Raw genomic sequence first — 251,979 nt, 5'->3', positions numbered from 1 at the left:
TGGGACACCTAGTTATTACACCTACAGGAGTTTTAATGACAACCTATTCTAAATCCACAGGCATTAATATGGAGTTGGTTTCCCTTTTGCGGCTCCAACAGTAGGTTTGGGGCTCTGCAGTTATTGAATAAGCTTGGAGAGCCTTACGCACCTCAGCTCTGGGCGACCCTGCTCTGTAATTTTATGTGGTGGCTTGGTGGCTGTAGTTCCTAAATTCTTCTTTTCAGTAATATTACTCACAGCTGATAGTGGAATAAATTTCACCATCTATCTTGTTGAAACTGTGGCCTCCTATTACAGTACCATGCTGGAGCTCTTCTTTCACTAATGTGTGTAAAGGCAGCCTTCAGGGCTAGGTGCTTGATTTTATAGCTCTGTGGCTATGAAGTGGATGAATGAAACACCAGAATTCAGTAATTACGAGGTGTGTCCCAGAACTTTTGACCATATAGTGTAATTTGAAGAGTAACAATAGGATAATACATGTTTTATTATAAAAAAAATATTATAAAAAGTGATTGTGAGTGTGAATTTTTAGGAATTTAAGAACAACGGAAGAACTCCTACCATTAGGTGCACAGGGTCCATTCAGAACAGACAGATCATCTATAGCAATGTCCTTAACTTGACTATGTCCAACCACTGCTTCAAATACGACCTGTTAATGAAAATATACAGATCAGTTTGCAGTTCTGGACATAAAGGAGACAGTTCAACTGTCCTTCTATGGGGACACTGTTGGAAATAAAGGTGCTTCAAATGGTTTCTGATGAGTGTAAAGGACCTTTTATTGGTTTAAAGAACCTTCAGCTGATGTAAAAGTTTACTTACACAGGTTTCACAAAGAGTCAGACATTCACCAGTGCTTTGATATTTGGCATCTGTTACATTTATGAGGACAGAGGGATTCTGCATTGTAAGAGCAGAGCCATGAACAATTCTACAGTTTGGGAACACAAGAATCTGTCATGGACTTTATGTTAAGACTTTTTGTTAAAACATTTGTAGTACCTTTATTTTTAAGAGTGTATAATCATCCAGGTGCACCCTCATAAAAATCAGCTGCTTTTTATGATGGGACTGTATTTCTACATAACTCCATTAATGCAGTGCTCTGTTTACTTCAGTCAGTGAGTTCAGCAGGTACAGACTTGTATTTATGGGCCCATTAGCTTCAACTTCTGACTGATAAGCTGGGCAAGTTACCATTAAACAACAGGATATTACAGCCTGATATTACAGACAAGTGCTTCCGAGATAGCGGATTCTTTGCACAGCAACTTTTCTTTATGAATTTGATCATGCTACAGTAGGTAAGACCGATCTTGCCCAAGGATCTTACTGGAACTGTTTGGTGTTCTTGTGAGGGCACGGATTCAAACATTCACATTGTGCCATCGTCATTTTTTGAGAATGCAATTTTGCGAATGTGAACTGCATTGCAACAGTGCTAGTGAAATTATGGTTAGCCTTATCTTGTGACTGCTAAAACTGTGATAAGGAACATGCAGTTAATGAGAAGAACATCCTGTCTTAATGCTGAGAAAAATGGAACTTGGTATGAGTGTAAAATCACTGCAGCTTTAGGATTCTACTTATGGGATGCTATACAGAGTGCAAAGAGGGAGAAATTCTAAACTCAAAACTGTTATTAGATTTTTACACAGTACTTCACACACATTTACATACTGTAGTATTTGTGTTTGTAATTATGAACCCTTTTAGGTTTTTTTCTTTATTTTGACCTAAAACTTTATTCTAAAAGTAAATATGGAGAATCAAATCAAAGCAAATGAGAAAATTAGACTTGGTCAATTAATTATTGAGGAAAATAATCCAATATTATAAATATGTGAGTGGCAAAAGTATATGAAACTTTGCTTTCAGCATTTAGCCCATTCCTCCATTCTTAGGTGGAACAACTTGTGTGCTAAGGGTCACTGTCTTGCTGCATGATCCAAGGTTCTTTTAAGTTTCAGCTCCATGTCCAGATATTTTCCTCTAGCAGTTGATGGTATAACTCAGAATTCAATCAATGATGGAAAGCTGTTCTGGTCCAGATGCAGTAAAATATGCCTAAAACATGATCCTATCACCCTTGTGTTTTATCAGATGGGATAAGGTTTTAATGCTGAAACATAGTGTTTTCCTTTCTCCAAACATAATGTTTCTCATTTACAAAAAGATCTACCTTGTCTACGTGATCTTCAGCAAACTTCACATGGAAAGCAATGTTTTATTTTTTTGTTGGAAGAGCAGCGCCACTGCAGGTATCTACATGGGAAAGTCTAAGGTTGGGAGAGTGGCTAAAAACAGCTAAAACGCTAGTCTGACCAAAGAAGGGCTGACCAGAGAAGGGCCGACCAGATAAAATCTCTTTAGCTAGCTTAGAACACACCGTGTCAAGAAGACACAGAGAGGTCAGCAACACTATCTGGAAAACTCAGATGTTTTTGTTACAGTGCCAAGCTAGGCTATACTGTGGTAATCTGCTCCCATAGGCAGCCATAAAAACCTTCATAAAATGAATATTACCATTCAGAGGAAAACTAATAGGGTGGTAAAACTACTTTTGAGCATTTTTCTACCCCAGCCAACTATGTATACATTAAATAACTTAAAATACTGAATAACTGCATTGCATGACACTGTTGAGAACTAACAGAGTAAATACTAAACTTTGTTAGTGAAAGCAGTACCTGGTAAGGGCTGTGAGGACTGACTGCAGTGGCTCTGCTGTGTCTCCACCGCTTTCCTTGCTCGATGCTGCGGCTCCATAGAGGAACGCGAGTGCTGCTGTTGTGGGACTGCTGGAGATACACACTGAGAATGCCATCGTCTCTGCCAGCCATGTAATACCAGAACATCCAGCACACCCCGCTCTCTGCAGTCGGCTCATTGACCTGTGTTACCATGCTGCCTCGGCTACCAGAGGGGTGCTTCCACAACTGTGCACTCAGGTAGTAGCCTTCCAGCACAGACCAGAAACAGTGCATATTACATGCACTGCCTTTATATACGCCATTATTTTGACATTTGGAAGCATTGTTTTCAATGTGATATTATAACTGAGGGTCTTACCTTGATCAGTGCCCTGAGTGTGGTCTGTGCGTGGGCTAGCAGTGCCCGCAGTCTGCTCTCCAGTGGTTCTGATCCAGGGGAAGTGGGGTGAAGGGTCAGGCTGCAGGCCACATAGACCGCTCTGAAACGTGCACTCTCTTTCAGATGGACACAAACCATTCACACTGCTCCACATCTGAACGTCATCTATAGCAATGCTGCCATCCGTGCCTCCTAAGATACCTTCAAAGATAAACTACAGACCCACACACACACACACACACACACACACACACATGTATACACAATATACACACAATATATATATATATTTATAGACCACTTGGATCATACATTAAGGTCAGTAGTAGTTATACAATAGTACAGAACTTTATTTATGGATTAACAACATCATTTTACTGCATATTTATGTATTAAATTTTCATTTTAATCCAGTATTATTATTATTATTATTATTATTATTATTATTGCCATTATTATTATAGTGCCACAGCTGAGACAGCAAGGCCAGTTGTGCTCTCTCTGATTCCGGCTGCTGATGCTGTTATTTAGTACAATACTAGAACCATCTGGCTTCTTTTTAAAATAAAACAAGTAAACAATAACCATTTATGCTCAAATCTGTGGGGGAATAAATTAAATGTCTAAAGAAAAAAATAGGAGTGCCGGAAGCTCCACCCACAGTGCTACATTGTTCAAAAACAGGCTGCACAAGACTGTGCAATGTCTTATATAGTCTTCTCTATTAAATGAAATACTACAGGAAAAGATCATGCACCTCATACTTGGGGTTACATATAGGGCCCAGCCCATCACCCCACCTTGTAATCACTCTCTACATTACAACCTCTCCACTGAGATAATCAGCAAGGCATTTCCCTCCATCAGTGCTTCGCTGGGTTAAGCCTACCTCAACCACCAACTACTTTACACAGCTATAATGTGATACTGGCTTGACGAAGATCCGGGAGCACAGTATAAAACTGTGTTTATAGACCACTGTCTCAACTGCCAGACCTCCAGAAAAAATGAATATTGAATGAAAATCAATACTATAACAAAATACTGTAGTATGGTACCTGTACTGGACTGTCATTGGCACCAAAGCTGAGCTCCGCAAAGCGCCATTTGTTGCCCTGACTTCCAGTCCTCATCCACACCACTGTCTCTGCCCCATCACTGTTCTTGGAGATGAATCTGAGAGAGCCTGCATAGATCCCCACAGAAAGTAAACAAACTACATGACATACTACAGACATATAGTAGTGAACACCTCAGGCCAGCAACTGAGGGGGGTGGGGGGGCTGGTTTAAGTATTTCTAGAGCTGCTAATGAAAACAATCTCCTGGTATTTTCAGCACAACAGTCTCTAGAGTATATTTACAATGTTCTAAGAAAGAAATACTTGTTGATAAGAGGGTCAACATAGAATGGTCCAAATGCACAGGACATTAAACTTTGAAGTGAATGGGCTTTAACAGCCAAAGTCCACGTCTGGTTCCACTTCGGTCAGCCAAGATAAGAAAGCTGAGGCTGCAGTGGACACAGACTCAACAAAAACCAGACAGCTGAAGGCTGGAAAAACATAGCCTGGTCTGAGGTTTTCTTTACTTACCAATGCTGCCGCCGTAAATATGATACCAGAAGCTGATGCATTTGTCTTGTTGGGGATAACTGACCAGCCTGGCTGTCTGTAAGGGGTTGGAGTTTCTTTTTGCAGCAATATACATGTAATAACCTGAGGAACACAAACACACACATGGGTTTCCTGAAGGGAGGATGCACAAAGGCACAGCTAAGGTATTTACACAAAATGCTACTATTATTTCTATTACTAGTACTGTTTTCCACCATGTTGCAGCAATGAGCTGAATGAGATAAACTGAAATGACTCTAAAGTTGGTAGTATTATTAGAATTATTATATCAATGTTTACTAATCAAATATTTTTATTAAGTAAATTTGAAACTAATATGTAAGGTACACAATATAGTGGCAGGTAAAATTTGCTCTTCTTGTATTACATATTGTAGAACTAAGCTTGCAAAAAGGAGTGACTGCATTTGGGCATACCAAAGGCCACAGTGGTGGGAAAGATGTAGCTGAATTTGCAGGTGTATTGAAGCACACGGTCATACGGGTCTACCAGCAGTGGCAGAAATCCCATTCTACAGGAAAGTCTCATCAGAATTGTGGCCAAAAGATGAAACTTATGGACAGGGGCCGCCAGCAGTTTCGCGGTTTGTAAATGAAAATCGCTTTGCTTTCACAATATGCAATACAATGAAAATAAATCGAAACAACCTAACACGTCTTCCAGCAGCATCTCCAAACCCTAAATCCATACAAGCTTTTGGACTATGAATGATATTCCCACCCAAAAAACTATTTAATTTAAGGAAATAATAACCTAGAGGAGATCCTAGAGAGATTTTTTGGATAATAAATAAAGACCCAGGTTCCGTCTTCACACTCCCCTACACACAACAGGATTACAAACAAATAAAGGTCTGCAGCCATGGTTAGCGAACACGACCACAATGGAATAACCATTCCAGCACAAAACTCCATATATTAGTGCTGAGGCATATGTGATACTCCAAGAACAGGAACACAAAGCACAGATTCCAAATCCTGTCTCCCAACCCCCTTATCCCTGGGAATGAATCACCTGATTATAGCGGAGATCATGTCTAAAGTATATTCCCTTCAGAAACAGAAACTGATTTTTCTTGGCTGGATATATCAGGCTGTTGTGGAATCCACAACAATTAGAAAGCAGACAATTCAGCCAGGATGGCCTTGACTTTGACCCAAAACCGTCAAAACCCACCGGCATGCTTCAAACCAACAGTATGTCCATATATCCAAAATGGGCGGCAGAAAAAATGGGATAAACAAAACAATAAAACAGTCATTAAATCCACAGAGTCATCAGAAAAAAGTCCGAAAAAGCAACCAACTTCAAAATTAGACGACATATAAAAGGTGTGGATTACGACACAAGACTCACTCATATTTTACTAGTTTGAGCCGATGAAGCCATCGAAAACCTTTAACCATCAACAGATACTCTGGAGTTTTTGAAAACACTGGCATAAGACAAAACCTCTACCTGGCAAAGACGCTAAATAAAAATTTAACATATTAACAGGAAAAACACTAATAAACCTAACAACATATAAAAATACTAATAAAATTCTTAAAATGATTGATTTTTTTTATTTACCCTGCAAGTTCATGCAATGTAGGATCGATTTGAAGCATTTAAGCAGTGAGAGCTAGCTATGCTAAAGTACAGCCTCCACATAGTGAGGTTAGTTTTTTTATGCAGTAATTAAAACCACCCACGTGAAAAGTGAGAGGACCATATACATTCGATTCAATTACAGTTCATTTTTATGCACATAAAACGTTCTATAGATGTAAAGTAATATATATATATATATATATATATATATATATATATATATATATATAAAAATATATATATATATATATATATATATTTTTTTTGTTTGTTTGTTTCTTTGTTTGATTTTTTTGCTCACCTACTTTGTAGCCAAAAATAAAATTGCCATATTTGATACTCCACTAAGAATAGTTTGCTTGTTGGGGCTGTGCCGTCAGCGTTTGATGATTCGTAAGGAGACTGAAGAAAACTTCTGATTCTGATCAGAAGGCAGCTTCTGATTGTGGTAAGAAGCCAGTCCCACCTCTCCAATACAGTAAGTGGAGCCAGGAATGAGCATTAAAAAAAGGAGGTGACGCGGTGGTAGAGGACACCTCTACATGTGAGCAAGGTAGAGGTGGTATTTATAGGGCGTTAGATGGGGAGGAAGGGCTGTTTAAACTGACATCTATCACTTTTTGCTAATTTGTTTTACAAACAGAAAGCGCTGGAGGCAAGGTTGTGTGTGTAGGCTGTTAATAATTCATATCATTATGAAAAAAATATTTGTTGTGCCCAACTCTTCCCTAGTTGTGTGTGTAAAATTGGTAGTCTGGGCCTCTGGCAGTTCATTGGATAATATAATTGTGTAAGTGTGCTCAAAGCAGATTTACCAGAGCCAGTTGTGTGGTCATAGCCTGGTCCCTGATTGTGATAAAAGCCATTGGCCCTCTCCCAGGTGAGGCTGGCAGAGTGGTCTGGGTACCAACCACACAGGTCCCTCTCAAAGTCACAGCTGAGGAGCTCAGAGCCTGCAGGAACATCCCCTTCCGCACAGCCTGTTAACTGGATGTCATCCAGCATCACGTCCTGTTCTCCAATAAATGTGGGATCTACAGAAAACACCATCTGTGTGAAAACAAGCTCAACATTATTTCAGGCACACAAGATATTTCCTTAGAATAACACTCAACAAAACATTTAAAGAATATCTTCAATACCTTGAGCGCCTTAGGGCGATTCCCGACTCTCACGGAGGCATATACCCAACCATCAGTCTGCCCTTTCTTTATGTCCCACAGGACCACTGATGACCCTTCATTGACCAGGCTCAGGGAAAAGTGAGATGATATTCCAATGGCGTCATGGAGATGATACCAAAAGCTGCAGCAGGAGAGGGATTTTCACATACTTCCCATTAACGGTGCATTCACAAAAATTATGGATGATTTTCCAGTCTGCTGTGTAAGTCAACAAGCGTCAAAAGGGAAGCCTAAAATGGAAACTGCATTTACCTCGGCATAGCAGAATAATATGAATTTGGTACATGGACGTGACATACCATGAAGCAGGGCGAAGCAAAAGCCAGGAAAGCGAGCAGGTATTTGAGCTAGGCTAAAAGCTAAGACAAGCCATCCATTTTTACCAACGCAGGACAGGATATCAGCAAAATCCAATAGGACTTGGGAATAATAACAAAAGTAATTACACTGATCTAGTTACAGTGCTAAATTTGAACTGGAATGCCCCCCACTTCAACAGTAATAAAAACAATAGTATTAGACAGTTAGACAGCACTCTTGTCTATTTGTGACTCAGTACTGCCCAACTTCTATCTGTGGACAGGTGCTAACCTGGGACAATGCTAACATGGAAAATAAAAGGTGGGTTAGATAAATTATAAATACACCAGTAAAAGAGGTCAAAACAGTTAGGGAAGTGTCTTATAATGGTACACCATTAAAGGTGCACGTATTTGTCACTGTACAGCGAAATGTGTCCTCCGCATTTAAGCCATCTGCCCCATTACTACCATTATCTAAATGTTTAACTGAAACACGGTCAACTCAGCTCCGACATCCAAAGTAAATGGAACGCAGCATGTAAGCTGTTGCGGTGCTGTAAACTAGCAAATCAGAGCAGAGCTCATCAAATTATTTACAAGCTTACCATAAAAGGATTTTTTTTTTATTCTAAGGCGAAATAAAATTAAATTGGGCTATAAATTGGCATGTAAGACCATATATAAAATAATATATATGTATTTATTTATTTTTTTTTATAATAATTGTCAGCTTTCAGATAATACATGAACAATAAGCTACTAAAGTGATTATGTCGCTACAAATTGCTGTTGTTTTATTACAATTTATTTGAAATACATTGGCGTAGCAATGTGAGATGACTAAAAACTGGCCCAAGATATTATTAGCAAATAAATTTTTGATGAATTACATGAAAACCTTGATTCCTCAACTTTTCCTGGAAGCATAATTGATCAAGATGCTCACAAGACCAATCACTGAGAGATTTTAGGCTTCAAGTCATTCCTCCAGGCTTACAGACGCAGGCAAAATAAACCCACTGAATTACTTTTTGAACTGTGCTGTCCTTTACCTTATCTGACACCCAAGAGCCGTGGATTGAGCAAAGGTGTGTTCCAAAATGGCCTTCGAGAATATATTCGGGTCTTTACCGTCTACATGCATGACCTGGCCTGCAAAAGAAAAGGAGGGTTTGGCTTCAGCACACATGCAGTTTTCATTTAAAGAAGAGGATGAATGTATATAAACAGTACAATCTGTACCCCACGGTGTTCCAGTGGTATGATCCACACCCGGAATGCTGCTGATGTTGGCCTTCTCCAGCCTCCACCGAAACTCACCCTTACTGGTATCATTCCACTGACATGTGTCCCTCTCAAAGTCACAAGAACCTGCAGATTGCATGCAGAAGTTAATAACAACAACAACAACGATAATTACATTTACAGCATTTGGCTGACACTTTTATACTATACTATTTCTAGAGGACTTCATTAGAACCCATTGTGTGCACTGCCACATACTGCTGACACACTCATCAAATGAGAGAAAATGTAGCTTAAAGCCTCAGAGCCTCAGTTCAACCCAGAAACTGTAGCAAAATGGTGCACAACATCTTGAGCTTAAATGTGCCCCTGGTGGTCCTGCCTGACCAGAAAATTGAACCGCGGAGTGTGACAAAGTTACTACTCATTAAGGTGGGCTTTTGAGGTTTCTGGCAGTAGTAAAGGGAGTGACTTTAATGCCTTTCTGCCTTAAGTCCTTAACAGTGTCATTTTGATGACTAAAAAAGAGAAGCCCTAAGACTGATCCCTGTGGCACACCTTGATAAACCGGAACAGTGTTAGATACGAATTTGCCAATGGAAATAACTGCGTTCAGTTAGCTAAGATTTGAGCTAGGCAGCGACACAGATGCCTAAGGAATATTTAAGATGGACTAATGCAAAATTATGATATATCTGTGTCAACTGCAGAGAAGGTCATGAACTATTCTTAGGAGAGCAGCTTTTGTACTGTTAGGAGAAATCCAACTGAACAATCAAACAGATTTTTGGTGTGCATGTGTGCTTGCAGATGAGCAGCCACCAGCTTTAGTAGTATCACTAGAAGGAAAAGGAGATTTTGAGAAATGGGCCTGTAGTTACCAAGGTCACAGGTATCAAATAACAAAATAACAGAAAGACTGTGGGCTGAGTCCGGACCTAAATTAATTTCACTGCGAACGAATCTACTTTTGTTTCCTGCGGTCCAATTGCGGAGAGAAGAAATAACATGTCCAAATGTTTGTGGACACTCCTTCCACAGAATGTGTTCAGCTCCACACACAGCTTGTCACTTCCATGTAGATAAGGATCACCACTAGAATAGGACTCTCTGAAGCAGATAAACATCAACCTACTAGCCTAATGCCAGGCGTTGGCTAGGCGGGGTGTAACCCCGCCCCCCCCCCCCCCCCCCCCAACATTAAGCTGTGGAGCAGTGGAACTCTCCACTCTGTAATGATGATGGTGCTCCATCCAATACTTTTGGGATGGGCTGGGGATGAGGTGTGGTGGTAATCATTAAACATCCTGACCTCACTAACACTCTTGCTGCTGAATGCAATTAAATCCTCATAGCAATGCTCTAAAACCTAGTAGAAAACTTTGCTCCCTGGACAGTAGAGACAGTTACTCCAACAAAAGCAGGACAAACTCTCTTTTTGTTGCCCTTGATTTAAGAATGAGCAGGTGTCCCAAAACTTTTGTCCTAATAGTGTACTTTTACATGTTTAGAGGACAACACTTTGGTCATCAGGTTTGTTCTGTACTTTGAAGAATGTGTGGAATGTATATTGCTCATTTGACCCTCAACCCACTGGAAATTTGGATTGTGGACCTGCAAGATCTTTAAAAAGGTTCCTCACACTCACACATCTCTGACACACCATTAATCTACTAAAGTTGAACAGAAAAAAAAGACTATTGCTGACATTTTTTCAATATTAACGATTATTCGCTTTACAATTGCTCTCCAAATATCAGCATCAGCCACTGAAAAATCCATATCGGTCATCCACTAATTGGTAGTGTTTTTGTAGGATCAGGAACCTGAAGAACAGGACACAATAAGGCCTGAAACTAGCGGTCATGGTTGCTATTGCACAGGTCGCATTTCAGAGGTTACAGACAGGACGATTACACCTACCAAAGTCTGCATCTTTTAATCCATCTGTGTGACTGACTCTCTTTGAAGACACATGGCCCTGAAACGCAGACTGGAACTGGCCATCAGTGCAGGAAGCAATTACTAGGCCAACATAGGAGAAAGCACATTGTGGAGAACACATTTATTATTATTATTACAAACAAATAAATATTAAATAGTAATAAAAGACAAGCTCATATATATATATATATATATATATAAGCAATGGAAGTCTACACACATACCCAAGTTCACAAACCTGGACAGTAGCTCAATTTGTGTTACTTAACACAACCTCTGACCTCAAAGTTACATCAAGCTATGTTAAGACCCGCATTAGCACCTGAAATGTACACAAAAGCAGACAAGCACATCTGGCCTTACCAAGCAGCAGGACAAGCAGTCTTGCCATCCTGTAGCGAACAGAATCAGCTAAAGCACACTCTACTAAGTGATTTTATGGACCAGAAGGATCAGAGTCCACAGTGCACACATTCACCTTTAATATTATCACCTATTCTTCTTGTGCAGATCAATCAGCATACACACACACACAGACACACACACCTGCATGCTCCTTTATCCTTGGCCTCACTCTGTTCACCATGATAATAACTGCATCATCACCATTAGCACCTTGTCCCTTGTCAGCCGGTTAGGGCGCCCTGGCATCAGCAGAGCAAGTTCCATTTCCAAGAATTGATAAGCTAACATTGTCAGACTCCGCCCCCATGTCTGCTCTGCCTTTCATTTTCATCTCCCGTTTTGCTCTGTCAGTCTTTCCCAGTTTGCCAGTCATTGTTTTGTCTTTTTGACTTATAGCACATGGATGGCTCGGTTTGTGCTGAACGGCGTCTCCTCCCTTATCTCCGCCTTTGTCCCACCTATCTATTAGTGTTCACATGTGTTCTCCGTTGTAGCCCTGCCCTCTTGTTAACCCCTTTTTAGATAGGTCTCATTAGTCGCAGTGTATTTCCAGTGCTGTGTTTGTGGCAGTCCTATTTGGACAGGATTTGTGTCACATGGGGAGATGGAATAATATCTTTTTACTACATTTTACTCTTTATATGCTTTATTGACTGAGATAGGGGTGGAGGCTTCTTATCACCTCCAAAAAAACCCCAAAAAAGCCATGATATTACTGTCGCAGGAGCACAAAGCCTGTAGAAATGACAGACGTGGGGCATTTGGACGGGACTAAAATCACTGAGAAACTCACCTCCCCATGTAAAGCTGATCCTGTCTGAACAGGCCTTTTGTCTTACATGTTTAGGGTGTGGGTACACGAGAGCCGACTTGGGTCAAACAAGATCAAGAAAGATGAACCGTTTTTGATTGCTTTGCAATCCTGTTGCATTTGTAATATTATAACCAGCTCATACAAAGGAGAAAAACTAAAATTAGAGGGACTAAATCAGACAGACTAAACACAGCCCAGTTTTCAGCGACTCTTTTTGGGCTAAACAAAGGCCATGATGGCGCCTGGTGCTGGGTGGGAGATCATAAGGCATTGGCTCTGCATTTAATTGACCAAAAGACCTTCAGAACTTACAAAATGTGTAAGCAGTGAAACAGCCAAGCCGAACGTAAGCGGAGATAAGCCAACATAAAGCATTACCTAAACAAGGCAAACAATGGCTTGAGGTAAAGGACAATTACTTTCAGAACGGTTTGATGGAAAACACTCAGAATCTTTGACTGCCGTGGTGATCGGAACCAGATCCAAGAGTGTAATACCTCTCAAAGCTCCCTCACAGAAAGTTATCACACAAAACGGTTATGAAAACACTGCCCGGTGCCCGAGGCATTGTTTTGCGGCAGTAAGTTTTTGACTCAAGACATTCACATAGAACAGTATATTGAAGCTGCATATGTACATGATGTAGAGGGTTGGGAGACGTGGAGGGCTGGTCAATAAAATGGCTAGATAAGATAAGATAAGATAAGATAATCCTTTATTAGTCCCAAAGTGGGGAAATTCTGAGTGTCACAGCAGAAAGGAATAGCAAGACACTCAGATGCAAAACCGTAGATAAATTACCAATATATACACAATATAAATAATAGAAGTAAAAAAAACAAAACAATAACAACATTATTTACAGATTATTCACAGGTAATTGCAAATTGACTCTTAATTGCACATGTGTGTGTGTTTGTGTGTGTGTGTGTGTGGGGGGGGGGGGGCTTATTGCACATAGTATTTTTACATTGAGGGATCTCTGTTCCCTGAACATGTGTGTGTAGTTAAGTGTGTGTGTATGTGGTCCGCTGGGAGCAGTGCTGGTTGTGGAGTCTGACGGCAGCAGGAAGGAAGGACCTGCGATGCCGCTCCTTCACACACTTGGGGTGAAGCAGTCAGTCACTAAAGGAGTTGCCCAGTGCTGCCAGAGTCTCATACATGGGGTGGGAGCTGTTCTCCAGCATGGATGCCAGCTTGGCTGTCATCCTCCTGTCTCCCACCACCTGAACTGGGTCTAAGAAGCTTCCCAGGACAAATCTGGTCCTCTTTATGAGTTTAATCATTCAGTGTAGTAGAGATTGCAACCCCTGGTTCCTATCATCACCACTGTAAACTCCAAGTCAGTATATTTCACTACAATGTCCTACTCCACCTTAAGCCACACTTTGAATGGCTTTGTTTAAATCTCAACCACTGAATTATGCAGGACGTCTAAGAAGTATGTGGGATTAATATAATACTATATAAATAAATACTAAAGGGGCAAAGAAAACGACCAACTATTCCAATCTTGTTGTAATGGCCACCTATAAAGGACATCCAACGTATAACAATACTGGGCTGAGAATTGGTCCTTGCAGAACACCCGTATGCCTTTAAGAGCTTTCCAGGAATAAGGTAATAAAAAGTAACCTTTAAAGAGGCAAAAATGTATGCCATTTTCATTTTACAGCACTTTATCTTGTGCAGGAACTGAAGGATTGCTGCGAACTTTACTCTAAAAGCACTGTCCAACCAGGGACCTGCTAATGGTCTTATACAAGAACACCTCAAAGTTGTATCTAAACATTAGTAAATATTTGGACTGGCAAAATAGAACCAGGCTATAAAACAGCTGTTATGCTGTTGAAAATGGATCCAATATGGATTCAAAATGACACCTAGCCTCAGACATTGGAGTGGGGGGAGTTCTTCCAAGGAATACAAACAATCATTTCCCACACATTGCGCAATCAGTGCTGTGCAGAGTAGGCTGCACCCAGTGCTAAAATGCATGTCTGTGTAGCGTTCCTTCTGGAGTATCTCTGTAAGGCACATCACAAAAGCTTACACTCATTTTTCAACCCAAAAGACACTTTAGCTCTCAATATATAGGACAAGAAGAAACGTGATCCTGGTTTAGGAACAGCACCGAGCAGCACAAACAGGCTCTCTACAGATGGGTGTGATCAGCTGAGTGCATCATCTGGACTGAGCTCCCTGACCTGCAGACCATGTACAACAAGCGTTGCTAGAACAAGGTCAGGAAAACAGTGAAGGACCTCAGCCATCCCAACACACTGAACTCTTCTCTTGGTTTTGTTTAGTGACGCACTTTCCCTCCCTGAAGGCAAAAAGAGGAGGTGGAACACATGAACTTAGCACTGGTCATAAATATTTACATTACTATTAAGCTAACCAGAACTGCCTGCTCATTGCACAACACTGCACTTCATACCAATGCCAAAACAACTTCTTACCCTTTCCTCATTTTACTCCTACACTGCACATTCATTAATTTTTATCAAATATATTTGTATTATAATATATATCTCTGTCAATTTTATCCCTATATTTCTATCTCTCTCTCTCTATTTTTTATTTAAATTATGTAGTTTTTTTATGTGATGACAGCCATCACAATATTTAATTGCTAGTATGTCTATTGGACCACATATGAACCATACTTAATGAGGCCATCATCAGTCCCCGGAGGAGCCCTAAATGTATTAGACTTGTTAAGACATACCTTTAAAAACTTGAAAACCGACACTGAACTTTGTGGTGGGGAGGCAGGAAAGGTTATTTTCTGATGTCTCTGCCATGAAGGACATTGTGCAGGTTTTGCTGCACAGTAGCAGTAACAGTGCAGCACCACTCCACCATCCAGACAGATGTAAATACACAATGTTCACTTAAACAGTTTATTTATTTACAAAAATCAATGAAGCATTTTGTCATTTAACTCTTTTTGATCTTAAATTTAAAACCTAATTTAATAATGTTGAAGCCTGATCCCACATGTGGAGAATAATCAACTGCAGCCAAGCAGATCACTGTGAACACTTAAATCTCAGGCTTAGATCATAACGCAGAATACAGAAAAAATATACAGGCTTTGGTAAGGGCAGTTCGGTTCACAAATTACAAAGCAGGGGCTTCTTCATTCCTCTCTATTTGACTGACCAATCCCCTGGTGTCTTCATCCTCCTGAACAAGACCTTCTCTGATGTCCTGCATCGAGTTCTCATATGTGGAAGCCTGCTTTCTGGAGCTTCTGTAGTAGCCGTACACCAATCCAGTCAAAACGCACAGCGCTGCGATCAGCACGGCCACTGAGACACCACTGAATGGCCTGAGAGCTTTACCTGCAGAACCTTCAGAGCATGCAGTCAAGTTAAATACGACACATTTAAGACAATCATGCTCTTAAACCGCTCCCGAAATGTGATACTAGAATAGTGCTGCACATCTAGTCACAGAACGAGTGTAGAACAGCTGTGGTTGGCAGAAGTGGGGTGATGCACTAAGCAGTGCTTAGCTTGGAGCTAACTTAGCAATTAGCAGTCTGGCTAATTCAGCTACTACTTCACTAACCATAAAAAAGTATTATTTATATTATTTACCTGGCTAACCATACAAAAGTATTATTTATATTACTTACCTGGCTAACCATACAAAAGTATTATTTATATTATTTATCTCGCTACTCTTACTAACCATAAAAAGTGTTAATTATATTATTTACCTGACTAACCATAAAAAAAGCTATTAATTATATGATTTATTTGGCTACTTTTACTAACCATAAAAAATGTTAATCATATTATTTACCTGACTAACCATAAAAAAGTATTATTTATATTACTTACCTGGCTACTTTTACTAACCATAACAAGGATGAATTATATTATTTACCTGGTTAACCATAAAAAGTATTATTTTTATTACTTACCTGGCTAACCATAAAAAAGTATTAATTATATTATTTACCTGGCTAACCATAAAAGTATTATTTATACTATTTACCTGGCTACTTTTACTAACCATAAAAAGTACTATTTATATTACATGGCTTATTTACATGCATTATTTACATGGCTAGCGCAGTCGGGCTAACACAGCTACCAGACAAAGGTCTTTTTTTTTGTTATCTGGCTAAAAAAAACATTACCCTAAAATTATTACTGTATTGTCCACATTATTACCTGTAGGTGTCGGCTTTGTGGTCGACCTTACAACTGCAATAAGTGAAATAAGAGAAGAATTGTTAGAGCCACAGATGTGAAAACACAGACAACGCACAGTCACAGAGACAGAGAATTTAAGCTGTAAAACAATTATGTTAGCAAAAACTAAAACTAACAGCATCTCAAAACTGTCCATCATGGCATGTATAGGTCAGTTATTATAGAGTACACAAAAACACTCCAAAATGCTTTTAACTGGAATATGAATAAAAATATAACCATAACATACTTGACTGTGGTTAACTGTCATAGTTCATTACCACATTGTTTAGATTTTAATACTTTTGTTGGCTTATGTTTAGTCTCTCATTAATTTTTACTTTTCTAGATAAAAGAACATTAATATTTATTAGTGGACTGTAGTAGTATATACACAAATGTCCATATGGAGAATATCTGAAAGAGTAGATCAAGGCTATTCCAAAAGCTCTCCCTAAGCAAGGTGTGAAAACATCCAGAAGCAAGTACTCTCGTCTCAGCCGAGAGCTAAGGTCAGACCCAGATTCTGTCATCTTCAGACCTAGACCTACAACCAATAAAGTGTTTATTTTAACCGGTGTAACATTTCTTGCCTTGCAGTACCAGTTTAGCAGACCAACAAACTTTCAGACCAATCACATGTGTTGTCACTATCACATGTGGCGCTACTTAGCCAATCAGATCTGTGCATTATGATGAACGCACAGGGAAAAGAAACAAGAAACATCAATTGGAGAAGAAAGATACTACAACTGCTTACAAGTTATTAAGCTCTTTATTTTAAGATGCACATTTGTTTTTAAGCATTCTGTTTACTATTTAAATTTTAATTTAAAATTTATTTCAAAACATTGAGTGTTATTTATATTTTGTTCAGTGTTCACACTGACAGTAACTGCTGAAATATACTGAACTGTAATTGTAATCTGGATCGCCCTTTTATTGTTTCCTACATAAAATGTTGATATGGCTATAACCAGGCTACTTCAATATACAGGATATAGCACTGAATCATAATGCAATACTATGATGTTCCACTATGAGCTTGGCTTGAGAATGTTTTTTTTCTAGCTGGATCTTACTGAGTTTTTATGAAATACTCCGGATATAGAGGAGTTTTTCTTTTGGTTAACATGAGAGACATTATTTTTTATTTTTTCAAAAAAAAATTTTTGGGTTGAGTCCTAAAAAGTGCACTTATATGAGGCAAGAGAGGCTGGCAGTTCTCGGGTTCTTGGGATTAGTCCTTGCTCATGGAAAGACTGTGAGATAGCACCGACTCCTGGGAAAACTGATTGCTGCTCCAGATGCTCTCCATTTGGACATTATTGTGCTTGATGGACAGATTTCAGTTTTTCACAGCACCGTGAGGTTTGCTTCTTTACCAATATGTTCAAATTCAGAAAACAAACAGTAACTGTGAACTGAAGCAGACGTCTGTTCTCAGTAGAGGTTAACTTTAATTTTTCATCAACCGGGATTGCCTAACCTGTTGAATACAACTGCATACACCATATGTACTTTATACAAGTATCTGTATCAAACTACAAGCACACAAAATATTGACTTTAAGGTTACCTTTGGCTGTTTTGCAGATATATGAGTGAAGGTTGACGCTGCAGTCATGCTTTTCCCACTGTGAGGTCCTAGCTGAAATAACTGCACAGTTTTTCTTGCGTACCCGGCCATAACTGTATACAGGTACATACTCTGTAGAGTCCTTTTCAGACTCAGCCCAGTTAATGTAATCCACCACACTGTTGTCTATCCACAGCCAGTGTTCTGTGCAGGACGGCATACAATTAATATACTCCAATATTCAATGAATACAATGTCAAACAACTCAAATAATGAATCATACTTTATCACATTAGTTTAAGAAGCTAATTAAATCATATTTATTTTATTTGCTCAAATAAGACCATCAAGAAAGTCCAGGGTCACATCAGGTCTTTGTTATTTGAGCGCACAGTACCCAAGCATAAGAACCTCATTTCAACTGTGAAGCATGGAGGTGGAAATGTCATGGTCTGGGGCTGCTTCACTGTAACAGAGCAAGCTCTCTATCATAGAATCCACTGTGAATTCTTTAACTGTATCAGAGGGGGCTGGAGGGAAATGTGAGACTATCTGTCAGAAAACTGAAGCAGATGCAGAAGTGGACCATGCGACATGACAGTGATCCAAACCGGTCCAGTAAATACACCAAGGAACGGCTCATAAGAAAGAGATGGAGGGTTCTAAATTGGTCAAAGTCAAAGCCTGGATCTTAATTCTACTGGGATGCTGTGGGGGGTGGGGGGGGGTGTTATAGTGCATGCTAAAAACCCCTTAAACATCACACAGCTGAAAGAAATTTGTATGGAGGACTGGAAAAAACTTTCTCCCAGTCAATGGCAGAGGCCAGTAGATGGTTATAGGCAATATCTAACTGAGGGAGACAATACCAGCTATTAGGGCATGGGAGGTCCTTTTTCCTCACAGGATAAATTGCATTAATCGTGTGAAGGCAGGACTTCCTGAGTGAACATAGTTTCCACTTTTATACAACATCCAGTGGCAGCCACAGTGGCTGCTTTTCAAGCCAATAACTGTATACATCCTATACACCATATACAGTCAGTGGTTCTAGCTCCTCCATGACTGTAGCTGCTCGTTCCTCGTTCCTACAGTTGGTTGATTCTTGATTCACTGGAGGCTCTCAAGGAGACCTCCAGTTCCACTTTGCTATTTCTTTTGTAAGTTTTCTGCTCTGTGATTTATTCATAGGTTTCCCACTAGCTGTATTTACCATGACCAGTTGAGTGTGCTAAAGATTTTGCTTTAAAAGAAATGTAAAAGCTATAATCGAATGATTAACTACAGCGGTTAAACGATTAGACGGTGGTTAGTCTTCAACCTACACCACTACAGATGGTTCAGAATGCTAATATAGGGAAATGCATTAATATCATGACAAGATGTGTGCTAACTGTGTGAGCAGTTCATGTGTTTTACCTCTTTGGCTCTTGTAAAGACCTATCCAGAAATAACTGGACAAATCCTTGCGTAACCGGATGTTGTTCTCTATAAACTCAGCCTCCTTCATATCCACAATGCTAGCGAGTTCACCACCTGGTGGAATAATAATAAACCAAAAAAAAAGCATTTCCACCACTATTGTTTAAGGAGAACATAGTTGGTTAGCATAGCACTTTTGTTTTCAATGATAAGACAGGTATTGCAGTGCATTCACAGAGTAAGAAAAGAACTCACCTCTTATTTTACAGATATGAGATGCTGTGTACCAGGATTCTGCACTGTTTGTGAACGCATAGCAGTGCTCCCTAAACGGCAGCCATATCATTCGCGGTTTAGCACTGCTTGGCTCAGGGCATACACCTGGGTACTGAGTTGGTGAAGGTGGGGCAATATCTGTGAATAGATAGAGTTACACTGTTACAATAAAGCAGTCCTACCTTACTCTTACCGCACGTTTTGAAAGACAAACTAGACAAATTTTCCGTGGACAAACTAGAAACATGAATTTCCTGAAGCAAAAGCAGTCATTTCCCAAGTGTTACTAACTGGTTGCTATGGTACTTTTAGCAGTTGCTAGGACTGTTGCAAAGCTTTTGCTTTTATGGTATCACCGGTTGTTTTAAAGGTTTTGCTAGGTGGTTATGGCGACATCCCAAATGGCTGTTAGGGTTTTGCTAGGGTGTTTCTGTGGCATATTGGTAACTGGTCACTTTCTGATTGTTGCTATGTGGCAGATACAGCGTTAGTAGGTGGATACTATTTTAGATAGTTCTTAAGGTGTTGCTAGGTTGTATGGTATCTCAAGTGCTTGCAAGGACACTGCTAACTTGTTGCTATGCTACAGTATATGTTACTGTACCTATGTGGTTGCTAGGGTGTTGGTATGGTATCACATTTTTTTTGCTATGTGGCTGCTATAGTGTTTAAATTCCACATGGTTGCAAGGATGCTTGGCAGTGTAGTAGCACGATGATATAAGCGGGTGCACAACTTTTGCTCAAAAAGTTCTGCCATTTATTCCTACGGGAGAAAAATGAGCAATAAAATAGTCCTGCTAAACATGGAAGTCAGACATGCAATCAAGGAGCTTTAAACAAATCTGCCATTCCTGTTTGGACTGAACACTATGGAGGTGGTTTGAGTCAAATCTGCCATTCTGTCATGCCTGCCCCTGTTGTCATGTCTGCCTTTGTCGGGTTTAGCCATGTGCTCCCAAGCATATGGCTCTGTTTGTGTCGTCTGTCCTAGCCACGTCTGTCCATTAGTGTTTCCACCAGTGTCTCCTTTGTAGCCACGCCCCCTTGTTAGTCCCAGGTGTTCCTCGTGAATGGCTTGTTAGTGTCTGTATAAATACCCCTTTGTTTCAGTTGTCCCTTGTCTGGTCATGTTCATTTGTTGATTTTGCCGGTTTATGGGATTTTGGTGTTTATTTTGGCTAAACGTTGTGCTTGTTTGGTTTCTGTTTTCTTGTGTTTTGTTTTCTTGGATTAAAACGTCCGCCTCTGTCTCGTGACAAACCGTGACACATTCCTTTTTGGACTGAACACTGTGGAGTTGGTTTGAGTCAATCTCTAGGAAACAGGGTAGTGAGATGCTCAATATCTATCAGAAATGATTATACTGTACAGTAAATATATAATAAATGATCTGTAGCAACTGAGTAATGTATAGGTCTCTCAATTATAGGTTGTTTGTTTTTCTTAAATTGAAATTTCAGTGTGAAAATTAGCAGCTACACGTTCATTACACGTATGTAGGCTACAGACTATGCTACACAATGACTTAACTAAAGCTGCCAGAAGCACCTTTGAGGAGCCATTTAGCTCACCTATGGATATGAGTTGTACGTCGTACAGCTGAGGTTTGAATGACCTGAGGTCTCTGAGCCAATGTCTCCTCGAGCGCCTCTGTACTTGAGAAAAGCCGCAAAGAACTGCCCCCCCCCTCCTCACAGGATTTGGTATAACATTTACCCACATGCCAATTCACACGGGATTAATATAAACTGCGGTTTCCCATAACAAAATTAGTCAATTTATCGGTTTTTCAGTTTAAAATTGTTTTTAGGAGAAATGATATTGTTATTTCAATTATAATAATTAGAAAAACAATTGACACTATTTCTTTTTACACAAAAATAAGATTGTATCAATTGAAAATCAGATATTTCTTGTTGGGAGAAAGCAACATTATCTTCTGATATAATGAGAAATCAAATGTCTAAAATGAATTTAAATTAGCTCATTTTAGTTAAAACAGCACTTCGCTCACCTGTTGACTTCTTACACAGACTGTAGTAGGTTTGGTTGCACTGGGCAGATTTCCACATTCCGTCTACATCCACATAAACACAGGGATGGTCCCTCTTTGGTTCATTAGGGGCCCACTGCTCCATTCTTAAATGCCAGTTGTCAGCCCACAGGTAGTATCCATGTGTCTGTTCATAAACATATTCATATTTTTCTTACATTTATGAATTTTGGTTGAGTGACTTGCATCTGAGTCATGTTACACTGGTTGGAGATTGTAGTGTTAAGGGTCTTGCCAAAGGACTTGTGTGTTTGCCTAGCCTGGGAAATGAACCCTAGTCTGTTATAGGAAAGGCAGTGGTGTTTCCACTAAGCTCCACCAACCGCTCACAACACTTATTTCTACTTCCTGGCATATTTATCATGATATTAAGAGCAAACAACACTGCAGTGACATTTTACTCTTTGTTGTCAACTTCAACCCAGCATCTTTACTGGTCAGAATAAAGGCTCAGTTATGGTACCAAGAGCAGTACCAGACCTTCTGTCTAATTCCTGAAGATTTTATACTTTAAAGTAGGTTACTGCACATTAGGATATGCCCCTCCCTACAAATTGAGGCCCACCCTAAGAGACACACTGATCATCTTTAGGACCACAAGTGAATACGACCATAATGCTAATCTTGCACCTTCATACTGTTCAGGCCAATCCACAAGGGTTGTCCAAGACTGTAGGTCTGTAGGTCAATGTAGGACTTGGCAAAGTTGTCCCGAATGCTGGCCAGGTTTGCCCCCACAGTCTCACAGTGACTCTGTGCTTCTTTCCAGGTCATGTTTGTTTGGACAAGCATGTAAGAAGAATTTCCAAGCTTGATGAAGGTTTTGGGCACCTCTGTGGGACTTGGGATGATGGAGTGATCTGAATATGAAACAAAAATACATATGAAAATGAATTTTGGAGGTAACAGCCTACTGTGCAATTGCAAAACGACTAAGAAATGTTCTTAAAATAATTTTGCACACTTACCAATAGCACGATTGCAAACATAACCACTGGTGTGATTGCAGTCTTTTGCCAACCACTTTCCCACTTTCCCATTGTGGATTCCTCCCATTGCTATACAAAGGTTATTCTTCAAATCATAAAAATGTAGCACAATTCAGAATGATCTGAACAGTCAAAGGCAGAAGGGTCATCACTCTGACTGGATTTTGGTTATTGCACTAGGATCATGCAATCAAGAAAGAGGCAGAAGATGTATTGCATCTCATGCATGCTATATTTCAAAGTAAAAACAGTATAATAGATAATGCTGCACAAAATAAACTACTGTTATTTTCACAAAAATAAATCCCATTTGGATGCAGATGCAGTCATGTGAAAAAGAAAAGTACATACATTGAATTCTATGGTTTTACGTATCAGGACATAAACAACAATCTGATCTTTAGCAGGCCTTCATTTTAGCTAAATACAACATCAGATAAACAACACAACCCACAGCAGATGCTTCTGCATCATATTTATTAAACAAAAACTAAGAGGGTAAGTCGCAGCCAGGTGCTGCCGATCCAATGCCCTTGACAAATTGATCATTCATGTGTGTTTACACATTGCAGTGATCTTAGAGAAACAGTTGCTGCTGCCCATCAATCTGGGAACGGTTATAAAACCATTTCCAAAGAATCTGAAGTTCATCATTCTACAGTGAGAAAAATCATTTACAAGTGGAAAACATTCAAGACAGTTGCCGGGGTGGGACGTCCCAGCAAATTCACCCCAAGGTCTGACCATGCAAAGCACAGAGAAGCTGCAAAAACCCAATAGCTACATCTCCGACTCTACAGGCCTCAGTTAGCAAGTAAGATGTTCAGGTTCATAACAACCTTCAAATAAAAAGACTGAACGTTGAGTATGGCTGGTTTGGAGCATCTGTTGCATCTGAACAAACCACAAAACTTCGTGGAAATGTTCGACCATACTGCAAAGCTTCACATTTGGTAAAAAAAACAGATTTTCAGCACAAACACCTCATACCAACCATTCAACACGGTGATGCTGGTGGGCCCTTAACACCTTAAGAGCTGTGCATAAACAAATGCCCACAAACTTCAATGACCTGAAGCAACTTTGTAAAGAAGAGTGGGCCCAAATTCTCTCTGAATTTCTCTCAGAACAATGTGAGAGACTGTCATACAGAAAACCATTACTTAAAGTTATTTTAGGTGTCAATACAAGCTATTGATTAATCAGGTGCACTTAGTCCCCCCCCCCCCCCCACACATGGCTTTTCCATTTATTTGTGTTAAATAAATAATGGGGCGGTTGTTGTTGTATTTACCTACTTTTAAGACCTGCTAAGGACCAGACATTTTATATTATGTTCTGATACATAAAAGCATAGAATTCCGATTCAGTTTGTTTTTTCACGACTGTCAATTTGAATTTAAGATCCAACCCCCCACTCCATGCCAATGTGCAACAATAGCATTCAGTGAGATGCTAGCAGCTGCACACTGACTGCAGCTGTGCACTGTAGGTACGATAATTTTCATCTGTGAAAATTCCCTATTACTAAAATATTAAGCTTTTAGTGTTGATAAGGGTTTGTCCCCTGTCTGAGTTCCTGGATGTGGGCATATTTCAAACACTGAATGACCATGCATAAACAAACGGTTCAGCTCAGTGACATTTGTAAGGCTTCAAGCATGAATTGCATCCTGCAGGTCCTGCCAGAATAGTTGACTAGAGTTTAGGTCCGGACTTTGACTAGGCCATTCCAAAATAGGCCATTTCAATTTCTTATTTTTGACTCATTGTAAGGTAGAATTATATGATTTGGATCACTGTCTTTACCCATGACCAAACGGCAAAAATCATTCAGCCGTCATCATTGTCTCAACATTTGTCTACATTTTCTGTTTCTGTTTACATATTTCAGTTTGAGAAAAGAAGGAAAAATCTTGAGGCATGCATGAATTTCAACCTTAGACCTCAATGGCCACTGATGCAGAGGAACATATCTATGTCAATGCGATAGCGGTTAAGCAATCTGATGACAATCAGAATATTTTGATTTTAATATATCAAAATATAATATATAATAATATAATAGAATAGAATAGAATAGAATAGAATATAAATAAACCTTTTCGGTTTAGGGTAAGATTTAGGGTTATGTTTTATGGTAAAGTTTTAGGATTGATACAAGGGTAAGGTTTGGATTAGGATTAGGTGTAGTATTACATTCGATAGACAGTTTGGAAACAAATGACCAGAATCATGGTAAATGGAGTCTAAATGTCCTAAAAGAAAGTATGGAGAGCATATTATTACCTGCATAAAATTTGTACACAGTGAGAAAAAAGTAGCATATTGATAATACAACCATTATGGTGTAGCTGGCCCAGGCTGAGAACAAGTTAGGACTTCCATCAACCCATTTAAGAATTCTGCCAGGCAAAGTACTGAAGCCGAGCCATAAATCTGGTGTCCCATCAGTTATCTTCAGGGTCAAAAAGGCTAACAAGCCAAGAGGAGAGAGAAAGAATATGACCAGTAAAAGATGAGTACATAACAAGTCATATATTTTGGAACAGCATAAGGCATGATTATGTTCTAAAGATTTCTGCACAAGGAGCGGTGAACGTACCACCCCAGTTACAGAATTTGTGGCATAAATAACTGTTGTCAGATGAATGCAAAGTAGTCCGAATTTCGTTTGGAGCGTGTTTACCGTTCGCTCCATGCTGGCTCGCCATTTGATTGGCACTCTAATGGCTTACTAAGTAATCGCCTGCACCTCACAAGCCCACCACAAATAACTAACATGTATAATATATGGACCTGTCGGTGACTTCAAATCTGGCAGTGTGTAAAGTGTTGTAACTGCTGTCCCTCCAGTTACAGGTATATGGAGTTGAAATACTGACTACTGCCATTGACGGCAGTAATGAGCCATCACAGGCTAGGTTAGAACACTCAGCCATTGGGGGCATGCAAACAAAGGTATGGTGTGTGGTTTGCTTCTTATACATTCTTGGGAACTTTTTGGGAAAACGGTTGTAAAACTGTGAAACTCCATGCTGGCAGTTGATGATGCACATTTGTACACTGTTCCTGTTTGCAATGAAAAGTATTTAAGTGGATTTAAGTAAACATACTGTTTTAAGGCCCAGGGTTGGAGGGTGATTACAGACTAAATGAACGTTACAGATGCAACCTGAGCTGTGCTTTCCTTTTGCGTGGCCTTTACCCAAATACTAACACCTGTTAGGAACACCTAGACATACTTTGTGGCTCAATGTAGAAGCAAGAAAGTCTTGCTTTTTTGTCGCTAAATTTCCTAGCCATTTTGGGTACCTCCAAGTTCCCCTCCCTTTACATTTCTCAATGTATCCCCATGTTTTAAGCCAGCTGAAAAAAACCTGGTCAGCTCAAGCTCTTGAACAACATATGGTGCATTTCTGTTGAATAGTCCAGAAGGTCTGCAAGCACAGTCAAGCTGACCAAGCTCGACTAACACGTCTAAGCTCTCCCAGACTGGAGGAGCAGCATGACCATCTTGATAAAGATAAATAACCAGTGTGACCAAACTTGACCATAGGGGTTGACCAGCATGACCAGCAACACCATGCTGAGACAAAGCTTGACCCAACTAGCCGACCAGTTTGACCATCCTGACAATCATTATGGTAAAGTCAATCTATCACAATCAAATGAAACATTCACAATGCTGGTCAGAAGGTGGTTAATCAGCTGGCCTGCCACCACAGGGTATGTTTTCACCTGGATGACCAGCTTTTCAAAACAAATGGAAAAACAATACATCAGGGTTATGATCATGAAATTGGGTCTGACCTTGCTGAAGCCGGCTAGTAACAGAAGCTAGGGTTCCTCCAAGACTTCTACAGTATAGTCTGGCATCGTCCCATGTTTTCATGTCCAGTCCTATCCTGAAACACTGCAAGTAAACAAGCGCATTCACTGTAACATGCTTAAGTGCAGGTACATTTCCAACTAAATGTATGAGCAAGCTACATTCCATTGATGAGTCTATTTGAATGTTGACAGATCAGTGGAATGAAGCTTGTTCACCTCACATGGACTTTTTTCACTGCTGCCGTCTGGCAAAAGGTAGAGCAGCATCCGTGCACAGTTCTGCAATAACTTTATCCCACAAGCAGTCAGACTTTTAAACTCACAGAGACTGAACTAAACCCCCACTACCCCCACAACATAACATGGTAATCTGTCTTCATCTTATTAATATATTACATACTTTACTATCTCAGTACCTGCTGTGTTTCATGTTTCATGTGCTTTATAAGCTGTCTGCATATAATGTCACAGCATGTTAAATATCTATGCACCTTATAATCACTACCTCTACTCAGTAATGAGTTGTGTTTATTGTATTGTCTTTTTAGTTTAATGTTGTCATCTTCAGTGGGGCAAAAAAGTATTTAGTCAGCCACTGATTGTGCAAGTTCTCCTACTTATTAAGATGAGAGAGGTCTGTAATTTTAATCATAGGTACACTTCAACGACAAAATGAGAAAAAAAATCCAGGAAATTAAATTGTAGGAGGTATACACGGAAGGGGCGTATCCCTAAAGTGAGACAACGAAACAAATGCTTGGAAGAGAACCTTTGTTGGCAACGACGGAGGTCAAACGTTTCCTGTCTTCACCAGGTTTGCACACACTGTAGCTGGTATTTTGGCCAATTCCTCCATGCAGATCTACTCTGGACTGGGCAACACGGACTTTCAACTCCCTCCACAAATTTTCTAAGGGGTTGAGGTCTGGAAACTGGCTAGGCCACTCCAGGACCTTGAAATGCTTTTTACAGAGCCACTCCTTTGTTGCCTGAGCAGTGTGTTTGGGATCATTGTCATGCTGGAAGACCCAGCCACGTTCCATCTTCAATGCTCTTACTGATGGAAGGAGGTTTTTGCTTAAAATCTCACGATACATCATTCTTCCCTTCCCTTTCCATCTGGCCACATGATATTCTCCCAATCCTCTTCTGGATCATTCATATGCTCTCTGGCAAACTTCAGACGGGCCTGGACATTTACTGGCTTAAGCAGGGGGACACGCCTGGCATTGCAGGATTTGAGTGTGTTACTGATGGTAGCCTTTGTTACTTTGGTCCCAGCTCTCTGCAGGTCATTCATCAGGTCCCTCCGTGTAGTTCTGGGATTTATGTTCACCGTTCTTATGATAATTTTGACCCCACGGGATGAGATCTTGCATGGGTCCCTCAGATTGAGGGAGATTATCAATGGTCTTGTATGTCTTACATTTCCTTACAATTGCTCCCACAGTTGATTTATTCACACCAACCTGCTTGCCTATTGTAGATTCACTCTTCCCAGCCTGGTGCAGGTCTACAGTTTTCTTCCTGGTGTCCTTCGACAGCTCTTTGGTCTTGGCCATGGTTAAATTTGGTCTGACTGATTGAGGCCGTGGACAGGTGTCTTTTATACAGATAACGAGGTCAAACAGGTGCCATTAATACAGGTAACAATTGGAGGACAGAAGAGCTTCTTATAGACGTTGTTACAGGTCTGTGAGAGCCAGAAATCTGACTTGTTTGTGGGTGTACTTATTAAATACTTATTTCCCACCATAATTTACAAATAAATTCTTTAAAAATCCTACAATGTGATTTCCTGGATTTCTTTTCATAGTTTTTTTTTTATAGTTTCATAGTTGACGCGTACCTATGATGAAAATTCATTCAGTTCAATCAGTGGCTAACTAAATACTTTTTTGCCCCACTGTAGGTCTGTCCTGTGCTGCATTTTGTTCTCGTTTTGTTCCATGTTGCACCTTTTTGTTTTGGAAAAAACACAATTTCATTCCGCTGTTTACTTGTACAGAGCTGAAATGACAATACAGTGGTTTGACTTGACTAGTGAAACAAACTTCTCAAAGGCTTTAGGGGGTCATTTGCTTCCTTTCATTCATTCTTTTCTAATTCCTCCTGATCATGGTCACGCCAGCTGGATTCCATGGGAATAACCCCAGGACAGGGCTGCAAGTCAATTGCAGGGTTTGCTCATACCCATTCACTCACATTCACACCCATGGGCAATTTAGCATAGCCAATTCACCTACTAATTCACTTTTGGGAGGTGGGAGGAAACCCACACAGACTTGGGGAGAACACATCAAACTCAAAGACTGTTCTGCCCTTCTTTACCTTCACATGCCGCTATTACAAACCTTCTTTATAGAAATAAAAGTGGTTCTTCTACGGCCCAAGGTGGGTCTCTATGGTTTTGGATTTTGTAACCACTGCAAATGAAGGAAATAGCTGATGTAATCGACTGACCATGTAGTTTCTCACCTACCAAGGATCACAAAGTAAAGGAACAGAAAATGGATTCAAGGTTCAGACTTGAAGACCTCAGTTCTGTGGCACTGCTCACAACGTGTAGCTTTTGTAGCCCCTTTTAAGAGTGCAGATGTTACTAAGAATGTAGCAAATATGCTTAATGTAGAACTTCATTCACCTTTTCCTGAAACTTCACCCAGTCAGGAGGACAGCCTCCTTTGGGAGCCTCTGTGGGGGCAGCAGTTGCATGGGCCGGGACAGATCCACTTCGCTTACAGATAAATCCACTCTCTACATTACCACAGTTCACGCTCTCCCAAAGCCCTAGAGAAGAGAGCAATCGGTTAGTTCCTCCTCTTTACACACAATTTTCTCCACTACTTTACACTGTAATATATTAGACTGCCCTGGTTGCAGGCTACAGGGTAACAGGGTGTGTTAGATTTGAGCTGGAGATGAAACCTGCAGAAATGTAGCTCTGCAGGAGGAAGGCTGGAGACCAGTGCTCTACACCCTACATGTGTACTGTTTGTTATGGCTGTAGACGTGATGTCTTACAAGGACTTTCTTACCATGGTACCAAGTCATCCGTACACAGTTCTCCTCGCCGTAGAGAAAGGTCGGCTGGTTTTGTGTCCACGCCTGGAATACCACTGGTGATCCATCCATCCATCTGGCCATAGAATTCTTGCATAAGTATTTTCTCAGTCATAATGTGCACATTGTGCTTTTGAATGTGGATACTTACGAAAGCGAACTGTCCAGATCAATGTACATACCAATGAAGAAATTTTCCTGTTTTTCCATAAACTGCAATGCACACAAAACTTGGTGAAGTTGATAGTAAATCACTAGTTACAATATAAGCTATAATACGTTACCCAAATGTGAACATTATGGGCCAAATGGCTGTACGAGCACAGGTTCAGAACAACCATGTCTACTACATGCATCGAGTGACGCAACTGATGAGCCAAAACTGTATGACCACTCACTGACGATGCAAATAAGGTTCCTACATTACAATGACGCACATCAAGGTCTGGGATATGACAACAGAGACCACCTTTGACCAGCTAGGTTGGAAAGTCTTTGAAAAAGCAAGGTTTGTGGGGTGCTCCCAATCACCATCAGCAGTGGAGAGTCCCTATTGGAGTCTGTGAGAAGGGCTACTGTGCTCATAAGCTCTGTCCAGCTTTCAGGTCGGCTGGTTCAACGGGTCATGTTTGCCATTTCCCCTGGGGAAGTGATCGCACCAGGACGCTTTGCGGGAAAATAACAAGGTGACATCAAGGAGTGTAATGCACTGGGGAAGATACTACTGGGAGACCATGGGTCTGGCCGTACATCTAAAATACCAAAAGCCCTGTCCCAAATTGCACGCCTACTGTACTACAGTTCTCATGGGACAAGAACCGGATTTGTCTGTAACAGTCAAACCAACATGACACAGTGGAGGATATTCTGATGTGGGTAAAAGCAACATTATGTAGCATTTTATGGTACATTAACGTGCAATAGGGAGACAGAGGGCAGCTCTGTCATTGGCACTCTATTTGACTAATTTACCTGATGCCACAGAAACACCCTCTCTTCCTCATCAGTAATGGACACAAGATCACCACGCCGGCGCCTACAGAAGCTCCGTCCAACAACCATAGGGTCATAAGAACCTCTGTTGATGTAATACTGATTGTCCTTGAATATGATCCAGCCGTCATCGGTCTTATTATATGCTGTGAAAACAGAGAAAGTCATTTCTTTTACACTTGCTACTGAAAAACTATAATTTATACTGAAAGCCATTTAAATCTCTGGATTTCTGAAAACATACTTTTACTTATGATGTTTACTTCCTTTGGAGTCACACCTATAAGGAAAGAGAAACCAGAAGAGAATGAATAAGCTGTCTGCATTCAGTCAGTCCATTAGTTAACTTGTTACATGAGGCAGTCTGTCCCACTGACAAAATAGAGTCAGGTCAAACGTAAAATGCTAAAGTACCTGTTTTTGAATGAACTTTGAATTAAAACTCCCCCTAACTATTTTTTTTGTTCTGCATCTCAATTTGGTTAACAATCAGGTTCTCCTGATGTCTTTTAGTTTTTTTGAGCCAAATCAAAAACCATCCAACTGTAATTGCTTCAATATTCTATAGGATTTTTAAGCTGCGTTCCTCCCCCTGCGTCAGGAGGGTGAACAAAACAATGCAATTGCAGAAAAAAAGGATAACTTCAAACACACATGGCAGCTAATAAAGCATGTGATCAGTTGGTGCACCTGTAGTACCGGGGCTAAAACCATGCCGCAGATAAAATCCTTGCAATGGTAGGTTCGACTTTGCACAAATCTCACATAGTTCATTTTGCTGAAAGTATACAGATTACTCAGGTTACCAACACATAACAATAGTACAGGCTAACACTTGTTTACGCCACCTTTTTTAATTTCACAAAACCAGTCGTGTCTTTCGGCACACTGCAAATCACACCATTCTGTCTTTCTGGTCCACATTGAACTGACTGCGGCACATTTTTCCACATTGTGTAAATTGTTTGGTTCCCCTTCTTTCCAGTTTTCATAGGACGACTGAAAAAGAAGAAACCAAAGCTGCATTTAGTCACTGCTCACATAAGACCACTCCATCCCCTTCCTGTAAAACATCAAAAATTTAAACCAGACTCACAGAGGAACCGTCACTCCACGTGTAACCAACTGAGGGGTCCTGGATGCTGTAGCCAATCCATGCCCGAGACTGTAAACTGCAAACATGAGGAAACATTTATTTAACCTCCATCTTCATTACCTCAAATCCTGAAATCGTAAATAAAGGTTTACACATACAGTGGTATAAAAAGGTTTGGGCACCCCTGATCATTTTGATGAGTTTCCTTTATGAATCATTGGCTGTTTGGGTCAGCAATTTCAGTTAAATATATCATATAGCAGACAAACACAGTGAAAAGGATGTTAAGGTGGCCAATTGCAAGTTTTTCTCCTCTTTGCATCTTCTCTGAAGAGTGGCAACATGGGAGCATCTAGGGGAAGGATACAAAAAGCTCTCTCAGAGATTTCAGCTGTCAGTTTCCACTGTGAGGAGCATAGTGAGGAAATGGAAGACCAGGCACAGTCACAGTCATAGTGAACCCACAGACCAGCTCCAAAGATCTACAACATCATCTTGCAGCAGATGGTGTCACTGTGCATCACTCAGCTATTCAGCGCACTTTGCACAGGAAGAGGCTGTATGGGAGAGTAATGCAGAAGAAGCCTTTTCTATGCACACGCCACTAACAGAGCGGTTTGAGGTATGTATGCTAAAGCACTTTTGGACAAGCAAGCTTCAATTTGGAATAAAGTGCTGTGGACTGATGAAACTGCACTGAGTTATCTGGACATGCATTGGTTATGTGGTGGAAAAAGAACACAGCATTCCAAGACAAAAACCTGCTACCCACAGTAACATTTGGTGGCGGTTCCATCATGCTGTGGGGCTGTGTGGCCAGTGCAGGTACTGGGAATCTTGTTAAAGTTGAGGGTCGCATGGATTCCAGTCAATATCAGCAGATTTTTGAGAACAATGTTAAAGAATCAGTGAGAGTGTTGAAGTTGCGCCGGGGCTGGATACTTCAACAAGACAACGACCCTAAACACTGCTCAAAATCTACTAAGACATTCATGCAGAGCAACAAGTACAACGTTCTGGAATGGCCATCTCAGTCCCCAGACCTGAATATTATTGAAAATCTGTGGTGTGATTTAAAGCTTGCTGTTCATGCTCAGAAACCATCAAACCTGACTGAACTGGAGATGTTTTGTAAAGAAGAATGGTCCAAAAATACCATCAACTAGAATCCAGACTCTCACTGGAAGCTATAGGAAATGTTTAGAGACTGTTATTTCTGCAAAAGGAGGATCTACTAAATAATGTATTTTTTCTGATGTGGTGCCCAAGTGTATGCACCTGCCTTATTTTGTTTAAATAATTATTGCACACTTTCTGTAATTCCTATCATCAAAATGATCAGGGATGCCCAAACTTTTCATACCACTGTAAAGTGCAAAACTATAGGTCCAAACGAGAGTTTCGGCATAATAGTCAGCAGTTCAGTGGGGTACCTTTAACCCCTACCAAAGTGATCTAGTGTATTTAAGTCACTCCCAACTCAAAGAAATGTTCTTACAATAATGGCTGAACAGAGTAATTAGATATGGTTTATATCCAGTCAAGTACATTGTTACTAGAGACACTTAGTATAACACTGAGACCGGAAGAGCAAGGGGAGCGGAGAACCCCTTTATAGCAGGGGATCGCACATTTTTGCAGTCAGACAGCCCTTCCTGTGTGAAACTAAAATCCACAACCCCCCCACCACCCCCCCTCCCCAGAGATCTATTAGTGATTGTGCAATGCACCGGGCTGAATTAAAACCTAGAAATTTCCTCACATGTATTCAAGTCAAGAAGCGGTTTATTTAGAAGAGTGTTATTGTAATGAAATAAATATAGCATTGGTAATCTTACCGTAAGTTCCCATTAAAAATAGCATCATGGATGCTGAGCAAATCACCCCCAAGTTCCCGACAGAAGTCCAGGGCCTCAGACCACGTCTTTTTTTTACTGTTTCCTTGCTCGAACAACTGCCACAAGTGACAAGTGTGAGATCACATTAAAACAATCAAACGATAAAGACCCTTTCAGACGTACCCACATCATTTTCCACAAATATCTGACTGTAATTCAAGATTCAAAGTTCTGCCAATTAAGCAGATTACACACACAAAATACTAGACCTCAACAAATATACCTTAAAACAAAGATCTCTGTCTGGTACTGGTTCCCAGCCCTTTCTGCAGGTGAAATCAGGAGTGGTTGGTGGGGCTGGGGTTGTGATCACCCCCTCAGCTTTCTGCTTGCAGATGTATTTCTCTGCATTAGTGCAGCTTAGCACATCCCACAACCCGGCAAGCACTCCGGTGGTCATGGCAACGCAACCTTGCTTGCTCCCTGTATTTGTAAGACAGCAGTGGCAAAACACGCATCCATGAATTTCTGAGTTCACTTCTCTGCTGTAGCTAAAATACATTTGATGGACAGAAAGAAAACCCAGCCTGATATCTTTAGGCTTCACCTGGCATTCCAACGTTGAAGTGAGTAAATGAAACCTTCTTGGCGTTGGTCCACTGAAAGATGTGCCGGATCTTCTCGTTAGACAGTCCGATCCAGAAGTGCTTCTCTGCTCGAGCCCCAATTAGACTGACCAGGAATGCATTTTCATACCTGAGAGAAACAGGAACAGAACATTGTGACATTGTCCATTATCATGCTGATGTCCAAGTGCGCATTTGTGAACACACACACACACACACACACTAGTGAACTAGGGGCAGTGAGCACACACACACACAGCTTTTTTTTGCACAGGCTCACCCATCACATGTAGGTTGTGCTTTTTGTGCACCTCACATGGTAAAGGTGCATTAGAATACTCCACAAACTGTACGTATCTGTTGAATACTAAAGGTTGAGTACACAGAACATGGAGTCTTGACTCCTATTATATTTACGCCCCCCAAAGACTGTGAGACGTAGCGGCCACCGAAATTAATGCTGTTGTTGATATCGAGGAGTAGATTGTCACCAGATAGCAACCTATCTTCCTATAGCTAAGTGAACCAGGGACAACATGACAAAGCAAAAGCCAGGAAAAGGGGTTTGCATTAGGGATTTGCATTAGACTAGAAGTTGCCGCTAGCTTTTACCATCTATTCTCTCCAACATCCGCTACCTGGAGAGAAAGAAAACATCTAAACACAAGTAAGACTCGAGAACGCCAAACAGAAAAAAGGTCAAAAATAGCAGACTGGTTCTCCTCTTTCCAATGTCCGATCCCTGAAAAGCAAACTGGACTACCTCAGCAGACTATCAAACTGGAGGGGGGGGTGACACTATCCAGTAAGACCTGGTAAGAACAACAACATTGTATTTGTTACAGTGCTACAACTTAACTATAATATGGGTTATCTGCTACCTTTGCCACAGAACAAGCCCCTCATTAAAGCAAAACCATTATTTTATTCTGAGGTAAAATAACAGGGTTGTAAATAGGCTGACCAGCACTTACTATTTACTATTTACCATCAAAGAACAACTTACAATATATTAAATGCATTAATAATACTCAGTATTAACTCTAAACTCACCATAGTGAAACATCTGTACAAGCTTACAGAGGTGTATACGATGGCACATGAGATTTAATGGCAACCAGGGATGTCATGAGCCAATCCAGTTAATTGGGATCAGGGCAGATCCAGGCATATTTGAATAGATTGGTATCAATTATGTTTTGTGGATTGTTGTAGGAGCTGGATCATTTGTGCAGGGCAGGGGTCACCATATGAGACCATAAAAATGACTATTTCATTCTAATGAACCTAATTAATTCATTCTGACCTGTTTGAAACGTCCACCAAATAAGATCCAGTTTTCTCACACATCATCTTGGCTTCTTCAAAGGTTTTCGTCTCTGATCCGGCTTGATAGCAGTAGTAGCCATACCTGACCCAACCCTTAAACAGGCAAGAGATTTTGAGAAGAAGTGCATTCAGAAGACATACATTAGAAAATCTCCCCCCCAGGGGCATAAAACTCACCGTTTCACCAGCAAATGCATTTTGGACATACACTTACAGCTTTGCAGCCTGGGCTTGTAATCTCAGAGTGGCTAGAGAGTGCCTTTTTCTTACAGATGTATCCGTAGTTGTTGTCACAGGTCTGATCAGCCCACTTGCCCTCCTTGTAAAGAAGATTTACAGATTACTAATGTAGAATGAACCTGTTGTTTTTGCTTACTGCTGTGTATTCTCCAAAGTCTTAAAGCAAGTCAGTCAGTCAGTCTGTGTGTTTATAGCTGTACACCGTAAATGAGCCTGTTGCTGGCTCAGTGATAATGTAGTTACCTCTCCTCTCATTATCACACAGTCTTCTTTAAGGGCAGCGTTGTGGCTCGGCTCGTTCACGTCCCACAAGGCAAACGGGACACTGGAGTGGTCACTCCACTCAAACAGCATTGTAGTCGTGAGGTAAGAAAAACCAATCCACAGTTCATCTGTCTGTGCTGTGTAGATTGGAGGCAACAACCATCAATACAGTTATATGAAATATTTGTCAGTACTGGTTTCCTGCTTGCTTGCTTTGAGACAACAAGCACACAGAGCTGACAAAGGACAAAACAAACACTATGGCTACATATGAAAACTAATGGTACACACAAGCAGACACACTAATAGCTGGGTGGGACTAGGGGATGCTTTAAGCTGAAGCTGGGACAGGTTTAGCAATGGGAACAGAGGACAGAACCAGGACAGGGGCCTGTAACAGGTGCAAGAACCAAGACAGAGACAAAAACAAAGACAGACAGAGATTGTGGCTGGATAAGATATAAAAAACTACACAAGCAGTAAATCTGTGGCCTCAATAACAAGGAGCTCATTAGGAATCTTAGGAGCAGCTGCTTTCTGAGCAGAAGCATCAGAAGCAGCTGCAGGAAGGCTGCAACAACGTCCTTGACTTCCTGCAGGAGGCACCTCAGTGGTGTTGCCAGTCATCAGTTGCAGGCAGAGACATTAGAGTGGTTGTGGTTTAAGCCACAGGCATAGAGACTAGTGCACCTTTATCCATGGGCAGCTGTGGGTAAGATACCCAGAGTAGCTATGTCTTCAGCTGCAAGCAGGCAAATGGGAGAGTTTGAACCTTCTGAAGCAGACAGGGAAACAGGACTGCAAAAATGGCCTCTTTGACTGGTGTGTTTTTGAGTGGAAATGGTGGTGGTGATGATAACTGAACCCTCCATGAGGCAAGCGGGAAGACGGCCAACGCCAGGGCCAGCAGTTAAGGAAACAATGGTGGTGGGCTTTAACTGTCTTCAGCCTGGATTGAAAAGGTTAGATGCTGAATCCTCAATCTTGGCTGTTGGAGATCCTTGTTCTTGGACTGCAAAAAGGGTCTAATGTAGTAGATATTATCTCCAGCAGTCTAGACTCATTTTCTGAAAGCTAGCTAAAAAACAAACTAACAAAGGCATCAGCAAGGAGAACAGCTAGTTGAGAACCACAAAAAAATGACAAACAGTAACTAGTAAACAGTAACAGCTTACAGTCTTCTAGGTATAGTGGTTAGTACGTGCACTGGAACTCACAGTATCCCAGTTGTGAGATGGTGAAGCTTTGCTCCTCAACATTAAGGACGCTTAGCAGATCTCCACCTTCATGCCGACAGGCGTCTCTTGCCTCCATCCATGTTCTTTTTGTGCGACTGAGTAAATAGCAGTGTCCTGAGTAAGGGATCCATGGGCTGTGGCAGGAACCTGTGGGCACAACTGGACAACAGTGGACGTAAAACATCATTAAAATGACAGTCAGTCAAAACATCCAGATTGTAAGATGGCACAAGGAGCCAACAAAGGAGTCTTTTACGGTGACACACTGATTACCTGGTGGAACAGTGGGAGTGGGGAGGCCTTTCTGGCAGATATATCCAAGTTTCTCAGAACAAACAGCAGTGGACCATTCAGAGCCATAAAGCGGACTTAGCACTCCACAGCTGTAGCCTGGTAGAGAAGACGGTTGCCCTTTTCCCAGAAAAACACACACATACAAGCAAAGACATTACTTAACTCAATGAGGTGGCTAAGTGGATTGGTTTGGAAATTTCCCTATAAAAACTCACCACTCAGCCATTTCAGATAGCGTAAAGGTTGTCCATTGACCCACCGCCATCCACTCGAAGCATCTAAACTGTTCAGCCCTGTCCACAAGACTGGATCAGTCATACGTGTCAACCCTAGGTATTAAAATAAAAAATAATTAATTTAGCTTTTTACACACTTTTAAAGGTAGCCTGATATCTGTGCTGCTAACCTAAACATAGCTAAATGTATCCTTATTAAATATCCTTATTAAACTGCAAAATAAATCACATAGCTTTATGAACTTAACTTTCAGGCTAGAGTCTCTCCACAAGGGGGCACTATTAGTACACCAATAGCTTTTGGTGCTTGCCATAAATGACAGTGTATCCTTGTTTTGAGTAGAATTTAAGCATTTTAATGTAACTTATTTCTTGGAAAGTATGAGACTTTAAAGTAATATGAAAGGAATTTCTGTTAGTAAATCAGTCAATAAGTTCTGCCTCTCCATAATGATCTGCCCAGAGTGCTTTTCTTTAGCATTAGCATCAGCACTGGCATAGCTGGAGTTCTGGGGTGTTACTGTGTGGCAACTTCAGCGGTGAAGTAGCGTAAGTCGCACTAGTAAGTTAGCACAGATGGTTCTACGTTTACGTGGCTTCTGTACATTCCAATCTCATCAATCGGCAACATTTTACAACCAAAAAACGTTCAAATACAAAGCTTAGTTAACTCACAGGCGAAGTAAATAAGCAAATTTTAAATCAACCATTTAATAGATGTTCACATCATAACTCTGACGACTGCTCTGAATCAGGAGAGAGAAGCCGGTTAGCATTAGCTTAGCTAACTTAGCAGGATAACAATCTGCTCACTTATTAACATTTAGACAGCAATGCTGAGTATCAGAGAGCCCTGTGCAGCTGCTATTATATATACAAACTTGTTTATAAGAACGAAGTGAAATGAGACCGGTTCTGCCATGTTTGGGCCCAAGTTAGCTAGCACCACAAACATCACTAAACACCACAACACAGGCCGTGTTCCTGCAAACCCAGGGTCAACTCGCACACATTAGAGGACAAAGCCTCGTACCCAAGAGAAGAAAAGGCCAACAATAGGCCAATATTCATACAAGTAAAATGCCGTGCTGAAAAGTGCTCGGTAAACAAAAAGAAAAGCGTACGGAGAAAGTAAAACTCGCTCGTTTACAGAGGAGTGGACTTCTAAATATATGTTCTTTCTGTCTGAGATAAGCACGAAGCCAATGGCTTAATTCAAAAATGAATTAAGAACCGCACAAATCAACCAGCTTAAAGCACCATAAGCCAAGTTGGGGATAAGATGTGGTGGTGATTATCCAGCATCCTGACCTCACCAACTCTCTTGTCGCTGATTTCAATCATATCCTCAAATCAAAAGCTCCAAATGATTAATGTAAAGGTGTCCCAATACTTTTTTTCATATTGAGTAGTTCTCATTTTATTTTGTACTTGGGGTGAATAGAATTTACATTGCTTGTTTGTTCTCTATGGACCCTTAACTATGTGAAAATATGGTATGTGGACCCCTTAGATGCATATTTGATTCCCTTTGCCCTAGTGGTTACAGAATGCTGCCCACAGGCCTCCGTTGGCTGGATATTTTTGGTTGGTGGACTGTTCTCAGTTTAAAAAATCCAGCAGCACTGCTGTGTCTTATGCATTCCAGCGCAGCATGCATTACTAACACACCACCACCACCATGTCAGTGTTACTGCAGTGCTGAGAATGACCCACCACCCAAATAATATCTGATCATTGAAGAACAGGGTAGGAGGAGGCTAACAAAATATGCAGACCATTGATAGACTACATACTGTAATTACAGAACTACAGAGAGCTCCTATATGGTGAGAGGAGCTGAATGGACAGCGAGTGTACAAACAAAGAGGTGGTTTTAATGTTATGGCTGATCAGTGTATATGTAAATATATGAAATTTGTAACAAGATATCTAAAAGTTTGATACATTAATTTAATCACAATGTTAGATAAACATACTTCTAGCAGTACTCACTGCTTCAACTTACTTTTCTGGAAAGACACCTCTACTGCAGCTACTCTATTAATTTTACTAAAGTTAAAAAAAGGTTTTTATGAATATTGGTCTACATTAAAACCTGTAATTGCATCTTTTCACTGGTTACACAAAACCTTAGACTTTTAAGTTTATTTTCATTTCGAATCTTTCAACCAAACAACGCAATGGTTTATGGGTATTCCATGTCCGTTTAGTGTGCATTGTTTGTACACTGTTCATTGCGGTGCACTGTGGGATCTTTACAGCACACTAAATGTTGCAGTATCAGATAGGTATCACTGAGCTTTGTGCCTGATGCAGTGTGAGGACATAAAGGAACTATACCTGATATGAAGGTCTGCTCATGGGGCTCAGTGATGCTCAGCAGGTCTCCTCCCTGCTGCTGACAGCTCTTCCTTGCCTGATACCAGGTCAACATCGCATTTTCATTCACCTGGTAATAAACTTCCGTCAGAGGGTTCTTCCTCCAGAGCTGTTGAACTGAGCATGCAGAGGTTAAATTAATGCTCTGTGAACAATAATGACCACCTCTCTTATCTTAACTGCTCTCATCCAACAAATCTGACCAAATTCCCTCAAAACTCTATACTCAGCACTTCCCACTGCGGCAGGAAAGCTAAAGGTCAAACATCTATTAAAGAACAGGAAATGCATCAGTAAGGAAGGCGTTCAATTACTAAATAAAACCACGTACCTATTTGCTGAGTCGGGCAGTAACCCCAGAGCTGATTCGGTTCATATTCAGGTTCAACTGAACACCACGCAAGGTTGGATGAGCGGCCTTCTGCTGTGCAGTCTGTGTACCATGTGTTATTGTAACGGAATGGAAAATGGCAGGGGAGTCCAGCGGCATTTCCTTTAAGCGTGTAGATTTCTGTACAGGAAGACAGAATGAAAATTAAGTAGTGAATTTGACTGGATTCGATTCAATTCATTTCTTTCATTTTAGAGCTGTAGGCTGGGTAGTAAAGGAACCAGGATACTGAATAAACCAGTAACTGCGATCCGTTACTGTTACAAACAGTGAAGTAATGTTAATTAGATTACAGGTCCATTTAAAAAGAGTAATTACCAGCAAGATTACATTACATTACAGCTGGATCACTGCTCTTACAGTGTTTGTTTCTACCAGATTGAGCAAGTGAGAGTAAAAACTTTTTGCTTTCTTTTTAAATTACACACACAAAGCTAGTTTTAGTGTAACTGCATCTTCTGACGGCAAATCGTAAACTTGCTTTCCCTGACGTGCTGTAAAAAGAGAATTTAATTGTAGAAATTCATTTTAAAAACATTATTTTTAAAAGTGAAAAGGAACAGAATTTCACTATCGAGTGTAAATGAGGACTTTCAGCAGTAAATATTCGCTCAGTTTTAAGAGACTCCACTCGAACTTAAAGATACATTGGAAGGTAAAAAAAATCACCATTGAATCCATGTAGAGTTAGGAGCTAGGACTGCTGTTTAATTAGCTGCTGTCTTTTGTGTCACTCACAACACGGCAGACAAAGACCATGTTAAATCCAGAGTGACCCTAACTGTCCTGCTTCTGCGTATGAAAGCAGCTTGTTAACACCTACGCCGATGACATAGCAACCTGTGCAGATGGGTTTGTAATATCCACACATGCAATATCCACAACAGTGCAGACAGTGATCTCAGATCTGGAGACTGCAGTCTGAACATAGCCAATGATGTGAACTTGGGATTGTTGGGTAACTGGTGAATAACGTTATTCTTTTGTCTTTATTTGAATATACAGCTTTAAAAAGTCATCCAAAGGTAACTGAAACTAATCAGACTTACATTACTTTTGCATAGTACTCTACAATTACATTAATAATAATAATCAGAAACCTGTAACGGAGTATGTTTTTAAATGAACCCTCCCATCTCCTGAGTTTTAAGGCAAATAGTAGCACCATTCAATCACATTCAAACACAGCAGAGATACCTTCATATGGTTGAGAGCATACACTGTCCAACGTTCCATGAATTGTCCACTTGCCCTTCTCTCCTGGGTTTCTGGACAGTTTTGCTGCATTAGAATTGTCCTGAACGGACAAGTAAAGAGACTCGTTCTTCAGGCCGAACAGCGAGTTGCTCTGGCACTCCCACTTCTGAAGGTCACTGTTGGCATCACAGATGTACCACTGCAGTTTACTGCCCTCACTCTTGCTCCCAGTGCCGAGGCATTTCTTCTCAGCAACGTTGAAGATGCGGTTCTCTGAGGTCCAGCGGAACTGTTGTCTCGGGTTCTGAGGGTCACACACGTCCAGCTCTTGCAGGTTGTCTCCCAGGCATCTGTTCTTCTGAGGACTGAAGATCAACAAGGTCCCATCTATGCAAAGACATGAGCATGCATTACAGCATTACACAACATTCTAACAGTTAAACATTAAATCAGTTCAATTATTACCAGTTATAGCTAAGAATGAGACTGAGAGTATCAGTAATATCAAAGCAAGACAAGCAGACATCTAGTTCACATGTTTCTTAAAGCAAGAACACAGACATTTGTAATTTAGACCAAAACCTAATTTAATCCAAAGTCAAGATTAAAGCAGCATACCTGGCTGAGCAACGCTGAGTGAAATATGTAAAAGCAGCATAAGAGCTACTTCTTTCATCATCTTGATGGCCCATAAAATGGACAATCAAATAATTCCTGTTGCTCAACCTCTGAATAACACTTGCTGCACAAGCCACAATATCCTGTCACGCGCTTCAGGTTTAGAGCTGATGTAACACATTTTTTGAGAAATGTCTTTTAAGAAGTGTGCAATAGAGATTGAGATTATCGTTAATAACTGTCACAAATATTTGCTCTATATGCCTGCTGATTACGCAGGTGATTCTCTCTGAAATACATAGAAATATCACCATACTACAAAGTCTTCATAAGTCTTCTGAAATTTCTACATAACCCTGAACTAAAAAAGCAATAGATAAAGACAACCAGATTACGCTGATAACACAAAATTGTATTGTTTCTTTCACTTCAACCATTCTTTTATAGACCGTCTGCTTTAGGGTCATTGTCTTGCTGCAAGACCCACCTCCAGTAGAGCTTTAATTACAGGGCAGATGCCATGACATTCTTAATGGCAGCAAGACAATCACAAGTTAGTTTGAGTTTGATGTTCTTATAATGGAATACAGTGTTCATTTTGATTTTCTTTGCATTAACCAGAACATTCATTAGTCTTCTGGCTTATCCAGGTGGTCTTCAGGAAACTGTTAAAAATGCAGCAATTTTCTCTTCACACATACACACTATTATTCTCTGTATGTACTGCGTTGTGTTGTCTGTTCGCACTTGTTTGTTTGTGTTGCACTTGTGTTTTGTATGCACTGTCTATGTTGCACCATGGTCCTGGAGGACCATAGAGATGGGTCTGGTCGCGTGTAGCTAAAAATAACATTACAGTGGTGCACCAACATTGGTAGTGAAGGAAAGTGTTCTATTAGCCATCGCTTGCTGTTCTCCATTAGAACACTGTTACGCCAACAAATAGAACTGAGTTAGGTTTGATGAGGACTGATGCCAAACTGGACCCTTTTCAACAGTTTACATGTAGCCAGTCCAGATGTGTCAGCATGATCAGTAGACCCCTGTGAGCACTGCATCTATTTTTATTTGCAAACTGAGATGGATCTTTACTGAGAAGATATTTGTTGCTTTTGCGAGATGCTGAGCTACAATCCACTAACAAGGCTTCATTACAACCTTAATCACCAGTAGATAAAAATATATTATATTCCTTAGGACATATAAAAGTTTGTGTAAAATATGACTTGTATTTGATGTTATGTAGCATTTCACCTTAAAATTAACAGCTTCAAAATCTTATTGATGCTTCACTGACATGAAATTCTCGCTGTTGTTGGTACTTTGAGCTCAGCACACCAGAAACTATGTAACTATGGTGAAGTGAGAAGGACAGCAATCACAAGAACTGCATAACGCTGCGTAACCCGAGTCACATTTACATATTCATGTAAAATCTTGTAATACTGCCCAACCACATCCTGCCCAGCCACATGCTACTTTCACTGACGGTTATGTATCTCACAGCTTGTCAGAAAATGCATGTGTAAAGCATCTCCTTTAGGGGTAGCTCATAGCACATTACACTTTCTGACCATAGGGGGAGCCCAAGAGCAAAAAAAAGGTAATTCTAGCACGACTGAAGTAAACTCAACAAAATAATGGGTACAGAGATTAGGAAAAGGGGATCCCCCCTCAGATAATGCCTTCTTTGTCAATTAAATCAGCTTTACAGCAGATTGGATTCTAGGCAGAATGGTATGATGTGCAAATTTAGGTTATTAGTTACACCACTCTCTACACCACTCTGTTCATGTTCTGCACCACTCTTTTCCCGAACACCGCACTAAGGACAGATTCTGGGCTTGTTTGGGAGAGGGACTTACTCAGAAAATACCCTTAGCTAGTTTGTAGGGGCTAGAACCCAACAGATACCTCTAATCTTAGATACTTACTACTGAATAGAAAAGTCAGTATGGAGACACACAATATTTGGCACTACGCTGTGCCCAAGTACAGCGTAGAAGGAGTGGGTCTTCAGTCTGCATTTGAAGACAGTAAGAGACTCTGTTTGGACCTCCAGGGGAAGTTCGGTGCCAGAACAGAAAAAAGCCTGGATGCTTGTCTTCCGTGGATCTTAAGGGATGGTGGGTCAAGCTGAGTAATTTTTAAAGCTTGAAGGGCTCTTGGTACAGATCTTGGTACAGACCATGGCCATCATGTATGGAAGGGCTGGTCCATTCTTGGCTTTGTAGGCCAGGGTCAGGATTTTGAATCAGATGCGGGCAGCGTCTACAAGGAAGCCAGTGAAGAGAACGCAGCAGAAGAGTTACATGGTTGAACACAACCTGTGAAGATGGTTTGCTTTCACTGTTTGCTTTTATAAGAAGAATTTTATTCAAACCATGGATCAATCACATAATAATAATAATAAGGCCCCAGATCCAAATGGCCTGACAACACAGGTGATAAAGAGCGGTGCTCCATAACTAGCATCTGAGATAGTAAAATGTTTCAGAGGCTGCTTCATGTTTTGGAAAATGTATATAAATATTCTGGTCTCAAAAACATCTAGAGCCTCAGATTTAGACCAGTTGCTGTCTAAATGGTCTAAATGTAAGAAAAGCTTGTCGTAGGACAACTGAAAGAGGTTCAGAGGATGCAAACTATAAAAATACCACACTGCGGATGAATTTCTTCTTACAGAATAACGCTATGCAGCACTTTTCAATCATATTGCACAATCTGTACTGTGCTGACTGGACTCCAGACTTTGCAGTGTTTCCTCTGGAGCGCTGGTGATATTTGCTGCAACCCTGCAAGGCACAGAACAGAAAGGGAGGCTGTGTTATGCAAGTGCCATGGAAAAGGAAATGAAAGCATTTTGAGAACAAGCCAGGTTTGACCCAATAGTTTAACAAAGTAAACATCTGTAGATCATTTTTACGGGGCTAAAGTGCCCAAAATATCTGTTCTTGTGAATGTATACAGTAGCAACAGGCATATATGACTTAAGTATGACTCAAATGTTCTCCATAAGATTCCAACAGTCCCAGATCCACCAAAGGTAGCACCTTCCTCTCTCTCAAGGTTCATTGTTTTCTTACACTGTGTACATTAGACATGGTTCTGGTTTCACAGTGCAGTTTAGAGAATGCACCCTAGCCCTGGGCAATATGATACTTTATCGTATTGTGATGAATTTTGATATTGTGCAACACAATATGCTTTTCTAAACATATTGAGGATGTTGTTAGTGCTTAATAAACACTAATCAGCTGCTAGTTTCAATACAAACAGTGTAATAATCACTACACTTCACACTGACTGGTTTGTACAAGGGTGTGCGCCTGATGTTGATGTGTTGTCAATTTCCCACCTCGTTTGGGCAGACCAAATTTCGGTCCTTTGGTCTGGACCGTGGTCTGAGGCATCTTTCACACAAGCTGTTTTGGTTCGGCCCAAACTGAAAAGTCTGACGACCACGACCAAACAAGGCTGGTGTGCACTAGGCACCAAGAGCCCTTCGAGCTTCAAGTACGGCTCGGCTCGACCCGCCATCCCTCAAAATCCGCGGAAGACAAGCGCCCAGGCTTTTTTCTGTCCTGGCACCAAAGTGGTGGAACGAGCTGCCCCTGGGTGTCCGAATGGCCGAGTCTCTCACTGTCTTCAAACGCAGACTGAAGACCCTCCTCTTCAGAGAATACTTGGACGAATAGTTCTATGGTCACCTTATTGTCTTGTGTTTAGCAATGTCTAAGATTAGAGGTATCTTTGAACTATCAGTCTATTCTAACTAGGAAAGGGTTTTCTTGGGTAAATAGCAAAGTACTTTGTAAGTCGCTCTGGATAAGAGCGTCTGCTAAATGCCGTAAATGTAAATGTAAATGTAAATGTAGGGTTGGGTATACAGTCACACTGTCTCAAAGTATTACCACAGTATACAGTATTTACATGGCTTCTGTGTCAACTCAACCTGCCTTATGCTAAAAACAAACAAACAAAAAAAAAGTATGTGAACAAGCATAATTTTATAGTTGTCATTCAATAAGTGTTAAACCGTCAGTCTGACAACAACTGTTACTGTTAAACTGCTCTGAATCAGGAGAGAAAAGCTAGCTAGTTAGCTAGCATTAGCTTTGTTAGTTAGCTAGCTACCACAGAACAAATTCAAGTCTGGCAGACTGAAAGATCCCTTATAAACGTTTAGACGAAAATGACTCCGACCAAGCAACTCCTGTTGAAAGGACAGAGAGCTAAAATTAAAAAAATAATAATTTCTTCATGGTTTTGGATCTGTAGCCCTCTCAGCTAGCCTTTGCTGAGTTAGCTCAGCTAGCTACAGCTGCACCCAGGATCAGGCAGCCCAGTGCAGCTGCTGTTGATTAGCTAACTGCTAAGATGAAGACACAATGTGCTGAGAATAAAAACTTGTGTCTGAGAGCAAAGTGGAGCAACTGGTGTTAGGAGTCAGGAAAATTAAGGTACAAAAAGTATAGAAAATTGAAACTTGTGCTAGCTAAGCTAAGCTAACTTAGCGCTAGCTAAGTTAGCCTGTACGCTAATCACCACAGCACAGCACAGCACAGGCCGAGCTCCAGCTGACTGAGGCATCAATCACACCTGTTTAGAGGATGAAGCCTCATACCGGAGAGCACAAAGTCCAGAAAAATGGTCATAGGAGTGTTTTCCACTGGTTTTAGGCACACTTGGTATCGAGGCTGGCTTGGTGGTCATTTTTTTCCCACCTGTTTTCTGAACGTGACATTAATATTCAGCCACCCTGTGGCTCTCTTAAAAACAAATGGGGAAATGAGCTTATTTGGCCGTGTACTAGAAAGACCCAGGACAGAAAATCTGACCCATCAGACATTTTTATATTCCCTCAACATTCTGAAATACTGCGGTATACGATATGGCCGTTATACCGCCCAGCCCTTGTATGCATCCTTAGAGAGGCTGTAGGCAGTGGCGGTTTTAGGGGGAGGCCGAGGGGGCACAGTGCCCCTCAATTAGGCGTGACTCTCCTCAACTTCTGCTAACACAGCGACAAAGCAGCGAGTACGTAAAATGCTTTGCCATGTTCATATAATCCTGCTTTGTTAGCTATAATTAGAATAGCTTTTTTGAGAATGTGTTACATATTAAGTCATTTATATACGAGGTGTTTAACGTTCAGCTAGCTAGAGTGATACTTTATTGATCCCAAAGGAAATTAAGGCTAAGCTAAAGCAGGAATCCCTTCACAGAGGCCCTGAAAAAGGAAATGTGATATTTCGCACTTCTTCCAAAAATAGAAAGTCAGATAGAGCCAGGTGACGAGAGTGAATATAAAAACTCAGTATAAACTGGCCCCTCTGACATAACCACTGGCCCTAGACTGCACCCCCCTAAGTTGACATGGTCTAGAACCGCCACTACATGTGGTTCAAATACAGACCACATACTGGATCTATACAGTACCCGTCAAAAGGTTGGATATTAAATTCAGTGTTTTTTCATTATTATAAATATTTCTGCATTGCAGATTAATACTAAAGTCATCCAAACTAGAAACTAGAAAAACATTTCAAATGATTTAATAAACAAAATGTTAAACAAGCCAGAATATGTTTCTTTCAGTTTTACTTTTTTATTCTTATTTTTTTACCTTTATTTTAAACATTTAATGTTGTTCCTTTTTTATATATTTTTACTCTTATTTTTTTTAAACTTTTTTTTAAACATTTAATGTAGTTTGTTAAATTTTTGATCTTCATTCTTTAAATGGATCATTCATTGCAGTTCCTTTTTTCCCTTTTTTTACTCTAATTTCTTTAACTTTATTTTAAACATTTAATAATTGCATTTATAATGCAATGTTACTTTTTTAAGCTTCTTTGTTTAACTCTATCTTTTAATGAAGTTCCTTTTTTACTCTTTTTTTACTTTTCTTTCTTTCACATTTAAGTTTAACTTTCACCGTTCCTTTTTTATGTTTATACCCGTTCTTTAACTTTATTTTAAACGTTTAATGCAGTTTAATGCAATGTTACTTTTTAAAGCTACTTTGTTTAACTTTATCTTTTAATGAAGTTCCTTTTTTTTTCTTTCTTTCTTTAACTTTCACATTTAATGCCATTCTTTTTTTACGCCCGTTCTTTAACTTTATTTTAAACATTCACTGCAACGTGTTTGGCAGCTTTACCAATCACATACATAGAAATGTGCACTGAGCAGAACTAGCACTGCTTTGACAGGAACGGCTGGTGAAGCAAGGCGTTTTGGCAAGTTCGCCAACCCACATGCTCCTGTTTGTTTGTTTTCCTGCTTCTCCTGAGTTCCTCATTTGTATGCACCCTCTTGTCTCCCTCTAGTTTAGTTTCCCTGCCACAAGCTTCTGGTTTTATCCCCGTGCTCCTCGCTGCTGCGCCCTCTTGTTACGCCTCTGGCCCATGGGCTGTACCGCAAAGCAGGACTTCAGGGTTAGCAAGATGACTTCCAGTTAAACTCTGGCTTGTTTGTACCAACTTTTTGCTCCGTGGCAGGTAAAGTTGAAGTTAACCCAGTTACACAGTGGGTGTATCAAATCTGCAAAGGGTGTCACCCTGCAGGGGGCAGTGGTGGCTCAGCGTCGGGCTATTGATAACAGGGTTGTGGCTTTGATTCCCGGGCTTAGCAAGTTGCTGCTGTTGGGCCCTTGAGCAAGGCCCTTTACCCTCTCTGCTCCCACTGCTTTGTGTGTGTGTGCCCATACTTCACTAGTGTGTGTCTGTGTTCACTACCACAGATGGGTTAAATGCAGAGGACACATTTCGCTGTACATAGTACAGTGACAAATACGTACACCTTTACCTTGTTTCTATTGTCTGCATAATAAATAATAAAAAATGTAGGGAGAAAACCGCAGTGTAACCACATTTACTGTAAACCTCAAATATGTGGTTGGTATGTGTGTGTCAGTGCATGCATCACATTATTAATTATTAATAGTACAATAATACATATTAAATAAATATAATGAATACATTAAGACATACATATTTTTGACTAAACAAATAAATAAAAAACACAAACATTAAAAATGTTCACATTTTTATTTATATAAATATTTTTGTCAGGGAGCTTGTCTTTTCTGACTGCTTTTTCTGTGTATTAAGCATGAGAAATTATGTTAATTATATGTTTACTTTACACATCAGAATCCTAATCCTAAAGGCCTCTCAGAACAGACAGAGATAGGTTCCTCATGCTCATGGTCACATGATCATTATCACCAGCAGCAGCAGCAGCAGCAGGATCATCCAGGACATTCAATCATTTGGAAGTCCGTTTTCTGTACACACTTGGCTGCAGTCACTGTATTGCACACCTATGAGTCACTGTAACTAGTGAGTCATAAGTTACCTCATGTGTAATGCTGCCTGGCTCCAGCAGTCCCATGGTGTGGCCCTCAACGGAAATCATTACGCACATGACACTATTAGCGTTAACGCCTACATCGCCTACCTCCACATGTACTAGCCTTCTACCAAAGGCTTGCAGATGCGGGAACCACCTAGGCCAGACGGAGCATCCCCAGCTATGCCATCCAAGACCATTTCTTCTGCTACAGAGCATTTAGGGGGGTGGAAGGTGCATTTACTATTCAATGGTGTTTTTAAAATGTACATTTTTTTTATCATTATAACATGGTGCTCTTGGGGGGCCCCTGGTGCTGTTGGGGCCCTAAGCAGCTGCGTAATTTGAGTATGCCTTGGGCCAGCTCTGATGCCGGTCCCCAGCCTCGCACAACCCTGCACACCAGCTGACGTTTACCCAGCTAATGTTACCTTGCTAATAGCATTTAGCATTTACCTAGCATAACATTTTGAATTATGACATTTTGATAATTTAGCCAATACTGAGAGCTGGTCCGAACATATGATCCATATTTTATGAGTCTCTGCAGCTCAGCGCAAAGCCACAAGACCCTGCAGTTCCTTATTTAACCGCTAGATGGTGGCGCATTTCATCTTGAGAGACAATCCAGGCACATTACAGAAGCCCTGCACATTACAGTCTACCTGTCCACCATGAGGACAGGTGGACTGTAATTTTGCAATAGGAACAGCAGCGTAGTGCATAATGAATTCTGGGATATTTGGCTGTGACAAGTCCACACAAGTCACGTCCTGCTGCATCCTCGATATCACAGGCGGAACAGCACAACATCCAAGCATGTGGACTTTACTTGGCTAGATGAGTTTTTGAATGGAGCAGTACTTGGGCTGCAACTGATGACATTTCACAAGAACGCAGACTGGGAATTGTGGAGAGGAGTGTCGCTACGAGCATGATGTGATACATGCTTTAAACACTAGTAAAGTTATTAATATGCTCTGAAATTAAAGCCAGTGTGCATGGTATGCATCCATTGCTATGTGTTATAGTTTGTGTATGATCTGTATGTCTATAATTCCCTCTGGTTAACACATTATTAATGGGCAAACATCAGAAAAAGTGAGAACACTGTTAATTAAATTCAGCTTAAAATGCCAAAAGTGCCACAAAAGCAACCAAAATGGAAAAGGGAAACCGGCTCTGGCATTGGTCTGTCTGGAAAGGTTAGTGTGGCATCCAGCTCTGCCCTTGATCAGTATAGAGGGTATGCGTTGACATCACGTTCCCGCTGAAACACAAACCCTTTAGTCGGATCGCCAGCGATCATCTTCTCAAGTTAAGGCAGCAATGTGCAATGTCCGACTAACTGAGGCTCATATCACACCCGTTTAGAGGATAAAGCCTCATATCTGAGAGCAAATGGTCGAGTGAGTGGTCTTGGGACTGTTTTCAGGCTTACCTAGTAGGGGTAGGTAATCACGCTATCACGCTTTTGTGATACTGGCATTTACACTGAACTCTGGGTGACGTCACATGCATTGACAATCAGTCAAATGAGCTGAAAGCATTGGCCCCAATAATTCCTCCAGATTATTGGAAAGGTGTGAAGATGTTTGGAACTTAAGGAAAGAGTAAAAAATGTTACTTTCAATGGAAGCCCATGTGCCAAGAGTCATTTGGAGCATTTCTACTGGTCCATTCTTCTGGAAAGGTTGATACAATGTAATGAACAGCTGCCAGATTCGCATTAGGCCAGAGATGTTGAGAAACAGCACAATTGGAGACAGCAACAATATCCTGCATATTACCAGGGGTGTCAAGTAACGAAGTACAAATACTTTGTTACCTTACTTACCTTACACATTTTTCACACAATTATCTGTCTTTTCTATTTTTTTTTTTTTTTTTTACATTTAAAAAATAGCCACGTTACTCCTATTTAATTTCTGTTTGTTTTCATTCTGGCATTTGCACCTGCATGTGTCACGTCACACTCCAGCAAGCACACAGCAGATGTATGTACCCTAGTATGAAGATGTTCATGGCAGAGACTCAAGAGAACTCGAGTGAAATGTCCCAAATAAGCTAAGACTTTTTACACCATAACAATACTTATAGGCAACTGCTCATCATACTTTCCGCTCCATGAAACACATGTTAATGCTCATTAGTGCATAGAGATGCTCTTTAATATATCTGATGTTACTAAAATGCATTTATTTTCAATGAGCAGATATGCAGCTGAAACAGGCAGCCTAGTGCATCACGATAATTTTCAACATGAACATTTTAATATAACATTATAGTCATTATGGCTTTCAGAAAAAAATTTTTTTAGGAAGGTGGGGTAGTGCACTATAGGCCCCTGTGGTGTGGCCTAAGCTTTTGGGCTTTGTTTTCCTTCCATTACTTTTACTTTTATACTGTAAGTAGTTTTGAAACCAGTACTTTTACACTTTTACTTAAGTAAAAAGCTTTAGTTGATACTTTAAACCCTAGCATCTACACTTCTACCTGAGTAATGAAGGTCGATACTTTTGACTATATTGCAGTGCCATTAATGAAAGCTAAATCTGTTCTGGGAAACTAGCCAGCAGTTCACTCCCATATATACACATGCGCACACACACACAAACACAGGCAGACAGAGAAAGAGAGAGAGAGAGAAATGTGACCTATACAGACAGCAGAAGTATGGACCAGCATAATGCTTCTTGAGCTACGGAGGACTGTCCCAAACTATGCTGGGAAAAGTGTGTTATGCCAGTACCCAGTCATGTGACAGGAAGTTGTGGTTCGTGTTACGAGGACCCTCCTCTTCAGCTCAGCTCACCAAGCCCAAAGTGAGATTCAGAGGTTGAGCAATGGGCAGAATATGACTCAGGACAGGCCATGTTAAGGACCGTCAAGATGCTGAAAGTAGCTGCTGCTGTCGTGCTTTTACTTCATGTTTCTCTCTGCTTTGCACAGTCAGGTATGCTGCTTCTGTCTCTTTCAGATTAGAACTGATGTTGTCTTAGCTGAAGAGGAGACACACATGTGTCTGTGTTGTTGCTTTATAGACCAGTGGTTTATTGGAGGGGCTTTATTTGAAACTGGGGTTTATTGGAGGGACCTAATGAGGGACGACCAACAATGAGAACTAAACCCAAAGGTCAGTTTTGTCTGCTGTGTTCTATAGTAATGCATCCTCATTCCCTTGCATAGGTTGGACATTCTTGATCTACAGCACTCATAGGGACAGATGCCTGGGAGACAACCTGCAAGAGCTGGACGTGTGTGACCCTCAGAACCCGAGACAGCAGTTCCGCTGGACCTCAGAGAATCGCATCTTCAACGTTGCTGAGAAGAAATGCCTCGGCACTGGGAGCAAGAGTGAGGGCAGTAAACTGCAGTGGTATATCTGTGATGCCAACAGTGACCTTCAGAAGTGGGAGTGCCAGAGCAACTCGCTGTTCGGCCTGAAGAACGAGTCTCTTTACTTGTCCTTTGAGGGAGACTCTTATCTGCTGACACTGTCCAGAAACCCAGGAGAGAAGGGCAAGTGGACAATTCATGGGACAAAGATCAGCCTTTGCTCTCAACCATATGAAGGTATCTGTGCTGGTGTCTTAATGGAGCCTTGAAATGAACAGCAAAGTCACTGTTTCTAATAAAAACTGCATGGTTAATTATAGTTAGTAAGCGAGCTAACAATCTTGGACACTTACTTACTTTAACTTACTACATTATTAAATTACAAATCCTACAGGTTCACTAAAATGCCATAATTCTATTGAATTTGGGAATAAACCCAAATTCTCCACTTTTAAGGGAAACTGCATTAAAACACTTACCCTAAAATATCTAAGATGTAAACTTCCTGTCTAATTCCACAGAAATCTACGCACTTAAGGGAAATGCCTTTGGACGCCCCTGTCATTTTCCATTCCATTACAATAATAAATGGTACGCAGACTGCACAGCTGAAGGCCGCTCATCCAACCTTCCATGGTGTGCAATAGAAAGGGAATACGAACCAAATCAGCTCTGGGGTTACTGCCCGACTCAGCAAATCGGTATGTGCTGTCATTTTGCTGTATGATTACAAAACAAAATAGTTCATATCTCTGCTGCCTAATGAAAAACATGCCTCTCAGTTTTTATTTTTTTCCATGGTTTGAACCCTGTAGCTGCTTCTGAACACTCTCTATACACATTCTGGATGAATGGACTAATAGAAATCCTTTTGCATTCAAAGTTAAGCATATTTTTGCCTTCTCCAGTAAAGTCATCATTTTTCATTGGACAGTGGCGATATGCTATATACTGTAGCGCTTGATACTGTTTGGTCTAATTATAACATATGTACCAAAACCAATGAGCGGATTTTCGTTTTGAAGTCTCGTTAATGGGCTGTTTATGTTGGTGTGCATTTTAGACTGACATTTAAATGTCAAAATGTTATCAATCTGATTGGCTGCCCTGTATCATTACTCCTTCGCGAAACACTGCTGAAATGACGCTCACATGAGTGGGCGGGGCTAAGCTGATGGATATGGAAGGACATCAAAACCGGCCTAGTTTTCATATATGGACTGTATGAACCGTTCATTTCTTGGACCCTTTAAAAGCCTTGGTGATGCATTTCCTGTTTTGTTTTCATCTTTTTACATTTGTTTAAAAGAGGTTAGATTGGCAGACAAACTTACCCTAACAATAGAATTTCAACATTTAGGCCATGAAGAGCAGCATATCTGCTATATCAGATTTTTCTGCTGCAAAGGTAACGTGCAGAGAAATGCATTTTGAGACATTTTGATTGGATCTGACCATTAAAAATCTTGATTTTTGCAGTTTTTGGACTAGGTTTAGTGGGGGAATTTTATATGTATAGACTATTTTCATGTCATTTGTCTTAGTTTTACCACATGTTGTTATGTCTGTGAAATAGGAGCAGACATATCGTGACTTTGTTATCTTGAAACAATGGGGGTCTATCAACTTCACCCCAGCCTCACCAGGGGCTAAAAAAACAGCATTATCAGCATATGGACATCAAAGGCGATGAAAACCAGTGCGCTTCGGCAAATGGACATCAGGACCAGCTCATTCAAAGTTTGAATGTCACGTAATGCCCGGTCAGCGTGTATTTGTGGGGTATAAAAAGTGTCACTGACACTGTACTGGAAGGTTTCGGTCAGACGCAGTTCTGAAGCCGGCATTAAGTTTACTGCAGGTGTATTTATCCACATTCCTAAGGCTGACTGATCCAGCTGACTATTTAAGCGCAAAGAAGCAAAAGCGACTACCACAGCTTAGTCCCTGTATAGTAAACCAGACCTTCGAATACAGTAATATACAGATTTTCTGTACATTCTTTCAACCTTTCCTGAAGAATGGGCCAATAGAAATGCTCCAATTCTGGTAGTTGTCCCTTACAATGAGTTAGAATTTCATGATTAATAGATCAACAGAGTAAAATAAAATCTGAGAAGTGCGTCTCCATTGCTGCTACTCTGGGCCTGGCACACTGCTACTGCGCTATGTAACTTTGGTGAAGAGGACAGAAAAAATGCTTGCGACAACTGTGAACTTATACGTATAATCATAAGTCATATCCATGTGTGTAAAATCCTGTAATATCACTCTACAACCTCAGTCCACATGCTTCTTTTACATTGAGTGACAGTGATGTATCTCTTAGCTTGTCCGGAAATGCATGTGTAAAGAACGCAGTTAGAAAGATAGCAGTGGCTCAAAGCGTGAGTTACAATACCTGACCGTAGGAGGAGACCAGATGCAATAAATACCTATTCTTGCATGACAAAGGCTTTTTCCTTATCCTGTAAAGTTACTATTTTGGTGAAACCAGGTTTTTGTGTGACAGAGGTTTCTGCTCCAAAAGTTTTGCTTCAAAAACGTCTGTTCACAGAATGCTAATTCATTCTTTTCATGGTCAGCCCAACAGCTCTGGAGGAAGAACCCTCTGACAGACGTTTATTACCAGGTGAATGAAGAGTCTGCATTGACCTGGTATCAGGCCAGGAAGAGCTGTCAGCAGCAGGGGGGAGACCTGCTGAGCATCACTGAGCTTCATGAGCAGACCTTCATATCAGGTACTGTCCCCTCCCCCCTAGTTCCTCAGTGAAATATGCCAGAGGTTCAGATGTTGGAGACACGGAAAGGTCAGCAATGTGCCATTGAATAGGGATGCTCAACTGACTTAGGGGAGTAATGTAATGCCACTATATGTACAGTTGTCTGCAAAAGTTTGACCCCATTGCAAACTGGAGTTACAGGAACAGCTCTATCAATGCTGTGTGAAGCTGTGTGAAGTTGTGGAACTGGTCTTTCGTAAAGTAGCCACTGCAAACACATATATTGTTTGCATTAAATGAAAAGTTAGCGCACCCGGATATTGATGACAGGGTTGTGGGTTCGATACTTGGGCTCGGCAAGCTGCCACTGATGGGCACTTGAGCAAGGCCCTTGAGACCCACTCTGTTTTGAGTCCAACTCAAATGGTGATTATAGCTGTCCTGCCATTGATTACAGTTAGTTACAGTAAGGTTACATTCGGTAAGGTTAGTTGGTTAAACACTGGACTGAGGCATAGCTGTGGTGTTTAAGGAGGTGGGGCCGTGCTAACTGGTCTTTCACAGATGACAAAACTGAAAGTACTTTGTGTTCGGTACCATTTTGGAGATATTATGTGGTCAAGGCTGTTTTGTAGACAACTCAGACTATTCTCTTATCATTCACCTCCTTTAATAGGTGAAATGGTATGATTGTGATTTGTCTTTGAAGGTAGATAATGCTAACATTATGTCTATACATTGTTTTGGATTGGCTACTCTAGTAACCACTCTGACAGGGTTCTTCACTTTAGGACTGCAATGATGCACTTGTGGGGCAGTGGTGGCTCAGCAATTAGAGCTCTGGGCTATTGACAGGGTTGTGGTTTCAATACCCGGGTTCGGCTTGCTGTCACTGTTGGGCCCTTTACAAGGCCCTTCCAGCAAAGGCTGCCCACCGCTCGGGGCATGTGTCCACACTGTCTACTGTGTGCGTTTCACTGGTGTGTATGTGTGTGTTCACACATGGTGGGGGATGCACAGGTTGAAGGCAGCCATGATAGCATTGCAACTGTTTGTGGTCCAGTCATGATGATTTGGTGGATTTAATAGTTTTGTTAGTAGATGACAGGTCCCTGACATGCTTGTTGGGTTTGTTGTGGGGTGGTATCCTTTCACTTTGCTTCAACTTTCTCTATTGTTAGTTTTATTGCTTTCTATTGCTTTCCAAAGCCTCTAGATATTATGTAAGTTTGTTGCCTTCTCCGCTCACTGTCACAAGACCTACAAAATGGCGCTTTAAACAGATGTGATTGGTTTAAGGGACCACTTGCTAACACATAGCTAACAGTACAGGTTAGTGTTGACATAGCCAGATTGACAGAGCCAAAGAAATGACATCGATAATGCTCATGAAAAAAGGTTTCGTCCTGTGTCTGTGGTAGGGAAGGGTAAGGGAAGGCTTTCTACTAGATTCTGAAGCATTGCATTGAAGATCTGATTGCATTCAGCAACAACAGTGTTGGTGAGGTCACGATATAGAATGATCAGCACCCCAGCTCATCCCCAATATGTCCCAAAAGTATTGGGTGGAGCTTCATCATTGCAGAGAACGCAGTTCCACAGTTCCACTGCTTCACAGCTGAGTTATGTGGGGCTTTATACCCCTCTAGGCCATGCGTGACACTGGGCTATTGTGGCTTTTGTGTTGCGATTGTGTGTGGGGATTTGGATAGAAATATATAAGAATATGAATTGCTTAGTGTGCTATGAAACTACCATGCCATAATGGAAGTCATGAAAACCTAGAACTTGCAGAATGATACTTTAATATACATACTTTTACAACTATAACATTGTTTCTGTATTTAGATGTGTGTTTGGGATTCATTTCCTGTTTATTCTGAGCAATGCTTTTGTACATAGTTCCCAATTGATATATGATAAAAAAAAGAAAATATAATTATAATTAACATTAGATCTATTTTAATTTACTAAAGTATTAATTAACATATCATGATCAAATGGCAAAATCATCAAATTTACCTTCTGACAAACACCTAGGGTTGACTCAGAAGACAGGTCCAGTCTTGTGGACAGGGCTGAACAGTTTAGATACTTCAAGTGGATGGCGGTGGGTCAATGGACAACCTTTACGTTATCTGAAATGGCTCGGTGGTGAGTTTTTAATGAACATTTTAATACATCAAATATAAAATGTCCAAAATGTCCACATCATTTTATACTATTTCTATCCATTTTGTTTTAATGTGTTTGATCTGTGGTCTCTTTAATTAACTCGTTTTTCCTTGGAAAAGGACAACCGTCTTCTCTACCAGGCCACAGCTGTGGAGTGCTGAGTCAGCTTTATGGCTCTGAATGGTCCACTGCTGTTTGTTCTGAGAGACACGGATATATCTGCCAAAAAGGCCTCCCCACTCCCACTGTTCCACCAGGTAATCAGTGTGTCTTCTTCATAAAACCCTCTTGACATCATGTATGTTTTACCAGGGATTTCAATGGTGTTTTATGTCCACTGTTGTCCAGTTGTGCACACAGGTTCCTGCTACAGCCCGTGGATCCCTTACTCAGGACACTGCTACTTACTCAATCGCACAAAGACAACTTGGCTGGAGGCAAGACATGCCTGTTGGCATGAAGGTGGAGATCTGCTGAGCGTTCTCAGTGTAGAAGAGCAAAGCTTCACCATCTCACAGCTTGGATACAGTGAGTTCCAGTGCACTTGCTACTTCATAAAAATTGATGATGGATTCAAATTAAACACTGCTGTAAGTAGCAGGCTTGCTCTGCATGCCTGGACTTTCTGAAGACTTGAATATCCACCTGAAATTGCATCTGGAATGTAATATTCAAAAGTAGCTCACATCTTTTGTAATGGTTGTCTCTTCCAACTTTCCCAGCAAAGACAGATGAGCTGTGGATCGGTTTTAATGACCTCAAGACTTCAATGCTATTTGAGTGGAGTGATGACTCTCATGTCCCGTTTGCCTTGTGGGATAAGAATGAGCCGAGCCACAATGCTGACCCAAAGGAGCACTGTGTTTCAATGAGAGGAGAGGTAACGTAACAGTTCTCATTATTATAGCTTTTGCCTCCCACATGACAAGCCCCACAAGGCATTAGTCTTACCTACCTACAACAGCTAATCCTTAAACAGCAACACAAATAACCCACTGCGGTTCCGTTCTCGGCCCACTGTTCTTTCATAATTTACATGCTCCACCTTAGTCGCAACATTTTCCTACATGGTTGTCATTCACATGTAAACAATACCATGGTCTGAACTAGCCTAATTAACTGCCCACAACGATGTCTGTAATTTTGGGAGACTCCTTCCATCCTCAAACACTATAATGGCCTTATTATGGTTTCCCAGCACTATGAACCTAAACCATTCTGCTTCTTCTTCTTCTTCTTTTACTTCTTCCTCTTTTTCTTTTTATTCTTCTCAATACTAAAACCTAAATTCTGTTTAGGCTACTCTACAGATACTGTCTAAAGTTAAGTCTAGGGTCCATGTTGTCAGCACGTTGTTGTGTTTCTATTCTAGGAGGGAAAGTGGGCTGATCAAATCTGTCAGAATAAGTATGGATTCATCTGCAAGAAGAAAAAACACACAAATCCATCCACTAGCGACACTGTTGTTACAAGTCCAGGCTGCAAACCTGTACGTATTCTTCTAAATGTATTTGTTAGTCCTACTACGGTTTGCTGATGGATATTTTTTCTATTGGAATGTTGTTTTATAGGCATGTATGTTCCATTAATAGCTACCTCATTTTTGTTTCTGGCTATTTTAGGGTTGGATCAGGTTTGACTCCCACTGCTATCTAGCAGGATCAGAGACTAAAACCTTTGAAGAGGCCAAGCAGACGTGTGAAGAAACTGGTTCTTATTTGGCTGACATTACAAACAGGTCAGAAGTCTGTGTTTCATTGGAATGGCAGTGTGAAACAGACAATAAATGGATGGAAATGCATTTGTTTTAACATATTTGAGAAGTAATGTTAAAGTGAGTGATGGTCTCCTGCAGAAACCATGATGCTGCTAGAGTTAATGCACATAACTTGGTTTGACAGACAGCCAGACCAGTGCTCTGTCAACACTTCCTGTTAGTCCAGACTCAGTCCTGTGATACCACTGGCCTTTTTCATCAGTTCATGTTTAGGGACGTTTGCCTGGACATACTAATACAGACTGTTGAGTTCTGTTTTCAGTCTGCGCCTACACCCTTATCTTGTATACGCCGACACCTTTATCTTGTATATGCCTACACCCTTATCTGCTCATTCGTTGTTTCTTTTGAAATCAAGGGTTTTAAAAAGACTTTATTTTGCTTTTGTTGGATTAACTGTCTCTGCTGTACAGGTCTGCTAGATTTTTGGAGCATTGGTGTGACAAAAGTATTGGAGCACCATCATTCCAGAGGGGAGGGTTAACCCCAGCTGTTGAAAGAAAATATCGAATCACTTTCTTTCTCAGGAGGATTGGGTGTTGAATTTCTTTTCTTAATAAATTGTTCCTTCAGGGTCTCGGAATGGAGGAATTGATTAACTGCAACACAACTGGGTAGTTAGCTAAATCGTTCTTCATGTATCTCTGATTCTGTTTATTTTTCTGTTCATTTCAGGGTTGAAAATGCCTTTCTGGTCAGTCTAATTGGGGCAGGACCAGATAAGCACTACTGGATTGGACTGTCTAACGAAGAGGACCTGCATGTTTTTGAATGGACAACCACTAACAAGGTTTTGTTCACACACTTTAATGCTGGAATGCCAGGTAAGTCATAGTGATACAATGTGTTGTTCTTATGAAATTATGTTTTTATAAAGCAGAGAAATGAACCTAGAAATGTGTTCCCTCACTGCTGTCTTACAAATCCAGGGGGGAAGCAAGGTTGCGTTGCCATTACCACGGGAATACTTGCTGGCTTATGGGATGTACTAAGCTGCACTAATGCAGAGAAATACATCTGCAAGCAGAGAGCTGAGGGGGCGACCACAACTCCTGCCCCACCAATCACTCCTGCTCCCAGCTGTAGTGAAGGCTGGAATCCAGTGCCAGACAGAGATTTCTGTTTTAAGGTATTTCTGATGAATTAATGAGCTGTGAATCCTGAATTGCTGTCAAGGGTGTGCAGTATCAGTATCAGTCGTTGTGGAGAAAGAACAGAACTTGGAGAACAGCTGAAATTGAAGTGTTAAAGTATTGTGACTAAACAACTGCAAGCGAACAATATGGTGAATGAATGGAAATTGGTCATTTGTCTTACTTGTTGCTGGTTCTCTTTGCTGAAGTTGTTTAATGCAGAACGAGGAGCAAAGAAGACGTGGTTTGAGGCTCTGGACTACTGCAGAGAACTTGGGGGTGATCTGCTCAGCATCCATGGCCCTTCTTATTTTGAAGAGCACCACTTGTAAGATTACAATGAATGAATCTAAATACAATCATGTACTCTATTATTATTATTATTATTATTATTATTATTATTATTATTATTATTTTTATTATAAAAACTCATCATTGATTAGTAACATAAAAAAGTGAACAAGATGGAAGCAGCTGTTTGAATGTGACGACATAGTGCAGCATAGTGCAGGAAAGTTTGGCCAATTGGAGAACGTAAAATTTACAGACTTCCCTACAAAAAACAGTTAAAGTGAACATAATAAATTAGCTGCAATCCAAATAACAGTTCAGTTATGTTACACTATAAGGCCAAATGTTTGTGGACACCCCTTCTAATGAATGCATTCAGCTACTTTAAGTTGCAGTCATTGCTGAGACACATGTGCAAAGGCACAGACGTACACACACACACACACACACACACACACACACACACACACACACACACACACACACACAGCTTGTTTAGTCCCTGTAGAGAAGTATTGCCAGTAGAATGTGATCAAAATGTACAAGAAAGCTTTCCCTGGACATTAGAGACAGTTACTCCAACAGAAGCAGGATACACTCTTTTGTTTTATTCCCTTGAGGAATACATAAATAAAATAGTCAGTTACCATAAAAAAATTCCCTATTTCAAAGGACGCTGTTCAGTTCTCTTGGTGTGTCCGACAGGCAATAACTCTCAATAATGTGTGTGAATCATCAATACAGTTCTTTAGAACCTTTCAGAATATTTGGTTAACTTGGGAACTTTTTACAAACTTTGTACAAGACCATATAAATATATATATATATATATATATATATATATATATATATATATATATATATATATATATATATATATATATATATATGTACACACATCTACTAGGGCTGGATCAGAATAACAGTAATAATGCATATTGCTGTATTTAAAATGTTGACAGTATCTCAAAACGAGGACAATATTTTTAGAAATATGACATGTATCATATTTCTGTTCTGTGTCTGTTTAGTCCGCTGCCTAAAAGGCTCATTTCCCCATGTGCATTTCTGAAAGTTAGAGTGGTGGTGCTGTGGGAGCTCACTGATTAGTGATGTTACACTCAAAAAAAAAAAGGGGGGGGGGATAAAAAGCATGGGAAAAGAGAATGCAAGCAAACCTGGATTAACCAGTTGACTAAATGTACCTGAAACCAGTCAAAAACAAGTCTAAGAACATTCACTCGACTGTTCTCTGAGATATGAGGATTTATCCTCCAAACATGCAAAGCTAGCTAGCTAAGCAAGGGTTAGCTTGGAGAGTGGGTTACAGATCCAAAACCACAATAAATAAAATTAGTTGCAACTGTAGAAGCAAAAACTGAGATGAAATCAGTGTGAAATCCCAGACGCATTTTAAAAGGTGCACGTATTTGTCACTGTACACTGTACAGCGAAATGTGTCCTCCGCATTTAACCTATCTGGTAGTGAACACACACTCACATGCACACATGTGTTAGGGGCAGTGAGTACACACACACACCCAGAGCGGTGGGCAGCCAACTCCAGCGCCCGGGGAGCAGAGAGGGTAAAGGGCCTTGTTCAAGGGCCCAACAGTGGCAGCTTGCCGAGCCCGGGAATCGAACCCACAACCCTGTTATCGATATCCCGGCGCTCTAACCGCTGAGCCACCACTGCCCCTTCAGCCACCACTGCCCCTTCAGCCACCACTGCCCCTTCTGAGATCCCAAAAAGAGCATTTTTGGGAAAACAAAACATTTTCAGGAAAGAGAGGACGTATGGTAACTCTAGGTAAATCAGGCAGAAGATGCACTAATGCACATGGGCGAAAACAGAGGAATAGACCAAAATGGCTCCCGACTGCTTCACTGGGCTGTACTGAAGGTTTATTAGGAAAATCAGATTACATGTTAGGCAGTAATCCACCTAGGAGTTTAAAGCATTCACAATTTTTTATTTTTTTTTACAGTATACCAATCGCTTGGATTGGCTACAGCATCCAGGACCCCTCGGTTGGTTACACATGGAGCGACGGTTCCTCTGTGAGTCTGGTTTGAAGAGTAATCAGCTCTTCTGAAATGATTGTTAGTGGGCTTATGTGAGCAGTGTGGTGACATAATTCAACGTTGGTTTCTTCTCTCTCAGTCCTCCTATGAAATCTGGGATGATGGGGAACCCAACAATTTAAACAACATGGAAAAATGTGCTGCAACTACTGATAGTCATTGGATCAGCAATGATTTTGGACGATGGAGTGACTTGCAGTGTGAAGACAGACAAGACTGGTTTTGTGAGATTCAAAAAGGTACAATATGTAAAACTGTTTATTTGGTGAGCTTGAGTGAACATTTCTGAAGCACCACTGCAGGGCAACGTTTAGGGCTTGTACATCAGCCTGTGTCATCAGTCAAAAATTGCCATTATTTATGCTATGGACACACGTTGAAAACATTATGAACAGTATTTAGTATCAGCCAGCACTACAATAAGCGTTATCTCCATCTCTAAGAATCCTAAAACAGGGTCACAAACATTGCAAAAACATAGAAAATACAGGCTGCAATTATGTCTGTGATTTGATTTCCTTGGTCTGGCTGAAGCAGAAAATCAGTTGTTGTTGCATTTTAGTTTCGGTGCATTTAGCATTCAGACTCTCATGCCTTAGATCTGGATAGTATTCGGACTTACAATGCACTCGTCACTACAATGCGTCCTCAATGTGTCCAGATGAGATCCAATTTTATGTTGGAATGGCTTTTGAAGAATGGTCAGGGTTCCACAACGGGGTGGACCGGCTCCATCAGAAAATTACTAGAACGTAGTCTGTAGCACTGCCAGCTTTGGTTGATCATCAGAGAGCTACCACACCATGTGGGAGACTGGGGTTTGATTCCTGGTCTGGGTGACTATGCTGTGCTACACCAATAAAAGTCCTTGGGCAAGACTCCGAACACTACATTGGCCCACCTCTGTAATATAAGTAACCTTGTAGGTCGCTCTGGATAAGAGCATCAGCTAAATGCCATAAATGTAAATGTAAATCTAGAACAGAATAGAGTAGAAGCTGTATTGTCGTTATACATTGACAACAGAATTGCATGCGGTCCTATCAATGCAAACATCTGTAAACATCAGTAAAGTGCAAGGAGTTGAAAGTGCTAATGAACATAAATAAATAAATAAATAAATAAATAGTGTAACACCCCCCCCCCAAAAAAAAAAAAAAAAAAAAAAAATATATATATATATATATATATATATATATATATATATATACAAATATATAGATCCATTTATATAAAGTCATATACAAATGTTTGGATGTTTCATGATTTGTGTGTCAATGTAAAAGCACACATCCTCTACAGGAGATCACTATTAATATGATATTATTTCTGCATGTTTTGGAGCACAGTTTCTTTGTCTTTGTTGAAATGAACCTATTGGGGAGAAAATGTGCAAAATGTGCCATTAACTTGGATTCTTCATTCATCTCAAAATGTTATGCAATAGAGGGTATGCACATAATTTTAGAGGTGACGGAAATCACTGAGGCCACGCCCACTGAGTTGCAGCATTAGCATTCAGTGTGATTGCCGCTGAAGCACAAAAACGAGAAGGAACTGTTGTGCAATTGACTGTACTGTAGATTCAGAAGGGCAATTCAGAGCTCTTATTCCACAGACTGCTGAAAGCTAAAGAAAATAATCTAATGAATTGCTGCTATTTGCAGAAACAGCTGGAATCCAGCTGTATGGGAGCTCACTGAATGGTGAACTCACGCTCTGAAAATAGGTGGGCAAAAAAAACCAAGCCCACTGGATTTGCTAATTTAGTGACATGCAAAGTTATAGGGAAAGCAAGCAAACCTGGATGAGCCAGTCTACTAAATGAGCCAGAAAACAGTGGAAAACACTCCTCACACTATTCACTCGACTTTATGCTCTCAGATTTGAGGCTCAGAGGTTTTCTGGGTCGATGTCATGATGTAGATCTGGAGAACAGAACTGTGGTATGTTGGGTTAATAGGTTTGATTTGTAATGGGGTTCCGTATATATCAGTGCATATACGTTTGGTGTTTTGCACATGTGCGAGTTGGAGAACTTGAGCTCGACAGAAAAAGCTTATCTAAGTGATTTATGAGTGTCCATCTCCAACAGAGTTCTCTTAACCAGGCTGTGCACTGGTCTGACTGAGCTCATGCAGCAAAGCAGGTATGCTGAGAGGAATTACCGGGGTTACGGGGTTCGAACTGCACTAACAGAGCGATCGCACCAGGGTTCATTTTAATTGCATCAGACCCACCATGTCTCAACACAGCCTTCATGCCAGTCTTTTACTGACTTTCTGGAAACAATTTACTGAAGAGTTGAGAATGAACTACAGCTTATGAGGCTAAATACGCATACAAAAGTCTTTCATGACAACTGACAAACCTACACAAACATTTCTCTCAGCAAGCATCAGCTGTCACTACACTTTTTGAGATGAAATGCCATCATAATTGAAAAAACAGCCTTTGTGACAGCCGACACTTACTGGAAGTCTTTACAAAAGTTTACCCTTACACTTTACACTTAAGGTGCTTTCCCAAATACCTTCATTAGTTCAGGCCTCTTCAGTTTGGTCCAAATTACAGGCCAGATCCAGAGGCCATTAAACAATAGAGGAAGAAGATGAACCTTGAAAGTCCACCAATCACTCCAGGACTAGATGAGGCTAAAGATTGAGACCTCTCAAACACTACCAGATCATTCACACCTTACTTTCACACCATCCTTTGGGCCTTTCACACCTACTGTTCCTGACCTGAATATTTGCTTTCAGTTTTTTCAGAGAATTTGTCGGTGCGATAAAAATCAGGCTAAAATCCTGTGATGTAATCATTCTACAATAACAAAACATTGTGGACTGGTTTAATGGATGTCAGGCGAGATCTCTGTCCGTGGGACAAAGTCCCCAAATGTAATGTGTAAGTAAATGGACTAAATACAGACAATCCCTCTTCTGACTTCTCTTTTTAGGTGTGACTCCAAAAGAAGTAACCATCAAAAGCAGAAGTAAGTTTCTTCGTTTCTATTTAAGAAATTTCACTGCTTAATACTTTGTTTTCATATCTTTCTTTGAACTTTTGGACAAGTTGTACTTTCCTATATTATTGAAATTAAACACTTAACTTAAGATAGATAGAGGTAGACATTATTCTTAAAAATATCTAAAGCCAAAAATTTATTAATTTTTTAAAGGTGCCAAAGAAGACATGCATTTGAAATTATTCTATATATATATGATATATTTATAGTAAATGTGTAACTTTGGTTGGGGTGAAAAAATGCCCTTGTACAGCCCTGTTATTTTCTCTCAGAATAAAAACCTCTGATGGATTGTGGATGAATTGCCAGCCTAGTGTGTTGGGGCCTCCAGAGGAATCAGGGCTCGCTTTGATCCGCCTAGTGTTTGCTCTTAGCTTCCTCGGCAGCTCCAGAGGCACCTGTGCACCACATAGCTGCACCCCGGCTCATTTCGGTTGGCCTAGGCTGAGTTTTTCAGCTGCTCCAGAGGCTTCCATGCACAAAACAATTGCGTAAAGGCATGCTTCGTTCGGTGTAGCCTAGCTTTTGCCTCGCTTCCGCATTCTCCAGAAGTAGTCTTGTAAGGCGTTTGCTAGTCAGATGGATGTCTGTTACTTTGGGATGATACAGAACAGTTATGAGGTTTTGGAATTGGCTCATTTTACAGCATTTTACAGTATTATCAAACTCTCAGTATATTAAACTATGCAAAGGTTTAAAATACAGTTTCCAGGTAAATCATGTGCTACATTGTCCACCTTCGGCTTGCACTTTTACTCAAAATCTTGCTACTTACTCTCTTTAAAAGATATTTTAGACCTTCTAATTATTCATAACAGATTTTTCTCTTGCCCACCAAATTCAGATCCATGTAAAATTAAACTATCAACAATTTGGCTTGGTGAGAGAGGCAGAACCACTTTTTGTTTTGCTAGCACACATCCCACGTTCCTTTTTGCTTTTTCTACCCGTGACTTCATGCTTTTCTGTACTTTCACAGCGTACAATACAACTGACGACGGCTGGATCATTTTCAAGGGCAATCAGTATTACATCTATAATGAGAATTCTGTCCCCATGGTGAAAGCACGGAGCTTCTGTAAGCACAGGCATGGTGAGCTTGTGATCATTAACGATGAAGAGGAAAGGCTGTTCCTGTGGCATCAGGTAAGGCCATTGATAAAAGGAGCCCTTTGGTCTTTAATAACATTTTAATAACATTTAAGGCACATAATCATAGACGTTTGCTACACAGTGTTCATACATACGTGCTAACACGTAGGTTAGGGTGGATCGATTAGTTGCCGTAGTCGATGCCGTCGACACTGAAAATGTGTCACAACAAACAATCGGTGCTGCAGCAGTCCTGCTAGTTGAGAAATAGGGTTTTTAAAAGTTTCCAAAGGGTTTCCTGCTTTCGTGCAGCTTTGATAAATAAGGTCCAGAAAGAAAATGAGGCTGCGAGATTTCACATGCTGTACCCATAATGCAATTCACACACCTGGCTGAAAGCGACTGAAAGCAGATGCACAGCAAGCAGATCTTAGCATTTGTTCGTATCTGTGTGAACATAGAAGCCCATCTACTTCAGTACAAGAAAGCCTTTAATTCTGTTGTTATTATTTATAGCATGTTTCTAATAATTCTGATTATTTAACCACAATTTACACATTTGGCATGTTTTTCACCTCACATTTTAACCTTCAAATTCACATGCACTGCCACCACACATGACTTTGATTATACAGACATGCCAAATCGTAACCCCTTAAACCACCTATGGTCCGCCAGTGGGCTGAAAGTGTTTATTACAGACTTCTATTAGCAAAGAATAGCCCCACCAGTTTGTACAGAAGTCCCTGTAGTTAGTGTATAATAAGCCTTAACTGATAAATAGCAAAACAGTAGGTAAAATGAGTGTTTAGGATCAGATGTGACTCATTTACATTTACATTTAAGGCATTTAGCAGACGCTCTTATCCAGAGCAACTCACAAAAGTGCTTTGCTATTTACCCAAGAAAAACCTTAGTTAGTTAGAATAGACTAATAGCTCAAAGATACCTCTAAGTTTAGACACTACTAAACACAAGTCAATAAGGTGACCCTAGTGCTGTGCTATTCGTCCAAGTACTCTCAGAAGAGGAGGGTCTTCAGTCTGTGTTTGAAGACAGCGAGCGACTCTGCCGTTCAGACACCCAGGGAAAGCTCGTTCCACCACTTTGGTGCCAGGACAAAAAAAAGCCTGGACGCTCGTCTTTCGTGGATTTTGAGGGATGGCAGGTCGAGCCGAGCCGTACTTGAAGCTGGAAGGACTCTAGGTGCGGATCGGCTTTTGACCATTGCCATCAAGTATGGAGGGGCTGGTCCGTTCTGGGCTTTGTAGGCCAGCGTGAGGGTTTTGAATCTGATGCGGGAAGCAGCTACAGGAAGCCAGTGAAGAGAGAATGCAGCAGTGGAGTGACATGGCTGAACTTAGGAACATTGAAGACGACCCGTGCTGCTGCATTCTGGATAAGTTGCAGGGGCCTGATGGTGTGCAGAGGACTCAGCTTACTTGTACTCAGCGTTGATGAATAAGGGGCACTGTAGGGATGTTATGAGCTTAAATTAATGGTACGTACTGCTTACTTTGTGTTACAGATTAAAGAAAAACAGCGTTATTTTTACATTGGAATGTATATTGATCTGGACAAGTCGCTTTCGTAAGTTGAGAGAATGCACAACTCTACTGAACCTGCCTTCACAAGCACATTTGAAACATTTTCTTAAAAAAAAAACATGACATTGTACACATTTCCTTTGGCCAGGTGGATGGATGGATCATCAGTGGTATTCCAGGCATGGGAACAAAACGAACCGACCTTTTTGTACAACGAGGAGCAGTGTGTAGCGATGACTTGGCCTCAAGGTAAGGACGTTATCACAGTGGAAGCAATAACATATCCATCCAGAATTGAACCTTCACAATTTATCACAGTGATAGCCATAAGTAATGGTGCGCATGGAAAGCTGAATATGCAGAATATGGTTTTGTGAGATGTATCGAGGCTGGATTAGTCTGGGAGGAGGTCTGGGAATGTAATTTGCTATTGGTTTGATTGCTCAAATTGTACAGAATAACATATCATCTCAGTATTTTCTCCAAATTACCTCATAGCCCAGACCTTAAGACCGGAACTAGGCGACATGACTTCAAACAAACAACACAGACTAACTTCCAAAGTGTAAAGCATTAGCAAAGCAAGCTCAATCAATTATTGAGACATGCAGGAGAGGTTCATTATGAGATTGTTTCAATCAGGCCATCATCAGAAGTGTTGCAGATATCAGTAGTCCTTTGTTGAATGTTTGATATAAATGATGGACAATTTAAGCTCCATTTTAGGTGTTATTCCTCTTTCCTGGTTGACAAACAAGACCAGGCAATCCTAATTTGTCAGATGCCTAATTGGCAGCAAAGCATTTGTCACTTATGTGGGTCAAAAATGTACATTCTTTATATCCCTGAGAGGAATTTAGACACATGAGTAACATCCTGTGTTTTGAAAAATGTCGTAAAATATGCCACTGTTTCAAGCAGCATTTCATGTGACCCTGCTGAATAACATACACAAGGCCTGACAGTGCCATTCCAATCTGGTCTATTATTTTTCACTTATAATGTTAATTTTAGGATCTGTGTAGAATAGGGCAGAGCAAATACACCTAATGGCTCTCTGTTAAGGTGCCAAAGCCAGTGTTTTAAGCAGTAGTTAGAGCAGTATGTTGAGAGCCATTTGAGTAGGAGTCCAAGGGCGAGAAAACCTGGGGCAGAATTCACAAAATTATTATTAGATGTCCTTTTTAAAGCTTACTACTTAGTTTTAACTCATTGTTATTTGTTTCAAAAAGGCCAATTCTTCAATATTCTTCAGTAATTCTAAGAATAGTTGATATTCTTAAAAAAGAAATAGTTGAATTACTAGATTTAATGTCTAATTGCTCTAATGTACACATGTGGAGATTGTTCTTAAAGTACTGTTAGTTTCTAAATAGGAGAAATATCAGCTTTCCGATGCCATCATTGTCAGATTCTTCAAGGCAGATTTTTTCCTCCATCTCTTTGTTGACGATCACAACGACTTTGTCGCTATATTTAGTGACTTTTCATACCCCCTTTAAAAAAGCGACTAGCGACAAATCTAGGGACTTTTTCTGGTGTTATTGGAGCCTTTTGAAGATTCTGAGGCGAATAGCACTGTCCTCAGCAGCGGATGAACCACCCTGCAAATGAACTGCGCATGTCCAAAGCCTCTGCTGACCCCGCCCCCTATTTACAGAGCGGGATGTAAATAGAAATGCATCTTCAGAGAGACACGAAAATAAACCACTGAATTTAACTAACTTACACAGTCTCACCTCAACACTAAAAAACAAAAAAACAAAAAATAAAGAAAACAAAAAAATTAAGTAACTCTCCCAAACTGTCTCTCTTAACTTCACTTTGCTGGCCCCAAGCCAGAGGAGGAGGGTTAAACATAGAGTAGCAGGTTCACCCCACATGACAGATTTTTGATCATATTTGATATATTTAACAACACAGGACAAAATTGATTTATGTAATTTACAAAATAAAATATGTATGTAATATGGGTCTAGACAAAGCATTAAAGTTATGAAGTTATTTTGTGAATTGACGGCCTATTTCAAAGACGAAAAAATAAATAAATCAGCAGAAGAAGTTCATATATTCAGAGTTTATTTGTAGTTCTAACATATTTAAGGTGTTATTCCTTTCTTTCTTTTCTCCCATAACATTATTCCTTTATTCTACAGCCCCAAGTACAAGCAAATGAATGATTATGCAGATGAAGTCATTTAGCTTTTAGCGACTTTTAGGACACCCAGTATCTACTTTCCTGACTAAAGAGTTGGCAGCACGGCTTCTAGTTCTTGATTAGTGAATTGTCCTTGAGTGAGCTGATTAAGCACTGATTAAACTCCCAGCAAAAAACACAATATGAGTTTAAAGTCTAAAAAATGTAAACGTGTTGAGGACATTTAAAACAGCTTGGCAGACATCGGAAGTAATATCTGCAGAAGAAACTACAGACATGGAGATTCATATTGTGTTAAAATGATGTATTTGCACAGGAATCACACACGTGGCATTACTCATCCAGCTTTAATGGAGCTTTAATGGATGTTGGTACATTTGACATGCAGAGAGTGTAAACCAGACTATTGTATAAAAGTGCATGTACTGATGTCTGAAGGTTCTGTAACTGTAACTACTAATAGACTGCTGTATTCTCCAGGGCTTTGGGTAAATGTGAACTGTGGTCTGGAATTAAAGATTATTTGTGAGCGAAGTGGATCTGTCCCGGCCCATGCCACTGCTGCCCCCACTGAGCCCCCCATTGGTGGCTGTGCTCCTGACTGGATGAAGTTTCAGAAACAGGTGAAAGTGGTTTTACATGAAGCATATTTACTACGTTCTCAGTATCATCTGTTATACAGCAGTTATTATCGACCAATCTGATTGCTATCTGTGATAACAGCATGGCTTTTAACTCTGCCGGCGGAGGCCTCAGCTAAACCAAAAGCCGAACAGGAAAGTCGCCATGCAATAATTTCCAGTAACACCAGATCAGGCTCAATAAGGCACAAAAACCTGATTTTTCATTCACATTAAGGAGGGCTTTCCCCACTAGCACGTCCACCTTCCTCTGCTCTCCTCGTAACCAGCAAGCTGATTGGCTCTTTTTGTCGAAGGGTGTAAACAGACACCATGTTGAGCGTTAAATCCAGTTTATATTCATATTTCAACCAGTATCCAGTCTCCTTATTTATAACGTCTGTGGCTAAACCTGATACGTCGACAGTTCCCTGGCTCTATCCGTGACACAAAAAGTGAGCCTTGTAGTATTAGCCTGGTTATCCTGGTCTGCATACAGGGCTTAAAGAATCTTAAAGAACCTCCACTTAGTCTGTCCGGGTGTTTTGGAATTGTTACTGCTGCATGGCAATAGTGGAACTGCATTTTGGTGGAAGGAACTGACAGTATTAAAGCATATTATGTTTGTGTCCTTTTATGTATAGAAGCAGTAGAGCACTGACATCTTAAATGTCTGTTATCCATGGCTGTGGCCTTTGCAAAGGGTCACAACAATGTAATGGAGCTTTTCACAGTTTTATTCCTTGTCTTTATCAGATACATAAGCATGGAACAATGAATGTGCTTGTCTACTTGCAGTGTTTCAAGATAGGACTGGATCTGAAAACGTGGGATGAAGCCAGATCCTACTGTAGGCGTCTTGGAGGAGATTTAACGTCCATTACTAATACCTTTCAGCAAGGTCAGACCCAGTTCTGGGACCTTAACATTAGAAAGTGGATATAATATACAGTCATGTGACAAATTATGTATTTTAACCTATTTAAACATTCTCACAGTGGAAACATCCACACTGGTAGCTTTTTTTAAAATTTGCACAACCATTTTTATGTTCAGAGGAAACACGACTGTCAAAACATAAAAGACTACAGGGGACTCCTATCAGAGCCAATTCATAGCCGACAATCGACTCACAAGGAGAATCCACTCTTCAAATTCAACATTACTGTAAAAAAACAAACTACAAAACTGTAAAATGTATTTTTATTATAATCTATACCTAAACCTAATCTGAGACTAACCTTAACCTACCCCTTAATCTACACCTAAACCTAATCTTAACCACACTGAAATGATGAATCAGTATCATTTCTACGGGAAATCCAGTCCTTCCATTTATTGGTAATCTCCACAAAGTTCATAAACAGCAGGATTTTCTTCAACCCGATCTCCCAGAGCTGTTTTAGCAGTTCTTCTTCATACACTTATGTATTTGTGTGTATTTTTCCCAACAGAGCTATTAGTGGATGGGCAAAACGACAACAACAACAACAACAACCAAATAGGTCATATTTGTGGATTATTATGGTTGTTTCTATGTAAGATCATTTTGGGACATTTGAATTAATATAACTAAACTGAAGAAATATCTTTTATAATAATCAAAAAATGCATTAAATAGAAACGCAAATTTCCTTTGAGAAAAAAAACAAATTGAATACCCCCACATTTATTGCTACTTCTATCTGTCTAAAATTAGAAGCAGGTGCTCCACATCAGCTGCAGATGATTAGAACATGATCAGTTGGTGGAGCCTGTCTTATTTAAACCTCAGACATTTAGTTCGATGAGTGGGTGGCATCACTGTTGCAAGATCCAAAGAGCTCTTCAGAAAGTAGGTTGTCTAGGAAGGTTATCTAGATGAGTCTGGGAAGAGATTTAAAAAGATCTCAGAACAATCAGCTGTTTCGCTGCCCAAAAAATAATCTACAAGTGAAACAACTGTCAAAATGGCCAGCCAGGTCAGGCCTTCCTAGCACGTTCAGCCCAACAGCTGACCAGACGATACATAAAGAGGTGCCCAGCTATCCTAAAATGTCATCCTGGGATGATCAGGTAGCTCTTGCCACAGCTGAAATCAAAGTACAGCATCTACCCCCATAAAAAAGACCACACAGGTAGACAGGTAAGCAGTCTAAAAAATAAGGGTGCTACCAAAGGTGATGCCATATAAGAACCACTTTTGGTTCCAAAAAGAACCATTTTGGTAATAGATAGCTTTTACATCAAGAGAAACGTTTTTGAGTCTTTCAAAGGTCCTTCCCACTCATGCATCTCTATGATAAACATGGTTATGGAACCAAAAGTGGTTCCTCTATGGCATCGCTCATAGAACCATTTGTAGCACCTTTACTTTTAAGTATTTTATAAAGTTACCTTTGAGTTTACAGGCAGTGGTGGTTGCTGTGGAGTAGCTTAGTAGTTGTTAGGCATTACCATGTAGTTGCTAGGCAGTTACTAGGTGGTTGCTTTGGTGTCACAGCTGGATGCTAGTAGGTTGTCAAGTGGTTGCTAGGATACCCATTCGGTTAGTTGGGTGTAACTAGTGTAGTTGTGTCATCAGCACTTAAAAAGGGTCCACAATAAAAATCATAAAAAATCTGTTGCTATGCAGAAATCCTAGGTTCGATCAAAAAGCTGTGTACAGGCTGGAGTCAATAGTACAGTCAGACTGAAATACTGAACTGATCTGGAGTTGGAACAGTGTTGAAATCTCAAAAATTGTGCTGTGCGGCAATAATCAGGCAGAAACATATTAATAACTAATAATAAATAATACAAGTAGAATAATAGAAAACATAGAAATAATTTCTCTGTGTTTATTAGCTTTCTGTTTTCCAATACAAGATTGTTGTATCAGCGTAAATCTCAAGGTTGCAACCATAAATGTTGTGCACGATAGTTTTCTAACAGCCTGAGCATTTATAGATAGAGTAGGTTAAATAAAGGCCGGAATGTTGAATTAAGGCCAAAAAATGTGGGTGTGGATGTGGACTAGTAGACTGTTCAGTGAGTGGATCATTTATTAATTATTCGATCATGTTCCCTTTCCTGCTGGTGGTAGCATTTCTGACGCTAATGATGGATGATGAAAGCCCAGATTTATGGATTGGCTTCAATAATTTGGCAGATGCAGGCTTTAGATGGACAGATGGAAGTCCTGTCCTTTACACAGCCTGGAGCAAAGTCTCTAAGGTAGTATGACGAAATACACTAGTCGTTTACTGGACTGTATAGTAATTTTAAAGAGAAAAGCAATAATTGTATGCATTTTATTATAATCGTTGCAACTATAAACATGATTCTAAATTAGGATACTCTGTTTTTATGTTATAGGATGGGTCTTGTGTTGCTTTGGGAAGCGTCCCAAACCTTGAGCTGGGAGAGTGGGTGAGAAAAAACTGCAGTAAACCCAGTGGTTATGTTTGCAGTCATGCTTTAGGTAAGTCTAAGAAATGACTTGGGAACATGTTTTGGTCATTTTCCTTTTTTATCCAAACATCTTTAAGATTTTCTCTTTCCATATTCAGATCATCTTATCGTCCCGAGTTCTGAAGAGGTGCCCAAAACGTTCAAGCATGGAAAATCGTCTTACATGCTCATCCAAAGAAACCTGACCTGGAAAGAAAGCCAGAGTCACTGTAAGGCTGTGGGGGCCAACCTGGCCAGCGTTCGGGACACCCTCACTCAGTCCTACATTGCTGTGCAAGCACACACACTCAAACGACCCCTGTGGATCGGCCTAAACAGTATGGAGGTATAAAGCAATATAACCGATGTGTGAAACATACAGTAGTGGACATACACTTCTGTCTGTTAAGCTGTTAAATGTTTGTTTCTGAACAGACAGATGGATACTTCCTGTGGATTGATAACTGGCAGTTAAATATGGAGAGGTGGGCTGTAAATGAACCCAAGAAGAACCACCCCTGTGTTTATGTGGATGTAGATGGAACATGGAAAACTGCTCAGTGCAATGAAACCTACTACAGTGTGTGTAAGGAGTCAACAGGTGAGCTGGTACATGAACGGATTTCAAAAGCAGTGCTAGCTCTGTTCAGTGTCTCTACGTCTGTAGTTCATGAGGGATGTAGTGGCAAGTTCCTTAACCCCTTAAAAACCTTATGGACCGCCGGTGGGTATAAAGTGTTAGGTGTACCAAAGAAAAGCCCCACCAGTTCCTACAGAAGTCCCTGTAGTAATAAACCTTTCTGTGGTAATTGGTTAAACATATGTCGGTAAAACTCACTCACTGTGCAATTTGGGCACCCTGGCCGAATTACATATTTGTTGATATCTGAAAAGTCTGCTTCATTTAACTATGCCCCTTCACCCCCCTATGATAGCAAAGGCTTACAGAAAGCTTTAGCTGGTCCAGAAGTGGCGGTGCACCATTCTACTGTGCAGCATTGCTTCCTCAAACAGGATCTGCACCAGAGAGTCATTAGGAGTGAACTTTATATGCAAGCTTTAAGAATGTTTTTACCATATGCATAATATAATGTGTTAACCCACCTGTTATGTTTATCTTAATTAGTTTTGTGTTCCAGAATGACCACTTCGTTATAGCTGATTATGCATTTAAAATAGGTATTTTACCACCTACTGTTGTTTTTTTTGTAAATATGTTTTTCAAAAATAAGATATGGAATAAACAAACACATTGACTTATCACAATGAAAGTGAGAGAAGTAAAAAAATGTATAATAATAATAATAATAATAATAATAATTCACCTACTCTTGTGAAGGACGTACAAAAGCTTGTAAAATGTAACCACATTACGAATCTAATGTCTAAACCACCGTAACAACTAGAAAAGTGTCTTACCTGAAGGATTTGCAGAATAACTTTGAATAAAGAATAAAGTTGCTGTGGTTTCTCAAGTGGTTGCCGTGAGACCTCATGTGGTTAGTTGGGTGTTAGTAGTGTGTTACAGAGAGATGGAAACACAACAGGGGGGTTAAATTGCTATTGTGGGGTTAATTTTCTCATTTACAACCCAGAAAGCATCCTCCCTTTGTTCAACTGATGTTTCTTGCGAACCCTAACTGTTTACGTTTGCATTTACAGCATTTAGCCGTCGCTCTGGTCCGGATCATGTAAATTGATTGCTGATGAGTTGTTTTTGACAGTATTTAACATTGTGTACCAGTATAACAATGTGATCTCCACAGATGTTGCCCCAACTCCACCTGTTCAGTTCCCAGGCGTGTGCCCTGAGCAAACTGAAGATTTTCCAAAGATGATATGGCTGTCTTATAGGGGGCACTGTTATGCGTTTGTATATGGGAGCGAATCGTGGTACACAGCAGCTCGAATGTGTATGACAAAAGGTGAGTGGTGAAAAGGGTTGGACCAAGACACCAGTCACATGCTATAATATGGGTGGGGCACCCTGAGGGATGTCTGGACCCACAGTGTAAGGCCTAATGATGTTTGGAAATTTAAAATAACACATTTTTATGTAATAGAATTGTGCTTGTTGTTAAACTCTGCAAGATTTCTGCATTTCTAAAATTCTGAAGGTCTGATGTAACCACTGATGTAACCACCACACAATCTGAAATTTACAGAGGAATCAGCAAATCACATTGAGATTTTTAGAGGGTGGGACCAGTTTTGTTTAAAAGTAATGTCACTCTAGTCCTTTTGGAAGTCCTTGTTATGTCACCGGTTGTAAATGCTATCGACTACCAACTCTTAATGTTTGTTACAAAGTTTGGAACTGTCTTAAAGTTTTCTCCAAATTAAGCTCTATGTGCAGCGGGGCAGTGCTATTCATCTAGAAAGGATTGCAAAGATTCTTTAAGCCCATAGAGAACATAACAATTGAAAAGTGCTCCACAGGTTCCTCAAAGTTGCGTCATTGCTAATAGTTTTTTGCATGCTATGTGGAAAAGAAGAAAAGAACAGTTGGCTGTCATGGCGTCAAAGCAAGCAGATTTATTAAGACAAGGGGTCAAACAAAAGGGGGCAAGTGAGGCAAAAAAAGCAAAAATTAACAAAACCTGAACGTGGCAAACAAGAGGGCGAACAAAAAACTGGGGGACCAGCTACTGAACAAAAGCGGCTAGGCCGGCCAAACCTGGAACCGCAGTGCTCTATGGTGAGCGTGGGTCGCCTAGCTGAGATGTGGATTGCCAGTAATAATTATCAGCGAGGCTTGCTCTCTCACAGCCAGGACCTGCTGATTGGCAGGGTGACCTGCTCCTGAACCTTGAGCAGAAACTGGCCTCAACACACTTCTACAGTACAAGGAACCTCTCGTGAAACCCCGAGGTCCCAAGCAATACAATTCTCGGCACCGAATGGCGGTGTCGATGCTCCTTTAATACCCCCCAATCCCAGGTGAAACACATGAACATGAAACAAGACACTGAATCGACACAATGAACCAAATATCAACACAAACGAGGAGGAAGTGCTTATTTGGGCCTGTGGGTGGCGGCCCGGAATCGACCCGGGGGAGGGTGCGACACAGAGGGGCTGACATTGGCATGGAAGGATATACTTGTTAAACTGTTGTTTCATTAGTGTAGTTGCCTCAATAAAGACGTGTTGGATGCAGCCACAGTAAAACTGTGTTAAACTGTGGTTTAATATTGATATCAAGACCACATGATTTAACAAGCCAGGTTCCATAGCCAGTCTATAGCATTTTTTCCTACTAGTTATTGTTTGGATCATGCAGAACCCATGGACACACAGGCCTCTACTTGCAGCTTTCAGCTATCATTCGTCACCTTTTTTCCCCAAAAATTTTGGACAGACTGCAAATATGTCAGTATGAACTCAATCAGATCAGGACTAAAATATAGCATTGTATCATTTTCCTGCTTGGTCAGGACCAAGAGAACCGCACTACAAGTATAAACACACACTAACAGTAGTAGAGTAGCTGCTTTTGTTAATTGCATTTTTTCATTGAACCAGGAGCTAATCTTGTGAGCATTGTGGATCCAATGGAGTCTGCATTTATAGCAAACTACCTCAAGGTCTTTGGGAATGATTACGGCATGTTCTGGATAGGCCTGTTTAAGAACCATGCAGGTAACGCTACGCTACTCTGTACCTCAGTACACTGCACCGGCATTCATTGGCACACTCATTAACTCATTAAGTGCTACAAGACTGTACATGCTATTAAGCAGCATCATTAATTATAAACCTTGTGCTCGACCCGTACAGGACTCTGGCTGTGGCAAGACGACAGTGTAGCGGATTACTTTAACTGGGACGACACAGCGGAGGAGTTTACGGATGATCATTATGAAGGATACGATTTTGGCTCCTCAGACAGAAGTGACTGTGCAGTTATTGTAACTGCTACTGCACAGTGGGACAAGCGGCGCTGTAAATACACCAACATACCGTTCATCTGCAAAAAAGCCAAAGGTATGCTTCACCTCAGTTCTGGGTAATTCCTGCGATTGCCTCAGATCCCTACTCCTGGCTCAGTGTCTGTTACAGCAAAGCAGTTTGCGTCCGTTTTCAGCTTTTTGGCAATGTGCTCTTGTTTGGACTCCACCGGGCCCATCTGAGCATCTGAGCTCCGCCCCTTACCTGACCCAGATCAGGAGGCACATCGGACTGGAGCTGAAGCTCATTAAACTCTGAATAAAGACTCATCTCATGCTTGGCCCTGTGGAGTTAGTGAAGTCTCGTTTGCGCCATTGTGCATGTTTGTGCCTTGCTGCTACATAACATCACCATGTTTTTCTGTTCTTCACTCTGATTTTGAGGTCTTATTTCCAGCCTTGTTTTTTTTTCCTGTCTCAAGCTTGTGTAGCCAATTAACTGTGTGGATTGTTTAGCTCCAGTTTTGCCTTGTTGCTGCGTATTGCTAATATGTATCTACATGTTTTGTGGATATGAATTGCACTACTGACCACGGCTCTTGGACTACCCATACTAACCAGTCAAAGACACGCAAAATACAAAACAATAAAATGCTATGTAATGCAACTCAATTGTCTTAAAATTCCACCTCCACCTCTACCTTTACACAAAGTGTTCACAAAGTCGTTTCACAACAATCCACCACCACCCCGTCACATATCACTTATCAGAGGGAAGTTTGGCCTTCTACTACAAATTATCGTGTGCTGATGGCTGATGGCTGATGGCCTCCCACATTATCATTATGGTAATAATGCTCCCAACACTGGGAGGGTAAGGACTGACACAGCTGATGCATCATCACTGGGCAACCAGCGCGCTTGGAGGAAAACGCCGGGAACCCAGCTCTGATGCATTGGCTGGAAGATGCGCGTGCCGGCAAGGATAACGCTGAAGTAATGTGGGGAGAGAGAGAGAGAAATTTACACATTCAGAAAGAGAGCAAGGGCAATTGTGCACTCTCAGGCTCCAGCTGCTGATGGCAGGTAGCATGACGCAGGATTCAGCGGTCCTCAGGTATTAGTGGCAGGGCCAAGATGGAGCCTAGGTAATTTATCACTTAAATTAAAAGAGTTACCTGGACAAACTTAAAGTCTTAAAGTTTTCTCCAATTGCAAAGATTCTTTAAGCCCATAGAGAACATAATCAAAAAGTGCTCCACAGGTTCCTCAAAGTTGTTTCATTGCTATGTAGAAAAGAATAAAAGAACGGTTGACATGGAAGTATTTACGAAAACAGCAGTAGCTCTCAAACTTGTTAAACTGTTGTTTGGGCCTGTGAACACCACGAAAAACACACCACAGCTCTTCACTTCATTTCTCAGCGCTGTGGAAGTGGACTTAACACTGGAACACTTTAGTTCTGCTTCTCCTGTAAACTTTGCTTTGTGTTCGCACTTAGCGACTCAAAGCGACTTAGCAATGGGCCTTGCTCAGAAGCATCTTAGCAGTGAATACTGAGGGGGAGAAATCTTCTATGAGATGTTCTAGCCCCCTGCTCCAACCTGTAGGCACCCTACCCCATACAAATCAACAGTTTGAGCTTAGCACATTAAAAAGCCCATGGACCACTAGTGGGCTGAAAGTGCTATTGCAAACGTCTATTACCAAAGAATAGCCCCACCAGTTTGTACAGAAGTCCCTGTAGTTACTGAGTAATACACCTTAGTGTGTAATAAGCATGGTTGAGTTAAGGGGTTAATTGCAACTCCATTCTGAAAGACGTCGGTTTTTGCTTTGGGCCTTATGCACAATGCTTTATGTGTATGCTTTAGTGTACAGCGCTTTAAAGTTATGCCTGGAAGGATCTGATCTGATCTACTGGGCTAGTCACCAGATTTGAATAAAGACCTTCTTTGTCCAGTCTTTTACCTAAGTACAGGTAGAAGTAGAATAGGTAATACAAACATGCATATCATCACTCTCGCACAAAAAGCCTTCGCAGCTAACATTCCCATGTTGGGTTCGTACATGTGTTTTTACTGGGCCCCATCTGAGCTTCCCAAATGGGCGCTATCGTTATCGCCCACCTTAATCTCACCTTAATCCCATCTAGGCCCCTGTATATAGTGTACAACCCATGTCTAAACCGTCCTGGTCCTATCACTGAACCTAGTGGGCATCCATAAGTGGGGCCAAACTGTAGCCTGAGGACAAAACCTTCTGGTTCTCAGTTGGGCTACCCATACAGGCCCCACATGGACAACAGCTGGGTTGTAATCTCTATATTTGACAAAATGACTTGAAATAATAAAATCTTTTTAGAATGACTTTCATTGAATATTAAGAGTGTTTTCCTTTTCTTGTAAAGCAGACCCTTTTTTTTAAATTGATCCCATTTTCAGTTTTAGTTTTACCTTTCTTATAAATACTTCTACTAACATTTCAGTTAATGAAGCATTTACGTCCATTTAAGAAATTACATATTGAACTACCCTACTACATGGTACTGATAGTGGTCTGACTGACATAATTGCACTGCAGAAATGATATCTTGGCAAGTGGAGTCTTGTTAAAACTAGTTAAAATGTTTATTATATCTATAAGTATAAGTAATTTTATCTGCGGAAAGTGTCTTATTCTCTGACAATAGAATTAGACATGCTTCTTCCAAGCATTTCTTTAGAACTCTAAATTATTTGCAGTAATTCTTACTTTAGTAATAAGCAAATATCTCTGTTCAGTACATACAACTAGTAAGTAAAGGTAAGTAAAAAACAGAAGTAATACAAGAAACAAAAAATTAGAAAAGTAGAAGTAGAAAGAAGTAAGTCTAAAAGTAAGTTTAATATTTAGTTTAATTGTATATTATATATATAATAATTCTAATATATATATATATATATATATATATATATATATATATATATATAGAATTTTATTTATATTTTATATATATTTATATATATTTATTTTAATATATATATATACTATATTAATATTTTACAAATCTAAAAATATGTTTTTTTTTGCAATGTAAACTCAAACACTTAAGGCCTATATTATTAACACAGTTTACTTGTCTGTGCTTTCTCACCTGTAGCTCAAGTATGAAACTAATCAGTTCTTCTCTATTTGACTTAACATTTCAGTTATACAGCCGACCACAGAGCCGACACCTACAGGTAATAATCTGGCTAATAAATTCATATGAAGCAGCTTTTCTCTTTTTTTTCCCGATCATTTAGCTTAGTTAGGGTAATTCTTAGCATGAACTAACAGGTATTACACAACAGTCACTGTAATTCAATAAAATAGAATATGATCAACTTTACTGTACTAAATTAAACATGTTTTGCTTGCTGTGGTAGAATTATAGAGTACTGCTAGCTAACATTATTATGTAAGGAGGATAAAACCATGTACAATTCAGTCTAGCATGGAAATTGTGGATCTTGTGCATTGTGTTTATCATGAGTTAATATTAGCAAACAGTTCTGTTTACCCTAACTGGGCAACTCAACCGAGCAGTCACACAAGCTTTTTGGTTAACATAGATAATCATTTTATTGTTATGTTTCTGAAATTCAACAAAAAACAAGAATTTTGTTTGCATTTCTGTTTCTTATATCAGCTTTTCCATGTTGCTTTTCAGCTTTCCAACAATAATATTGTTTTATGACATTGTCACCCAGTGGATATTATCAGCATTACACACTTACTATTTAACAAATGTACATGCTTATGTAACTGTCATGTTACAGTACAGTGTTTCCTAATTCTGCCCCTGAAGGCCTACTGACCAGCAACACATCTCACTCATCAACTTCATTACTAAGCTGTGCAGTGGGTCCTCAGGTGCAGAACCCGGCGGAACACTGTGGCAGTGCTTTGTGTTCAACTTTCATCAATGCTTCGTTGTTGGACGTTGCAGCTGCTGAAGCTAGGACCCTCAGGCCGTTCAGTGGCGTCTCAGTGGCCGTGCTGATTGCAGGGCTGTGTGTCTTGGCTGGATTGGCTTACGGCTGCTACAGAACCTCCAAAACACAGGCTTCCACATCTGAGAGCCAAACACAGGACACCAGTGAGGCTTTTCTTCCACAGAATAAAGATACCAAAGTGTTAGTAAGTGAAATGGAGATTAATGAAGAAGCCCCTACTTTGTGAACCTGTATTTGTATTGGAATAACTGATCTGCCTACATGGCTTGTTGGATGTTTCGTGTCTACACCCAGTTAACATGTCCATGTGGAGGCTGTATAGGTAGCCCAACTGGGAACCTGAAAGTTTTGTCCTCGGGTTCCACTTTGGCACACATATAGATGCCCACCAGAGTCAGTAATGGGACCAGGAGGGGTTAAACATGACCCCTGTCTGGGTTGTACACCGCACATGGGCACTAGATTGGGCCATATGTGAGATTTAGGTGGGCTGTAACAATGGGGTCCATTTGGGAAACCCAACTGGGTCCCAGTAAAAATGCAAACACAAACCCATAATACAATCCACTCAGAGCCCATGCTCACCTGGAACCCACCTACACTGTTAAAAATATAAGATCCTTGAGGAGCGTTTGGATGTTCCTCGGTTTGAAACTGTGGAGAAATCTCTTAAACACCTTTGAGGAACCTTCAAGGATTTTTTCTTCTAAAAACCTTTTTTGAAGGTTCCTAAAAGCACCTCCACAGTTTCAAATTAAAGGACCTCCAAATGTCCCTCAAGGATCTTATACTTTTAACAGTGGATCCCATGTTCCACCCCAGTGAGCCTTTAGCATTAGCATCCTGGCTGGGCAGTGATCTGTGTGTCTTCCAAAGGATTATTTTTGTACAAATGTTTATGGTTTTAAGTTCTTGTGGGAAAGACTGCTTTGATTATGCTGAATAAAATCCCCTTTAAATCTGTTTAACTGAGCACTGTGTGTTTGCATTCATTGTTTATGGCTGTCAGGGAACACCCTTTAAATATTAAACTGAGCAAATTCCTATTCAAAGTACTCATCAGAAGAGAAATGGAGAAATGTGCAGCAGGGCAGATGAGTGGTGATGACTTTATTTAACAGGTGGATACAGGATCAAGCCTCACTCTACACACAGTTTTATGTGCACCAATATATATTTATTATATTGTTATTTAATAACATTATTATTATTACATTATTATTATTAATATTATTATGTTAATAAATTTATAATACTGCATATTAACTAAGTATATGCTGTACACAGCATACTGTGCCAGGATATGCTCTATACGGGATACTATATTAGTATATGGGACTATAAAATGTTAATTTTAAACTGATTGTTCCTGAATTATTAAGATCAAACACCTTTATGAAAGTTCTGCAAGAAAATAAAACAGCTTTAATAAATTCTTAGTATGGACATCAATCTTAAAATAATTAGCCGCATGTTTAGTGACAGATTAGTATTGTAATTACAATTATTGGAATTTTAGATATATTTTATTGTAATTTAACAAAGAAGGAGAATATTTACAGGATTGTTTATTTGAGTAAAGATATAATAAAGGTATTTCTATTTTCTGTACAATTCAGATTGTTTTACAGTGTAGGATTTTTTTCTAATTAAAAACACTCATTTAACAGATCTTAGATAATAATAAAATAATAGTAAAAACACAAACTATAGTCTCTTTATGAATTGAAGTTGTCATTTCTACTGAAGACTCATATAAATTACAATTACATACTGAAATATATTTAATGTATAAAGTGAAACCTTATATACTCCTGCAGTATACAGTATACACTGGTGCAGTATGCAGTATTTATTCCTTTAGTATAGAGTATACAAGCTGCAAGATGAAGGCATTGAAGCTATGGACTGGCCCGTCCGTTCCACAGACCTGAATCCGATTGAGCACATCTGGGACATCATGTTTCACTCCATCCACCAACGTCACGTTGCACCACAGACTGTCCAGGAGTTGGCGGATGCTTTATTCCAGGTCTGGGAGGAGATCCTCATCAGGAGCATGCCCAGGCGTTGTAGAGAGGTCATACAGCCACGTGGAGGCCACACACAATACTGAGCCTCATTTTGACTTGTTTTAAGGACATTACATCAAAGTTGGATCAGCCTGTAGTGTGTTTTTCCACTTTAATTTTGTGTGACTCCAAATTCAGGCCTCCATTGGTTAATAAATTTGATTTCCATTGATGATTTTTTGTGTGATTGTGTTGTCAGCACATTCAACTTTGTACAGAACAAAGTATTCAATGAGAATATTTCATTCATTTAGATCTAGGATGTGTTGTTTGAGTTTTCCCTTTACGTTTTTGAGCAGTGTATATACTCCTGCAGTACACAGCCTACACAGGTGCAGTCTATAGTATATACTCCTGCAGTACACAGTCTACACTAGTGCAGTCTATAGTATATACTCCCGCAGTACACAGTCTACACAGGTGCCGTCTGTAGTATATACTCCTGCAGTAGAGTCTACACTGGTGCAGTCTATAGTATATACCCCTGCAGTACACAGTCTACACTGGTGCAGTCTATAGTATATACTCCTGCAGTATACAGTATACACTGGTGCAGTCTATAGTATATACTCTTGCAGTATAGAATCTGGTGCAGTCTATAGTATATACCCCTGCAGTACACAGTCTACACTGGTGCAGTCTATAGTATATACTCCCGCAGTACACAGTCTACACAGGTGCCGTCTGTAGTATATACTCCTGCAGTACAGTCTACACTGGTGCAGTCTATAGTATATACCCCTGCAGTACACAGTCTACACTGGTGCAGTCTATAGTATATACTCCTGCAGTATACAGTATACACTGGTGCAGTCTATAGTATATACTCTTGCAGTATAGAGTCTGGTGCAGTCTATAGTATATACCCCTGCAGTACACAGTCTACACTGGTGCAGTCTATAGTATATACTCCTGCAGTACACAGTCTACACAGGTGCAGTCTGTAGTATATACTCCTGCAGTACAGTCTACACTGGTGCAGTCTATAGTATATACCCCTGCAGTACACAGTCTACACTGGTGCAGTCTATAGTATATACTCCTGCAGTATACAGTATACACTGGTGCAGTCTATAGTATATACTCTTGCAGTATAGAGTCTGGTGCAGTCTATAGTATATACCCCTGCAGTACACAGTCTACACTGGTGCAGTCTATAGTATATACTCCTGCAGAACAGTCTACACTGGTGCAGTCTATAGTATATACTCCTGCAGTACACAGTCTACACTGGTGCAGTCTATAGTATATACCCCTGCAGTATACAGTATACAGTATACACTGGTGCAGTCTATAGTATATACTCCTGCAGTATACTGTCTGCATGGGCAAAGTCTACAGTATGTACACTCCTGCAGTGTACAGTATACACAGGTGCAGTCAATAGTATATGGTCCTGCAGTATACCGAATACACTGGTGCAGATTGTAGTATATACTCTTGCAGTATAGAGTCTGGTGCAGTCTATAGTATATACTCCTGCAGCATACAGTATACAAAGGTGCAGTCTATAGTGTATATACTCATGCAGTACACAGTCTACACTGGTGCAGTCTGTAGTATACACACCTGCAGTACACAGAAATGCTCCAAAATGACCTGGAGTAAAATCTTTTAGCATTGACTTCTGTTGAATTTTACAGAGGTTTGAGCTGTCTCCTGTAAATGAGTGGTTCTGGAGAATTGTTGGTACTTTAAGTCTCACATTGAGCTCCCTATTTAGTCCATGAAACTCAGCTGGAGCTCATTAGCCATGAAACATAAGGGTCAAAGGCTGGTGCTGGAATGCAGGAGAAGAAAAACAATGTGGAGTCCACACATCTGCAGGACGCTCTGGAAATGGCTGGAATGGCTTGCTGTTTAGAAAAACCTGGGCCTGTGTGCTAAATAAATTGACATTTCTTTTTTTTTGGTAGGCCTGTTGCCTATTACAGTTTTTAAGGTCTGACCACTTTCACTGTTTAGCGAAATGATTCAGCAAGCTTTCCCAGAGGGGTGGGAGAAGAATCTTACAGAGTGAGAATTCACACCGTGGTTCTGGAAACCGTTACAGAAATGAGCCTGGTCCCCTCCTCCTTACTGGTTTGTATTTCCTTAGAGCTCATCTGTCTCTTAGATGTAGACTTTGGTATGTTTTTCCTGCTGCTGTTTCCCCTCACAGATGCACTATATGTCCAAATGTTTGTGGACACCTCTTCTAATGAGTCACACCCATTGCTGTCGCACCCATCGCTGACACAGATGTGCTTGTAGAGAAGCATTGGCAATAGAATCAGACTCTCTGGAGCAGATACAAACCTATAAAACCTATAAACCTATGGTGCCATGTCTAACGCCAGGTGTGGGCTAGAGGGGTATAAAGCTCCCCCAGCATTGAGCTGTGGAGCAGTGGAACTGTGTTCTCTGGAATGATGGATGGTGCTTCATCCAGTACTTTTAGGAGGAGTAGGGGATAAGGTAGGGTGGTGCTCATCTAACATCATGGCCTCACTAATGCACTTGTCAGTGAATGCAATCAAATCCTCACAGCAGTGCTTGTTATTTTTTAAATACCCTTGATTTCGGAAGAAACTATGAATGAGCAGGTGTCCAAATACTTTTTTCATCTAATGTATATTGCACAGCACAAATTGAGCTATGAAACAAATGATGCATTGAGAATGTCCCCACTGTGGGACGAATAAAGGATTATCTCATCTCTCATAATGATTTGATTGAACATTTAATAAATTCTACTGTTTTTCAGTTGTAGGAGAAGCCACAGCTGGTTCCAGATGGACTTGTAAGTAGTCAGAATGGGGAGGCAAATTGAAAACACACTGGCTAATGTAAAGGTAATGGAGTTGTTCCTTCTTTGCCAGGGCTTGTGTAATGTATACTCCCCCTCTGGACTGTCCTGGCAGGAATTGCGTAATACTCTGATTGTGCAATGTGAGCTGGGGGTGACTAACAGGGGTGGATAAATGGGGGGAGAGAATTTAGTCAAGGCAAAAACTCCAACTATTATAGTTACACAGTACACAGTTTATAACTTTAGTCACTAAAGTGATGATATGACGATCTACTGTACTAATAAAGTTCCAGTGTAGCACTAGGTTCTGTTAAACACACTTTACAGAGGGAGCTTTAAACACATTTATTAATTTTTATTTTAGTTTTTTCTCCCAATTTGGTACTGCCAGTTAAACTGGAGGAAAGTGCTGTGTCCCCAGTTCCACCGCACCAGCTAACAGACTCCTGTTGCTTTAAGAGTGATGAGGAGAGAGGGGGCCATCTACCCACCAGGACAGATCACGGCCAATTTTGCTTTCTCGGACTCTGGCTGCTGATGGTAAAGTGGCCAGGCTATATTGGCGAGCTTTCTTTGTCATTACAAGTGAATTTATTATAAAACCCTGTGTGTGTAGAGGGGGGGGGGCGGTGAAGGAAAAATAAAAAAGACAGAACAGAGGGAGAAGAAAGAGGGGAGCAGAAAGAAGGAAAGAAAGAAAAAGAGGAAGAGAGAAGGAGAAAAAACACAGAAAAGGAGGGCAGGATAGAGGCAGGGCAGGATAGAGGCAAAGAGAAAAAGTAAGGGAATGAGAGGAGAAAGACTTGAAGAGAGCAGGTGGAAAGAAAAAATGGATATAAGGAAAGAGTGAAGAAACATGAGGGGTGAAAAGAAAAATGATGGAAGACAAGGAAAAGTGAGAGTGTATGTATCTACCAGTTGCCTTGGAAAGTCATGTGACAGGATGTCATGGTGTGTGTTTTGGGGCGTGGACACTCCTCTTAGGAGCTGGAGCTGAAGTTGATCCCGCGCTGAGCTGTAGTTTACACTGCAGCAGCTCTGGAGGACAATGAAGACTATGGAGATGAAAAAGACTGCTGTGGTTCTGCTGTTTTTTCTGATGCTTCACTGCTTTGCTCAGCCGGGTAGGCCACCTCTTCTGTTTACTTCTAAAGAGCTCACTGAGCTCCAGCTCGGTTCTGTAATAGATGATTGGGCAAAACTTTCCACAGACAGGCTCCAAAATCCTGTAGAAAGCCATCCCAGGAGAGTGGATGTTGTTGCAGCTGCAAATGCGGCACAACTCTGTATTAGTATGCAGTGATTTAGAATGGGATGTCATAAAAAGCTCCTATAAGCGTAATGTTTAGGTGTCCCAATACTTTTGTCCATAGAGCGTAGTGAGGTTTGCCATGGTGTTTTGGTGTGAACTGTCTGACCGTGCTGTGGATTTCTGAAATAATGCAGGAACAGCAACATCTGGAGAAGATTGTCTCTAGTTATCAAAAATGTCAGATTTGCCCGCTGGGTTCCATCATAACACATGCTCTATTCTCTGTGTAGATGGAGCTTCCTTCTTGATCTATAATGCTCATAAGAACAGATGCCTGGGAGACAACCTGCAAGAGCTGGACGTGTGTGACCCTCAGAACTTGAGACAGCAGTTCCGCTGGACCTCAGAGAACCGCATCTTCAACGTTGCTCAGAAGAAATGCCTCGGCACTGGGAGCAAGAGTGAGGGCAGTAAACTGCAGTGGTACATCTGTGATGCCAACAGTGACCTTCAGAAGTGGGAGTGCCAGAGCAACTCGCTGTTTGGCCTGAAGAACGAGTCTCTTTACTTGTCCGTTGAGGGAGACTCTTATCTGCTGACACTGTCCAGAGACCCAGGAAAGAAGGGCAAGTGGACAATTCATGGAACGATGGCCAGCATTTGCTCTCAACCATATGAAGGTATCTGTTAATGGAGCTTGAATGTGGTGACGGTGCTTGTGACACCAACTGTACAGTTTTGTTATGTTCTGCAGAACAGTTCTAATGTGTAGATTCTCTAAGATATTAAACTTTCTGAAAAATCCAGCTCAAGACCAGGTTTTACTGGTGGATAGTTTGAGCTGGTCTTTGACGGTGAAGGTGGTTGAGAAACTGGCTATGCAGGCAAAAACATACCTTGCTCTGGTAAGCCAACCAGCTTAGCTCTTGGCCAGAATTGCGTGTTTTTATTTGAGTTGGACCAAGCTGGTTGACCGGTTTGGTCAAGCTGGTCATACTTGTTGACAAGTTGGCCATGGTGGTCTTTAAACCTCAAGCAAAAACATACCTATGCTGGTCAAGCAGCTTAAGCTGGCATGAGTGGTGTTTTTTTCAGGATTTTACTGTCATATTTTATTGCTTGCAAATAATATTGGAACTTTGCGGTTCTGAGTAACCGTTATCTGATTATGTGGCACTGATGGTGGAACTACCCAGCATTCCCTGCGGTTTTGTAGTTTTTGTTCACTATTTTTTTTTTTTTAAACATTTGATTCTTACCCCAGAGCTACAGCACACTTGAACATAGGTAGACCTCCATTGTCAATAACAGTAGTGTGAAAAGCTACCAGATACCACAGCACACCATTACAGGTCTTGCTTAAACTTAATATTAGGCAGGTCGTGTTAATTTTATGGCAGGTTGGTGTGTATATAACTGTTACAGATGAGTTTGACTACATAATTCCAGTTTAAACCATTAATTTGTTATAACTTCTAAGATTTATTTCCCCATTTTTCTGATGTCGCAGAACTGTACGCACTTAAAGGAAATGCCCTTGGACGCCCCTGCCATTTTCCATTTCTTTACAATAACAAATGGTACACCAACTGCACAGCTGAAGGCCGCTCATCCAATCTTCCATGGTGTTCAGTTGAACCTGAATATGAACCGAATCAGCTCTGGGGTTACTGCCCGACTCAGCAAATGGGTATGTGCTGTGTGAATATTTTCAACACCCTAAAACATAGGAAAAACGCTAATGCTTCTATTATCAGTAAATCTGCTGACTTTCTCAGATTTTCTTGTTGCAGACAATGAGCTCTGGAGGAAGAACCCTCTGACAGCTGTCTATTATCAGGTGAATGAAGGGACTCCACTGACCTGGTATCAGGCCAGGAAGAGCTGTCAGCAGCAGGGGGGAGACCTGCTGAGCATCACTGAGCCCCACGAGCAGACCTTTATATCAGGTAGGTCATCTTCCAGCTCCTGAGATAAACCTCATCAGATGTTTAAATCAATGTTTGAATCACATTTCTTCATCAAATGAAGCTTATCATTAAAGTGAGGTACAAATAGTTTCTATCCCTTTTGGATTAATAAGCCCTGTCATATATAGTGTAAATATTTGGAACAAAACTCCCACAGACATGCCACAGACAAAATAATGTAGGAGAGTGGAAGCTGTTACAGCTGCAAAGGGAGCACCAACTCCATATTAATATGGGGTGATTTGGGTGTCAATAAAGCTCCTATAGGTGTAATGTTTGAGTGTCCCTGTACTTTTGTCCATATAGTGTAGTGAGGTTTGCCATGGTGTTTTGGTGTGAACCGTCTGACCGTGCTGCTGAATTCTAAAATAAATAGTTAAACCTATTGAAGTAATGTTGTGATTTCACACCAATTTACCACTACAGTTAACCCTTTCACAAGTAAGGTCCCACCTGTGGGATCCAAAGGTCAGCTTTGGAAGTAACTTAACAATAAGCTTCAATTCTTTAATTCATCAAATCTTTCTACCAGTTACTCTTCCCACAACATACAGCGCATCCCTGAAATGCAAGGAATTTTCCATTCCACTGTAAATGGTGCAGAGGTTACGGTAAAGTAACAGGGTGAATCATTACAGGTAGTCAGAACTTACTTGCGAAAGGGTTAACAAACACTACTGAAACAAATTTAGTCCGAATTTGCTTTGACTTTCGAAACAATTAAATCATACTACATGCTGACTTCTGCATGACAGAATATTAAATAATAATTACTGAAATAATTTACTAATTCACCAGCTAATAATTTATATACGTAAAATAAATCTAAATATACATAACATAGCAGAGCAGTGTTGCTTCTATTAAAAAAAATTGCAAATCATAGCTGTATTATACTAAATGTTATAAGAAGAACTTTACATTGCGGTAGATGTCAGTGATATTTTGTATGGATAAAAATGAGCTTTTTTGAGGGAAGACATGTCATCCATAAGCTGCACCATGGAATAAAACCTCACAGAAATTCCCACCAGGAGAAATGTTGACCAAATTCAAGCTTCGCATTGGTTTATTAAAATGCATCCGTTCATAATGCTCATAACTCCTGATGTCTTTATTTATTCATCATGCCTTTGTGAAGTGAGGAAACGCCCTTGGTTTCCTTGGAAATAATGAGTTTAATAGTAAGGCTTAGGGAATAGAATTACTGTATGAATCTTCTAGTAAATGCACCATCTTTTGATCTTAAGTATGGACTAAATAGTCTGAATTTACCTTGGGTCTGTCTGGTCACACCATGCTATTCCATGGAAAAAGTCAAGCAAATACAAAGTTTTTTAGTAATGAATTTAAGCCACTGATGTAAGCACAGCTTACCTAAATTGTGGGGCTGTGTTATTTACAGAAACGCAAAGATCAGATCGGTACTGGCCGATAGTCAGCATTAAGAGGCTCGGATCAGTGTGTGTGTGTGTGTGGGGGGGGGTTTCGGGACATCCCTAGTTGCAGAAATCCATCAAATCCTTGATGTGACTAAAAATTTGACAGTCAGTTTTTTAAGTAGAATGTTTAAAATTGCAATGTATTTGTTTGTTTCTTTTACTAGGACTGACTGACAACACAGGTCCAGTCTTGTGGACAGGGCTGAACAGTTTAGATGCTTCAAGTGGATGGCGATGGGTCAATGGACAACCATTACGCTATCTCAAATGGCTCAGTGGTGAGTTTTCTGTAAAAAGTTTTCAAGAAAGTTTGTCAGTTCAAACATTCATATTCGTCTTAGTTTTAATCATCTTAGTCTTTGTCTTGGTGGTCTTTGTTTTCATGGTCTTAGTCGTCTTAACCATCTCATCGAACTGCTAAGAGAGCTGAATTTCAAACCAGGCTAAATACGACACTAATGATCATGAACCATGCCACAAATGTCATGACAGATAGATTAAACAAAAAAAAGACTATCATTTCCAAATTAGCAGGTGACACTGTCGAATCAGAGGCTGCAATGTTTAATATCATGACAGTTTGTGTAACAGTGTCACATGTTAAAGTCGTCAAACATTATAATAATGTGAATATTTACACAATTTAAATCTTTTTTTTAATAGAATTCCCACAACAGTGTCATTTGTCAGCATGTCATTGTATAATCTGTTTCTATTGATGTTCATTTATTATAATATTCTTATGTTTTTTCTACTGTGTCCAGTTATTTAGTGTTAAACAGAAAACAAGACCCATAAAGTCGTTCATTCTCATTGAACTCACAAAACTGTGTATAGGACTATCGTATTGTTTTCATGCTGTTTACAACTGAAGGTTATTCCCATGGAGAAAAATTTATTTTAGGATATCTGTGCAGCTATGAGGTGTCATTGAGGTGCATGCTTAGAAATATGGATAACAGAGGAATTCTATAAATCCTATGGGGCTTACGCAGACAAATAGAGTACTGTCTTGGCAAAATGTTCTGTATACATTGAACATTTTTGAACACTCTTCTCCAACATGTCCTAGAATGGCAAGGCCAGCCTTGCTCTAAGAATGTAATAACTACTTAATGTAAAATCACATGTTCCAGTCAGTGTTTGATCATTAACAACATTTTCTTTGATTGAATTTACTAATTAATGTGATCAGTTCATTCATTTTATGTATGTGTGTGTATCTCTGGGAAAAGGACAACCGTCTGGTCTACCAGGCTACAGCTGTGGAGTGCTGAGTCAGCTTCACGACTCTGAATGGTCCACTGCTGTTTGTTCTGAGAGACATGGATATATCTGCCAGAGAGGCCTCCCCACTCCCACTGTTCCACCAGGTAATCAGTGTGTCTTCTTCATAGAACATCCTGTGTCAGATTCATAAAGCTCATTCAGAAATGCTTAACCCAAAATGCAAGGCATGGTATGCAAGTCTTGTTCCTGAAGTTATGATTCTTAGGATTCTTGGTGAATCGGCCTGTCTTTAGCTCTGCAATATCTTTGGATGTGTAGCCCATCAAAAGCAACATAATCATATATCGTGCTCCATCTGTTTGAGTGTCCAATGGCTCAAAGCTCTCAAGTCTGTATCGCTTCAGTTGCTGACAAACGGCATGTTTGCTTTGATTATTTTTGATTCTTTTAATTCATGACCGTGCTGCTGAATAATCTTTCTCATTCATTTCAGTTCATTTCTGTTTGTAAGTCCGATTTTCAAAGCCATTATAATATTGAGTAATGAAGCCCTGATGCTCTTTGCAAACAGTGCAGCATCTTTCATAGAGCTGGTTAATCATAGCACAATTAGAATTGGTGGGTGTACATGCGCCAATGATTTATCTGTGTGACCAAACATGTTAAAACCAAAAACTAAATGTGTGTTTTTATGTCCACTGCTGCCTAGTGGTACACACAGGTTTTTGCCGCAGTCCGTGGATCCCTTATTCTGGTCACTGCTACTTCCTCAGTCGCTCAAAGAGAACATGGCTGGAGGCAAGAGATGCCTGTCGACGTGAAGGTGGAGATCTGCTGAGCGTTCTCAGTGTTGAAGAGCAAAGCTTCACCATCTCACAGCTTGGATACAGTGAGTTCCAGACACTCTGAAATTAAAGTATGTGCTTCATATAGTCCAAATGAGGTAAATGACTTGAGGGTGCCAGTCTGGGTGGTTTTAGGACACTAATTATTGTGTGATAAGAGAAATAGAAGAGAAGTAGTGATTGTGTAGGGGATTCTTATTTTGTGGTATCGCTGTGCTTGTTGAAGACGGCAGAGCGTGTGAGGTATTGCAAAGCAGGCAAAGAACTGAGCATATATTTAATGCCTTGAACCCTTTTTCTGGTAGTTTCAGTAACTACCAATAGCTCATTAGCTACCAATTATTTAGTATCTTTAGTATTTAGTATGCCTATTACTGATTAAACTACAATTACTCAGTAACTACCAATTTGCTCAGTCATTTTCTGTAACTACCAATTATTTAGTATCTGGCCATTACTGATTAACTCCCATTTACTCAGTAACTACTTATTTAGCAACTTCTAGTTATTGCCTACCAGTTGTTTTGTAACTACCAGTTATTCAGCAACAATGTTTAATCATGTGTTTTAAAAATGATCTACAAAGGTTTTTCCACAATGTAAAGAAACAGACAAAGCATTTAAGCATAATGACTATTGCCTTATTGTTATTACTATTCAGTAATTGTTATGAGATAAATGGGTCATGTGTTGTTTGAGGGTGTTTTATTGAAGTGTGGGCCCTCACAGTGTTATGGTAGGAGGTCTGACACCACATCCCCTCTCACTACAAAACACAGACTTTTTTTTTTTGGGGGGGTATAGAAGATTTTCCAGCAGAATATTTATTTAAATCACAAATGCAAGCTGAACGGTAGCACCACATAGCCCTGTGTCGTCTAACTTGATCTCAAGGAAAGTGATGCATGACCAGCAGAGCTTTGCTTAGCTTGATTTCTTCTAAGGCTTGCAGATGGTAGAAGAATCAGATGAAAGGTTTTCTTGGCTGTTAAAAATCTGTGATCGTTTGAATGGCACGGCCTATTTGAGTATTATTGCTGACCATGTGCATCCTTTCATGGCCACAATTTACCTGTCTTGTAATGGTTACTTTCTGCATGAGTGGTGCACTATGTCTACCCATTGGTCTGCCCAGTCACCAGATCTAAATCCAACTGAACACTGTTTGGATGTGGGAGAACGGGAGACTCTCAGCCTAAAATTGTTCCTGAAGAATTTGCAAGTAGTGGGCCCTCACAGTGTTATGGTGGGAAGTCTGACACCACACCACCTCTCACTACAAAACACAGACGCTTTTTTTTTATTTTTTTTTAACTTTGTGGAAAACAGAACCTTGGAGAATAGATTTTTGGTCCTATCCAACATTAATAAAGTGTCCCTAATAAATTGCTTGGTAAGTGCATATTTTTCACAGTGATAATTAGACATCCTTCCGTTTAGCTCAGCTATCATTGATTTATGCCCTTTCGTTCATGATTGAACTGGTTTAAGATTTAAAAGCCAGACCTGACTGACCTGTGAGCAGATCATAGAGAGCTTTAATTTTTGTCCAATCTAAACAGCAAAGACAGATGAGCTGTGGGTCAGTTTGAATGACATCAAGACTACAATGCTGTTTCAGTGGAGCGACCACTCTAGCGTGCCGTTTGTCTTTTGGGACGTGGACGAGCCGAGCAACAACGTTGCCATTAAAGAAGACTGTGTGATGATGAGAGGAGAGGTACGTCTTTCGTCCCCAGCAACGTCATAAACGTCAAGCCAGTAGCATACTGTAATTCCAGGCATTCAATAAGGTTCAGTCAATTTTAGTGATCCAATAACACATCTCTTTTCTTTGCTAGGAGGGAAAGTGGGCTGATCAAATCTGTCAGAACAAGTATGGATACATCTGCAAGAGAAAAGCCAGCTCTGAACCATTCACTCACATCACAAGCCCTGGCTGCAAGCCTGTAAGTGAAGAAATTACATGACAGAATGGGGGGGCAACTATGTGGTGGAGCTGGAGACCCAACACTTTCCTCTGAGCGTATCGGCTGCCCGAAGGGAAATTTCTAATAAAACCAGTAGGTTTCAGTTAATATTTTATATCAGCAATCTGCACATCTATGATACTAATGAAAATACTATAGCAATTTTACATTTAAGAATCAGGTCCAGACATCAGGTCCATCCGGAGTTGCCCTTTCACAAACATAGTGTACTGCCAGATATTTTCCGGTTCTCGCTACAGAAAATGTTCCACGTGTTTAGGTAAGGGCCAGCGTTTGGGTAGCGTGTGCAGGAGGCACGACAGGATGCAAAAAGTATGCTACAGATATAGCATAGGCTATTGAGTTTTTTTTTTTGCATGAGAAGCATCTACAGAAATTTACCTGCTCTATTCACACATGGTCTCACTTGGACATTATCCAGACTTTGCACTAGGGGGCTGGCAAGATAATGTCCATGTAATGTCCAGTACAACTAATTCGGACATTTACATCCATCCATACAGCTCCTCCGGGTAACATCGGGAAATGTTCTGGGTTACTGTACATGTATGAAAGAGGCTTAAGTTTCCAGCACCAACTATTGATAATTAAAGTGGCAAGAGTTTGATGGTTACACCTTATGCCATAGGTGAGTAGAGGGGCTTGTTGCAGTAGTTGCTAAAATGTCTGGTAAATCCATGCAAAACCATTCTAGTAAATCTGGGCATCCTTGGCCAAATGATACGTTTGTCATTTTTGTTAAATTGAGAAGTAGCAAACGCAACTTCTGTAGCTGCGAAAATGTAGAAAACTATTTTCAGCAGATTGTAATGGACAGGTCCTTTTTTTAGTGAACAAAAGTGTAATTCAAAAATATTTACGTGGCCTGTGCAAAGGTTTAGACGCTTTACAGAGTGTTTAGATATATTACAGACTATTTTTGGAATCCATTTGTTCCCTTTAGCCATATAATCTTGCCGATACCACCTAAAACAAACCTAAAGCATGATAGCTCCACCCCCATGCTTCACAGTTGGCAAGGTATTCTATTTTGTCTATATGGTCACAGGAAAGTTTTCCTTCTTTGGATTTTTATTTCATGAAAATTAATATTTCTAAAGCTTAGAAATTTGATTCAGCTGACTATTTTCTAATTACAGTCAGTGACCCAACTTCAGTCTGAGCCTTTACACCTTTGAGTGTTTAAACTCTGGCACGGGCAACAGGCAACTGTGATTTGTTGATCTACTTTAGAATGGTGGCATTACATCAACCAAATGATGCAATTGTGAGATAAAAACACTATATAATATATATGATATAAAAATGTAAATTCACAGGTTACCTTGCTCTGAGAATATGAGGAAATGGCAATAAACACATTCTGCTTAATACTGTTTAACTGCATAAGTGTGTACAATAATGTGTAAGAACAATATTTCTCATGTTTTATTTTTTCCTTCTCTTTACTTTTCTTGGCTGTTTAAGGGTTGGGTCAGGTATGGCTACTACTGTTATCTAGCCGGATCAGAGACTAAGACCTTTGAGGAGGCCAAGCAGATGTGTGAGCAAACTGGATCTAATTTGGCCGACATCACAAACAGGTCAGTACTATTTTTAATGGACAATAGGGTGCAATATATATATATATATATATATATATATATATATATATATATATATATATATATATATATATATATATATATATATATGCAATATATAGAGTGCAAATATATGTTTGTTTGTTGATTCAGTCAAAGTCAAAAACCTACCTAGTTCCATAAGGCATGTGTAAAGACAGGGTCTTCCAAACCAGGGACAGGAAGAGGTACCGCATATTGCTTGACATAGTATGAATCCTTGCACATTCAACAACTACTGATTTAAGAAGTAGTCTCTGGTGGGACATTCCTTATGCACTGACCCTCTTTCCTTTCCTGATCAGGGTTGAAAATGCATTCCTGGTCAGTCTAATTGGGGCTCGACCAGAGAAGCACTTCTGGATTGGACTGTCCAACCAAGAGGATCTAAGCACTTTTGAGTGGACCAACACCAAGGAGGTTTTGTTTACGCACTTCAATAATGGGATGCCAGGTAAAAACAAAATGGAAAATAAGTTTTTTTTGCAAAATACATAAATACTCAGTACTTTATATCACACACCACTGCCTTTTAATTTTAAACTGCACATATTAAACTACAGGAGGTCAACAAGGTTGTGTGGCTATGACCACGGGAGTACTTGCTGGGTTATGGGATGTGTTGAGCTGCACTAATGCAGAGAAATACATCTGCAAGCAGAAAGCTGAAGGGGTGGCCACAACTTCAGCCCCCGCGACTACGCCTGCTCTCAGCTGCAGTGAGGGCTGGAAGCCACTCACAAACAGAGATTTCTGCTTCAAGGTATGAGTACTCAATTATGATAATGTGAGAAATGGAAAGGGGGTGTGGTAGAGTGGTGATGTCTTTACATTGAGGGACATTTTAATGTGAGTGCAAACATTTTTAGTGTATTTAATCTTATGATGTTTGACTGACCTCCCTGGATACCTATTACTTCACAATTCTGCTGTGAAATCACTTCGTGGCATTACCTGTGTTGGCTGCCTTTTATAAGGAGAATAAGATCTGCCAAAGTGGGAGATCAAGCATACAAATTAAAATAAATAAATATTTAATTACTTTATGCATTTATGTATTTCAGCAGGTGTTTATTTGTCAGTCTGTTACTAGATTCTAGATACTGGTATTAATTCATTTCTGCAGTCTTGTATTTCTTCATTGATTTATTTAGATTATAAAGCTTTGATTAGAAATTTGCATGCACTCATCGCAAACATTAACTTCATGGCAGCTTTGGGCTTTCAGTGATGTGTTTGATGTGCAATATGCAATACAGTAGAGCAGAGGCGTCAAACAGATGGGCCGATTAAAGTTCTAATCCGGTGACTATTTCATTGAGCTCAGCTATCCCTAAACCGCACTGACGCTGGCCTGTAGGTTCCCCTAAACCTGAAGGTTAAGGTTTTTTTGGAAAATGAATTCCGCACATTATACAAAAAAGGTAGATAGAGATAAATAGATAGAAAAAAGTCTTACAACGTTGTACACAGTGATAGTGATTGATGATTCAGAGACCTAAAGAGTTTAATGACTCTAAAAACACATAAAGTTACACAAAATGGTTAATCAATGCCTAAAATATCAGTTTAGGATATGCTGTATATGCTGTTTTACCATCAAACTCAAAAGAAAACTGCCTCCAAGTGACACTACCACTATGGCCTGAGAGTCAGGAGTTCCCAAGCCATCAGTGGCCAAAGTCAGAGAGAGCACAATTTGGCACTGCTCTCTCCCGGTGGATAGATGGCGCTCTCTCCCCTCATCACTCTTAAGCGATGTTGGCCGGCACCGGCACCGTTTATTGCGGTGCAGCTAGGGACCCTGCATAAAAACTTGGAAGACACACAGAGGAGTGTTCTGGATAGTAAAATGGATATGTTTGTGTTGTAGACATTGTGTCTTGTTCCTCTACTGTAAAGACTGTGTGTAAGAAGCACCTAGAAGTCATAAGACCATTTGAACAGCCATTATTACGAACCCCCATCAGGCTTTGAAGGACACCCCCAGGGGTCTTAATTTGGTGACTGTAATGATCTGCAACTTTGGCTGTTTGATTACTTGACCATGATCTGCAACTCATCACAGTATGTTTTTTATTCATTTTGTTGAAGCTGTATGAGGTGGAACGCGACCAACAAAAGACGTGGTTCGAGGCTCTGGAATTCTGCTGGGATCTTGGGGGTGATCTTCTTAGTCTTCACAGTGCGAATGACATTCAAAAGGAGTACCGTACATAGTAAGACTGCAAAGCCCCCATTTCTCATTTTCTTTAATGTTTTGCAACATAACTATTGAAACTTTCACCTAATGTTCTTGAAGGTTCTCTACCAAAGGTTCTTCACATTCACACACCTCTATTGCAAACATGGTTCTCTATGGAAGCAAACGTGGTTCTATGGCATCACCTTAAGAACCATTTGTAACCCCTTTATTTGTGTACATGAATAGAAACCTAGCGACTGCCACAGACACCCATGGCAAAACGTCTTGCAAAGCAGAACTGGTGCTAGTGTCTGGCATGTAGAAGCTCCTTGTTCAGTTGCCTGCCTGTTCATACCCAGAACCCACTGTTATTTATAGATGATGTCAGATAAGATAAGATAAGATAAGATTTGCAATTAATGAATGATCAAATAACCAAGAGGGGGTTGCCAGGGATTTTGGGCCCGGTAAAAAGCTAGTACATTGGGCCCAACAATTCTGCCAAAATATAAATAAAATATTTAGGTCCCCAGTCACAGGCCCTCAGAATCATCCTAACAAACATTGCCAGCCATCAACCAAACAAGGGGACTGTACTTGAACATGCAGTGGGGAAAGTATTGTGAAACTGTGAACATGATGTTAACAGAATTAAAAAAAAAAAGAATATATATATATATATATATATATATATATATATATATATATATATATATAGCAATAAAAAATAATGTAAACAGAATTTTTGCAAAGGATTTGCAAAAAAATGTATAAAAGAAGATTAAAGAAAAAAACACTGATATGCTTGTGTGTCGAATGCAATCTCTTAGTAAATATAATACTGTGTTTGCAGTTATCCATTAGATGCATGGATTGGCTACACCACCCAGGATCCTTCTGCTGGTTACACATGGAGTGATGGTTCCTCTGTGAGTCTGGTTTGAATTGTAATCAGCTCTATCAAAATGATTCTTTATGGCTATGAAAGGGAGTGAGTTTATTTGAGAAGTGACTAAATGGTTTCTGGCGTTGGTTTCTTCTTTTTCAGTCGTCCTATGAAAGCTGGGATGAAGGGGAACCAGACAATGCGTACAACATGGAAAAGTGTGTTACACTAACTTTTTACACTTGGCTGAAAAGAGAACGATGGAATGACGTGCACTGTGAGGACCGAAAACATTGGTATTGTGAGATCCGAAAAGGTAAAACGAAGAGAATGGGCGAGGGTGTGACATTTGACACACTCAGATGTCACTCAAATTATTGTCCCTTTCACTTTTCAAACCTGTTTCCACCTGGCATTAACATACATTTTGTGTCTGCATAGTATCTGAATCTACTTTGACCGCATTCTGTTTGCGCTGGTTATTTTACCTCCCTGTGCAGAAAATACACAAACGCGCACATCATTCCTGTTTTACCTGCTGTAAACAGCGGTTTCTCATCAAAACTGTCTTGCTCTGGGACACTGAACAGTTTACCTTTTTAACAGCACTATCAGAAAATGTGGCAGACAATTTAAACAGTGAGCTTTGTAATACTGCTCTTATCTACTTGTAAGCATGAGCGTGAGAGCATGCACATGTCAAGATGTTAGTATCCACAGTAATTATTACTTGTATTATCTTCTTTTTTTTTTTTTTTGCCCGATTTAATCTGATCTCAGAAAACTAATTCTGACCACCACCAAATGTGGTCTGCGTGAATCAGTCGTAATCCGATCACAAGACGTCTTTGGTCTTTGCTTCTGGCTTTTCAAGTTAAAAAGTAATCTGATCACCAAAAACGGATGTTAACAGCAGGTGTATGCAGACCCTGTATCCATTTCAGTGTTCATTGGTCATTCATGGCCCCGTTTATTTATTTATTTATTTATTTATTTCTCACTCTATCTTTCTTTAGTTAAAACCTGGTATATTTCTGGATTGAAAGTATTTCAATATATATAGATGTATAACAGATGTATATCATCTGCACACAAAAAGCAGCTCAGTTCAACATGTTGAGCTGTTTTAGTATGTGCTGCATGAGCATCCTCTGGTGGCCAATTTAAACCAAAAAGACAAGGTCTTCAAAAAGAGGGTTAATGGCTGTGCTCCTCCTCGGACAGAATTGCCAACTCCGCTGTGAAGAAATGAATCAGTCTCTACAGCTCTTCATCATCTGGTGCTGGCCAGTGTGGGCAGCAATTTCAAATGATGTGTTCACTGTTTGTGTGAGAAAGCAGATGCTAGCCTTAATCCACCCAGTGTTAAAGGCATCATGTGATTGGGGGAGACGTAGCGAGTGGGAAGGAACTGAGATAAACTGGTTTAAAAATAGCAAAAATGTACAGAAATTCATACTTGAGGTGACCAAAGTAATTACTGTAATGTATTCTGTGTCCTGAGTCTCTGATTTGGCTTCTGTCTCCCTCTAGGCGTGACACCAAAGGAAGTAAACATTACAAGTAAAAGTAAGTCAGCAAACCCAGTGCCGGTCTTGGCGCTCTCAGGGCCTAAGGCAAACCTTGACTCTCCATAATTCCACTTCTGATATTCTACATCTGCTATTATCAATCATGATCACCCAGTAGTTATAATTACATACTTAAAGAAAGTCACTGATGACAAGTAGTAGGTTTTATCATTTAGCCCTTAATTGACATAACTGTATGCACACACACACACAGCTGGTCAAGTCTCTGTAGATAAGTACTGCCAATAGAATTGGACTCTCTGGAGCAGAACCTCTTGGGACTAGGAGGGTATAAAGCCACCCCCCACACATTGCCCCATTGAGCTGTGGGGCAGTGAAACCGAGTTCTTTGGAATGACGATGCTCCTTCCAATACTTAAAGATGAGCTAGGGTGGTGATCATCGAACATCCGGACCTCTCTGAATGCAATCAAATCCTCACAGCAGTGCTCCAAAGTCTAATAGTAGAAATAATCCCATGGAAAGTAGAGACAGTTACTCCAACAAAAGCAGAATAAACTCTTATTTTAATAGAAGGCTGTGTATCCAGTGGGTGAAACACACATACCTTCACACATTACTATTCGCTCACTTTAGACCATAATGATGTAGACTATAGATCATAATAATGATTAATGTGAGCAATGCAACATGTAGCTAGCTACTTGTATCTTCCTGGCTCATCCCACTGGCTGCACATTCTTCAGCATTTTCCTCAGTGGGTGGAGTTGCTATGCAGCTTGCATAGTTTGCATTTAGGAAGAACCCAGCACTGACCTAACCCATGAATAATGCACTGCTGGACTGTTAACTAGGAGCATTTTGTTTGCATTGAATAATGTTTTTGTTTTTGCTTTAACAGCATATAATAAAACAGATGATGGCTGGATAATATTCAGAGACCATCAGTATTTTCATTATGGTAGTGATGTCTCCATGGCAGAAGCACGGAGCTTCTGTAAGCACAGACATGGAGATCTTGTGACCATCAATGATGAAGAGGAGAGAGTGTTTTTATGGCATCTGGTAAGCCTTGGGATTATGCTTTCTAGTTATAATATATGGTTTGTTATAGGCTTGCAGCGGTATACAGGTTTTTGGTGTACCATAATAAGTAAATTGATGGATATCAAAATCTCTTTACTTGGATGGTCCATTATAGAATATGTATTAAATACAACTAAACTCTAAGCTGAATGTAAATGACTGTCTGTTGAATGTAACACCTACACCTAATCCTAACCTGAAACTTATCCTTAATTCAACCCTAAATCCTTTAATAGGCAGTCATTTACATTTAGCTTAGCGTTCATATGAATCCAAGTGATTTACCATTGTTTACCAGTCAATTGATTTATGCAGAAAATAATCAGCAGGTTAATATATAAAATATGTAAAATAATCATTAACTAGATACAAAATAGTTCAAAAGAGCTCCACGTCATGTGTGGCTGCCTTATATTTATTTATTTATTTTATCACAAGGGATATTTTACATACACTTCTGATATTTTATCTATAATAAAAAATTTGTTCAATCAGACAACCTGTTTTCATTCCTTTAAGAGCCATTGAATCTAATAATAATAATAGTAATAATAGTCATCATCATCATAAGTAGTAAGATTGTTAAATACTGTGTACTGTGTTAAAATGTCATACCTTTGCAACCCCAGTCAGTTATTGACCATATAACACTACTGCCTCCAGTAACGTTTAGCATGTCTGTATATTTGTACCGTCTATAATGTATGTTCGGTGTCTACCCAGCTGGGTACTGTACAATTGTGCTGGCAGTTTTGCCTCATCATTGACCATCATCCAACTGTTCCATCCTGGTTCCACTTGACCTGGCTCTCCACTGCCCTCCTGGCCTTCTCACCTCATTGCATGACTCCACTTCTGACTGTCATCATTCTCACTCATTTACTACATTTACCATTTTCTCTTGATTCAGTTTTGCTTTACCTGAGGAGGATGGGTTCCCTCTTTTGAGTCTTGGTTCCTCTTAGGGTTTCTTCCTCTCAACCCGAGGGAGTTTTTTCTTGCCACTGTTGCCAATAGCTTGCTCAAAAGAGACTCAGACCCGGATCTCTGACAAGCTGCTTTGTGACAACATTTGTTGTAAAAAAGCACTATAGATACACAATTGAACTGAATTGAATTGAATAGTAAATTTCAGTGCATTTTGTGATGAGTCCTTGCCCACTTTGCATTGTTTTGAGTGCTGCTTTTTCACCTGTTTGTTGGGTTGTCTGTGTGTTACAGATAAAAAGAAGATACAGTGCTTTTTACATTGGATTGACTGTTGATCTAGACAAGTCGCTTTCGTAAGTTTAAAGAACATATACCTGTTCCTATGCCCACTTTTAAAATCACATTAAGCGGCATAAAACAAAGAAAAATTCAGTTTTGAATAACTCTTCTTCGGCCAGGTGGATGGATGGATCACCAGTGGTATTCCAGGCATGGCTTCAAAACCAGCCAGCCTTTGTGAATGGCGACGAACACTGTGTGAAAATGACTTCTAAACAGGGTACGTAAGTCCTAACTTTGTAGATGCAATTCCAACAGAATCTAACGCTACAAGTTTGCAGTCATCCAGAATATTACACACAGTTTCTCATTCCATAGCAGGTTCAGATGGTTAGTTCTATAACCCGGACAAAAAAATGAGTCACCTTGCATATTTAAGGTGGTAGTAACTTCAGACCCCTGCGGATGCCATTGCCCAGGCTATAAATACCTGCAAGGTGTGCAATGGTATTAATAGACTGAGAAGAGGTGGTACAGTGCTGTACCACCTAGGTATTAAAATAGGTAGCAAAGGAGATGTTAATGACTGGTGAACAGGAATGACTGGCATGCCAAAGGCCATAGTGTGAAGGAAGTAGCTGAATTTGCAGGTGTATGGAAGAGTATGGTCATACGGTTCTACCAGCAGTGGCAAAAATCCCCACACAGCATTGTATGTCCATTGTGGCCGACAGGAGGCGCACGCCAGGCCAAAAGAAGAGACAGGAAGTCAATAAAGTTAATTTGAACAACGCAGAAGGGGACACTTCCAATCAGCAGAGGGCTGGGCAGAGTGGCTAGAGGATGGGTGCAGGGTGAAGGGTGACGGCTGCAACATGGGCAGCCGGTGTCAGTCAAGGTCTGCTGTGATGTGGAGCCAAAAAAAAGATAAACAAAGAGAAAAAGTAACCGAGTTCGACACCCAGGGGAAGCTTGTTTCACCACTTTGGTGCCAGGACAGAAAAAAGCCTGGGCGCTTGTCTTCCGCGGATTTTGAGGGATGGCGGGTCGAGGCGACCATTGCCATCAAGTACGGACGGGCTGGTCTGTTCTTGGCTTTGTAGGCCAGCGTCAGGGGTTTGAATCTGATGCTGGGAGCAGCTACAGGAAGCCAGTGATGAGAACGCAGCCAGTGGAGTCACATGGCTAAATTTAGGAACATTGAAGACGACCCGCGCTGCTGCATTCTGGATGAGTTGCAGGGGCCTGATGGTGCGCAGAGGGAGACCAGCCAGAAGAGAGTCGCAGTAATCAAATCTGGAAGTGACGAGAGACTGAATGAGCACCTGGGCGGCCTCTCTAGAAAGGAAGGGTCAAATGCTCTGGATGTTGTACAGGAGAAATCTGCATGACCGAGTTAGGTTTGCAACATGACTTGAGAATGATAACTGATCATCCATGACTATACCAAGACTTCGAGCTTCTGCAGAAGGAGTGACCAGTGAGTTCTCAAAGGTGATGGCAAGATCGTTTTTAAGTCCAGCAGTTCCCGGGATGTACAGCAGCTCCGTCTTGCTGGGGTTGAGTTTGAGGTGGTGAGCCGCCATCCAAGAAGAGACGTCAGCGAGGCATGCTGAGAGTTGAGTGTTATCGGCGTAACAGTGGTAAGAGAATCCATGAGAGGATATCACTTTACCAAGAGAGCTAGTGTAGAGTGAGAAAAGAAGAGGACCAAGAACTGAGCCTTGTGGAATGCCAGTGGAGAGACTACAAGGAGCGGAAGTGTCGCCCTGCCATGTTACCTGGTATGAGTGTCCCTGCAGGTACGATGCAAACCATCACCATGCAGAGCCGGTAATTCCAAGGCCGGCAAGGATAGACAGGAGGATCTTGTGGTCCACTGTGTCAAAAGCTGTGGAGAGGTCAAGAAGGATCAGAACCGAGGACTGGTTAGAGTCCTGTAGATTGTTCAGAGTGAGAAAGGGAGACAGTTGGTTGTAGACGGAACGTTTGAGATCACCACCCTACCTCATCATCCCCAACTGCCCAACTACTTCCAAAATGTATTAGATGGTGCACCATCCATTTCTTCAGATAACACAGTTCCACTGCTCCACAGCTTAGTGCTGGGGGGCTGTAAACCCCTTTAAACCTTACCAGTCATTACGCCAATAGGTTCATGTTTAACTGCTCCAAAGACCAGAGTGTGAAAGAAGGAGCTGAATTTGCAGGTGCATGGAAGAGTACAGTCATACAGATCTACCAGCAGTGGCAAAAATTCCCATCTACAGGAAACATGAAAAGTAAAATGGCCACTTTATGGGCATTTTGACACAATGTAAAATATGTAAAGTTATGTTAAAGTGACAAAAACAGAGACACAACATTTGTGGTCCACAGGTGGTGCGCGCCGGGCGCAAAGGAGAGACAGGGAGTCAAAAAAGTAATCCTGAACAACTCTGACAGGGACTTGACAAACGTTTGGACACACAGCAAATGATTCTTCACCAAATTGTAACTACTAGTTGTTTGTGTTTAGAGGGTCTTAAATGGCTGGAAAAGTGATTGATGATATATAAAATGCACAAGCATTAGATCAGGCTGGCTCTGTTTCGTCCTAGTGAGTATATCTGTTGCTGATGTGATGAAATTAATATCTCTAGATGACAAACTGCCCAATTAACTGAATTAATGATTCTCAAAAAAAAAAAAAAAAAACACAAAAAAAACAAACATAATTTTGGAAAATTAGAAAAGTAGAGTGTTTAAATTCTCACTTTGGTTTAGGCTCCTTTTTAGTGTGTGGTGTTTTTTTTTATTATTATTATTTTATTTGAATTTTAAGACTGGAGTAAAACTGTAAAGCTGGTTTAATGTGGAAAGAGCAATCCAACGGATGTGTCCATAAACATGCACCGGTCAGAAACCAGTAATGCAGCACATGGGGAAAACACGAAAATTTGTAAATTTGGAGAATTTGCAGTTGAGGGTCCAAAAACTCTGAAAAAAAACAAGAAGCAAAACAGGGCAAGTCTAAACACAATAAACGCATTCCAATAAATAAAACTCTGTACGCACTTGAAACAGTAGCAGTACTTCGCAGCCAGAGGGTGGACTGCCATGATGTGAGGATCTGATGAATCATGGGAACTTGAGTTTGCAGGCTCTGAGAACAGAGTACGATGAAAAAATAGATATTAGGTATTAATTTCTCAGATTATCCATTGTTCTGAAATATTGAATTAATTATACAATGTAGGTGGGATGACTAAAGTATGTTTATGTATTTCATTTGTTAGCAGTTTATTAATAAATGCTTTAAATGTAGCAGTCCATTTTATTTGTTTATGATTTTTCTCTTGATTTACTGCCACACCAATGCTATTTATGTCAAAAATGCAAACAATATATAAATATATATAACAATTATAAACAATTTTAAAGTAGTTCCAGTTATGAACAAAAACAGGTTGTGACAGTTCTGTAGTTGTGAGTAACCGACTGCTGCTTTCTCTAGGACTTTGGGCAAATTTGAACTGTGGTGATGGCGAGAATTTTATCTGTAAACGAAGAGGATCTATATCGGCCAATGCCACTGCTGCCCCGACTAAGCCTCCTGTTGGAGGCTGTGCTCCAGACTGGGTGAAATTTCAGAAAAAGGTGAATCCCATCACTTTCTTTCCTCTTTCTTTTAGCAAAATAATATTATTCTGCCTCTGTGATTGCAAGACATGCCGGGTCGGAGTGAAGAAACGCACCACTTTGCTCACTGTTTCTTTTATCCTCACTTTCTGAATGGCTATAGAGGTTGTCCTTAGGCTTTTGCACATACTCATATGGGTAATGACTCAAACGCTTGTGTATTCTTACAGTGTTACAAGATAGGACTGGACCTGAAAACGTGGGCTGAGGCCAGATCATACTGCAAAAGTCTCGGAGGAAATCTAGCTTCCATTACTGACAGACTTCAGCAAGGTCAGACCCAGTTCAGTGCTTGTAAAGCCAAAATGGATTTACTGTGGTGTCAGTTAGTGACAAATGAATGAAGCAGAGCATAAAGGGTAGGACTTGGGACCCTGCTACCTTTGTCGCCAGTATAGAGCAGAGCAGAGATGTGGGGGGTCTAGTAAAGGGACTGGTTCTGTTAAAAAACCATGACAACTCAACCAACCAGGTGAATGTGCGGTTATTTATTTGGCAACATGGTTATTTATGTTGAAGTAAAACCTGTAGGATTTTCTTTATAGAACTTTATACAAAATTAATATTGTATGTAGCACCAAAAAAGATTCCACCATTGCTTTTTAGATCGATGAACATCTAATGTTAACTAGTTTGGTTTGGGCATGGGCGATATGATAATGTCATCAGATATCTGCTTGATGTATCGTAATCAGTGTTTTCAGAAACAGAAGTAATGAAATACAGATGACATGTTAATTTAAACAGCTTGCTAAATTATAGAAAATATTAAGTGTGTGTAATATTCCCTTTAGTCCCTCAAACTACCGGTAGACTGCAGATGGTGGTGTCTGTATGATTGGTCACAGCAGGCCTAGGCCCACCCACTTTTTAAATGAACTCCCCTAAATAACTGCCCAAGAATCGTGAAGAAACATTTGCTGAATTTTTACAGAAAGTGTATTGGATTGAAATCATATACAGCACTTTATATATGTTTTAACACTCATTCCATCCCCAATTGCCATGACCTTCATGTCGTGTGTGTGTGTGTGTGTGTGTGTGTGTGTGTGTGTGTGTATTAGTTACTGCCCCAACACTGGCACGTTTGTAGACCCCCACTCACAGGAGTAAAATGAAGAGACCCACCCAAGAATATGAGTCTAGAATCTGAAATAGCACCCCTTGCACTGCTGCTGATACCCACGTCTTTTACCTTTCAAGTGAACTGGCTTCTTCATCTGCCATATTTTATGCTTGTTTGGTGTGACCACAGCTTAAGCCTTCTGGGACATATTAAGAGGAAACCTTGTTTCTTCTCATTACATGAATGTCTTCTTGATGTGTTTTCATGTAATGTTTATTTTAACTAATAGCTTTGTTTTACTTTGAGCTATATGGGCAGTATTAGCGAAGTATGTGAGGTATTGATGAGCAACCTTTTTTGGGGAAGCATAACTTGTGAGCACGGATGTGGACTTTACCTGTCTGATTCTTTAGTTGTTTCATTTAAATGTCAAATGTCCTTATTTGCTTTCTCTAGTCTTCTTAACCTCAAGGATGGATGACGAAAACAACCCAGATTTATGGCACGGCTTGAATAATTTGGTAGATCTAAGGCTTAGATGGACCGATGGAAGTAGTTTTTTTTACACAGACTGGGCCAGAGCAGCAGACAAAGATGTCAGGGTAAGATGCTTTAAAAAACACACTAAAAACAGATGAAGAATTAACAAAAATAAAATGATATATGGTCTCACTGTTACTCAATCACTTGTGGTAAAACTATTTTAAGTGGTTTTTGGTAAATGATGAATAAACTCTTAACAGCGTATCAGTACCACATCAACATATCAGTGAAGCACCTGAATACATTCAGGTAAGATGTGTTTATTGACATGTAGATTTATTATTGACGTTACACCAAGTTAACTTAATGTTTCTTCCATTAAGCAAAATCTAACACTAGTCCTAACCCCAGCCTTAACCCAAAACCTAATCCTTACCCTCATCCTGGTCCCTAAATCCCAGCCTAATCCAGTTTAGATTCAGTTCAATACTGTTGTTAGCAACAGGTCTATAGCAGCATGTTGAGGTTGTTGAGATGGTCTGTGTTAGAGCTGTTGGATGATTAGTGAATTCCTCAAGCGAACATCTACAGGTCTGAACCTGGGCACTGCAGATAAGGTGAAAAACAGTTGCTGAGATGGTGTTGAGATGTTACTGAGAGTCTGAGTGTTTATTTCATTTAAAAATGAAAAACTTCACAAAAGAAGAAACTACTTATTTAGGAAATTATTACCGAAACACAAAAAAGGCACAAATGTGAAATACCAAAAATGGAAAAGCGATGTATACAGTTGCAATTATTAGCATTAGCATTATTAGCATTAGTGATACCATTGCAAAATTAGTATTATTAGCATAGTGTACGAACTTTCAGCTGCTTACAATAAACCAATCAAACAAGATTGAATATGTATTCAATGTATTGTATATGTACAGTGGGGAAAAAAAGTATTTAGTCAGTCACCAATTGTGCAAGTTCTCCCACTTAAAAAGATGAGAGAGGCCTATAATTGACATCATAGGTAGATCTCAACTATGAGAGACAAAATGAGAAAAACAATTCTGAAAATCACATTGTCTGATTTTTAAAGAATTTATTTGCAAATAATGGTGGAAAATAAGTATTTGGTTAATAACAAACAAGCACAATTCCTGTCTGTCACAGACCTGTAACTTCTTCTTTAAGAGGCTTCTCTGTCCTCCACTCATTACCTGTATTAATGGCACCTGTTTGAACTCGTTAACAGTAAAAAAGACACCTGCCCACAACCTTAAACAGTCACACTCCAAACTCCACTATGGTGAAGACCAAAGAGCTGTCGAAGGACACCAGAAACAAAATTGTAGACCTGCACCAGGCTGGGAAGACTGAATCTGCAATAGGCAAGCAGCTTGGTGTGAAGAAATCTACTGTGGGAGCAATAATCAGAAAATGTGAGACCTACAAGACCACTGCTAATCTCCCTCGATCAGGGGCTCCACGCAAGATCTCTGCCCGTGGGGTCAAAATGATCACAAGAACGGTGAGCAAAAATCCCAGAACCACACGGGGGACCTAGTGAATGACCTGCAGAAAGCTGGGACCAACGTTACAAAGGCTACCGTCAGTAACACACTACACCGCCTGGGACTCAGATCTTGCAGAGCCAGACGTGTTCCCCTGCTTAAGCCAGTACATATCCAGACGCGTCTGAAGTTTGCTAGAGAGCATTTGGATGTTCCGGAAGAGTATTGGGAGAATGTCTTATGGTCAGATGAAACCAAAGTAGAACTGTTTGGAGGAGAGTGAATGCTGAGTTTCATCCAAAGAACACAATACCAACTGTGAAGCATGGGGGTGGCAACATCATGCCTTGGGGCTGTTTCTCTGCAAAGGGGCTAGGACGACTGGTCCGTGTACATGAAAGAATGAATGGGGCCATGTATTGTGAGATTTTGAGTGCAAACCTCCTTCCATCAGCAAGGGCATTGAAGATGAAACGTGGCTGGGTCTTCCAGCATGACAATGATCCCAAGCACACTGCCAGGGCAACAAAGGAGTGGCTTCATAAGAAGCATTTCAAGGTCCTGGAGTGGCCTAGCCAGTCTCCAGATCTCAACCCCATAGAAAACCTTTGGAGGGAGTTGAAAGTCTGTGTTGCCCGCCGACAGCCCCAAAACATCACTGCTCCAGAGGAGATCTGCATGGAGGAATGGGCCAACATACCAGCAACGGTGTGTGCCAACCTTGTGAAGACTTACAGAAAACATTTGACCTCTGTCATTGCCAACAAAGAATATATAATGAAGTATTGAGATGAACTTTTGTTATTGACCAAATACTTATTTTCCACCATTATTTGCAAATAAATTCTTTAAAAATCAGGCAATGTGATTTTCTGAATTTTTTTCTCATTGTCTCTCATAGTTGAAGTCTACCTATGATGTCAATTACAGGCCTCTCTCATCTTTTTAAGTGGGAGAACTTGCACAATTGGTGACTGACTAAATACTTTTTCCCCACTGTATGTCTGTTGTACTGCCACTTATCACATATGGTTTTAATTCTCTTGTTTTTAAAGTGGGATCACGTCTGGGGGAGATCATATCTGATACATTCTAAGGTAACCTTCTTTTAATAAAGCAGGAACGTTCTTGCTTTATTAGACTGGTGAGATTTTCCATCCATACATATATATTTTTTTTCTTTAGCCTCATGTATGTGGAGTAATGGGAGGCGTGCAAAGAGAGGAACTAGGGAAGTGGGTCTCAAAAGATTGCAATGATACCAGTGGTTATATTTGCAGTCGTGCTGTGGGTAAGTTGGTAAGACAAAATGATTTTGAGAACAAGTCTAGATGGTAGATTTCTCAATGTCTTTCCACTTTTTTTTGTTTTTCAGATCCGTTAATGCCTCCTGCAAGTCCTACAGAGGTGCCCGAAACCTACATCAAGCTTGGAAATTCTTTTTACAAGCTTGTCCAAACAAACATGACCTGGAAAGAAGCACAGAGTCACTGTGAGGCTGAGGGGGCAAACCTGGCCAGCATTCGGGAAGCCTTCACCCAGTCCTACATTGAATTGCAGACCTATAAACTCGGACAACCCCTGTGGATCGGCCTTAACAGTGTGGAGGTAGGGCGGATGTGTGAATGTGGAGAAGAGTGAAAAAACACACTTTTTTAACCAGAACAAACAGTGCACTGTGGAGCCACATGCATGTGCCATTCATCATCGTATAATACAATAAAGCAATGTTCAGTTTGCTATTTTTTTTTGGGGGGGGGGGGGTGAATTTGCCAACAGTGGATGTGCCAGTGGTCCATCCACAAAATGGTTCAGTAGTGCTTTTTTTGTTTTGCCAGTTCTAAAAACAAAACTGCAGTTTTTTTGGGGGGGTGTTTTGTCTGTTTTGTTGTTTTTTGATATTTAAGTTGTACCTCATTTCTACTAGAAATGGCCTCCTATGAACCTCTTAGTACAAGAGTGAGCATCACATTAAACACTCAAGCACCCTCTCAGGAGGGCCAATCCAGGCATTCCTAGTGAATTGGGTTTCGGCTTCTAAAGCCTGATCCAGTTCCGATGCTTGGTTTTGTTGTAGCAGAGCGCCCACTTGCTTACTCTAGGCACTATTAACAGACATGATTCTCAGCTGCTGCTGGCTGCCGCATGAGATGGAAACTCAGAAAAAGACTTCAGCCTTTTAACAGCAGGTGAAAACACATGTCAGAAAAGAAGCTTTAAGCCACTCTTCCAAGATCAGATCAGTTTTGACTGTCAGTCACCATTTGGGTATCGGATCAGATTGCGAGGCAAGAAAACATGCTCGAGATGTGCCTAATTTTGCGTCTTGCTTCCTTTTTCTGTTTCTTGCCTTTTCCCTTTTTTCTGTGCTTGTCTCTCTGGTTGTCTTTCCTAATTTTTCATAATTTCTTTTTTCAACTCATTTTTTGCTGGATAGCTTTATGTTTCTCATATAAAAGAAAAATGTTTTATTTTTACTTGTTCTTTTTATATTTTGATTTTGTGTTTGAGCAGACAAATGAATACTTCCAGTGGATTGATAAGTGGCATTTGAATATGGAGAGGTGGGGTTCTAATGAACCAAAGAGGGACCATCCCTGCGTTTATATGGATGTAGGTGGGATGTGGAAAACTGCCCAGTGCAACCAAACCTTTTACAGCCTGTGTAAGAAGTCAACAGGTGAGTCGAAAGATATTGCATTGAGTGTGTAAAAAAAACAAAACAAACATAACATTTAATTAATTAAATTATATTTAATTAAATTAATTTGGTTTGATTTAGGTTAAATCAATTTCCTCAGGTTTATCTAGCACTAGCAATCCTAAGATTCTAATGATTAGGCCAAATACTTGCACTGGAAGGACACTGGCCACTGTTTGCTTTTTTCCCTGTTCCTCTCAGGGAACTTGGGGCTATGGCAACTCTAAGGACCTTCTCCACAGTATCCCCAAATAACTCTGGTACTCTCAAACGAGAGTGAATGTTCTAGCTTTTAAGTAAAATAGTATGAGGTGGGGGGTTTGCTCCTCCAGCATCCTGACCTCACTGATGCACTTGTTGCTGAATGCAATTGGCCAAAATGTAGTACCAAGTCTTCCCTGTAGACAGTTATTATTATTATTATTATTATTATTATTATTATTATTATTATTATTATATTATAATTTCCTAAGAAACAAATAAAGTGTGCCAATACTTTTGTCCATAAAGTGTAGCACATGCTCACTCAGTTGCTTCAGTTAGTGCTTATGTGTAACAGTGCATCCATGTGCAGGCTCGTTGCTGTGAGACGACTGTTTTAGCAGCTGCTTCTTCTTTTACAGAAATTGCTCCAACTCCACCAGATCAGTACTTAGGTGTGTGCCCCGAGCCAACTGAAGACGAACCAAAGATGACATGGCTGCCTTATAAAGGGAATTGCTATGCATTTGTAAAGAAATCAGTATCGTGGAACAAAGCCTCTCAGATGTGCATGGCAAGAAGTAAGTGCCATCATTACTTAAGCTTTTCATTTTAAACAAGTTGTGGTCTGGAAGAACAAGAAACCTGCTCAAAGGGCGAAGCGGAAAGAGCTTCACAAAAGCAACCCAAGAGCTTCTGAAGGCATAATTTCATAAAGATTAATGCAAAAGATTAGCTTCCAAGTACCATCCTTACATAATCCATTTATAATTTTGTTCATTTGTCTAATTACGTTTGAGTAAAAATGGTGAAAATGGTGAACCTGTGTAAAGAAAATTACTATAATTCTGTTATAGTTAATGCAATATTGTTAAACCATGTGCATTAAAGCTGACATTGTACATTTCAGTCACGTCTTGATTGCTTTTTACCGAATCTATTGATGTACTGTGGTGTACAGAGGCAAACTGGCAAAAATGAATATGCTTAACCTGCCTGTATAGACATGTATGTGATAATTGTTAGAATTATACGATAATGACATGCATTGAATATGCCTTCATAAATATGAGTAATTTGGCCATACCTCTCATTACAAGAAAAACTGCTGCTTGTGGTTGCAGTGGTTACAGATGTGTTCTTTTCTTTGCCGCAGGAGCTAATCTTGTTAGCATTTTGGATCCCATGGAGGCCAAGTTTCTACAAACCTACATCAGGTTGTTTGCTAATGATTACAGCAGTTACTGGATAGGCATTTTCAAGAACCGTGCAGGTAAGGTTACAATGACAAATACAATTGAATCCATTACAACAACTTCACTGCATTGTACCATCACCAACATGACTGCCCCATCAATTCCGTACACATTTCATGAATCTATTAGTAAAAGTTTAGCATTTTAAATAGCTTTATATGCTACAATACAACAGGGATACACACACCTTGTAAAAACAGCTAGCTGCTATTCATCCTGATTAGTCCAAATTGTACAGTTGTTCCTGAAATGCTCTTGTCCTCATGGTGTTTTTTTTTTTTGCATTGTGGTTGTGTGTGTGAACTGAACAGGACACTGGCTATGGGTGGACCAAAGTGTGGTGGAGTACTCTAAGATCAGGCAACACATAGCGGATCATGAATTTTTGCATTTGAGAATTTATGAGGACAGTCTCAAGTGTGCAGTTTTTACAGCCAGTTCTCTGGATTGGAGTAAGCAAAGTTGTGAAGAAAGTGAGCCATTCATCTGCAAAACACCAAAAGGTACTTTTTAAGCCAGTTGTAGTTATACAGCTCGATTTGTCATTAAACATTTATACAGTGTAAAGGGCAGCTGGGATTGTCAGTGAATTTGCTTTGAGTAGTATGCTGGGGGAAGAAATATATTCTAGACTCGGCCCAGGTGTCTGACACACTGTACGTTGTGTAACTAATATGGCATGTGAAAATAAAATGATGACCGTTGTTTCTTCGCATATTGCTGCACACCTTCTGCAACAGTCTAGTCAGTCTGCACTTTAGCAGCATGTTTCCCATTCACTATAACGAGCTGATGACCTTAATAAACCTTGTCTGTTCAAGTCTTAAGCATTAACATAATTCTCTTGTTTTCACTGCAGTTTATTTTCCGCCAACGAAAATGGCAAGCACAGGTAATGACTGTTATATTTCTTTATATTGCTAGTTGTTTTGTAATAGAACTGTCTATGGACAGACATTGGTTAAACATGTCCAAATATTTTTGCTGATGTTGTTACTTTAGCTGTGTGAGACGTCCGCAGTCGCAGCCCATTCAAAAGTCTGCATCTAGGCATGTACAGTCCAAATGCCCAGATGTGTTCTTGTTTCTCCTGTGTTATTGAGGATGTATCAAGAGGTGACTTGTGTAGACTTGGCACAGCCAAATATCCCAGAATGCATTTTGCAGCAGTGGAGGAGAAACTTGCAGCTGTAGGTTAAATCATTTTGAAATACTTTTGCTGTCTCACAGAATAAAGTTGAGAGTTTAGTTGTTGAGACTGATGGAGAGAAGATGGAGCCTGCATGACCGTTTTCTCACACGTTCCGCGAGATGTGAGGTCCATCTGTCAGGACAGTACTCAGTACAGTGCCGTTCCAATTGCAGACTGATCATTACACCGACCTTCCGTCCCCGTTCGTACACTGGCACACCGTACAGTAGCTTCATCTAGACTGAGTCAGAATTACACTGCAAGCTTGGAGCTAACTGTGTTATAATGATTCCTATACAACACTCCTCCAAGACAAGGAGCATTTTATACCAATGTAGCGGTCATGGATTGATATGATAATATGTAGAAAGCTGTTAATCAGTTTGATTGAATAGTCTGTGGTAAACAGTATTACTGTAGTTTCTAATATCTAACGCTCATTAACACTGCATTCTCTGTTTTCTTCCTTTTCTACTGCAGGTGAAGATGAACCACACGGGCCATTCAGTGGTGTGTCAGTCATTGTGGTGATTGTGGTGCTGTGTGTGCTGGCTGGACTGGCTTACATCTACCACAGATGTTCCAAACGTTAGGCAGCAGCATCTGTGTTTGACAACCCATTGTTTCACAGAGGAGAAGCAGTCCTCTCTGGAGATGAGGAAACACCAAAAGACAGTTGGAGGTTGAAGACTAGGTCGGATTCATAGCTTACCTATATGTGCACATAGTGTGATGACATAATTGGCATTTTTTTAGTTGTTTGTTCCTTTTTGTTCCTCAAAAGCCTGCTTATCTTTGTACCATTTGAGGTCAAGTGTCAGTATAAACTGGAAAATCTGAGAGGGGGGTTGTAAACTTTTGACTGGTGGTTGTGCAAAAAGAGATTGGGAGACCTACGACTTTCCAGCTCCATTGTCTAAAAAGCCCAGAGAGAGTCTTCACCTTCTCATCCTCACCATGTTCTACAAAGGGACTGTTGAGAGCATAGTGAGCAGCTCCATCATTGTCTAGTTTGGAAATTGCAGCATCCGCATGACCGCAAGACCTTACAGCTGACCTCATGGGGCTCTTTTGTCTCTCCTTCTGCAAAGCTAGCAGCATTGTGGACAATCCCAACCACCCCTTACACAAACTGTTTTTCCTGCTGCCATCGGTCAGGCTCAGGAGCATCTGGGCCATCACTTCCAGACTCTGCAACATCAGATTTCTCAACACTCAGGATCTGAACTGACCCCCTACATACTTGCACATAACTCAGCTGACCCACAGCTCCCCATCCCCCTATATGCAAAATTTATCTGGTGGTGAGAAGATTCATTTGTTAAAATTCAGAACTAAGTGCCAGTCTAAGTCCTAAGCCAAACTGGACTTGGGGTGCCCCTTCTCACCTAAACACATCCTCTACTACAGCGATGATTTGCTTTCACACACAATTCTTAATCATTCTTCAGCTGGTAGTCACCATGTTCATCCCGTAGTTCTGTTAAAGTCATTCTTAATGTTTACACCTGACATTAACATGCATTTGTGGTGATCAGATCACATTCGTATTTCACTTGTTTGCATGAAAAGCCAGGTGTAAACACCCCCAATGATCTCTCAGACCACATTCAGAGGTGGTCAGAGTCTGAGCTTGTCCACATGTAATAGAAGCGTAACCGTAACACGCTTTCTGTGATCGGGTATCGTCAGACCAGCAGAAATGCTGGAAATAAAAATGTTAATTATCACTGTGCAGCTTCTGTTTGTCTGTCTGTCTCATTTGAGCTTTATGTTCATGTACCGGCAGAGTGTGTTCCTTTGTGGCTCAAATAGTCTGTCACATTTTCTGATAAAGATGTTATGAGAATGCAAGAACCATCTATTGTTGTACTGTCTTGTACAATCCCCAATGGCCCTCTAAACTGGTCACACAGGAGTAGGACACTTTTTATGAGAAAGTAAAATAGATTTAATGTACATGTTGGTGTACCTTTTTTTTTTAAATCAGATCTTGTTGATGCCTTATTATCCAGAGCAACTTACAAATCTGCTTACTCTTTCAGAATCTTCAAAGATGGTGCAGATGCACCCTGAAATCAAGGTATGTTCAAGCTACGACACTGCCAGAAATGAGCCACACAATACCTAACAATTTACAAGCAACGCAGAATTCCTGGAACCTGACTAGAAATTAGGCAACTATGCAAAAACTTAGACACAGTATGTTCAGTTAAGTAGTGTTAAATGTTTGAATAGATGATGTTATTGCTATTTTTGTGCCCTACAAAGAGGTGGGCCTTTTAACTGATATTTGAAGACTGCAAGTGATGCTGTTGTTTTAATACTCTGGAGGAGTTCTTTCCACCCCCCCTCCTACCAGGACAGAGAAAAGAAAAGATGTCTTCCTAGTCAAGTCTAGGTCAGGTAGCTAACTTTGCTTAGCATTCCTTACCATGGCCAACCAGTGACCAACCAGCCTGTCAACTCTCCTTGACTTTACTTTCAACTTAGTCAGCCATTCAGAAGTAGTCTCTCAGCTAAGGATAATTCCCCTCCCTCCATGTAGTACTTCAGTCATAAAAGTCTACAAAGGGCTGTGTACTAAGGATTAAACACAAATAGCTTTAAATAAGCCCCACAACTTAAATGTAGAAGATTCTTGAGGAACTTGTGGAGATTCTTCAGTTTGAAATTATAGAGGAACCTTCAAGATAAGGTGTTAGGAAGAAAAAGGTAATGAAGTTCCAAGAAGGTTCCTAAAAGCACCTTAAGAGGGTTCTTCAAGGATCTTTTACTTTTACCAGTGAAATACTGTAAATAGTGGACAATGTGGCTTGGATAGGAAATACTTTTAGTAACTACACAATGCACTACATGGAGACCATGGACCCAAACACTGCTATTCACTCTTCAAGTGAAGCAAGATGAAGCAAGAGATCATAATGATGACTTAGAATCTAGATACTTCCATCATTTCTCCATTTCGTTTTTCAGTCCCCAATTGAATGGGGCTTAAGAGCTGTCTTGTCTCATCTGACACTGCTGCACCCCTTCAGACAATGGAAAACCACATTTTTAGACATGTTTTAGAGATGTCTTTTAACTATAGAACAACTTATACAGATCTGCTGAGATAATCTGTTTTACTTCTTAGGAGAATATGTTTAATCAAAACTAGGCTCTACATTCATATACTGAGCATTTCTACACAGCTCAGGTATTCTGATTTTAGAACTGGTACTTGTAATGTGGTAGCTCAACCAGTGCCTAATTCAACCCCCTTGGACCCTTAGGGTGGGGAACCAATGTAAAATGAGCAAGCTATCAACTTAGGAAGGGAGTGGAACAGAAACTACACAAACTGAAGTAACGGTAAAGACCATGCCAATAATGTACTGGGCTAAAAAGGAGAGTGACTCATGGAAAGAAAGGAAAGACATATTTAAGGTAAAAATAAAAACTAAACAAAAGTTACTCAGTGAGATTTGAACCTCCAACATCTGAACTACAAGGCCAGCATAACTGGAAATGGTACATGGAAACTTAAGACAAAGGGAAAACCAAGGTGGTAACAGAAGCAAGAACGAACCTCCCAAACAAAGGGAAAGAGACAGAAAATAAAGAAGGCATGGAAGGCAAAGGAGCTGGGAACTCAATAGTGCTTGGTTAGAGCTTCTATTTGTCAGTTATATTTATATCCATATTTTTGTTTAAAGGACAAGCCCAGGAAGTGCCAGAGGAGCCATTAGAGAAATCTCTAAAGGGTTAGGTCCGGTGCAGTCAAGAAAAACTCAAGAGGCTTTCCTAAACTACCATCATAAACTCATGTGGCACTCTGAAAAAGAGAAACCCACGACTGAGCACACAGGTGACCGTTCGCTTCCCTGAAGTTGGAGAAGACCACGTGCTGCCCCTAATTAAGGTGTGGTGGTTCTTTGTCGCTCGCTTTTGGCTGGGAGGTAGCCTATCAAGTGGCCCAGCTCCAGTTTGGGCCCTTATAAGTACTGTCCAAGTTGGATAGTATTTAAAACCCACTTTGTTAAATATCTAAATATGTTTCTGCAACTATATATATATATATATATATATATATAATTCTTAGTAATGTTTGTTAATAAAGGAGTGTAGGAGTGTACTTCATAAACTAACTCGCAAATCAATGACAAATCTGACCTTGTGAATGCAATCACAATGCTCTTAAAATGTGTTGTGCCTGCAGTTCAGCACCCAAAAGGCAGAGATAACTAATAAGCAGGGAAGGAGGGATCTGTTATGCCATATGAAAGCAAATCTGAAATTATATATTAAAATAACAATTATTACCATGTCTATTATTAATACTACTACTACTACTACTACTACTAATAATAATAATAATAATCGTCAACTGGACTGTCCATTACACACACACACACACACACACACACACACACATATATATAACTGTGTGCTTTACACAATACTACTACTACTACTACTACTACTACTACTAATAATAATAATAATAATAATATCAAACTAAAATAAAGGTCACTAATTAGGAGAGAAGGAGGACTCTGTTATTCTATAAGCAGCAATCATATTAAATATTAAATTCTATTTCAAAGAAGAATTATTGTTCATTTCTATTATTAATAATTATGGCTAATAAAAATAATAAAGTTAAATAATATTACATGCATATATAGATTTATACATAATAATAATAATAACAATAATAATAATAATAATAATAATAATAATAATAATACGTCAAACTATAATAAAAAAAATAGGATCTATATTAAATTGTGTGGAAGAATTGTAGGAGGCTCAGTATGATCCACTGTGCTAAATAAAGTCCTACAGCAAATTTTGTATAAATCAACTCGCCTAATCCTGGATTTATGGATTTGTGATCATGGTATGTATGGTATTAGTGTTTTTCAGTGGCTTAGAAATGCTTTTCTTTAAACATTGTAATCAGAACATTAGCTAACTAGTTGAGCTCACAAAGCCCTTCTGGAAACACTGGCAGAACTGACTCACTCTTTTCTCACATGCTCAAAACTCGCCAAAGATCAGTCAAGCTCTCAAACATGGTTAACAAATGCAAACTTTATTTGCACAATAAAATTTTCTTCTCCTTGTTGTTAACTGTCACTAATTTCTCACACACGTAACACAAATGGATTTCACAATCTCAGTCTTCTGCAATATCTATAAAATCTGGCAAGGGATTCTGTTACTCAAGCTCCGGCCAAAGAGGAAATGAAAGCACCCATTAATTTTCAAACCTAACCTTCCGGATTAGCAGCAGGAACAGACAGAGCAGTTTCTTAAATGCTTTCCAATGTTTTCATTTAGTGTGAAATATGCAGTACATACTGCAAAAACTGATGGGAAAACCTTAAATCTTAATAACAAAATAATCAAACCAGCCCTATTTTTTTACATACTGTGTTTAAACATATGGACATTTGTTGATTATAATATTGAGAGACTGAAAATAGGGTGACCATATATCCTTGTTTTTTTACAGTTTGAAAAATGCTGTCTAAAAAGACCAGATTTTTTTTTTTTAATTTATGTATATTTCATGTATTTATGTATATATTTTTAATATATATTTTATGAAACTGTAATGTACCATTTTTTGCTGTAAGATGATTTGGCCATATAGGGTAAGCCTATTTATTAGTCTTGGTAAATGTCCAAATAGCTGATATTTCTGAAACTATCTGTTAGTTTCTGACATTGACTGGAAAGAAGTTGTCCCCACTCCTTCGTGCAGAATTATTTTAGTTATGTGATATTTTGGGAGGTTTTTTACATCCAAATCACCCCATAGCATCTCAAAAGGATTAAGATCCGGGCTTCGGACTCTCCATGTCTTATTTCTTGAGCCAGCCTTACTGGAAGTTTTGAGTTATTGTCATGGTGTATGGTCCACCTCCTTAGTTTTTTGACAGAGAGTCTGACCTCAAGCACCATTTGATAAAACAAAGAAATCATACTGGACGCTATGATTGAGAGCTTGCCAGACAAGCAAAGTAGCCCCAAACCATGACATGACATACAGTTGCTATGAGGTTCTTGTGCTCAAATGCTGTGTTTGGTTTCTGTAATTGTGCCCAAATAATTCTGTACAAATCATTCAGTATACCTTATATGGGTATATAAGTAATGTTTAGTCCCTTTAATAAACATTACTGCTCTGCTCCACTTAACAATCCCCACAGCACTAGCTTTACATTAATAGCTGCGTCAAGTACCAGAAATTTTAATGGTTCAGCAAAGGCTGAGTCTGGATGTTATTTTTGTGTACCCTTCTCAAAATCTATGCCTACAATCCTGTTTGTGAGGTCTGCAGATAATTCCTTTGACCCCATGGCTTGGAGTTTGCTCTGACATGCGCTGTCAACTGTGGGACCTTGCCCTGATGTTGGCAATCCCCGGTCATGTCCTGTCAACTGAATTTGCCCACAGGTGGACTCCAGTTAAGTTGTAGAAACATCTCAAGCAGTATCATTAACAAAATGGACCTCAGCTCACTTTTGGGTGTCATATCAAAGGGTATGTATATAATGATATTTTACAATACATTAGCACAAAGCTGCTTTCACGTTGTCATTATGGGCTATTTTGTGTAGAAAATTGTGGCAAGAAAATGAACTCAATTTATTGTAGAATAAGTCTAACGTAATAAAACATGGAGAAGGTGAAAGGGGTGTGCAGACTTTCCTGCCATGACTGTAATTACATGAATGAGCAGCTGTACAGCTCTTCCTAATAAAGTGTAGTTCAGCTGTTAGAAATTGGTAAGTGATGCGAGTTGTGAGTTGTTGTATTGCTTGCAATATTACTGTTATTTATTTTTTTTCTGATTAAATAGTATCATATGTCCTGCAGTAAGAATACTGTATTGTACTGTATAGTATTCTAAAAGAAATACTATACAAATAATTTAAGTAATGTAATTCCGTCAAAATCTGACAATTCTTTTGATCTGTGAATGTTGAAAGCCATGACAGCACTTTATTATTAAAGTCAAGTTTGTTTAGATTCTATAATTTTACTATTTTATATATAGTGTATTTATAAATTCACTGAACAGTGTGGTTTAATGTTTGGTTAGTTCTTGATTTTTGTGTACTTTTGGAGACAGACAGGCCGAAAACCCCATACACACCCCATACTGGCATAAATAATAATAATAAAAACTATGTATACACAGTGACACGACCCTGGGGCAAAGGGCATGATCACCGTGACCAGAGACAACACAAACACAGGCCTCAAGTGACCCATATACCTTTATTTAAACCACCCTCCACCACACCCAAATGGAAACTTTGGTATTTCCAAAAAACATAACGGCCCTAGTAAGGGCTCTAACAGTGGCTTAAAATGTTCTCTAGTCTTTGGCAGCACAGCCGTCGCATGCTCTCCATGTTCCCTCCCTCATGTGAGATTAAGCAGGCCTTTTTTAAACCATTCACCTGGGCTCGTTAGACTGAGCGGCCACAGGTGACTGGCATCGAGGCGGCGTAGGGTGGCGCCACAATACAAACAACCAATGTTAACCCTCTTAAGTTCAGAAGCTTCTGTGTTTTAAAACTAATATAGCTTTCATTTGTTTGTCATAGACCCTGAACTACAATTCTCCACTAATTTACTGTGTAATGTGCAACAGTTCGAGTGCTGAAGTGGGACAGTGATTTCCACTTAAATAGCTATAAGATCTTCTTTATATCTATAAAATTGCAGTCTCATAAGTTTTCACTTCTTTATTGGAAGAAGAAACCGCAGTAGAGCGTTGTCAAGTGACAGATGAAAAAGAAGAACTGAAATGAGGGGGAAGGTGATCGCCTGTGGGGGAGAATAAAAAATTGTCTCGAATAGACAGAATCATCCACCACGAAAGACCCAGCAAAGGATAAGAGAGGCAGATTCCACACAGCATACAACCTAGAGCAAAGGTGAGAGGCCTAGGGTACAACCGCCTTCTGCACAACCACTGTCCACCTGGCCTGGCTAGATCTAGCATCACTCTATTACCCCGGTTTGATGCACAGGCTTACTGAGTTCAGTGAAATGTAAGGCCTCCACACAAACTTGAATTCAATGTGGAATTCAAACTTCAGTTAGATCAAACAAACCATTTAGTAAAACTACTCTTTACCTTTAGGCTTGCCACCCAACCAAAAGACAGTAATGCCAGCTACAAATTCTCTTAATACTTATACATACTGTACAAAATCGTGTGTGTTTTTACATAAATGTGTTTATTATAGAGTGTGCACTGTTGCATTTAAATGCTTCTGGTCTTCGCCAGAGTAGTTTCCTCCTCCTCCGTTTTTACATTTTACATTTACATTTACGCTGACCTTAGCTGACCTTTTTATCTAGAGCGACTTACAAGGTTACTTGTATCACAGAGGTGGGCCAAGGCAGCGTTAGGAGTCTTTCCCAAGGACTCCTATTGGTGTAGCTCAGCATAGTCACCCAGATCGGGAATCAAATCCCAATCCCACATGGCGTAGTAGCCAAGGCAGGTACTGCTGTTATCTGTTGCACCACACCAACACACCACGAAGTCCGGAGTGCCATTATCATAAGTAATAGGCGCTTATAGGATGTCTCTCAGCCGATCACACGGTGAGGTTGAAACAGCAAAGTGTGAACAGCGAATTCAGTGAGTGAAGGGGTCAGTCACTCTAAAAGGCACAATTACCTCTATCTAACTATAAATAATCAATAGTACCTGTGGGTATTTTAAGCTACAGATGTCACGGCAAGCTGAAATAAAGACAAGCATCCAGGCTTTTTTTTGTTCCTGTCCTGGCACCGAAGTTGTGGAACGAACTTCCCCTGGGTGTCCAATCGAAGACTGAAGACCCACCTCTTTCAAGAGCACTTGGGCGAAGTCTAGTGCCGAGTATTGCGGCCTTCATTTTTTGTTAGGCTTAAGGTAGCCACCAAGTTTACAGCAGGTGAAGTGTTTAAGCTTTGTGTGGGTAAAGTTCATGGGAAGTGAAACCTGTAAAGTGCACTGTGTGCATGTTTTAGGTAGTTCCTTAATAACTGAAATGATCTGTGTTTCTGACCCACACAGCTGAATTAATCAAAATATCTTTTTAGATCTGTTTCTGTCAGGATTTGTTAGGTCATTAAAGGATAGTTATGTCATTTAAAACAAAGTACAGAGCGCTATAGAGTCAAGAAATTATGGTCACTGAAACCCAAAATGTTCATGTGGAATAAGAAAACTAGCTACACTGCACTCTGGTTTGCTCTGCTAAGTGCTGAACTTGACATCTTCATTATTTTGAGGTATTATTTTACCCCGTCTTGCACATGCTCTCGCTGTGGCTCTGAATTACCCATTAGCTCCACCTTCAGTTCCACCTTAAATATGTGTAACAGCTGCATCATTTAAGGTGGATGCTTTTCAGCCTTTTACTTGAAATCAAAGCAAAATAGTAGGGAAAGTCAGAATGTGTCTTTTACAGAGCGTTTGTGTGTGTGGAAAGGTAGCTAGCAGCAGTGAGGTGAGGTGACCCAAGTGCTGGGTAAAATGAAACAACCAAAAAGCTGGTTTCATACTGTCCCAAAAGGGGAAACCCATCCTCCTCTGGTTGACACCGGATAATAAGAATAAAAAGCAAAACAGGAATAAAAACAACAATAAAACTAAACTAAAATATAAGTTAAGAAAAAGTCCATGCAGGTCAGGCGGTACTGGGATGAAATAGTTATAACGGGGCATCTCAATACATGAGAAAGAGACAGAAAGGAAGAAAAAACACAAGGGGTTAGGAGATTATTAGTCCCACAGTGGGGAAATTCTCATTGTCACAGCAGAAAAGAGATAGCAAGACACTCAGATGCAAACAATTAGATAAATGACCAATATATACACAATATAAATAATAGAAGTAAAAAGCAATAACAATATTATTTACAGATTATTTACAGGTAATTGCAAATTACTCTTAATTGCACATGTGGGGGGGGGGGGGGTATGCACATTTATATTTATAGGCAGTATGTTTGTGTTGTATTTCATAAACCATGGACAACATTTCCCCTAAATTCAGAGTATAAATATGACTATTTAGAGCATTTATTTGCAGAAATGACAACTGCTCAAATAATGCAAAGAAAGTATTATAATATTTATAATGCAAAGAAGTTATTATTCAGATTTAAACACAGTACTAATATTTGAACTTTGAGAGCATTTAAAAATCACTATGGTGAAATAACCTTGACTGCCAATCACAGCTTTCCTGTTTTGGCAGGCTCTCCACAAGTCTTTCACATTGCTGTTGACTTTACGCCATTCATATTCTGCCATTTCAGGTAACTCAGCTTCGTTTGATGAACTACCTGGGATATAACGGCTGCCGTAGACGTAGAGATGCAAATGTAAGAAAAAACGTCTAGTAAAAACTTTATAAATTGACCAATTTAATATACGCTAAATAAATGTTTTAAAAAATGTATTTTTTTAATTGCTCAAACCAGCAATCACATAGAAAAAACAACCCAGCATTTTCAGCAGGGTAAGCCATTGAGGCTAAATGACAATAGCGCTGTTCTAGGCTAGCTAGAACATTTAGCCTATTACAAAAATACCAGAACAGAACATGTCTTGATGAACATGATGTGGAGTAAAAACCTTGCGATTTTGAGACACTCCAAAAATTAAACGTACAGGGAACACGACATGGCCAACTTAAAAACAAACAAACAAAAAAACTAAACCATTAAGCTTCTCAAACTACAGAATATTGCTAAGGCAGGTATAAAAAACATTATTGAAAAATTAGTATCATACTTCTATAATTAATGTGGTTGTTTTAGCAAATGTTAGCATTGGCCTGGAACCACAAAACACAGGTAGTTAACTGAAGGATCCTTAGTCTTCTAACAGACACCTCACCTCACAAATGTAGTGGGATTTGTGGATAATTGCTAGGTTAAATTGATTGTATGGAAAATGTGACCAAACTATGGGCTTTTGTGTCATTTTAGCTATAAATGGTGGACAGCCATAGCCTGCATTCACTAATAATAATTAAAAAAATGCACCCGACATAGCAGCTGAAGTACAGCCTGAAGGCTTCAAGGAGGGAAGGAAGTACTTGGTGGTGAATTGAGCATATGCTGCAACAGTTAGCCAGGGCCACAGCTCAAACTACACCAGCTCTCCAGCACTGCCTGTGGATTACTGTTTGAATTACGGTATTGAGGAGCATTCGCGTAGTTCGACAGCTAGGTTTCTATTAAATGCATTTTCAGGAATTCTCTCCTGGATGGGTAGAGGACGAACCGGACCACGGAAATGATGAAAATGCTGATTATAATTGTGCTTCTGCTCAAGCTTTCACAATGTTTTGCTCAGAAAGGTACGTCACTTCTTTCCTGAGTTTATTTAAAGCAGTGGTCCTTTACCTTGGTCCGAGGGAACCTCGGTTACTTACACACACACCTGAGCGTTTTTCCTGGTCCCAGTATGCCTGAGCAAACAAATCAGTTAAAGAACAATCTGTTTCTGACTTGAAGTGGGTGCAGTTGGACAGTATTGGGTACTCCAGGACCAGGGTTGGGAACCTATGACTCTTATCATTACACAACTTTTTTTTCATGCACATTGGATGGTTCAACATGCTTTAGGCCCAATTCTGTTGATATTTGAACTCAAGCAGCAAAGCATAGGTACAGATACATGATAAAGATGTTTATTTATTTTCCATATTATTATGAAAAATAATAATATGGACCACATACACACACACTTAAACTACACACACATGTTCAGGGAACAGAGGTCCCCCAATGTAATACTATGTGCAATACCCCCCCACACACACACATGTGCAATTAAGAATCATTTGCAATAACCTGTAAATAATATTGTTATTGCTCTTTTTTAATCTTATTTATATTGTGTAAATAGTGTAAATTGTGTGTCTTGCTATCCCTTTCTGCTGTGACACTGAGAATTTCCCCACTGTGGGACTAATAAAGGATTATCTTATCTTATCTCATCTTATATTTTGAATACAATTAACAAAAATATAATTAACATTTTTTTAATTTCAATATTTTAAATATATATTCAACAGATTAGCCATTAAAGCCATTAAAAATATATATATTTGATGAAATTGTAAATGAAATGATGATTTCCCCAAGCCCATACATGGGTTATAACGTTATTGCTCAACAATGTGTCCAAACTCAGGCATTAAGATGTACATTAAGAGGTGCATGTTCAAAAAACATTTTATGTCATTATTCAGCTTTCTGACATTTTTTTAATTACTTCTTCGTCATCAATGCCTTCTGCGTCATCAATGACGGCGTCACCTGGAACTAAGCTTCTAACCAAAGTTATACAGCTGTAGTGTGAACTTAATAACTACATTATGTTTGGTAGAACCTGTGATGCTTAACCATGGTTAATACAACATTACCAAGGTGGTTACCTCCAAAGTTCTAACTTGGGTTTCAGTTTTGTGGGCTAATGCCACGGTACAGATGTTGGACGAGGCCCTAAGCCTCATGCTGACAACCCCTTAACAATAATTCAAAAATATAACTTGTACACCAAATTCATGTATTTTACCATGTTGGTTGAATGTGAAAAGTGAAAATACGTCTTTTAAGCCGAATAAACATTTTTTCAACCTTTCACTTGAAAAAAGACGATTTCACTTTCAACCAAACGGGTTGAAACCAATCTCTGCTACTTTTTGAAATATCTCAAAATATAATTCTTGTATTCTCAAAACATACTTTATTCTTTTTTAAACTATATTTGATAACTGATTGCACTGTGAGGAATGCATTTAAACATGACCTGTAGCTGCTGCCAAAGTCTTTTTTCCATGTCCAACACCCATATTGTACAGACATTTAGGTTCATAAGTATTTGGGCAGTGATACAATTTTCTCAATGGATTTGAAATGAAGCAGTCAACATATGACTGAAATGTGAAAGCCTTTCGGCTTTAATTCAAGGGGGCTAACAAAAATACTGAATTAATCGTAATTTTGTTTTTCATTGGCTCAAAAGTATTTGGACAAATGACTGCTAAGGAGCTAAAATACTGGAGTTGACCCCAAGCGCTGAATTTGCATTTCACAATTTCATGGAAACTCCTAATATGGTACAAAGAGGTAATGATGCGAGTAAAGGAGGCCAGAATTAGATTAGACAGAGAGCAGAAACTTTAGAAGTGGCCAAATGCTAACACCAAAAAACAAAAACAAACTTGCAGACCATAGAAAACACTAATACTAAAGTAAGTAGATGAACGTGGAATTATTTCCCAAGTCAAGAACACTCTTGAAGAGGTAAGCAGATCACTGTCAAAGTCTACAGTGTACTTTACCAGTACAGAGTTACTTCAGGATAAAATCCTCTGCCAACATTCAACAACAGAAAGGTGAGATTATAATAGACTGATAGGTTTTTAAAAGCCTGAAGGCGGCTGCAGTAAAAACCTGGCAAACCATCTCATAAACTCAAACAGTTGGTCTATGTCAATGGGTTCCAGATTAGTATTGACAATAATTCTTAGATTTATAATCATGTTAGTGTGCCCATTTACTTTAAAGCCTTTGAAAATGGAGAGACTGTGTAAATATGTCATGCTAATGCCAATATTTTTATTAAAGCCCTTGAATTACAGCTAAAAGGCTACACTTCAAACACATCTTGCTTCAAATCCATTCAGGTTGGTGTACAGAGTTAAAATGACCAAAAAAAAAGACATCTCGCTGTCCAAATACTTATGGTAATGAATGCTTTTTCCTTTCCTTGCACAGATAAAACTTCCTTTATGATGTACAACGCATATAAGGACAGATGCATGGGAGACAGCCTGATAAGGCTGAGTGTGTGTAGTCCTCAGAACCCGAGACACAAGTTTCGCTGGACGTCAGAGAACCGCATCTTTAATGTCGGCCAGAAGAAATGCCTCGGAACAGAGAGCAAAAGTGAGGGCAGTAAACTGCAGTGGTACATCTGTGATGCCAACAGTGACCTTCAGAAGTGGGAGTGCCAGAGCAACTCGCTGTTCGGTCTGAAGAATGAGTCTCTTTACTTGTCCGTTCAGGAAGACTCTTATCTGCTGACACTGTCCAGAGACCCAGGAAACAGGGGCAAATGGACAGTTCGTGGGACGGTGGACAGCATTTGCTCTCGGCCCTATGAAGGTATCTGTATTGGTCTGTATTGGCTTAAATACTGTGACTGTGGTGCACTGGGCCTGTTACAGGTTATTTGATGAAGATAGTACTTTCCTCACAGTTTCACATATAATTTGAACAACTGACCACCAAAGACACTCCGCCGTTCTGTAGAACCCTTCCAGAAAAACAGAAATAAAAAAAAGGGATCTTTGCAAATGATTGCCTATTGCCTCTATAATATACGTTTGTTGTTACGCATTTATTTATTTTTTTTACATTACATTTTTATCTTTCTGATGGTTACATCTTTTTTGGTACTGGCAATTAACCCCCCCTTTGTAGCTACCCCTAGCACTAGCAGTGCTCCTGACTTAAGGAGGGTGAGGACTTGACCCGTCTCCTCCGATACATGCAAAGCCTCTTTTCAATCTTCTCGAGGGAAAGCAGTGCTTAAGAGTGATGAGAGGGGAGAGGGCGCCATCTACCCACCCGGAGAGAGCACTGCCCACTGTGCTCTCTCAGATTCAGGTCACTGCTGGCAAAGTGGCGTGGCATGAAATGCCCTTTTAGCGGCGCACCCTCAAAGCAACTGGAAAGTGATTCAGTTCACTGGGTTCTGTGACTCTGTAATAATCCCTTTTAATGCTACGTAGAACAATTTCAAAGAAACCCCCAAGATCGTCCATGTTTTTCTTAATCCCTGCAGCATGTGTTGAAAATGTAAAACAAAATGTGGACTCTCCGGGGCGTCTCTGAGGACTGGTTTGAGAACCACTGCTTGAAAGACTGCTTTAATGCTTCTCTATGATTGAGAACTACTTGTTTATAGCCCTATTCAGATGGGATTAGTTTTACATTGGGAGGTGGGGTAATGGTCTTATTATTATCACCAGAGTCCATCCCAATGCATAAAAATAACCTCAGGTTATATTAATCCTGTGCGAATTGTCATGTGGGTAAATATTTCATCATATCTTGGTATTATTATTATACCTTACGAACATTATTATTATACCTTAGCTGGTAATTTTGGTGGCTTTTTTTCCGGCTATCATTCTTGAACACTTAATCAATGGTCACACTTTAACCTCAAACTTACTATTTTAAGCATGTCCATACCATAGGAAACAGAGGTGCCCAATAGGCAGACTAAGATTTCATGGAAACTCTCATACCTCAGATACCACACAGGCTCGTTCATAGAGGAGACCCATTTAAGCATTCAGATGGTTTGCTGAGTTGGCGCGGTTCTGTATACAACCATTTCCTTTACTAAAGAACCCTTTAAGAAAGAGTGCATGGCTACTGCAGTTACACCACCCTTTATTTTTAAGGTATCTAATATGCTCAGATTACTATTATCTTAATAATAAAATTATGTATTGTATTATGTATTATATTTACAGGAGTATGTTGGTTTCAGTGTATTTTGGATAGAAGAAAGTGCAGTTTTTCAATTTTTTCTTCTTAAAATTGCTTATTGTTTATGCAGGCTTCAATTTAATCCTACATCCTGTTTGCAATTCATTAAAAACTACATAATAAAAAAATAATAATGAAATAATGTTCATAAATAATGTTCAGTTCATTACATCGTCAAAAGCATACCTTAATAGATAATATTTTGTCTCTAATTTTACAGAAATGTACTCACTTAAAGGAAATGCCCTCGGGCGCCCCTGCCATTTCCCATTTCTTTACAATAACAAATGGTACGCAGACTGCACAACAGACAACCGCTCATCCAGCCTTGAATGGTGTTCAATAGAACAGGAATATGAACCGAATCAGCTCTGGGGTTACTGCCCCTGTCCAAAAGGTACATGTTTTTACCCTGTATTATCCTGTATCCTGTATTAATGGTATTTGGCACACACTTTCTTAGATTTATTGAATTGGTAGTGTCCAAAAATAGTAGTCGTTTCTGCTGGTGATCATGGTTTGCTGATTTTTCTGTTTGTAGTCAACGAGTTCTGGAGGAAGAACCCTCTGACGGGCGTTTATTACCAGGTGAATGAAGATTCTGCCTTGACTTGGTATCAGGCCAGGAAGAGCTGTCAGCAGCAGGGGGGAGACCTGCTGAGCATCACTGAGCTTCATGAGCAGACCTTTATCTCAGGTACTGTCACCCCATGCTCAGTTATAGCCCATACAGAATTATGGCTTGCAGTATTTTGGGTAAGTCTCTACTAATTCTTCACAGATGTCTTGAGATGTTCTTTGGCCTAATTTTTAAGGTATTTCATACCTACCTGTTTGCTGCAGATCACTTTTTCTTCAATTCAGTCTATGCAGACTGGTGGGAACATTCCACCCCAAACAACTGGACAACAATCTGGCAAAAATCATGGATCCCTGTCCACTTCCAAGTGAACTTGGGTAGTCCACAGATTCCACAGATGCTCAGATTGTTCTAGCAGCATGTGTCACTGCCAATGACCTCAGATAAGCAATAGTTTCATTTCTGCATAAGGCCTGCAGAACACATTTTGATAGGTGGGGCCACATATTTCAGCGGCCTAATTGGTTAAAGTCAAACTAGCACTAAAAGATCTCATTTTATTATTATTCATAAGCCCTATTGGGCTGAGGTTTTGACACAGGAGAGTGGGGTAATGTAATCATTACCAGAGTTTCTCTTGTCTGTTCCTTGTCAGTCATTTTTACTGGCTGCGACCTCCTGGCCTTCTGTAAAATTAACCATAACAATAATCTCAGTTTATATCAATCTTGTGCAGATCGGCATGTGGGTAAATATTCAATTTACCCGTCATATCCAATGGAAAAAGTAGTTTTCGCGTCTTTTCTCAAGTTTGGAGGCCCTTGAGGAGGCGTGTAGTTTCCTCATGCATGCCGTAGATACCTCTGTGACCTTATCGTCATTCTAGTCGCAGCAAACCTCAGTCAAATCCTGAAGAAGAGCCAAATGAGGCGAGTCACTGTGAAGCGTAGCCTATAGCCTACATACATGCAGCTAATTTTCAACCTAAAAGCATTACTATATATTGGTTATAAGATTGTGGTTATCTTGTTTTTTTGGAGGTGACGACAGTGTGTAAATCGAGGAGACACTCCTTTCTCAGGCATTTATACAGGGATTTCTTATCCTGTGTGAATCGGTCATACATTTGACAAATGTCCTGTAGTAAAAGGACATTGCTAACCCAGTGCGAATAGAGCTTTATTGCGTCATACAGAAACTGATTTACTCATGCCTATGGACATTATTATTATATACATTAATGAAATGGAACAGATTATTGTTACTTTATATATCTATATATCTATATATCATATATCAGATTATATTACATTAATATGGGAATCCTTTGGATACAGATTACAAATTTAACGGCTCATTTGCACCAGAAGTTATTTTTAACCCTATAAACAACCTATGGTTCGCCGGGGCTGAAAGTGTTCTATTACCAAAGGATACCCTCCACCACTTTGTACAGAAGTCCCAGTAGTTACTGAATAATACATCTTAGTGTGTGATAGTCTTTGAACCTTAAGGGGTTAAGGACCCTTCCCAACCCTGGTTGTAAATATATCTTACAACATGTGCAAAATCTGAGTCTAAAAACCAACACAAATCATAATTAGTTATGAAATAAGAACATTTATTAGTCATTTTCAAACTTAGTGCTTTTTGAATTCACCTAGGGTTGACTCAGATGACAGGTCCAGTCTTGTGGACTGGGCTGAACAGTTTAGATGCTTCAAGTGGATGGCGGTGGGTCAATGGACAACCTTTACGCTATCTGAAATGGCTCAGTGGTGAGTTTTAAATGGACATTTTAGTACATCAAGAAAAATGTCCAAAATATCCACATCATTTTACACCATTTCTGTCCATTTTTTGTTAGAATGTGTTTGATCTGTGGTGTCTTTCATTAACTCCTTCGTTTACTTGTATGTGTTTCCCTGGGAAAAGGACAACCGTCTTCTCTACCAGGCCACAGCTGTGGAGTGCTAAGTCCGCTTTATGGCTCTGAATGGTCCACTGCTGTTTGTTCTCAGAAACTTGGATATATCTGCCAGAGAGGCCTCCCCACTCCCACTGTTCCACCAGGTAATCGGCCTTTATAAAACATACAAACATCCTGACCTCCAAAAAACATTGCTAGGTTATCGTTGACATCTTGGAGGTTTTTCCTATCATTTTAAATCTCATCCACCGCTTTCCAGTTGTGCTCACAGGTTCCTGCTACAGTCCGTGGATCCCTTACTCAGGACACTGCTACTTACTCAGTCGCACAAAGAAAACATGGCTGGAAGCAAGAGATGCCTGTCGGCGTGAAGGTGGAGATCTGTTGAGCGTTCTGAGTGTAGAAGAGCAAAGCTTCACCATCTCACAGCTTGGATACAGTGAGTTCCAGTGCACTTGCCAAGCAGTAAACCTTGCTTATACAATGTGTATATTGGTATATTTTGCTCCTGGGCTCCCCCTACAGATGGGGAGAGTAATTCACTTGAACAAAAACAGATCATGCTTTGCACTCCATCTTACAGCACTCGTAAATGTTCCATAGGGCAGTAGCAACATTCTGGCCAATGACAGAGAGTAGCCATTCTCCCTATTACAGTTAGTGTGATTCATTAACATGATTCTGAAGCTGTTATTTTAAGGTGAAGATGCTACATAACGTTGCTTTAAAATGACCTGAAAACTTTGAATGCATTATGATTAATATAAGGCATTCCAATATTCGCATAATTTAAGAACCTTCTAATGCATTGTTTTTAATTAAGCAGGGATAGGGGATTTAAACAGGATTTAAACACAAGCGGTTAAACTTTCTAATGACAGCTTTCATTAGAAAGATCTGGGAATTATTGACAAAGGATTGATTGATTAAATACTGTATCTCATATATTATATATTTTATAAATTTTTTTTTTCTTGGCAGCAAAGACAGATGAGCTGTGGATCGGCTTAAATGACCTCGGGACTTCAATGCTGTTTGAATGGAGTGACCGCTCCAGGGTCCTGTTTGCCCTGTGGGACGTGAATGAGCCTAGCCACAATGCCGCCCTTATGGAGGACTGTGTTTTAATGAGAGGAGAGGTACCTTTTTCATCTATAGGATGAAGACAAGAACACGAGCCATTCTGCACCAACCTTCCCCACCATATATTAGATGTTTTCAGTACTGATGCAAGCGCAGTTCAGTGGCATAATGACACTGTATTGCTTATTAACTTATGGATAAATGATTTCTTATAAATATGTTACTGCCAATTAACCCAACTGCCTGAGCTCCCCCAAGCACTAGCAATGCTCTCGACATTGGAGGGTAAGAACTTGACACATGTCTCCTTCAATACGTGCAAAGCCAGCCACTGCCTCTGTTCAAACTGCTGCCAATTGTGCTCTCTTAGACTCCGGTTGCTGATGGCAAAGCGGCATGCCTTTGGATACGAACTTGTGACCCCCGGGTCACAGTAGTAATGCATTGGACTGCTAAGCCACTCGTAGTGGCTGTCTGGGTGGTGCTAGACAGTGTGGATTTCTAGTAGTTAATATAACAGTACTAGAACTCCAAGCACTCGATTCCAAGTGTGTTCTGGGGTCTGGCGGCTCTTCTGTGCTAAGATTCTTCATTGGGGGATGCTTTTGTTGTAATCCAACCCCTTTTAAAACTGCACTGCTCTTTTCACCCAATGCGTTACAAAAATGCATCTGCCAAATCAATAAAAGGTTCAGTCAGATCATCTATTTGTTTACTAGGAGGGAAAGTGGGCCGACCAGATCTGTCAGAACCAGTACGGATACATCTGCAAGAAAAAAAAGCACTTAAATCCATCGATTAATGACACTGTTGTTTCAAGTCCGGGCTGCAAACCTGTAAGTGTTTATTTGATAAATGTTTTTGTGCATCACACTAATATTTTGTTTATTATTATGTAATCCGTGTTGAGACTGAGTAAGATTTTGATTGAAGGGTTGGGTCAGGAATGGCTACTACTGCTATCTGGCAGGAACGGAAGCCAAAACCTTTGAGGAGGCCAAGCAGATGTGTGAGAAAACTGGATCGTATTTGACCGACATCACAAACAGGTCAGTACTGTTTTTACTGAAGAGTTCATTTTTGACTGTAATACTTGATGTCAGTGTCTCACTAATAATATGCAGTGGTTCTGGTAAGTCACTATGTGTACCAAACCACATGTGTATGCAAACACAAGAGGGCCAGACAGTTGATTTTTATAATTGTTATTCTATGTAACCCCTCATAATGCAGAGACCCCCTCTTTTATTATTTCAAGCTATAATAGAAGACATTGCTTTAATGCATTAATGAAAAAAGAATGGGTCAACCTGTGCAATCCAAGGCCATGTGATATTCGAGTAAGTTCATTAATATAACGTACGGGACGCCCTCTAAGCTGTACAGGGTAAACCTTAAAAGTGATCCTGGGTGCTGGAAGTATGTTACACATGTTCTGTGATACTGCCCCAAAATACAGGACTTTTGGACATTAGTTCATGATTGTCTTTAGAGAATGTTTGGTTGTAAATTCCCACCCTAAACAACCCACTTCCATTTATCTATACTGAATGGCTATCATGTTGGCTCCTCCAACTATTGAAATCAGCTCACGCACTCTCATTCACAGGCTGGCACAATCTGTCTGCTAGAGTGGTGGCATATAGGGATGTTGTCCTTTCCCTGATGTGCAGAATGGAAGAGTATTACTTGAAATGGAAAAAAAAAAAAAAATTTTCAGTACATTTAATGACCCTTAAAAACAATCATGACTTAGCAATGGCAAGCATCTACAACACAGCCTAATCTTTTTGTTACATTCTCGTAGTATTTGAATTCTCCACTTTATGGACCCTATCTTACACCCTGCGATGCTCATCGCTATGTTACACCCTATTGTCTATTTACGGCTGTAAATTAAATAACCACGCTGCTTGCGAATATATCTACGCAGATAGGCGTGGTGGTCTCGAAATGAGGCAGGTTCAGGTCAATTTCTTGGCAACGGAAAGCACAGGAGCGGCACTGACTGAAAACAACCTAGACAGACGTCAACAGTCAGACGTTCATTGCCATCTTGAAGGCGCTTACAACCCCGCTTGTTAAACACACATGGACACGCCTGCTTCACCTCTGGGATCTTTGGTGGATTCCTGCTGTTCCCGTAAATGACCTGCTTGCGCACCATCACATTGTGAACGAGCAGGGCAGTTTCCTCTGCTGAGAAGCGTTGGACACATCCAGGTAGCTGCAGCTTCGACCGCACCTGGCTCTTAAAGGGAATAGCAAGTGACACGCTGATTAGTGCACGTTACGTCCAAAACACACCCCTGATTAATTAAGAGACTTAGTACATGTCTTTAGCACGTTTTAAGCCGCGCAAGGCGTACTTAGCAAAGACACCCTAACACAAAAACTCTAAACCAAGCTCTGCTGTGCGCAGTTGACGGCCTTAAAAAGATTGCTAAAATTGGGACCAATTAGTTCTACATTGTCCCCAGTTCTTGCTTTTTGTTTGACATTTTAAAATTAAACAAGTGTCCATCACAAAAAAAAACCCCAACGTTATTCTTTTTCTCAACAGGGTTGAAAATGCATTTTTGGTCAGTCTAATTGGAGCACGACCAGAAACGCACTTCTGGATCGGACTGTCCAACCAAAAGGACCAACACACGTTTGAGTGGACCAACGCCAATAAGGTTTCATTCACACATTTCAATGCTGGAATGCCAGGTAAATGCTGGAAATCTGTTGAACTTACTATTAATATTTCTGCATAATTTTCCATTATTATTTAAGAAAGGAATTGTTGAGTGCACTGTGGAGAAACCTGAAGTCTAAAAATGACCTAAACCTACTTGTGTCTTCAGATGTTTTATGCAATGCTAATGTGATCATATTTTCACACTTTACGGACAGAAATGCATTACAGTAGTCCAGCCTTTTTTTATATATATATACAGTGGTGTTGGTTATGACTGAGAACCTGGCAACAATAATGGCATTTTTACTTTTTTTATATTGGGAAAGAGCTCTGTTTCATCTGAAAGTTGGGAGTCATCCAGTTTTTAGTTTCTTTAAGATGGCTCATGACTTTGTTCATATGGTTTAGGTGTCATCAGCATGACAATGAAAGTCAGTAACATGCTTACTGATTACCCAGCAGAAGCATCAAAAAGAGTGATCAGACACTACAGACATCTGGGTCCCTATCCCAACCTTTAGTCATTCATGGTATTTAGCTGACGCTCTTATCCAGAACGACTTACAAGGTTACTGGTATTACAGAGGTGGGTCAATGTAGTGTTAGGAGTCTTGTCCAAGGACTCTTATTGGCATAGTCACCCAGACCAGGAATCGAACCCCAGTCTCCCACATGTTTTCGAGCAAAGTAGTTTCTGTCAAGATTAAGCACAATGATACTGATGGTTTTATCAGTGCTAATGTATTTTGGCTTTAAACTGCAGGGGGACAACAAGGTTGTGTTGCCATGACCACTGGAGTGCATGCTGGATTATGGGATGTGCTAAGCTGTACTAATAGAGAGAGATACATCTGCAAGCAAAAGGCTGAGGGAGTGATCACAACTCCGGCACCCCCAGTCACTCCTACTCCGAGCTGCAGCAGCGACTGGTATCCCATCACAAAGAGAAATTTCTGTTTCAAGGTATAGAGTATAATATATATATATATATATATATATATATATATATATATATATATATATATATATATATATATATATATATATATATATATGACAAGTTTGACAGTTCAGTTGAAAGGCATATATTGTGCATATGTGATGTCTGTATATGAATATGAAAAGTGTTAAGCCCTAACAATGTGACTTAAAGGAGCTGTATGTCATTTCAGTTCAATACACTTTTTTGTAAAAACATTCAGCAAAGGTTTCTGTAACAGACAGATTAAGGGTTAATTCATCTGTAGTAGCAATTTAGTTTAAAAGGTTAAAATTTGGTAAAGATAATTTAATAAGAATTCATAATGAGTGTATTTTACAAATTTAGTAATGTATAAATTTTAAAGAATTTTTCAGCATTTCCGGCTTCGGTCAGAAATACGTATTTTACACTGCTTGCAGGTTAAGGGCTTTTGGAAGCAACACAGTTTTTTGACCAAGCTATATCGAGTCTAGCGCAATGTCTGTTTTTGTGATTTTTAAGTAATCCTTTAAAAGAAGATTCAGTCTCCCATTTTTTTTATACTGGTTGTAAGACTGACAGCAAAGCTGGGACAAATGGGTTGGCTAGCTCTCTGGTCTGTTTTCATGCTGGAAAAAATAGTCCGGTATTCTTACTAGGCCTGGCTCTGTCAGCGGGAAAGACTAATCAGCAACAGGGGGCACTCATGCTTGTGTTACAGGATAGGTGACAAGCAGGGGAGACTGTGTCTGAGTTTCAAAGCCTTGGTTGCGTCATAGAAGACTTTTTTCAAAGTGAAGGAACTTTTGTATGTGGTTCATTTGGAGGCCCCCGGTTACCCACAGTTCTATGAACCATGAAAATGGTGGTGAACGAAGCCATTAGGAAACGGAAAAGCTTTCCGTGCAGCTTTCCAATGATGTCACCATGCAGCCTGGTTAGGCTGTTCCATATGTGTGACCAGTAGGCCACTAGAAGGGGAGTCTTTATAGGACAGTCCTACCAAGAACCCACCTTACCGAGGCTGCAACCTAGGCTTTGGAACACTGGTTGTGTATCTGGCATTTGCTAGTGTTAAACATTGGTAAGGCAGTAAAAAGTCCTCAGAATGTTGCAAGACATGAAGAAGGATGAGGATTCTACTCTTTTCTTGCTTGATAGGCGGGTAACATTTGCGAATGTTTAAGATTCACACCTGGTTTGCTTAGCAACAGCAATTGTTGTAACAGTTTGCTTACGCTGGTAAGCAAACTGTAGGTCTGTAGCTGGTGTGTTTAGGAAGCTGTGTTTGTATTCGCTGTCTGTCGGTCCACGAGCCCAGTGTTGTTAGCTTGGTATGAATTTGGAGGGGTGGGTGGGGCCTTCTGAAGGATTACTGAAGGGAGTTGAAATATCAACATTTGTTCTCCAGAATCGTGTACAGTGCCTTTAAAGGTCCTTTTCATTTACAGTTTGACTTCATGGATGAAATCTGACATTCATTATTGGTATTTGTTTGGTTTTGTTTGTTGAAGATGTTTAGTGTAGCGAATAACAAGAAAAAGACGTGGTCCGAGGCTCTGGACTTTTGCCGGGAACTTGGAGGGGATCTGCTCAGTATTCACAGTGCTTCCGACCTGGAAGCATTTAATTACCAGTAAGTTTATGATTGGACCACAGACTTTTATCCAAAGCTGTGTTTCCCTTACTGGTGCGTCTTGCATGTATTACTAAATTGAAAGACTCAGATAGATCAGACTTAGATCAGAATTTGTTCTTTATTTAAATGCTCACAAAAGACAGAATACCTAGATGCAACTGTAGTAACTAAAAAAAAAACATGCATAACAACATGACCAAAGCAAAGTACCTGCAGTGTGCTTTCTGCACGAAGCATTTTGGGCAAGGTTAGCATGGACCCATGTCCACAATACGGCAGCATATAAAGGTTTAAGCACCCCTAGTCAAACCCTACCATTACTGTGAGCAGCTAGGCTTTTTTACCATTTGAAGCAAGAGTAGTGTATCCATTTTGTGCAATTTAAGAATGTAAAAACAAAAAAAGGAAAAGAGCACCGTGCAAAAGTTTGGGCACCCACTGGGATTGAGCTCTCGGTTGAGGCCTGGTGAAGGCCTTATAACTTATCATGTTGATATAATGTATTATATGCATAAATACTCCTCAAAATATTTTTTTCTAAAACTCAGCAGTGATTGACTCCTCTAAGCAACTGCCTGCAAATTTAAATAACCTGGAGAAAGCAGCAGCAGGAAAGGAGCATCTTCAGGTAGTCTTTCCTCAATAAAGTCTTTCTAAACAAAGGGCAGTTAACAGTAAGCGTAGAGGTCTAATTGAGATCTAAAAGACAAAGAAGTGAAGTTCTCATCCGAAGATTCATTTGATTGTTAGAAAGCCAAAGAAAACCCTTGTTTGACTTTCAGTAAGACCTTCAGGAAGATTTAGCAAACACCGGAGCACTTAAGTCGCATGCAAATAGACTTCAGATTTGATTTGCAAGTCGCTATAACTCGCTCCCTAATGACTCTCGACTCGACTCGTTTACAAAAATAACATGTGGACAGAAGTATATGCACATACTATATTGCCAAAAGTATTTGCTCGCCTGCCTTCGCACACAAATAAACTTGAGTGACATCTTAATCCATAGGGTGGATACATGTACATGTAATATTTTATTTATTATGATGCCGGGTCACCCTTTACAGCTATAACAGCTTCAACTAAAAGGCTTTCTACAAGGTTTAGGAGCGTGTTTATGGGAATATTTGACCATTCCTCCAGAAGAGCAGTAGATAGTGTGTACTGGACAGCTGCAGTCACGTGGTAGGTGGAAACACACATGGTAGGTGATTGGCTATGCTACATTGTCCCTTGTGTGTGTGCGGTACCCTGCGATGCACTGAATTGCGCCTGGCCTGCGTCTAGTGGTTCAGAATATGTTCCGGACCCACTGCAACCCTGACCAGGATGAAGGGGATGAGAAGCTGGATGGAATTTGGAATATGTGCATGTAATATTTCATATAACTATAACTATAACAGCTGCAACTCTTCTGGCAAGGCTTTCTACAAGGTTTAGGGGTGTGTTCATGGTAATATTTGACCATTCTTCCAGAAGCGCATTTCTGTGGTCAGACACTGATGGACGAGAAGACCTGACTCTTTGTGTACCGGCAGTCATTGATTGTGCAGGGTGCTGAAACTTTTGCTTTTGGCCCTTTTTCGTTTTTACTTATATATAAATGAAAATGTAATCTTGCTTAAAAGTGATGTTTTATCTTTATCTTCATGCTTTTTGGAAATCAGGTCATCTTTTACTCATTTAGCTGTTCACGGTAGCAGAAATGTTGACTATGGGTGCCCAAACTTTTGCGTGCCACTGTAAACAGCAGCTAATATAAATATGGCAGAGGTTTTCAGGCATATTCGGCAGGTAAAGCCATTTATAAAAAAAAAAAAAACGACGTGTTATGGTTAGAGTTAGGATTAGGATTAGGGTTTGGTTGGGACCTGGTGACAGCATTAGAGACACAGTAGTGCAAAAAAGGTTTGTTTTACTGTTTGTTTTTATTGTAGTTTGAGTTCATGTAGATATTTGTTTGCAGTCTGACCACTGGATGGATTGGCTACAGCATCCAGGACCCTTCTGCTGGCTACACATGGAGTGACGGTTCTTCTGTGAGTCTGGTTTAAGTTGTAATCGGTTCTCCTAAGATTATTCCTCATAGGGAGGGGAGGGAATGGGCTAATCTGAGCAGTGCAGTGATTAAATCCAACTCTGTTTTTTTTTCTTTTCTCTCAGTCCTCTTATGAAAACTGGTCCCATGGGGAACCAGACAATTTAAACAATGTGGAAAAATGTGTTAAAATCAAAGAGCGGCTGGCGTGGATGCAGAGCACAAGATGGAGTGACTGGTGTTGTGACGAAAGAATGAATTGGTTTTGTGAGATTCAAAAAGGTAAAGCAAGCAAAATAATATGATCTACCATTTTGTAAATGACCTCACTGAACATCTGTGTTAGGCCCCGCCAACAGGATGATGTAACTGGACATCAGCCGTTGCTGCAGTAGGTAGTGTGTACTGGACAGCTGTAGTCACATGGTAGGTGATTGGCTATGCTAAATTGTCCCTTGTGTGTGTGCGGTACCCTGCGATGCACTGGATTGCGCCTGGCCTGCGTCTAGTGATTCAGAAAATGTTCCAGACCCACTGCGACCCTGACCAGGATGAAGGGGATGAGAAGCTGGATGGAATATGGAATATGTACATGTAATATTTTATTCCCTGTTACTGTTGGAGCAGTATTACAGTGGAGCATTGCATTAATAAGCCAGCAATAAGCACAATATCCCAAGCCCCTTCACTACAACAGACTCATCCCTCCTGCAGGGGATGCTATTATCACACACATTGTTTTTTTTAACGCTCCCCCATCCTTCCATCTTCATGTGCTGATAATTTACAAAGTAGTTGTAAAACTACTTTTTAGGAAATCATAGAATTATACAATATTATATTATTTAATGAAAAATATAATTAGTTAAATAAAATTCAGCAAAGATCAGCAAAAAAAAAAAAACAATATTCAAACTGGCTTTTGTCTCCCTCTAGGTGTGATTCCAAAGAAAGTAGATATTACAAGTAAAAGTAAGTCACCAAACTAATCAGCAACGCACACGTTATTCCGAAGTGATTCTTAAGTCTTATATGACGTCAGATTCAGCTTAAATGCTTTGAAAGTGTAAAGTAAGTGACTTTCTCTGCTTTCCCAGCATATAATACAACTGGTGACGGCTGGATCATATTCAAGGACAATCAGTATTACATCAACACTCGGCCTTACTCTATGGAAGAAGGACGGAGGTTCTGCAAGGACAGGCATAGTGATCTTGTGGTCATTAATGATGAAGAGGAGAGGTTGTTTCTGTGGCATCAGGTAAGGCTGGTGGTAAAGTGAGCCTTTGGGTGACATTATGGTGTTCTCATGTATCAACAACAGTATTCATTTAACAGTATTTATTGTGAATTGAATGACTGAAAATGAAAAGTTGAAAATTCATGAAAGTTCATAATTAATTTTATCAAAATCTCAAAATATCGACCTTTCCTTGTTTTGAGTAATTGCCCAAATGTAAGAAGCACCTTCTGGTATATAATGAGAGAATTATACATGACAGAATCACTTAAAATGTCTAAAATTATGACAGATTAGCTCATTTTAGTTAAAACAGCACTACGCTTACCTGTCACATTCCATCTACAACCACATAAACACAGGGATGGTCCCTCTTTGGTTCATTAGGGGCCCTCTGCTCCATTCTTAAAAGCCAGTTGTCAGCCCACAGGTAGTATCCATGTGTCTGTTAATAAACATATTCATATTTTTCTTACATTTATGACTTTTGACTGAGTGACTTGCATCTGAGTCATGTTACACAGGTAGGAGATTGCAGTGTTAAGGGTCTTGCCAAAGAACTTGTGTGCTTGCCTAGCCTGGGAAATGAACCCTAGTCTGTTACAGGAAAGGCAGTGGTATATCCACTAAGCTCCACCAACCGCTCAAAACACTTTTTCTCTACTTCCTGGCATATTTATCATGATATTAAGAGCAAACAACACTGCAGTGACAACTCAACTTCAACCCAGCGTCTTTACTGGTACCCAGAGCAGTACCAGACCTTCTGTCTAATTCCTGAACATTTTAGACTTTAAAGTAGGTTACTGCGCATTAGGATACCTCCCTAAAAATTGAGTCCCACCCTAAGAGAGATACTGATCATCTTTAGGACCACAAATGAATATGACCATAATGCTAATTCTGAGTTTATGAATGATGAATTTAGCCCCTAGCCTTTAGTCTTTCCCCTAATGCATGGACATGTTGATTTGATGCACCTGTTGTCTGTGTGTTACAGATTAAGGAAAGACAGAACGAGTTTTATATAGCTATGCATGTTGATCTGGACAAGTCAGTTTCGTAAGTTTATACCACTACTATTCTCAGATTCAGAAGCACATTGTGCAAACTGTATTGACACCCCCCCCCCCAAAAAAAAAAAAAAAAAAAAAATATATATATATATATAATTGTAAGTTGCATAATTGTTCCTTGACAAGGTGGATGGATGGATCACCAGTGATATTCCAAGCATGGCAAAAAAATCAGCCGGCATTTTTGAACAACGATGAACACTGTGTAAAAATGTCCTGGTATCAAGGTAAGCAATCACAATGGAAGATAAACACAAACAGTTAGAAGTATAAAATAATGCAAAAATTTTAATAATGCAAAAATGCAGATTCAGCAATAGTTTTGTCATGATTCATCAATTTATTTATTTATTTTTCCAGTTTTACCTGCTCTTAGCAATTCAATGCGTGCAAATGTTTGGGAATTCACAGACTAATGCTTTCTCCAGGGCTTTGGCAAACTCAGAACTGTGGTGATGAAGAATTGCTTGTCTGCGAACGAAGTGGATCAGTCCCAGCCACTCATGTCACCGCTGTCCCCACTGAGTCTCCCACAGGAGGCTGTGCTCCTGACTGGATGCAATTCCAGGGGAAGGTGAAAGAGGTTTTACTTCGAGCACTGACATGGCGTTCTTAGTAACTTTTATGTTGTCTCTGAGACGTGGTACCTTTGCATGGGGTGCAATTAATAAAATAGACAGCTACTGTATGTTCCTTCCTTACGTTTGGGTGGTTATTGAGCTTTAACCTTTGTCTATACAGTGGGGAGAACAAGTATTTGATTCACTGCTGATTTTTCAGGTTTTCCCACTTGCAAAGCATGTAGAAGACTGTAATTTTTATCATAGGTACTCTTCAACTGTGAGTGATGGAATCTAAAACAAAAATCCAGAAAAATACATTGTATAATTTTTAAATAATTAATTTCCATTTTATTGTGGGAAATAAGTATTTGATCATCTATCAACCAGTAAGAATTTTGGCTCTCACAGACATGTTACTTCTTCTTTAAGAAGCCCTCCTGTTCTCCACTCATTACCTGTATTAACTGCACCTGTTTGAACTCGTTACCTGTATAAAAGACACCTGTCCACACACTCAATCAGTCAGACTCCAGCATCTCCACAATGCCCAAGACCAGAGAGCTTTGTAAGGACATCAGGGATAAAATTGTAGACCTGCACAAGGCTGGGATGGGCTACAGGACAATAGGCAAGCAGCCTATAGCTGGGTCTTCCAGCATGATAACGACCCAAAACACACAGCCAGGGCAACTAAAGAGTGGCTCCGTAGGAAACATCTTAAGGTCCTGGAGTGGCCTAGCCAGTCTCCAGACCTGAATCCAATAGAAAATCTTTGGAGGGAGCTTAAAGTCCGTGTGGCCCAGCGACAGCCACGAAACCTGAAGGCTCTGGAGGAGATCTGTATGGAGGAGTGGGCCAAAATTCCTGCTGCAGTGTGTGCAAACCTTGTCAAGAACTACAGTAAACGTCTCATCTCTGTAATTGCAAACAAAGGTTTCTGTACCAAATATTAAGTTTCTTTTTCTGGTGTATCAAATACTTATTTCCCACAATAAAATGGAAATTAATTATTTAAAAATCATACAATGTATTTTTCTGGATTTTTGTTTTAGATTCCATCACTCACAGTTGAAGAGTACCTATGATAAAAATTACAGTCTTCTACATGCTTTGCAAGTGGGAAAACCTGAAAAATCAGCAGTGTATCAAATACTTGTTCTCCCCACTGTATATGTAACTTCTTTCTGTATGCTTACAGTGTTACATGATAGGACTGGACCTGAGAACATGGGCTGATGCCAGATCATACTGTAAACGCCTTGGAGGAAATCTAGCGTCTATTACTAACAGACTTCAGCAAGGTCGGACCCAGTTTGGTGATTGTAAAGCTAAAAAAGGGGGTTTAAGTGTTCTGTATTGTCATTTGATATAGCAAACTAGTGAAAAGGGCAAGCCAGAGTCACTAGTGTATTGTCCAGTCAACATGACAGACTTTTCTGCTGGTGCTTAAATGGAAAAGACACCAGTACATATTGGAAATATTGGATTGCTCATGCATCAGCGCTTAGTAGGTATCCTCGGTAGTGGTGGGAGTCACAGGAACAGCTGAAAATGATGAAATGTGGGTGGGGATAGCACCACACATCTAGAACTGGATGTATTACAGTAGGGTGACATAGGGTAAGTCTGTTAGACTCATCAGGCTTATTAGTTCCATCTAGTGCCTGCTTCGCCAGTTCATCCAGTCTGTTTGTTGCCAGTGATGGCCCTCCTTCACATTATTCTGATGCTGCATAACCTCCAGCTGCTTTCTGTATTCCACTAATGGAGCTGCTTCTTCGTGGAAGTTGTATTATCCCCAGAAAACATTGTCTGTAATATGGTTGCTTGAGTCCCTTAATGCCTTGCCCATGCAATTCACAAATCAAATCCCAGTTTATCTCCTTCAGTCCGTTCAACAAAGCGTTGTTGGTCCATTTCTAACAGCTGTTACTTAATGCTGAGAGTTAGCCCACTGGCTAGGTTGCCCTTTCCAATGGGTTGGCACAAACACTACCCAAAAGCTATGCAAAGCTTAAAACATCTCCCTAAACAGTTTAAACGTTCAGTATATTAGATGTCTGAATACTGTGTTGTAGTCCACTCCAGGGAACCACTAGGTATGACTGGAACTAATGCACACAAAACTCCTAAAACTCCTAAAACTTTGTGTTACATGATTGTTAGAGCCAAATTCTGGACTGATAAATTTTTAATGTTTTTATTTTATGACTATAAATGAGTTAGTAAATTATGCTCCACTTTTCTTTTATAGCTTTCATAACCTCCAGGATGGATGATCCGAGAACCCCAGATTTAGTTATTGAAAGGCTTCTGCTAGTGGACTGGGATTATTAATTAATTCTAGAGCACCTTTTAAAACGTGCAGCGGTATACGGTATATTTTGTTAATCATTCCAAACAGGGATCTCCCGATCTGCTCCAGTGACTTGAGATTAGAGGCCGATCCAGGCATTCTTAATGGATTGGGTATCGGCTGCAGCAGAGTGCCATCTTGCGTCCTCTAGGAGCCAATAAAAGATTATCCACAGCTGCTGCATACAAACGTATTATTTTTTCTAAAAAACACTCTAAGACACACCCTAAAAGTTACTTCTGTGAGGAACACAAAAATGGTGGTTTAATGGAACTACTGAAAAAGTGCAGTGACGTTACAGGTCAGCAGCCAAAATAATAATAAAAGCTAAAATGAATACTCAGTGTGTACATTTCATATAGCAAACTAGTGAAAAGGGCAAGCCAGAGTCACTAGTGTATTGTCCAGTCAACATGACAGACTTTTCTGCTGGTGCTTAAATGGAAAAGACACCAGTACATATTGGAAATATTGGATTGCTCATGCATCAGCGCTTAGTAGGTATCCTCGGTAGTGGTGGGAGTCACAGGAACAGCTGAAAATGATGAAATGTGGGTGGGGATAGCACCACACATCTAGAACTGGATGTATTACAGTAGGGTGACATAGGGTAAGTCTGTTAGACTCATCAGGCTTATTAGTTCCATCTAGTGCCTGCTTCGCCAGTTCATCCAGTCTGTTTGTTGCCAGTGATGGCCCTCCTTCACATTATTCTGATGCTGCATAACCTCCAGCTGCTTTCTGTATTCCACTAATGGAGCTGCTTCTTCGTGGAAGTTGTATTATCCCCAGAAAACATTGTCTGTAATATGGTTGCTTGAGTCCCTTAATGCCTTGCCCATGCAATTCACAAATCAAATCCCAGTTTATCTCCTTCAGTCCGTTCAACAAAGCGTTGTTGGTCCATTTCTAACAGCTGTTACTTAATGCTGAGAGTTAGCCCACTGGCTAGGTTGCCCTTTCCAATGGGTTGGCACAAACACTACCCAAAAGCTATGCAATGCTTAAAACATCTCCCTAAACAGTTTAAACGTTCAGTATATTAGGTGTCTGAATACTGTGTTGTAGTCCACTCCAGGGAACCACTAGGTATGACTGGAACTAATGCACACAAAACTCCTAAAACTCCTAAAACTTTGTGTTACATGATTGTTAGAGCCAAATTCTGGACTGATAAATTTTTAATGTTTTTATTTTATGACTATAAATGAGTTAGTAAATTATGCTCCACTTTTTCTTTTATAGCTTTCATAACCTCCAGGATGGATGATCCGAGAACCCCAGATTTATGGCATGGCTTAAATTCTTTAGTAGGCGACAGACTTAAATGGACAGATGGAAGTCGTGTTCATTTCATCGACTGGGCACACGAAGAGCTGAAAATCCAACAAAATTCGGTTAGATGAAAAATGCACAATTCATAAAAGTATTGTGTTGAATTTGTGGTTTAATGGCACATCATCTTCCAAGTTCAGTTTTATTTTCAGTAGTTATGGGAGTTTAACTGGTTTTACACAACACCACAGTAAAGCGTAGTCCACCTAAGGCACTCTACTTTAACTTTACTATAACATATGGGTTGAGTCAGGCTGCATGTGCAGAGAGACTTTATTAGGGCTATGGTAGTAGACAGCAGACAGCAGAGTTGTGGATAATCATTTTTGACAAATAAATATTATAATGATGATTATTGGAAACATTGTAAGGCTCTAAACTGTACTGAAGAGCCAGTATATGCCTAGCATATGCCTTATACATAAAACATTTTGGTCAGAAGTTTACGTACAGTCATGGACGTGAACACCATGGCAATATTGGGCTTTCATTGATTTATTTAACTTGTTCTTTTTTCTTGGGCTGAATAAAATCCATCAGTAATGAAACAATATGTTACTTAGTGTACTGAATTTGTAGGTGTGTGTGTGGGGGGTGCAACTTGCTAAGGGACACTTATCCAAAGATGGACACAAAGGCTCAGGCTGTGGTCCCAAGGCCTGGTTTGCGTAGCAGGCCGTATTCCTCTATTTAGCCATATTTAGAGTCTAGCTGTGCTGCTCTACAGTGTTACAGATGGCTGAAGCAGCTGTTGCATTTGATCACATCACAGTTTAGTTATTGAAAGGCTTCTGCTAGTGGACTGGGATTATTAATTAATTCTAGAGCACCTTTTAAAACGTGCAGCGGTATACGGTATATTTTGTTAATCATTCCAAACAGGGATCTCCCGATCTGCTCCAGTGACTTGAGATTAGAGGCCGATCCAGGCATTCTTAATGGATTGGGTATCGGCTGCAGCAGAGTGCCATCTTGCGTCCTCTAGGAGCCAATAAAAGATTATCCACAGCTGCTGCATACAAACGTATTATTTTTTCTAAAAAACACTCTAAGACACACCCTAAAAGTTACTTCTGTGAGGAACACAAAAATGGTGGTTTAATGGAACTACTGAAAAAGTGCAGTGACGTTACAGGTCAGCAGCCAAAATAATAATAAAAGCTAAAATGAATACTCAGTGTGTACATTTCATATAGCAAACTAGTGAAAAGGGCAAGCCAGAGTCACTAGTGTATTGTCCAGTCAACATGACAGACTTTTCTGCTGGTGCTTAAATGGAAAAGACACCAGTACATATTGGAAATATTGGATTGCTCATGCATCAGCGCTTAGTAGGTATCCTCGGTAGTGGTGGGAGTCACAGGAACAGCTGAAAATGATGAAATGTGGGTGGGGATAGCACCACACATCTAGAACTGGATGTATTACAGTAGGGTGACATAGGGTAAGTCTGTTAGACTCATCAGGCTTATTAGTTCCATCTAGTGCCTGCTTCGCCAGTTCATCCAGTCTGTTTGTTGCCAGTGATGGCCCTCCTTCACATTATTCTGATGCTGCATAACCTCCAGCTGCTTTCTGTATTCCACTAATGGAGCTGCTTCTTCGTGGAAGTTGTATTATCCCCAGAAAACATTGTCTGTAATATGGTTGCTTGAGTCCCTTAATGCCTTGCCCATGCAATTCACAAATCAAATCCCAGTTTATCTCCTTCAGTCCGTTCAACAAAGCGTTGTTGGTCCATTTCTAACAGCTGTTACTTAATGCTGAGAGTTAGCCCACTGGCTAGGTTGCCCTTTCCAATGGGTTGGCACAAACACTACCCAAAAGCTATGCAAAGCTTAAAACATCTCCCTAAACAGTTTAAACGTTCAGTATATTAGATGTCTGAATACTGTGTTGTAGTCCACTCCAGGGAACCACTAGGTATGACTGGAACTAATGCACACAAAACTCCTAAAACTCCTAAAACTTTGTGTTACATGATTGTTAGAGCCAAATTCTGGACTGATAAATTTTTAATGTTTTTATTTTATGACTATAAATGAGTTAGTAAATTATGCTCCACTTTTCTTTTATAGCTTTCATAACCTCCAGGATGGATGATCCGAGAACCCCAGATTTAGTTATTGAAAGGCTTCTGCTAGTGGACTGGGATTATTAATTAATTCTAGAGCACCTTTTAAAACGTGCAGCGGTATACGGTATATTTTGTTAATCATTCCAAACAGGGATCTCCCGATCTGCTCCAGTGACTTGAGATTAGAGGCCGATCCAGGCATTCTTAATGGATTGGGTATCGGCTGCAGCAGAGTGCCATCTTGCGTCCTCTAGGAGCCAATAAAAGATTATCCACAGCTGCTGCATACAAACGTATTATTTTTTCTAAAAAACACTCTAAGACACACCCTAAAAGTTACTTCTGTGAGGAACACAAAAATGGTGGTTTAATGGAACTACTGAAAAAGTGCAGTGACGTTACAGGTCAGCAGCCAAAATAATAATAAAAGCTAAAATGAATACTCAGTGTGTACATTTCATATAGCAAACTAGTGAAAAGGGCAAGCCAGAGTCACTAGTGTATTGTCCAGTCAACATGACAGACTTTTCTGCTGGTGCTTAAATGGAAAAGACACCAGTACATATTGGAAATATTGGATTGCTCATGCATCAGCGCTTAGTAGGTATCCTCGGTAGTGGTGGGAGTCACAGGAACAGCTGAAAATGATGAAATGTGGGTGGGGATAGCACCACACATCTAGAACTGGATGTATTACAGTAGGGTGACATAGGGTAAGTCTGTTAGACTCATCAGGCTTATTAGTTCCATCTAGTGCCTGCTTCGCCAGTTCATCCAGTCTGTTTGTTGCCAGTGATGGCCCTCCTTCACATTATTCTGATGCTGCATAACCTCCAGCTGCTTTCTGTATTCCACTAATGGAGCTGCTTCTTCGTGGAAGTTGTATTATCCCCAGAAAACATTGTCTGTAATATGGTTGCTTGAGTCCCTTAATGCCTTGCCCATGCAATTCACAAATCAAATCCCAGTTTATCTCCTTCAGTCCGTTCAACAAAGCGTTGTTGGTCCATTTCTAACAGCTGTTACTTAATGCTGAGAGTTAGCCCACTGGCTAGGTTGCCCTTTCCAATGGGTTGGCACAAACACTACCCAAAAGCTATGCAATGCTTAAAACATCTCCCTAAACAGTTTAAACGTTCAGTATATTAGGTGTCTGAATACTGTGTTGTAGTCCACTCCAGGGAACCACTAGGTATGACTGGAACTAATGCACACAAAACTCCTAAAACTCCTAAAACTTTGTGTTACATGATTGTTAGAGCCAAATTCTGGACTGATAAATTTTTAATGTTTTTATTTTATGACTATAAATGAGTTAGTAAATTATGCTCCACTTTTTCTTTTATAGCTTTCATAACCTCCAGGATGGATGATCCGAGAACCCCAGATTTATGGCATGGCTTAAATTCTTTAGTAGGCGACAGACTTAAATGGACAGATGGAAGTCGTGTTCATTTCATCGACTGGGCACACGAAGAGCTGAAAATCCAACAAAATTCGGTTAGATGAAAAATGCACAATTCATAAAAGTATTGTGTTGAATTTGTGGTTTAATGGCACATCATCTTCCAAGTTCAGTTTTATTTTCAGTAGTTATGGGAGTTTAACTGGTTTTACACAACACCACAGTAAAGCGTAGTCCACCTAAGGCACTCTACTTTAACTTTACTATAACATATGGGTTGAGTCAGGCTGCATGTGCAGAGAGACTTTATTAGGGCTATGGTAGTAGACAGCAGACAGCAGAGTTGTGGATAATCATTTTTGACAAATAAATATTATAATGATGATTATTGGAAACATTGTAAGGCTCTAAACTGTACTGAAGAGCCAGTATATGCCTAGCATATGCCTTATACATAAAACATTTTGGTCAGAAGTTTACGTACAGTCATGGACGTGAACACCATGGCAATATTGGGCTTTCATTGATTTATTTAACTTGTTCTTTTTTCTTGGGCTGAATAAAATCCATCAGTAATGAAACAATATGTTACTTAGTGTACTGAATTTGTAGGTGTGTGTGTGGGGGGTGCAACTTGCTAAGGGACACTTATCCAAAGATGGACACAAAGGCTCAGGCTGTGGTCCCAAGGCCTGGTTTGCGTAGCAGGCCGTATTCCTCTATTTAGCCATATTTAGAGTCTAGCTGTGCTGCTCTACAGTGTTACAGATGGCTGAAGCAGCTGTTGCATTTGATCACATCACAGTTTAGTTATTGAAAGGCTTCTGCTAGTGGACTGGGATTATTAATTAATTCTAGAGCACCTTTTAAAACGTGCAGCGGTATACGGTATATTTTGTTAATCATTCCAAACAGGGATCTCCCGATCTGCTCCAGTGACTTGAGATTAGAGGCCGATCCAGGCATTCTTAATGGATTGGGTATCGGCTGCAGCAGAGTGCCATCTTGCGTCCTCTAGGAGCCAATAAAAGATTATCCACAGCTGCTGCATACAAACGTATTATTTTTTCTAAAAAACACTCTAAGACACACCCTAAAAGTTACTTCTGTGAGGAACACAAAAATGGTGGTTTAATGGAACTACTGAAAAAGTGCAGTGACGTTACAGGTCAGCAGCCAAAATAATAATAAAAGCTAAAATGAATACTCAGTGTGTACATTTCATATAGCAAACTAGTGAAAAGGGCAAGCCAGAGTCACTAGTGTATTGTCCAGTCAACATGACAGACTTTTCTGCTGGTGCTTAAATGGAAAAGACACCAGTACATATTGGAAATATTGGATTGCTCATGCATCAGCGCTTAGTAGGTATCCTCGGTAGTGGTGGGAGTCACAGGAACAGCTGAAAATGATGAAATGTGGGTGGGGATAGCACCACACATCTAGAACTGGATGTATTACAGTAGGGTGACATAGGGTAAGTCTGTTAGACTCATCAGGCTTATTAGTTCCATCTAGTGCCTGCTTCGCCAGTTCATCCAGTCTGTTTGTTGCCAGTGATGGCCCTCCTTCACATTATTCTGATGCTGCATAACCTCCAGCTGCTTTCTGTATTCCACTAATGGAGCTGCTTCTTCGTGGAAGTTGTATTATCCCCAGAAAACATTGTCTGTAATATGGTTGCTTGAGTCCCTTAATGCCTTGCCCATGCAATTCACAAATCAAATCCCAGTTTATCTCCTTCAGTCCGTTCAACAAAGCGTTGTTGGTCCATTTCTAACAGCTGTTACTTAATGCTGAGAGTTAGCCCACTGGCTAGGTTGCCCTTTCCAATGGGTTGGCACAAACACTACCCAAAAGCTATGCAAAGCTTAAAACATCTCCCTAAACAGTTTAAACGTTCAGTATATTAGATGTCTGAATACTGTGTTGTAGTCCACTCCAGGGAACCACTAGGTATGACTGGAACTAATGCACACAAAACTCCTAAAACTCCTAAAACTTTGTGTTACATGATTGTTAGAGCCAAATTCTGGACTGATAAATTTTTAATGTTTTTATTTTATGACTATAAATGAGTTAGTAAATTATGCTCCACTTTTCTTTTATAGCTTTCATAACCTCCAGGATGGATGATCCGAGAACCCCAGATTTAGTTATTGAAAGGCTTCTGCTAGTGGACTGGGATTATTAATTAATTCTAGAGCACCTTTTAAAACGTGCAGCGGTATACGGTATATTTTGTTAATCATTCCAAACAGGGATCTCCCGATCTGCTCCAGTGACTTGAGATTAGAGGCCGATCCAGGCATTCTTAATGGATTGGGTATCGGCTGCAGCAGAGTGCCATCTTGCGTCCTCTAGGAGCCAATAAAAGATTATCCACAGCTGCTGCATACAAACGTATTATTTTTTCTAAAAAACACTCTAAGACACACCCTAAAAGTTACTTCTGTGAGGAACACAAAAATGGTGGTTTAATGGAACTACTGAAAAAGTGCAGTGACGTTACAGGTCAGCAGCCAAAATAATAATAAAAGCTAAAATGAATACTCAGTGTGTACATTTCATATAGCAAACTAGTGAAAAGGGCAAGCCAGAGTCACTAGTGTATTGTCCAGTCAACATGACAGACTTTTCTGCTGGTGCTTAAATGGAAAAGACACCAGTACATATTGGAAATATTGGATTGCTCATGCATCAGCGCTTAGTAGGTATCCTCGGTAGTGGTGGGAGTCACAGGAACAGCTGAAAATGATGAAATGTGGGTGGGGATAGCACCACACATCTAGAACTGGATGTATTACAGTAGGGTGACATAGGGTAAGTCTGTTAGACTCATCAGGCTTATTAGTTCCATCTAGTGCCTGCTTCGCCAGTTCATCCAGTCTGTTTGTTGCCAGTGATGGCCCTCCTTCACATTATTCTGATGCTGCATAACCTCCAGCTGCTTTCTGTATTCCACTAATGGAGCTGCTTCTTCGTGGAAGTTGTATTATCCCCAGAAAACATTGTCTGTAATATGGTTGCTTGAGTCCCTTAATGCCTTGCCCATGCAATTCACAAATCAAATCCCAGTTTATCTCCTTCAGTCCGTTCAACAAAGCGTTGTTGGTCCATTTCTAACAGCTGTTACTTAATGCTGAGAGTTAGCCCACTGGCTAGGTTGCCCTTTCCAATGGGTTGGCACAAACACTACCCAAAAGCTATGCAATGCTTAAAACATCTCCCTAAACAGTTTAAACGTTCAGTATATTAGGTGTCTGAATACTGTGTTGTAGTCCACTCCAGGGAACCACTAGGTATGACTGGAACTAATGCACACAAAACTCCTAAAACTCCTAAAACTTTGTGTTACATGATTGTTAGAGCCAAATTCTGGACTGATAAATTTTTAATGTTTTTATTTTATGACTATAAATGAGTTAGTAAATTATGCTCCACTTTTTCTTTTATAGCTTTCATAACCTCCAGGATGGATGATCCGAGAACCCCAGATTTATGGCATGGCTTAAATTCTTTAGTAGGCGACAGACTTAAATGGACAGATGGAAGTCGTGTTCATTTCATCGACTGGGCACACGAAGAGCTGAAAATCCAACAAAATTCGGTTAGATGAAAAATGCACAATTCATAAAAGTATTGTGTTGAATTTGTGGTTTAATGGCACATCATCTTCCAAGTTCAGTTTTATTTTCAGTAGTTATGGGAGTTTAACTGGTTTTACACAACACCACAGTAAAGCGTAGTCCACCTAAGGCACTCTACTTTAACTTTACTATAACATATGGGTTGAGTCAGGCTGCATGTGCAGAGAGACTTTATTAGGGCTATGGTAGTAGACAGCAGACAGCAGAGTTGTGGATAATCATTTTTGACAAATAAATATTATAATGATGATTATTGGAAACATTGTAAGGCTCTAAACTGTACTGAAGAGCCAGTATATGCCTAGCATATGCCTTATACATAAAACATTTTGGTCAGAAGTTTACGTACAGTCATGGACGTGAACACCATGGCAATATTGGGCTTTCATTGATTTATTTAACTTGTTCTTTTTTCTTGGGCTGAATAAAATCCATCAGTAATGAAACAATATGTTACTTAGTGTACTGAATTTGTAGGTGTGTGTGTGGGGGGTGCAACTTGCTAAGGGACACTTATCCAAAGATGGACACAAAGGCTCAGGCTGTGGTCCCAAGGCCTGGTTTGCGTAGCAGGCCGTATTCCTCTATTTAGCCATATTTAGAGTCTAGCTGTGCTGCTCTACAGTGTTACAGATGGCTGAAGCAGCTGTTGCATTTGATCACATCACAGTTTAGTTATTGAAAGGCTTCTGCTAGTGGACTGGGATTATTAATTAATTCTAGAGCACCTTTTAAAACGTGCAGCGGTATACGGTATATTTTGTTAATCATTCCAAACAGGGATCTCCCGATCTGCTCCAGTGACTTGAGATTAGAGGCCGATCCAGGCATTCTTAATGGATTGGGTATCGGCTGCAGCAGAGTGCCATCTTGCGTCCTCTAGGAGCCAATAAAAGATTATCCACAGCTGCTGCATACAAACGTATTATTTTTTCTAAAAAACACTCTAAGACACACCCTAAAAGTTACTTCTGTGAGGAACACAAAAATGGTGGTTTAATGGAACTACTGAAAAAGTGCAGTGACGTTACAGGTCAGCAGCCAAAATAATAATAAAAGCTAAAATGAATACTCAGTGTGTACATTTCATATAGCAAACTAGTGAAAAGGGCAAGCCAGAGTCACTAGTGTATTGTCCAGTCAACATGACAGACTTTTCTGCTGGTGCTTAAATGGAAAAGACACCAGTACATATTGGAAATATTGGATTGCTCATGCATCAGCGCTTAGTAGGTATCCTCGGTAGTGGTGGGAGTCACAGGAACAGCTGAAAATGATGAAATGTGGGTGGGGATAGCACCACACATCTAGAACTGGATGTATTACAGTAGGGTGACATAGGGTAAGTCTGTTAGACTCATCAGGCTTATTAGTTCCATCTAGTGCCTGCTTCGCCAGTTCATCCAGTCTGTTTGTTGCCAGTGATGGCCCTCCTTCACATTATTCTGATGCTGCATAACCTCCAGCTGCTTTCTGTATTCCACTAATGGAGCTGCTTCTTCGTGGAAGTTGTATTATCCCCAGAAAACATTGTCTGTAATATGGTTGCTTGAGTCCCTTAATGCCTTGCCCATGCAATTCACAAATCAAATCCCAGTTTATCTCCTTCAGTCCGTTCAACAAAGCGTTGTTGGTCCATTTCTAACAGCTGTTACTTAATGCTGAGAGTTAGCCCACTGGCTAGGTTGCCCTTTCCAATGGGTTGGCACAAACACTACCCAAAAGCTATGCAAAGCTTAAAACATCTCCCTAAACAGTTTAAACGTTCAGTATATTAGATGTCTGAATACTGTGTTGTAGTCCACTCCAGGGAACCACTAGGTATGACTGGAACTAATGCACACAAAACTCCTAAAACTCCTAAAACTTTGTGTTACATGATTGTTAGAGCCAAATTCTGGACTGATAAATTTTTAATGTTTTTATTTTATGACTATAAATGAGTTAGTAAATTATGCTCCACTTTTCTTTTATAGCTTTCATAACCTCCAGGATGGATGATCCGAGAACCCCAGATTTAGTTATTGAAAGGCTTCTGCTAGTGGACTGGGATTATTAATTAATTCTAGAGCACCTTTTAAAACGTGCAGCGGTATACGGTATATTTTGTTAATCATTCCAAACAGGGATCTCCCGATCTGCTCCAGTGACTTGAGATTAGAGGCCGATCCAGGCATTCTTAATGGATTGGGTATCGGCTGCAGCAGAGTGCCATCTTGCGTCCTCTAGGAGCCAATAAAAGATTATCCACAGCTGCTGCATACAAACGTATTATTTTTTCTAAAAAACACTCTAAGACACACCCTAAAAGTTACTTCTGTGAGGAACACAAAAATGGTGGTTTAATGGAACTACTGAAAAAGTGCAGTGACGTTACAGGTCAGCAGCCAAAATAATAATAAAAGCTAAAATGAATACTCAGTGTGTACATTTCATATAGCAAACTAGTGAAAAGGGCAAGCCAGAGTCACTAGTGTATTGTCCAGTCAACATGACAGACTTTTCTGCTGGTGCTTAAATGGAAAAGACACCAGTACATATTGGAAATATTGGATTGCTCATGCATCAGCGCTTAGTAGGTATCCTCGGTAGTGGTGGGAGTCACAGGAACAGCTGAAAATGATGAAATGTGGGTGGGGATAGCACCACACATCTAGAACTGGATGTATTACAGTAGGGTGACATAGGGTAAGTCTGTTAGACTCATCAGGCTTATTAGTTCCATCTAGTGCCTGCTTCGCCAGTTCATCCAGTCTGTTTGTTGCCAGTGATGGCCCTCCTTCACATTATTCTGATGCTGCATAACCTCCAGCTGCTTTCTGTATTCCACTAATGGAGCTGCTTCTTCGTGGAAGTTGTATTATCCCCAGAAAACATTGTCTGTAATATGGTTGCTTGAGTCCCTTAATGCCTTGCCCATGCAATTCACAAATCAAATCCCAGTTTATCTCCTTCAGTCCGTTCAACAAAGCGTTGTTGGTCCATTTCTAACAGCTGTTACTTAATGCTGAGAGTTAGCCCACTGGCTAGGTTGCCCTTTCCAATGGGTTGGCACAAACACTACCCAAAAGCTATGCAATGCTTAAAACATCTCCCTAAACAGTTTAAACGTTCAGTATATTAGGTGTCTGAATACTGTGTTGTAGTCCACTCCAGGGAACCACTAGGTATGACTGGAACTAATGCACACAAAACTCCTAAAACTCCTAAAACTTTGTGTTACATGATTGTTAGAGCCAAATTCTGGACTGATAAATTTTTAATGTTTTTATTTTATGACTATAAATGAGTTAGTAAATTATGCTCCACTTTTTCTTTTATAGCTTTCATAACCTCCAGGATGGATGATCCGAGAACCCCAGATTTATGGCATGGCTTAAATTCTTTAGTAGGCGACAGACTTAAATGGACAGATGGAAGTCGTGTTCATTTCATCGACTGGGCACACGAAGAGCTGAAAATCCAACAAAATTCGGTTAGATGAAAAATGCACAATTCATAAAAGTATTGTGTTGAATTTGTGGTTTAATGGCACATCATCTTCCAAGTTCAGTTTTATTTTCAGTAGTTATGGGAGTTTAACTGGTTTTACACAACACCACAGTAAAGCGTAGTCCACCTAAGGCACTCTACTTTAACTTTACTATAACATATGGGTTGAGTCAGGCTGCATGTGCAGAGAGACTTTATTAGGGCTATGGTAGTAGACAGCAGACAGCAGAGTTGTGGATAATCATTTTTGACAAATAAATATTATAATGATGATTATTGGAAACATTGTAAGGCTCTAAACTGTACTGAAGAGCCAGTATATGCCTAGCATATGCCTTATACATAAAACATTTTGGTCAGAAGTTTACGTACAGTCATGGACGTGAACACCATGGCAATATTGGGCTTTCATTGATTTATTTAACTTGTTCTTTTTTCTTGGGCTGAATAAAATCCATCAGTAATGAAACAATATGTTACTTAGTGTACTGAATTTGTAGGTGTGTGTGTGGGGGGTGCAACTTGCTAAGGGACACTTATCCAAAGATGGACACAAAGGCTCAGGCTGTGGTCCCAAGGCCTGGTTTGCGTAGCAGGCCGTATTCCTCTATTTAGCCATATTTAGAGTCTAGCTGTGCTGCTCTACAGTGTTACAGATGGCTGAAGCAGCTGTTGCATTTGATCACATCACAGTTTAGTTATTGAAAGGCTTCTGCTAGTGGACTGGGATTATTAATTAATTCTAGAGCACCTTTTAAAACGTGCAGCGGTATACGGTATATTTTGTTAATCATTCCAAACAGGGATCTCCCGATCTGCTCCAGTGACTTGAGATTAGAGGCCGATCCAGGCATTCTTAATGGATTGGGTATCGGCTGCAGCAGAGTGCCATCTTGCGTCCTCTAGGAGCCAATAAAAGATTATCCACAGCTGCTGCATACAAACGTATTATTTTTTCTAAAAAACACTCTAAGACACACCCTAAAAGTTACTTCTGTGAGGAACACAAAAATGGTGGTTTAATGGAACTACTGAAAAAGTGCAGTGACGTTACAGGTCAGCAGCCAAAATAATAATAAAAGCTAAAATGAATACTCAGTGTGTACATTTCAACAGCAGACCGGAAAGGCTGCATTATTTAAGGTGGACAGAGGGTTCGGGGAAGGTGAGAACTTTAGCTTAGAGTTAGAGTTAGTTTAGAGTTAGCTAAACATGCCAGAACCGCCCAGTTTGGTTGTAGATATTGGAGATATTTTATTCCATTGTATCCATTTGGGAAGATCTAACGGTCCCCGATCCCATCTTTACTCTGGAATTACACCTATTTAGAGACCAAACTACCATGGGAATGCTCTGTTCTAGCAGCGAGAGAACCACTCTCCTTTCCTTGGTTCTGAATCAGCTCTGAACGGCGCATTCAGAACAGAGTAGAGGGCCCATGCTAATGCCCACACAAACTAAGTGATCTGACTTGTAAAGAGTTGTAAAGGTTGTGAGTTTATTGATCAGGTAGGTCAGTCAGACTGGACTGGACTGAAGATATTAAACTCTATAGAGTTTAAAACAGTCGTTTACTTACAGTCGTTAAGAATCTTACCTGGGCTATATTATTTATAGAAACAGAAATATTGGATCAGATTAGTATCGTCCGACAGCCAGCATTAAGAGACTCGAATTGGATTGGGGGGTAAAAATCCTTGATTCAGATCTTCCCAATTTTTTTGTAGAGACTATTAGAGCCCCACTTGGGCTGTTATGTTGTTATATGTTATGTATGTTATGAGTATGTTATGAGTTTTCATTTGGGTGTGGTGGAGGGTGAGGTTAATAAAGTTTTGTTAGTCACTCCCTGTGTTTGTGTAGTATCTGAGCCTCGCTGCTTACCAGGTCATGGTGGCCATGCCCCTTGGTGGCCATGCCTGTGTATGTTATTTTTGTTGATTATTTTGTTCAATATAGACCTGTGCTCACTTTAATACACTATAATACTGTGTGATATTTGTTGTTATTGTATCTAATGAGTTGTTACAATGTCTTTTTTTATTACAGAGGGGAATTTATATGTGGATGTATAGATATATCGTTCAGGTAACATTTCATGTTTTTTTTTGTTTGTTTGTTTGTTTTAATTGTAGCCATGAGGAGTCATTTCTTTTCTCTTTTAAGGATCAAATCTGTGGAGTAATGGGGGGTGCTGGAAGAGCTGAGCTAGGAAAATGGGTGAAAAAAAATTGCAATGACACCAGCGGTTATATTTGCAGTCGTGCTGTGGGTAAGTGTGAACAGTCAGGAGCATTTTTGTCAATTTCTGCATTTTTAAATTCATCCTTGTCAAATTTCTTTTTATTTTACACTTCGGATCCATTCCATTCAGATCGCTCGCTCGTCCCAAGTACAACAGAGGTGCCCAAAACTTTCATCAAGCTTGGAAATTGTTCTTACATGCTCGTCCAAACAAACATGACCTGGAAAGAAGCGCAGAGTCACTGTGAGGCTGAGGGGGCAAACCTGGCCAGCATTCGGGACGCCTTCACCCAGTCCTACATTGAACTGCAGACTCATAAACTCGGACAACCTTTGTGGATTGGCCTGAACAGTGTGGAGGTAGGGTAAGGGGAAGACTAACTAGGCCTATTGCTTAAAGATAAATGCTGTGCATTCAAAGCAAAAAGTTTAATCAAAAGAAAAATAATGTGGATGTGTTTATAAACAGACAGATGGGTACTTCATGTGGATTGATAAATGGCAGTTGAATATGGAGAAGTGGGCCAGCTATGAACCGAACAAGCATCCCTGTGTTTATGTGGATGTAGATGGAACATGGAGAACTGCCCTCTGCAATCAAACCTATTACAGCTTGTGTAAAAAGTCAACAGGTGAGTTACCTTTTTCTCATTAAATGCAGCTGTTTTTTTTTTTTTTTTTGTTTGTTTTTTTTTGCTCCAAACTTACGTTTGCTGATTGTGACCAAACCTATCTGGACTGGATGTTTGTGTAGGCATGGCTGTATGGTGGGACAGTGCACCACCATATCCATTGCCTATATGAGTTCTTCTTTCCGAGAGTTTGCTTCCAGAATACATCTTGCCCTACAGTTCCCTGAACATTCTGCACTGTAGAAACTGCATGTAGGAAACATTCAGCATCTTCTCATAGCCTTCTCCTGCCTTGTGGGCATACTTTTTTTTATCTTTAGACAGTTGATAAGAGAAGCCCATGGTTGAAGTGTTAGTTTCTTTGAAGAAACTAAGAGAAACTAAGATTTGAAGAGTCAGAGATTTGGAAATTGGGATGTCTAAGTAGAGAAGTGACAAAATCTGTAAAGACTAGCACAAATCAAGGCTACAGCAAGTTTTGAAATCTGCAGTTTTTGACTTTGGGCGATTTTCATGCACTATGCGCCTCAGCCTTCAGGGACTAACTGTATACTGGCTAGTGTAACAGCTTTCTCTTCTTCACAGAGATTGCTCCAACTCTACCAGCTCAGTATTTAGGGGTGTGCCCCGAGGAAACTGAGGATGAACCAAAGATGACTTGGCTGCCTTATAAAGGGTACTGCTATGCAATTGTAAAGAGGAAAGAATCGTGGAACACTGCTTCTCGCATCTGTATGACAAGAGGTGAGTGTGAGGTGTTGGTTTTGTTATTATTTTACCATACAAGTAATCAAACAAACAGTGTGTGTGTGTGTGTGTGGGGGGGGGGGGGGGTGGGGGGGTGGGGGTGCTGTCACTGTGATCAGAGGATTGCTGGTTTATATGCCGACCAGCTGTCCTCCAGCCCTGTTGTTTGCCTGGTGACGCCGGCAGTTCAAAAAAGAGGCGTAGCTGGCTATGCACATGTCGAAGGGGGTTGCGCGTGTTGATCTGGCATTCACTAGTGTAGGGGGTGTTGTGTGTGATGGAGGGGAGCATACATATGGGTTGAGTAATTGATGATCTAAATAGGGTTGAAAATTGGTAAAAATATTAAATAAATGTACAAAAAAACAAGCAAACAAAAAAACAAACAAACAGTGCCAGTAAACTGTACCCACTCCCGTCCATCCCGTCAGCTATGCCAGTAACCACCAAATACCTCTGCCTAGAATTGATGTAGTTTGGAACCAACCAGAATGCAAGGGCCAGAGTTCCTTCATAGCTCTTAACACACAGAGAGGAGACAGGTACATAAATACAGTGTTTGTGTAATAGTGTTATAGTCTATTACTTTATATTGGATTAGCTGAACGAATGGAACCAGACTGAATGCCATGCAAAACTGTCCAGCAGTTTTCGGAGATCCCGAATTCTGAATCTGGGTAGAAGGGGAACATGTTTGTAAACCTTGACTCCTGAGTGTTCACATGTGGATCTATAGTCGTAAGAAACCAAAAATTGATCAGGGGCTGGTATGCCTCAAAGTTAGTGATGTTGATCTGAACAGAACTGCATATTTGTAAGTAAAAATGAGAAGGGGCAGTCCAGAAACAAACTATGCAAGTATTCAAAAGTAAAAAAAACTTTTGTTGTTCCACAACAAAAAGGCCTTATCTGTTTGTGAAGAAATCAGTGGGGGCCAAAAGGACAGTATGAGAGAGTGCAAGTGCTTTCCTGATCTCATACCAGATCTTAAGAGAATTTGCAATTATGGGGTTGTCTTTTATAGTAGCCGCAATGGGCTTCCTACTAGCAAAAAGCAAAGAGGGGAGAGAGGTATAGAAAATATCCTGCTCTATAGCCAGCCATGATAGAGGTGGTGGTGGCCACCTCATCAGTATATTATTAAAATCACTTATATTCTTAATCTTTAATGCACTCTTATATCCTTCATAAATTGATGCATTAACCTCATGCATTTCCACTTGGTAGTCAAATGTATTTCCAGTTAGCCCGAATAAAAATAGAGCTCCTGTTCAACAAACTACTTGTGTTGCTGTGTCATAAACCACATGTGTTAAAATATAAGATATTGAGAGGGTGCATTCAGGGTGCAGAGAGCAGGATCGTACAGGTGCTTGAAATAAATATTTATTGTTTTATCATATTTTCCAGGTCTGAAAAGTGTATTTCTTTTATTCTGTACCACAGGAGCTAATCTTGTTAGCATTTTGGATACAATGGAGTCGAAGTTTATAGAGAAGTGCCTCAGGTTGTTTGGTAGCCGGTACGAGCGTTACTGGTTAGGCCTTTTCAGGACCTACTCAGGTAATATATATATAAAAAAAATCTGTATGTCACCACTAAACCCCAACAGCCTCACAACCTAGGTTACAGACAAACACAATCTAAACATATTACACACAAACACACAGTATTTTTCATGTCTTTTATTGAACACATTGAGTAAACATTCATAGTGCAGGCTAGAAAAAGTAAGTGATCCGAGAGCTAACAAGAGTTAATGATTTCTCCAAGAGCTAACTGGCAAAAGGTGTTACAATTAAGAAGATTGAATTTCAACATTTGATAGGTCATTGGAAGGGCAGCAATCCAAAACCTCAAGCTGAAGAGATGTTGGGTGATGCAACAAGACAATGACCCAAAGCTTACAAGTAAATCAACTAAAGAAGATTTGTGTTTTAAAATGGCCAAGTCAGAGTCCTGACTTTAACCAAGATCAAGATGCTGTGGCATGAGCGAAGAGGATTGTTTACCCCAGGCATCCCAGAAATACTGATAAATGGAAGCAGGGAGAAATGGTCCAAAATTCCTCCTTGACATTGTTTAAGTCTTATTTGCAGCTTCAGGGTTCACTTACCTTTTTTGGCCTGCACTGCATTGCCTGTGTTTTAGTTTAGCTGCACATGAACAAACCTCTACATGATATGCCACTGTAGATATAATACACATTCATAATGTGAGTACATTGTGGACTGGGTATTGCTAAGTATTAAAACAATGAAGGTTTTGTGTGTATACTACGTAGGACACTGGCAGTGGCTGGACAAAAGTGTGATGGATTACACTAACTGGATGCTTTCTAGTAGTAAATATGATACATATGAAGAAAGAACTTGTCCATTTATCACAGCCACAGATTATGAATGGGGAATTCAGTACTGTAACAGTGACATGCCGTTCATTTGCAAAACAGAAAAAGGTATGTTTTAAATCAGTGCAGTGATTTACACATTCCACTACCACAGGAAAGCCAATGAAATCTCTTCATGTCTTGAGTGTAGAATTGCTAAAACCTCTTCTTTCTATTTTTGCTGCAGTTCTATCAACAGTTCCACCCACAGAAACTACACATACAGGTAAGAACCATGCAGATGCAGGAATAGGGATTTTCTATTGCCAATATTTTTTCCTTTAATAAATGTATATAAAGGAGTAAATGTGGGTCTAAAAATTGTGAATTCCCCATTTCCTTCTGGTCAAAATCATTCCATATGCTCTGACTGTAAATATGCAATGCTGAGTGATCATGGTTTTAGTAGATTAACCTAGGTACTGTATTCGATGTACCTACCTGATCTGTAGCAAATTACTACCCTGGATGAATCTTCAGACTTAACTACTTTACATATAGCATTAGTAATTCCATAGTGTCCTTAGTGTTGCTTTCTGTGATTTTGTTGCAGGTGAAGCTGAAACACGGTATGTTCCATATGGTGCTGTGTCAGTGGTCGTGGCACTCGCGGCCGTGTTTTCGCTGGCTGGATTGGTTTACATCTTCCATAGATGTTCCAAAAGCCAGGCTGCTTCTTCCACATTCGAGAATCCAATGTATTACAGAGTGGCAGGTCCTCTGCAAGAGGAGAACTAAATCTGATTCCTGGACATGTGACCTTAATGAGAACAGTCTGATTGGAATTTGCTTTTTTTTCTTCCAGTACCGCATTTACAATACTTCAGTGTCTGTCTTGCTGTAATAAAGAATGTCTAAATGCAGTATAAATTATTATTATTATTTTATTTTTTTTTATTAGATTTTTTGCTTGACTCTCAAATGGCTGCCTACTCCCAATGCAGTACTCTACATGGATTGTGGAAATAATTTGAGCCTCTGTACCAAAACATCATTATCATATATTTAACAAAAAGCCATCTGTGATTCATCAGTAGACTTAAATGCCTACCGGTCATATAGTCCACTGTTTATGTGTAGAATCCGGTTTCATTGGAAGAAGGGATTAGTAGGGAGCAGTAGTTTGATGGCTTGTGATGCCTCGTTCATGTGATGCTTGTTCGATTCAATTTAGTTCAGCTCAGTTTTATTGTAATATTAATAAAAGGTTGTACAGTACAATGAAACACTGGAAAAGATGCAGAATAGGGATACTCTAAAGAAAAGATCTAAGAATAACTGTATACAAAAAACATTACATGCTTAAGTATCTTATCTTATCTTACCTTAAAAACACAACTGCTGTTCACACCATGGAAAGATGCATGTTCACATATGTGTTATGATAAAATATATATCCAACTTGTCTTTCATTGATGCTATGAAAACATCGTTTTTCCAAAAATCACTGTCTTTGAGGTCAGTTTTTGTGTCGGTTACGAAGTCACTTCACTGCAGACCAGTCACTGCAAGCTGGCCTTCAACCTGCCAGTAGTGTTTATGGGATTCTTTTAGTTTAGCCTGATCTTTCTGGATTTTGATGAATGCAACCACGGTTATATTGTCAGCTGTGGTGCTTTTCGCTTCCGCTAGCCCAAATGGGGGGTTTTCTAAAGGATCATACGCTCTCCCATCTGGGCTGGCTAAAGATGTGGTGCTTCTGGGTGCACAACCAAACCACATGGCATTACAGTAACATTTGTCATTTGAGAATAGGTTCTCAAAATTTCTGGTTTAAGGTCCAACCTACGTCTTATCACACTTGTATGCTTTGTGCCCCTGGTGATTTGTGCTGCTAGTGACTGCCCAGCTGAATTCCTTAACCACAAGGCAGACCTTTCGGAACCTGCCTGCAGTTCCCCTCGGTTCACGAAACTGAGCCAATGCAGCACATTGAAACTAGTCTAGTGCCCTCTTCAGTTTCTGCAGCCATGTTATGAGACACCTTTTAAGACTCTAAATAAAGGGCTTGATGGTGACTGGGAACAAATTTAAAGTTGGGCTCAAATGAATATGCAGGAGCAGACAGTGCAGGAAAGTTCACAGTGTCTGGAACGGATGTCACTGTAATTACAGGGGGACACTGGTAAGACGGTGTACTGCAACCAGGTACAGGCCCAAATTTTAGATTTGCAATACCCTCTGACACCGTTGCTAGCAGAGGACAAGGGTTGACTTGACTCAGCAAAAACATGCTGATCCAGCCTTCCTTACAACTAGCCGACCCAACAGCTCTGGATATGGAGAGTTAGAATTGAAACAATCACTAAATATTACTCTCTCTATTTATTTTAAAGTGGGCGAGTCCATTTTTAGAGAATAAAACATAAGTAAGTAAAGAAAGCAAAACTAATCATCTGATCACCTCTAGATCTTCTTAGATCAGTGTTTCTCAACCCTGGTCTTCGAGGCTCACTGCCCTGCACATTTTAGTGCTATTCCTGCTTTAACCCTTTCCTGCCTGAGTGGAACATTCCATTTTCGGACACTATGTAACATAGTCATAGAAAATACCTTATTGTGTAAATACAGTACATAGCATAGACAATATATACAACACCATTATAACCAGAAGAATCAGTTCTTTAAAATGATATAAACTCAGTATGGTTATTTAAGTGTAATATAATCAAATCTATACAAATATCATCATAACCCACTTAAAAAATTCAACATTTTTATTTCATTCATAAATACTTACATTTCTAACACATTTATAGAGAAAAATATAGAGTATATAAACTGTTTGCAATTTTGTGAGCCATTGTCAGGAAAATAATTTTGTCTCTATCATCTTTTATTCAAATGTTATAGTTAATTTGGCAGAAAGTGTCATTTAGCAATTTAAAAAGTTTGTGTAGCTCTTTTTTAATCTCACTTTTTACCAATGTCAACAAAACACAAAACTAATGAAAATGTACTTTTATGAAAAGTAAAGACTACATACACACAGCATTTGTCATGCCTGCTCCTGTTGTCATGTCTGCCTTTGTTTGGTTTTGCCATGTGCTTCCAAGCACATGTGTCTTGTCTGCCCTAGCCACGCCTGTCTATTTGTGTTTCCACTTGTGTCTCCTCTTTAGCCACACCCCCCTTGTTAGTCCCAGGTGTTCCTGTGAGTCTCTTGTTAGTGTCTGTATAAGTACCCCTTTGTTTCAGTCGTCCCTTTTCTGGTTTTGTTCATGTTTTGCATGTGCGCAAATTCCTGTTCCTGTGTTTGTGTTCATGCCAGTGCACAGTTTGTAGATTTGGCCTGTTTGTGAGTCAGGTGTTCTTTATTTTGCTAAACTTTGTGCTTGTTTGGTTTCAGGAGAATCAGTTCTTTACAATTTTATGAAACTCAATGTTCATTCATAAATTCTTAAATTGTTAACACATTTCTGTGAAATATAGAGAAAAATATAGAGTATTTGATGAAATATGTGCCATTTTGTGAGCCATTTGTCAGGAAAATAATTCATCTTATCTATCATCTTATATTCAAAAGTTATAGTCAATTTTGCAGGTGTCATTTAGCAATTATGATAATAACATTTTTGTGTAGGTCATTTATTACTTTTTACCAACATCAGCACACACTATAAACCAATGAAAGTGCACTTTTATTAATTACTAAATTGTCAACATCCATATTTTTAAAATAAAAAAGCAGAAAAAATGTATTTTAAAAACAGTGTTTAGTTTAAAATATTAAAGATTTTTATTAGAACTATATACACTTCTCATTCTATTCATAATTGCAAAACAACACATTAACATGAACATAGTTTCATTACATAAAATCATTCAAGCTGTAGATTTTCATGCAAATATCTGCAATAGCAGTGCAGTCGCACTGCTGAAGAATAATGAACAATGCATCACTCCATAAAACAAACTCTCAAATAATCAAATTCAACAATACAAGAAAATGCAATTATTTGTTCAGGATGATCAGTGAACAATTCAGTACAGTTTTGAAGCAACAGGATATCAAATCTCATCTGAGCCATTTTGCCAAAAATTCACTACAAAAGATGAGGAAGCTCCAACCACTTCCTTATCTACGTAAAACGATGAGGAAGTGGTTGGAGCTACTGAAGGCTGAGATAGCTAGATAGATAGTTGCATTGACGGCAATGTCCGCAAGCTGGTGCCACAGATTTTCCCTAAAGTTTTTTCTGGCTGTAGGCTGCTAAACTAAACCCATAACCTGATGCTGCATTGGAACGATGCCAGTCCTGAAACTAAATAAAAGTTACTGATATTTAGTGAAAAACTTTAGGCACTTCATGGACTTAAAACACTGTTCAGCCGTGCCTGCCTGCATGTGTGAGATCCCCTGCTTGTCCCTTCTCCCTGCTCTTAAATAAACGGAGCAGGCTGCTGAAGGCCATGTGTGTGGATTTTAGCTGCTTTTCCGAGCTGGATTACTTTCTTGGTTAGATAGAGTAAGTCCTGTTGTTTGCTTTGATATGTGCGTTACTCTGATCCTGAGTTGTGAAGCCTAGAGTACCGACAAATCAGGTTCAATGAATGAATTCTAATCCTAGTATCGGATCAGTGCATCCCTAATACTAATGCAAGAAATAATGATGTCGTGCAGTGACGTCTTGCGTGTGTACATGGAAGACTGCAGGAAGGTCAGGTGTGCATGCTGAGGTAGACCCACCCCTTCTTGAAGTGTTTTTTTTCCCCACTTTTCACACCACGCTTTGGTTCAGTGGGTTCCCTGGCTTCCAGCACACTAAGCAAAACATACCCAATCATTCTTGTCCACTGTTCACCCTTCTAATGATCTGTTTCTCAGTTTATTTATTTATCTCCCTGTTTAAACTAAATAAAGAAACCAGGAGATCTGCTAATACATCCCGTCATACATCAAGTTACATCAAGCACACAGAGCAGGCCTGCAGTTATGATTGAACTGTTCTCTCCACTGGCTTCCTGTAGCTGCTGCCCGCATCAGATTCAAAACCCTGATGCTGGCCTACAAAGCCAAGAATGGACCAGCCCCTCTGTACTTGATGGCAATGGTCAAAAGCCAGTCTGCACCAAGAGCCCTTCCAGCTTCAAGTACGGCTCGGCTCGACCCGCCATCCCTCAAAATCCACAGAAGACGAGCGTCCAGGCTTTTTTCTGTCCTGCACCAAAGTGGTGGAACAAGCTTCCCCTGGGTGTCCGAACAGCAGAGTCGCTCGCTGTCTTCAAACGCAGACTGAAGACCCACCTCTTCTGAGAATACTTGGGCGAATAGCAGAGTGGTCACCTTACTGACTTGTGTTTATTAGGTATCTTTGAACTATTAGTCTATTCTAACTAGCTGAGGTTTTTCTTAAGTAAATAGCAAAGCACTTTTGTAAGTCGTTCTGGATAAGAGTGTCTGCTAAATGCCTTAAATGTAAATGTAAATGTAACTGGTCCTGGATTTAGAAAGCTCCCTTATTGTAGCTGTTGTATCTTTTAAGACCTTCAGAGGCAAGTACTAGTTTCTCTATTTTACAGGGTTCTGTCGTGTCATCATTAGTGGACACAAGCCTTACTCTGTTCTTCAGTGGTCAGGACCCCACAGGACCACCACAGAACAGCTATTATTTGGGTGGTGGGTCATTCTCAGCACCTATGTGCCTGGAGCAGAACCTCAGGTGAGAGGCAGAGCCCAGCCCTTGTGCATGGGCTCCCCACTGAGGCCAGCAGAGGGAGACATTACAGTTGTTTTAAGCCCTATTCGGACTGGATTCGTTTTACATAGGAAGGTGAAGTGATGCCATTTTACCACAGGATGTCTGTAACCTATAGCAATAATGAAATTTTAGTTTCAAAAAGTTTTAGTCTGCGCTTCTAAAGTCCTTGGCTCGTCTTCTAGATCGTACAACCACTAATCCGAGATATCTGTGCCATGTATAATGAACCTTAATTCAATCCAATTTAGATTTATTTAGCTCAGCACATGGGGTGGGAGAAGAAAGGGGAATTCAGGAGTATAAATAGACTCGTTTACAGCCTGTAAAAGAAATTAGAAAGACAATAATAATAATAATGATTGGAAACTTATAATCAGACCTGTACAGAACAGTGTTAGTATGAAAACAGACTACATCAGCAAGAAAAGCAGAACAGTACACTGGTGGATTATCCGAAAGCTTGTGCAGAAAGTGTATCGGAGTCCCGAACAGCAACCGTAGGCTTATTCCAGAGTTGAAGGGCCTCATTTTTGTGAGTGAAGTGTACGCTGGTGTTTCACTGGTTGTAGGGTTTAAGAAGTTCCTCAAAATACTGCAAGGTCAAAACATTGAGAGACGTAGAGGAAGTCAGAGGGACATCAGAGGGAGTATTTTATAATCAATGCAGAATTGAACTGGTAACCAGTTGTAACGGTCACTTTAAGGTGGAGTACAGTGCGCATGTGCACGGTGAGAGCCAGAGCGAATAATGGAGAGTGTGGAGGAAAGTGCGGGAGAGTGTGTGCGTGTGGTGAACTGTGCTGGGTTGTAGCCTGGGTTCTCCAGCTGGTGTTGTCTAGGACGTTGTGACGAGCGAAGTCGAGGTGCTCTCATTGCTCATTAAAACTGACTCTGAAACCCCTGCACGACGTGTTCCCTGCGTGTCTCTTCATGGAGCTAAGTATTCACTTCTCCACGAGAGCACCCACCTAACACCTACCATACTTCCATTCGTTACACAGTGCAGGGATGAGAGAACAGGACTAAGGTGGTGAAATTCTCTAGCTCTGGCAGGCACTCTAGCAGCTGCATTCTAAACTAGTTGGAGCTTTTTTTTAATAATTTGCAAGAACTTCCAACCAGAGGGCCATTACAGTAATCCAGTCTTGAGGTTATAAAAGCAAGCACCAGCTTCTCATCATCATTTAAAGAGACTACGTTGCACAGTTTGGCAACATTTACGTAGAGGGAGGAAGGCAGTTATAACTATGTAGGAGTTAAAAACAACCCCAGCGTTTTTACAGTGGTGCTGGGTATGACTGAAAGCCTATCTAGAGTTACAGCATCGTTACATTTATCAACATCGGGACCAAAAAGTAAGATTTGTCTGGATTGAGTAAGAGAAAGTTGTGAATCATCAAGATTTTAATCCGTCTGGTATTTCATTGAGACAAAGGTCCTCATTTGGTTTAGCTGATAAATAAAGCTTTTACTGAACTAAGGTGGTTGTCAGTAATAATGTCTGACAATAACTGCTTTAGGTGATATTGTATATTTACCAGCATAAATTCAATGTGGGAGCTGCTTGTACTCAGAAAACCAGAAGAACTGTATCAATTCAGGTTATTTTACAAATCTGCATTTGCAAACTATGTGGGGGACAGACACCATCTCAATACAGTGGGATTTGCCCGACATGTTACGAGTGAGTGATGATGATCTCTGATATATTTAACATGATGCAGAAAAACTCACCTGTCAATTAGCCACACAGGAATAATATAAAACATTTTTAGTGCTATATTAGGGGTTGTTTTTATGGCTCGTCTAACAGTAGGTAAAAGGTACTGAAAACTTTACTGACACGCAAGCATACAGCATACATGTACAACTGATCCTCTCAGAATAGGGCTTAGAAGTCAAAATTGGTATTAGATCACTAGTGGGCACCTACCAAAGTAGGTGTATTGAAATAGAGCACCTGGGTAAAAAGTAGGTGGGTATGCAAAGATTTATAGTAATACATCTTATTCCTATAATAGATGACCACAAAAGTCAAAACCTCTTTCAGTCTAGTCATGTTGAGCACAGTAGCCTGAGGGCAGGTCAACTTGTAGGGCTTGTTAAAGCAAGCTATGAACTATGGGTAAGCTCTATTGTGTTTCAGTGAGTATTGGTTAAAGAACAGATGTACATTACTGCCTTGCTAAATAATCCAGCTCGACATCAGCTCCTGCTGGTAACTGGGTTTACATGATGATTGGAAATCTGATCATCCAATAGAAAACACCTTATGCTGGCCACAGCACATAATATAATTTGAGTTTGATGGCTTTGATAGCTGCTCTGTCAATTATCTACTTACATATTTGATGAGGTCACACCTCACACCTCATGAGGTCCTCAGTTGTGTAGATTTTTTTTTTTTAAATTAAATTGATTATATTCCAATAAAGTTGACATTAGGATGCATGTTGTTTACAGTCAGCTCAATGCTACAACACACAGAGATAATATTATCCTTTGCTGCAAATCAAGACGTTTGGCTGTACTGAATGGAGTTCAGCGGTTCTTACTCTTGACCTGGGCAATGGATATATTCAAATGGCTGTGGCAGAGAGGAATCATGCCAAGACATCATTCCATACCCCATATTGCTTAATTGGATTTTATAAGATGCCCTTTGGACTTTTGTACATTTGATGGAGTAGATGATCTTAGCACAAATTCGTGATGCCCACCAGATTACAACTCAAAGTGAAATGACTGAATTCCACGGGTGCTTCTGAACTATTATTGCAGTCCTTACTAAGAATATGTTTTTTTTTAAGCTGTTACTTATCCAATAAATGTGTTTTTTGTCTTTTAACAATTCCTGCTAATTTATTATTGTAATGGATTTATTTTGGTATTAGATTAGTTTATTGCATTCCCATATTGTCTTGCTAAATTGGATATCTTTTGCAGTCAAGATGGGATTGTGCTTTGCCTTTCTAGCAGTTGTGAAAGCAGTTCTCTCTGAAAATGTTCTTGGTATTCCAGACCTCACATGAGCACATGTAAACAATGAGGAAAAACAGACAAAGAATTGGGAATAGCAGGGCTGGATGTGGGGGACTAGACAGGTGACTAGAGTGAATGTGAGGCTGGACAACAAACGACAGCTAACTGGACAAGGGACCGAACAGGGACATGGACACCAGACATGACAGGAGACATGACTCTGGATTGGACAGATGACTACATGGCTGACTGGATATTAACAGAGATCACAAAATGAGTAACAGGGACAGACACCAGGATAGAGTCAGAGATTGAGACACTGACAGTGACCGGAACAGAGACTGGGATGGAATCAGGAACTGGGAGATAAATTGAAACTAGGGCAGATATATACCTGGAGGAGTGGGTGGACATAGTCTTGAACGAGATTGGGCTTGGCCTTTCTTGCAGTCCTACAAGCAGTTCTCTCTGAAGGTTTTCTCGGTCTTCCAGACCTCAACTTAAACTCCACCAGATCTTCCTGTTAATTGCCTTTTCTTCATTACTGTAACAGGTGTCTTTGTCTTGCCCTTGTGTTTCTTGTCTCCACCCTAGCTATGCCTTGTCATTATTGGACCCACCTGTGTCTCCTTTGTAACCCTGCCCTCTTGTTAGTCTTAGATGTTGCTTGTTGGTCTGACTGTATAAGTACTCCCTTTGTTTCAATGTTCCTTGCCTGGTCTTGTGCCTGTGTTTCATGTCAGTTCATGGTTGTTGCCTTGGTTTGTGTTATCCTGTCTGTCTGTTTGGTTCTACTTTAGTTTGGTTCTCTGGTTATGTTTGTTTTTGTATCTAGTGTTTGTTCATTTTGGAACCTTTTTTGTTATTTTTATTAAATGTATCTGCATGTACGTCCGCCTATGATGTGCACATGGCATGGCAAAACAGAGACACAGACTAGGAAAATACTAAAGCGCAGGCCTCTGGTCAGAACTATTTATAGATTATTGATAAAAAGTCACTGGGCCACCGCTTAAGACTGTTCTACTGGAGTTGTGCTTAAAAAATCATAATGTAATTATAATCATCATAATAATCATGGTAGAGTATAACTTATAACTTATAATCTCAGAATATATTGAGAATAATCTACTTGGAGTAATTAATTATTTTTATTTTTTTTAACATTTTTTTTTTCCAGAGTAAATCAACTTCATTTAAGTAGGTGCATTACAACCCTCCAATAATTACAGCTCAGCCACAACCCCCCCAAATAATAAATACTGCTAATAGTTTTAGAGAAAATAATAATAATAATAATAATAATAATAATAATCTTTAATGCTATAATAAATGCTACAGTAAGCACATTAATTAATGTTACTACACTGATGCAGTAAATATTAAAGTTACCAATCAAAGCATGGGTAATACACACAGCCATTTGAAGAACTTAAGAACTAACACAGTTTCCAAACACAAGAGCTGCCGTTTTGTCAGTAACCACTAACTGAATTCTGTGTAGTGTTGTGGCTTCTGAGTCATATCATCTGTCCTCAGTCATTCTGCTGTTTCAGCAACAACAGGGCAGAGGAGTGAGAACGTCTTAATGCAATTATGCAATTGCAGCTCTCCAAACAATCGGCAAGTGACTGTAAGGCATGACATGTGGCCGTTGTTGACTTTAAGGTCTAAAATGTGCTCTGTGCAGTTTGCTTGGTGTTCTGTTCTACTGGTTTAATCTGATGACTGAAGTTAAATATTTCATGTTAGTCTTTACTAAAATATCCCAAGCTGTGCTTAAAATGACTGTGTTTAGTAAATTAGCTAGTTCAGCTAAAATTGAATAACCATTAAGGACAGCTTATTGGACATGGACTTGCTCAAATCCACACCTTATCAAGGATCCCAATTAGATATAGAATCAGAATCAGATTTATTGGCCAAGTATTTTGACACACACAAGTAGAGACGGCCAATGAGAACGTCTTAGATCAGCTAAGGCTGAAGAGCCATGTTAACATTAGTGAGGTGTTTTAGAGACCTCTGAGGATTGAACAAAGGCAATAAAAGGGATGAGGGATTACTTTTGCCATTTCACAGATCCAATAGACCTGGTCAACCATCCTTGTCTTTGTCTTAAGTCGTTCCGATCCGATCCAGTGTATCGGAATTGGGGCAGATCCATGTATATTTTTTAACGTATCCGGTAACAGCTATTTTGAACCCGTTCCAGTTCTTTTTTTTGAAGGCTGTGTTCAGCGCCCCCTTTGGCGTCCTCAACACGCCAACAACTGACATTATTCACAGCCCTTAAACAGCCTATCAAAGAATGATCCCACCAGTTTGTACAGAAGTCCCTGTAGTTACTGGGTAATACACCTTAGTGTGTAATAAGCCTTAGTGAGTGTTCTCAGAATGTAGCTAACATAAAAGGTTAGAGTCTGCAATGTGGAGCTATTTTACAGTAGAATATAATTAAACAAAACATCATATCTGAAACTTTCTAAGAACTATTGCTGAAACTCACGGTAGAACTGTGCACCATTCAAATCAATCAAAGCATGGGTAATACACACAGCCATTTTAAGAACTTAAGAACTAACACAGTTTCCAAACACATAAGCTGCCGTTTTGTCAGTAACCACTAACTGAATTCTGTGTAGTGTTGTGGCTTCATATCATCTGTCCTCAGTCATTCTGCTGTTTCAGCAACAACAGGGCAGAGGAGTGAGAACGTCTTAATGCAATTATGCAAACAATCGGCAAGTGACAGTAGCATGGCATGACATGTGGCCGTTTAGACTTTAAGGTCTAAAATGTGCTCTGTGCAGTTTGCTTGGTGTTCTGTTCTACAGGTTTAAATCTGATGACTGAAGTTAAATATTTCATGTTAGTCTTTACTAAAGTATCCCAAGCTGTGCTTAAAATGACTGTGCATGGTAGAACTGTGCACCATTCTTTGTTTTTAAACCAGCACTGAACAGCATTTAGAGCAAGAGGTAGAGGAATCTGATGTAGGTAATTTTTTTAATTCTTAGAAAGATATTGCAGAATGGCAATGAGCCTGGCCCTGGCCATGTTTTTTGACATCAGGGGTCAAAAAGCGAAATCGAGAGAGCATTAATTCTAACTTAGAACAGTGACAAATATTCCCAGAATGGTCGGCCTGACAAAGTTCCTCAAATAGCGCTGTGTCACTCATCCAGGAATGCACAAAAGAAGCCAGACGATCATCTAAGCAACTGCGGAAGCCGCTCACTTCAGTCAGTATTAATGATTCCACTATTTTAAAGGGACTAGAAAAATGTTGATGCCTTCCAAGCCTTTCTGAATAATGTCTTATGGACTGAAGTGGCTGATTGGGCTTTTTAGAAGACAGAAACCAGCATTCTGGAATAGGAAAATCTGACCCACAGTCAAACATGGTGCTGGTAGAGTGATGGTGTTGGGATACTTTGCCTCTGCTTCAGGTCTTCCAACTTTTGGTCTTCCTGTTGGTCACATTCCTTAGCCAATCAGTGCACTTCAAATGATGCACCATGCAATTAATATCTGAAATTTTCTGAAAACTATTACTGGAACTCGTGGCAGAACTGTGCACCTTTCTTTGTTTTCAAACCATCACAGAACAGTGTTCAGAGCGAGAGCTGGAGGCTAATGCTAATGCTAGGCACCATAAACCAGTTCTTTCACATCAGAAATGTTTTAATTTTACAATTTACTAAATAATGTAAAATTGACATTATTACATTATTTGATTTATTATTAATCAGCAGCACATCTTTCCGAAACTGTCTGTGTTGTTTATACAAACAACAAGATCACATCGGCCTCTGCTGATACTCGGTTTGGGCGACAAAATAACTGTATTGGAACATGCCTAATTAAAAGAGCACAGCTTTGACAGACAACCATCGTCAAGCTAAAACCTTCCTTCTGTCTAGGCAATATATGAATGAAAATCATTACATTCATAAATTTGCAGGTGAGCTATGTGGGCAATGGTACACAAACGTATACAAGGTATTAATAAAATGACAAGAGAATGTATAATTCTTTCATAATTCATTTTATCAGGCCATTTGTTGTAGGTCAACTGAATGACTGCTGCAAGTTGAAAATCCAGTGCAAATCTCTGAAACTGTACATAAATGCAGTGTCACCAAAAAGCCCACAGGATGTACTTCTGACCCATAAGAAAAGTGGCGCAATTTCCCAATAAGAATTCATAATCAGGTTTTTGGTTCCTGTAAATGTCGGGATGGCACATAGTGGACAGTGATGCAAAAATGTTAGAGCACCCATTGAAAACCATAAGCTTTTTTTTTTTTTTTTTTTTTTATTATTGTTTTTTTTTTTTACATTTTTAAACCTTCTGGACATTTGATTATCGTTCTAACAGTATTCAGAGACAACTAAGGACATGCAATTGAAGAAATGTAATGTTCTTTTGAAGAACAAGCTAGGGCACCTCTATATTTACTGCTACCTAAAATACCAAAATGTATATTCCGGTTCTCCACATCAGCTGCAGCTATTAGAACATCATTAGAGGGGATTTTGGAGGAGCCGGTCTTATTTAAACATCAAGCGATGGCACTGTCACAATTTCCAATGTTGGGATAAAGTCTTGCCAGAGTTGCAACGTGTTCTGACCTCTCGATAGTTTGGTGTAAGGTGGACAGGATAGTCTTAACTGCTGTCTTAACTCTCAAGCCTTTTTCTCATCTTGATGTTCCAATATGATTAATAGTGTTTTAATGGCATCACAGGTTTTTAGGTTTGGCCTATGCAAATTGGCTGTATGTAACACATAAATAAAAAAAAATGACTTATTATTTGGGGGATGAGTTTTTTTTACTTCTACCAGAAAACTCTGAAGACATGAGGGCAGTAATTGTAAATTTATTCTTGCCAATTAATGACATAAATGAATTGATTAATTGAAGCTAACCTGTTAATAGTCTTTGGCATAGGCCCCGTCATCATCCCAGGTCTTGCACCATCGAGACTCTCGTAGATCCTGCCGAACATAGAGGCTGGGGACAGAGGCTACCCCTGGGCATCCGTCGGTAACAAAAAGGTGGTGGTGGGGAGGAAGGAGAGAGAGACGTGACACTGCTTCTGAAAACAGCAACAAAAGTATGTAATTAGAGGTGTTTTAACACAGGTGGAGGCTGGTGATTGGCTGAAGAACAGTGACACTGCATTAGAGTCTCCCGGTAGAACTTTTACTAGAGCTTTCATTTCTACCAGAAGACTCTGAAGACATAGGGACAGTAATTGTGAATTTAATCTTGACCATTAATGAGATGGGAACAATGTTAACAAGTAAGAACTGTTGATTGTCTTAGGCGTAGATGAAGTGATTTTCCATACAGCAATTGTGCCGCAGAGATCCAGCCGAGTTGATCCGGGACTTATACGAATTAAGCATGTAATTTGGTCCCTAAAGTAAACAATATGTGCCATACACCGCCACCCGTAGTTTGCTTAATGCAGATACACACCTTTACAGATTTGGAGATCGCAACCTGGGTCTCCAGGATTAGTTCATCATGTGGCCGTTTGTAGGCATCATAGGCAGAAGATACCCATCTACCGAGCAGCTTGATTGAAGTGATGGGAAGGCCTAGTTTTGCAGCTGTAGTGGCCGTACCTATCCGAAATGAATGTCCAGAGTAGCGTTCAGAAGACAGCCCCCATCTTTTTATTACATCCGACAAGCGTTCACTGGAACCACTTGGTAAAACGAAAAGAGGTGCACAGGGAGAACAGGTGTGAAGTTGAAGATTCTTAACCATAGATGTGTAAGGACATAGAGATTGACCAGTTCTAGATGATTTAATTGAGAGTCGTGATTCAATTAAATTCAAACTTTAATTGAATCACGAAATGAACTTTTTACAACAAATGTCACAAAGCAGATCCGGGTCCGAGCCTCCTTTGAGCAAGCTAGTGGCAACAGCAGCAAAAAATACCTTGGTTTAAGAGAGAAAAACCTCAAGAGGAACCAAGACTCAAAAGGGGAACCCATCCTACTCTGGTCAACACTGGATAATAACAATTAAAAGCAAAACAGGAATAAAAATAACAATAAAACAAAACAGAATTAAGAAAATAAAATGTGGCGTCAAGCTATACAAGATAAAAATGTGAGATACTAAAGTCCATGCAGATAAACAGTCAGAAGCGGAGTCATGCAGTGAGGTGAGGATGAATCAATGCAAGGCCCCAGAGCAGAACAGTGGGCAGTAGGGTAGTGGTACCAGGATGGAACAGTTGGGACTGGGCATCTCAATACATGAGAAAGAGACAGAAAGAAAACAGAAAGGAGGGAAAAACACAAGGGGTTAGGAGACAGCAGACAGCAGCTCAGCACATAGGGGAGAGACAAGAAAGAAGAAAATTAGGATGTGTTTAGGAGTTTGAATAGGCTGACAGACTGAAGTCACTTCTAAAAACTGCATGCAATTAGAGGACTTTTAACACAGGTGGTGGCAGGTTGGTTGAAAAATAATGATGCTGCATTAGAGTCTCCTGGTAGAACTTTTGCTAGAGCTTTCATTTATTTATTTATTTATTATTTTTTATTTTAAAATATTTGATAAATTAGACATTTTGCAGAGAATGTGCATTTTATATAGTTTTCCAAAAAAAATCCAAATAAATAAGATTTTAAAATTATGCTCTTTATTGCATTTCTTTATTGCATGTATTCAGTGTAAAACATAAGAAAATATACAAAGGTACAGCTAAAAAAGAAGCACATTGTTTGATAACGTTTCTCCTTGTGGCTTTTCCACCAGTAGCATTATGGGACATAATCTTAAAAGGAATCTAGTTGCTGTCTTGTAAGTAGTGACTCTGCAAGATTCTCAGCCTTTGTGAAATCATAGTCTGTGACTAAAAACTCTGAGTAATGACAAATTGTCTTTAGATGTAAGAGAGTGTCAGACTTTAGGTTTTTTTTAATCGTCCAGTGTGTAGTTACTATTAGTCTGGTTTGCTCTTAACTTGCTCTTAACATTGCAAGACCAAAAGAACTCTTCCACTGTTCCACTGTCCGCTAAATCATGGTGGAGAACATTTTAAAACAACTGCCACCAATGGCCAGGTCAGGTTGTCCTAGCAAATGACATCTCAAGACTATCAAGGGATTCTAGAGGGAAATGTGCTGCCCAGTGTCAGAAAGCTTGGTCTCAGTCGCAGGTCATGGGTCTTGCAACAGGATAATGACGCAAAACACATAGCTAAAAACACCCAAGAATGGCTAAGAGGAAAACACTGGACTATTCTGAAGTGGCCTTCTATGAGCCCTGACCTAAATTTTATTGAGCATCTTTGGAAGGAGCTGAAACATGCCGTCTGGAAAAGGCACCCTTTAAACCTGAGACAACTGGAGCAGTTTGCTCATGAGGAGCGGACCAAAATACCTGTTGAGAGGTGCAGAAGTCTCATTGACCGTTACAGGAATCATTTGATTGCAGTGAATGCCTCAAAAGGTTGTGCAACAAAATATTAAGTTATGGGTACCATCATTTCTGTCCAGGCCTGTTTCATGAGTTTATTTTTTTTAAATAATTCTGGTGAAGCAATGGTTGAAAAGCAATGTCTTACTTTCATTGGTTCATTTTCATAGCATTTTTATTTATTATTACTTTTGTCAGATTCAAGTTATTTCTGTGACCATTGCGGGTTTTTCTTTCATTAACTAAGGGGTACCAACAATTTTGTCTATGTGTGTAGCTGTGACCAATTCTGCTGTTTAGAAACACGTCATGAATCTTCCCTTCCCCATTGTGCCTTGAACAAATGAGTCTTGAGCCCGGCCCTGATGTTTTTTGACATCAGGGGTCAAAAAGCAAAATCGAGAAAGCATTGTAGCCTCTAACTATTGTGATAAATTTTCTCAGAAGTGGCTGGTCTGCCAAAGTTTCCTCAAAGAGTGCTGTGTCACTTATCCAGGAATGCACAAAAGATCCAAGGAGCAACTGCGGGTGCCGCTCACTTTGGATTCAGTCCGAATAAATGATTCCACCATTTTCAATGGACTGTAAAAATGTTGCAAAAAAATGTTCTAAACTTTTTGAAAAATGTCTCATGGACTGAAGTGCCCTGAGTTGGCTTTTTAGAAGACAGAGGTCCCGTTGAAGCTAGTGTAAAGACAAAATAAAGCGTATTCCCCAAAATGAAAATCATACCCACAGTCAAACATGGTGCTGGTAGAGTAATGCTGTGGGGATGCATTGCAGCTTTAGGTCATACAGTATGCCTGGGTCAAAAGCAAAAGAACCATGAATTCTGCTGTCTAACAGGAAGCCATGCAGGAGAATGTCTAATCATCAGGTTCCAAACTTTTTATTCTCGTAGCCCCTGTGTCTGTTTATTTATTTATGAAAAAAAAAATGCCTATGCCCATGCCTACAGCTGGCCTGCACACTGCCATAGTAAATAAATGTAATGTTTGACAAAGTCATTGGACCATTGGTGGTGTACTAGTTTAATGGGCTAATTGGAATGTGATAACACAATGCTACACTATATTTTGAATGAATAACTTGAAGTTGTGTAGAACGTTCGTCACCAGCTATGCTATCCACATCGCATACAATGAAAGCTGAGCTGCAGAAAAGCAGAATAGCTGATGCCAGAATTCCTGTTAAGAATTACAACACTACTACAGTATTCATTGTGAAAGGTAAAGTCATTGTTTTTCCCAGCAGGGTTGTGATGAAATAAGCTTGTCACATCAATTCCAAAAGGCATGCATGTGACAGGATACTATGGTGTGGGTTTTGAGGAGCAGACACTCCTATAAAAGCAGATCACGGAGACTGAAGTGGCACTTCAAGGTTGAGCAAGTGGAAGTGTTGACACTGAATTTGATTCATACAAGGCTACAAGATAGTAAAGACCTTCACGATGGTGAAAATAACCATCACCATCGTGCTTTTCTTTAAAATGTTATACTGCCTTGCTCAGTCAGGTATGTTGGGCTTTTTTTACACTCTAAACAAAATCAATGATTAGCAATCATCTTTTTGAAAAGCAATCATCTTTTTAATTGCAGAAATGTATAAATTGTTCCACCGTAAGATCTAAATATCTTCACAATTCAATCAATAATGTGTAATCAAAGTCATTCAGAGTGATCTGATTTGAAATGCTCAGTTTTTGAGAAGCTTACCAAGTCACAAGGTCTGGTTCACTGGGCATTTTGGAGAGAGGAAATTAATCTGGTTGTATTTGCTGTACATCTCACAACCTCTAGTTTCTATCACAGGTAATGAAATCCAAATCAGTACCAAATTCTATTTACTGAAACCCTGAATTAACCCATTGGTTCACATCGCAATGAAACTATGGAGAATTGAAGTCATTTCTAACATGCTAATAGATCTAGTTTGGTCTGAATTAGGGCCACTTGTAGTTCATCAACAGTGATCTAAATAGTTTAAACACCTACTTAAACACTAAAGTACTAAAATACCCACAGGATATTTCTTCTATTGTGAGTTTTAATATCATGGTGTTGTGTTAAAATGTAACGCATGCTATTTTTCCTGCGCAGATGGGACCTTTTTGATTTACAATGCCAACAAGAACCGATGCCTGGGAAGCAACGTGCAATGGCTGGAAATGTGTGATCCTCATAGTCCAAGACAGCAGTTCCGCTGGACTTCAGAGAACCGCATCTTCAACATTGCCCAGAAGAAATGCCTTGGTGCAGGAGTGAAGAGTGAGGGCAATAAACTGCAGTGGTACATCTGTGACGCCAACAGTGACCTTCAGAAGTGGGAGTGCCAGAGCAACTCGCTGTTCGGCCTGAAGAACGAGTCTCTTTACTTGTCCGTTCAGGACAATTCTAATGCAGTAATACTGTCTAGAAACCCAGGGGAAGTGGGCAAGTGGACAATTCATGGAACAGTGGACAGCGTTTGCTCTCGCCCATATGAAGGTATTTTGATTTCAGTGCCTCAATGTAGTGTAATACGCTGTTCAAAGTGAGAAACTTTTGGAGATTCTTCAATTTGAAACTGTGGAGGAACCACTTAAGATGCTTTGAGAATGAAAAAGGTCCCTCAAAGCATCTTAAGAGCTCCTTAAAAAGAACCCCAAAGTTCCTCAAGGATCTTGTACTTTTTACAGTGTACATGTAGCGTTGTAGTGCTTTCCTCCGAAGAAAGAGGAATAGCTGGCATGGGAGTTAATACTGCTACTACTGCATTAAAGCTGTTCAAGTAATAACAAATCTTTTTAACTATTTTCACAGAACTGTACACTCTTAGAGGAAATGCCTTTGGACGTCCTTGTCAATTTCCATTCCAGTACAAAAAACAATTGTATGCAGACTGCACAACAGAAGACTCTGGCCAGCGTCCCTGGTGTGCCATTGAAAGTGTATATGAAGTTAATGAGCTCTGGGGTTACTGCCCAACACGTGAAAAAGGTACATGGTGCCCTGTATTAACACTTCTAAACACATTTCTATGTGCTTATTTAATTGCAAATACTTGGAGCCACATATCTATATAATCTATACCGATAAGCTTTTCAGTTAATGCTTCCATAATATATAGGACCTGCTGATCGGTGGTCACAGACTTTTGATGTTCTGATTTTAGCAGGCGACGAGTCCTGGAAGAAGAACCCTCAAACAGACGTTTATTACCAGGTGAATGGACAGTCTGTGTTGACCTGGTATCAGGCCAGGAAGAGCTGTCAGCAGCAGGGGGGAGACCTGCTGAGCATCACTGAGCCTCACGAGCAGACCTTCATCTCAGGTATGGCTTCTGAAACAAACATCACGTTATTTTAAATGCTTGAATAAATATGAACATATTTTACCAATGATGATCTTAAAGCAAATACATAATAAGTTGTTTCATTTCCCAAGGGTTGACTCAGGAGATAGGGTCAGTCTTGTGGACAGGGCTGAACAGTTTAGAATCTTTAAGTGGATGGCGGTGGGTCAATGGACAACCTTTACGCTATCTGAAATGGCTCAGTGGTGAGTTTGATTTGAGGTGCATCTCACCTCATGTCCCACATTTTATTTTTTAGTATAATTTTATTTTTAGTAAAATACAGTGTGCATGTGTTATAATTGTACAGTATCTTGAATGGCTAGAAAGTAGTGAAAAAAGTGAAAGTGAAAATTGTGCAATGTAAGAGAGAGTAAACTCTGAGAGTAAACTGTTTGTATGTGTGTTTTTTTTCTGGGAAAAGGACAACCGTCTGCTCTACCAGGCCACAGCTGTGGAGTGCTGAATCAGCTTCAGGGCTCTGAATGGTCCACTGCTGTTTGTTCTGAGAGACATGGATATATCTGCCAGAGAGGCCTCCCCACTCCCACTGTTCCACCAGGTAATTGTCATTAAACATTGCTAGGTTATCGTTGACATCTTGGAGGTTTTGCCTGTCATTTAAAATCTCATCCACTGCTTTCCAGTTGTGCACACAGGTTCCTGCTACAGTCCGTGGATCCCTTACTCAGGACACTGCTACTTACTCAGTCGCACAAAGAAAACATGGATGGAGGCAAAAGACGCCTGTCGGCGTGAAGGTGGAGATCTGCTGAGCGTTCTGAGTGTAGAAGAGCAAAGCTTCACCATCTCACAGCTTGGATACAGTGAGTTCCAGTGCACTTGCTAAGCAGTCCAGCCAGTAAGATTAACAGGGGAAGGGCTGACAGGCATTCAACAAGACAGGCAAGCAAGCTGTAGAGCTCATGTCTGAGCTGTTCAGAGCAAATTATCTTCAGAAGCTGTTAAATATTGCTGTTATTCATGACGCGTGGTTCATTTATTTGCAATGTTTTTGGGTAACTTACTGGTTAACCTGCTATTATGTTCAGTCAGTGGTTTATACCCCCTGCCAGAGGGTCTTTCAAAATTAGCCCCAGAGAATGGAAAATCAGACCTGGAATGGTTGATTTGTCTGGCACTTTCTGATAATGCTGGTGGTTAATCTGATGCATTAGACTTTTGGCCCTGCTTGTAAAGTTGTATCTGATGTAAGAGCTTGCTCCATGACTACCTAGATAACACAGAGAATAACATTCATTATTATTAACTCAGTTTTGTTCAAGTGAAGATCAAATGTCCACAGGGCATAATAACTTTTTCACACGACTGTATGTATTTTTTAGTTTTCAGAATTCACAAGGCATCACAACCTCACCCAAAGATGTTTTCACAGATCTGTGCAAATGGTGGCATGTTTTTCATTGTAGTGGCCGCTGGATTTATCTGCATTTGTCTGTCTTTTAAAACAAGCACTTTGAGAAGCTTCTTAGATGCTGATGCTCCCAATCTTCACAGAAAAAGAAGATGAGGTGTGGATCGGTTTTAATGATCTCAGGACTTCAATGCTGTTTGAGTGGAGTGACCACTCTAATGTCCCGTTGGCCTTGTGGGACGTGAATGAGCCGAGCCACAATGCTGCTCTTAAAGAAGACTGTGTGATGATGAGAGGAGAGGTAACGGCACATTTCTCTTATTTCTCACCTTCATCAGACTTCACAAATATAACAGAGCTATTCCAGAAAAGCTAATCTGAACACAATATGTGCGTATATTAAAGTGAAATTATATATATATATATATATATATGTGTGTGTGTGTGTGTGTGTGTGTGTGTGTGTGTGTATTTGTATTCACACATTGCTGTCCAATAAATATATGCTCGCCAATGCATACTTGAGCAAAGCTATATAGTAGTGCTAGCTAGCTAACAAGAACTCCAATGCAGTGTGAAAGGTAAATGAGAGCTGAATAGCATCCATAAACAACTGCAAGAGCCAAATATGTATTTTAATAATATGTACATATGGGAAATTAACACATTACAAAGTTACCAAGTCAGCATAGGTTACGGGCAAATGCGGCAACCGAATGTAAATTTGTGTTTTCCTGCTTCTTCAAACTATCATTCACTTAAGTGTAGTATTTTATGAACTCACAGACACGTGTTTTCCCAGGCTCAAACGAAAAGAAAGACTGTAGAGGACATAGCAGCCTAAAAGCTGAAAAAGAAATCATTGCTTCTAAATAAAATGCCCACTATACTCAAATATAATAGGAATTGGGATCAGTACAATTAGGAACTAATAAACTTCCAGCTTGAGAGGTTCCTCTTCCTCGTTGATCTCTTGCACGTATCTCTGACAAGAACACGGCTGTTTGCATCACTGGACACGTAACGCAAAGGTAAATCACCTACGAGGGCCAAAAGAGGACAGCACATGCTATATTTGCTCCATGCCTGCACAACATTAGTAAACAGCTATAGACCCCTAGTGCTTAGTTACCCTTGCATGACCTTTCATTTGGACATTTGGTATTGCCTTAATGATGATGCAAAACATGTCTATAAATTCTCAGTTGTAAACACAGCATGTTGCTGCAACATCTTCCCTACCACCACGTCCACCATGCCCATGACGAATCAGAAGGCGTTAGAAGTGCACATTCAGCTAACAGAAGATAAGAGGTTGAAAACACTGTACAAATACTGTAATCTGTGTCTTTACCAGGAGGGAAAGTGGGCCGACCAGAACTGTCAGAAGAGCTACGGATACATCTGCAAGAAAAAACCCCACACACAGCCATCCACTAATGACACTGCTGTTACAAGTCCAGGCTGCAAACCTGTGAGTGTTTATCTGAAGTGCTTCTCTCCTTTACAGCTACAACACCTGATTACCTGTAGTGAATACATCTGGTAACAGCTGGACATTTTGGAATGTAAGGATCTGTAAAAGCTGTCTCCCATTATTTGTCTGTTTAAGGGTTGGGTCAGGTATGGCTACTACTGCTATCTAGCCGGATCAGAGACGAAGACCTTTGAGGAGGCCAAGCAGATGTGTGAGAAAACTGGATCAAATTTGGCCGACATCACAAACAGGTCAGAATTCTGCACTGACATAGAATTCTATCATGGAAATGGGCCTCACATGCCTTTTACTTGAGATTTCTACTGACAGTTTTGTGCTGGACCGACACAGCAGTGACAACAACAGCATAAATTAAGCTTAAAAGTATTCATTAAATTAAAAGCTAAATTAAAAATGATATTTATTATATATGTTGCTTAAACATGTTTATAAAATGCATTTTGACAGTTTTTTATCATTATATATTTATTTATTTATTCATTTCTGCTCCTTTCAGGGTTGAAAATGCATTCCTGGTCAGTCTAATTGGGGCACGGCCAGAGAAGCACTTCTGGGTTGGACTGTCTAACCAGAAGGATAAGCACACTTTCGAGTGGACCAACAGCAAGAAGGTTTCGTTCACACATTTCAATGCTGGAATGCCAGGTAAATGCAACTGCTGAAATGTGAGTCATTCCACACTAATTTATCTGAAACCTGGCGGGTCATTTCATAAAATCCTAAACAAAACAAAAAAAAACAAAAAAAAAGCTGTTTTTTCATGGTAAATGTGGTTAAAATGGTGGTTATCCAGATGAAACACAAGACAAAGACTTACATAAGAAGAGGATTTCTGTCTGTCTGGATTTTCTTATGCAGAAATTGTACTACTGCACAGTCTAAAAGAGCTGTGGCTTAAGATGTGTATGTTTTATACTTTACCAAACACAGGGGGGAAGCAAGGTTGTGTCGCTGTGACCACTGGAATACTTGCCGGGTTGTGGGATGTGCTAAGCTGCACTAATGCAGAGAAATACATCTGCAAGCAGAAAGCTGAGGGGGTGATCACAACTCCGGCCCCCCCAACCACTCCTGCTCCCAGCTGCAATGAGGGCTGGAAACCATTAGCAAACAGAGATTTCTGCTACAAGGTACAAACCAAAATATGGGTCATTAATGTTTAGAGTAATGGAGAAGTGTGGCGATGTAGCAATCATGTGTCTGTGTTGATAAAGCTCTGAATTGTGTACATCATCACTGTCAGGCTAAAACCTCTGCAACTTGACAGGAGAAGGAAAAAAACCTTCTTGACTTTCAGGGGAAGGGGTTTTATTCCCAGGCTTTTTGAAGCATTTCTATTGGTCCATTTATCATGAAGTTTTGACACAATGTAAACTCTAAAGCTCTAAATTGCACTATATTTATAAAAGTATTGGGACACACCTCTTTTTATTTATTCAGGTGTATAAAATGAAGCACTGAGCCATGTAGTCTGCCTTTACACACATTAGTGAACGAATGGATGGTTCTAAAGAGCTCACTGAATTCCAGCGTGGTGCTGTAGTAGGATGCTGTTGTTTCAACAAGATATTTGGTGACATTTCTGTCCTCCTAGATATTCCACAATCAACTATTCCACACAGTTACTCTGCCACAAAGTGTCAGACCACATAAAGTTACACAGCGGGACCACCAGTGCTAAAAAGCAACACTCTGCTGACCCAAACCTGTTGTTAGAGCTGCAAAGTGGGAACTAACTCCATATTAATGTCTATGGATTTAGATTGGGATGTCATAAAAGCTCCTGTAGGTGTAATGTATAGGTGTCCCTATACTTTTGCCCCTTGTGTATGGCAAAAAGTGAAAATGGTTAGTTCAAACATATAAACAAACCAAGTCACTGTGATTATTGCCTACCTATGGTGACTGATCGGATCGGAGCAGATTTAGGGTCTGCTTTATCTGTTTTCTGACTTCAACTGAGTTCTTGTTTTATCCTCTCTGTTCAAGCTGTTTACAGTAAGGCGTAGTCAGGAGAAGACTTGGTCCGAGGCTCTGGACTTCTGCCGGGAACTTGGGGGTGATCTGCTCAGTGTCCACAGTTCTTCTGATTTTGAAATAAGCAACATGCGGTAAGATTCAGATTGTAATTATTATATATTTGTTCTATCCAGAGCTGTCTTGTTCTTGTCTGCTTGTTTTAGATTGAACATGTTTGGTAAATGAAATATTGTCTATCAGACATCACACAATCAGCTGGACAATAATTCTAGTTTAGTAAAAGAGCACATTGCCAACCTATTGCCAGCAGGTCCAGAACGGCATGGATTGGCTATAGCATCCAGGACCCCTCTGTTGGTTACACATGGAGCGACGGTTCCTCTGTGAGTCTGTTTTTTTCTATAGTTGATTCCTTTATATGGAGGGATGTGGATAAGCTTATGTGAACAGTGCAGTGATTTAATGTGGCTCTCGTTTCTTCTTTTTTTAGTCGTCCTATGAAAACTGGGAGGAGGGAGAACCAAACAATTTCAACAACATGGAAAAATGTGTCACAGTGAATTTTGATCGGTGGAGGGGAACAGAAAATCAGTGGAATGACCTGCATTGTGGAGACAGAACTGACTGGATTTGTGAGATTCGAAAAGGTAGGGTAAGCAAAAGTGCAAAAATGTAAATAGGAAGAAGAAGAAGATGGACATGAAAGTGGTTAGTTCAATCATGCGAACTGAAGCATAGACCATGTAAAGAATAGGGCTGTGCATGTGATCCTTATCAGGAAACAGGAGTTACGATTCAATATATTGCAATATTGTCAAATAGATTTTAACTGTCATAGTATGAAAAACACACCACCATATGCATCAAATACTAAGTATGGGAAAAGTTACCCTTAATGCAACAGTTAGACTTATAGACAGGGCACAACACTGCTATCTAGTGGCTGAGGGTTTAAACACTACACAGAATGGACCACTGTCTGCCTCCAATCTTTACACTTAAAAAGGTGAATCGTCACACAAGATACTTTCTTACACCCCTAGTAAAGAAGCTTTGTACTTCTCACTTTTAGTACACTTAAAGACAAGTCACGGTGGACTGTCCCCGCCCTACACAAAAAACAATCATTTTTGGACTTATCTAACTACCAGATATTAGGAGGCAGAAATTGTCACAGGAGCAAATTTCAGTTAGAGCCCAAGTACAGATACTGGACAAATGACTGTGGTTGTGTAATAGGCCTGGACTAGCATTAAACAACCACATTGACCATTTGTTACAAGCACAGATGGAATTTGGCTTCTGCATTTATCCCATCTGTGCAGTGAGCACACACAAATACACACCAGTGAAACACGCACACAGTGGACAGTGAGCGCACGTGCCCGGAGCGGTGGGCAGCCATTGCTGCGGTGCCCGGGGAGCAGAGAAAGTGAAGGGCCATGCTCAAGGGCCCTACAGTGGCAGCTTGTCGAGCCCGGGTATCAGTATCAACAGCCCGGAGCTCTAACCGCTGAGCCACCACTGCCCCTATAAGATTATGTGTAGATAAATGTTCTTTGTCTCCCTCTAGGAGTCACACCAAAGGATGTGGAAGTTACAGAACCAAGTAAGTCTCCCAGACAGACAGTAAGGCTCTGTATAGCATTTACTTATTTACCTGTGAAGACGTTTAGAGGTAATTTTGCCTTCTTTTTGCTCCGGTAGCATATAATAAAACAGAAGATGGCTGGATCATCTTCAAAGACAATCAGTATTATATCAGTCCTCATAGTGTCAACAGCGTGCAAGATGGACGGAGATCCTGTAAGAGGGGACATGGTGATCTTGTGGTCTTTGATACTGAGGAAGAGTGGGTGTTTTTATGGCATCAGGTAAGGTTGTTGATTAAGTAAAACTTGTATGTGGCAGTTTTAATGTGCCTGTTGGTATGCTGCAGCTTACATGTGCATCATTGTGTGTTTTGTAGATCCGTGAAACACATTACTCCTATTATATTGGTATGTCAATTGATATAGATAAGTCCTTAAGGTATGTTTGCACAGTGTGAGAGTATTCACATTCAAAAGCATACTTAACACACAACCTTAAAAACACATGACATTTCAACACATGATTAAGTTCAATCTTTTTTTTTCACCCAAAGTTGGATAGATGGATCTCCAGTGGTATTTCAGGTGTGGGAACGAAACCAGCCGGCTTTTATGAACAACGAAGAGAACTGTGTAAAAATGACCAGGACTCAAGGTCAGAAAGTCATCATATTAATAACATAGCTCATTAAAACATGGGACAATTTAGCTTTTGGTGCATATTCTAAACTGTAGATACCATATTTGTGTTTGTAAGTATTAAGGGGGATATTCCAATATTTTTATGATTTCAATTTTGAGGAACTGTGTATAAGCACCGTGTAGCATTCAGGATCAGTTAGTTGAAGATTAATTTGACAGAATGAGTAAAATAGAGTTGATACACATTTCAATAAAACAGTTTTGAGGCAATATGCTGGAAGATATTGAAATTCTGTAATCAGACCAATATACCACTGCCTTTTCCAGGGTTTTGGGAAAGCGTGAACTGTGGCGATCGAGAGGGATTCATCTGTAAACGAAATGGATCTCCCCCGGTCAATGCCACTGTTGCCCCTACCATGCCTCCAACTGGAGGCTGTGCTCCTGACTGGGTGAAATTTCAGGACAAGGTAAAAGAGGGTTTTCCCCTAATTCACAGATGGAAGTCACATGGTTGATGTTGTTGGTTTCTGTGCCAGTAAATAGACATAGATCTTTTAGAATTACAGCCTTTAAAGTCAGTGAATCCATCAGTGCAATAGACAACTTCCTCACAATTTCCTTTGTCTATATCTGTCTTAAGTAATGACTATGGTTGTTTATTCGTAGTGTTACAAAGTGAAAACGGAGGAGAAAACCTGGCCGAATGCCAGAGCATACTGTATGCAGCTTGGAGGAAATCTAGCATCTATTCCGAATTCAATCCAGCAAGGTCAGAGAACTAATGTTGTCCTAATGCAGATATTTGGTTGTTTCTCACTGTCTACAATCTGAAAACCTTTCTTTTTTTTATCCAACAAGAACTAGTGGTAGTGATTGATTTTTAAATTAATCAGATTAATCTTCTAACTTTGAGTTTGATCAGAGTAATCAGATTATTTTTAGATTAATCAGATGAATCATCTAGTTTTTACATTTCTTTGAATGAATGACTGCCTTTTAGAATAATCAGGTTATTTAGAAAACCTTCAGTTTGATCAAATTAATCAACTAGTTTTTAGATTAATTAGATTAATTGTCTAGCTTTTACATTTATTTGGATTAATCACTAGTTTTTAGATTAATTAGATTAATTGTCTAGCTTTTACATTTATTTGGATTAATCACTAGTTTTTAGATTAATTAGATTAATTGTCTAGCTTTTACATTTATTTGGATTAATCACTAGTTTTTAGATTAATTAGGTTAATCTGACAACTTTCAGATTAATCAGATAGTTTTTAGATTAATCAGATTCACCATCTATCTTTAAAATGTCATAAAACATAAAACACATCCCCTGAAGATGCAACTTTCCGAGCTAGCTCTTTCACAGAGCTTTCACATACAAATCTGTTCTTGTTAGTTGTCTGGAAATAACAGTAAGACATATATATATATTTTTTAATTTCAGGTTTTTCTGTTATGATTTCTCTTTTCTCACAGTGTAACCACATGAAAAGGAGAATATTTACTCTTTGGAGTTTTGCATCTGTCATTTCTCATTCCTCAACTATTTTTAGGATTTTGTTGGCTTTTTATTTTTAAGCCTGACTGTGTTTTTGACCAATAGTTTTAACACTATTGTCTTACTGTCTAGGCTATGTGCTGTCTATTGATTGTGTACCATGAGTTGTGTACCATGTCAAAATCTCTCCCTTACTGATTTCAGACTTCCTCATCTCAAAGATGGTAAATGATGATAACATCCCAGATTTATGGCTTGGCCTCAGTAACTTGGCTGGCAGAAAATTTAAATATACAGATGGAAGTCCTGTCACTTTCACAAACTGGCCCAGAGGAGAATCACACTATTCATGGGTATGTTAATCATTTCCATTTACAGTGTGTAAACACTAAATAGTCACTTGTATGTAATGAAAGAATGAGTATGAGCAATTTATTAGGAACACTGTTAATAAATTCCAGATGGGGCCTCACGTTGTTATTGAAACAGCCTCAATTCTTCATGCCATAGATTTGACAAGAGGTTGCAAACACTCCTTTGAGATTATAGTCCATGTTGACTCCTGACGATATTTCAGGAGCACCTGTGGCATTCAAAGATGATTAATTGGTATTATTGAGCCCAAAGTGTGCCAAGAAGACTCCTACACTATTGCACAACCTTCACCAGCCTGAACTGCTGACATAAAGCAGGTTGGCTCCATGGATTCATGTTGTTGATGCCATATTCTGACCGAACCATCAGTGTGCTTCAGCAGAAATTGGGATTTTCCAGACCAGGCTATTTGTTTCCAGTCTTCCAGTCAAGTTTTGGTTTTTGATGAATCTGTGCCCTCTGCTGCCTTAGCTTTCTGTTCTTGGCTGACAGAAGTGGAACATGATGTGGTCTTCTGCTGTTGGAGTTCATCCTCCCGCGAGGTTGAATGTGGTGTGCAATCAGAGATGTTTTTCTGCTTACCGCAACTGAACAGAGTGGTTGTTACTGAGTTCCTCAAACCAGCCCTTCTGACACCAACAATCATTTCACACTCAAAATCATTCTGATGATTCATGCGAATATTACCTGAAGCTGCTGCTATGCGTTGCACTGCTGCCACATTGATTGGCTAATTAGATAAGTGCATGTATGTGCACAGGCTTTCCTACTAAATTGCTCAGTGAGTGTATGCTGACTTATGGTGTTTACCATATTTGTAGGTGATTCTTTTTCTCTTAAAATAACCATGAATACTAAGGTCTGTTTATATGTGAGGCCTACCATCTGTATATGTAATCCTGAATTATGATTCTGTGTCCGTCTTTCAAAAGAGAAAACTGTGCATTGCAATGGGAGGCAGACACAGATCCCAATCTGGCACATGGGTGAAAAAAGACTGCAATGAAACAAGTGGCTTTATTTGCAGCCGTGCTCTGGGTAAGATTAAAACTTTTGCTCTAGTTTACTGTGGAACAAATGGTAAACAACAAACATCAGCATCCCTTTTTTCTGTTTTTGTTCCATATTCAGATCACTCAATTCCCCCAAGTTCCACAGAGGTGCCTAAAACTTTCATCAAGCTTGGAAATTCTTCTTACATGTTTGTCCAAAAAAACATGACCTGGAAAGAAGCAAGGAGTCACTGTGAGGCTGAGGGGGCAAACCTAGCCAGCATTCGGGACGCCTTCACCCAGTCCTACATTGTTATACAGGCATACATACTCCAACAACCCTTGTGGATCGGCCTGAACAGTATGGAGGTATGACAGATGAATGTAGCAAAGTGTGAAGGGGAAGACTTTGTCCTAGTCTTACAGCATTTTACGATACACATGCCTGTTTAGCTTCAAAGTAAAAGCTTTAAATGTATTTTTGAACAGACAGATGGGTACTTCCTGTGGACTGATAACTGGCATTTAAATATGGAGAAGTGGGCCTTTAATGAACCCAAGAAGGACCAACCCTGTGTCTATGTGGATGTAAATGGAAGGTGGAAAACTACCCAGTGCAACCAAACCTACTACAGTCTGTGTAAGAAGTCAACAGGTGAGCTATAGTCAGCAGCCGATCAAAGCATGAAATAAATAAATCCAGCTTGAAATGTAAAACCAACCTGCAGCTGTCTAAGCATTGGGCCAATCTTTGGGTGCTAAAGCCACACATGACTGGTTTTATCCAAAAGATGAAGGTGTTTTTGCAGTTTCTTCTTATTGAGAGTAATTGAACACATCTAAGCTAAACTAAAAAAAAAAAAAAAAATTGTTCATTTACATTCAAGACAAATTGTCCTTCTATTGTTTATCTTGGTTAGATTCAAGGTTGCACAAGTCAACCAGTCAATTAACAGTATACCAGTATAACAGTATAACAGTAGAAGAATGTGTGTTTCTCTGCAAAATGGACCTATGTCTACCAACAGGAACTCTCAGCCATTGCTGTGAACTGTCTGTTTTAACAAATTCTTCACATCTTTACAGAAATTGCTCCACCGCCACCTACTCAGTATCCAGGCATGTGCCCTGAGGCAACACAAGAGTATCCCAGGATGACATGGCTGCCTTATAAGGGGCACTGTTATGGATTTGTGACCTCTTCAAAATCATGGCTATCTGCATCTAATGTCTGTAGAAGAAGAGGTGAGAACAGCTTTATAATCATCTTCTGGTATTTTCCACTTTCCATACACTCATAATGGTCATGAATGTCATTACAATTTCGAGCTTTCAGCGAATTCATTTAATTTTCAGGGGATATAAATATACACCATAAGTCAAAAAAATACATTCAGTATAATCATTTATTTGATAGTTCTGAAAGATGCAAAATGTCTTTTAAGTTGCCAAGGAATGTTAACTCCCTGTTAGTGATCATGATTGACTACAACTGGTAGCTTCTCTGTACTCACATAAGGTTTGGTTCCAGAGATCTATGTTGTAATCATTCCACCACAGAAAAGGAAAAGTTCAAAGAAAGCCCAATACTGTTGAAAGCTCAATACTGCCATGACATTCATGTCCAAGACAAGGACATGACAACTTCCAACCACAGCTGTAATGTCTTTGCTGTCACTCTGATGGGTTTGTGTTGAATTGTCAGCCAAATGATGGGTTGCTTTACTGTCAGCATATTGAGAGTTAACACTTGAAACGAATTATCCCCTTAGTTGATTTGTACATAAATGCCCTCAAACTAAAGTGGACTGTCTACACTTTGCACTGTGCTCATATTCAGGTTTATTGTCACATCACATTAAGACAGGCATAAATGTGAAAAACTTGGGTGTATAGTCCTTCATGGTAGTAAAAACATATACAAAATAGAAGTACATGATATATACACACTATACATACACTACACACACTCTCTGTGTACATCATTGCACTCTTTAATATGTACATGTTTACAAGTATAGTGTAATGCAGTAGTGTAGTCTTTGGTGGATGCAGTGTAAACTGTGCAGAAGTCACGGTTTCAGTAAGTAGATGCAGAGTGCGCATGTATGGGACGGTGGTGTAATCTTTGAGACTGATGATATCTTTGTTGACTGTGAACTGGTACGCTGTGCTACTGGCTGTTCAGCAGCCTAATTGATTGGGGGTTGAAGCTGTGCTATATGCTCTGGTGGACAACTAAATCTTTTAAAAGATAAAAAAATATATATATTTATGTACCTGTTATTTACCAACTGTTATTTTATTCACCAGGAGCCAGTCTTGTCAGTATTGAGGACACTAAAGAGGCCAGGTTTTTAGAGAATTACATCTCTTTATTTGGGAGCGATGGCAGTGACTTCTGGATAGGCCTTTTCAGGTCTTACAAAGGTAAGTACTAAACTGTTATTAGTACGCCTTTAACAATCACATAACGCCTCTACATTGATCACTGGCACCCATTCTATCTATTAAAACAAGCATGAAATGTTAATAATAAAGAAAAACTAACTACTTTTATAAACTACTAAACTGTTACAGTATGGCCTATTCTGGTGATGCTACAAAACACAAATTGTAGCTTGTATTTCAGAACTGATTTCTTTGGATTGTTTGGATTAAAGTGCCTTTTTCACACTGGTTTCTAAGGTTATTCTGTATGTTCTGTTTAAACCACACAGGACACTGGCAGTGGCTGGACAACAGTGTGGTGGATTACACTAACTGGGAAGAATCTGGAGATAATGTTGATAATAATGATGATGAGGATAATGTATTTTCTAACAAACATTGTGTATTCATCTCTTCCACAACTAAACAATGGAGGAACAGCCATTGTGAATACAATTCCAAAATGTTCATCTGCAAAACAGCCAAAGGTAACTTTAGGGAGTTCTTTGCATTTTCTCAACTAACCACAGATTCACAGAATATGAACACGCACAGTGGGGAAAGTACTAACTGAATTAATAAATAATGTCTATGGTTCGCTGGTGGGCCAAAAGTGCTATTACAAACTTTTATTACCAAAGACAAGCCCCAGGTTGTACTAAAGTCCCTGTAGTTACTAAGTATGTGTAAAATCTAAAAATCAACATAATAAATGACATTGGCAAGAATTCGTCAGTTAATTAAAGGTTCTTATTTTGGATTAATTGCCCGGCCCTAAGCTGAGTGTAGCTCTAAGATGCAACCTAAATGTCCCTGTACAAATGGGTATAAACATGGCTATCCTTTAAAGATCACATCTCACATCTTAGCTTTGTATGTCTTTGTTATTAACCTAGCATCATTGTAATTTCATTTTACAAACATTCCTGCCAATATTGGGCCTTATTCACCAACCATTCTTAAGAAGAAATGTTGGTCATGTTGGTGAATAAGGTCCACTGCTTTTAGCTACATTTCATTGTTATGTTGCATTTTTAAATGGCATTTCTTTGGAAATGTAATCTGTATTGAAATCTGAGTATCAGGGAATGTAATATGCATTCATTTTCTATTTATGAGTGACCTGTTTTTTTTTCTTTGCAGTCTGTAAAAGTTATAAGTATTACATTCCTAAGACATCATGAACCTGACATTTACCTTTACTATTTTTCTCTTTCTGATTTTGCTGCAGTTATGAATCCAACCGTAGGGACCAACCACACAGGTAACCCCATCTTAGCCTGACTGACTTAACAGTAGTTTCTTGCAGAGAAATATGTTGGTGGAAATTATGCCATAAATAATTTGGAATGGGATCTAAGCTAGAGAAAATGCATAAATCCTTAATTACATATTGACTCAAACATCTGTGTGTTTTTATATTGTTGTGTTTTACACCTTGCTTCATTATCAGTTCTCTGATTTTTAATGCAGAAGTTGCAGAAATACAGCGACGCTCTGCTGTGGTGTCCGTGGTCGTGGTGATTGTGGTGGTGTCTGTGCTGGCTGGACTGGCTTACGTCTACTACAGAACTTCTAAAAAACAGGTCGCTCCTCCCACAGTTGTGAACCCATTGTATTACACTACAAACGCCCCCCAGTCAGAAGAGAAAGACACCAAAACCTTAGTGGACCACATGTACATAAATGAATAGACTATAGAATAGTTTCAAGATTTGTCTATATACATTGTAATAACTGGTTATCAAATACATATTCTTTTATTCTTTTAAACACTTAACTACCTATGTTTAGTGCTCTCACTCTGATATTTGTATCAGAAATACATAATGCATAAGTCTTCTTTCACAGTTTGCACAAACTTTGTATATTTGGTGCTGATTTCTGTAATCCTGGGCCTGTCTTACAAAGCTGGACTTCTTATTTCAAGGCTGATTCCCTTGGAGTGTTTTAACGTAGTAGCTTCACACCAAATCAGACGGGTCTTGGGCCTTCTGTGTTCTGTAAACAGGACTAGAAACCCCATAGCTCTCATAAACTCCCACTCTTTTTTTAGCTCTGCTCCCTGTCTGCTTCTGTACTCTTTAATTTTCCTCCTCCACACGAGTGCTCATCAGCGAGGAAAGCTATAGTCCGCAGGTCTTTGTGGGCATGAACTGACTAGGATGCACCTAGAAAAGCAGCTGCATAAAGTCACTGTACTCACTGTCATTCCTCAGCCTTTTAGTTCTGCTCCACCATAAATTTTCTTTACTCTCTGGATTTTTGGAATGACTGTGTTGCTTGTGTTATAAGCCTTTGTGTTCTGCTACGAACAAGATTAGCTGTTCTGCCGCCGTCTTCATGCTCATTTGTTTTATGAGCTCTGATTGGTCAGCCTGAGTTTAACGCATCCATACAACACAGAAAATAGAGCAGTATCTAATTGACACCATTAGTTTTGGACTCAGTGTGAAAGACATTATTTCTACATTTTCAGTCTGTAAAAATTGGACTATGGCCTACATCCCACAAATGGTGTCTCACTTTTACCAGGATTCATCTTTTAGTGAAATCGCCCACTAGTGTTTGTATTGTGCCTCTTGAGGACCAAATGAATGTCATAGCTAAAAAAAAGGCAGCCATCCTTAGAATTAGTATTTAAGCTAGTCAGAATTGGCCTTTTTTTTTCTTCATTGTTTTTCTTATTTTATGTTTTACATGACCTCCTGCAGAAGTGCAAGCAAAAGGGGATACTTACATTTCTGTTGAAGAATAATGTGTCAGTATTGTTCAAGATATCATAAGGGTAGAGAATCATTTGAATTGTTTATTTGTATCATGTAAATTGTTTATATTTTTTCTGTTCTTTTCTTTCTTTTGCACAATTTCGGTAGTCGTCATACCAGCAGTTTTGTTGGATGACTGAATTTATACAAAAATAAAAAAATGGTGAAAATATCCTGGATGTACGGGAAGATTCTGTCATAAAGAAAATAACACACCAGCATGAACTCCTAATTGTCATGCTGGCTAGGCGAGACAAGGGAACACTCGCAGGGACAGTGCAATGCAAGATAATGTTTTAATGAGCGAACAAAACAACCAAACAAAACAAAATGTGGCAGCAAAGTACAGGGTCCAAACCAGAAACAGAAAACGAACTCGGGACAACTGAAATGGGGCTAAACCATGAAGGCTACCTGAGGCTGGAAAATAGCCAGGGAGCAAAGCGAGACGTGGGGGAAATCAAACGGAGGGAGGAAGACTAGAACATAAAGAAACAGGAGAAACTAGCAAAACAAAACCTCACCCCAAAACTCTCAAGCGCTAATAACTTACACGACTAGAATACGAGGGAACCAGATGCCGAATCCCACCGGAGACCAACCAGTGAACCAGGAAGCAAACTCCCTCTGAACGTGAAGTGGCTCTTTTAGAGCGTATACTATCGAGTACCATAGATTCTCCTAGGAATCTCGAGACGTGAAGCCAACCATCCAACTTGGCATCGTAAGAGTAAGAGAGCACGGCGCCGCTGGGCTGACAGTACCCCCCCGAGGCGGCCGGTTGGGTCCCCCGACGGGGACGCCCCAGTCGCCGGCCAGGCTTACCCGGGCAGTGTTCGGGGAATTCCTGGACCAACGCCGGGTCCAGGACGTTGCTAGCCGGTTCCCAGGAGCGTTCCTCCGGACCATACCCATCCCAGTCCAGTAGAAATTGAAGTCGGGCCCCGCGCCATTGGGAGTCCAGTACTCACCAGACCATGTAAGCGGGGGTCCCCTCAACTTCTACAGGCTCCGGCGGTGTGTCCACCGGGGTGGCCTCGTCCAGGGGTCCGGGCACCACAGGCTTTAGCTGCGACACATGGAAAACAGGATGAATACGTGAGTGCGGGGGGTAAACAAACTTTACAGAAACATCATTGATATGCTTTACCACCTCGAATGGACCCATGTACTTAGCTGCCAGCTTCTGCGACAGGAGACCAGTCCGGAAGTCCCGCGTGGAGACCCATACGCGATCTCCCGGCGCGCATGACGGGGTCTCCCCACGCTTTCAATCGGCCTGAGTCTTGTAGCAAAAGTCTGGACCAAAATCCACAGGAAGGTCTGGATATGCTGATGGGTTTTGGTCCAGATGGCTTCGCTGCGGCGCATCCATGCATCCACTGCCAGCACCCGGGTCTCCGCAGCAGTTCAAGGGGCCAATGGGGGTTGGTATCCTAAAATGCACTGATAGGGGGTGAGGCCAGTGGTCGCGCACCTCAGCGAGTTCTGGGCCATCTCGGCCCAAACCAGATACCGTGACCAGTCGCTGGGGAAGTTTTTATGGCTCTACTGTCACGACTTCCCCAGCGACTGGTCACGGTATCTGGTTTGGTTCCTGGTTAGTGCGCTCGCACTGGCCATTGGTCTGAGAGTGGTACCCGGAGGAGAGAGGACTCACGCTCACCCCCAGGTGCTAACAGAACGCCCCCCATACCCAGGATGTGAACTGGGCCCCCCGGTCTGATACTATGTCCTCTGGGATCCCGAAATTCCAGAGGACGTGGTCTACCAGGGCTTGGGCCACCTGCATAGCGGTGATCAGGTCGGGGGAGTACACCAGTATGTCGTCCAGAAAGACCACCACGAATCATCCGAGGTAGTCCTTCAGGATGTCATTGATGAACGACTGGAAGATGGAGGGGGCGTTGGCTAGGCCGTACGGCATGACCTGGTATTGGTAATGCCCCCTGTTGGTCATGAACGCCGTCTTCCATTCGCCCCCCTCCCTGATCCGCACGAGATTGTATGCGCTGCGTAAGTCTAACTTACCAAACACTCGGGCCCCCCGCAAGTGTTCGAGGGCGGACGGGACCAATGGCATGGGATAGGGGAAGCGCCTCGTTATAGTGTTAAGCGCCCTGTAGTCTATACATGGCCTCAAACCCCCCCCCCCCCCCCCCTTTCTTCTGGATGAGGAAAAACCCTGATGCTACTGGAGACTTAGACGGCGTGATGTACCCCTGTGCTAAGGCTTCATCTATGTAATCCTTCATTGCCCTCCCTAGTGAGGGGGTAAACTCGAGCTTTTGGTAAGGCCGCTCCCTCAACTAGGTCGATGGCGCAGTCGTACGGGCGATGGGGGGAAGCTTAGCAGCACCGGACTTGGAGAATACATCAGCTAGGTCCGCATACTCGGACGGCAGGACCACTAGGGACTCTGGTTCGGGGCTCTCCACTGAGGTGGACATGACTCTAAGGGGGGCAAGATTGAGGCAGTGTATGCGGCAATATGGGGACCATGACACTATCTCCCTATCTGGCCAGGAAATGTGTGGCTTGTGTTTACTAAGCCATGGCAGACCTAGTATCAGTTCATGCTCAGAGGCCGGGAGCATCAGCAGTGAGGCCTCCTCCTGGAAACACAGCCCCTCTCTGGTCCGTCGGCTGCGCTCCTCAGGGGCCAGGCAGCCGATACCCACCTTCATGGGCTCCCCCTCGGGCGTGATAGGCGAGGCGGAAGCCGCCGCTCCCGCTGAACTGGAGAGTAATATGCTCCCTGGTAGCCCTTAGCTGGCCTGCCTCTTGGGACAGGCGACCGATCCCCCAGCTCCGTGGGGTCTGGGTTGAGTTGGGCGACCTAAGAGCTGGTCCAGCTGGATCGTGAGTGCGATAAGGTCATCCAGCTCCAACGTCTCACCCCAACAGGCCAGCTCCCTGAACGTCAGGTGAGCCCCTGAACGTCACACACTAGTTGGGTGACTTGATGCTGCTGGCCCACCTGTTGCTGCACCAGGTGGCCGACAGTCTCTGACACACTTTGCAGAGTGTGTTGCTGCTGCCCCAAGAACTGCCCTTGGGCGCGAACAGCGTGATCCAAGGCTTCCATCCCCGCTGTTCGGAGGGTGTCGGCAGAGAATTCTGTCATGCTGGCTAGGCGAGACAAGGGAACACTCGCAGGGACAGTGCAATGCAAGATAATGTTTTAATGAGCAAACAAAACAACTAACCAAAACAAAACGTGGCAGCAAAGTACAGGGTCCAAACCAGAAACAGAAAACGAACTCGGGACAACTGAAATGGGGCTAAACCATGAAGGCTACCTGAGGCTGGAAAGTAGCCAGGGAGCAAAGCGAGACGGGGCAAATCAAACGGAGGGAGGAAGACTAGAACATAAAGAAACAGGACAAACTAGCAAAACAAAACCTCACCCCAAAACCGCGCTCGTCAAGCGCTAAAAACTTACACGACTAGAATACGATGGAACCAGATGCCGAATCCCACCAGAGACCAACCAGTGAACCAGGATGCGAATTCCCTCTGAACGTGAAGTGGCTCTTTTAGAGTGGATACTATCGAGCACCATAGATTCTCCTAGGAATCTCGAGACGTGAAGCCAACCATCCAGCTTGGCGTCGTAAGAGTAATTCTCAGCGACGAGACCATAGTGTTTGCTCGCTTTGTACCCCAGCTCTCAGGTGAACCAAATCAGAAATAATAACGGGAATGAACAACACATGAACTTAACCAGAAAACATGACGTCTTACACTAACGGCTGTCAACATAAGTCCTTTGTGACAAACAAACAAGAGGTACAGAAAGTCCATGAACATTGAAATTAACCAGACATCAACTTAAAAGTCCCAATAAGCCTGCGGACCACGGACCGAAACCGGCCCCGGGGCGCGGCGCCGCTGGGCTGACACTAATATGCAAATCACTGGCAGGGTTCTGTTGATGAAAAAATGCCTTGAACTGCTGTCTATTTTATAGTTTTATACTAAGTTTACTTATTTTGGCAAAACACATACAACTGAAGAAATGTCTTCAAAATCTTGTATAAAGTGTAATTTATAAAAATATGAGGGAAAAGTTAGAACCCCCCACATGTATTACTACCTCAAATAAAACTAGAATCAGGTGCAGCATATGAGTAGCAGATGGTTAGAACATGGTTAGATAGGATTCAGGAGGACCTGAGACCTTCAGAAAGAAGGTTGCAGAAGCATGTGAGTTTGGGAAGAGTTTTTTTAAAAGGTCTCAGAACAATTAGAAATCAGCCATTCTACTGTCAAGACAATAAAGTATATGTAAAACAACAGCCAACGTGGCCAGGTCAGGCCATCCTAGCCAGTTCAGCCCAAGAGCAGACCCCAAGATTTTTACAGATGCCTTCAGAACATCAAACTGACATGACAGTTTAGAGTCTCGATGTGGAACTGCTTTGCTGTGGAAGATGAAATTTTCTGAGCCTCTTGTCCTCCAGGCTTTTGTCTGTTTTCTGCTGTTTTTGCCCATGCCGCTTAATCCCTTAGAAAGACTTATTACACACTAAGGTGTATTATTCAGTAACTACAGGGACTTCTGTGGGGGCTATTCTTTGATAATAAAAGTTTAGGTGGTTACCACCTTTAAACCACGAGGAGAGACGCACTCCTGTCAAGTCTTCTCTTTTAGGTTTTTAAACCAGCAAATTTTATAGAAAACTAAATTCACATTCAAAAACACACAAAGTCTTCAGCCTTGCAAGTTCTAATTACTCAAATAAATCATTCAAGTGACCGGAATTGACACTGTAATTCTTGATGATATAAATTTTTTTTCTTGCACAATTATACTGTCCACCATTTTCTGTACTTAAAGGTTGAGTAATTAATTACAGCAAGACTTAAATAAATAAAAAACCTAACATTCCCACCCCTGCACCAAAACATTTATACTTCAGAAAATGAATGACATGTAAATCACATGAATACATGGCTTCTACTTAATGACAAGTGACTGAATAGAATTGGATTGCATCTGCCAACATGACCACATCATCAGTATCTAATTGACTTCTAAGGAGGGTTTATTACACACTAAGGTGTATTACTCAGTAACTACAGGGACTTCTGTACAAACGGGTAATGCTATTCTCTGGTAATAGAAGTTGCTCCACTCTAGTGGCTCCAACAGCTCAAACATAAGCATCAACAAGTTCCTATTTCATGCCCCCTCATCCTTTCCAGGACCAATCAGTCTCCATACGTCAATACTTTTTAAGTGTCTTGAACTTTCTGGAAATGAGAAGAACTGAGTGGATGGAAAAGGTCTTCTTGACGGCATGTAGAACAGCCGTGTGTGGGCCATGCTAAGAAGAAGTTATTCAGATTGCTACAAACGTCACTCAGATAGCTTGTGGCCCAAACGTGTCTTGATAACAGCCTTCAGCAGAACATCTCAGTTCCCTGAAGAACATAAACATTAGCTAGCAAAATGAATCTCTAAGGTCAGAACAAGTGATGATCGTAATGATCACAGCCAAAAAAAACAGGGAAATCTAATGTCCAAGCCCCAATTGGAGCAAGCCCAGGGCAACAGGGGTGAGGACCTGGCCTGTAATAAATATTAAGCTCATATGTTAAAACAATCATGAGAAAATACATACATAAAAGTATCAACAATAATCCTACTCATCCCCTTCAAGTGATTCTACACAAATACTTTGTGACACTTTCCGAAAACACGTTGCACAACCTCTGAGTGACAGCTGTGTCTGTGTCCACTGCATTCCATGTTATGTGCGGGCTTCTTAGTCATACAAGCTGTGCTCTGCAGTCCTGCTGTTTCAGCACTTTCAGTTGAGTCACACCAGCGAAAGGAAGGGCATGTTATGCAAGTTTTGGCAAAGAGGAAATGAAAGCACTCATCATCCTTTCCTGCAAAGCCCTGTGACCCTTTTCTTAACTGAATGTAATGCCTACCTTCCGACTGACCTTCTGAAAAAATAAACTGTTTAGGGGAGCAAAACCTTTTGTTTGCTCGGCAGTGAACAATAAGGCATGGAGTAGAGGAAGATAAATGTATGTAAGGATGTTCTAAAACAATGCAGACAGTAAGTAGCTGCAGGTCAAGTTGAACAGTAATGACAGCAGTTCATGCACAACTACCTTCCTCAAGTCCCACTGTGCTGCAGGGCTTAATGTTCCTCCCACTCGAACGCACCTTCAGCAGTGGAACATTTGGGGTATCAACTTACTTGGATGGTCCATTGTAGATGCATTGTAAATGCTCATTTGACATGCGAGTAATATTTAACCCAATGTCTATTAAATGCAACTGAACTCACAGCTGAATGGTTGTTCACCTAACCATAGCCTTAAACGTATCCTTTTAGGGTTAAGTTTTACGGTAAATTTGAAGGTTTAGGGTAGGGTTAGGGTTAGAATTTAGGGTTGATTCAAGGGTATGTTTATGTTTAGTGATAGGATTTAGGGTTAATTCAAGGGTAAGGTTAGGGTTAGGATTTAGGGTTGATTCAAGGGTAAGGGTTACAATTTAAGTTTGATTTAAGGTTACGGTTAGGGTTAGGATTTAGGGTTGAATCAAGGGTAAGGTTAGGGTTAGAATTTAGATTTGATTTCAGGGTAAGGGTTAGGGTTGGTTTAAGGTTAAAGTTAAGGTTAGTGTTAGAATATAGGGTAATTTAAGGGGTTTAGGGTAGGTTAGGGTTAGAATGTAGGGTTGGTTTAAGGGGTTTAGGGTAAGGTTAGGGTTTGAATTTAGGATTGATTTAAGGGTACATTTAGATTAGAGTTCAGTTGCATTTAATTCATATTTAATTGAATGTTAGTTGAATGTCAGGTGAGCATCTATAATGGACCATCCAAGTAAAGTGATAGCAGATTGGGTAATTGGTTGTTTTAGGTGAAACAGTAGAGTTTGATAGTGTTTGTAATGGTGCTTAAGTTATGGGTAAAGGAAATTATCAGGGGGTTTCTATGCTTTAGTTTCTATGCAACTTTTGCCATTTTTAAAGAATATATTTCAGGTTTGATTTGCCTTTCTAGCAATCCTACAAACTGTTCTCTCAATTTTTTTGTTGGTAAGTGACGTTATGTGAGTTATGTGAGACCTCAAATCTCTTGAGGTGCCCAAATGGGGACCTTTCTCAGAAGTTCAAGATTCTATTAACCGGCGTACTTGTGTCAGATCTTTTTTACTGAATGTCCCAATTTTCTGCAACTAAATCAGAAAAACACCCTGATTAATATTATTAATAGTATTAAATACCAGAGGAAGCTGCTTTGTGGGAACCAGGCCCCATACACCAAACATAATATTCAATTCTAAAACCTGGTTGTGATTTTATGTTTCGATTATAGGTACTATTACTTCTGCATGACATATTTTAAACTACACCATAATATTGATAAACAAATACTGACAAGCCTGAAATCTAAGAAGGTCGTGTGAGCATAACTGAAACTGTATATCCATTTTTTAAAGTTATATTATTCTTGGGGGATCTAGCAGAATGCATCCTGTCTTGCTGTCCAGCACAATTATTTTCCTACATTCCAGCTGCAGGATAGACCTCGAAGGTTATAACTTTTAAATGACCTAGGTCTTGTAAATGTTGAAAACGAAGGAAAACAGCAGGAAATGAGAATTCAGGTGAAATCAGCAAAGACAGAGTACCACAGAGAAGCATATTCCCTGTGCTCCTGAAATATCTGCAGGAACTGCAGACCAGAATTACAAAGCTTTCTGAGGGGTGTAGTTTGGTAATCCAGCATTAGCCTCACCATTTCTTCCCCAGTCTTTTCAGCCACTGGATCTGAATCCAACAGAACCTTTGGGATGTGTTTGAACAGGAGGTTTGCATTTCTAGAACTGCTGATCTTGCGGGGTTTTCAGCTATAGAGTTCTCTAGAGTTTACTCAGAATGGTGTAATAAAGAAAGAACATCCAGTCATCCTCCCAAACCATCTCAGCCTCTGGATCCAACAGAACTGACAGAACCAGGAATGCAGGCCAGAATCTTGTAAAATCTATGCCATTAAGAACTGAGTCAGTTATTCACAGCAAAGGAAAGCCCTACCCAGTGTCAGTGTAATGTTTCTGGAGCATTGTAGTTTGTTAACCCTGCATTAGCCTCACAATTTCTTTATATTGTATTTATTAATTTTATTTATTTATATTCTCAACTGAGGTGCCCTTTGAGCAAGGCAACTAACCTCCAATTGCTCCCTGGGCCATGAGGTGGCTGCCCATCACTTGGGCAGCCATATATTTTACATTTCCCTCGAGGCCCACTTACCAAATTTGTGTGGCACATACAACAGACATTTTAACATTTTCCTTCTATTCATTCATTAGAATTAGAACTGTTTTTTTTGTTTATTGTGCCTTTAAGGCTGATGCAAGGCAAATGAGCTCTGTTCTGACTGGCTGCCCTGTACTGTTCCTCATTTTTAAAGCACTCACAGTTAAAACACTCCTGAGAACTGCAGTATGAGTGAACTGCTAAATATACAGAGACACACTCAACGTCCAAATGTTAGTGGAGACCCCTTTTAATAAACACATTCAACTACTTTAAGTTGCACATATTGCTGACATAGATGTGCAAATGCACCCACACAGCTTGTCTAGTTACTATAGAGAAACACTAGCAATAGAATAGGACTCTCTGGAGCAGATAAACATGATGAACCTTTCGGCACCCTGTCTTATGCCAGGTGCGTATTGTCTGCAGAGCAGTGGAACTGTGATGGTTGAAGATGAACATCCTGACCTCACTAACTACTCAGACTTTTCATCTCCTTAATTTGTCATAAAATATATAATGAAAGAACATAAAATTGCAGATCAGTCGTTTGTCCAATTCCAACTGTCCAATGAGCTTGCGGAAATGGAGGGACTGTGTTTTTTGTTAAATTCCTTGATTTAAAGCTACAGTTCTGCCACATCTTGCTTCATTTCAAATTGACTGGGGTGGTGTACAAAGGCAAAATTATAACCACCACTCCTGCTAATCACATCTACACACACACACACACACAAAGCAGAGCTACCTGATGTTCCACAATTTTGTCCCAAAAGTGTTGATGAAATAAAGCTTATCACTTCAGTTCCAAGGCATGCATGTGACAGGATATTATGGTGTGTGCTAGGCTGAGTGGACACTCCTCTTAAGAGCAGGTCATGAAGACTGAAGTAGCACTCTGAGGTTGTGCCAGTGGCAGAGTTTGGCAGTAGATTTGGCTCATGCATAAGGATATTAAATATTATCACAATGGCAAAAGTAACTGTCCTCGCTGTGCTTTTACTGAAGATGGTGCACTGCTTTGCTCAGTCAGGTATGTTGTCTCTTTCTTTGTGCTCAAATCAGTGTAATCTAATCCACAAGCTGTTTGGCTCCTTTTATTAGATCTGGTTTGGGTTGCTTTGAAGTAATTGTTGGTCCTGGTAAAATTCAACAGTAATCTGAAAGTCCACCAATCTAGCACAGTTGACTGCAGCTGTAACCTGCACTACCTTATTTATTGCATTTATTGTATGACCTGTTATTACCTATTACCTATTAAGATGCTAATGTGCAGATGTTCCTGTTATGTTCTGCCATAATGCATGCTATTTGTCCTGCATAGACTGGACCTTCTTGATCTACAATGCTCATAAGAACAGATGCCTGGGAAGCAACCTTCAAAGGCTGGATGTGTGTGACCCTCATAGCCCAAAACAACAGTTCCGCTGGACCTCAGAGAAGCGCATCTTCAACATTGCTGAGAAGAAATGCCTCGGCACAGGGGTGAAGAGTGAGGGCAATAAACTGCAGTGGTACATCTGTGATGCCAACAGTGACCTCCAGAAGTGGGAGTGCCAGAGCAACTCGCTGTTTGGCCTGAAGAACGAGTCTCTTTACTTGTCCGTTCAGGGAGACTCTTATCTGCTAACACTGTCCAGGGACCCAGGAGAGAAGGGCAAGTGGACAATTCATGGGATGATGGACAGCGTTTGCTCTCGTCCATATGAAGGTATTTGAGTTGTATATCAGTTCCACAGAATAAGCTCTTTAATTTGAAAATGTGCTTTGAGGAACCTTCAAGAAAATGTTTAATAGAAGAAAAAGGGTCCTCTAAGCACCTTAATAGCCCCCCCCAGTTTCAAACTGAAGAACCTCCAAAAGTTCTTCAAGGATCTTGTACTTTAAACAGTGTACATGTTGTGTAGCAGTGTTTTCCTCTGAACAAATGGGAGTTGGTACTACCACTGCATTAAAGCTGTTCAAGTCTACCTACCTTAACCTCGAAGAGAACTCTTCCGTCGGACTCTTCAGGCCTATTAAAATGAGAAACACTGTATCTGATCAGTCCCCTGAATGCAGTAATGGCTACTGCTTTGTCTATATTCACAGAAATGTACACACTGAAAGGAAATGCCTTTGGACGTCCTTGTCAATTTCCATTCCGTTTCAAGAAGAAATGGTATGCAGAGTGCACAACTGAAGAATCTCCTAACCTTCCATGGTGTGCAATTGAAAGTGAATACGAGCCTAATCAGCTTTGGGGTTATTGCCCAACACGTCAAAGAGGTACATGGTGGTATCCTGTATTGTATTTGTTTAATAACATATCAGTGTTCACTAGTAACTGAGTGAAAAATGTAGATTAGTTCCAGAGCTTCTACAGTATAATGACTGGATGGTGACCATAACTGGTGTTTTTCTGATTTTTGCAGCCGACGACTTCTGGAAGAAGAATCCTCTGACAAACGTTTATTACCAGGTGAATGATCAGTCTGCACTGACTTGGTATCAGGCCAGGAAGAGCTGTCAGCAGCAGGGGGCAGACCTACTGAGTATCACTGAGCCCCTTGAACAGGCCTTCATTTTAGGTAATGTCAATCATATGGCTCTTGAGATAAGCATGCTTTATACAAAATGTATACCTTTATACAGAAGGTAAACAGTGATAGTCATATTCTAACAATCATGATCTTAAAGCAAATTCTTAGGAAGCACTTGTATTTGCCTAGGGTCGACTCTAAGCACAGGGTCAGTCTTGTGGACAGGGCTGAACAGTTTAGATGCTTCAAGTGGATGGCGGTGGGTTAATGGACAACCTTTACGCTATCTGAAATGGCTCAGTGGTGAGTTTTTCTTAAAGGTGAAATTTATTTTCACATTCACCTTCATCTCTGAAATATATCAGATCATTCTTTCATTTACAGTCTAATGCAAATGTTCGGGCATCCCTGGTCAAATGACATGTAAGTCTCAATTTAGCAAAAACAAGCACAAATCCTCTACAAAGATGTGTACAAAAGTTCTAGCACAATTTTTTGTCCAGTGTAGTGGGCATACACCTGAGACCTATTAGTCAAACACCATGCAAATTAATTAAATCCTACAGTATTCCAGTTAAGACTGAAGCTGACTGAAAACGTCCACATTGGTGAGTTGTTTAGTCTTGTAAAACGACTCACTTTTACGTTCTAAAAAAAGTGATTAAGAAAAGACTACAGGGGACTTCTGTCAGAGATGACACACAACAGAGACTCTTCAAATAAAACATTACTGTAACAAAGCAAAAATAAATACTTAATACAAAACTGTAAAATGTAATTTTATTACCTTAATTCACACATAAACCTAATCTGGACCTAACTTTAACCTACAGCTTAATCTACACATAACCTAAACCCTTATTTTAAGCCCTCATTCTAACCACAATGACCACAGTGACCCCAATGAAATTCTGAATCCAGCAATTTCAGTCCAGTAATTAATTTTTTATTTTGTCCACAAAGTTCATAAACAGCAGGATTTTATTTAATTCTATCTCACAGAGCTGTTTTTTCAATTCTTCTTCATGCATGTGTATGTGTACTTGTATGTGTGTATTTTGCTCAAGAGTGGAAAATAATCTCCCCAACAAACTACCAAATATGTCACATTTTTGGACTGAAACAATCAACCTATTTGGCTTTTTCCATGTGAGATCATGTTGGTCAGAAGAACATCCTTGGTTTTCCAGTAAGGCCTCAATTGTAGGGGTTTAGCCAACATAGCTGTCACGTCTGTTCTAGTTTTGTCACGTTTGTTCTAGTTTTTGTCACATTTCTGTTTCATCTGTTCTAGTTTTGCCATGTCTGTTTTAGTTTTGCTATGTCTGTTTTAGTTTTGCTATGTCTGTTTTAGAATCAGTCTAACCTGTTATAGATCCCTGTCATGCCTGTTTTTGATTTGTCTGACCATGTGCTTTTTTGATCTGCCTTAGCTCCTCCTGTTCAGTGTTCACACCTGTACCTCATTCTTTGCCATGCCCTCTCGTTCACTCCAGGTGTCCCTCGTCCTTTCTTGTATTAATACCCCTGTGTTTTTTAAGCTTGCCTTTGCATGTGTTTGTGTTCCTGTCTTTGATGTATTCCTGTCAGTCAGCTGGTTGTTAAATCAGTGTCTGGTTGTTACCTCGCTTGATTCATGTTCCTAAATGTATCTAATCAGTGTCTCAATGTTATCTCACTCGGTTTATGTGTATATGTTTATCTAGTCAGTATCTCATTGTTACCTCACTCGGTTTGAGTTTATACTAGTTACAGTCTAGTTGTCACTTTGTTCGTTTATGTCCTTAGGTTTTTTTTTTGTCTGAGTCTGGTCATCTCCTTGTTTGGTTAATGTTCTTATGTGTGTCTGGTGAATGTTTAGAAATCCCCTCGTTCTTGTTTCATGGTATCCTGTCTTGCCTTGTTTCCACATTCACATGTGGACAAAATTGTTGGTACCTCTCGGTTAATGAAAGAAAAACCCACAATGGTCACATAAATAACTTGAATCTGACAAAAGTAATAATAAATAAAAATGCTATGAAAATTAACCAATGAAAGTTAGACATTTTCAACCATGCTTCAACAGAATTATTACAAAAAATAAACTCATGAAACAGGCCTGGACAGAAATGATGGTACCCTTAACTTAATATTTTGTTGCACAACCTTTTGAGGCAATCACTTCATTCAGACAATTCCTGTAACTGTCAATGAGACTTCTGCACCTCTCAGCAGGTATTTTGGCCCACTCCTTATGAGCAAACTGCTCCAGTTGTCTCCAGTTGTGTCACTGACTGATTACAAGATTGTAGACACATGTGATGCTAAATAGTGGACATGCCTTGATTTAACATGTCCCTTTGGTCACATAATATTCAGGGGTTTCAGAGTTTATTTTTTTAAATCAATGTCGGATTTTCATTTGTTCATTTTTATTTATTATTACTTTTGTCAGATTCAAGTTGTGGGTTTTTATTTCATTAACTGAGGGGTACCAACAATTTTGTCCATGTGTGTATCTGTTTAAATAAATTACCTGCTTTTGCCTCCTGCCTCAGCAAGCCATTGACAGAGGACTTTCTTTCAAACTGTTGGCTATTGGAGCTTTCACATTTTATGGCAACAAGAGGAACAAGTGATCTTCTTTCAGATTCATTCAGGAGATGATGTGGATGAAGTTTAGACAGTGAAGCAGGAAGGTGAAATGTCAAAAGAGGACATAACAGCTTTCTAGGAGCATGGGTAGAAACTTCTGATCTGTTGCTCCAAACAACCAGGTTTATCAAATATATCGAAAACTGTAGCAAAATATTGAATATCTGGGTCTCAGGAGAATATGTTAAATTCAGCAAATATATAGAAATTCTCCAGGGGGTCCAAAACATTTGCATGACACTGTATGTACAGCCAGGTCCATAACTATTTGGAGAGCAACACACTTTTTGTCATTTTGTTTTTGTACACCACCACAATGGATTTGAAATGAAGTAGTTAGGAGGTAATCGAAGTGTAAACATCCAGCTTTAATTAAAGGGGTTTAACAAAAACATTGCACTGCTTAGAAGTTAAAACCATTTTTGGATGCTCAAAGGTAATTGGACAAATGACTGATAAAAGCAGTTTCATAGCCAGGTGTGGTATATTCCCTCATTCTGTATTTCAGATAAAATGTTAATTACAGACACTGAATTTGCATATATTATCTGTTTATATAAACTCTCAATATGCAGTTCAAAAAGGTGTTGATTTCTTTTTTTTAAAAGAAGGAATGCACTGATGATCTCAGCAACACCAAAAAGACCACAGAATACAACTAAACTAGATGAATGCAGAATTCTTCACAACATCTTGTCAAGTAAAGAACACTTTTCACATTAAGGATGTAGACTTTTTTGTCAGTCAAGTAAAATTAAAAGAAGCCTTCCAAAATGTAAAGACTTCAAATGCAAGCCACTGGTAATGCTCAAGTACAGAAAGATCAGATTGACTAATAAAAAACATCTAAAAAAGCCTCTTCAGTCTAAAAAAAAATAGTTTGGACAGATGAAACCAAGACTAACTTGAGGATGAAGAAGAGCCAAAGAAGTAATGATCTGATGCATTCCACATCTGTCAAAAATGGTGGAAGCACTGTTATGACATGGAACTGCTGTTTATTAATGAGATTTAATAAGCATTAAATCTTATACATTTAATAAGCATTAAATCTAATAAATATTATGATAATAATGTAATAATATTATTATTATAAAACATAATACATATAATATACAATTTAATAAATAAACATTCAATCTAATACATTTAATTGACATTAATTTTATTACTGTTGATGCTGCAGGGTGAATATTAAAGACTATAGTACAGTACACAGTACTGTAGTACAGGGTATAGATTTCTGCTCACATTCAGTCAAATTCTCCAAAGCTGATAGGATGGCACCTCCCAGTCCAGAAGGATAATGACCCAAAAACATAGAGAAAAAAGCAACCCAAGAGCTTCTCAAAGAAATGGAATGTCTGAATCAGTCACCTGACCTCAAGCCTATTGAGACAGGATTGCCTTTGTTGCTCTGAGCACTGTACCATATGTACCAAATTACCAGTCCATAATTTGTTCCCCCTCCAATCACAATCAGAAGGGACTCCACATTGCATTTCACAAGCCTTGCTGTTTTGGAGATGCTCTAACAGTCACCTGGCCTTAATGAGTTGTAAAAGTTAAGCAGGTGTTCACACCTGCCTATTTTTTCCACATCCAACATGGCAACTTTGAGAGCCAACAGTTCATATATCATGAATAACTATATGCCATTATGAGATATGCATGCAAAATGTTTGGGCACCCCAGGTCAAATTTTGTATTATTGAGTATATACAATAGCTAAGTGAGTAGAAGATGACCTGATCTCTAAAAGGTTAAAGATGAAACATTAGTGAAACATTAGTTAAAGATTAGTGTATTATTTTTAAACCCCAAAGATTTGTTTACAGTCATCATTGCAAAAGGCCTAGCAGGTGATAGAAATATCAAACCTTTATAAAAACTTATAAATACTCCTCAAACTACAGTTGGGTGGTATTATGGTAATATTGTCTATTGTAACATTTAAAAAATGAGGACAGTATTTCAAAATTACAACGTGTCAAATTTCTGTTCCATGTTTGTCTACTACACAGCCAAATAAGCTCATTCATTTCAGTGCATTTAAGACATTTAAGGCCACAGGGTGGGAGCGCTATGAGAGTTTACTGATTGGTCAGGTCTGATGTATGTATGCAAACTGATATGGGTCTAGCTGTGGGCCTGCTTTCAGCTTTAAGTTTGCTCATCATAAAGTACTCTTTACCTACTCTTTATTACCTTAAAATAGAAATAGAAATATAGAAATAGGTCTAAATTGTTATTGCTCGTTATTGTCCAGTGAACTACGGTCCTGTAAGGACTTTTTAGGGACAGGTGTAATGACTGCTTTTTCCATAGTGTTGAGACTGTGTGGTTTTTAGGGCTTTGCAAACAGTTTCACTGGTACAAGGAAAAAGATGTAAAACAATGGCTTCCTCATCAGGAAAAAAACAGACCTTAAACAGTGGACTATGAGGTGCAAGCTGTCCCCAAATCACTACATCCTCAAAAATCTGTAAATATACCTCAAAAGAGCAGCGTATGCAAGATAGCCCAAGAATCCCACAGAAATACAAGCTGTTGCTTGGAAGAAGTGATGAAATATCCCCCAACAAGAACTGAAAGACTGATGGCTAGCCACAAAAAAGACAAGCTATGATACTTGCAAATGGGGCTCTTACTAAGTATTGTCCATGCAAGGTGTCCAAATGCTTGCTTATTATTATTTTGAAACTGTAAAAGCTGTGAAAAAAAATCTTGCTTAATATATTAAGGAAATATCTTGTCGCTAACTGTATGCCTTTTGAAAGTAGCAGATTTTTTTTAAATGTGTATCAATATTTTACTTGGATTTACCGGCATTACAGCATTCCTTATTTAATTCTGTGTAATTATGCAGTGTTTGAACAGTGTCCCGAGAAAGAACAGCAGAGTAGGAAATCCATTGTGCATTGCTGTCCACATGGCAATCAATTTCCTAAACATAGATTATTGAATTTGCTTGTATGTGTGTGTTTCTCCTGGGAAAAGGACAACCGTCATCTCTACCAGGCCACAGCTGTGGAGTGCTGAGTCAGCTTCATGGCTCTGAATGGTCCACTGCTGTTTGTTCTGAGAGACACGGATATATCTGCCAGAGAGGACTCCCCACTCCCACTGTTCCACCAGGTAGTCAGTGTGTCTTATTCATTGAACATCTGTAGTTCCCTAAAACATTTTTATCATTATTTCTATGAAACAGTGTTATTATTTCCACTGCTGGCCAGTTGTGCACACAGGTTCCTGCTATAGTCCGTGGATCCCTTACTCAGGACACTGCTACTTACTCAGTCGCACAAAGAGAACATGGATGGAGGCAAAAGATGCCTGTCGGCGTGAAGGTGGAGATCTGCTGAGCGTTCTCAATGTTGAAGAGCAAAGCTTCACCATCTCACAGCTTGGATACAGTGAGTTTCAGTGCATGTTCTTTAAATTCAAGACTGTAAGATAAATGTGTAACTTGTTAATTTCATCAATTTTGCTTTGCCTTATATAAATATACAAATATTTATAAAAAAATGAAAGTAAGTACAGAGTAAGTATAGTGTGTACAATGTGTGTGTAAAGTGTGTGTATAGTGTAAATGTAGTATGTGTATTGTATGTGTTTGGCATGTACAGTGTATGTATAGTCTGTGTATATAGGATATTTACAGTGTGTGTTTAGTGTACTTAGTGTGTGTGTATATATAGTGTTTAGTGTATGTATAGTGTGTGTAGTGTGTGTGTGTGTGTATAGTATACATAAAATGTATGTATAATGGGTGTATGGTGTACATATAGTGCACTTATAGTGTGTATATACTGTGTAGTGTGTGTATAGTGTGTGTAGTGCACATTCAATTATATGTATAATGTACGTACAGTGTAGGTTAATGTGTATATACTCTATATTTATCATTCCCTCCAACGTACACAGCAAAGACAGATGAGCTGTGGATCGGCTTAAATGACCTCAAGACTTCAATGCTGTTTGAGTGGAGTGACCACTCTAGTGTCCCGTTTATTTTGTGGGACGTGAAAGAGCCGAGCCACAGCGCTGCTCTTAAAGAAGACTGTGTGATGATGAGAGGAGAGGTAACAGCACATTTATCACCTTCATCAGACTTCACAATAACACAGAGCCATTCCAGATTTCAATTGTCTTGATATGAGGTGATAATCAGGAGCGAAGAGAAGCCATTTGAATGAATACAGAAGATGGGAGGTTAAAAACATGCTTTACATGCTAGGTTTCTAATGCTCTTTGTTTAATAGGAGGGAAAGTGGGCTGACCAGACTTGTCAGAAGCAGTACGGATACATCTGCAAGAAAACAACTCACCTTAATCCATCCACTAATGACACTGTAGTTACAAATCCAGGCTGCAAACCTGTGAGTATTTTTCTGAAATGTTTTTCTCAGCTGTCTTTGGTTTGGTGTGTTAGCACTAGCTTAATTTTTGTGTGTGTGCATGCAGTAAATTGACTTTAGACATTTAGAAAAACATTGGAACTGTAACTGTGAGCATTATCTAATCCTTTATGTTCCTCCTCTCATTTTTTGCCTGTTTAAGGGTTGGGTCAGGTATGGCTACTACTGCTATCTAGCAGGATCAGAGACTAAGACCTTTGAGGAGGCCAAGCAGATGTGTGAGAAAACTGGATCTAACTTAGTCGACATCGCAAACAGGTCAGAACTGTGTTACATCATCATTTGCCCTCATGTACAGTGTTTGTACTGTATGGGACTCTTGTAAGCAGTTGTGTTACTGTGTTTGTGTTACTGTTGTGGTTCTATAATTATAATTATTCAGAAGAACATTACTTTTTCCTTTCTGATACCAATACCAGATTTTCAATTATCTGCCGATACCGAGTGCCGATACCAACTCTGACTTAAATACTCGATAGATGGCTAGAAATCCTGATACTCAAGAACAGCATGCACTGGTTGAGTAACTGCACATTTGAAAAGTTTTAGAGCTATGAAGCAATAAAAATCGCCACAATGCAGTAAGCAAGTAGGGAAGCATAATCTTGATAAGCTCAACCACACAGCTTTTATTTTGTGTTGAAATTCACATGTCTCTAAGTAAAAATATACTAAACTTCAGTGTGTGGCCTTAAAACAAGCTGCTTAAAAAAGAAAAATTGCTAGAATTTCAGTAAATGTCTGTTTAATGGTAATAACTATGTATGACTGGCTGTTTACTGGTTGTTTAAACATTTGATTATGTATGCAAAGTATGCAAACCTGAATTTTCTCTAAAAAAAAAAAAAGTTAAAGTAAAGTAAGACGCCAGTAGGCTTTATTGTATCGGTGATCTCTATTACTGATACCGATACTGTGTGTAAGAGCCAGTATCGGCACCGATACAGTATCAGTATCAGTGCAACACTAGGTTTTACACACCTAAGCACATAGTTTACAATAATTTATTTTGGCAATCAGCGTGTTTTTGCTTGTAAGAAGTTAGATATTTATATTTTAGTTCATATTAAATTAGAACAGATGAACAGGTAAACATTATCAAGAATTTCTCTTTTTGAAGAAAGTAGTTGAGATCTTGTGAGCTAGTCTGAAGAACAAAGCTTGGTTCCAGATTTTCTGGAGAAACGCCCCCCAACAAGCACAGTGTGGATGCGTGCAAGACCATCACCAGCTCACCTGATTTACCATCATTAAGCACTGATTTGCCAAATCAGGTGTTGGATGATGACTGGAACTAATGAGGAAAGCTGTGGAGATGTTTTAATGAACACAGTGAGGGTAAAACCACTATGTTTTGTTATATGTTATATTTATTATGTTATATTAGTCTTTATTCTAATATTAATGTTGAAGTCAGTAAACAATCACTTACTGCCCGAAGAAGGACCTTGAAGGTGCCCAAAACATTTGCACAGTACTGTGTATGCAGTGTGTAGGTATTTGCTCCAGTGTAAGTTACACTGTTGTAAATCCCCAGTGCATTTCACTACTATTCAAAAGTTTGAGATCATTTGTCCCAATAAAGTTTGGAGGTTTAATCAGATAAATTATTGAGTACTAGTTTGAACTATGCTCTTTAATGTATAGTTGTAGTGTGGGAGCGGTTGCATGCCTGTAAGAGGTAAAAAAAAAAAATTAAAAAAAAAAAGAAAAAAAAACCTAGGGGGATGTTGTGAGCAGCCAGAAAGGCAGAAGTAGGACTCTAGAAAGGAATGGGAACATGATGGGGAAACACAGGAAACAGAAGGTAAAGATTGGTAGGACGTTAAATTGGAAGGAGGAAGCACTTCAGGAATAGACTTCCTCCCAAACGTATTTCATAACCTACAGGTTACAGTGATTGCGCTATAGGTTTTGGTAATTTCTCTATAGATCATGGTAAATTATCTATAGATTATGGTAATTTCTGTATAGGTTATGGGGATTTCTTTTTGGATTATGGTAATTTCTGTGTAGGTTTTGGTCATTTCTCTATACATTATGTTAATGTCTGTATAGGTTATTGTAATTTATCTATAGATTATGGGGGATGTTGTGAGCAGCCAGAAAGGCAGAAGTAGGACGTTAAACTGGAAGGAGGAAGCACTTCAGGCATAGAGTTCCTCCCAAACATATGTCATAACCTACAAGTTACAGTGATTGCGCTATAGGTTATGATAATTTCTCTATAGACTATGGTAATGCATGTGTAGGATATGGTCATTTCTTTATCGATTATGGTCATTTCCCTGTAGACTTTGATCATTTCTGTATAAATTATGGTAATTTATAGATAATGGCTATTTTTGTATAGGTTATGGTCATATTGCAATAGGCTATGGTCATTTCTGTCCAGGTTATTGTAATGTATAGATAATGGTCATTTTTGTATAGGTTATGGTCATTTTGCAATATGCTATGGTTATTTCTGTATAGGTTATGGTAATGTATAGATAATGGTCATTTTTGTATAGGTTATGCTCATTCTGCAATAGGCTATGGTCATTTCTGCCCAGGTTATGGTGATGTATAGATAATGGTCATTTTTGTATAGGTTATGGTCATTGTGCAGTAGGCTATGGTAATTTCTGTATAGGTTATTGTACAATATCTATAGATGATGGTACTTTCTGTAGAGATTACAATAATTTCTCTATAGATTATAATAATTTCTGTATAGGTTGTGGTCTGTCTCTATAGGTCATGCTAATATCTGTATAGGTTTTGATGATTATTTTAGAGGTTATGATAATTTATCTGAAAGTCACAGTAATTTCTGTATAGGTTATGTCTTTTCTTTGTCAAGTTGTTAAGTTTTGACTGGAGGCATCTACATTAGAATCATTATGATGAAGAAAGTAGTAAGCTTTATTGGAAAACCAAGCAGAGATGTGTGTTGTGTGGGTCTGTGTGGGCTGGAGGGAGCAGCTGTGCTGGGAAGTGATTTCAGGGATGTTTGAAAAAGGAAATGTCTGAGTACTGGGGTTCAGCGTTGGCTGGAAAAATAAGTGTGTTTGTGTGTAGGCGGAAGTTAATATCTCTTTAAAAAAAATACACAACTGTCATCATCCACTGGGTCAGACAATGAGGGAGAACACTCGCAGGGGATGGACCAAAGCGAGAGAGTTTATTAACTCAAACAGGGCAGAAAACAAGGAAAAAGCAGCAACAGATTAACAGGGTTAACGATAAACAAAAGACAAACGTGACAACCAATCTGGGCAAACAAAAGAGCACACCTGTGGCTGGTGAGGGACGAGGGCTAGGCTAGCATGCCAGGGCTGAGCCAGAACAATACAGAAACCCTTAACCTACAGGCAGTGCCTGGGGAAAACCGTGAAACAGAAAGATAGCGCGGGTCAGGCGCTTCTGAGACTTACTGGACCTCTGGAGCTGAGGGAACCAAACAAGAGAACCGATACAATGACAGGGCTAGCTTACCAGAACACAGGCGATAACTAGAGCCCGTACTGAACTGACGTGAGCTTCACAACCGAAGCGAGGAGAGTTCAGCGCACTCCCATGAACAAGCCCCTGATACTCCTTACGGTGCTTTATGACCGAAAGTGAGCAGACAGTAGCGGTTCGGCAGCCACACATGGAACACGCCTCCAGGAACCCAGCCCGTGGCTGACCACGTGAATGGGGGGTCCCCTTGCCTCCGCAGGCCCCGGCGGCGTTTCCTCCGGGGTGACCATGTCCACAAGACTGGGGTGAAAACATGAACATGACCGTGACAAACCAGAACTCAAACAAAGACCACTACCACTTAACTTGTGTGGGGTCTAGAAGTCTGTGGCTTGAGTCCACTGCAGGCCCCCCTGGGGGTCCCCAGGCCCCAGGCAGGTGCAATCCTAGGGGCCGCAGGCTCTATTACCGCCACGGAGGGCGTCTTAGCAGATGCCGGAGCCGATGCGGTCTTCGAAGGGGCCGACGTAGCCATCGAAGGGGCCGACGTGGAGGGCGCATCTTCATAACTTCAAAGCGAGCGGTACGACCTGGGAGCTGGTCGAGCCTGATGGCGAGCGTTATGAGCTCATCCAGCGACTCACCTCGGCACGCCAACTCCTGCTGCAAACGGGGGGCAAGCCCATTACGGAACTGGGCAACCAGCATGGCGTGACTCCACCCACAACGCGCAGCTAAGGAGTGGAACTTCAGCACATAGTGGGCTACCGACCTGATAGCCAGTGAAACTTTACTGAAATCCATGTTATTTATATATAGCACTTTTCACAACAAATGTCTAAAGCCCTGATACATTTTCAGGGGAATCAATCCCAGGAAATGCAGAACTAGGACCACAGCCATTCAGTAAACCTTTTGAGAAGAGGTATGCCCCCTTTATTCAATGAGAGAGGCATCACACCCTACAGGGACTTCCTCCACCAAGTTTCTGATTGTTAGATCAGAAGTCAGTTATTTTACTGCTTAATCTATTCCACACCATTTCAGGTTACCATATCCTTTACTGTTTTTTTTTGCAACTGGTGTCTAGATTAATTCTTTAACTGTGTATTTCCGTCCCGCTCAGGGTTGAAAATGCATTCCTGATCAGTCTAATTGGGGCACGACCAGAGAAGTACTTCTGGATCGGACTCTCTAACCAAAGGAATCGATACACTTTTGAGTGGACCAACACCAACAAGGTTTCATTTACACATTTCAATGTCGGAATGCCAGGTAAATGCAAATTATGAAATTCCACTCAAACTCACCTGAAGCCCTGCAGTACAATTTTAAGAAAATCTGTTAAAAGTTGTACAGAATGTTTTTACCTATTTATTTCTAAATGCTGTTTTAAATATGCGGTACTTTCAAATGCTATCTCACTTAGTATTTAAACTTTATATTTTAGATGTGTTTGAGAAGTTTGTGCAGCAAATCTTTGTTATTGTCTAACTAATAAATGATTTGGAGCACAATTCATATGGGGTCAGTGTGTGCTGCCGCCTACCAGCAGAAGGTGACGGCAGCGAGGCACTGTTACCCAAAGGAAATCCAATTCCCAGAAACCCTAGGGGTAATCGGGGCCAACCAGACACAGCATTAAAGAATGTGACAAACAGCACTTCACTGTCACGCCTTTGTAGAGAGGTTTAGTTTGGTCCTTTGTTTGGTTTTCCCACTTTTTTTTCATTTCATTGTTTTAAGGGGTGCAATTCCACCCATTACCTGGGCTGGCTAGTGGGCCAGTGGTAAGGTGCTGGACCTCCACTTCCAGGGTTGCAGGTTCCAGGTGGGAGAAGCTTTCCTCCCACAGTGCACAAAAACACCCACAGTCACATTACCCACATCCTTACATCACTTAAGACCCATCCTTACTCCCTGACCATCCCATATCGCAAAGTTTTGCATTGTTAAATAAATTAAATATATTCAGCATAGTGGAAAAGTGAATGTATCTTTTTTTAACTGACATACTTTGACCCTGAAGCACTGTTGTCTCCTCATGTAGGAGCTGAAAAATGGGCCAATTGTAGATTGTTATATTCACATCCCCCCAAAGTTGACAAACACCCAGTCCACTAGCGAAAGCCTTTTAACAGCTTAAAAAAGCTACCATGCGGTCAAACACAACAGCTTTTTTGGGAGCATCTGCTGTTGTGAATACTTGTAACACTGGAGAGCAACACATCACCGCCAGACTCGGGTGCTAGTTATAGGAAGTGGAAGTATAGGAAGTTATCAACAAGTTGAACATGACCCAGACCTCAAACAGGGAGCTCAAACTCGGTACACAACAAAGCAAAAGCTAGCTAGATATTAGAGATTGGGTATCCATGCTAGGCATTTCCCATCATTTTAAAACAAACTGCACTCTAAAACAAACTGGACTACCTCAGCTGACTACCAAACTTGAGCTGAACTCAACTCCGAAGGGGAAGCTCTAGGATATCTCAGGGGGTGGTGGAAGCCAAGCCCAGGGATGCGAATAAAAAAAAGAAAGCCAAAAAAGAAAGTTAATCAGCTAAAATCTCTTCAGCTTGCTACTTGTGTGACAGAGAACTACAACATTATTCAGAAAAACTTGAGAAGGCCAAGCCTGAGAAAGCAAGCAGGTGCTTGCGGAGAGTTTATAATAGGGTTGTAAATAGGCTCGTAACATCGTAGCATCTGGGCATTCTTCAGCTCAATCCAGGACCTATGTCTAGAAGGACCCATTTGATTTCAGAGCTGAGTCGTCTGCCTATGAAATGTTTGTTTCAGTGCTGTGTTGTTTTTGACCTACAAAATGTAATCTGTCTTGGAACACACAGGGCAAAGGCAAGGTTGTGTCGCTGTGACCACTGGATTACTTGCTGGATTGTGGGATGTGCTAAGCTGCACTAATGCAGAGAAATACATCTGCAAGAAGAAAGCTGAGGGGTTGATCACAACTCCGCCCCCTCCAACCACTCCTGCTGCCAGCTGCAGTGAGGGCTGGGATCCGGTACCAGAGAGAGATCTCTGCTACAAGGTATAAAAAGGCCAAAAAATAATGATGAACTTATGACGCTTGTTGGTTAAAAAAAAACAACTAACAAACAAACAAAAAAACTTTCTTGAGCCCTCCTTGGTTAGTCAGTTTTTATTTACTGACTGTTTACTTCAGTTATTACTGAATAATAACCCATTAAAGCATGAACCCTCAAATAACTGGCAGAAAACTGAGAGTCATTATTTAAAAGTAGGATGAACCAGAGGCTTACGGATAAAAAAATAAAAACTTTAATGAAGAGAGGTTAATCCACAGATGCAGTAAACAGAAAGTTCCAGGTCAAAACCAATAGAGTGAGCGGATACATGGGATGGGCAAAATTGTAAGTGAAAAAACAGGCAGAGGTCAAAACTAGTGGCATACAGGATCAGGTCAACAAAGCAGTAGGTCAAGGCAACAAGTGAAAAACCGGGAGACAGAAAATAAGTCAGAAACATGATGAAGACAAACAGTAGTAAACGCTCTGTATGCTTTACGAAAAGACAACATCTGCAATGCTTCGCAAAGAGACAAACTAAAGAAGGGTTTAAGTATAACAAACAATGAAGCATAGACCGTTGAAGGCATTCAGAACTCAATGATCGCAGGAACCGTTCATGATATGGCTGGTGGGGAGATAGTGACAGTCATGGGTAGCGTAGTCCATAGAGTCAGGAGGTAAACCTGGGAGTGTGACACAACTTTTCAATTTTCTGAATTAAAAAAACTGGATGTATTTTTCTGGTGCAAGTAGCTCACAAATACTCATCCAGGGTGCAAACATTAGGTTATATAGGTTAAAGAATATAATTATCAGGCTGATGTTGCAGAAGGATGAAGGATGTAATATGCCTAGGACTAAAGCGAACCATAGTAAATGGTTGATATTCTAACTGGAAAGCTTTCAAAGTTTTCTGCATTCTGTTCCCAGACACTAATTTGGATTTCACTCTCCCTGTTTAAGCTGTTTTCAGTGGAGGAAAGCCAATGGAAGACATGGTCTGAAGCACTTGACTTCTGCAGGGAACTTGGTGGTGATCTGCTCAGTATGCACAGTTCTTTTGAAATAGAGGTGGAAGACATCAGGTAGTGTGTGTGTGTGTGTGTGTGTGTGTGTGTACAGTTGAAACCAGAAGTTTAAAAACACTATATAAAAAGACATATGCATTTTTTCTCACTGTCTGATATCAATTTATAATCAACTTTTCCTGTTTTAGGTCAATTAGGATTACCAAAATTAGTTCTATTTGCTAAATGCCAGAATAATGAGAGAGTGATTTTTTTTTTAATCAATTTTTATTACTTTATTCAAAGTCAAAAGTTTAAATACATTTCATTAGTATTTGGTACCCTTAAACTGTATGACTTAGGTCAAACGTTTTGGATATCCTTCTACAAGCTTCTCACAGTAGTTGGCAGGAATTTTGACCTATTCCTCCTGACAGAACTGGTGTAACTGAGCCATGTTTGTAGACCGCCTTGCTCGCACATGCCTTTTCAGCTTTGCCTATCAATTTTCAATATGATTGAGATCAGGGTTTTGCGATAGCTACTCGAAAACATTGTTATCCTTAAGCCACTTTATAAGCAGTTTGGCACTATGCTTCGAGTCATTGTCCATTTGGAAGACCCATTTTCGCCCAAGCTTTAACTTCCTGGTTGATGTCTTAAGATGTTACTTCAGGATTTCTACATAATGTTCTATCCTCATGATGCCATCTATTTTGTGAAGTGCACCAGGCCCTCCTGCAGCAAAACAACCCCACAACATGATGCTGCCACCCCCGTGTTTCACAGTTGGGATGGTGTTCTCAAGCTTGCAAGCATCCCCCTTATTCCTACAAACATAACGATGGTAATTAGGGCCAAACTGTCCAATTTTAGTTTTGTCAGACCATAGGACATGTCTCCAAAAATGAAGGTCTTTGTCCCTGTGTACATTTGCAAACAATAATCTGTCTTTTTTATGTTTATTTTGGAGTAATGGCTTCTTCCTGGCAGAGTGGCCTTTCAGCCTATGTTGATACAGCACTCGTTTCACTGTGGATAATGACAGACTCTTACCAGCTTCAGCCAGCATCTTCACAAGGTCTTTTGCTTTTGTTCTTGGGTTGATTTGGGCACATTTCGGACCAAAGCACGTTCATCTCTGGGACACAGAACCTGTCTCCTTCCTGAGTGGTATGATGGCTGGACAATCCTATCTTGCTTGTACTTTAGTATAATTGTTTGTACAGATGAATGAGGCACCTTCAGGCTGAAAATTGCACCCAAGGATGAGCCACAAGTCCACCATTTTCTTCCTGATATCTTAGCTGATTTCTTTCGACTTTCTCATGATGTTACACAAAGAAGCAGTGTGTTTCAGGTGTGCCTTAAACTATATCCACAGGTGTGTCTCTAATTAACTTAGATGTTGCCAATAAACCTATCAGAAGCTTCCAAAGACATGATATCATCATATGGGATGTCCCTAATTGTTTAAAGGCATAGTAATCTTAGTGTATTTAAACCTTTGACTTTGAAATCCCTCCATCATTATTCTGGCATTTAGCGAATATAAATAATTTTAGTAATCCTAATTCACCTATAACAGGAAAAGTTTATTCTGATTTCTTGTCAGACAGTGAAATGCATATGTGTCTTTTTATATAGTGTATGTAAACTTCTGGTTTCAACTGTATGTGTGTATAGATAGATAGATAGATAGACCCTTTTAATTTTATGCTTTCACATTGTTATTTTGAGGCCTTAGTGCTAAAATATAATCATATACTCCATAATGAGAATTTTAGAATTTTCTGATAATTTCTGATAATTATTAAAAAGGAAAGACTAAAATATTGCATGGATGGTTCAGACCTTTTACTCATTACTTTAAAACACCTTTTGGCAGCAATTACAGCCTACAGTCTTCCTGGATGTGAGTCCACAAGGTTTAAGGATTTTCTGCCATTCTTCTCTGCAGATGTTCTCAAGCTCTGTCAGATTTGATGGGGTCAATCAGTGGGCAGCCAGTTACAGGTCTCTCCAGAGATTTTTTAATATAGTTTAAGTCGGTGCTCTGGCTGGACCACTCCAGGTCATTCACAGAGTTGTCCCTAAGCCACTCCTATGTTTACATTTACGGCATTTAGCTGACGCTCTTATCCAGAGCGACTTGCAAGGTTACTACCAGGGACTCTTATTGGTGTAGTGCAGCATAGTCACCCAGACTGGGAATTGAACCCCAGTCTCCAACATGGTATAGTACAGGTAGAGGTGTTATCTGTTGCGCCACACCAACCACCGCCTATGTTGTCTTGGCTGTGTCCTTAAGGTCATTGTCTTGTTGAAAGGTAAACCTTTCTCCCAGTCTGAGGTCCCAAGCAACTTTGGATAAGGTCCTTTTACTTTCATCTTTCCCTCAACCCTAACCAGTCTCCCTGTCCCAGCCGGAGAAGAGGCTCCTGGCTGGCCACTCTGCAATAAAGCCCAGATTGTTGCAATTACAAAGTGCTGCAGTGGTGGTTGACCTTCTGGAAGTTTCTACCATTTGCACACAGGATCTTTGGAGCTTAGCCAGAGTGACCATTTGGTTCTTAGTCACCAAGACCAATTCTCTTCCCTGATGACTTAGTTTGGTGAGGTGGCCAGCTCTAGGAAGAGTCCTGGTTGTTCCAAACTTCTTCCTTTTAAGAATTATGGAGGCAACTGTGCTCTTGGGAGCTTTTGGTGCAGCAGAATTATTTTGTAGCCTACTCTAGATCTGTGAAACGGGAGGCCTTTCAGAGCTAAATAATTACGCCCATGCAAAAGTTTTTTCTTTTTAATGTCATGCTGGGTCAGGCGTGGCAGTGAGAACACAGATAAACACTTGCAGGGTTGGACGATGCAAGACTTGATCAATGATCAACACAAGGAATCAAAGAAACATGAACAGCATAATCAGAGATATAGCAATCTAAGGGTCATAATGTGAAAATAACAAACAGAACTCGACAACACAATGTAATACACCTGTAAGACACCTGGGACTGGGAGGGCTCTGAACGGTATAACAGGGAATACATGAACTGGGAAAACATGAACTAAGGTGACAGGGGTACAAAAAAAAGCAAAACTCATGAACGTAAACTACGAAGCAGGGCTTTGGAATCAAAACAAAACAGAACTACGAATTGTGATCTATGAAGCAACACTTCGGATAAACAGAGAACACAAGAAGGCTCGAAACAGTGACAACAAAACAGAAGCCCCAGTCCCAGGTGTTCGTTGTCAGCTTAACGAGGGAAGCTGGCCGCAAAGCACATACGCAGCCAAATTCCGGAATCCCTGGTTCCTTATATGGGCATGGGGGCAGAGTCTCGGGATCGCCCCTGGGGGAGAGCCAGACGACACAGACCTGACATTTCATAAATTGGCAACAAATTTTAATATTTGTTTTCACTTTCTTTTTATAGTGTACTTTGTGCAGATTGATTGGGGAAACCTTTTTTATTTTAGCACAAGGCCTCAACCTAAAAAAAGTGAATGCATGGTATATATTGAGTTATATAATCTTCTCGCATATATATTATAAGTGTATGCTATAATATTAAAACCACTGACAGGTGATGTAAATAACATTGATTATCTGGTTACAATGGCACCGGTCAAGAGCTAGAATATGTCTTCAAGTGTTATTATATAATATATGTTATTCTACAGTCAGTTCTTAAAGTGTGTTGGAAATGGGCAGGTATATGAATCTGAGCCACAGCTTGTGAGAAGGGAGACTAGTCCGGAGGTCCTTCGTGGCCAACCAGACCCGGTCACCTGGTTGGTATGTCGGAGTCTCCCCTCTCTCCCGGTCCGCTTGGGCCTTGTAGCGTCGCAGGAACGTCTGGATGTGCTGGTGGGCTCCGGTCCAGACCGCTTCGCTGCGACGCATCCAAGCATCCACTGCTGGGACTTGGGTCTCCGTGGCAGTCCAGGGGGCCAGCGGAGGCTGGTAGCCTAGGTAACATTGGTATGGGGTCAGGCCAGTGGTTGCGCACCTCAGTGACCGGGACCAGTCGCTGGGGTAGTCATGACAGTACAGCCGTAGGAACTTCCCCAGCTCCTGGTTAGTGTGCTCGCACTGGCCGTTAGACTGGGGGTGATAACCCGAGGACAGGCTTACACTCACCCCCAGGTGTTCACAGAAGGCACCCCATACCTTAGACGTGAACTGGGCCCCCCGGTCAGATACTATGTCCTCCAGAATCCTGAAATTCAACAGCCAGGTGAGACCACGGACGTTCAGGAACGGGTAGCGGCATGAGCTTCCCCGACGGGAGCGTCTTCGGGGTCTTACATTGAGCACACTCACTGCATGATGCCACTACCCGATGTATATCTGCCCTCATCCCCTCCCACCAATATTTGGGAGAGAGCAGATAGTACGTGCGGGCCTCACCTGGATGACCCGATGCCAGAGAAGCGTGAGCCCAACCGATGAGCTTCTCCCGGAAAGCCCCTGGGACGTAGACCTTGTCCACAGGGCATGATGGGGGCACGGTGGTGCGTTTGATGGCCTCGTCTATCTCTGTATCCAGGTCCCACTGAATAGCTGCGACGGTGACACCTGATGGCAGGATGGGTGCTGAAGCAGTCTCTCCCTCATCCACAGACTGGTGAATACGAGAGAGAGCGTCCGCTATGGTGTTGCGGGAGCCCGGACGATACGAGATCGTAAATCTGAACCTGGCGAAGAACAGGGACCACCTGGCTTGCCGGGGGTTCAGACACTCTAGATTCTTGTGATCTGTTAATACCAGGAAGGGGTAGGCAGCACCCTCTAACCACCACTCTCCGAGCGCCATCTTGACTGCCAGGAGCTCCCTATCCCCTACCCCATAATTCCGTTCGGCCCCAGTGAGCTTCTTTGAGTAGAACACCACCGGATGGAGGGAGAGAACCACCCCTACCCCGGTGTTGGAGGCATCCACCTCGACCACGAACGGCTTACGGGGATCGGGGTGGCGCAACAGCGGGGCCGACGTGAATGCGTGTTTGAGCGCCTGGAAGGAGTCCTCCGCGGCCGACGTCCACGTGATGCGCCGGGGAGCTCCTTTGAGTAACGACGTTATCGGGGCTGCCAACCTGCTAAAATCCCGGATAAACTGCCGATAAAAATTAGCGAAACCTAGGAACCGCTGGACCTCCTACATGGAGCCAGGTGACAGCCAGTCCAAGACTGCCTGGACTTTAGTCTGATCCATCTGAACCCCCCGCTCGCTGATAATGTACCCCAGAAAAGGGATCTCATGGACGTGGAACACGCACTTCTCTAATTTTGCGAATAGCAGGTGGGCCCTAAGCCTCGCCAGGACCAGACGATCTTGACGGATGTGCGTATACAGGTCGGGGGAGTACACTAGAATGTCGTCCAGAAAGACCACCACAAAGCGTCCGAGGTAGTCTTTCAGGACGTCATTTATGAAAGCCTGGAAGACGGAGGGGGCGTTAGCTAACCCATATGGCATAACCCGGTACTGGAAATGCCCCCTGGTGGTCATGAATGCCGTCTTCTATTCGTCCCCCTCCCTGATACGCACCAGGTTGTACGCACTGCGGAGATCCAATTTCATGAATATCTGGGCTCCCCGCAGCTGCTCAAGAGCGGAAGGCACCAACGGCATAGGAAACGGGTACCTATTGGTGATTGCGTTGAGTGCCCGATAATCTATACATGGCCTTAACCCACCCCCCTTCTTCCTGATGAAAAAAAAACCCGAAGCCACCGGAGACTTTGACGGAGTGATGTATCCCTGAGCTAAAGCCTCTGAAATGTAGTCCTCCATTGCCCTCTCTTCCTCCCACGTAAGGGGGTAGATCCTGGCTTTAGGTAAAGTGGCCCCCTCAACCAGATCTATGGCGCAATCGTAAGGGCGATTGGGGGGGGGGGAGTTTAGCGGCACTGGACTTATTGAAACCATCTCGCATATCGTTATACTCCGGTGGCAGGACTACCGTGTTTTCGGGCTCGGGGCTCTCTATGGAGGTAGACATGACCCTAAGGGGGACTAGGGTAAGGCACTTGTCACGGCAATAAGGGGACCAGGATACAATCTCCTGTTCAGGCCAGGAGATATGAGGGTTATGCTGGCTCAACCAGGGCAGACCTAGTATCATCTCATGCTCGGAGACAAGTAGAACCAGCAGGGACACCACTTCCTGGTGGAGGAAGCTCACGGTGAGACGAAATCCCTCAGTACGGTGAGTGATGGGCGGAAGACCCATGGGCTGTCCGTCCAGGGCGGTGACGTGAAGGGGCTTCGGGAGCGGCACGGTCGGGATCCGCAGACGCTGCGCGATGTCAGCTCGCAGGAAGCTGCCCTCCGCTCCACAGTCGATCAGCGCTGAAACGACAAGAGACTGGCTCTGGTAGGAAACCCTGACTGGCAACGTGATCGACCGGGAAACGAGTCCCTGGACGGGCAGACTCACCGCATTGGCGCGAGGGGTCCCTTCCTCGCGCTCCTCGGTGAATAGGCAGGATTTCAATGGGAGTCGTCGAGGACAGGCCTTCCTTCCATGCCCCACAGCCCCACAGTACTAGCAGAGTCCCTCTCGGCTCCGTCTACTGCGTTCTTCCTGTGTAAGGCCCCGGGAACCCACTTCCATATGCTCGCAGGTCGTTCCTGCCGACGACGTCGGGGCAGTTGCCCCTCTGAACCAGCGAGTAGGTCTCCACTCTGGACAGCCGGACCGGTCTGCCTTCCCGGCCTGGCCGCTGAACCCCCAGCTTTCAAGAACCTGGGGTTAGTAGGACAACCAAGAAGCTGGTCTAACCTAATAGCGAGCGCGATAAGCTCGTCAAGCTCAAGCGACTCACCCCGGCATGCCATCTCCTGCTGCAGACGCGGATGTCAGTTGCGGAACAGTGCCACCAAGGCCGGCTGGTTCCATCCGCTACCAGCGGCTAGCGTTCGGAACTCCTGCGCATACTGGGCTGCCGGCTTGGAGCCCTGCTCCATCCGCAGCAGGAGATCGCCCTTAGTGAGCCCCTCTCGGGGGTGTTGGAACACCGCCTTGAACTGCTTCAAATAGTCCGAGAAGGGCTTCTCACTGAGGTCCTCCCAGGTGGCCGTGGCCCAGTCCAGAGCTTTTCCAGCGAGTCGGGATACGAGAAAGGCGATCTTCGCCTTATTAAAGAAAACCGCACACTGTAGCAAGAACCCCTCGCAAAGCTCTGGATCGCCATGGTACGTATCCGGTCTTCCAACCGGATACGGGCTAAGGGAAGTCGTGACAGATTCGTGAGCCCCTGGATGCCACCCACTAGTTGGGCGACTTGTTGCTGCTGATCAGCCTGTTGCTGCACCAGGCGACCAACTGTCTCTGACACACTCTGTAAAGTGTGTTGCTGCTGCCCCAGGAATCGACCCTGGGCGCAAACAGCCTGACCCAAGGCCTCCATCCCCGCTGTTTGGAGGCGGTCGGCCGAGGATTCTGTCATGATCCACTCGGTCTGACAATGACGGGAGAACACTCGCAGGGGATGGACCGAAGCGAGGAGTTTATTGATAACAATAAACCATAAACAAAACAGAAATGCAGCACCAGTTACAAGGGATAAGGAAGAACTAAACAAAACTGTGACAAACAATACTGGGCAAACAAAAGGAACACACCTGGGGCTGGTGACGCACTAGGGTAGTGCTAACTGCCGGGGCTGAGCCAATACCGTTACTCAGAAACAAACCTCCAAGCCGAGCCTGGGAAAACTATGAACTAGGACATATAGAGTAGCGCTAGTCAGGCACATTACTTTACACATACACATTACTTACTAGACTTGAGAGCATGAGGAGTCAGCCACCAAACCTAGACGACTGTTCCGGTCCAACGGTGAGGAGAGCTAACTGCTGAAACAAGCTGGAGAGCCGCTCACTCCAGGAGCTCCAGGACCCCAGCTTGCTGAACCAAAGAAGCCTGGCGAAAGATCACCACAGATCTACATTAGCTCCCAAATGGACCCTGAGGCAAGAGTAGACTAGCTAGTTAGCTTCCCCTGCTAAGCTAGCTAGGTAGAGAGAGAGTCCTCTTGTACAAGGATGCACTCTACAGACCAGACCGGTGAATACTGAGTCTCTACCGTTAACTGAATAACCTGGGTGCATGTGGTGCACTAAGGGTAATCCTCAGCAACCAGCAGCTGGCCCTAGCCCTACTTAAATACACCAGCCCACAGGTGTAACACATTAACCAGACAATGAACAGTCACATGACAAACCCGACATGGTTCAGTAATAAATAGTTCTTCTTTTCCTGTGAGCCGCGGCCCGGGACCGCCATTGGGGCGGGTGCGACGGCGCGGGCGTGACAGCCACTCTGACAAGAGCCAAATTGTGATGGCTAGAACATCTCCAAAACATCAGGTCATGTGGAGCATTCCCAGTATGCGGTGGTCTCTACCTACTAAAGGTGCTGCAAAGAAGGAAAAACGGTATTCCGGCAACAGGGCCGTGGATGTCCAAGCGTCATTAATGTGATCCATGGAGGCTCCAACTCAACTTACAGGACTTAAAGGATATGCTGCCATATACCACCCGACACACGTTTTTGTAAAGCCCATGCCTCAGCAGATCAGAGCGGAGTGGTTTTAATGTTATGACTGATTTTGTGTGTGTATGTGTATATAATTTCAGCCACATCTAGGTAGGTACTAAACTTTCTTGTATGAGTGGTAACAAGAGTTTCTATTCTAGGAAAGTTCTGATATTGATATTAGTCTCTATTTGTATTTGTAGCTCAAGCACAGCATGGATTGGCTACAGCATCCAGGACCCCTCTGTTGGTTACACGTGGAGTGACGGTTCCTCTGTGAGTCTGGTTAAATTTTTTTGGTTCTTCACAAGAAGGGGATGGAGTGGTCTTATGTGAGCAGTGATTAAATGCAGCTTTGGTTTCTTCTCGTTCAGTCGTCCTTTGAAAACTGGGAAGATGGTGAGCCGGACAATTTGAACAACGTGGAACAATGTGTTGCAGTTGTTTCTCACTGGTGGAGGAACACAAACCAATGGAATGACCTACATTGTGAAAGCAAATGTAATTGGCTCTGTGAGATTCGAAAAGGTAAAACAAGCTAAAGTAAAGTAGCATGATTTAGGCTCAAAGAAAGATATGGAAGTGTCTGTTTAAATCTCTGTAGACCCCACGTGAACACTCAAATTAGTGCTCTAGTGCTATATGTGTATAGCACACCAGCTCTAAAGTGGCTCACAGCTTTACGGTTTACTGTAAAGTCCCTGCTCTACACAAGGGATCCAACTTATTATGATTTATGAAAGAACATCATTATTCATGGGGCAACTTTTTAAAATAATCAGTAGTGATCTCCAAGCATCAGTAGTGATCTCCAAGACAGTTTAACTAAACCTCACTGAAATGTCGGTCAGTTTCTGGCACTATTTCAGTAAAAGGGGTGGTGAGTAACCAAACATTTCATTGTTACACTGAAACTCCAAACAGGTTCTGGTTATTGGAAAAAGCAACCACAACATGCCACCAGCATGCTCTACTCTGATCCCCTGATAAGATTGATCCCTCCATAGACTCTTGCTTAACAACTGGTAGTGGTTGGTGTGGCGCAACAGATAACACCACTATCTGCCACTAAGCTATCACACCATGTGGGAGACTGGGGTTCGATTCCTGGTCTGGGTGACTATGCTGTGCTACACCAATAAGAGTCCTTGGGCAAGACTCTTAACACTACATTGGCCCTTCTTTGTAATACGAGTATCCTTGTAAGTCGCTCTGGATAAGAGCATCAGCTAAATGCTATAAATGTAAATATAGTTAGGGTTATAATACGAAAAAACAGGCAAGCCAAGTTTTGCCGGACCACCGTTGGCTGAATAGAATCATCAATGAGGGGGCTCGGGACCAAAATATCTGCTCTTTATTTTGAAAAAGGTCCTGTGGCACAAAATAACCTCTATTATGTGTGATATACCATTTCATTAAACCCTGCATGGTAAAGGACACATAAAGCATTGCCCTCAGAGCCTTAAGTTGACCACATATTTGGTAGATCTTTTAGTATAGGTCCCAAAACCTTACGAACATGGATTGTGACTAACAAAGGCTGGTGTGCTGCTGATGGCATGGTAGCGATGTTAAGACAACGTGCTACCGCTATGGACTTTGACGCACATTAATGTCACAGCATGTCTTCTCACCACTTCCCGTTACATTAATATTTCAAGCAAGGAGATGCAACCTCAGCTTACCTAAGATTACACCTCCTCTCAGCAGCTTGTGGCAAAATGTAGTATGTCTTTTCTAGACAAATATGAGGCAGTCCTTGTGCATGCACACTTTAACAAGCTTGATCAGTCAGTGAGTTAGTCAGTCAGTCACTCAGTCACTCGTTTAACCAGTCAGTAAGCAAAAATGGTCTCACAATTAACTAATGATTCAGAGTTCTTTTCATGTTAACATGGCCATCATTGATCTAATCTTCATCCCTCTTCATACATTAGTCTCTGCTTCCAGTAGTTAGATCTGAACAGTATTGTGCAATATTAGGCTCACTTCTCCTTTTTGATTTGTTTTTATTACTCTGCACCCATTATTTATTTTTATTTACTGTAATTTGTTCTGCTATCTGGTTTTGACCAGAGGTGGATGTGTTCCCCATTTGAATCTTGGTTCCTCTCAAGGTTTCTTCCCCTCAGACTGAGGGAGTTTTCCCCTGCCACCATTGCCATTGGCTTGCTGACTTGGGGCTCAGAAACGCAGCTCTGTGAAGGTGCTGTGTGATGACGTCTGCTGTCAAAAGTGCTATATAAAAATTAACCTATGAACATATTAAGTGGAAATGACTCAAAGGAATCTGTAATAAATAAGATGTTATTATAGAATAACAATACATTATTTTGTGATTTGTGCTTAAACAAAATTTACTTGGAGATCTTTCCTGCTTAAACCCGTAACATTCCACTGAGATTTAGAGTGAGTGCATTTGTAATTCCCACTCTGTATACTTCAAAAAGGTATCGAAATATTTTTAAAGTATGAAATATTGAGAAGGTCTTGCATTTGCTCGATAGCCAGAACCTGTTGGAAATATCGGTGTCATTTGCATCTTGATCTTTGCCACTATTTTACACCAAATCCTTAAACAGTACTGTGTTTTTGCAATGCCCACTTACACACTCACCCAGTTAATAGCTTAAACCTGTCAGACATTTCAGTAAAATCTTGATACTAAAGCATTCACCAAGTGTGTTGTACGTTGTATAAAACACTTGTCTAGGTAGTACACAAAACCGATTGTAAAGAAAGCATTCCTAGGACATCTCTGAGAGTGAAAATATCAGAGTGATTCTGAATAGTCAATTTAATTCAAAAAGGACTGTGCTTCACTATGGTTGTTCAACTTGCATGTACTAACATTTATGCTGATAAATCTTCTTCTTTGTCTTCCTCTAGGAGTTACACCAAAGGAAGTGAAAATTACAGAAAAAAGTAAGGCTTCTATGCCAGGGGTTCCCAACACTGGTCCTGAATGACCCCCTGCCCTGCACATTCAACTCAGGAAGGGCTTGGTAATTAGCTGATTAGCTGGATCAGATGTGTTTGGAGCAAAGCAAGCACTAAAATATGCAGGGCAAAGGGGTCTTCCAGAACAAGATTTGGGAACCACTGTCCTACACAGACAGTAAAGCTACTTATCACTCTCTTTATTAACCTGTGAAGATGTTCAATTCTGCTTTCCCTGGTAGTGTATAATAAAACCGAGGATGGCTGGATCATCTTCAAGGACAATCAGTACCATGTCAGTGAAGACCGTACCTCTATAGAAGATGCACGTAGGTTCTGTAGGCACAGGCATGGCGATCTTGTGTCCATTAATGATGAGGAAGAGAGGGTGTTTCTATGGCATCAGGTAAGATTGTTGATTATCTGCATGTTTATACCATGCAACCTCTACTGTGCATTATCTACATTTTGTGGTTCTGAGCTCATTATGTCATCTCTTATGTGTTTTAGATCAAATTATTGTATTATAATGACGTTTATATTGGAATGAGGATTGATATGGACAAATCTTTGATGTAAGTTGATGTCAAAGCCCACACATACACAAGCACATTAAATGTGGCTAACCGTGACAAAGACAAAAGGAAACTTAACTGATTGTTCTTCGGCAAGGTGGATGGATGGATCTCCAGTAGTCTTCCAGGCGTGGGAAATTCAACAGCCGGCTTTTTTGAACAACGATGAGCATTGTGTAAAAATGACTTATTCTCAAGGTCAGTGATCACAGTTAAAACATGCTTTTAATTATAAGGTTACCCTTAAAAAGTAGTTAGCTTCTTCCAGTGGTGAACTGTACTTATTGTGCTTGGGCTTGCACTAGAGATCATGCAAATGAAAATTAGTAATATCAAAGATACTTCCTTACCATTGTCACCATAGTTGCGCATAATGTCTGCAATGTATAACCTACACATATCAAATGGCAGTGGTGTGAAAGTTGCTGCAGAGGGCCTGGACTTTCAGAAAAGAAAATAAGGACACCCACCACGGCTTCTCTGGGCCATGACCACCATGGGCCCGACAACAAACATTTTTAATCTAGGAAATGCGTGCGTGTATATATATATATATATATATATATATATATATATATATATATATATATATATATATATATATATACATGTTAAGAATAAATGTTTACTCATAATTAATTAATTAATTTATTAACTATAATTCCATTAGTATAATTTGTTCTTTAAATGGCCATATATAATATTTCTATTGGCTAATACTACTGAATATTAAATAAATGATCATTCATTCAACTTTATAAACTCAACATCCTAAACAATCAATCAAACCACAATGGTCTACTAAAATAAGCTATGCCCGTTTTACAATTTGCCTTGAAATCATCTTCACCAAAGCTGTCCAGTCAAGGATGTGCCTCCCACTCATGTCTGTACTAAACATTTTATGGAAAGGCAGAACAAAATTGGTTTAATACGGGACGCAACATTTAAGTGTCAAATAAAGTATGATTCTGTATTTACTAGCCTGGACTGTCCAGTGTTCCTTACACATGTCTTAATATGTTTAAGTTTCCATATACATTCAAAGTCTCCATACTTCTTGCACTGTTGTCACTGGTGAAAACCAGCAAGCAGTTCCAACAAAACAAATTTCTGGATAGTGTTTCCTGTTGCTGGCTTGAAAATGATGAAGATGCCTTTTCCCTGCCTGAGTAAAAAGCTCAAGATGAGGTGTTGGTTGGCCTGTTATCATAATATCCAGTTTTTTGTGTCATGCCTGTCTAGAAAATGACCCATGGACACTGTTTGCGAGATGGGTAGTAGATCTGACATGTAGCACTGACATATGAGGGCCAGCTACAACACCCTGGAGCACTCTGACTTGGTTTTGATTGATCAGACTGTCCATCCGTAATGATAGTTTTCTTCATGTAAATAGCAATGTTATGCTATTGACAAACAGAGGTCAGACATCAGGTTCAGAGTTTCATTTCTGAAAAACTATGCAAAAAGTGGAATTTAGAGGAATTTGCAAAAAAATACTAATCTGATTTCTTCAGATAAAATATATGATCTTGAAGGCCCTGATGGTTCGCCATTGGTGGTTTTCCAAATTAAACTGGTTGTTTTTTTTTTTAATTATTCCTAATAGCTTGTTAAAACACATGTGGAAAAAATCTTAAAGTGCACCCTCTGGACTTACAGTATACATAATATTTGAGTGTGAACTATTGATTAGACAAATGTTCAGATTGTTGCAAAATCTGGTGAAATGTATGACTTGACTTGGGTTTAGCTTTAGAACATGAACTAGGTTAGGTTTTTGGCTAGGATTAGGGTTAGGAGTATGAGGAGGTTTGAGGTTTTGTTTGAGGCTAGGTCTTTGGATTAAGGTTGAGTTTGAGTTTTAAGACCATAATGCTTTGGGTGGACTTTTAAATTGGGGTCAGGGCCAGGGTTAAAGGTGGTTTTAGGGTTTGGGTTGTTTAGGTTTAGGGTTAGGTTAAGGAGCAGGGAGGAGGTTCTGGTTAGTGGTTAGGATTAGGTTATGGGTTGAGTTTAATTTTAGGATTACGGCAGTGCTCGAAAAGGGCTGGTACTCACTGGTCACTTTTCAGAATCAGAATTCAGCTGGGGGTGGGACAACAGAGAGCCAAACCTCTCTTTTTAGGTTCAGCATTTAGGTTAGAATTCAGCTTTAAGTTGATTAGAAGGTTAGACTTAGGGCCAAGGTAAGGGTTACAGTTAGGCTTTGAGTTGGAGTTAAGGTTAGGGTGAAGACCAGGATTAGGACTAGATTTTTAGTTGTTGTTATTTTTAGTTTATTGGGTTAGGATTAGGTCCTGAGTTGAGTTTAAGTTTAGGGTTCAAATTAGGGTTAGATTTAGGTTTAGTTTAGAAAATGATAATGAATAAGTGCAAGATTAGGTTTAGGGTTGAGTTTAAGGTTAGGGTTAGTCAGAATTATTATTTTAGATATTGACCACATCACATACAGTCAGTAAAATGTAATTTATAAAAATGTTTAATAAAACATTTTGGATGTTTTATTAAACATGATTGGATGATTTTCATGTAAACATGTAAAATTCAGACTAATGTACCCCTGTGTTCTCTAGGGCTTTGGCAAAGTTTGAACTGTGGTGATTCTGAGATGTTTGTCTGCAAGCGAAGTGGATCTGTCCCAGTCAATGCCACTGCTGCACCTACTGCGCCCCCAATTGGAGGCTGTGCCCCTGACTGGGTGAAATTTCAGGACAAGGTAAACGAGGTTTCAAATGTAGTTATAGTATAACAGTATTGTGAGAAATTTAGAATAACAATCACAAAAATGCTGATTATCTGGACAGAAAGTGTTTAATTGGAATCAAATAATTTGGAATGGCATATTCTATGTGCTGTTAATGACTCAGAACATGAATCGATATCAACACTGGTAAAAGGCAGCTCATCTAAGGTAATAAGGCAAAGCTAAGCTCCACTGCCTATAACTGAAGGATACACCATGAGTATGATCTAACTCACCTCCTAGTATGAGTTCTTATTTGTCTTCTTCTCATTTTAGTGTTTTACAATAGCTGTAACTTACATCAGAATGTAACTACAGCACTATTTTAGGTGGAAAAAATTAAAGCCCACAAGTTCTGAAGTTCTTTTTTATTTCATTTTGCTGTAGTCTGTATGTTAAATGTGATAAAGGATGCATTATTGAATATTTTAGGTTGTTCTTTGATGTGTAAATAGTAAATATGTGATTTTAGTTGAAACTAAAAATGCTCAGATGCCGCTTTACAAGCCTATTTACAGTTCTGTTATTTTACAATCCTGTTACTTTGGATCAGAACTAAAAAAATTTATGGTAGCTTGTTTTTAATAAAGAGACATCAGCGTTTGAGGTTCACAGTTTGTCACTTCCAAGAATTGAACTCACATTATTCAACTATGCCAAGGTAAATGCAGTATGGCATTCTAGAGGCATCTTTAAAGTCATTTAATTACATTTATGTATTCATAAAGGATGTTCTAAATATGTACTAAATATTTTCTATTATGTTTTATCCTTAAAAGCTACAAAAAAATATTTGAGGCTATGGCCCAATAGCCAGGATCTTGTCACTAGGCTAGTCTTAAACTCCCCACCCCTGATAGGAATGTTTGTTTATATACAAGCTGTTACAGCCGACCCGTGGAAGACCGCAACACATAAAAAGTTACAATTTACTTTATTTTGAGATATTAAAGAGTTTTTAAAATTCAGATGTCTGGGAGGTATAAGGATCACCACCCCTGATCCAAGGCCATCCAGGGTCTCCACGCTCTGCAACAAAGACCACAGAGAGGAAAAAGGAACAGAGATAACATCTCCTAGAGAGAATAAAATACCAATTGTCAGATGGTCAATTCCACTAGCGGCCAGCAGAGGACACACACAGGGTCATAACAGAGCTTGAACAGTTATTACCACAACAAAAGGTTCTATTGCACTGAACTGTATGTGTTTGTATAACAGGTTCAATCTATGATCTATCTATGAGCAATCTATGTTTAAATAAACATGCACAATAGTATGCACACATGGATATTGGGGTGTACCTTAGATTTGGCCTAATATGCATGCAGAGTTAACTGTTTAACTGTGGTCATTTATTTGTAGTGTTACAAAGTGCATCTGGAGGAGAAAACCTGGATGGATGCCAGATCATTCTGTATGCAGCTTGGAGGAAATCTAGCATCTGTAACTAATTCACTCCAGCAAGGTCAGAGAACTCCTAGTGTTTTCCTAATACAGGTGTTTGCTCATTTTCCTCTGTTCTGCTATTCAGAAGAGAGGGCTGTACTGGAAAACAATGAATCAAGTTGAGGAGTTGAAATGACACAGGTCCAGACTTTACAATTCTCTGAATTTACTTTGTTCATATCTAAAAGGTTTAGCATCTGGATTCAGCTCAGGAGATGCACTGTGGTCTTGTGTTCTTTCTATTACAATATGGTGGTATTGCCTGTGCTATGTGGAAGGCAATATACGTTGTTGGGTTAATCATGTCACGTTCTCCCCCTTGCTGTTTTTAGCCGTCTTGCTCTTACAGATGGCAGATGACAACTTTTCAGATTTATGGCTTGGTCTCAACAATTTGGCAGACAGTAGATTTAAATGGACAGATGGAAGTCCTGTTGCTTTCACAGATTGGAGCACTGAAGATTCAGGATACTATGCAATGGTATGTTCAACACTTTCATTATTTGCAATTTTTCCACAACTTTTACAATAACAAATAGTTGTTGTTTTTTTTTACATTTTGCCTGTAACCATGTATTCAAACATATGGACCCCCATTTGGCTAAATGTTGAATTTTGACGTGGGTCTAAGGACTTTTCAAAAACTCTTTAGGTCATCCATGCTGGCATAGGTATAAGAGGATCATTATCATTATTTTCTTATAGTGGCTAGCCTCCTTTTAGCTTCCGCTTTTTAACAGATGTTTTGATCTTTGTAGGATTTGATGGTTATTTTGTGGAATTCATTCTTCCCCCCAACCGTGCAATATTGGCAGTGCCACTGGCTGCAACACAGCCCCAAAACATGACTCTATGAGATTCTATGCTTCACAGTTGGCAAAGTATACTTGTCATGAAATGCAAATTCTAGGCTTCTTTCAAATGTACCTTCGCTGATTTGTGGTCAATGAGTTCACAACACTTGTTTTCACCATAAAGACAAATTAGGCTTGTCTAGATTGCACTGTAGAAACCACAAGCTAAAATCTTATCAATGCTTAGAGTTACAGCAAAACCTAATTGTATGTCAGTTAATGCAAGATTTTGTTCTAAGAGGTGTCAGTGAGTTGGGCACTGGTGCAAGACAGGTTTTGCCAGACCACCATTGGCTGCATAGAATTATCAATGACATTCAATAATGGAGAGTTTGGGACCAAAATATGTTATATTATGTTATATCTAGCATTTCATGTGACCTTGCCTGCTAGAGGACTCAAAGTATTGCCCGAAGAGCCTTAAGATGTGGACCACATATTTACTAGTTTTTGGATGTGAAGGGCCCAGGATCTCATTTGCACCACTTCCCTGAACAATAATATTTTAAGGAGACCCAACCTCAGACTCCCTAAGGTTCTATGCAGAAAAGATACTTGTTAGCTGTGTGGCAAAATGTTGTCCTCAGTCTGTCAGTCAGTCACCCAGCCAAGGAAAAAATAAATGTAATGCCTGCATATCATTTATATCCAAACTCTCATGTGAAAGTTTTGATATGGAGACAAACACATACAGTATCAAACGTAAACATAAACAGTTGTATAAAAAAAAAAAAAAAAAATATATATATATATATATATATATATAAAGCAATTAAAGTTTTATTCCGCCAGCTGTAATTTATTAAGAACATAAACTGCTGTCCAATGAAAAAACAAGTATCTCTATTATTGTCCGTTTTTAGTTAGTCTCCATTCTGGGAGCCCTGTAGCTTCTCTGTGCACTGTGTGGATAATTCTAGATGAATTATAAGATCAGTAGATCTTATAGATCAGACTAAGCTTTTACATCGACTTCCATTTAAAGTTAATAAATTTTTGCCTACTTCACCATTTTGGAGATACATGTTTTTCATTGGACAGGCGACGATAGGCTGACTGCGTTGCTCATCATACTCTCTGTAATTGTAAGTTCAACCATGAGCGTAAAAGACTGAGTGTTAGGCCTTCCAACTGTAAATGAAATCCTGAATTATGATCCTGTGTTTGTGTTTTAAAAGGAAAGTCTTTGTGCTACAATGGGAGGCAGACAAAGAGTCCATCCTGGCAAATGGGTGAATAAAGACTGCAATGAAACCAGTGGCTATATTTGCAGTCGTGCTCTGGGTAAGATTAAGAAAGCAACTTCTGCTCTAGTTCACTGTTGAACGAGTGGTAAACAACAAACATCAGCATAATGTTTTAAATGTTCTTTTATTTTTTGTTTCATATGTAGATCACTTAATCATCCCAAGTCCCACAGAGGTGCCTAAAACTTTCATCAAGCTTGGAAATTCTTCTTACATGCTTGTCCAAACAAACATGACCTGGAAAGAAGCAAAGAGTCACTGTGAGGCTGAGGGGGCAAACCTGGCCAGCATTCGGGACGCCTTCACCCAGTCCTACATTGAACTGCAGACTCATAAACTTGGACAACCCCTGTGGATCGGTCTTAACAGTATGGAGGTAGGACTTTTTTTTTTTTACCTGCAAAAACTTTTAATGTAGGATATATAATATATAATATAGCTTATTTCAGTATAATTTAATATTGAAGTGCTGCACCCCTGTATTATTATTATCATATTATTATTATATTGTATATATATAAATTGTATTATTATATCCTGTTATATATATATATATATATATATATATATATATATATATATATATATATATATATATATAAAGTGAACGTAAAAGTTCATAACTCCCTCTAGCACTAGCAATGCTCCCGACACTAAAAGAGTGAGAACATAACACACATCTCCTCTGATAAATGTAAAACCAGCCGCCTCCTCTGTTCAAACTACTGCCGATGTGCTCAGACAAAAAAAGGACTGGGTCCTTAGCTCGACCACACAGATGCCTGTGCTAGCCAACATCCCTTTAACAGTCAACTGTGCTCTCTCTGACGCTGGCCGCTGATGGCAAAGCAGCATGGCTCTATATTCGAACTTGCAACCTCTGGGCCATAGTGGCAGCACATTAGACGAATGTAACATTAAATGTTTTTTTTAATTTATAAATGATTTAATTATTTAAATTATTTAAATGCTTTTTTTGAATACGGTGTACTGGATATTTCATATGTTTGTGAACAGACCGATGGGTACTTCCTGTGGATTGATAACTGGCAGTTAAGTATGCAGAACTGGGCCTACGGTGAACCCAAGAAGGACCATCCTTGTGTTTATGTGGATGTAGATGGAATATGGAAGACTGCTCTCTGCAATCAAACCTACTACAGTGTGTGCAAGAGGTCAACGGGTGAGCTATAGTTGGCAATCAACCATACAAAGCTCTGAAAATGTAGCAAAACATTCATTTATTTGTCATCTTTCAAGTGTCAGTCTTGACCCAAACTATAGCAATGTGTGTGTGTGTGAATGAGTGAGAGAGAGCAAGAGAGAGAGAAAGAAAGAGAGAGAGAGAGAGTAAAAGGTTAAATGTTGCTTACTAGTTATGTGTTGGCTGACATTTGGCCCAGTCACCCAGTTCACCCACTGAGTGACCTCCCTTAAACTGTCATACCTAAGAACATGGACAGACAATTTAATTATAATTTAAAAATAATACTAAACAGAAAGCACAAGCAAAGTTATGTCTATTGCTACACTGTTTTATGCCTTTTGAAAGTCAGGGCATATTTTACTCACCTTGATATTCCCGGTAACAGACATTTGAACCAAAGGTGTCCAGACTTTTGCAAGCCACTTGTATAAATGGAACAAATATACACAAATACAGGAGGCCAAGATCCAGATCCTCAGCTTAGCAGTCTGTTATAACTCCAACAGCTTGGAACAAATACCAACAGTCTAGCCCAACAATTTCTTGGGCTTACAAATGTGGATTTCTCCGTGAAATTGAACTCATTATTGTAACAGGGAGTTGTGTTACCCTATCACTGCTAATTAATCAGGTTATAGGCTAGTACACTGTCCTGGTTTTCATTGCTGTGATCTCTCTGTTTCAACATTATGATCTTCGCAGATGTTGCCCCAACTCCACCGACTCAGTACCCTGGCATATGCCCTGAGGCAACAGAAAAAGAACCCAAGATGACATGGCTGCCTTTTAGAGGGCACTGTTATGCATTCGTGACCTCTTTTTATTCATGGGTTTCAGCGTCTAACATCTGTAACAGAATAGGTGAGGACAGCTTCGTAGACCGCTTCTAAACTGTCTTGGGCTAAAATATAGTATTGTTGAATTTTACTGAGGGTTTCTTACACTTTACACTCTCTTTGGTCCATACCTCATCTCACTGTCTTAGAGGTTTTTTTTACAGTGAAGATGCTTGTTGGTGTAAGATTGAAGGCAATTTGCACAGTCAAATGAAAACTGCTTGGTCAACAAGCCTATGCTATAGACTGTTGCGGCCATGCAAAAAGCTCAAAAATGGCAACTTTACAGAAGAAGGAAAAAACCTTCTTACATTTCAGTGGAAGTCAATGTAGAAATACTTTTATTCCAAGTCATTTTGGAGCAAATCTATTGGTCCATGAATCATGTAAATTGCAGAACAGCTTCCAGATTCAAATTATGTAAAAAAAAAAAAATTGGAAAATAGGCAAAAATGAAGATACAAGGTTTTGGTCTGACAGCGACAGCATTGTTAGAGCCACATATTTACCAACATTACTTTCTCCATAAGCGTGGATGCTAATACATTTCTATCCTTTCTTTAAAATAGGAGCCAGTCTTGCCAGCATTCAAGACACAAAGGAGGCCAAGTTTATAGAGAATTATGTCAGTTTGCTTGGGAATAATAATCGGAATTTCTGGATAGGCCTCTTCAGGACCTTTGCAGGTGAATACTAAACTGTTGTGTTTACTGTAACTGAATATCACAATAGGTACTTCCAAAACATCAGTAATGGGCACCTAAACCTGATCTGTAACTTGACGTTAGAAAAATGATAATGATCATACGGAGAAAGTATGGCAACAATATCTAATGCTGCATCTGGACATTCCACAGTTTACAATCTTGACTGATCTACACTTTTTACTTCGGTGTTTGTAAGGTATGTTAACAGGTAGAGTATTCTGTTTAAACCACACAGGACACTGGCGGTGGACGGACAATAGTGTGGTGGATTACACTAACTGGGAAGAATCTGGAGAAGAGGATGAAGATGACGATGATAGTTATGATAGCAAGAATTGTGTATTTATCTCCTCCACAACTAAACAATGGAAGAAACGCCACTGTGGATACAGTTATGGGCTGTTCATATGCAAAATAGCCAAAGGTAGGTCCAAAAGTCACTTCCTGTAAAGTGATGCCATGTATATGCCTGGTTGGCAAGAAAAGCATGTGAGTCATTTGGCATATGAAAATATGAAAAGATTGTGTAATATGTTATTGTTTATAGTTTAATTCTTTACATTAAGGTAAGGGATAATCATACATGATGTGGACAAAAGTATTGGGACACCTGCTCGTTCATTGTTCCTTATAAAATCAAGGATATTCATTCAAGAGTGTTAGGGGATGTTGGACAATCACCACCCCACCTCATCCTAAAAGTATTGGGTGGCGCACCATCATTCCAGCGAACACAGTTCTACTACTCCAAAGTTCAGTGCTAGGTCCTTTATACTCCTATATGCTGCACCAAAGAGTCCTATTCTATTGACAGTACTTTTCTAAAGGGACTAGACTCACAAGCTGTGGGTGTACATTTGCACACATATGTCAGCAATGGGTCCAGTTTAATGTAGCATTCATTAAAAGGGATCTACACAAACATTTAGGTATTTAGTGTATTGGTCATCTAACACAGATAACCCTGTATGTACATGTATGTATGACTTTTAATTCATTTGAGTGTGTGAAAACCTTAAGTACTGCATTAAAAATGATTTGAAATCTAACCTGAACATTTCCCTCCGTTTTTATTGCAGTTATGCACCCAACAGCTGGCCTAAACCAAACCGGTAAGCAGTCTTAGGAAATTAAACTATGCTCATGACTAGGGTGGACTGATCTAATGGTTATGAGTTATATGCGTGGCATGATGATGGTAGCTCAGAATGTGGATGCTATTTCAGAATTATGCTTTGTCAAATTTCTCTTCCGTGTCTGTTTAGCAGACGACCAAATAAGCTCCAAAACCGGAGAAGGGGACATGAGCAGACTTATGATAGTAGAGAATTTAAGCAAGATCTTTTGAGTCGGCCCAGTTGATGGTGGTGTATGGCTGGCTAGATACCTTGTATAAGCTAATCTTATCCTAGCTACCTGGCAATAGCTCCAAACTAGAAAATGTAGCTTTCTGTGCTTCTTACAGCAGTCACTCAACTTCATTGTTTATGCTATCAAAATGTTATCATGCTAACTAAGCTAATTCTAACCACATACTTCTTTGATTTAGAGCAGGTTAACAGTGCGGTCGTCAGACTGATGGTTCAACGTTTATTGAAAGATTGATTGATTCAAATGTTGCAATGTTTACTTAGTTGCTCAAAAGTAGGACATAGGCCAGTGTGTGCTATTCACGTTACTCCCCAGCACTAATATTTAGAGACGGTTTGACGATATAAAAAAGGTGGATACTGCCCGTCCCTACTAATGATTTATCTCACTTGGCTAACTTTAAATTCTCTGTTCTCTGATTCTACCGCAGATGTTGATAAATCCCAGCGGACACATTCCGCTGTGGTGTCCGTGGTCGTGGTGATTATGGTGGTCTCTGTGCTGGCTGGACTGGCTTATGTCTACTACAAAACCTCCAAACGTCCCATTGCTCTTCCCACAGTTGTGAACCCATTGTATTACACTACAGAAGCCCCCCAGTCAGAAGAGAAAGACACCAAAATCTTAGTGGACAACATGGAATAAAATAGACTCCTGCTTCGCAAAGTGTGCGCCGTGATAACTGTTTAATTAACTGTGCTTTTATTCTATCCCACATTTATGGTGTCATTTTAAAAAGTGGGATTAGAATTATTGTTTCAAACATGTAGGATTTATATTTGTATATCTAAAATGTAACATGCCAAAGCTCTTTTTGACAATCCATTTCCTTTTTTTTAAATATAATTTGCATGATCAATGTATGTTTGATCAGTGACAGTTTTATTGTTGTATTTCTTTACTCCAATTCAGGACACTGGAAGGAAAATATCATTTGTAATTTAACCTTTAATTATTTTATATTCAAAAGAGAGATAAAACATTTTTATGTATTTATTTAAGAGAATTGTTATTTATATAGCACACTTTAATTATAGTGTCATCTCAAGATGCTTTATAAACATTTAATGATATAATGAAATAATATAAAATTAAATAATACATGTAAAATAAGGTTTAGCAAAATAAAATCCTTAATAAGCTTTTAAAAAATGAAAAATCCACAAATAAAAAATCTAACTGTGCTGAGTAAATGCATTTTAATAATAAGGCCTTTCTCTAAAAAGATCTGAAGTCTTAATAGGAGTTTTTTTTCCTACAAAAAAAAAAGCTAAAAACTCAATCACAAACCTAAAACACTAAAAGCACCATACTGTAATCTCTGCATGAAATCTCTGAACTGAAGTGCCTGCAAGGATCATATCTAGTGCTGTCTTTGGCAAAAAAATTTCAGCCATCCAACCATGTGTCCCACCCAGGCACCTAGTGTCCTGAGATAAGGCAAGCTGTGGGATTGGCTGCATTTGGAAATTTATGTCATCAACAAAACAATGAAAAGATTTTTTTCTTGTTTTGTTTGTGAAAAATGTTGCTCAAAGTAAGCATAAAAATAAGGAACAGGATAGGACCCAGCATTGACCCCTTGGGAGACAGCTGGCCCTAGAATGGTCTACAGGGTCAAAAGCTGCACTCATATAGAGTAAATCAAAGAAAATAAGATAGGAGAACCAGAAACCACTGCCAAAAATACTATGCACCACTTTAACCAGTGCAGTGAACTATCCAGTGGCTAACAACAACAGATGTGAGACAATGTCATAGAAATCTACCAGTGTGGGAAGAGTTACAGACCCATTGTGTAAACCACAGTGAGAGCCATTACCCACACATGGAGATTTCCCTGAGAGCACTTGACTAGGATGACTAGGATGTAGGAGGTCTATTGGTGTAAGAATGGAAACATGAAAGTGAGGTGAGAGTCAAGCTAATATGACATAGAACCTTGTACAGGCCAATAAAAATCTTCTCTTGAGGCACATGTAGGTTGAAATCCTTATTTAACAGCCAGACACTCCCTCTAGGCCTGTGCTCTGGTGCCACCCTATGGTGGCATGTGGAGATGCTCCAGCAACATCCTGTGGTGCAAACTGAAGTTCTGGATCTGAAGCTATTGTAGTCCAAACCATTATGGATATAACATACCCAGCTATGGCCTGTCTGGGTAGCCCAGCTGGGAACCAGGAAGTTTTGTCCTCCGGTTCCACATTCGCCCCGGGGAGGAGTTAACCATGGGCTCAATCTGGTTTGTACACTGCATATGGGGCCTGGATGGGACCCATGTGAGTTTAAAGTGGGCTGTAACGATGGGGCCCATTTGGGAAGCTTAACTGTGTCCCAGTAAAAATATATATACAAACCTGTCCACCTGGAACCCACCTAGCCCACGTTCCACTCATGTGAGCCCCACATGAGCATGTTGGCTAAGTGTGTTACACTTGGATGGCCGGTGGTGAGTAAGGTGATAAGCTAACCCCTTATGTTTTTAGGAACGTACAACGTCATGATGGGATGAGAGCTGGCTCTGGAGCTGATAAATTTGTGACCTCAGCCTGACAGTGCCAGGTT

General features: G+C 40.3%; 6 protein-coding genes across 7 annotated transcripts; 5 read left to right on the top strand and 1 right to left on the bottom strand.

Annotated features, from left to right (window-relative positions):
* Positions 1-15,117: 15,117 nt before the first annotated feature.
* Positions 15,118-42,492, bottom strand: LOC140562469 (macrophage mannose receptor 1-like). Its single transcript, XM_072688137.1, has 30 exons — positions 42,396-42,492; positions 41,778-42,164; positions 40,521-40,700; positions 40,151-40,306; positions 37,787-37,900; positions 37,551-37,688; positions 37,257-37,436; positions 36,019-36,176; positions 35,750-35,854; positions 35,513-35,628; positions 34,188-34,336; positions 33,864-34,063; positions 33,581-33,696; positions 31,743-31,818; positions 31,495-31,645; positions 30,891-30,926; positions 30,626-30,792; positions 29,805-29,866; positions 29,629-29,729; positions 29,235-29,380; positions 26,570-26,672; positions 25,098-25,231; positions 22,736-22,841; positions 22,398-22,627; positions 21,729-21,894; positions 19,692-19,850; positions 19,434-19,550; positions 18,015-18,218; positions 16,416-16,448; positions 15,118-15,584 (listed from the first exon to the last, which is right to left on the bottom strand). Exons 1-30 carry the CDS (start codon positions 42,454-42,456, stop codon positions 15,352-15,354), a joined length of 4,284 nt encoding a protein of 1,427 aa, XP_072544238.1. The 5' UTR covers positions 42,457-42,492; the 3' UTR covers positions 15,118-15,351.
* Positions 42,493-52,474: 9,982 nt separating this feature from the next.
* Positions 52,475-83,975, top strand: LOC140562465 (macrophage mannose receptor 1-like). Its single transcript, XM_072688132.1, has 30 exons — positions 52,475-52,710; positions 52,944-53,330; positions 53,615-53,794; positions 55,679-55,834; positions 57,857-57,970; positions 58,111-58,248; positions 58,340-58,519; positions 58,714-58,871; positions 59,364-59,480; positions 59,614-59,729; positions 60,444-60,592; positions 60,698-60,897; positions 61,111-61,229; positions 63,181-63,253; positions 63,357-63,516; positions 66,237-66,272; positions 67,285-67,451; positions 68,926-68,987; positions 69,093-69,193; positions 71,583-71,725; positions 72,521-72,623; positions 74,787-74,917; positions 75,059-75,164; positions 75,253-75,479; positions 75,569-75,734; positions 76,900-77,058; positions 78,659-78,775; positions 78,914-79,120; positions 82,215-82,247; positions 82,997-83,975. Exons 1-30 carry the CDS (start codon positions 52,629-52,631, stop codon positions 83,227-83,229), a joined length of 4,320 nt encoding a protein of 1,439 aa, XP_072544233.1. The 5' UTR covers positions 52,475-52,628; the 3' UTR covers positions 83,230-83,975.
* Positions 83,976-88,878: 4,903 nt separating this feature from the next.
* LOC140562466 (macrophage mannose receptor 1-like) lies at positions 88,879-118,318 on the top strand. The gene is made up of 31 exons (XM_072688133.1): positions 88,879-88,990; positions 89,409-89,798; positions 90,629-90,808; positions 90,912-91,067; positions 92,695-92,808; positions 93,766-93,903; positions 94,470-94,649; positions 96,168-96,325; positions 96,447-96,554; positions 98,064-98,179; positions 98,524-98,672; positions 98,782-98,981; positions 100,313-100,437; positions 101,257-101,332; positions 101,452-101,605; positions 102,823-102,858; positions 103,723-103,886; positions 105,129-105,190; positions 105,296-105,396; positions 108,613-108,755; positions 108,968-109,070; positions 110,320-110,465; positions 112,907-112,948; positions 113,037-113,142; positions 113,227-113,459; positions 114,366-114,531; positions 115,176-115,334; positions 115,910-116,026; positions 116,321-116,512; positions 116,869-116,901; positions 117,682-118,318. The coding sequence occupies exons 1-31, from the start codon at positions 88,915-88,917 to the stop codon at positions 117,792-117,794; spliced, it is 4,236 nt and encodes a 1,411-aa protein (XP_072544234.1). The 5' UTR covers positions 88,879-88,914; the 3' UTR covers positions 117,795-118,318.
* A 10,031-nt stretch (positions 118,319-128,349) lies between these two features.
* Positions 128,350-167,785, top strand: LOC140562467 (macrophage mannose receptor 1-like). 2 transcript variants are annotated; one of them, XM_072688134.1, is made up of 31 exons: positions 128,350-128,579; positions 131,008-131,397; positions 133,016-133,192; positions 133,337-133,492; positions 135,040-135,153; positions 135,311-135,448; positions 135,565-135,744; positions 136,287-136,444; positions 137,108-137,224; positions 137,322-137,437; positions 138,952-139,100; positions 139,835-140,034; positions 141,547-141,668; positions 143,638-143,710; positions 143,835-143,991; positions 144,646-144,681; positions 144,807-144,970; positions 145,950-146,011; positions 146,152-146,252; positions 146,454-146,599; positions 147,787-147,889; positions 150,190-150,319; positions 162,699-162,711; positions 163,070-163,175; positions 163,278-163,507; positions 163,617-163,779; positions 164,365-164,523; positions 165,973-166,089; positions 166,811-166,984; positions 167,103-167,141; positions 167,469-167,785. In XM_072688134.1, the coding sequence occupies exons 1-31, from the start codon at positions 128,516-128,518 to the stop codon at positions 167,651-167,653; spliced, it is 4,239 nt and encodes a 1,412-aa protein (XP_072544235.1). In that variant the 5' UTR covers positions 128,350-128,515; the 3' UTR covers positions 167,654-167,785. The 2 variants fall into 2 exon arrangements, 1 of the variants encoding a protein (XP_072544235.1); XR_011980156.1 differs by lacking the exons at positions 162,699-162,711; positions 163,070-163,175; positions 163,278-163,507; ... (4 more) ...; positions 167,103-167,141; positions 167,469-167,785 and adding exons at positions 153,705-153,856; positions 157,220-157,371; positions 159,388-160,727 and having other exon boundaries at positions 150,190-150,341.
* A 16,721-nt stretch (positions 167,786-184,506) lies between these two features.
* LOC140562768 (macrophage mannose receptor 1-like) lies at positions 184,507-201,707 on the top strand. Its single transcript, XM_072688628.1, has 30 exons — positions 184,507-184,570; positions 185,156-185,542; positions 185,858-186,034; positions 186,210-186,368; positions 186,482-186,595; positions 186,814-186,951; positions 187,037-187,216; positions 187,908-188,065; positions 189,122-189,238; positions 189,377-189,492; positions 189,759-189,907; positions 190,193-190,392; positions 191,252-191,373; positions 191,553-191,625; positions 191,733-191,889; positions 192,816-192,851; positions 192,950-193,116; positions 193,212-193,273; positions 193,389-193,489; positions 193,804-193,946; positions 194,146-194,248; positions 195,188-195,336; positions 196,291-196,396; positions 196,490-196,719; positions 196,840-197,005; positions 197,437-197,595; positions 198,664-198,780; positions 199,071-199,268; positions 200,012-200,044; positions 200,254-201,707. Exons 1-30 carry the CDS (start codon positions 184,507-184,509, stop codon positions 200,472-200,474), a joined length of 4,302 nt encoding a protein of 1,433 aa, XP_072544729.1. The 3' UTR covers positions 200,475-201,707.
* A 9,036-nt stretch (positions 201,708-210,743) lies between these two features.
* LOC140562464 (macrophage mannose receptor 1-like) lies at positions 210,744-250,277 on the top strand. Its single transcript, XM_072688131.1, has 30 exons — positions 210,744-210,875; positions 211,167-211,553; positions 211,934-212,110; positions 212,257-212,412; positions 212,554-212,667; positions 218,002-218,139; positions 218,238-218,417; positions 218,929-219,086; positions 219,267-219,383; positions 219,565-219,680; positions 223,996-224,144; positions 225,722-225,921; positions 226,886-227,007; positions 235,680-235,752; positions 235,851-236,004; positions 238,369-238,404; positions 238,662-238,825; positions 238,930-238,994; positions 239,092-239,192; positions 241,574-241,716; positions 243,109-243,211; positions 243,525-243,673; positions 245,225-245,330; positions 245,440-245,669; positions 246,311-246,476; positions 247,203-247,361; positions 247,906-248,022; positions 248,279-248,467; positions 249,123-249,155; positions 249,845-250,277. The coding sequence occupies exons 1-30, from the start codon at positions 210,812-210,814 to the stop codon at positions 250,057-250,059; spliced, it is 4,281 nt and encodes a 1,426-aa protein (XP_072544232.1). The 5' UTR covers positions 210,744-210,811; the 3' UTR covers positions 250,060-250,277.
* The last annotated feature ends 1,702 nt before the right edge of the window (positions 250,278-251,979 follow it).

The sequence above is a fragment of the Salminus brasiliensis genome, chromosome 9 (assembly GCF_030463535.1).
Source record: "Salminus brasiliensis chromosome 9, fSalBra1.hap2, whole genome shotgun sequence".
NCBI classification, from domain to species: domain Eukaryota; kingdom Metazoa; phylum Chordata; class Actinopteri; order Characiformes; family Bryconidae; genus Salminus; species Salminus brasiliensis.
This window is presented reverse-complemented; position numbering and strand designations above follow the sequence as displayed.

Coding starts and splice junctions, on each gene's coding strand:
- LOC140562469 (XM_072688137.1), bottom strand. CDS start 42,456: ATGATGAAAGAAGTAGCTCTTATGCTGCTTTTACATATTTCACTCAGC. Junction 35,629..35,749: donor CAAGCCCAGGCTGCAAAGCT/GTAAGTGTATGT, acceptor TGCCTGTTTAAG/GGTTGGGTCAGGTATGGCTA. Junction 22,628..22,735: donor TGTTTGCAATCGTGCTATTG/GTAAGTGTGCAA, acceptor TTTCATATTCAG/ATCACTCCATCATCCCAAGT.
- LOC140562465 (XM_072688132.1), top strand. CDS start 52,629: ATGTTAAGGACCGTCAAGATGCTGAAAGTAGCTGCTGCTGTCGTGCTT. Junction 53,331..53,614: donor TTGCTCTCAACCATATGAAG/GTATCTGTGCTG, acceptor CTAATTCCACAG/AAATCTACGCACTTAAGGGA. Junction 59,730..60,443: donor TTGGCTGACATTACAAACAG/GTCAGAAGTCTG, acceptor TGTTCATTTCAG/GGTTGAAAATGCCTTTCTGG.
- LOC140562466 (XM_072688133.1), top strand. CDS start 88,915: ATGAAGACTATGGAGATGAAAAAGACTGCTGTGGTTCTGCTGTTTTTT. Junction 100,438..101,256: donor CAAAAGGAGTACCGTACATA/GTAAGACTGCAA, acceptor CTGTGTTTGCAG/TTATCCATTAGATGCATGGA. Junction 116,027..116,320: donor CATTTTCAAGAACCGTGCAG/GTAAGGTTACAA, acceptor TGAACTGAACAG/GACACTGGCTATGGGTGGAC.
- LOC140562467 (XM_072688134.1), top strand. CDS start 128,516: ATGATGAAAATGCTGATTATAATTGTGCTTCTGCTCAAGCTTTCACAA. Junction 143,992..144,645: donor GTTTTGTGAGATTCAAAAAG/GTAAAGCAAGCA, acceptor GTCTCCCTCTAG/GTGTGATTCCAAAGAAAGTA. Junction 163,508..163,616: donor TTGGCCTGAACAGTGTGGAG/GTAGGGTAAGGG, acceptor GTTTATAAACAG/ACAGATGGGTACTTCATGTG.
- LOC140562768 (XM_072688628.1), top strand. CDS start 184,507: ATGGTGAAAATAACCATCACCATCGTGCTTTTCTTTAAAATGTTATAC. Junction 193,117..193,211: donor GGGTGTTTTTATGGCATCAG/GTAAGGTTGTTG, acceptor TGTGTTTTGTAG/ATCCGTGAAACACATTACTC. Junction 195,337..196,290: donor GAGAATCACACTATTCATGG/GTATGTTAATCA, acceptor GTCTTTCAAAAG/AGAAAACTGTGCATTGCAAT.
- LOC140562464 (XM_072688131.1), top strand. CDS start 210,812: ATGGCAAAAGTAACTGTCCTCGCTGTGCTTTTACTGAAGATGGTGCAC. Junction 219,384..219,564: donor CAAATCCAGGCTGCAAACCT/GTGAGTATTTTT, acceptor TGCCTGTTTAAG/GGTTGGGTCAGGTATGGCTA. Junction 224,145..225,721: donor TTTCAATGTCGGAATGCCAG/GTAAATGCAAAT, acceptor TGGAACACACAG/GGCAAAGGCAAGGTTGTGTC.